Source organism: Sminthopsis crassicaudata, chromosome 2 (assembly GCF_048593235.1).
Source record: "Sminthopsis crassicaudata isolate SCR6 chromosome 2, ASM4859323v1, whole genome shotgun sequence".
Lineage (NCBI taxonomy): Eukaryota > Metazoa > Chordata > Mammalia > Dasyuromorphia > Dasyuridae > Sminthopsis > Sminthopsis crassicaudata.
The window spans coordinates 389578346-389783238 of NC_133618.1; the positions used below are offsets into that span (position 1 = coordinate 389578346).

Here is a 204893-nt window from a genome sequence, read left to right on the forward strand (position 1 = left end):
ATGAAGCTTTTCGTTGAAATACGTTTCTCTTGCCACAGTATTAAAGTTCTAAAGTTTTGTGATTAGTTGTCCCAAATTATCCAGGCCTTAAGGGATGACTGGATTTTTATTACTTTCTCATCGCTATCGTCTTTCTGAGTCTGAACCCCTGGGCGTCACTGTTGGCCCATGCCCAGCCAGACCTGAGTAGGAGCGGAAGAGCCCTTGAGTTCCATCTGGACGATTTACTGCGCAGTCTCAGCAAACACGTAATAGAGGAAAGCTGCAACTCATACACTCGGCTTGGCTGCTCCTCCGATTCTGCCCCAAGATCAAAGGATTTGCCGTTTCTGATGAAAGGACCTCTCTTCTTTGATATGTAAGCTTACAGTCAAAGTAAAGATTCGTGATGCAGCATTTAGGAACTCCTGAAACGCCGATTGAAACAAGAGGGGACTGAAGAGCAGCGCGTATAAGAGGGATAGAACAACAAGGTTTGTTACTTCGCTCCCTAGGAGTCTTTGTTCTGTCCCGCTCTCCGAGCACATCAATTAATTGATTCCAGAGGAGATAGAATCTTAGGGAAAAACAAAGATGAGGAATCTTTGCAAGGATCTAAGTCTGGAGGATTGGGACTTGCCAGCTCGGAAGTTCAGGCTATTCTCCGTAGTCGAAAAGGATTATTTTACTGTGAGTGTAACTGAATGACAATCTTTATGTAAAGAGAGATTAGTTCGAGAGGACATATACAGGAAAATATCATCAATTCCAAAACAGTGCTGGGGGAAAAAAAACTTTTGATTTTTTCTGTTTGAATGTGGAAATACAGGATATCAACGATAATTTCCCGTTTTTGAACCAAAATGACAAGAATATGGAAATACAAGAATATGGAAGACAATGATGATTTCCCCTATTTTCAGCAAAGATGTCTACAGTCAGTCAGAGAGAGAACCTGGCTGTGGGACTCGGTGCTGTGAAGGATGGCCATGGAAGAGTTATACAAGGCTTAAAAAGTGTTTGACAGGCTTCAAAATCCCTTTTTAGTCTCGACATTATTACCAGAAAAAAATATTAATAAAAGGAAGATTAGATTTCTAAGAGACTAAAACCATAGGAAAGATGACAAAGTCAAGTGGTTCACAATAGAGAACTCTACAAGAATGACTAGAACGTGATTGGTGTTTCTAGTGTACGTTTTTATTCTTTTATTCTTGTAGAAATTCTGGATGAAAATAAAAATCTTTACTAGAAACACCAATCACGTTCTGTTGTCCCAGAACAGTTATAGTTCTCATCAAGTGTTCAAGACTAGAATCCAAAGAAAATGACCACATGGTTTATTATTTATAGGGACATTTCCCAGTGAAAGACCTACTGGTAACAAGGAGTACCTTAAACTGAGAAGAGATACCAACTTATAAAATCAAGGTAACTGCCACAGATAAGGAAAAGCTTCCTTTGTCCTCAAAAAAAAAAAAAAAAAAAAAAAAAGCCCAAACCAAAACCTCTGGCCCTGTACATTGCTGATGTCAATGACAATCCCCCTGTTTCCTCCAACCTTATCATTTACTAATCTCCAAACTTAAATTAACTTCCCTTTCCTGAGAACACCTTGGAAGTCTCATCATTTTCATCCTCTGACCTGGACCTGGAGAAAGAATACTCAAGTGTCCCTTCAGCAGCAATTTGATCCAATGCAACTCCATTCTTATACATCTGTTAGTGCGGGAACATCTTTGTGCAATGCTTCTTCGACTACAAACAAGTCCATACCTCTGAGTTAACTTTACAGGTTCATGATGCAGGCTCTCCCTCACTCAGCGCCAATGTAATTGTGCAAATTTTCATTGTGTACCACAGTGACAAAGCCCTGAATATCCCCAACTCAGTCCTGAGACGTGACTATTTTGCACCTGTACAAGGTACCTTGCTCGCGGAAATCTGACAACTGGGTGGTGGTGCTGAACGCAAATTCGGGAAACAATTCCTGACTGGCCTAAGACAGAGTTAGAGGCCTAGATCTAGGTCTCTATAACCTGTGGCTGCAAATGGGCAAAATCAGGATCTCCAGTTGGGGCTTTGATGGAGATGAGGTTGGGCACTGCCTTCTGATCTTTGTGCAGGATAGAGGTCAACCCATCTGTCCACTATTGTGTCTCCGCATTATTTATTTATTTATTTTTATTATTTTGCTGAAAGCCTGCAAGAGGCACTGCCTCAGATGAGGAGTAAGCCCTTGGACCTCATTCTGAGCTGTAGTTTTACTTAGTTTTTGGCATTGATCCTAATTCTAAGGTGTTGAGCTGTTTTCCTAGACATCTTTGCTTCAGGACTGCATCCAGAGTTTCCCCAAATTCTGGTGAAGGGTCTCTGCCTTATTCTTACAATCTCAAAATGGCCTCATATCTTGGAAAGAGAATTTAGCTTATTAAAATCAAAAGGGCTGAGCCAAGAACTTGACAATCTCATTTAAACTGACAAGTCACATCTGTGCAGAATAACAAGACTCTCCATGACACACCATTCAGAAGGTGAGCTGTGAATCTTCTTTTTAAAGAATTAGTTGTGTTATTGTTACAGATTTTCTGTAAATACCTAAATTCCTTAAAAATTTAAACATCTTAAATGTTTTTTTAAAAATACTATAGCTTCTAATGAGTGTTGTGAACTATCTCTTTGAGACAAATATTAACATTTCAAATTTTTTGATGGGTAATTCAGCATTTTCAATCATGTTATTTTATTAAAGGTTATTTTCTGATTTAAAGTACAGTTACTAGGTGTTTTGCTTAGGAAATAAGATAGAACACATCAGAGCTTTCAATTTCTATTCTAAAGGATTTCATCTTAATGTTGATCCCTATGAAAGAGCAGAATCTATAGCACCTCCATTCTCTATATGCAGAGGTCTACACACTGGACTACTGGATCTATGGGCTTCAAACTACTTGTGGAATTATGAAATAGGCATTTTGGATCAATAATCTTGTTTGTCTCAGTTTCCTCATCTGTAAAATGAACTGAAGAAGGAAATGGTAAACCATTCAGTATCTTTGCCAAGAAAACCTCAAGTAGGGTCATGAAGAGTTGGAAATGATGTAAACGAAAACATCAACAAATTCTCCATTAGTATATTACTTCAGTAACCATAGATCTGCCCCTTTAAACTCAGGAAACTCATTTTTTTTACATGTCCTCCTTTTGCTCCATGACACTTAATTAATCCTGTTGCAAATAAGAGAAGTATCTGTGACAATAGCAGCTTGAGAGGAAATATTGGTGAGTTCACTCACTCCTGACAGAGTAAATTCCAATTCATCTATGGTTTGCCAGAGAATCCTGGAAAGTTAGAGGTGAGATTGAATGGAAACTTTTTTTTTTTTTTTTTTTTTTTTTTATGATTCCAAGACTACACTGCCTTCCTCTCTCCTCTTCCTCCCCTCCTCTTTTCCTTTTCTCTGACCTCATCCAAATAAGAATTTATAATTCAACATTAATAAAAATAGACGTAGAATTGGTTACAAATTTAGCAACAATATATGTGGAAAATAGCATTTGAAAAGAACCATTGTATTTAGCTTGTGAAAAATCAACCATTTTCCCTTTAATTTTCTTTTCCACTGAGAGAATTTGACTTCTCATTTTGTGTTCACATGTGACCACCTACAACTCAATAACTTATACTTATAACTGCATCTATAATAAACAATAAAGTTGAAAGAGAAGAATCAAAAATAAAAATATATCTAAATATTTTAAAATTCTGTAAAAGTGAGTTAGTGAGGTTTTTTAATAATGAGTTTTTAAAAATAGATGATATTGTATTGAGGATGTTATGACTGAAAAAGAAAATGAATTACTGTGATAACAAGAATAAGAAAAAATCGGGCAGTCTGAAATCTACAGTGGTACTGCTAGATACGAAAAGAAAAGAAAGGTCTCCAGCAAGATGATAAATCCATGAAGAACAACTTAAAGGGACAAGGTATCCGCAGTAATGAAATTAAGCATCCTCATAGGATACATAAAGGTGCTCATCTCAACTATATATTTGTTGAACATCTGCTACATTTTGTGCGAATAAAAAGGTTGTATACTCTTCCTAATTTGAAAAATAAATTTCAATTTAGATACAGCTTGGGGGAAAAATCGAGAGGTAGTTTGCAGTCATTGCAGAGGCCTCTAGGCGTCGCTCTTCCCTAATAACTGAGAACAATCCAGGAAAGAGTCGATCAACCCTCGCTTCTCCTAAATCACAATACACTAACAGATCAGACCAGCAAACCCTGGGACTGCAGGAAAAACCATCACCCTTTGCTTTTCACATTTTCTGATGGATAATTATTCCCTTCGGCTCAAACGAGGCAAGAATTGATTCAGACACTCGGGTGGAAACAGGACTAATTTGTGTCAGATACAAATGGCTACTCTGCTGAGGTTCCATGGATTCAGAGGGCAAATCCTGCTTTGCTTTATCCTGGGTATACTTTTGGAATCTTATGTCGCACAGATTCGTTATTCTGTGACGGAGGAGAAGGAGAAAGGGTCTTTTGTGGGCGACATCGCCACGGATCTGGAGCTTCAGCCTCAGGAGATTTCAGAACGCGGAGCCCGAATTGTTTCCAGAGGTAAGACACAGCATTTTGTTCTGAATTCCAGAAATGGCAGCTTAATCATTGCAGACAGGATAGACAGAGAAGAGCTTTGTCCCGGGGCCCCAAGGTGTTTTTTAAATTTCGATATCCTTCTTGAGGACAAAGCGAATATTTATGGAGTGGATGTAGAAATAATTGATATCAATGATAACAAACCTTACTTCCAGACTGAAGAAGTGGAAGTAAAAGTCAGTGAAATCGCAACGCCTGGAATGCGATTTCCTCTCCCTGAAGCATTCGATTCAGATACGGGTGTGAACTCAGTTCAGAGCTACCAGCTGAGCCCGAACCATCATTTCTCTCTGCATGTGCAAAGAGGACCAGACGGGGCCAAATACCCGGAACTCGTGTTGGAGCAGGCCCTGGACCGTGAGGAGGAGTCAATTCACCATCTCATCCTCGGGGCCTCGGACGGGGGAGATCCTGTTCTCTCAGGCACCACAAGAATCCGAGTGACTGTCCTTGATTTCAATGACAACGCGCCAGTGTTTACTCAATCTGTATATAGTGTGAATGTTCCGGAGAGTGTACCTGTGAGAACTTTGCTACTCACAGTGACTGCTACTGACTCAGACGAGGGAGTCAATGGGCAAGTGACATATTCTTTCAGGAAAATAACTGAAAGAACCGCAAAGATTTTCCAAATGAACACTGTTACAGGCGAAATATCAACGCTGAAAAATCTAGATTATGAAGAATCTGCCCTTTATGAGATGGAAGTACAAGCCGAAGACAGTCCGGGGCTTCTGGGGAAAGCTAAAGTCCTGGTTTCAGTCTTAGATGTAAATGACAACGTTCCTGAAGTGAGTATAACATCTCTCACGAAGTCAGTATCTGAAGACTCTCTCCCAGGGACTGTAATTGCCCTTTTAAATGTGCATGACCGGGACTCTGGAGAGAATGGACGTGTCAAGTGTTCTATACCAGAGAATCTGCCTTTTAAACTTGTCAAATCTTATGGAAATTATCACAAATTGATAACAGTTGGAGTCCTAGACAGAGAGAAGGTCTCCCAATACAATGTTACTGTGACAGCTACAGACTGGGGTACCCCTCCCCTTTCCATAGACACTTCCATCTCCTTGAACGTGGTAGACACTAACGACAATCCTCCTACCTTCAGTCAGGCATCCTACTCTGTGTATATCCAAGAAAACAATCCCAGAGGTGCCTCTGTATATTCCATAATCGCCCGAGACCCAGACAGCGAAGAGAACAGCCGAATCACTTACTCCATTGCAGAAGACATTCTCCAGGAAGCACCTCTCTCCTCCTACATCTCCATCAACTCCAACACTGGTGTCATCTATGCTCTATGCTCCTTCGATTATGAACAATTACATAATATTCAACTGCTTGTGATTGCCCAAGATGCCGGAGACCCACCTCTCAGTAGCAATGTGTCTTTGACTCTTTTCATCCTGGATCAGAATGACAATGCCCCCCAAATCCTATATCCCATATTTCCCACAGATAGTATTACCGGAGTGGAGTTGGCTCCTCGCTCTGCAGAGCCAGGATACTTGGTGACCAAGGTGGTGGCAGTGGATGGAGACACAGGCCAAAATTCCTGGCTGTCCTATCATCTACTCAAAGCCACAGAACCAAGCCTCTTTTCTGTAGGCTTACACACAGGAGAAATTAGAACTGCCCGAGTCTTTCTAAGCAAAGATACCTTCAAACAGAATCTGGTTGTATCAGTCACAGACAATGGAGAGCCTCCTCTCTCTGCCACAGTTAGTGTCACAGTGGTTGTGGCTGACAGTATCCTCGAGGTTCTTTCAGATCTCAACCAATTGACTGATCCTGAAATCCCCAGTGAATCTAGTCTCACTTTCTGTCTGGTCCTGGCTGTGACTGCCGTGTCCTGCCTGTTTTTTGGCTTCATCATTGTCTTATTAGCGCTCAGGATACGCAAGTGGAGGGCTTCAAAACTGCTGAGATTGAGGACTAGACATTTTGTTGGTGTCCCTGTTTCAGAATTTGTTGGAATTGATGGAGTCCGAGCTTTTCTTCAGACACATACTCAAGAGGTTACTCTCACTATGCACTCTCAGAAGAACCAGACACTCTTTCCCCAACAGGCCTGTGCAGATACTTTAATATGTCAGAAAATGTGTGAGAAAAACAGACCACTTTTAGCATCTCAGAATTTACTTGAAGGTAAAGAGGATTCTAATATTCTCCAGGTAAGATCCCTTCTACATTTACTACCTAACCTTACTTGCCATTATTCTCTGTTGTAGTATTTCTCCCAACAGCATATGAGCTATAAATCTCCATTAGAATAATTTGAGTAGATAAAAGTGTTTTTGATAAACAGAATAGGAAAGTTTATTGTGATAAGGAACATAATTTGAAGACCATCCTTTCTCTGAAATTAGACCTGGAATCATAAATGACTAAAACTGTAGCTCAGCTGGAACAAACATGAGATGATCAAGTCTTTTCACTGATCTTTGGCAGTGACTTCTGAAGGCTTGTACGAAAGATTCACAAGCATGAAATGTCAGCTTGAAAGTCATGGTCTACATTTAGTTGAAGGAATGTCCTCAGTATAGCATCAATGGATGCCATGGAGAAAGTTTGAATTCCACTTTTCCAAAAGTCTATTATTTTTACCTATTGACCTAGTAGTATTGCTTTTTGTGGCTTCTGAGATTATAACTAATACTGGATTTTTAATCTATCAAGTTTCAAATATTTCAAAAGATTCAGTAGTTTATCTATCAGCGCAAAAACCAGCATGTTTATTTTTTGTCTCTTTATAAAATAACATATTCTATTGACACTTAGTTTTTGCTGTACATCATTTTTATTCATATAACTTAATTTAAGTGAACAAAAATGCTTTCTCCTCACTGCAGCCAAATATCTGCAGTAAATATAAATGATCAAGCAAAATAAATTTCCCCAATGGCCACGTCTAAACATTATATCTTATTCTGCACCCCACGCATCATCCCTCAGAAAGTGAAAAGAATCTAGAACCATGGTGGGTCATTGTGTTGATCAGACTTCTTAAGTCTTTCAAAGTTGTCTTCACAAAATTGTTGTTGTTTGAATTGTTCTTCTGCTTCTGCTTATTTACACTATATCAATTCACACAAGTCTTTCCAGGTATCTTTGAACAATTATTTATATATTTTTTAAATTTTATGACCACTATTTAATCTAACTTCCTTTTTGTCTTTAAACTTGAATAGAATCATTTTCAATTCATCTTCATTTTTAGAGTCAGATTCCAAATGCTTGTACAAGACTTTCAGTCAATTTTGTTTCAAAAATCTTTGAAATGTTTTGCTTAGATACTATAGCTTTCTTCTATCACTGTCATGAGTTTCTATTTCCCTTTGACTGGTAAATACTATGTTCCTTGAATTGGTAAAGATTGGTAATTGTTACTCATTCAATTTCAGGATTCTCTTTTATGATCAGCAGCAGGAAAGGACAAGCCTGAAAAGGGAAATATGCATAAGAAGGCTTCTGACAAAGGAAAGCTGTTTTTAAACATGCATTAAAGTTGCATCCATAGTTTAGAGCCAAACAATTGGAAAAATATCAATCACTTATGGGTAGACTGAGCCAACATAATAAAAATTACAATTCTATCTAAATTAATTTACTTATTCAGTGCCAAAACAATCAAACCATCAAGAAACAATTTTATAAAGTTGGGGGGAAATAATAACAGAAAAATGTATCAATGAGGGCATATTAGGAAACATGTTTAAATAAGTTATCTAGAAAATTCATTGCTCCGCTTATGAATCCATGTTAAATTACATCTAGTTCAATTGTTTCATTTTACATATGATGAAAATGAAATGGCTTTTATAGTTATTTGAAACCAGAGTGTTTATTTTTTCATCTCTTTTAACACCAAATATAATTATGAGCATCTCATAATTAATAAATGAATGAATCAGTGAATGGACAAATTATTTCTATTAGAACATAATTTATCTCCAGCTCTAAGACCTCCCTTTGATTAATAGGTTCTCCCATACAGGAAAGTAGCCTTTTTGCATCTTCTATAAAGTGTCTTAGCAGACAAACTTATTTCAGCAAAATATTGGTTTTGTGTAATGGAGAGGAGAATCAAATACTCCAGAATTCTAAGATTACAGTTGAGCTACAAAAAATTATTGACACTTCTGGAACCATCAACTAACATTACATCTTTTATAGCAAAATATCTTTTCTCAAAAGAAATATTGACTGAATACATTTTTAAAAACTTGTCATTGGGACTGTAGATACAAAGATTTTATCCTAAGGCATTTCTATAGTTGCCTTTGTATACCTTCTCTTGATGTCTTGGGAAGCTGCAAACATACAAAGTACTCCAACTTTGGATTTTTTCAGATATAAAAATAATAAGTAGATTTTATATCATACCACTGGGTAATACAGATGAAAGCTTTTATTTAAGCATCAATTTTGTTTTTATATTATAAATATTTACTTATTATTCTTACTTCCAGACAGGTCTCTTGTAGCAAAGTAAAACTTATAACATCTTAGCTTCATCTGAAAGTATATGCAACATTTCACATTTTAATATTCCTCATCTTCCTATTTTAACCTCCCCACTCCACATCCCAAAGGGGGAAAAAAAGAAGGAAAAAGAAATGTAACAAAGTTCCGCATTGGATATATGTGTGTGTGTGTGTGTGTGTGTGTGTGTTTCATTCTGAATCCCAAATTTATCACCTCTTTGTAATAGATAGCATATTTCATTATCAGATCTGTAGATAATAAAGAAGTTCATGGCTAAACAGGAACAGAGAAGATCAAGAAGATAAAATTTAAAAGTTTTTGCATAAACTTAATAAAGCAAAGATTTAAAAAGAAGCAATTAAAAGGGGAAAAAATCTTTGTATTAAATATCTGTGATGAAGATCTTATTTCCAAAATAGCTAAGAAACTGATTCAGATTTATAAGAAAAAGAAACACTCTTCAATTGATAAATGAGCTATAGATATGAACAACTAGTTTTCAAAGGGTGAAACCCAAGAAATCTATGAAAAATGCTCCAAAAGACAATGAATTAGAGAAATAAAAATCAAAGCAATTCTGATATTCCACCTCACACTTATTAAAGTGGCAAAGATGACAAAAATAAAAATTATAAATATTGAAGGGAAGAGGAGCAGAGAAAATATTCACTACTCTTTTTTCTTTATTAAACTGCTAAAAGAACATCCTGAAAAGTTACTTAAAAACTGAAAAATTGCACAGCTCTGAAGAGCACCAGCCTTGAAGTCAGGAGGACCTTAACACTTCCTAGCTGTGCGACCCTGGGCAAATCACTTAACCCCAATTGCCTCCTTTAATAATAATAATAATTAATAAATAAATAAAAATGAGTTGTATGAAATGGTATATTAAAATGCAAAAAAAGCATGGGAAGATAATGAAAAAGCACAAGCAAAAGAGAAAAATATATTTTTACTTATACCACATAAAGAAAAGAAAATCAAACAACAGCAAAATTAAGAGCAAATGCTAAGAGTGATATTGAGGCTATTTTGCTAACAATAATGCATATGGATTTGTTTTTATTAATTGTTACCAGTGCAACCTTAAGAACTTTCTTGAGCCTCAGTTTCCTCATCTGTAAAATGAAGGAATTGGACTGAATTGATTCTGATGTCATACTATAAGTATGACAATCATAAGATCCCAAGAAAAAGGCAGTTTTTCTGGTGGCTGTAGTGTCCACCTCACAATCAGACTTATGTTTAATTCTGTCTGTCATATGAGCTATGTGTCCCTGGGCAAATGATTTAACTTCTCAATGATTCAGGCAACTCTTTAAAACTAACAAACTTTCCAGTAGAGAGAATTTTTTTTATCAGGAGCTCCATTCACAGATGATGAAACCAAAGATCTAGACCATGTAAAGGAAGGGTTACAATACATAAATTGTCATTGTGGCCACTTTTTGTGTAGCTTTGTTTTATTGGTTGGTTTGGGGAGGTTCCTTATTATTTCATAGCTTTCAAAAAATGCTATGATGAGTTTTGTTACTAAAAAAATTTAATAAAAGAAATTAAGCACATCTTTAAGGAGTCAAAAATTATGACACACTTAAGTGGAGAGAGTTTCAAAACCTTAATAAAGTCCTTACTCAGATTAAAAGTAGTAGAAGCAAAGGTGCCAGAATCTTCTTGAACAAATTACCAGAGTCCAAAAAACATATAGGACAACATGGACAAAAAAGCTCTTTTTTAAAATTTTTACAATCGATAGATTTAGAATTAAAGCCCTAGTCCAACCACCTAACTTTATAGACCTTAAACTGAAGACCAAAAAAGACCTTAGCTAAGGTCAAACAAGTAAGGAATGGGAGAACTACAATGATCCAACTCACATCTTCTAACTTCCCACAAGTAGGCTTACTAGTTTATCAGAAGTCTGACCTCTTGGGAGTGCTTTCTAAATGACACTCTTCTAGAAAGGAAAAGTGATGAATTCACTTGAAATTTTGTCAGATACCTGGATTTGGGGCCAAAAAATAAAATAAAATCTCACACACAAAGTAGATAAGTTCTTTTTAAAATTTTATCAACATTTTTGAGAACTTCTTATGAAGTTGTTGTAACTTGAAACAATGAAAATGTAATTTTGGTCCATCCATGATTTTCATAGAGAATGATAGAATGTTTAAAAAAAAAAAGATCTAGGTAATGATTAGGAAGAAAAACAATGCAAAATAAAATTTATTTCATCCTCTCAAAAATCCTGAAGTAGCTGCTTGGGACTCTGGACATCGCTGGTTACCAATCTGAGAAAGCCTTTTCCTCTCTGCTACACAATCTTCCGATGAAATAAAAAGATTTGGAGTAGCACAAAGATTCAGCTTCTGAGCACCCTGAATTTGACTGCAGATACTCGACCGGACATAGATGATCCAAGAGCTGAATTTAGACACAAGTAGTGTGTGTGGGGGGGGGGAACAGAATTCGGCAGAGATAGCAATGACTGCTGGACACAGAAAGCGCGATTGCAGAACATCAGTCTTGCTTTGCTTTCTTCTGGAAACTGTGGAAACATGGGGCTGTCCAGATCCACTTCTCAGTTTTCAAGAAGATGGAGAAGGGCTCTTTTATGGATGACATCACCAAAGATTTGGCGTCAGAGACTCAGGAACAGTCAGAACTCGGATCTAAAATTGTTTTCAGATGCTCTGAAATAATTTATTATTGCCATAATTTAGGGACCTTGGACAGAATAGACAAAGAGGAGCTTTGTGCTCAGAGCTCCCAGTGTCTGATGAATTTCAATGTTCTGATTGAGGATAAGTTCAAACTTTATCCTATAGAAGTAGAAGTATTACTCATTAAAGATAACGTTCCTCGTTTTGGGCCAGATGATTTGGACTTCAAAATTATTGAAAAAACAATCACTCTAGGAACTACATACCCTTCTGTGCAGGACCTGAATGTAAGTGTGAATTCAGTTCAGAGCTATCAGTGAGCCCAAATCAGCACTTCTCTCTGGGTGTGTAGAGCTGAATAAATGAGGTCAAGTATTCAGAACTGGTGCTGGAAGGAGCCTTGGACACGGAAAAAAGAGCCTATTCATCATCTCACTCTCATGGCCTCAAATGGGGGATATGGTCCGCTCTTACATGATGCATATTCTTATGACTGTCTTTCAGTTCAATAACAACTCGCCAGTATTTACTCAGCCCGTGTACAGTGTGAATGTTTCGGAGAGTGTACTTGAAGGAGTGTGACTGCTCACAGTGAATGCCAGTGACCCAGAAGAAGGAGTCAATGGGGAAGTGATCTATTCTTTTAGGAACATCAAAAAGAAATCAACCGAAACTTTCCACTGAGACTCTCATAGAGGTAAAATAAAAAACCAAATATTTTTGAATTTTGAAGAATCAGAGTTTTATGAAATGGGAATTTAACCTCAAGATGGAGCAGGTTTAATGGCCAGTGCCTTTAAGGTTTTGATTACAGTTCTGGACATAAATGACAATGCCCCAGAAGTGACCATCACTTCTTTCATCAATGCAGATCCAGAAAATTATTTCTCAGGGATTGTGATTTCCCTTTTTTATCTACACAAATCAGATCCTGGAGAGAATGGTCATGTTACATGCTTAGTTCCAGAGAATCTGCTTTTAAAGTAAAAAAAAAAAAAAACAGTTCATAATTATTACAGTTTTCTAACAGACAGGGCTCTGGACAGGGAGCAAGTCTCCGTGTATAACTTCACAGAGACTGTCACAGACTGAGGGACTCCACCGCTAAAGACTTATATTCACCTTTCATTGAATATAGTTGACATCAAACCCCTCACACTTTTCACTCAGTAATTTTACTTTGCCTACAGCCAAAAGAATAATTCAAGAGAAATTTCTATTTATTCAGTGAATGCCCTGGATCCCGACCTGGAGAACAATGCCCAAGTCATTTACTCGATTATAGAGGACACTTTCCAGGAGACATATGTTTCTACCTATGTTTCCATTAATTCTGATACAGATATACTCTATGCTTTGCATTCCTTTGACATGAACTTTTTTAAGGAAGTACAACTGAGAGTGGCAGCCAGGAACTCTCAGCAGCAACGTGTTCCTGACTGTCCTGAATCAGAATTTCAACACTTCCCAAATCCTGTACTTTGCCTTCCCGACGGATTGCTCCAGTGGAATTGAACTGACCAAGCTCTGGCTCTAGCCAGGTTACCTGGTGACCAAGTTAGTGAATGCAGACTCTGGCCAGAATGTCTGGCTGTCCTCAAGTTCACAGAGCCAGGGCTCTTCTCCGTGAGCTTGCACTCAGGGGAAATCAGAACTCTCTGAACATTCCTGAACAAAGATATCCTCAAACAGAATTCCATAGTGACAGTGACAAATAATGGGGAGATCTCTCTATGCTATTATCAGTGTTATTGTGGCAGTAGCTGACATCCCTGAGATCCTCTCAAATCCCAGCAGCCAGGCAGTTCTGGGGATTCAAGAGAACTCTAACATCGCATTCTACTTAGTCGTAGCAATAATTGCGCTCTCTCTCTCTCTCTCTCTCTCTCTCTCTCTCTCTCTCTCTCTCTCTCTCTCTCTCTCTCTCTCTCTCTCTCTCTCTTCTTTCATCATTCTCTTACTGAGTCAAACTCCATCAGTGAAGAAGATTACAGTCACCTTGAAATCATCTGATACCCATTTTATGGCCACTCCCACATCCCAATTTTTGGACGCTAATGAAACTCAAGATATATTTCAAATACCTTTAACATGCAGATTCTCTTACTATTGACTCTTGCAAAAGCCAGTTGATCTTCTCCCAGTCGAAATATGCAGACAGCCCTTCTAAAGTAGCAAAGCTACAAGAAATTAACATTACTGTTCGTCTTTCCTTGAAGCTAACCAAACACTTTTTCAAGTAAAAAAATTGTGAAATTGAATTGTAACTTATTTTAAAATTCATGACTTTATTTGTCTCTCTATACTGGATGTTAGTTGCATGATATGTTTATTCTACACCAAATATCACTTTCTCTGGTGAGGATATGAATCTAGTAAACATGATAATAGCATCATAAGATTTAGAACTAGAACATACTTTTGAGATTATCTATTCAAAATATTTTTTGAGATATGGGAACTGATGTTCAGAAAGTTTCAGTGGGTTGGCCAAGGTTGCTCAGGAGGCTATGTTAACTTCTTTAAGAGGACTGGCCCAATATTGTGGTATCTAGAACACTCTTTTAGGATAAGATTTTTAGTATCTATTACTAAAGAAATATTCAGTCATACATTTTAATGAATATGTAAATGTTATTTCAATTATGATTAATCTCCAAATAAAAAATCTAGAAACATAGCACTGTAGATGTGACAAAATGGCCTGAATAGTGTTAATTTCTTCGTTTAGAAAAGTTGATGTGAAAGGATTGTTTGGTTTTCTTATGCTTTCTTGTATTCTTGCTGCAATTTTATCTCTATGGTTTTGGATTGCCACAATAAAGGAGGACCACAAAAATCTAGGAAGTAGACTTTCACTATGTGATTCTTTTCTTTCTTTTGTTATTATTCTTTTTAAGGTTTAAGTCTTTTATTTTATTTTATTGGACCGGACTTAGGATTTCATTAGTGTAGTGCATTCCAAATGAGGGAAGTAAGTACACATATGGATGAAGACCATCACTTATTCTAAATCTGTGATTTTTCTCAGAGCACGAAAAGATTAAATGGCCCTACGGTCACATACAGAGTATTTGTTGGTGCAAGAACTTGAATCTAGTTCTCCTTGAGTGCTATATGAATTTTGTCCATTAGATCACACTGTTTCATCAATTCTCATCACTGATTTATAGATGTGATATGGTAGTGAGTCATAGAGAATCACTACATTTTAATACTATCGTCATTATTTCCAGAAGCAATGACAAAATCGCTATCTCTTTTATCGTGAATTGATTGTTTAAAATAATTTACTGGTGTTTTGCAGTAATTTACACTCTCCACTGGGGTCTTCATATAAGTCTCTGTATCGGCTATTGGAAGATTAGTTCAGCCAAAATATAAGACATTAATCATTAGAGTAGCTGTAATCAAAATGTTGATTACCAAAACAACCAAGTGGTTTGATGATTTGTTAGATATGATATGTTAGAGGAGAGGTCACTTACATTTTGAACCACACAGATACTGGACATACTGATACATTCTCTTACATTCAGATGTTTTGTTACACATGTTATTCTCTTGGAGTCTTTCTTATCCCCCCAAATATAACACTTTCAACTCACCAATTTTACACTAAAGCACTTAGCAAAGGCTTAGAGAGATATAAATATACAATTTAAAGAACTTGAAATTATAGGATCTAAGACATTAATTTCTTTATGAATGAAAAAAAAAACCAGAGAAGTTAGGAAACTACATAAGGGCACATATATTGTAAGCAACCAGTCCCCCAATAAAAGCCAAGTTCTTTGCCACCAGATTTATCTTTCAACCTTATTGCAAGGCTCCTAGAATTTCTCTCACATATCTTGTCATGCCTATTCCAGGAGATGGTAACAAGTTACTGATCTAGCATGGAACTATGCCTTTGTACAATTCTCTTTTGGGAAACAAAAGATTAGATAGTGATGATATTGTACTTCTGTATTATACTAGCTGTTCTATATTGTACTTCAAATCAACTAACTGGATTGTGGAATTTAATTCACAATTGAATTGAAAAGTTCAAGTTAATTTCATGCCAAAGTACTTTTTGATGAAAAAAAAAAAAAAAGATAGATGGATACATAAAAATGGATGTAAGGATTTAGAGAGATTATAAATATGCAATTACAGATACAAATATAAACTGTGGATATTAACATGTGAAATGTGAAAATCTTGTATTTATTATGAGGTAAGAGATAAATAATTAACAATAAAAGGATTTGATAACGAAGTTACACAAAATATTTTCTATTGTACAATGAAGAGTAAGTTTAAGTTAAGGTAACCTAATAGGTCAAGAAGGTAATGGTCACAGATATTAACATAAATATTTTATAAAGATGCTTAGGAAGTTAAATAGATTGTTGCTTTTGTTGGAATAGAAGGCCTCTTTAAGTCGCCCTGAGATTGTAATTGCTCCGTTCACGCACATGACTGAGACTCTGGTGAAAATGGTCAAGTCCTCTGTTCCTTCCCAAGTGACCTACCTTTTAAATTAGAAAAGAAAGTGGAAAACTATTATTCACTAGTGACTGACAGGACTCTGGATAGGGAGCAGGTGTCTGAGTATAATATGACTGTGACAGCAGAATACTTTGGGAGCCCAACTCTGTCTACAGACATACAAATCTTCTTACAGGTGACAGACACCAATGACAACTCACTCACTTTCATTCAGTCAGCCTACTGTGCCCACATCCGGGAGAATAACCTCAGAGGAACTTCCATCTACTCCTTGACTGCTCGTGAGCTAGACAGCAACTGGAATGTCTTAGTCAACTACTCCATTATGGAGAGTAATCTCTTCTTGGAGGCACCACCACTGTCAACCATTGTCTCTATCTGCTCAGAGACTGCACTCTATGCACTGTGCTCCTTCAATTATGAATGGTTTCAAGAATTTGAGAGTGACAGACAGGGCCTTTGGGGACCCTCCTCTTAACAAGAATGTGTCCCTGACTCTGTTCATTCTGGATCAGAAGTACCCCGGAAATCCTGTGCCTCGCCTTCCTCACGAATAACCCCAAAGTAGTGGAACTGATCCCATGTTCTGCAGAGACAGACTACCTGGTGACCAAGGTGGTGGCAGTGGATGCAGACTCTGGCCAGAACAACTAGCTGTCCTATTGCCTGCTCAAGGCCACTCAATTAGGGCTCTTCTCCATGTGCCTGCACTCAAGGGAGCTCAGGATTGTCCGAACATTCCTGGACAAAGATGTACTGAAGTAGAATCTCATTGTGGCAGTAACAGATAATGGGGAGGTCCCCTCCTCTCTACCACTGTCACTGTCCCCGTGGCAGTATTTGAGAGCATCCCTGAGACCCTTTCAGATTTCAGCAGCCAAACCTCTCCTTAAACCCAGGATGACTCTCTCTTAACATTTTATCTGGTTATAGCAGTTACTGTGATGTTCTACTTGTTCTTTGCCTTTATTGTCCTTCTGCTGGCTCTCAAGCTAAAAAAATAGTGGATGCTTCAAATTGTCCAGGCTCCAGGTGACCACGTGGTGGGAGTCACCTCCTTCCAGTTTTTGGGAATAGATGGAGTCAGAGCTTTCCTTCAGACCAATTCCTATGCAGTTACTCTCACCATGGATTCTCGAAAGAGTCAGTTAATCTTTCATCAGCCTAACTATGCAGACACCTTGATAAGTAAGCAGACCTGTGAGTCAAAGTAATCTCCAATAATTACTCAATCTTTATTTCAAGCAAAAGATAAAGAAGTATTTCTCCAGGTAAACTTGATTCTGTCGAATGGAATTATGAATTAATTTTTGACAATTCATGTCATTACTTTTATGGCTTTACTGTTCACTAGAATGGTCCATTGCATTTTCTACTTATTCTGGCTATATAATATGGTATGAAAAGAGCTCAACTCCAGTAAAATTATTCTAAGTATGAAAATAACATGTAGAACTTGAAGATATCATAGAGATCATCCTAGTCAAGACCGAAGAAATGAAAACTAATAACTGGAAAGGTTAAATGATTTTCCAGCACCATAGTACTGATGAAGTTAGTACTAATAATACTAATAATAAATACTATTTTTCCAATAAATAAATAAAATAATTTCTCCACTAGGCCCACATCCATGATCTTCTTTGAGATTTAAAGTTTAGTACATTACAAACTTATTCTCCTAAGCACCTAATTATTATTTTAGAATATATAGTATACATATAAACATACATATATTTCTATACCTTTATGTATACATATACAAAAGATATTGCTGCTACTAAAATAGAGTCTTTGAAACAATATATAATGTGAAGCTTTGTTGTAGTAGCTTATTTAGAGAAAGAGAATAAATGGATTATCTTGTCCTTTTGTATTCTAACAAATTCCTTATGAATTTTGAGATGTGTACTGTATTAGAGAGGTTCAAGACTCAGTCATGAGTCACACTTATTCTCTATTATTAAATTGTCAATATGCACTTCTCATAACATTATATAAATGTCTGTTTTTACTAAATGTTGACTTGAAGGATTTGTTTCTGAAATTTCAGTTCTTATGCACAAGCATAATTAAGTTCTGGATCCATCAGCCCATTAAAAAGATTGTTGTCTTTTAAGGTGAAATTAGACATTTAAGCAATAATAACACATTTTGTCATATCTTATAATTTCTGAAGGGGTCATAACAATAATAGGTTGTATTATTATTTCTACCTATGAGGACCAGGCTAGATAAAAGTGAAGAGACTGATTTGCTTATTTACTTAGAAATGTTAAATCCTCAAAGTACCAAAGAACATTTCCATGTTCAATTGCTTTCTATTAATACTTTATATTGCTTTTGATTTCATTTTCATTTCTAAAAAAAAAAAAGTACATTTCACTTGGTCAGTTTTATACTAACAGAGATTATTTTAAATTGCTTTGTGACACCATGGATTTCATAATTCTAAGTGGGGTACAGATAATGGATAATTCCAAGGTTACAACCATCATGTTTTGTACTATTATGTTGAGAAAGCATCAAAAAATTGGTAGCTACTAACTCTGGTAGTGGGATCTTTATTAACTGCGAGCCTACAATTATAGAATGCATTTAATCCCTATTTGTACTTTAAATACATGATGTAAAAGTTAATACTGTAGTGTCGTTAACACTACACTGAAAATGTAGCCTGAAAAATAAATTTTAGAAACAGACAGAGAGATTAGAGAATGGTTGGACATAGGGATAAATATGCACAGATACACTGAAACTGCCAGGTTCAATATATTTATTGTTTAATGGACTGAACAGTAAATAATAAACAGAAAATAAATATTCTTTTCTTTAGAACAGATATGATTTTATACTCTGTGTGAGATATAATTTGTTTAGCCTCAATAAAAAAAGGTAAAGCTTGCAAAACCTGATATTTAAAAGATTATAAAAACTGACATTTTAAAATGATGTTTTAAACAATATTGGCCATAATAAATTTGTACAAGATTGCCTTGAGGTCCCAATCAACACCAAACTTGTGATTCTACGAAACTATCTTCTCAAGTAACTTTAGCTCCATGACTTCAATTTCTATCTTGAGAACATTTCAAACATTAGACCAGTTTAAACATGCAGTGTCTCAAAACACGTGCAATAATTGATTTAGCCTCTGGGAGTCGCTGTCCACCAATCACCAAGAGAAATTCTGGGTGCGGACCAGTGAGTGGAATTTTTCCAAGTACTAGGGCACAAAGACGGAAGACCAAACTCAGACGCCCCAGAATACACGGAAAATCAACCTCCCAACCCTGCATACTGAGGAACCAGGTTCAAGAAACATACTACGGGGGAAACAGAGAAGCAAAGAGCCAACCCAGATTCAGTTGCACAATAAGGACAACATTTCAAAAAGGAAGCAATGTTCGCTGAGCGAAACCTCAGAGTCTGCACACAACGACTTCTGCTTTGTTTTCTTCTGGGTACGCTGTGGGAGATCAGCGCTGCCCATATCCGCTACTCGGTTCCCGAAGAGATGGAAAAGGGATCTTTCGTGGGCGACATCGCAAAGGACTTGGGTATGGAGCCGAGGGAATTGTCGGAGAGGGGGGCTCGAATTGTGTCCAGAGGTAAGAATCAGCATTTCGCTCTCAGTGTCAGAACTGGAAGCTTGGTCACCGCAGACAGAATAGACAGAGAAGAAATTTGTGCCCAGAGTTCCCCGTGCCTGCTGAATTTTAATGTTCTCGTTGAAGATATAATGAAAATACATTCAGTGGAGGTAGAAATAACTGACATTAATGATAACACCCCTCGGTTTTTAGCAGATGAGCTAGAACTAAAAATCAGTGAATTCATAGCGCCGGGAACCCATTATCTCCTAGAAAGTGCATATGACCAGGATGTGGGAATGAATTCTCTCCAGGGTTATGAACTGAGTCCCAACCATCACTTCTCTCTGAGAGTGCAAAGTAGAGCTGGAGGAGTCAAGTACCCAGAACTAGTGTTGGAGAGGGCCCTGGACCGGGAAGAAGAGCCTGTTCACTACCTCATGCTCACAGCATGGGATGGAGGAGACCCAGTCAGGACTGGTACTGCTAAAATCAGAGTGAATGTATTGGATGCAAATGATAACACCCCAGTGTTTACTCAGTCTGAGTATACTGTGAATATTCCTGAGAATATACCCCAGGGGACAGTGCTCCTTACAGTGAATGCCACTGATGCAGATGAAGGAATCAATTCTCAGGTAAGATACTTTGAAGTGAAAATACCAGGCAAGGTCTCCCAAACATTCCAGATTAATCCTTTGACTGGAGAGTTATCAACTTCACAAAATCTAGATTATGAAAATGCAAAATTTCATGAAATGGAAGTGGAAGCTCAAGATGCTCTTGGTCTCAGGAGCAGAGCTAAAATTCATGTCACAGTTTTAGATGTGAATGACAATGCTCCAGAAGTGACCATCACCTCTGTCACCAACTCAATCCCTGAAAATGCTCCCCCTGGGACTGTAATCGCTCTGTTCCACGTGCATGATCGAGACTCTGGTGAAAATGGTCAAGTCCTGTGTTCTATCCTAGGTGACCTGCCTTTTAAATTAGAAAAGAAGGTGGATAGTTACTATTCACTGGTGATTGACAGGGTTCTGGACAGGGAGCAAGTGCCTGTATATAACATCACCGTGAGAGCAGAAGACTTTGGGAAGCCAGCTCTGTCCACAGACACTCACATCCTCTTGCAGGTGGCAGACATCAATGACAACCCTCCCACTTTCGGTCAATTAACTTACTCTGTCTACATTCAGGAGAACAACCCCAGAGGAGCTTCTATCTACTCCTTGACTGCTCATGACCCAGACAGTGAGCAGAATGCCTTAGTCACCTACTCCATCATGGAGACTAACCTCCCATTGGAGGCATCACCAGTGTCATCGATTGTCTCCATCAACGCAGAGACTGGCATCCTCTATGCTCTGTGCTCCTTCGACTATGAACAGTCTCGAGAATTTCAGTTGAGAGTGACAGCCAGGGATTCTGGGGATCCTCCTCTCAGCAGCAACGTGTCCCTGACTCTGTTCATACTGGATCAAAATGATAACACCCCGGAAATCCTGTACCCCACCTTCCCCACAGACGGTTCCAGTGGAGTGGAGCTGGCCCCACGCTCTGCAGAGCCAGGCTACCTGGTGACCAAGGTGGTGGCAGTGGATGCAGACTCTGGCCAGAATGCCTGGCTGTCTTATCGCCTGCTCAAGGCCACAGATCCCGGGCTTTTTTCCGTGGGCCTGCACTCAGGGGAGATCAGGACTGTCCGAACATTCCTGGACAAAGATGCCCTCAAGCAGAATCTCATCGTGGCAGTGACAGATAATGGAGAGCCTCCCCTCTCTGCCACTGTCACTGTCACCATGGCAGTGGCTGACAGCATCCCCGAGATCCTCTCAGATCTCAGCAGCCAAACCTCCTCTGAAACTCAGGACGACTCTCTCCTCACATTTTACCTGGTCATAGCAGTGGCTGTGGTGTCCTGCTTGTTCTTTGCCTTCATTGTCCTTCTGCTGGCAATCAGGCTAAGAAGGTGGTGGATGCTGCAAGTTGTTCAGGCTCCAGGAGACCACGTGGGGGGAGTCACCTCCTCCCAGTTTTTGGGAATAGATGGAGTCAGAGCTTTTCTTCAGACTTATTCCCATGAAGTTACTCTCACCACGGATTCTCGAAAGAGCCAGTTGATCTTTCCTCAGCCCAATTATGCAGACACCTTGATAAGTCAGCAGAGCTGTGAGCCGAAGGAGTCTCCACTACCTACTCAGTCTTTACTTCAAGCAAAAGACGAACTAGCAGTTTTCCAGGTAAACTTGATTCTATTGAATAGGAGTATAAATTCATTTTTGATAACTCATGTTGTTACACTTTTCTATCTCTTTTGCTCACTACACAAGTCCATTGAATTTCTCAATTATCCTAGCTATGAACTTATTTTGTTAAAAGAATTTAAGTTTAATGAAAGCATTATTAACATCTTACAAACCTGAAGCGACTCCCAGAATACACCCCATATTTAAGGGGTAAAAACACATACTGAGAAAGGTCAAATAATTTACCCAAGATCATAGTAGTGATTAAAATGAATTAGGTCTCCTTTAAAAATTGTTCTACTGAGATCATATACTACTTTTGTGATCGAAACTTTAGTGGTTTACAAATTCAGGTAGCTAAACTTCCTTTGAATTTTTATACATTCACATATATATTCACACGTATTTACACTGTTCATATCTACATATATATATAAGCTGCTACTAACATGGGTTTTCTAATAACTACTAGTTTAAAGAATTGTTATAGTAGTAAAAATATAAAGATATAATACTTCTATGAATTAAAATAGGCAAAATTATCTCGTTTTTATATTTTACTTTTTTGCTGGATTTTGAGGTGTGAGGTATGGTTGGATTTACTGTTTATGTTTGTTGGATGAGATGTAAGTGAAAGAAATAAAGTAAAGCTCCTTTATTCTTTTTCAAAATATTTTAGTACTATCTGGTTATAGTTTTATAAATGTCTACCTTACTAAAGGTTGACTTGAGAGATTTTCATGAGTGAAACTCTGATGTTTGTTCTAAGGTATAATTTGATTTGCTTTGTGAATCCTTGAACCCAGGAATAGGTTAGTTATTTGAGCAGGAACTGAACATTTAAGTGATCATGCAGCATATTTCCATGCCTTACAGTTTCTCAAGAGACCATCACTCTACACTTAGATGATAAATTACATTTCTATTTCTGATATGTGATGACCAGCCTAAATAAATACAAAGATCCATTTCCTTCCTTCTTTAGAAATCTTAGATCCTTCAACTACTAGACAACATTTCCATGTTCAATTTCTTCTTCATGAGAGTCAATATATCGTTAATTATATTTTGACTTCTAAAACAATATTATGTTTCAATGGGTCAATTTTATGCTGAAGAACAGAAGTAATTTAAATTGTTTGATGACATCATGAATTTCATACTCCAGGAGGTTAGAGTCAATGGATAATTCCAAGCTTATAATCATCATATTTATTAATATTTTATTTGGGACAACATAGAAAAAATGGTAATAACTAATACATGCTGGGTGATCTCTGTAGCACCGCAAGGACATAATTATAAAATACATCATATATAATTCAAAAGTTAATAATTATTATCTAGGAAAAGTTAGTATCTTGTCACACTGAGTGTACATGTGTGTGCGGGGGGGTGTGACAAAGAGAAAAAAAGAGACAGAGAGACAGAGAAAGAGAGAGAGAGCTGTATGGCTAGACACCAAAAATTACATCTGGGTACATTGAGATTAAGAGGGTTAATATATTTGCTGTTTTATACTCTTAAAGGTGAATGATGAACAGAAAAGATGTTTTCTAGTCTATAGAATGTATACAATTTTGCAATCTATGGGAATTATAATTTGTTTAGCCTAAGAACAGAAGATAAAGCTTACAGAACTGATATCATTTTACAATTTTAATTTCTAAATGAATTTGCACAAGATTGCCTACAAGTTTCCCATCATCATGAAACCTTTCATGCTATGAAGGTCTGACTTAAGGTATAACTCAAAGTATGAACAACTGTATGACTTCAACTTTTATCTTGAGGACATTTCAAACATTAGACCAGTTTAAACATGCAGTGTCTCAAAACACGTGCAATAATTGATTTAGCCTCTGGGAGTCGCTGTCCACCAATCACCAAGAGAAATTCTGGGTGCGGACCAATGAGTGGAATTTTTCCAAGTACTAGGGCACAAAGACGGAAGACCAAACTCAGACGCCCCAGAATACACGGAAAATCAACCTCCCAACCCTACATACTGAGGAACCAGGTTCAAGAAACATACTACGGGGGAAACAGAGAAGCAAAGAGCCAACCCAGATTCAGTTGCACAATAAGGACAACATTTCAAAAAGGAAGCAATGTTCGCTGAGCGAAACCTCAGAGTCTGCACACAACGACTTCTGCTTTGTTTTCTTCTGGGTACGCTGTGGGAGATCAGCGCTGCCCATATCCGCTACTCGGTTCCCGAAGAGATGGAAAAGGGATCTTTCGTGGGCGACATCGCAAAGGACTTGGGTATGGAGCCGAGGGAATTGTCGGAGAGGGGGGCTCGAATTGTGTCCAGAGGTAAGAATCAGCATTTCGCTCTCAGTGTCAGAACTGGAAGCTTAGTCACCGCAGACAGAATAGACAGAGAAGAAATTTGTGCCCAGAGTTCCCCGTGCCTGCTGAATTTTAATGTTCTCGTTGAAGATATAATGAAAATACATTCAGTGGAGGTAGAAATAACTGACGTTAATGATAACACCCCTCGGTTTTTAGCAGATGAGCTAGAACTAAAAATCAGTGAACTCATAGCGCCGGGAACCCATTATCTCCTAGAAAGTGCATATGACCAGGATGTGGGAATGAATTCTCTCCAGGGTTATGAACTGAGTCCCAACCATCACTTCTCTCTGAGAGTGCAAAGTAGAGCTGGAGGAGTCAAGTACCCAGAACTAGTGTTGGAGAGGGCCCTGGACCGGGAAGAAGAGCCTGTTCACTACCTCATGCTCACAGCATGGGATGGAGGAGACCCAGTCAGGACTGGTACTGCTAAAATCAGAGTGAATGTATTGGATGCAAATGATAACACCCCAGTGTTTACTCAGTCTGAGTATACTGTGAATATTCCTGAGAATATACCCCAGGGGACAGTGCTCCTTACAGTGAATGCCACTGATGCAGATGAAGGAATCAATTCTCAGGTAAGATACTTTGAAGTGAAAATACCAGGCAAGGTCTCCCAAACATTCCAGATTAATCCTTTGACTGGAGAGTTATCAACTTCACAAAATCTAGATTATGAAAATGCAAAATTTCATGAAATGGAAGTGGAAGCTCAAGATGCTCTTGGTCTCAGGAGCAGAGCTAAAATTCATGTCACAGTTTTAGATGTGAATGACAATGCTCCAGAAGTGACCATCACCTCTGTCACCAACTCAATCCCTGAAAATGCTCCCCCTGGGACTGTAATCGCTCTGTTCCACGTGCATGATCGAGACTCTGGTGAAAATGGTCAAGTCCTGTGTTCTATCCTAGGTGACCTGCCTTTTAAATTAGAAAAGAAGGTGGATAGCTACTATTCACTGGTGATTGACAGGGTTCTGGACAGGGAGCAAGTGTCTGTATATAACATCACCGTGAGAGCAGAAGACTTTGGGAAGCCAGCTCTGTCCACAGACACTCACATCCTCTTGCAGGTGGCAGACATCAATGACAACCCTCCCACTTTCGGTCAATTAACTTACTCTGTCTACATTCAGGAGAACAACCCCAGAGGAGCTTCCATCTACTCCTTGACTGCTCATGACCCAGACAGTGAGCAGAATGCCTTAGTCACCTACTCCATCATGGAGACTAACCTCCCATTGGAGGCATCACCAGTGTCATCGATTGTCTCCATCAACGCAGAGACTGGCATCCTCTATGCTCTGTGCTCCTTCGACTATGAACAGTCTCGAGAATTTCAGTTGAGAGTGACAGCCAGGGATTCTGGGGATCCTCCTCTCAGCAGCAACGTGTCCCTGACTCTGTTCATACTGGATCAAAATGATAACACCCCGGAAATCCTGTACCCCACCTTCCCCACAGACGGTTCCAGTGGAGTGGAGCTGGCCCCACGCTCTGCAGAGCCAGGCTACCTGGTGACCAAGGTGGTGGCAGTGGATGCAGACTCTGGCCAGAATGCCTGGCTGTCTTATCGCCTGCTCAAGGCCACAGATCCCGGGCTTTTTTCCGTGGGCCTGCACTCAGGGGAGATCAGGACTGTCCGAACATTCCTGGACAAAGATGCCCTCAAGCAGAATCTCATCGTGGCAGTGACAGATAATGGAGAGCCCCCCCTCTCTTCCACTGTCACTGTCACCGTGGCAGTGGCTGACAGCATCCCCGAGATCCTCTCAGATCTCAGCAGCCAAACCTCCTCTGAAACTCAGGACGACTCTCTCCTCACATTTTACCTGGTCATAGCAGTGGCTGTGGTGTCCTGCTTGTTCTTTGCCTTCATTGTCCTTCTGCTGGCAATCAGGCTAAGAAGGTGGTGGATGCTGCAAGTTGTTCAGGCTCCAGGAGACCACGTGGGGGGAGTCACCTCCTCTCAGTTTTTGGGAATAGATGGAGTCAGAGCCTTTCTTCAGACTTATTCCCATGAAGTTACTCTCACCACGGATTCTCGAAAGAGCCAGTTGATCTTTCCTCAGCCCAATTATGCAGACACCTTGATAAGTCAGCAGAGCTGTGAGCCGAAGGAGTCTCCACTACCTACTCAGTCTTTACTTCAAGCAAAAGACGAACTAGCAGTTTTCCAGGTAAACTTGATTCTATTGAATAGGAGTATAAATTCATTTTTGATAACTCATGTTGTTACACTTTTCTATCTCTTTTGCTCACTACACAAGTCCATTGAATTTCTCAATTATCCTAGCTATGAACTTATTTTGTTAAAAGAATTTAAGTTTAATGAAAGCATTATTAACATCTTACAAACCTGAAGCGACTCCCAGAATACACCCCATATTTAAGGGGTAAAAACACATACTGAGAAAGGTCAAATAATTTACCCAAGATCATAGTAGTGATTAAAATGAATTAGGTCTCCTTTAAAAATTGTTCTACTGAGATCATATACTACTTTTGTGATCGAAACTTTCGTGGTTTACAAATTCAGGTAGCTAAACTTCCTTTGAATTTTTATACATTCACATATATATTCACACATATTTACACTGTCCATATCTACATATATATATATATATATATATATATATATATATATATATATATATATATATATATGAGCTGCTACTAACATGGGTTTTCTAATAACTACTAGTTTAAAGAATTGTTATAGTAGCAAAAATATAAAGATATAATACTTCTATGAATTAAAATAGGCAAAATTATCTCGTTTTTATATTTTACTTTTTTGCTGGATTTTGAGGTGTGAGGTATGGTTGGATTTACTGTTTATGTTTGCTGGATGAGGTGTAAGTGGAAGAAATAAAGTAAAGCTCCTTTATCTTTTTCAAAATATTTTAGTACTATCATTCTGGTTATAGTTTTATAAATGTCTACCTTACCAAAGGTTGACTTGAGAGATTTTCATGAGTGAACCTCTGATGTTTGTTCGAAGGTAAAATTTAATTTGGGTTTACTTTATTTCAATGCTTTGTGAATCCTTGAACCCAGGAATAGGTTAGTCATGAGCAGGAACTGAACATTTAAGTGATCTTGCAGCATATTTCCATGCCTTACAGTTTCTCAAGAGACCATCACTCTACACTTAGATGATAAATTACATTTCTATTTCTGATATGTGATGACCAGCCTAGAGAAATACAGCGATCCATTTCCTTTTTTCTTTAGAAATCTCAGATCCTTGAATTACTAGAAAACATTTCCATGTTCAATTTCTTCTTCTTGAGAGTCAATATATCATTAATTATATTTTGATTTCTAAAACAATATTACATTACAATGGATCAATTTTACACTGATGAACAGAAGTGATTTAAATTGTTTAATCATATCATGAATTTCATACTACAAGAGGTTAGAGCCAACGGATAATTCCAAGGTTATAGTCATCATATTTACTGATATTTTGCTTGGAAGAACATAAAAAAATGGTAATAACTAATGCATGTTGGGTGATCTCTATAGCACTGCAAGGACATAATTGCAAAATACATCATATATAATTCAAAAGTTAATAATTATTATCTAGGAAAAGTTAGTATCATGGCACAATGAATGTACATGTGTGGGAGGGAAAAAGAAACAGAGGGGGGAGGGAGGGAGGGATATAGAGGAAAGGAGGAAAGGAGGCAGGAAGAGAAAGAGAGAGAGGAAGAGAGAGAAAGAGAGACAGAGAGAGAGAGAAGTGTATGGCTAGACACCAAAAATTACATCTGGATGCACTGAAATTAAGAAAGTAAATATATTAATACTGTTTTATGGTCTGAAAGGTGAATAACGAATAGAAAAGATGTTTTCTATTCTATAGAATGTATACAATATTGCAATCTGTGGGAATTATTATTTGTTTAGCCTAAGTACAGAAGATAAAGCTTACAGAACTGATATCATTTTACAATTTTAATTTCTAAATGAATTTACACAAGATTGCCAACAAGTTTCCAACCAACATGAAATCTTTCACGCTATGAAGGTGTGACCTAAGGTATAACTTAAAGTATGAACAACCGTATGACTTCGTTTTCTATCTTGAGGACATTTCAAACATTAGACCAGTTTAAACATGCAGTGTCTCAAAACACGTGCAATAATTGATTTAGCCTCTGGGAGTCGCTGTCCACCAATAACCGAGAGAAATTCTGGGTGCGGACCAGTGAGTGGAATCTTTCCAAGTACTAGGGCACAAAGACAGAAGACCAAACTCAGACGCCCCAGAATACACGGAAAATAAATCTTCTAACCCTGCATACTGAGGAACCAGGTTCAAGAAACATACTACGGGGGAAACAGAGAAGCAAAGAGCCAACCCAGATTCATTTGCATAATAAGGACAACATTTCAAAAAGGAAGCAATGTTCGCTGAGCGAAACCTCAGAGTCTGCACACAACGACTTCTGCTTTGTTTTCTTCTGGGTACGCTGTGGGAGATCAGCGCTGCCCATATCCGCTACTCGGTTCCCGAAGAGATGGAAAAGGGATCTTTCGTGGGCGACATCGCAAAGGACTTGGGTATGGAGCCGAGGGAATTGTCGGAGAGGGGGGCTCGAATTGTGTCCAGAGGTAAGAATCAGCATTTCGCTCTCAGTGTCAGAACTGGAAGCTTAGTCACCGCAGACAGAATAGACAGAGAAGAAATTTGTGCCCAGAGTTCCCCGTGCCTGCTGAATTTTAATGTTCTCGTTGAAGATATAATGAAAATACATTCAGTGGAGGTAGAAATAACTGACGTTAATGATAACACCCCTCGGTTTTTAGCAGATGAGCTAGAACTAAAAATCAGTGAACTCACAGCAACTGGCACCCACTATCTCCTGGAAAATGCATATGATCAGGATGTGGGAGTTAATTCTGTCCAGGGCTATGAACTGAGTCCCAACCATCACTTCTCTCTGAGAGTGCAAAATGGAGAGCATGGGATAAAGTACCCGGAGTTAGTACTGGAGCAGACCCTGGACAGGGAGAAGGAACATAATCTCCATCTCGTGCTCACAGCATGGGATGGAGGAAAACCACTCCATTCTGGCACTGCTAAAATCCGAGTGACTGTTCTGGATGCAAATGACAATGCCCCAGTGTTTAATCAGCCTGTGTATGCTGTGAATATTCCTGAAAATGTACCCCAGGGGACAGTGTTGCTTACAGTTAACGCCACTGATGCAGATGAAGGGATCAATTCTCAAGTAAGATACTTTCTAGTGAAAATACTTGGAGAAACCTCACAAATATTCCAACTGAATTCTTTAACTGGAGAATTAGCAATATTACAAAATCTAGATTATGAAGATGTAGAATTCTACATGATGGAAGCAGAGGCTAAAGATGGCCTTGGTCTCAGGAGCAGAGCTAAAATTCATGTCACAGTTTTAGATGTCAATGACAATGCTCCAGAAGTGACCATCACTTCTGTCACCAACTCAATCCCTGAAAATGCTCCCCCTGGGACTGTAATTGCTCTGTTCCATGTGCATGATCGAGACTCTGGTGAAAATGGACAAGTCCTGTGTTCTATCCTAGGTGACCTGCCTTTTAAATTAGAAAAGAAGGTGGATAGCTACTATTCACTGGTGATTGACAGGGTTCTGGACAGGGAGCAAGTGTCTGTATATAACATCACCGTGAGAGCAGAAGACTTTGGGAAGCCAGCTCTGTCCACAGACACTCACATCCTCTTGCAGGTGGCAGACATCAATGACAACCCTCCCACTTTCGGTCAATTAACTTACTCTGTCTACATTCAGGAGAACAACCCCAGAGGAGCTTCCATCTACTCCTTGACTGCTCATGACCCAGACAGTGAGCAGAATGCCTTAGTCACCTACTCCATCATGGAGACTAACCTCCCATTGGAGGCATCACCAGTGTCATCGATTGTCTCCATCAACGCAGAGACTGGCATCCTCTATGCTCTGTGCTCCTTCGACTATGAACAGTCTCGAGAATTTCAGTTGAGAGTGACAGCCAGGGATTCTGGGGATCCTCCTCTCAGCAGCAACGTGTCCCTGACTCTGTTCATACTGGATCAAAATGATAACACCCCGGAAATCCTGTACCCTACCTTCCCCACAGACGGTTCCAGTGGAGTGGAGCTGGCCCCACGCTCTGCAGAGCCAGGCTACCTGGTGACCAAGGTGGTGGCAGTGGATGCAGACTCTGGCCAGAATGCCTGGCTGTCTTATCGCCTGCTCAAGGCCACAGATCCCGGGCTTTTTTCCGTGGGCCTGCACTCAGGGGAGATCAGGACTGTCCGAACATTCCTGGACAAAGATGCCCTCAAGCAGAATCTCATCGTGGCAGTGACAGATAATGGAGAGCCCCCCCTCTCTTCCACTGTCACTGTCACCGTGGCAGTGGCTGACAGCATCCCCGAGATCCTCTCAGATCTCAGCAGCCAAACCTCCTCTGAAACTCAGGACGACTCTCTCCTCACATTTTACCTGGTCATAGCAGTGGCTGTGGTGTCCTGCTTGTTCTTTGCCTTCATTGTCCTTCTGCTGGCAATCAGGCTAAGAAGGTGGTGGATGCTGCAAGTTGTTCAGGCTTCAGGTGACCACGTGGGGGGAGTCACCTCCTCCCAGTTTTTGGGAATAGATGGAGTCAGAGCCTTTCTTCAGACTTATTCCCATGAAGTTACTCTCACCACGGATTCTCGAAAGAGCCAGTTGATCTTTCCTCAGCCCAATTATGCAGACACCTTGATAAGTCAGCAGAGCTGTGAGCCGAAGGAGTCTCCACTACCTACTCATACTTTACTTCAAACAAAAGATGAACAAGCATTTTTCCAGGTATATTTAATTCTGTATAATTGCAAATTAATTTTTGACAATTAAGTATTATACTTTTCTGTCTCTATTGTTCACTTGAGAGATTCATTAAAATTTCCAGTTAGTCTGGCATTGAATTTATGGTCTTAGAGGAATTTAAATTTAACAAAAATGTTATTATTATACAGTAAAGAACTTGAAGATACTTTAGAGATCATCCAGGCAACACCCCAAATTTTAAGGAATGGAAATACATAGTCAACAAGATCGAATAATTTAACCAAGGCCAGTTTGACTAAGGCAAGTTACTTCTTTTTTACAAATTACTCCACTGAGCTCAAATACATAATCCATTTTGTGATTAAAATTTTAATGGATTACAGATTAAGATATCTGAACCCCCCTTTAATGTTCACATGTTTATGTAGCTTTTAACACACAAGCAAATCTATATGTTAATATAGGTATTGCATATATGCATATATATGAATCTGCTACTAAAATGGATTTTGCAGTCACTACTAGTTTAAAAGATTTTTGTAGTAACTAAACTATAATGACATAAAACGTATTTAAAATAAGTGGTATAAGTGGATTGTATTCTCCTTTTGCATTTTTGGTATTTTGTTGGATTCTGATTTGTGTAGTATGGTTAGATTAAATTTTCGTGATGAGATGAAGGTGAAAAAACATAAAGATAAGCTCTTTTATTCTCGTTCATAATTTTAGTATAAACTTTCCTATCACCATTTTATAAATGTCTACAGTATTGAATAATGATGTGGAAAATTGACATGGGAGAAGCTCCGGGTATTGTGTGGAAGCCTAATTTTTTTTTATTTGAAGACTTTGTGTTTCCTGGAGCCCCATAGTTTTGTTATTGTTGTTGTTTGTTTTTTGGGTTTTTTTTTAGCAGAAACTGTACATTTAGGGGGCTATCACTCTAATGTACACAAAAGGTACAATCAAATACCATCACTCTAATGATGAGTTGTATTTCTATTTCTACCATAAGAGACTCAGCTTAGGTAAAAACGAAGAAATTCATTACATCAATTTCTTTAGAACATGAAACTTTGATCCCAGAAACTCTCAAAGATGAACAATGAAAAGAAATCGAATCTTTGAAATACTAAAGAACAATTCTGTATTCAATTTCTTTGTCATGATACTATTTACTTTTGATGACTTTTTTATTTATAAAACCAATATTACATTCTCTCAACTTTACCGTGAAGGGCACAGCTTACTCTAAATTATGGCATCTTGAACTTCCTGCTCTAAGTTGTAATTTCTCTGGCAACATTGCTTAAACTCCATTGCAATGCAGTAGAAGGCATAGGAAAAGAATTTATCATTATAGTCGAAGCCTGGTGATTTGAAACTATTAATAGAATTAATAGGAGGAGGAGAAAGAGGTAAAGGAGAAGAAGTTGGAAGAGGAAGAGAAGGAGGAACAGTAGGGGAAGACAAGGAGAAGGAGAAAAGGCTGCAGCAATAATAGCAGCAGCAGTAACAGCAGCAATAGTAGTAACAGTAGCAGCAAAAATAGCAGCAGCAGCAATAACAGCAGCAATAGCAGTGGCAATAGCAGTAGTTGTTGCTTTTGTAGCTGTAGCAGTTGTTATAATAATAGCAGGGGAGGAGTAATTTAGCAACTGGCATTTATATAGTGAATTAAAGTTTGCAAAATGCTTCAAAGTCATCATCTCATTTGAGATTCACAAATCCTTGGTTGTAGCCCATGGCTATTTAGGACCTGTTTTCATCATTACGTTTTACATATTTTTACATTAAGTTATATGGGGAAACATTTAATAATATAGCAACTAACTTCAGTAATGTTAACTATATTGAACTGGAAGGCTAAATCATAATTTATTTAATCAGTGATTATACTTTAGAAAGTTATTGCACAATCCAAAAATTAAGAATATATTCTCGAGTATAAACTGGTACCAAAAATTATAATGTATACATAATACATCTATGTAGACATACACACAAATATGTGTATTGCTAGACATGTAGATAAATATTCATATAGGCATTGAGATAGAGAGAATCAATATATTTACTGTTCTATGAACAAAAATAAAGTATAATCAAAAAACTAGAGAAGCCTTTATATTCTACAGAAGGTTTATAAAGTTATTATCACTTAGGTGATTTATAATTTATTTAACCTAATAATCAAGATAACAGCAACAGAATTTGTTAATAAAATTTTTTATAAAAATTGATAGTAAAGATTTATGTTCCTACCACCTGTAATTCTTTATATGACCCTATGAAGCTATGGTCCGAGATACTTCCAACTTTACGACTTTAATAAGGACTTTCTTTAAAACGGTAAGTCATGTATTATTACATCGTTCTAAGAGTTGTTACAAGGGATGCAATAATTGATTTAGACTCTGGGCGCCGCTCTTCACCAATCAGGAAGAACAATGTCGGAAAGAAGATAGTCTAATCCTCCCAGGTCCTAGTGCACAAATCTCAAGAAGATCAAACCCAAACCCAAACGCTCCAGGATGAGCAGAAACTCAGCCCTTTTACCCTGCACGCTACAAATTTGATCCCTAGACACACTCCCCCAGAAAAACAAAGGAGCCACGAGCTAGCTACAGACAGCAAGGAGGATATTTCTAAAGGAGCGATGATCACTGGGGAAAAACGCAGAGATGGCAGAAGACGAATCCTGCTTTGTTCTCTCCTGGGACTGCTGTGGAATACCGTGGCCGCCCAAATCCGCTACTCGATTCCCGAGGAGATGGAGAAGGGCTCTTTCGTGGGCAACATCGCCAAAGACCTGGCACTGGAACTGAGCGAATTGTCTGAGCACGGAGCACGCATTGTCTCCAGAGGTAAGAAACAGCATTTCGCTCTCAATGTCAGAAGCGGCAGCTTAGTCATCGCAGAAAGAATAGATAGGGAAGAGCTCTGTGCACAAAGCGCCCAGTGCCTGCTGAATTTTAATATTCTGGTTGAGGACAAATTGAAAATTTATTCAGTGGAAGTGGAAATAATTGACATTAATGATAATGCCCCTTGCTTTCAGGAAGAGGAGCTAGAATTAAAAATCAGTGAAACCACAGCTCTGGGAACTCAATTTATTTTAGAAAGCGCCTATGACGCCGATGTAGGAGTGAACGCCCTCCAAGACTATAAGATGAGTTCGAATCATCACTTCTCTTTGCTTGTGCAAACTGGAGTTGATGGCATCAAATACCCGGAGCTAGTGTTGGAGAGGGCCCTGGATCGCGAGGAGCAGCCTACCCTTCACATGGTACTTTTAGCCAGGGATGGAGGAGAACCAGTCCTCTCTGGTACTGTTCGAATCCGAGTGACTGTCCTGGATGTAAATGACAATGCTCCCGTGTTTACTCAATCTGTATATACAGTGAATGTCCCTGAGAACGTGTCTCAGGGAACAGTGCTCCTCACAGTTAACGCCACTGATGCAGATGAAGGAAGTAACTCCCAGGTAAGGTATTTTCTAGTAAAAATTCCTGGGAAAACATCACAGATATTCAAACTCAATTCTTTAACTGGTGAATTATCAACCTTACAAAATCTAAATTATGAAGATGCAGAATTCTACATGATGGAAGCAGAGGCTAGAGATGGCCTTGGCCTCAAGGGCAGAACTAAAATTCATGTCACAGTTCTGGACGTGAATGACAATGCTCCAGAAGTGACTATCACTTCTATCACCAACTCAATCCCTGAAAATGCTCCCCCTGGGACTGTAATTGCTCTGTTCCATGTGCATGATCGAGACTCGGGTGAAAATGGTCAAGTCTTGTGTTCCATCCCAGGTGACCTGCCTTTTAAGTTAGAAAAGAAGGTGGATAGCTACTATTCACTGGTGATTGACAGGGTTCTGGACAGGGAGCAAGTGTCTGTATATAACATCACCGTGAGAGCAGAAGACTTTGGGAAGCCAGCTCTGTCCACAGACACTCACATCCTCTTGCAGGTGGCAGACATCAATGACAACCCTCCCACTTTCAGTCAGTCAGCCTACTCTGCCTACATCCAGGAGAACAACCCCAGAGGAGCTTCCATCTACTCCTTGACTGCTCATGACCCAGACAGTGAGCAGAATGCCTTAGTCACCTACTCCATCATGGAGACTAACCTCCCATTGGAGACACCACCAGTGTCATCAATTGTCTCCATCAACACAGAGACTGGCATCCTTTATGCTCTGTGCTCCTTCGACTATGAACAGTCTCGAGAATTTCAGTTGAGAGTGACAGCCAGGGATTCTGGGGATCCTCCTCTCAGCAGCAACGTGTCCCTGACTCTGTTCATACTGGATCAAAATGATAACACCCCAGAAATCCTGTACCCCACCTTCCCCACAGATGGTTCCAGTGGAGTGGAGCTGGCCCCACGCTCTGCAGAGTCAGGCTACCTGGTGACCAAGGTGGTGGCAGTGGATGCAGACTCTGGCCAGAATGCCTGGCTGTCTTATCGCCTGCTCAAGGCCACAGATCCCGGGCTTTTTTCCGTGGGCCTGCACTCAGGGGAGATCAGGACTGTCCGAACATTCCTGGACAAAGATGCCCTCAAGCAGAATCTCATCGTGGCAGTGACAGATAATGGAGAGCCCCCCCTCTCTTCCACTGTCACTGTCACCGTGGCAGTGGCTGACAGCATCCCCGAGATCCTCTCAGATCTCAGCAGCCAAACCTCCTCTGAAACTCAGGACGACTCTCTCCTCACATTTTACCTGGTCATAGCAGTGGCTGTGGTGTCCTGCTTGTTCTTTGCCTTCATTGTCCTTCTGCTGGCAATCAGGCTAAGAAGGTGGTGGATGCTGCAAGTTGTTCAGGCTTCAGGTGACCACGTGGGGGGAGTCACCTCCTCCCAGTTTTTGGGGATAGATGGAGTCAGAGCCTTTCTTCAGACCTATTCCCATGAAGTTACTCTCACCACGGATTCTCGAAAGAGCCAGTTGATCTTTCCTCAACCCAATTATGCAGACACCTTGATAAGTCAACAGAGCTGTGAGCCAAAGGAGTCTCCACTACCTACTCATACTTTACTTCAAGCAAAAGATGAACAAGCATTTTTCCAGGTAAATCTTAATCTGTAGAATACAATTGCAAAATTAAGTTTCAGTGACTTTCTATCTCTACCATTTATTAGAGTTATCCATTGAACTTTCTAGTTATTCTGGCTATAAATTGATTGTGTGAAGAGAGCTTAACTTCAGTGAAAACTCTTAAGTCTTATAGTGTTTTAAAAAGCTTGATGATATTATGTTGATCATTTAGTTAAAACAAACACAAAAAATGAAAACTGATATCTGGAAAGACTAAATAATTTTCTAGATGTTGCAGTACTGGCTAAGGTACCCCTCCTTTAAGAATTGCTTCTCTAGGTTCAAATCTTTTACTTCCTTTGATCTTCAGTGTTTAGTGCATTACAGTTTAAGCACCCAATACTTTAAAAAATATAGTGTATATTCATATCAACATATATTTATGTATGCATATATGAAGGAATTTGCTGCTACTAAAATGAGTCTTCAAATCAATTCATAGTGTAAAGGTTTGTTGTAGAAGCTGAAATATAATGGCATAACTTTCACTTATTTAGAGGAGAAATAGGTATATTATCTTTTCCTTTCGTATTTTTACAAATTCTTTCTGCATATTGAAATGTACGTGGTGTAGCTTGATTTGGTGCATTAAAGAGAGGTATAGGAATTGGAGTCACACTCATTATCTTACACTTAATTTTCAATATGCACTTTTATAACTTCATAAATGTCTTCCTTACTTAAAATTGATTTGGAGAATTGTATCTGTGAAATAACAGGTCTTGTATACAGCCATAATTTCGTTCTGATTTCATCAGTTCATGAAAAGACTATTCTCTTTTGAACAAGAATTGGACATTTCTGTAATAATGTCGTACACTGTAATTTCTTACACTTTCTCAAGCAACCATCACTCTTTCCCACGTGGTAGGTTGTATTGCTATTTCTACCACATGAAAAGAGAGTCATTTACTTATTTCCCTAGACATATCAGATACTTGAAATATGGAAGAACTTTCCCATGTTCAATTGCTGCATCATGATAGTCGATATTTTTTTATTTTATTCTCATTTCTAAAAACAATATGGCATTTCAATTGGTAAGCTTTACATTGAAATACAAAAATTATTTTAAAATACTTACAAAAATATTGGTGAGTTAGAGCCAATATATAATTCCAAAATTACAGTCATTATGTTTTGTACTATTTTGTTTGGAACAACATCAAAAAATATAAACAATTAACTTTGGGTGTGTGACCTTTTTTGAACTTTAAGATTACAATTACATAATACGTACAATCCCTGATTATACCTAGAAAGTTAACTCATAATCCAAAAGCTAATAATTTTTTTCTTACAGGCAAAATAATACCATGTCAAAATTTAAAATAGATTACACACACACACACACACACACACACACATTCTCACTCATGGATTCACAAATACACATATCTGTATTACTAGACATGAGGGTAAATATTCACAGAGACATTAAAATTAAGAATGTCAATATATTCACTCTTTTATGATCTGAAAAGTACACAATGAAAAGAAAATAGATTTTCTCTTTTATACAATGAATATAATATTTTAACCTCTGTGAATAATCATTTTTGAACATGATAAAAAAAAAAGTAAGACTTAGAGAACTTGAAAATAAAAATATTCTAAAGATTTTTTTAATGATATTTTGACACCATTGGCTTAAATGAATTTGTACAAGATAGCCTGGAAGGTCGCAAACAAAATAAACTTGTAATGGTATGAACATATGATTTTAAGTAATTCTAAATCTATGACTTCAATTTCTTTCTAAATGACATTTCACATTTGATATCTAAGTATTCAGAAGAAGTGCGATAATTAATCTAACCTCTGGGCGTCGCTGTCCACCAATCAGTAAGAAATACTCAGGGAGAGGACCCGCCTAATCCTTCCGGGTGCTAGAGCACAAACTTCCCGGAGATCAAACACATAGGATCCAGGATTCACAGAAAGTAAACCCCATAATCCTACATGCTCCAGACTTAGGTTCTTTAGTCATACTACAGGAGAAAACAGAAAATCCAAGTGGCAATCCATATTCGGCTGAAGAATAAAGAAAACATTTCTAAAGCAAACAATGATAGCTGAGCAAAGCCACAAAGGCTGCATACCGCTATTCCTGCTTTGCTTTCTCCTGGGGACGCTGTGGGAGATCAGCTTTGCCCAGATCCGCTACTCGGTTCCCGAGGAGACAGAAAAAGGCTCTTTCGTGGGCAATATCGCCAAGGACTTGGGAATGGAATTGAGAGAATTGTCTGAGCATGGGGCACGCATTATCTCCAGAGGTAAGAAGCAGCATTTTGTTCTCAATGTTAAAAGCGGCAGCTTAGTCACCGCAGATAGAATAGACAGGGAAGAAATCTGTGCGCAGAGCGTTGAGTGTCTGCTGAATTTTAATGTTCTGGTTGAAAATAAATTGAAAATACATTCAGTGGAGGTGGAAATAACCGATATTAATGATAACGCCCCTCATTTTTTAGCTGAGGAGATAGAACTAAAAATTAGTGAAACCACAGCTCCAGGAACTCACCATCTCCTGGAAAATGCATATGACCAAGATGTGGGAGTGAATTCTCTCCAGGGCTACGAGCTGAGTCCCAGCCATCACTTCTCTCTGAAAGTGCAAAGTACAAGTGGAGGAATCAAGTATCCAGAACTGGTGTTGGAAAGGGCCCTGGACCGGGAGGAAAAGCCTGCTCATTATCTTATACTCACAGCATGGGATGGAGGAGAACCAATCCGGACTGGTACTATTAGAATCAAAGTAACTGTCCTGGATGCAAATGACAATGTTCCCGTGTTTTCCCAGTCAGTGTATACTGTCAGTGTTCCTGAGAATATATCCCAGGGGACGATACTACTCACAGTGAATGCCACTGATGCAGATGAAGGAATCAATTCTCAAGTAAGATACTTTCAAATGAAAAGTCCTAGGAAGATCTCCCAAATATTCCAAATTAATTCTGTGACTGGAGAATTGTCAACCTTACAAAATCTAGATTATGAAGAGGCAGAATTCCATGAAATAGAAGTGGAAGCTCAAGATGGTCTTGGTCTCAGGAGCAGAGCTAAAATTCATGTCACAGTTCTAGATGTGAATGACAATGCTCCAGAAGTGACCATCACCTCTGTCACCATCTCAGTCCCTGAAAATGCTCCCCCTGGGACTGTAATTGCTCTGTTCCACGTGCATGATCGAGACTCTGGTGAAAATGGTCAAGTCTTCTGTTCCATCCCAGGTGACCTGCCTTTTAAATTAGAAAAGAAGGTGGACAACTATTATTCATTGGTGACTGACAGGACTCTAGACAGGGAGCAGGTGTCTGTGTATAACATAACCATGAAAGCAGAAGACTTTGGGAAGCCAGCTCTGTCCACAAACACTCACATCCTCTTGCAGGTGGTAGACATCAATGACAACCCTCCCACTTTCAGTCAGTCAGCCTACTCTGCCTACATCCAGGAGAACAACCCCAGAGGAGCTTCCATCTACTCCTTGACTGCTCATGACCCAGACAGTGAGCAGAATGCCTTAGTCACCTACTCCATCATGGAGACTAACCTCCCATTGGAGACACCACCAGTGTCATCGATTGTCTCCATCAACGCAGAGACTGGCATCCTCTATGCTCTGTGCTCCTTCGACTATGAACAGTCTCGAGAATTTCAGTTGAGAGTGACAGCCAGGGATTCTGGGGATCCTCCTCTCAGCAGCAACGTGTCCCTGACTCTGTTCATACTGGATCAAAATGATAACACCCCGGAAATCCTGTACCCCACCTTCCCCACAGACGGTTCCAGTGGAGTGGAGCTGGCCCCACGCTCTGCAGAGCCAGGCTACCTGGTGACCAAGGTGGTGGCAGTGGATGCAGACTCTGGCCAGAATGCCTGGCTGTCTTATCGCCTGCTCAAGGCCACAGATCCCGGGCTTTTTTCCGTGGGCCTGCACTCAGGGGAGATCAGGACTGTCCGAACATTCCTGGACAAAGATGCCCTCAAGCAGAATCTCATCGTGGCAGTGACAGATAATGGAGAGCCTCCCCTCTCTGCCACTGTCACTGTCACCGTGGCAGTGGCTGACAGCATCCCCGAGATCCTCTCAGATCTCAGCAGCCAAACCTCCTCTGAAACTCAGGACGACTCTCTCCTCACATTTTACCTGGTCATAGCAGTGGCTGTAGTGTCCTGCTTGTTCTTTTCTTTCATTGTACTTCTACTAGTAATCAGGCTAAGAAGGTGGTGGATGCTGCAAGTTGTTCAGGCTCCAGGAGACCATGTGGGGGGAATCACCTCCTCCCAATTTTTGGGAATAGATGGAGTAAGAACTTTCCTTCAGACCTATTCCCATGAGGTTTCACTTACCACGGATTCTCGAAAGAGTCAGTTGATCTTTCCTCAGCCCAATTATGCAGACACCTTGATAAGTCAACAGAGCTGTGAGCCGAAGGAGTTTCCACTACCTACTCAGTCTTTACTTCCAGGAAAAGATGAACAAGCATTTTCCCAGGTAAATCTTAATCTGTAAAATAGAAATACAAAATTAATTTTCAACAACTCACATTATTACTTTTCTCTCTCTACTGTTTACCAGAGATGTCTATTGCACTTCCTAGTTATTCTGGCTATTAATTTATGGTCTGAGAAGTTCTCGCCTCTCATAAAAGTGTTAAGTACAAAAATATCACATAAAACTTGAAGGTACTGTGGGGTTCATTCAGCCAAAAACCAAGGAATGAAAACTAATATCGAGATAGGTTAAATATTGTTGTTTTTTTTCTTCTAAGATCATAATACTGGCTAAGCTACTTCTTAAGAATTGTTGCACTGTATTCAAATCCACGGGGCTCTTTGAGATTCAAAAGGCTTACAGACTCAAGTCTTTTAAGAAACAAGTAATCTTCAAAATATACTATATTTAACCATACATACATGTATGTGTATGTGTATGTGTAGGGGTGTGTATTTATGTACATATGAATAAAGCTATTGCTGCTAAAAGAGTCTCTAAATCAATACATAGTGTAAAAGTTCACTGTAATAATTGAAATATATTCTTATGTTATTTCCACTTCTTTAGAAAGGGTGAAATATGTAGATTACCTTGTCTTTTGTGTTTTTATAAATTCTTGCTGGAGTTTTAAATGTATGTAGTATAGGTGGATGTTGTGAATCAGGGGGAGATACCGGAAACTGAGTGGCACTCATTGTTTTTCATGTTATTGGCAATATACACTTTTATGTTTTAACTTTACAAACATCTATCTTACTAAATGTTGACTTGGGAAATTTGCATGTTCGAAGTTCTAGTTCTTTTGCGTAACCATCATTAAGTTCTGATTCCATTAGCCCATGAATTGGTTATTTTCCTTTGAGCAGACATTTAACTAATAATGCCATACATTTTCATGTCTTACACTTTTTCAAGGAACCCTCACTCTACTATTTATGCTAGGTTTTATCGCTACTTCTACCATATTAGGTTCAACTTATATAAATATGAAGTCATTTATTTATTTTCTTAGAAATATCAAATTCTTGAAATATTGAAAAATGTTTCCATGTTTAATTGCCCTGACCAACAAGTTAATGATAATTTGATTTTATTCTCAGTTCTAAAACAATACTACATTTAATTTGATCAACTTAACACTGAAAAACATAACCTTAGTTCTGTTTATGTTTAATTGTTTGGTGAATTCATGAACTTCATACTCCAATGAATTAGATACAATTGATTCTTCCAATGTTACAGCATCATGTTTTGTACTATTGTTTAAAAGAACTTCAAAAATTGATCGCAATTAATATCAGTTTGTGACTGCTATTGAACTACAAGGCTGTAATTATAAAAATGCATTCAGTTCTGATTATACTTATAAAATTAATACATGATCCAAAAGTTAACAATTTATTATCCTGGATATATTAGTATGTTAGTTAGTGAAAATGTAATTTGGATATATTAGTAAGTAAAAATGTAACCTGAAGAATACACACACACACACACACACACACACACACACACACACACAGATAAGTGAAAGGTTAGCTATATGGATAAATATGTAAAAATAACTGGAATTAAAAGGATCAATATATTTACTGTTTTATGGTTTGAAAGTATACAACTAACAGAAAATAATTTTTTCTATTCTATAAAATATATACAACACTGTAATCTCTGTGAATTATAATTTGTTTGGCATGAATAACTGAAGATAAAGGTTACAAAATCAGACAAAAAATATTCTATAGATGGACACTTTTAAAAATGATTTTTCAACACTATTGGCCAAAATGCACATTACCTTGATCTCAACCAAAATTAAACTAATGATCCTATGAGACTATGATCAAAGATTGGTCCAATTCCATGACATCAGTTTCTTTGGTTTTTACAATTTAATGTTTTATCTTTCTATAATTACATGTAAAAAGAATTTGTAAATTCAATTTTAAAAAATTGTTGAGTTCCAAATTGTTTCCCTTACTTCCCTTTTCCTCCTCACCAAGAAGGCAAGAAATTTTACATAAGTTATACATGGGCAGTCATGCAAAATGTATTTCTGTGTAGGCCACATTGGGGGCTGGGAAGAGGGAAAGAAACCCCCTACCCCCCAAAAAAAAACAAACAAGAAAAAGTTCTTTCTGTGGAGAAGGATAGCACTTTTTTAAAATCATATATCCATTAGATTCTATTTCTTTCTTTTTATTTATTTATTTAATATGTTTCCCAGTTACTTGCAGAACAAATATTTTTACATGTTTTTAAGATTATCGAGTTCTAGATTCTCTCCCTTAAGCCCAGCCACAATTAAGAAACCACAAATAATGTTATGTAAAGCATTTCCATAAAAATCAAGCTGTGAAAGAAAACATAGATCTCCCACCCTAATGAAAATAAAAGCTCTGAAGAAAAATTAAGTTAAAAGAAAGAGAAAGAGAGAATGCTTCAATCAGTGTTCAGACACAACCAGTTCCTTCTCTGGGCATTGATAGGCTTTTTTCTTTATAAGTCCTTCAGAATAGTCATGGATGATTGTACTACTGAGAATAGCAAAGTCATTTTGCTGGTCATCCCAGAACATTGCTACTACTTTGTATATACATTTTGTTCATGAAGGACTTTCTAGATTTTTTTCCCCTGAGAGCATCCTACTCATCATTTTCCAGAGAATGATAATATTCTATCTCAACCACATACCACAGTTTATTGAGTCATTCCTCAATTGTTCTATTTCTTTCTTAATGACATTTCGTGCACTATACCAATCTAAACATTTTCTCATAATGAGTGCAATAATTTATTTAGCCTCTGGGCGTCGCTGTCCACCAATCAGCAAGAAAAATTCAAGAAGAATGGTGGAATTTTCCGGGGTGCTACTGCACAAAGCTCCAGGAGACAAAAACAACACGCTTTGGAATACAAAGAAAATAAGCTCTCTCACCCTACATGTTCCAGACTTAGGCTCAGGACACATACGACAGGGGGAAACAAAAAATCCAAGAGAGAATCCAGATTTTGCTGCAAAATACAGAGAACATTTCTAAAGCAAACAATGGTGTCAGAGCAAAATCACAGAAGCTGTATACAGAGACTCCTGCTTTGCTTTCTCTTGGAGATGCTATGGGATATCGGCTCTTCCCAAATCAGATACTCGATTCCCGAGGAGATGGAAAAAGGATCCTTTGCGGGCGACATCGCCAAAGACTTGGGTTTGGAGCCGAAGGAAATGTCAGAGCGAGGGGCTCGTATCGTTTCCAAAGGTAAGAAGCAGCATTTCGCTCTCAATGTCAGAAGCGGCAGCTTAGTCACCGCAGACAGAATAGATAGAGAAGAACTTTGCACCCAGAGTTCCCAGTGTCTGCTGAATTTTAATGTTCTGGTTGAAGATAAATTGAAAATATATTCAGTGGAAGTAGAAATAACAGACATTAATGATAACGCACCAGGCTTTTCAGCAGAAGAGCTAGAACTAAAAATTAGTGAAACCACAGCTCCAGGAACCCCACATCTCCTGGAAAGTGCATATGACCGGGATGTGGGAGTGAACTCTCTCCAGGGCTACGAGCTAAGTCCTAGCCATCATTTCTCTCTGAAAGTGCAAAATAGAGATGGAGGGTTCAAGTATCCAGAACTGGTGTTGGAGAGGGCCTTGGACCGGGAGGAAAAGCCTGTTCATTATCTTATACTCACAGCATGGGATGGAGGAGAACCAATCCGGACTGGTACTATTAGAATCAAAGTAACTGTCCTGGATGCAAATGACAATGTTCCCGTATTTTCCCAATCAGTGTATACTGTCAGTGTTCCTGAGAATATATCCCAGGGGACGATACTACTCACAGTGAATGCCACTGATGCAGATGAAGGAATCAATTCACAGGTAAAATATTTTCAAGTGAAAATACCTGGGGAGACTGCCCAAATATTCCAAATGAATCCTTTCACTGGAGAATTGTCAACATTACAAAATCTAGATTATGAAGAGGCAGAATTCCATGAAATAGAAGTGGAAGCTCAAGATGGTCTTGGTCTCAGGAGCAGAGCTAAAATTTGTGTCACAGTTCTAGATGTGAATGACAATGCTCCAGAAGTGACCATCACCTCTGTCACCATCTCAGTCCCTGAAAATGCTCCCCCTGGGACTGTAATCGCTTTATTCCATGTGCATGATCAAGACTCTGGTGAAAATGGTCAAGTCTTGTGTTCCATCCCAGGTGACCTGCCTTTTAAATTAGAAAAGAAGGTGGACAACTATTATTCATTGGTGACTGACAGGACTCTAGACAGGGAGCAAGTGTGTGTGTATAACATAACCATGAAAGCAAAAGACTTTGGGAGCCCAGCTCTATCTACAGACACTCACATCCTCTTGCAGGTGGCAGACATCAATGACAACCCTCCCACTTTCAGTCAGTCAGCCTACTCTGTCTACATCCAGGAGAACAACCCCAGAGGAGCTTCCATCTACTCCTTGACTGCTCATGACCCAGACAGTGAGCAGAATGCCTTAGTCACCTACTCTATCATGGAGACTAACCTCCCATTGGAGGCATCACCAGTGTCATCACTTGTCTCCATCAACTCGGAGACTGGCGTCCTCTATGCTCTGCGCTCCTTTGACTATGAACAGTCTCGAGAATTTCAATTGAGAATGACAGCCAGGGATTCTGGGGATCCTCCTCTCAGCAGCAACGTGTCCCTGACTCTGTTCATACTGGATCAAAATGATAACACCCCGGAAATCCTGTACCCCACCTTCCCCACAGATGGTTCCAGTGGAGTGGAGCTGGCCCCACGCTCTGCAGAGTCAGGCTACCTGGTGACCAAGGTGGTGGCAGTGGATGCAGACTCTGGCCAGAATGCCTGGCTGTCTTATCGCCTGCTCAAGGCCACAGATTCCGGGCTTTTTTCCGTGGGCCTGCACTCAGGGGAGATCAGGACTGTCCGAACATTCCTGGACAAAGATGCCCTCAAGCAGAATCTCATCGTGGCAGTGACAGATAATGGAGAGCCTCCCCTCTCTGCCACTGTCACTGTCACCGTGGCAGTGGCTGACAGCATCCCCGAGATCCTCTCAGATCTCAGCAGCCAAACCTCCTCTGAAACTCAGGACGACTCTCTCCTCACATTTTACCTGGTCATAGCAGTGGCTGTGGTGTCCTGCTTGTTCTTTGCCTTCATTGTCCTTCTGCTGGCAATCAGGCTAAGAAGGTGGTGGATGCTGCAAGTTGTTCAGGCTCCAGGAGACCACGTGGGGGGAGTCACCTCCTCCCAGTTTTTGGGAATAGATGGAGTCAGAGCCTTTCTTCAGACCTATTCCCATGAGGTTTCACTTACCACGGATTCTCGAAAGAGTCAGTTGATCTTTCCTCAGCCCAATTATGCAGACACCTTGATAAGTCAGCAGAGCTGTGAGCCAAAGGAGTCTCTACTACCTTCTCAATCTTTACTTCAAGCAAAAGATAAACAAGCATTTTTCCAGGTAAACCTTATTCTGTAAAATATAATTACAATCTGGCTATGAATTTATGGTCTTAGAAGAATTTAAATTTAGCAAAAGTATTATTAGCTTCACACAATATAGAACTTATTGATACTGTGAAGATCATCCAGGCAACATACTAAATTTTAAACAATGAAAGCTAATATTCAGAAAGTCAAAGAAGATACTTAGTGATAATGGAAGTTTAACTCTCCTTCAGCAATTTCTCCACTAAGCACAGACAATTATTTTTGTGATTAAAATTTTAAGCGACTATAGATTCAGTTGGCAAACTACTGCATTTTTACAGTTTTGTATATATGTCCACACAAAAACATACATACAATTTATATGTGTGTGCATATGCATATATACATGTATGTATGTGGATATGTGTAAATAAATATATGAAGCTGCTTCTAGGATAGGTTTTAAGATCAGTACAGTCTAAAGATTTGTTCTAGTAGCTAAATTGTAAAGACATTCTTTAATGTCTTCAATGTATTTAAAGTAGATTGAGCTGAGTGGATTGTCTTTTTTTTTTTTTTTTTTTTTGGACTTATGGTTGCATTTCCTGTGCATATTTGTTTAATGAGAAACAAATTCTAAAAGTAAAGTTATTTCCTTTCACAATATAGTCAATATAAATTTTCCTCTTAAAGCTTTATAAATATCTATGTTACTAAAAGTTGACTTAGGAGATTTGTATGGGTAAAACTCCAGCTTTTGTGTTTTGTATGGGTAAAACTCCAGCTTTTGTGTGTAAATCTGATTTAGTTCTGATTCACTTAATTTGAAGGTGTTGTGTCTTCTTGAGTCTATGAACAAGTTTTTTTTAAGTTGTAGATGAACATTTAAATAATAATTTAACATCACTCTATTTTCTTATGGTGAGTTGCATTTTTATTTCCACCATATGAACGTCAGCCTAAGTACATATGAAGAGATTTATTACATCATTTCCTTTATGGAATGAAACTTTGGTCCCAAAAACTCTCAAACAGCAAATCCTTGAAATGCTGAAGAATATTGCCATGTTCACTTCTTTGACATAATAGTCAATATTGCTTTTGATTTCTAAAAAAACAATATTGCATTTTGTCATCTCTACCCTAAAGAACACAGATTATTCTAAAGTGGGACATCATGACCTTCCTATCCACTTTCTTACAGTTTGTTAGTAATCATTGCCTAAACTCAACTGCAATGCAGCATAAGACTCAGGAAATGAAATAATAATCAGAATGTAGACCTAGTGATTGGAGGATAATGACAACTGGCATTTATTCAATGCATTAAGCTTTACAATGTGTTTCATAGCAATCATCTCATTTGAGACTCACAAATTCTTGGTTATACCCAATTGCTATTTATGATGTTTTCACCTCTACATTTTCCACATTTATGTATTAAGTTGTATGGGAGAACATCTAAGGATGTAGCAACTAACTACCGTAATGTTAGCTATATTGAACAGGAAGTCTACAATCATATAATTTATTTAATCACTGGTTATATTTTAGAAAGTTATTGCACAATCCAAAAAATAAAAAATTATTCTCTAGTACCATGTCCCAAAGAATCATAATGTATACATAATGTAAAGACATTCTTTAATGTCTTCAATGTATTTAAAATAGGCGAGATGAGAAATACAGACAAATATATGTATTGCTACATATAGGAATAAATATTCACGTGAACATTGAGATAAAGAGAATTGGTATATTTCTGTTTTACGGACAGAAAAGGAATATAATCAAAAAAGGATTTAGAAAGCTTTATATTCTACAGAATATTTACAAAGTAATTATTAGGAAAATTACAAATTATTTAGCCTTACAGGCACCCAAGGTAACAGAAGCAGAACCTGACATAAAAACTTTATAAACATTAATAGCAAAGAATTATACCACCTGCAGTTCGTTCCATTATCCCATGAAGCTATGATCCAAGATACCTCCAACTCGATGACTTTAATAATGTCTTTCTTTAAAAGGATAAATCATATATTACATCGTTCTAAGTTTTGATAGAAGGTATGCAATAATTGATTTAGACTCTGGGCGCCGCTCTTCACCAATCAAGAGAGCAATTTAGAAAAAGAGTTAGTCTAATTCTCCCAGGTCCTAGTGCACAAATCTCAAGAAGACCAAACCCACACGCTCCAGGACGAAGAGAAACTCAGCCCCCTCACACTGTCGCTGCAGACTTAAGCTTTGAACACTGTCCACCAGAAAAAAAAGGGAGGTGGGGAGCCACGAGCTAACTACAGACAGTAAGGAGAATATTTCTAAGAGGAGCTATGATCACTGGGGAAAAACGCAGAGATGGCAGAAGAGGAATCCTGCTTTGTTCTCTCTTGGGACTGCTGTGGAATACTGTGGCCGCCCAAATCCGCTACTCGATTCCCGAGGAGATGGAGAAGGGCTCTTTCGTGGGCAACATCGCCAAAGACTTGGGACTGGAACTGAGCGAATTGTCTGAGCACGGAGCACGCGTTGTCTCCAGAGGTAAGAAACAGCATTTCGCTCTCAATGTCAGAAGCGGCAGCTTAGTCATCGCAGAAAGAATAGATAGGGAAGAGCTTTGTGCAAAAAGCGTCCAGTGCCTGCTGAATTTTAATGTTCTGGTTGAGGACAAACTGAAAATTTATTCAGTGGAACTGGAAATAACTGATATTAATGATAATGCCCCTCGCTTTCGGGAAGAGGAGCTAGAACTAAAAATCAGTGAAACCACAGCTCTGGGGACCCAATTTATTCTAGAAAGCGCCTATGACGCGGATATGGGAATGAACTCTCTCCAACGTTATGAACTGAGCCACAACGATCACTTTTCTCTACTTGTGAAAAATAAAGATGATAGAATCAAGTACCCGGAGCTGGTACTGGAGAGGGCCCTGGATCGGGAGGAGCAGCCTACCCTCCACATGGTACTTTTAGCCAGGGATGGAGGAGAACCAGTCCTCTCTGGTACTGTTCGAATCCGAGTGACTGTCCTGGATGCAAATGACAATGCCCCCGTGTTTACTCAATCTGTATATACAGTGAATATTCCTGAGAACGTGTCCCAGGGAACTGTGCTCCTCACGGTTAACGCTACTGATGCAGATGAAGGAAGTAACTCCCAGGTAAAATATTTCCTAGTGAAAATTCCTGGAGAAATCTCACAAATATTCCAACTCAATTCTTTGACTGGAGAATTATCAACTTTACAAAATCTAGATTATGAAGATGCAAAATTCCATGAGATGGATGTGGAAGCTCAAGATGGTCTTGGCTTCTGGGGTAGAGCTAAAATTTATGTCACAGTTTTTGATGTCAATGACAATGCTCCAGAAGTGACCATCACCTCTGTCACCAACTCACTCCCTGAAAATGCTCCCCCTGGGACTGTAATCGCTCTGCTCTATGTGCATGATCGAGACTCTGGTGAAAATGGTCAAGTTCTGTGTTCTATCCCAGGTGACCTGCCTTTTAAATTAGAAAAGAAGGTGGACAATTACTACTCACTGGTGACTGACTGGACTCTGGACAGGGAGCAGGTGCCTGAATACAACATCACTGTGAGAGCAGAAGACTTTGGGAGCCCAGCTCTATCTACAGACACGCATATCCTTTTGCAGGTGGCAGACATCAATGACAACCCTCCCACTTTCAGTCACTCAGACTACTCTGCCTACATCCAGGAGAACAACCCCAGAGGAGCTTCCATCTACTCCTTGACTGCTCATGACCTAGACAGTGAGCAGAATGGCTTAGTCACTTATTCTATCATGGAGAATAACCTTCCTTTGGAGGCACCATCACTGACATCCATTGTCTCCATCAACTCGGAGACTGGCGTCCTCTATGCTCTGTGCTCCTTCGACTATGAACAATTCCGGGAATTTCATCTGAGAGTAACTGCCAAGGACTCTGGGGATCCTCCTCTCAGCAGCAACGTGTCCCTGACTCTGTTCATACTGGATCAAAATGATAACACCCCAGAAATCCTGTACCCCACCTTCCCCACAGATGGTTCCAGTGGAGTGGAGCTGGCCCCACGCTCTGCAGAGCCAGGCTACCTGGTGACCAAGGTGGTGGCAGTGGATGCAGACTCTGGCCAGAATGCCTGGCTGTCTTATCGCCTGCTCAAGGCCACAGATTCCGGGCTTTTTTCCGTGGGCCTGCACTCAGGGGAGATCAGGACTGTCCGAACATTCCTGGACAAAGATGCCCTCAAGCAGAATCTCATCGTGGCAGTGACAGATAATGGAGAGCCTCCCCTCTCTGCCACTGTCACTGTCACCGTGGCAGTGGCTGACAGCATCCCCGAGATCCTCTCAGATCTCAGCATCCAAACCTTCCCTGAAACTCAGGATGACTCTCTCCTCACATTTTACCTGGTCATAGCAGTGGCTGTGGTATCCTGCTTGTTCTTTGCTTTCATTGTCCTTCTAGCGGTCCTCAGGCTGAGAAAATGGTGGATGTTGCAAGTTGTCCAGGCTACAGGTAACCATGTGGGAGGAGTTGCCTCCTCCCAATTTTTGGGAGTAGATGGAGTGAGAGCTTTTCTTCAAACTTATTCCCATGAGGTTTCACTCACCACGGATTCTCGCAAGAGTCAGTTGATCTTTCCTCAGCCCAACTATAAAGATACCTTGATAAGTCAGCAGAGTTGTGAGAAAAAAGTACCTTTATTAACATCAGAACATGTTGTTATAAATAAGGATCAATCGATTTCTTTTCAGGTAAGTCCCTCTTAATAAGATCCTTCCCTTCCTCCCAACTTTTAGCTTTCATTTCATTTTTCTTTAACCTATGGAAACATTTGTCATTCTCCCATCCTGTATACTATTAATAAATTTCATATTCTTGAAATAACATAATTTGAAAGGATAATGGTAATGGACATGGAATCTTTCTAGTATATGACCTCTCTAGGAAAGAAAATATTTTTCCATTGTAAATGAAAATAATCTGCTCTTCATCCACTTCATCCATTGCCTCGTGAACTAAGACAATAAATTTTCCCCAAAGTTTCATAGTCAATATGTCTGAAGTGGCTATTGAATCCACATATTCATCATGTCTTCCAGAGTGTCTCTGTATCCAAAATCTAGAACTTTCCTGCAATGACCCTCAAAGTTTAACACAATTAGAATTCCCTGATGGCTTGTAAGTGATATGTGTCTTTGCCTTTTCTAAAGCATGTAGATTACACACAAGATGTCTACTTTTCATGAGTTTTCTGTTTAAGGTGTGGGAGGGCATATTATAGATAGAATTTGATAATCACATCAACTTTCCATGAAGACTTTTGTGAGAAATTTACAAATCAACATAGTGCCTAACAAATCTGATGTTAAATACTAGTAGAATTAGTATGATTGTAAAAGGTAAAAATCCTTTTTTCACTGTCTCCGTTCTGATTAATTTTCTATGTGTGTATTCAAAGTTCTGGAAATTATCTAAAACTCAATTCTTAGTCTTTTTAAAATGTCCATTATGAATTTACTGATGTGTAAGGTAGGTGCATGAACAGATACTATAAAAATCCTATAGTTTCTTTCCGATACTGCTGATACAAACTAAATATACAAACTTTTCAACTAAAATTATTTAATTGAGTAAAAGACTAACACTTCAAAAGTTGATTTTTAGTGCATCATTTTTTGAAGCATATAATACATAATTTTCAAAATTATTTTTGCTTTTCAAGTGGAAAAGAAGTTGTGGTAATTGAGGTGGGGACGGGGGTGGGGGTGGAGTGGAGGAGAGGACTCAATACTTTCCATAAGTTTTTTTATTAATCTCTTCTGTGTGACAGTTTTTACAATGGGCTAAATACATAGTCAAATATGTATTTTTCTAGTAATACACATGTAGCATATATGTGTGTACATAGTTTATACACATTATATGTAAATATATTTTTTTACATCCTCTATATAATCCAATACATAAAGGTCCTCAATCTCCATTGATGTAAAGAAAAAGTGAGATCATCTATGTTAAACATTTTGCAAAAATCAAAAGTGCTATACATTTCATTTGTTATTGTATCTACTAACACTTTTTAGTTTTATGTATTCCTTTACTAATTGATGATGACCATGTATTGGAATTACTTTGTATATATTGGATCATAAATCTTGCTTTAGAATTTGTCTTCTTTTTCAAAGTTTCAGTTATTAAGTCATTAATTTCTTGAAGCACAGAAAAAAAGGATTTTAGTGTTATTTATTAAACAAATCAATTTGAGAGAATTCTTGAAATGCTTAAAAGATCAAGCACTCTTTATCCCTCCAATATTAGTAAGAAAGAAAAGCCAGACATTCTTCCTTTACTTCCAATATTGGAGTGGTGGCATTTGGAGCTGACTTTTTGAAGGAACTGCATAGAAACTTTCCACATAATAAGCAAGATGAAATGATGATTTCTTAAGTGGCTTCTCCTCTTTGTATCTCAAATTTACTTGGCTTATGTGAGAAGATACCAAATATATTTTTCTCTCCCTCTTTTTTTAGTTCCTAGGTTTTATTTTCATTCTATTTTTAATAAAAGATCACGGATAATTTTAGAAAATGATTTATTATTGTATATAAGAATATGCTTGAAATTCATATGTAGCATATTCCTATGAGAGGGAAATGGGGCAAAGGACATAATTTTTTTAAAAATACATAAGGTCACTTATAGACAATAAAGGATAACATGTCCAAATCTTTCAATGGTTCCAGTGTAATGTTAAAAGTCATAAAGGATGATATAGAGACAATTAGATAACTACTCGAGTGTATTTCTAGAAGAATATAGATGGAATGAAAAAAGTGAAAACTAAAATTTTAAAAATGAAAATGAAAAAAACTACATTTAGATGAGATCATCATGCAGTGTATCACAATATAAAGATGGTGAATCATTTTCTAGATAGAAAATTATTAAATAATTCGCATATTACTTAGAATGAACTTTCAATAATAGCAAATGAATTAATTAACTGCATGAATAAAAACTGAAAAAAAAAATAGCTGACTTAAACACATGCAAACTGTGTGATTTTGCAGAAACCTTGATTACTACCTTGGGTTTTTTTGCCTAACCCCCATGAATTTAGATAAATTCTTAATAAGAAGAAAATTAACCTTTCTTAGGATTTTCGAAGAAGTATAAAATGAAACAAAAACTACATTACCAAAGGCAAAGTTGCTTAGGTAAATTGCCTTGCAATTTGCTAGAGGTGTGTGGCAAATTGTATAGTTAACATTTGCACATTTTAAATCAAGTTTAAGGTTAGAAGAGAAAACAGAACTGATGTAAAGATTTATGTTTGAGGTGGGACTGAGGTGAAGTGGGGGGGGCGCCACCAATATTTGATTCTTTATTTTACATAAGGGATACTGAGATAAACGCACTTCTCTGTATGAACCTCTCGGTGCCTCTGTCTACTTATGAAGTGTCTGAGACAGATTAGTACTTTCTATAAAAGACTGCAGAATAATTTCAGCAATCATTGGGCAAGGAAGCGAACGCATACACATTCATTTCCATAACTCGGATCCCTAAGAATTTCCTGAAAAATTCATAATCATAAGAATTCAGAAACAATATGATCTCTGGGAAGGATCTGAAACACAAATTTTCGGGACCTTAGAAGCAGGAGAATTTGAGAGATGAAAAGAAGTGAGAAGCAAAAGGACTGGGCCCTGAGGCTGCAGGTACTGTTTCCCTTCTTGATATATTTGTTCAATCTTACACTTTCTGAGAAGATTCGCTATTCCATTCAGGAGGAAATGGAGAAAGAGTCAGTGGTGGGGAACCCTGACAAAAATCTGGAGCTCAATATTCGGAACTTGCCGGCTTGGAAACTGCAGGTTAGTTAAGAAAACGAATACTTTACTATGAGCTCAGAGAGTGGAGAATTACTAGTAAGAAGCAGAATAGACCGAGAGAAAATATGCCAGTTTGACTGTGCTCTACAGTTCGAAACAGTCGCTGAAAATCCAATGTTATCTTTTTTGACGATACAGAATATTAATGACAATCTACCACAATTCCGTAAAAGCTGTATTTCCCTAAAAATCAGTGAACTAACGCTTCCAGGAGTGAAATTTGCTCTGGCATTGGCAATAGATTTAGATGTAAACACAACTCCCTGAAAACATATGATATCAGTCCTGATTTCTCCTCTATCAGTGAAGGAAAGACCAGATAACAGTAAACACCCGCAATTATTTTTGGAAAAAATCCCTGGACAGAGAAATACAGAACTCTCACCATTTGGTCCTGATGGCCGTCGACAGTGGGGAACTAGACCAAAGCGGAACGGCTCACATCTGGATCAATGTTACCGACATCAAGGATAATGCCCCAGTCTTTAGCCAATGTGTACAAGGTCAATTTTTGGGAGAACTTGCTCCCAGGGTCCTCAGTACTACGTGTGACGGCCATTGACAAGGATGAGAGTGTTAATGCAGAAATCATCTTCTCTTACCTCCACCCCAATATCGGGGAAATTACAACTCAAGATATATTGAACTTTGAAGAAGCAAATAGGTAGATGGTGGATGTAGAAGCAAAGAATGGAGGAGGTCATAACGGCTCCTTGTAACATTCAAACTGAATGAAAATGACAATGCTCTGGGAGGTGAATTTCGTCTCGATCTCTGAGCAAATTCCAGAGGACTCTTTACCAGAAAAGTTATCTGCTCATTAAAACACATCACCGAGATTGGGGGTGGGGAGAAGGAGGGGTAGGAAATGTTCAGGTCTCATGTTATATCCAAAAAAAAATTGCCTTTCAAATTAGAATCGTCTTCCAGGAATTACTACAAACTATTGACAGATGGGCCTCTCTACCGTGAGCAGATTCCGAAATACAGCATCACGGTGGCAGCCACGTGCAAGGGAAATCCTGCTCTGTCCACCAGCAAAATATTCATCTTGAACATTACAGATGTTAATGATAACCCCCCAATTTTCCTTCAACCTTCCTATGTCGCATAGGTTTCTGAAAATAACCCTTTTGGTTCCTCTTTCGCCAAAGTGTTGGCGGAGGACGCTGACCTTGAGCAGAATGGTCATGTGTCCTACTTCATTGTGATTAATGACCTGGCCCTAACCTCCACTCTCCTTCTACGTTTCTGTCAATGAATATAGCGCAGACATCTTCGTACCGCGTACCTTCCCCTAAGAGCATATCTGCACTTTCGAACTGACACTGCAGGCCCAAGGTCTGGCTCCCCTCCTCTGACAGCTAACGTCAGCCTGCCAGTATTCATAGTGGATTGTAATGACAATGCCCCAAACATTCTATACGCAGCCTTAGCATCTGACAACTCAGCTCTTTACGATCTGCTTTCTAGACTTCCTGAGCCTGGTTACTTGGTCACCAAAGTAGTGGCAGTGGACGCTGATTCGGTCACAACGTCTGGTTGGCTTACCATGTGCTTCAGGCTACGGATCTCTGGTTTTTCAGTCGAGTCTCCGCACAGGAGAGGCAAAGACAACCAGGGCTTTGGCTGATAAAGATGTAACTCGACACCGGCTTCTGGTCTCCCTGCAGGATGTGGGCAACTCCCGTAGTCGGCCAATGTGGCTTTGCACCTGGTGTGTGCAGAGAGCTTACAGGAAGTGCTACCCGAAATGAAGGAGGAAAAGTCAGATATCCTGAACGCCCAGTCTGCATTACAGTTTTACTTAGTAATAGTTTTGTCCTTAATCTCTGTGGTGTTTCTTATCACAATGATACATCACTCTGCAACTTCGGAGATATTGCAATCCTAACATGTTGTGCTGTGTCCATGTGGATATTTACTCTAAGACTATATCTGATTTCTTCCCAAACTACAGTGAAGGAATTTTACGATATTTTTATAATCTGTATGTGGCCTCAGAAACAGGAAAGATTCAATGTAATTTTCTCAAATTTACTGAAGGAATGTTGCCTCCCGGAATCTCATCTTTGCCTTTTTGCTCAGCTACTCCATGGTACATAAGTTCTTTAAAATTATTATATTTCTCCATATTTAAGAGTTTATTTTCAATGTTGTCTATCTACCCTAATATACCGGACAGTATTTTCTTGGTAAACAAGATATTCTGTGACCTGAACTCTTCTTTTTGGCCATTCACATTAGACATGAATTTAAATGAGTGGAATAGCCAAGAGAAAAAAAAATACATTTTCCAACAAAAGAATTTCAGGATTTAAATTAAGTATAAGGATACAGATAATCACGAACTAACAAAGATTTTTTTTAAGATTTTAAAAGTTGTTATCCTACCTATCTTTTTTTTTTTTCTAAAAATAGCCCTTATTTGAAAAACTTAGTTCTAGTTTAGAGGCCCAAAATATCCAGTAAATAATGATCACTAAGTTACTGGGGCAAATGTATGAAGATGAGCTAGTTATTTGTGTTCTGGTCAAAGTTTGTTTAAATTAAAAGTAGTGATTGGAATGTCAACCAAATATACCTGTATCTTAAGTCAAAATCCCAGACTCCAAGAATTTTGCGTCTTACACTTACTGGCCTTTGATGGAGGAAATCCGACTGCTTCTGCCACTGTGCTCATTCTGGTGACCACTCTTGATGCAAATGACAATTCACCACAAAATTCTTTATTTCAAATATTTTAAAGTGACATGAAATATGATAACGTCTATAAGGAATCACTGATTTGTATCATGGCTCTCTGTAATATGTACATACATATTTATGTATATATGTATGATCTGTTTCCCTAAGTTGGGGATTCATTGAAATTCAAGTGTTTGGACAGTTTCCACTGTGCCAACGATGCAATAATTGATTAGGACTCTGGGCGCCGCTGTTCACCAGTTAGGAAGAGAAATCCAGCCAGATCCTCTTGACTTCCAACCGACAAAGCCAGACGTTGCTCAGACGCATAAAGAAAAGGCTGCTCAGACACGCAACTCCACCAGCAGAATTGAATCAACCAGAAAACACTCAAAACTAAGAAAACCGTGATGACTGCCTATCTTCAAGAATTTAGAAGACCCAAGAACTGATCCGGAGAGAATCATTGGGAGATTAAGCAGAAGAAATATCTGCAGCAGGATAACAATGACAGCTCCGCAGAGACTTCCGAGCAGCAGAGGGAGAATCTTGCTTTGCTTTCTGCTAGGAATTCTATGGGAGACCAGGGCCGAACAAATCCGATACTCAGTGCCGGAGGAGATGGAGAAGGGCGCCTTCGTAGGTGATATCTCCAAAGACCTGGGGCTGGAACCACAGAAACTATTGGATCGAGGAGCCCGCATTGTCTCCAGAGGTAAGAAACAGCATTTCGCTCTGAATTTCAGAACCGGCAGTTTAGTCACGGCAGACAGAATAGACAGGGAGGGGCTGTGTGAGAGAGCGTCCGTGTGTACTCTAAATTTAGAGATTCTGCTAGAAGACAAAGTGAAAATTTATAGAGTAGAAGTGGAAATAACTGATGTTAATGATAACATCCCCAGCTTTGGAACAGAAGAAAGGGAAGTCAAAATCCAGGAAAGTGCAGTGCCAGGAACAAGATTTCCTCTTCCAGAAGCTTTTGATTTAGATGTGGGGGTGAATTCACTGCAGAAATACAAACTGAGCTCGAACCATTACTTCTCTCTGCATATACAAAACGGAAAAGATGATGCCCAGTACCCTGAGCTGGTGCTGGAGCGAGACCTGGACAGAGAGAAGGAACCTAGCCATCGCCTTATACTCACTGCCTTTGATGGAGGAAATCCAGTTGGTTCTGCCACTGTGCTTATCCTCGTGACTGTTCTTGATGCAAATGACAATGCCCCACAGTTCACTCAATCCCAGTACAGAGTGAGTATTCCTGAGAACGTGCCAGTGAAAACATGTCTGCTCAGGGTGAATGCCACAGATCCAGACGAGGGAATGAACGGGGATGTGTCTTATTATTTCCGGAAAATTACTGAGAAAACTTCGCAATTATTCGAACTGAATGCGTTGACTGGGGATATAACAATTTTGGAAAATCTAGATTATGAAGAATGTAATTTCTATGATGTAGATATTGAAGCCCAAGATGGAGCTGGACTTCTGGACAGAGCCAAGATTCTGATCAAAGTACTTGATGTGAATGACAACGCTCCCGAAGTCACCATCACTTCTGTTATCAGCTCAATCTCTGAAAATTCTTCTGCAGGATCAGTGATTGCCCTTTTCAATGTGCACGACAGAGATTCCGGGGAAAATGGACAGGTCACGTGCTCCATTCCAGAAAATCTCCCTTTCAAACTTGAAAAGTCCTATGGAAATTATTATACTCTGGTGACCGACAGAGCCCTAGATCGGGAACAAGTCTCCATATACAACGTCACGGTGACAGCCACAGATGGAGGGAGTCCCCCTCTGTCCACTAACACTCACATCTCCCTGCACATAGAAGACATCAATGACAACCACCCAGTTTTTGTCCAGACATCCGAATCGACTTATGTCATGGAGAACAATCCCAGAGGAACTTCTATTTATTCTCTGACTGCTCATGACTCCGATATCGGGGAGAATGGTCACGTCACTTACTCCATCATGGACGATTTGATACATGGTGCATCTCTCTCCTCCTATGTTTCCATTAACTCTGAAACTGGCGTTCTCTATGCTCTGAGTTCCTTTGATTACGAACAGTTCCGAGAACTGAAGCTAGGAGTGATCGCCATGGACTCTGGAGATCCTCCTCTCAGCAGCAACGTGTCTCTGACTCTGTTTATCCTGGATCAGAATGATAATGCCCCGGAAGTCCTGTACCCCGCCTTCCCTACAGATGGTTCCAGTGGAGTAGAACTGGCCCCTCGCTCTGCAGAGCCAGGTTACCTGGTGACCAAGGTGGTAGCAGTCGACGGAGATTCTGGCCAGAATGCCTGGCTGTCCTACCGCCTGATCAAGGCCACAGAGCCTGGTCTCTTCTCTGTGGGTCTTCATTCAGGAGAAATCAGGACTGTCCGGACATTCCTGGATAAAGATGCTCTCAAGCAGAATCTTCTAGTGGCAGTGACAGATAATGGGGAGCTCCCCCTCTCTGCCACTGTCAGTATCACCATAATTGTGGCTGACAGCATCCCCAAGATCCTTTCTGAGCTCAGCAATCCCGAGCCATCAGATGACCTTAAAGACTCCAACCTCACATTCTACCTCGTCATCGCTGTGGCTGCGGTTTCCTGTTTGTTCTTTACCTTCATTGTCATTTTATTGGCGCTCAAATTACACAGGTGGAGGACCTCGAAGTTTCTGAGTGCATCTACTGGGCATTTTGGAAACATCCATTCCTCCCAGTTTGTGGGCATTGATGGAGTGAGAGCGTTTCTCCAAACACATACCCAAGAAGTTTCCCTCACCACTGACTCTCGGAAAAGCCAATTGATATTTCTGGGACCAAATTATGCAGATACTTTATCAATCCAGCAGAGCTCTGATAAAAAGGAACCTCCATTAATCCCTCACGAGTCATTTCTCTCTAATGAGGATCAGTCCTTCTTACAGGTATGCTGAACTTTAATTCTTAATGTAACTAATTATTTAATATTCTTTCAATCACAGATTAAATGTGAAAGGAACTTTAGTTTTCACTCAATCTTACTTCTAGCCCAATGTCAAAATCTCTTTCAACAACTTTACTAGTAGTTAGTCTCTGTTTGAGAGTACAAGTGATAAAAATCTTAGTAGGGTAAAATTTATGAAAAGTTCCAATTGTTAGACATATTTTCTTTACATTAAGCTCCAACTTTACTGTCTGCAACTTGTGCGCATCTAAACATAGCTCTACTATAGATACACAGAATTAGTCAAATTCTTCTTATAAATAGAATTAGAAGCCAGCTGATGAGACAAGGGATTCACTTTAGTTCTTAGAATTAGAATTAACGTCCATTGATGGCACAGTAGATAGAATACTGAGCCTGAAAGGAAGAACTGATTTCCAATCTGACCTCAAGGGCTTAATAATTATGTGACCCTGGGCAAAATATTTAACTTCTGTTTTTCTCAATTTCTTCGATTGTAAAATGGAGGTTATAATAGCACCCACTTCACAGGATTGTTAGGTGTAAAAAGTACTTGGCATAATCTGACACATAGCATGCATTATATAAATGCTTATTCTTTTTTTGTCCTTTGAATATTTGTAAGTTGTTATTGTTTTTTTCTTAAATCATATAGAAATGTAGATATGTGTGTGTCACACACATGCATAAAATTCCTCGTTCCCTCAACTGTTTTTTATTTATTTTTATTTCAATACTTGACAATCTGTGCTTCTTATGGTGAATGTTCATTTTATGAATGTACATATCAAATTTGACGTCTAACAAAAGATAAAAATCCAGTATTATGGGCTTACCAGTACAAAGTTAGGAGGAACAAGGTTGTAGCACTATTGCTTCTCTTATTTTCAACAAATTATTTCTATTATTCAATATGAAATTCCATTTGTTTCTTTGGCGTCTGCACCATACTATTGACTCATTTAATTTTCAATCGATTGAAATTGTTATTACTTTTTCAAATTAATTCTTGTTAATATAATTCTCTCCAGTCATTTATTTGATGCAGTCATTGTTTGGAATGAAAGTGTGAGATTCTATATTTAATCCTTTTATATTTAATCTTCACAGTCTAGTCTATTCTAGTCTGTAAAAATTAATTTTAAGTCTTAATTTTGTCATCTGGAACATTGTTTCCTTTCCGTATTTGTGTCGTTTACCAATAATAATAATAAGTCATGGTTTCTAGGTCTTGATTTATATTGATAAATTTCTTGAATAGGATTTTACTTTGCTACTGAAAAATCACTGTAACAAAGTCAGAAAGTTTATCTTGAACCCTCATCTTTGTATTTTCACCCCAACTCCTGACCCCCATTGAGAAAGAGAAACCATACAACAATAAAAGAATATGTAATCAAGCAAAACAAATCCCTAATTGGCAATGTCCAGAAAAAGAGGTTTCAATCTGCATACTTAGTCAAACACTTCTCTATGAGGATGTAAGCAATAAGTTTCATTATGAATGCTTTCAAATAAGTCAATATATTGTTCAGAGTTTCACATTCTTTTAGAATTATTTATTTGTACAATGTTGCTGTTGTTCTGTTCACCTCACTCTACATTAGTTAATTCAAATCTTCCCAGGTTTCTCTTAAATCATGCTTCTTCATTTCTTACACCTCAGTTCTTTACCTGTGATCATTTTTTACAGCTTTGAAAATGGGTATAGAGATGAGGGATGAGTCATGGACAAATATATCTTTAAGGACTTTGTTCCAGAGGAAATCCAATAGCTTTAGTGATAGAATCTAGGAATAAACCTCATGATAACCTTTCAAGGTTTCATCAGTTCTTTTTTTTTTTCCTGATCTACCTAATGTGAAGCATGGCATTGTAGGATCTCATGGAATAACCTTTTTGAGATGACATAAAAGACATGGTACGAAGTTCATTTATTTTCAAATACTTTTGCCATATCAGATTATAAATAAATTATTAATATACTTTCCACCTGATTTTTATAGAATAATTTTATTTTTCCATTTGAAAGAATTATTTCATTTTCAGTACAGACCTATTCTTATTTGATTTTTGTATTCTTTATATCCATGAACTATTAGATTGTTTGACCTTCTAAAAATTACTTATTTCAGCATGTTTTGGGAGCAAATTCTGATATTTTAAATTGCCATTCGTTGGAGATATTCCAATATGATTTTGTGCAGATATCCACCATGATATTCAATGTATTCCAGAAGAATGGCACCTTTGTTTCAATCATAATCGAAATATTCAAAGAACTAATACATTTGAACTTTTATTCACTTGGTTATTGTTTTGCTATAGTCGTATTGTTTAATAATAGTGATTTTAATATTTTCATCTATTTATAAATTTTATTTATTCTTAAGAGAACAGTTTTTACATATTCACTATCCAACATTAACCTTGTCTCTTTGGAGAAAAATGAAAATATTGCTGATGAAATCTATTATATGACATAATCACCCTTTTTTGAATAGTGTAATTAATAGTACAGTAACATCCCATCAGCGACTTGTCTTTGTGTATTGTTCTGGCAGTTATTGTTCCAAGAATCTTTCTGTGAGTTTTTAATTAAAATATGTCCGGAGGAGCACAGTAGGATACTGTGAAGATATGGCCTTCGTGGGAATTTGTTTTTCTTGGCTACTTGTTTGTAACAGGGGAAAAAAGAAGTATTGGGTTCACTGGACTCCACTATTATTAAAGTGGTGATTTTAAAAGAGAATATTCTGAAAGTGTCACAAAAATTCGCAGTCATTGAACCAGAAATCCTCAAATTCCCTTGCTTCTTTGAAACTTTGAAACATACTAAAACCATCCTTGGTATACATAGATTCTTTCAAGGGAGACCAGCTTTCTTCATGGATTGATGAAGCTGATTGATAGAGCTCCACTCAGCTTCACCCATCCTTTTACAATCAAAGAGATTAGCTAAAGCAACAGTAGTCTACTTTCAATCCCGAAGACGTTCAAATTCGAGAATGACTGAGGGACTAGATAGAGTCAGGCATGGAACTTGTATATCCTGACTACCAATTTAGTTTCCTTCCTTTATATTCAGACAGAACTTGAATGATTTCAATAAACCATATAAGTCATATTTACAACCTGAATGGCTCAATTATAAGAACATTGGATTGGATTTAAACCTGAAAGGGATCTTAGACTCCATAAAGTACAACCCTCTGATTTTACAAAAAAAAAAAAAAAAGAAAATAAATTGGTACAGAGAGCACAAGTAGGCAAAGTGACTTGCTTGAAGTCACACTGAGTAGTGCCTGAGGAAAGATTCCAACCCAAGCCTTTCTCTCCACACTACACCAAAATGTCTGCCAGAAAAAGAAATGTTTAACATTTCCAGTACAGTTGGGGGGTGAGAGGGGGAAGAGAAGGCATGGTATATTGAGAATAACAAATAATAATAATACTTTAGCAGATATATGTTTAAAAGTGTATTCCTTGGATATTACTGGAAATTTTTATCCTGGAGAAAAATGGATTTCTGTAGTATTGGCTGAAATTCTCCGACCGAGACACTGGGCGCCGCTGTCGGCCAATGTGGAGGGAGAGCTGGAAAAGAGAATCCCTTGTAGCTAGCTTCCTGAGGGGTAATTTCCTGTTCACCAACAAATCAACAAATTCATTTAAGCTCCAGTCTCTGGAGCACACGGATTTGCAGCTAGACAGTGAAATTGATCCTTCTTTAATATTGATTCTTACAACTCATGATCATCTATATTTCGTCTTCTGAGGAGCTAAAGAGTTTCTGTTTGCACAGAACCTGAGAGATGGGAAGGATCGCCGGGCAAAGAGCTCTGACTCTGAGGCCGCAGGTACTGGTCCCCTTTTTGGTGTCTTTGTTCTGTTGCGCGTTTTCTGAGCAGATCCGCTACTTCATTTCAGAGGAGATGGAAAAAGGATCGGTGGTGGGGAACCTCGCCAAGGATCTGGGACTAGAAATCCAAAATTTACCGAGCAGGAAGTTACGGGTTAGCGCAGAGAGGGAATACTTCAGTATCAGCTCAGAGAGTGGGGAATTGTTGGTCAGTGGCAGAATAGACCGAGAGGAGATATGTGGAAGAAAGCTCGTGTGCTCTCTTGATTTCGAAACAGTTGCAGAAAATCCCCTAAATATTTTCCATGTAACTGTGGTCGTGCTCGATATTAATGATAATGTTCCATTATTCAAAAGGTCTCATGCAAATTTAAAGATCTCAGAATCCATTCAAGTAGGCTCGTCCTTTCCTCTAGACCCCGCTGTGGATTTAGATGTTGGAAGTAATTCTCTGCAAAGATACTACCTTGAACAAAACAGTTACTTTGATCTAACAGTGAAACAGAGTCCAGATGGCGAAAAATATCCTGAGTTGATACTGAAAAAATCTCTGGATAGAGAACAGCAGAGTTCACATCAATTGGTTTTGATGGCCCTGGATGGTGGGCAGCCACCACAAAATGGCACAGCTCAGATCAGAATCAATGTTGTGGATGCCAATGACAATGTCCCGGTATTCAGTCAGCAAGTTTACCGGGTCAGTGTGCGGGAGAACCTGCCCCCAGGATCCACTCTACTGCGTGTGTCGGCTACCGACCAGGATGAGGGAGTCAATGCAGAAATTACTTACTCCTTCCAAAACGTAGATGAAGATGTGAAACTTTTATTCGACTTGAATCAAAAGACAGGAGAAATAACGACTAAGGATAATCTGGACTTCGAGAATATTAGTAGTTACACCCTGAGCATAGAAGCAAAAGACTTTGGAGATCTAGCATCACACTGTAAAATCCATATAGAAATTGTCGATGAAAATGACTGTATCCCCGAAATAACTGTGGCATCTATGTTCAGTCCAGTGCCAGAGAATTCTGAACCTGGCACTATCATTGCACTTCTGAAAATCCGTGACAGAGATTCGGGAGAAAATGGAGAGGTTATGTGTTATTTTCAAGAAAATATTCCCTTCAAATTGGAATCCCCTTCCAAGAATTACTACAAGATATTGACAGAGGGAACTCTAGACAGAGAGCATACCTCAGAGTATAATATTACTGTGACTGCCACTGACAAAGGAAACCCCCCTCTATCCACCAGCAAAATCATCCTCCTAGTCGTTGGGGATGTCAATGACAATGCCCCGGTCTTCCTTCAACAATCTTATGTGTCTTACATTCCTGAGAACAATCCCTCAGGGACATCTATTTCCTGTGTCTCAGCAGTTGACCCAGACTTGGAGAAGAATGGCAGTCTGTCTTACTCTATTATTTGGAGCGATCTCCCTACCCTGCCACTGTCCTCCTACGTGTCTGTCAATGGACACAGAGGAGACATCTTTGCGCAGCGGTCCTTCGACTATGAGCAAGTCCACACCTTCGAGCTAATTCTTCAAGCCTGTGATGCTGGCTCCCCTGCCCTCTGTGCTAATGTTTCAGTTCGAGTGTTCGTAGTGGATCAAAATGACAATGCCCCAATCATTCTTTACCCGGCACTCGGGGCCGAAGGATCAGCCCTCTTTGATATGGTCCCACGTTCTGCGGAGCCAGGCTACTTAGTCACTAAGGTGGTGGCAGTGGATGCTGATTCGGGACACAATGCCTGGTTGGCCTACCAAGTACTGCAAGCCACAGATCCGGAACTCTTCAGCTTAGGACTTCATACAGGAGAGGTTAGGACTAACAGGGCCTTGTTTGACAGAGACACAGCCAAGCACCGCCTGCTGGTCTCTGTGCAGGATGGTGGACAGCCCCCTTTGTCATCGACTGTGACTCTGCTTTTGGTTTTTGCAGACAGCCTGCAGGAGGCCATGCCAGAGATAATGGAAGAGCACTCTGAGATTCCAGACTCTCAGTCTGAGCTGCAGTTTTATTTGGTAATAGCTTTAGCCCTAATTTCATTGTTGTTCCTAGTCACAGTGACACTGGCCATTGCCCTTCGCTTAGGAAAGTCATCAAATTCATCTATATTCAGATGTTTCTCTGTGGATTTTTGCTCTAAGACTGGGCACATCATCCCCCCAAACCACAATGAAGGAACTTTACCATATTCTTATAATCTGTGTGTTGCCTCTCAAGGGGGAAGGATGGAATATAATTTTCTTAAACTGACTGGGGAAATGTCATCCCCACAGGATTTTCTCTTGAATGATGCTTCCAGGATCCTGAATAACACTAATGGGGAGCTCCAGGTCACCTCTAACATAGGCATTCCTTCTCATGTAAGTTTTTGCAATCATCTCTTTTTTTTTGACAATGTTTTCATTGTGCATTAGTTCTTAAAATTTAAATAGCTTGATTGTGAGTAGTTGGGGATTTGTAAGTTTGACATACTTTCTCTGTCCTCTAATTTACTAACAAACATTTTAAGTAGGCAAGTGTGTGTGTGTGTGTGAGAGAGAGAGAGAGGGGGGGGGAGAGGGAAGGAGAGAGAGAGAGAAAGAGAGGGAGAGAGAGAGAGGAAGAGAGAGAGACAGAGACAGAGACAGAGACAGAGACACAGAGAGACAAAGAGACAGAGAGACAGAGACAGAGGGAGAGAGGAAAGGAGGAAGAGAGGGAGGGAGAGGGAGAGTGAGGGAGAGAAAGAGGGGGAGAAAGAGAAGGAGAGATGGAGTTTATCTCTCATTTATGACCTTCCTTGGTTTGAAAACATTGAGCTTTCCTGGAACTGTGAGGTCTGCACTTTTTGATCTAGCCATTAATATTCTTCACAAATTATTGGACTTTGATAAAGGATTTCCCCTCGCCCCATAATTTCATGGTTCAAATTAAGTAAAAAGCTTATTGACAGCAGTTTCCTAAAAGAATGTTTTTTAAAACTTAAATTACATTCATTTTTAAAGCACAGAAATTTTTTCCAGTTCCAAATTCTTTCCCTCCCTTTATTCTTTTCTCACCTAATGAGAAGGTAAGAAAAGTAAAACCTATCACTAATATGGCTAGTTATGCAAAATGAATTTCTACATTAGCCATACTAAAATAATTCTTAATTAACTTTTTACTTTCATCATATCCATTGAAAAATTACTCTTTGGTTTTACTGTTCATCAATAATTTTGTATATTCTAGTCTAGAAATAAAGTCCTTCATCAAACATTGGTAATATATAATGTAAATATAATAGAGGTTTTCGAATTCTGCCTTCCAGAAAATTATGAATATTGAGGAAAATAAGATTTTTAATATTTCAAGAGCCAAAATTCAAGTATGCAGAACACTTATACCAATTATATTTAATTTTCTTTTGTTTTGTACTTTGGTGTTTAGATGTTTATGTTGGGCATTCACATTTGAATATTGTTAGCTAATTATGATTACACAAGGGTTTATATAAAGTAACTAGATCTTTTTTGCATTCTGAGGATTCCTTGAATAAAACATTAATATATTTAATATTTTAAAAAATAAAAATCTCTGAGGGGCCTGCAAAGAAATGTAATTGTTACATTGTTTCTACTTTTATTGGCTGAGTTGAAACTCATTCAGAATCTCTTAATGAGGTCCATGGCATAAAATTATAACAACTCCTAAGAAAACCACTTTTCATTTTTAGAAACACAAATCTCTTCATCTCACTTAGTACAAAAGCACTTCATCTTGGAGGTGTAGGAATTTATTACTTAAGAATAGCTTATGCCGAGACTGAGGACTTATAATGAAAATACGGGGTGGAATAAAGAAAATGCAAAGAAACCATGAATACACAATGAATAATCTTATTGAAATAAATTCTACGAAATAAAAGAAGAGTTACTGTTTTGAAGTCTACAATCGTTACATGTTTTTGGATGTTCGCTGGATTTGCCTCGAAAATTAAATGAAATATGTGTTCCTTTTAAAAATGTTTCAAAGCAATAAAATTATTAGGAAGCTATTTTAAACCAAATGTATGTTTTGCTCAAAAATGTTGTAGTAATCGGTTAGGACTCTGGGCGCCGCTGTTGACCAGTAAGGAGATGAATCCAACCTAAACTTCCCAGCAGCCCACAAAGCCTAGGCATATAATGTCAGCTTCCCGTTAAAATCAAATCGGCCACAAACTGTCCTCTCTAAGTTGGAAGAGGCTGGGGCATCTTAATCCCCTTGGACACTTAAGATCGGAATGCTAATTCATATACTAAGGTCGGGCCTGCAAAAGGAATAAAAATCCAATATCGAGGCAACAATGGAGGCTAGACAGAAAATCGGGAACTGCCATGGAATAATCCTGATTTGCTTTCTCCTGGGAGTGCTATGGGAGACTGGGTCTGAGCAGATCCGCTACTCAGTGCCCGAGGAGATGGAGAAGGGTTCATTTGTGGGCGACATTGCCCAGGACCTTCGGTTGGAGCCCCGAAAGCTGTCAGAGCACGGAGCCCGCATAGTTTCCAGAGGTAAGAAGCATCATTTTGCTTTGAATGTCAGAAGCGGAAGCTTAGTCACAGCGGACAGAATAGATAGGGAAGAGTTGTGTGGGAAAGCATCCGTGTGCGTTGTAAACGCAGAGATTCTATTAGAGGATAAAGTGAAAATTTATGGAATAGAAGTGGAAATAATTGATATCAACGATAACGCCCCCAGCTTTGGAACAGAAGAACGGGAAATCAAAATCAGCGAAAGCGCAGTGCCAGGAACAAGGTTTCCCCTTCCGGAAGCTTTTGATGCAGATATAGGAATGAACTCCGTTCAGAGCTACAAGTTGAGTTCGAATCATCATTTCTCTCTGCATGTGGAAAAACGAACAGGTGGGAGCAAGTTTTTGGAGTTGGTGCTTGAACATGCTCTGGACCGAGAGGAGAAACCTGTTCATCACCTCACTCTCTTGGCTTCGGACGGTGGAGATCCGATTCTCTCTGGCACTCTACGAGTTCCTATCACTGTTCTGGATGCGAATGACAACGCGCCAAAGTTTACTCAATCTCTGTATAGCGTGAATGTACCTGAGAATTTACCACAGGGTTCACAGCTACTCGCAGTGAGTGCTACCGACATGGATATAGGAATAAACGGGGAAGTCACTTATTATTTTCAGAAAATTACAGAAAAAACATCTCAGTTATTTCATTTGAATGCTTTGACTGGAGGTATAACAGTACTGGGAAATCTAGATTATGAAGAATGCAATATCTATACTATAGATATTGAAGCCCGAGATGGGGCTGGACTTCTGGCCATAGCCAAGATTCTGATCAAAGTACTTGATGTGAATGACAACGCTCCCGAAGTCACCATCACTTCTGTTATCAGCTCAATCTCTGAAAATTCTTCTGCAGGATCAGTGATTGCCCTTTTCAATGTGCACGACAGAGATTCCGGAGAAAATGGACAGGTCACGTGCTCCATTCCAGAAAATCTCCCTTTCAAACTTGAAAAGTCCTATGGAAATTATTATACTCTGGTGACCGACAGAGCCCTAGATCGGGAACAAGTCTCCATATACAACGTCACGGTGACAGCCACAGATGGAGGGAGTCCCCCTCTGTCCACTAACACTCACATCTCCCTGCACATAGAAGACATCAATGACAACCACCCAGTTTTTGTCCAGACATCCGAATCGACTTATGTCATGGAGAACAATCCCAGAGGAACTTCTATTTATTCTCTGACTGCTCATGACTCCGATATCGGGGAGAATGGTCACGTCACTTACTCCATCATGGACGATTTGATACATGGTGCATCTCTCTCCTCCTATGTTTCCATTAACTCTGAAACTGGCGTTCTCTATGCTCTGAGTTCCTTTGATTACGAACAGTTCCGAGAACTGAAGCTAGGAGTGATCGCCATGGACTCTGGAGATCCTCCTCTCAGCAGCAACGTGTCTCTGACTCTGTTTATCCTGGATCAGAATGATAATGCCCCGGAAGTCCTGTACCCCGCCTTCCCTACAGATGGTTCCAGTGGAGTAGAACTGGCCCCTCGCTCTGCAGAGCCAGGTTACCTGGTGACCAAGGTGGTAGCAGTCGACGGAGATTCTGGCCAGAATGCCTGGCTGTCCTACCGCCTGATCAAGGCCACAGAGCCTGGTCTCTTCTCTGTGGGTCTTCATTCAGGAGAAATCAGGACTGTCCGGACATTCCTGGATAAAGATGCTCTCAAGCAGAATCTTCTAGTGGCAGTGACAGATAATGGGGAGCTCCCCCTCTCTGCCACTGTCAGTATCACCATAATTGTGGCTGACAGCATCCCCAAGATCCTTTCTGAGCTCAGCAATCCCGAGCCATCAGATGACCTTAAAGACTCCAACCTCACATTCTACCTCGTCATCGCTGTGGCTGCGGTTTCCTGTTTGTTCTTTACCTTCATTGTCATTTTATTGGCGCTCAAATTACACAGGTGGAGGACCTCGAAGTTTCTGAGTGCATCTACTGGGCATTTTGGAAACATCCATTCCTCCCAGTTTGTGGGCATTGATGGAGTGAGAGCGTTTCTCCAAACACATACCCAAGAAGTTTCCCTCACCACTGACTCTCGGAAAAGCCAATTGATATTTCTGGGACCAAATTATGCAGATACTTTATCAATCCAGCAGAGCTCTGATAAAAAGGAACCTCCATTAATCCCTCACGAGTCATTTCTCTCTAATGAGGATCAGTCCTTCTTACAGGTATGCTGTTTTTTAAATAGTATTTAATACCTGACATATTTTACTCGAGTTGTGAAATAGTATCAATATCTAGCCAAATTTCCAACTTTACTATGGCAATCTTCTTCGTAATAATCTGGGCTGTGAGATAGTGATTCTCTGTTTAAGATCTTCAAAATATGTATCTTAGCTCAGAAAGGTTTTTTTGTTATTTGTTTTTTTTTTTTTTTTTTTTTTTGGGGGGGGGAGCAAGGTAATTAATTGAGATGACTTGCCAGGGTCACATAGCTAGTAAGTGTTAAGTGTCTGAGGCAGAATTTGAACTCAGGTCGTCTTGACTTCAGAGTCGGAACTCTATCCACTTCATCATCTTGCTGTTCCGGAAATTATTTTGTCGGTTTTTTTTTTTTTTTAAACTTCTAATTGTTAGCCATTTCTTTACTTTGACCACACATATAGATAGCTTTAACTGAGTCGACTGATTTTTGTATAGAGTAGATCTAATTCCACATGTAAAGCAGCCTTCAAATAGAGATTGCTTTAGCTTACTCAATGTCTTATCTTTTTCCTATATATTCCTGACTTTTTCAACTATTCAGTATATTCTTTGGTTTAAAGAAACTTTATTGTCTGTACGTCTTCTTGTAGAAGTTCATATTTTGTCATCTTCTCAACTGAATTCAGTAACTCAGGACGTGAACTGATCATTGTTGAAAATAGTGATATTATTCCTTCTCTTTGAACACTATTTTATTAACCTAGATCATATAACTAACGTATTGAGTTTTCTTTCGATTGTAATGCCTAATATATTTTTCAGATTCATTAATAAAAATCAATTTTACCTCTCCTATATTTTCACTATTGATTTTGGGCTAAAGAATAGCATTTTATTTATCCTTATACTTGTTGTAGTTAAAGTCTGTTGATATATTTTTGAATCCAGATTCATAAAAAAAACATTGTTTTGTGCATATCCATGTCATATGCCCCCCCCAAAAAAACCCAATGATTTTTAATTCTTCACATATGTTGGGCAACATGTTGAATAAGATTGTGCTCTATGGAGGAGTGAAGAGTGAATGACATTCAAGAGACTTTATTTCTAGTACCATCACTTCCCTCTCCCTGGCTTTCTCCTTCTCTTCTGTCAAATAATGATGCTAGATCCTAGGGGTTTTTTTAGTCTTTTTTCCATCTGTATATATTCTTTGACTTCAATTGTAGTCATAGATAAAATCTTATGGTACTCCGTTACATTAGCATCAATCTCTGATTATCTTTCTCTTTATTCAATGTAATTAAGCTACCTAATGTAGTACCCACAATCAAACATCAAAATGTCTTAAGATCTTAAGAAGCCACTCTTTAAGGAGAAATTGATAATGAAATTAATATCAAACTTCTTATTGGAACAAAGTAGAAAGTTTTTGTCATATCAATGTTTAGAAACTGTCTCATCATTTATTTGATAGCATTTTTATTTTTGCAATTTTTATCTTTTTCTAGACTAGCAATATATTTTATCAGAAAGTTGAATTTGTTCATTTGTTTTTGTGACTTTTATTCAAGAAACTTCGAATAAAAAGTATGCAGTGTTAAGAAGAATACACATTTAAATTTATTACCCAATACTAGTGGACATACTTCAAAATGTTATACACTAGAGATCAATTACCATAACTCTGAAAAGTAGTGATTTTACTGTACCACAATGGTTCCTAGAAATTTAGTGTTTTATTTAGCTCATAATAGAAGTATCTTCTAACTGATCATTATGTTATTTAGCTTTCAATTTTTGTTTTTGAAATAGTCATGTTACTTTTGATTAATCTCATTACTTTTAAAGAAAATATTATTTTTTTATATCTATTGGCTTGTATTGTCTAAATTTGTTGGTGGAAAAAAAGGGATGCTTCAGTGTAATGTATTGCAGCCCACTCATGCCTTCCATTGGACTCTTTATTGACCTCTGTGAGATACTCACTTTTCATTTGTCATAGATAATGATGTCTGGTGTCTTGTTTACTTAAAGAAATAGTAAGAAGGGAATAAGAAAGCGTTGTTTTTTTCTTAATTTATTTTAAATTTAAATATAAAATTGGGGGGATAATTTTCATGTGAAGAATAGAACATAGGAGAGTAATCAAAATATAAACCAATAAATTTCCATCTCAAAAAAGCTTATATAATAAATACCACATACTGTGTTCAGAGCTAGCTATCCTTTCTTTCCTTCGTTGTATGTTTTCTTTCATTCTCTACTGTACAGTTAGTAAGTGAACTTTTTAATAATAGCTTTAAATATATATATATATATATATACACAAAGATAGTTTTAACATGATGACTTTTTTTTCCTGAGGCAATTGGGGTCAAGTTACTTGCCTAGGGTCTGAGGCCAGAGTTGAACTCAGATCCTCCTGACTTCAGAACTGGTGCTCTATCCATTGCAACACCTAGCTGCCCTTGCAAAGATAGTTTTTAAAATTCAACCTTGCAAAACTGTGTACCATTTCTTTCTCCCTCCCTTCCCACCTCTCTCCTCAGCCTAGACAGCAAGAAATTCGATATAGGTTAAACATATGCAATTCTTCTAAACATATTTCCATATTTATCGTGCTGAACAAGAAGAATCAGATCAAAAAGGAAAAAATGAGAGAGAGAAAAAAAAAACAACAACAAGCAAGCAAACAACAACAACAACAAACATGAAAATACTATGTTGTGATCCATATTCAATGCCCATAGTTCTCTCTCTGGATGCAGATGACTCTTTCCATCACAAGTCTATTAGAATTGGCCTGAATCATCTCATTGTTGAAAAGAGCCAAGTCCATCACAGTTTATCATCACATCATCTTGTTGTTGCTTTGTACAATGATTCTTTTGGTGCTACTCACTTCACTTAGCATCAATTCATGTAAATCTTTCCATCATATCCTAATGATAATTTCTTATCAAGCAATAATATTCCATTAAATCCATATGCCATAACCCATTCAACCTTTCCCCAAACAATGGGCATTCGGCTCCCATCTGCCCAAACTGCAGGATTGCAATTTCCAATTCTTTGCCACCACAAAAAGGGCTGCCACAAATATTTTGCTCACTTGGGGTCCTTTTCCCTTTCTTATGATCTCTTTGGGATATATACATAGTAGACATAGTGCTAGATCTAAGGGTATACAAAGTTCAATATCTCTTTGGGCGTAGTTCCAAATTGCTCTCCAAAATGTTGGGATCAGTTCACATATCCATCAACGACGTCCCAGTTTTCCCATATCAGCTCTAGCATTTATCATTATCTTTTCCTATCGTCTTAACGAATTTGAGAGGTGTGAAGTAGTACCTCAAAGTAAACAGAATTTTTTTAAATGATTATGTCTTTCTTTTTTTCTTAAGGTTAATTTATGCATTTTGTTTTTGTGCCAGTTATTTCCTGAAACCTTTCTTTCCCTCTACTCACTGAATCTTTCATTTTCTGAAAAAATGTTTCATCACTGATGAATTTCTGAAGCAATCCAAATCTTCTAGGGAATATTATATTCTGTTGTTTAATTCTTGAATAAGTATTTTACTGGTTAAAGCAAAATATAACTTTTAAGAATCTCCTTTTTGATATGTATTTCAGTGTATATGTTAATATGCAAAAAAGATACGTGGATAACTTTATTCAATGATCCTCTAATTAAGGCAGCATGAAATAGTAGATGGAGCATTAACTTTGAAGCCAAGAAGACCTGGGTTCACGTTTCACCAGTGACACATATTTACTGGGCGACCTTGAGCAAGACATCTATCTATTCTCTCAGTATCCCAAACAAATGTTAAATTGCAGATAAAGTGACATTCTGTGTTAATAATAGGAGCTGCCTTCCCTAAGACTTCACTATATTAATTATATCATATCTCCAGTTCCTACTACTATCATAAGGAATATCAATCAAGGAATAAAACACATATATACATACATATATACATACATAACTGGTGTGTAACATTGTAAAGGATGATGTCTTGCAGGTTACAAATTAGAGGTATTCTATATCATTGGCTTTAGTTAAATCGTACCGATTTCATCGAGTGTTAGAACAATACAGAATTTCCAAAATGGGATCCATTGCCACAGAAAAGAAATATATTTGACAATACAATTTGTGATACACACACAAGAACACTGATTGTCTAGATTACCATTCGCAGTTACCTCATTGATTGACAAAAATTGTAGATGGACAAAAATCTTGGCCCAAGGTTTAATAGGAGAAAAGCAAGCTACATTTTTTTAGATCCTGACTAAGAAACAACAAAGAAGATTGGAATTTTCCACAGGCACATAGAATTTTTTTAAGGATCGTACAAGAAACTAAGAGTGTCCATTATATACAACTTGATTTTTTTTAAAGTATATAACAAATAGAACATATAACTACTTTCCAAACTGTTCTGCTCATCTGTGATTTCTGCTAGCCTTCATTCTGCTTTTATCTATACATTTCAAAATATTTCAATAACACCATTTTCTTTCTTTTTCTTTTTTCTTCTTTTTGGCAATTCTAAACCTAACCTACCTACTCCAAATCTCTCTTCTCCTCTCCCCCCCCCATTCATAAACAAGAAAAAATAACTCCGGAAAAAAAAATGCATAATCCAGAAAAACAAATCCCCCTATTGGTCTATTAGGGGAAAAAATGTTTCATCCTGCAAAATTGAACCTATCATCCTTCAGTCAGTTTATTGGTAACTTGCTTCATCATTGTTCCTCTGGAATCATGGTTGGTCATTTTATTAATCAGAATTCTTAAATCTGGACAATATCATTTGGCAATTTTTGTGTTGCTTTCAAAGATTTCTAGGTACTCTCAGACCCCAAATCTCATATTTTATATAGCTATATTCCAGGAGTCTTATAATAATGCTGCAAATGATGAAATATCCCACTATGTGAAGAAAAAATCACAATAGCATTTCACAAAATGACAATACAGAAATAGGCTTTGTTTGTAAATAGGCTATACTGTCTATTACACACACACTCACACACACACACACACACACACTCGACATCACATAGCAATAAACGACCTAAAAGTTGTGAGTGACATTTCTAGACATATGAAAAGGTGTTCTAAATCACGATTGATCTGGAAAAATGCAAATTAAGACAACTCTGAGATACTACTACCCGCCTCTCAGATTCCTAAGATGACAGGAAAAGATGATGACAAATGTTGGAGAAGATGTGGGAAAACTGGGACACTAATACATTGTTGATGGAATTGTTAACAGATCCAACCATTCTGGAAAGCAGTTTGGAACTATGCCCAAAGAGTTATCAAACTGTGCATACTCTGACCCAGCAGCATTTCTACTGGGTTTATATCCCAAAGAGATCTTAAAGGAAGAAAAGGTAACCACATGTGCAAAAATATTTTTGTAATGGCAAGAAACTGGAAACTGAATGACGCCCATCAATTGGAGAATGGCTGAATAAGTTGTGGTATATAAATGTTATGGAATATTATTGTTCTATAATAAACGATCAGCAGCATGTTTCAGGGAGGCCTTGGAGAGACTTACATGAACTGATGCAAAGTGAAATGAACAGAACCAGGAGATCATTGTACAGGGCAACAATAAGATTATACAATGATCAATTCTGATGGAAGTGGCTCTCTTCAACAATGAGTTGATTCAAGGTAATTCCAATAGATTTGTGATGGAAAGAAACATCTGCATCTAGAGAGAGAATGGTGGGAACTGAGTGTGGTTCATAGCATAACACTTTCACTCTTTTTTGTTGTTGTTTGCTTGCACTTTATTTTTTCTCATTTTTAAAATTTGTTTTGATTTTTCTTGTGCAACAAGATAATTACCTAAATATGTATGCATATATTGGATTTAACATATATTTCTACCATATTTAACATATATTGAATTACTTGCCCCACTGGGAGAGGGTATGGCAGAAGAGGGGAAATTGGAACACAAGTTTTTGCAAAGCTTAATATTGAAAAATTATCCACCCATGTATTTTGAAAATAAATAGCTTTAATAAAAAAATATATAGTATGTAAAAAAAAGTTGTGGTCGAAAATTCTGTCAGAAAAATGAGGTTATGTAGACAAAGCAAGGAGTAAGATATATGCAATCTGCACTGGCAAAATATTTAAATAAATACTGTTGGAAGAGCCTCACCCATGAAAATTAATAACTCTTTGAGGAATTTATGGAAGAAGATAAACAAAAATGAGGATAAACTTGCAGAGATGGATGGCAAATGTACCTAGGAAGAAAGAGGGTTCATATCAATGAAATTCCTTATCCACTGAAGCAGGAATAGCAGTAGGTATCAAATAGATACAATTGATTTAATTGTGGTTGGTTCTTCCACTTTTGAAGGGGACTAGCATCACGGAGTGACCTGGACTTAATTGAGATACAAAGTGCCTCAGGGTCTTCCAAAGTTATCAGAATCCAGTTGCAAGACAAAAGTCAAGAAAACTCCATAGCCTAAGTGGCAAACCCTGGCGTCTTCTATAGCTGACCAAGCTATAAGCACCGCACAACATCTGCTTCCTTGCCCTTTGTTGCCATTGGAATGAATTGCTTTCATCTAACCATTCCGCCGGAAGAAGCCTTCACATGCTTAGGATAGACAGTAACCCTCGACTTATTTTTAGCCAGACTGCTCAATTGGGCAAAGCTCCAGTGTCCCCACGAAGTTAAGTATTTCTTTCTGTCACAACCAGCATTTTTAATATAGAGGGAAAGACAAGTTTTAAAGTGGTATGGGAAAAAATAACAATGGACACTCATAGAAGAAAAACATATTTGTTAATCCTGATTGTCACTGAAATGTTTTTTCCTGGGAAAGAAAATCAATTTATAAGACTTATTTCAGTTCTCATACAGAGACACTGGGCGCCGCTGTCGGCCAATGTGGAGGGAGAGCTGGAACAGAGAATCCTTTGTTAGCTAGCTTCCAGATTGGTAATTTCCTGCTCGCCAACAAACCCTGTATTCATTCAAGCTCCAGTCCCACAGAATCTTTCCTGGAGCGCACAGATTTGCAGCTAAAACAGGCTGGACAGGGAAATTGGTCCTTCTTTAATATTGATTCTTACAACTCATGATCATCTACATTTCGTCTTCTGAGGAGCTAAAGAGTTTCTGTTTGCACAGAACCTGAGAGATGGGAAGGATCGCCGGGCAAAGAGCTCTGACTCTGAGGCCGCAGGTACTGGTCCCCTTTTTGGTGTCTTTGTTCTGTTGCGCGTTTTCTGAGCAGATCCGCTACTCCATTCCAGAGGAGATGGCGAAAGGATCGGTGGTGGGGAATCTCGCCAAGGATCTGGGACTAGAAATCCAAAATTTACCGAGTAGGAAGCTGCGGGTTAGCACAGAAAGAGAATACTTCAGTATCAGCTCCAAGAGCGGGGAATTGTTGGTCAGTGGCAGAATAGACCGAGAGGAGATATGTGGAAGAAAGCTCGTGTGCTCTCTTGATTTCGAAACAGTTGCAGAAAATCCCCTAAATATTTCCCATGTAACTGTGGTCGTGCTCGATATTAATGATAATGCTCCATTATTCGAACAGTCTCAAGTAGATCTAAAAATCTCAGAATCCATTCAAGTAGGCTCGTCCTTTCCTCTAGACCCCGCTGTAGATTCAGATGTTGGAAGTAATTCTCTGCAAAGATATTACCTTGAACAAAACAGTTACTTTGATCTAACAGTGAAACAGAGTCCAGATGGCGAAAAATATCCTGAGTTGATACTGAAAAAATCTCTGGATAGAGAACAGCAGAGTTCACATCAATTGGTTTTGATGGCCCTGGATGGTGGGCAGCCACCACAAAATGGCACAGCTCAGATCAGAATCAATGTTGTGGATGCCAATGACAATGTCCCGGTATTCAGTCAGCAAGTTTACCGGGTCAGTGTGCGGGAGAACCTGCCCCCAGGATCCACTCTACTGCGTGTGTCGGCTACTGACCAGGATGAGGGAGTCAATGCAGAAATTACCTACTCCTTCCAAAATACAGCAAAGGATGTGAAACTTTTATTCGACTTGAATCAAAAGACAGGAGAAATAACGACTAAGGATAATCTGGACTTCGAGAATATTAGTAGTTACACCCTGAGCATAGAAGCAAAAGACTTTGGAGATCTAGCATCACACTGTAAAATCCATATAGAAATTGTCGATGAAAATGACTGTATCCCCGAAATAACTGTGGCATCTATGTTCAGTCCAGTGCCAGAGAATTCTGAACCTGGCACTATCATTGCACTTCTGAAAATCCGTGACAGAGATTCGGGAGAAAATGGAGAGGTTATGTGTTATCTTCAAGACAATATTCCCTTCAAATTAGAATCCTCTTCTAAGAATTACTACAAGTTACTGACAAAGGGAGCTTTGGACCGAGAGCAGATCACAGAGTATAATATTACTGTGACAGCTACTGATAAAGGGAATCCCCCTCTGTCCACTAGTAAGACCCTCACTCTACGCATAGCAGACGTCAATGACAATGCCCCTCTTTTTCTGCAACCTTTTTATGTGTCTTACGTTCCTGAGAACAATCCCGCAGGGGCATCTATTTCCTGTGTCTCAGCAGTTGACCCAGACCTGGAGCAAAACGGTCTCTTATCCTACTCCATTATCAGCAGTGACCTAGCTTTGCTGTTGTTGTCTTCCTATGTATCGATCAGTGTCCACAGCGGGGAAATCTTCGCTCAGCGCTCTTTCGACTATGAGCAAGTCCGCACCTTCGAACTGATTCTTCAGGCCTGTGACGCTGGCTCTCCTGCCTTCTGTACTAATGTCACCTTGAGAGTATTCATAGTGGATAAAAATGACAATGCCCCAATCATCCTTTACCCGGCCCTCGGGGACGAAGGATCAGCCCTCTTTGACATGGTTCCTCGCTCAGCGGAGCCCGGTTACCTAGTCACGAAGGTGGTGGCAGTGGATGCCGACTCGGGACACAACGCCTGGCTATCCTACCGCGTGCTGAAGGCCACAGATGCTGGGCTCTTCAGCCTGGGACAGCTCACAGGTGAGATTAGGATAGCTAGAACTATGGCTGACCGAGACGCTGCTCGTCACCGCCTGCTAGTCTCTGTGCAGGACGGAGGCCAGCCCCCTCTGTCGGCCACTGTGACTCTTCATCTGGTCTTTGCAGACAGTCTGCAGGAGGTTTTGCCAGAAATGAGGGAGGAGCACTCAGAGATCCCAGATCCTCAGTCTGAGCTACAGTTTTACCTGGTCGTTGCTTTAGCTTTAATCTCCATACTATTCTTTCTCACCGTAGTACTGGCTATTGCCCTGCGCCTTCGGAAATCTTCAGATTTCAAGGTATTAGGGTGTTTCAGAGGAGATCTTAGCTCTCATTCTGCATCTGGAATAGTCCCAAAGTACAGTGAGGGAACTTTACCATATTCTTATAATCTGTGTGTGGCTTCTCAGACTGGAAAAATGGAATATAATTTTCTCAAATTGACTGGGGATATGTCCGCTCCACAAGACCTCCTCTTTAATGATGGTTCCTGTGGTCTGGATAACAGTACTGGAGAATCAAAAGTCATTTCTGACTTTGTCATTTCTTCTCACGTAAGTTTTTTGCATCATATTTTAATGTTTGCTCCTTTTTTCAGGCCTCTTAATTCCATATCGTTTCTTTTACCTTAAAAGCGATAAGTTGGTGTAGTTTGGTTCTTCCTTCTTTTCTGTGACTTTTAACTTTCCTTGGGGACTAACAACATACTGTAGTAGACTGAGGGCCAAACCCTGAAAAACCTGAGTCCTCTTCTGACATCCTAACTATATGACTTTATACAAATAAGTTAACATTGCAACTGTCTTTCTACATTAGTAGAGTTTCCTCAATCGGGCATCACACAAATCAGGATTTTTAAAATGTCTTAGTAAGTAAGGCATTAAAATCAACTTAGCAGAAGGGATAAATTGTTGGGCTGGAAATCAGAAAGCTTTAGGTTCAAATCCAGAGTTCTGTAAATGTATGTACAATTTTTTAATGTCTGGTACTTTAGTGTAAGAAAACTTCTGTATACATACGCATATCTTAAAGTGCTCGGAATTGTAGCGGATTGTAAATATTGTTTTCATTAAACATAAGAAAAGATAGTTTGCTGAGTCTACAACATGGACACATACATAGTAATAAGAATGTCTCCATTTTAGTTGTGCGATTCAAAACTTAGTAGGATTCATTTGGTAGAAATAAAAGTATAATGATCTTGAGGTTCACCTCTTAGAAATCTTTTTTGCAGGAATATTATTGTATGTGGTGGAGTAGAAAAATGGTGGAGTAAGACAGCTTAATATAAACGGAAACGTGACATTAGCATCACTCACTTAGCTACAGAGAGACAGACAGAGAGATACACATATATCCATATATGTATAGAGTCACACACATATATGTGTTATGTATGTAGACACTGTCAACAAGTCTTTCGTAAAATAACAGAGATGAAGTTTCAAGATATGATTTGTTTCGAAAAAAGGAGAAATATCAGGAATAAAAACCTTTTGTAAAAATTGTGCAACTTTTACTTAGAAGTTGTGTAATAATTAGTTAGGACTCTGGGCGCCGCTGTTGACCAACCAGGGAGAAAAATGAGAAAAGCAGCCAGACTCCCTGCCCAGCCTTCTTGCAGTTCAAACTACGTAGAGCCCCAGATGCTTGCACACCTTCAGAATCTGTACAGAAACCAAGGAAACAAGCTGTTTGGCTTTAGGGTTCTGGTTAATGTTATTCTTTGAAACTCAGAAAATACAAGAGTTCAGTCATACAGAAGACGAAAAGAAAATTTCTTAGCGAGAAAGTAATGGCGGTTCGGAGGATACGGCAGAACTGCTGTGAGGGAGTCCTGTTTTGCTTTCTTCTGGGAACACTGTGGGACTCCGGTTCCGGACAGATCCGCTACTCGATACCCGAGGAAATGGAGAAGGGCTTTTTCGTTGGCAACATCTCGAAGGACCTGGGGTTGGAACCTCGGGCACTGTCAGAGGGTGGAGCCCGCATAATTTCGAGAGGTAAGATGCAGCTTTTCGCACTGAATGTCAGAAGCGGTAGCTTAGTCACGGCAGACAGAATAGATAGGGAGGACCTATGTGGGAGAGCACCAGTGTGCACTATTAATATAGAGATTCTGGTAGAAGACAAAGTGAAAATTTATGGCGTAGAAGTGGAAATAACTGATGTTAATGATAACTCCCCCCGATTTGAGACAAAGGAAACAGAAATAAAAATAATTGAAAAGGAAGTGTCAGGAACACGGTTTCTTCTTCCTGAGGCTTTCGATCCAGATGTTGGGATGAATTCCCTCCAGAACTACCAGCTGAGCCCCAACCATCACTTTTCTCTGCATGTGCATGGAGGAACAGACGAAGCTAAGTACCCGGAACTAGTGTTGGAACGGACATTGGACCGAGAGGAGGAACCTATTCACCATCTAACTCTCACAGCCTCAGATGGGGGAGATCCGGTTCGCTCTGGCACTGTGCACATTCTTGTGACTGTCCTTGATGCCAATGACAATGCTCCAGTTTTTACTCAATCCTTGTATAGTGTGAGTGTTCCTGAGGATGTGCCTTTGGGAACGTGGTTACTCACAGTGAACGCCACTGATCCAGATGAGGGAATCAATGGGAAAATGACTTATTTTTTCAGGAAAATAACCCAAAAAACTCAAGTATTCAGATTAAACTCTTTGACTGGGGCTGTAACAGTATTGGAAAATCTAGATTATGAAGAATCTAGTTTCTATGATATAGATATAGAAGTTCGTGATGGTCCTGGACTTCAGGACAGAGCCAAGGTTCTCATCAAAGTATTGGATGTGAATGATAATGCTCCTGATATCACCGTCACCTCCATTGCCAGTTCAGTCTCTGAAAATTCTCCTGCAGGGTCGGTGATTGCCCTTTTCAATGTGCAAGACAGAGATTCTAGAGAAAATGGCCAGGTCACGTGCTCCATTCCAGAAGACCTCCCTTTCAAACTTGAAAAGTCCTATGGAAATTATTATAGTTTGGTGACCGATAAGGCTCTGGATCGGGAACAAGTTTCCATGTACAACGTCACTGTGACAGCCACAGATGGAGGGAGTCCCCCTTTATCCACTGACACTCACATCTCCCTGCATATAGAAGACATCAATGACAACCCCCCGACCTTTGCCCTGACATTCTATTCAGTTTATGTTATGGAGAACAATCCCAGAGGAACTTCAATTTACTCTCTGACTGCCCGAGACCCTGATAACGAAGAAAATAGTCATGTCACTTACTCGATTGTGGATGACACAGTACTTAGTGCATCTCTCTCCTCCTATGTTTCCATTAACTCTGAAACCGGTGTCCTCTATGCTCTGCGTTCCTTCGATTATGAACAGTTCCGAGAACTGAAGCTACGAGTGACAGCCAAGGACTCTGGAGAGCCTCCTCTCAGCAGCAACGTGTCCCTGACTCTGTTCATCCTGGATCAGAATGATAACTCCCCAGAAATTTTGTATCCTGTCTTCCCTTCGGATGGTTCTACAGGAGTGGAACTGGCTCCTCGATCTGCAGAGCCAGGCTACCTAGTGACCAAGGTAGTAGCAGTTGATGGCGATTCTGGCCAGAATGCCTGGCTGTCCTACCGCCTGATCAAGGCAACAGAACCTGGGCTCTTCTCCGTTGGCCTGCACAGTGGTGAGATCAGGACAGCGCGAGCCTTTGTGGACAAAGATGCCCTCAAGCAGAATCTTGTAGTGATAGTGGTGGACAATGGAGAGCCTCCTCTCTCTGCCACTGTCAGTGTCACAGTAGTGGTGGCTGACACTATTCCTGAAGTCCTTTCTGATCTCAACAGTCTGGCATCCTCAGAGCCTCCCAAAGACTCTGACCTCACACTCTATTTGGTTATTGCAGTGGCTTCAGTGTCCTGCCTCTTCTTTTTCTTCATCATCATTTTATTGGCCCAGAAATTGTACCAATGGCAAGCCTCTAAAATATTGAAATCCACTAGTGGACATTTTCAGAATATCCCTGCCTCAGAGTTTGTGGGTATAGATGGAGTACGAGCTTTCCTGCAGTCATATTCTCACGAGGTTTCCCTCACCACAGATTCTAGGAAAAGCCAGATGATGTTTACTCAACCTAATTATGCAAATACGTCAACCATGCAACAGAACTGTGAGAAAAACGAGACTCTATTAATATCTGATGAGTCAGTTTTTTGCAAAGAAGATCATTCATTTATTCAGGTAAGTTTGTCCTTCCCTAATAAATTTGTTCTGGACCTGTTAGTTTAGATACATTAAGTATGATTTTTCAATTCTACATTTACTAGTGATATTTTAGAAAAAAAAATTTAAAAAAAAAAAAACACACCTTAGAAGTAATTTAACAATGCAGGAGTCGCTTTTGTTTTATCCCTATTTGAACTATATAAAAATTCTGCCCAAACACTTTTAGCCTCAAGGAGTTTGATAGCCACACAAAGTTGTCACTGTTGCATAGCACTAATTAGTTTTTGTTAAACTTTCCAATTTGTTGAAATATTCTTAAATCTAATTTGATGTTTTGGTGTTAGAGTTTTAACTAAGAAGCAGTGTCATAGTGAAAAATAATTACGCCAGATTTGTAGTTAGGATAGACCCGCGTTCAAATCAAATTTCTCAGGCCTATTAAATGTGTAACCACTAAACTTTTCTAAACTTCGATTTTTTTTCAGATGTAAAATACAGATTATACTACATTTTGTATATACCCCTTAAAGGAATATTCCTCCTTAAAGGTACTTGTGAAGGATATATGAAATAATGTATTTAATATACTTTATATACCTTGGAACATTATAACAAAAATTATACTCATCATTAATGATCATTTTTAGAGTTTTATCATCTGGAAAACAATAAATATGACTGCATCTTAATTCATGTTGACAAAAACAGTGAAAATATATGACTGTTATGGAAAGAAAAATTGGAAGGAAAGTCAGATCCAATTCTTTGATTTTTCCTTCTTTCCATCTCACTTTTCTCCTCTTGAAAATAACATTTTGTCTTTGAAGTCATTTTAAACTCTAAATATTCTGATTTCCATGTCAGATTAAATTTCCTTTCAAATATAAACAATATGTGATAAAGCTAAACATAGTGAGAGATCGAATGCTCTTTCCAGCTTCATATAAAATTATTTGTCAGAATGTTAGTTTAACATCTTATTAAATCACTTTACCTTGAAATAATGAAAGTAATGGATACAAAACAATTATTATTGGAAACACTATTCAATTAAAAATAAAATATTTTCATGTTTGTACGTATTTTCAGAATTCTGCATTTAGTGAACTATATCATTTGAATTTGTTTTTCACTTTTAATTCCGTGGACTACAATTATAAGCGGGAAATCAGAAATACTCAAGAATGAAATTCTAAAGACACAAAGAGATACAATTTTTAGAAAAAGTAAAAAAGGAAGTGTTGTCTGACAATAACCAATATGCTTATTCACGGAACTTATAGAGAAATCTGCGTGTTTATTTTTGTGTTTTCAAGCTAGATTGTTTTAAAGGAAAGGGGAGGGGGGGAAAGCAGGGGTAGATAACGATGGGCGAATACTAGGCAAGGTTCTGTAAGAATTTATTAAGAGCAGCAAAGCTCAGAACTATTTGAAATCAGTAAGGAATATTAAAGAATACAAGAAAAAGGGGGTTATTAAAAAAAAAAGGTAGAATGGAGGGAAAAAAGGATCAAAGAGACAAGACTACCTCTTTTGGCGGATGTGGTGGTGGTGGTGGTGGTGGTGATGACAATGACGACAATGGTGGAAAGCAGAACTACTCAGCTCTTATTTTGTTTCTTTGCCCTTGGACAATGCTCTCCTTACAGAACAAAAACAATCGAGATGAATTATATCGAAGGGTGATGAAAAACTAGCAGAGTTAATTGCTGAAAGGTCATCGAAAATGGGAATGATACCTCAGGACTGAAAAAAAGATAAATGTTTCCATTCTCAGGAGTATGGGGAAGAGATGATGGTGTATGTGCTGACCATAGATTATTTATTTAGCTTGATTTCAATTCCTTGAAAAATCCTAGAACCTGTGAGTAATAGAGGGGTTAGTAAACTTTTTTTAAGAGAAAAAAAATTATCATAGCTCCAACAAAAAATATCTCAATTGGATTAATTCCATTTTTAAATGTTTTTGAAGAGTTGTCACATAGAAAAATATATTAGACATCTTCTGGTTGATTCCATAGGGTTCACCTAGGAGCAACAAATGCTAAAGGAATATTGTACAGAGGCAGGTTTATTGTTTGATGTTAAGAAAAAGCTTTCCAGAAGTTGAATGTGATAAATTAAGAGATTACCACTCACTCCAAATCCTCAAGCAAAGTCTGGATAATGACTTTTTTGATATTGCAGAAGTTCTTCTTTTTTTTGGGGGGGGAGTAGGTTATAGATTGGATAGCTAATCTCTGAAGTTCCTTTCAAATCAAGGTTTTTTGATTATGTGAATATTATTCTATTATATTTTTGAAAGAATTCGTTTTATGTTTAAGAAATGCTTCTATTATCTTTGGGTATTTGTATATCTTGAATTTAAGAAGCATGGATGAGGAAATATTCAAAATTGTTTATTTTAATTTGTTTCATAGGAATTTATTTTTTATTGATGGCTTTTGTTTTTTACATCACATCCATTTCTGAATGTACTTCTTGTCCTTCCTCATCCAATAGGTCTTCCCTAAAAACAAAGAGTTGTAAAAGAAGAAACAACTGAGCAAAAACTAAGCAAGATCAAGAATAGGACCCCTAGTATCCTCTCTGTTATTGACTAAAGAAGGGCCCTCTCTGCAATGGACACTATTTAGATTTTGTTCTGACATAAAGGATACTAAAATATACCCATGAGATATCATGAATAGATACACAGGTGTTGAACAAGAGTTTTTCCCTAATGATGAAAAATCTAAATCCTGTTTCTTTAGAAGTTGATACTCCTTTAGCTTCTGTCAAAGGGGACTACAGAGGCTTCACAATCTGACAGTTCATGTTACATTCTTCATCCTTAGTCCCTTATCTCTCTTCAGAAGGATTGAGATTTTATTTCTTTATTTCTATCCTACTATAAAGTTTGGCCATTTGATTTCTTTTATTATTCCTTCCATATACATTGTTTTAGTCATTGTATATATTATTTTCTTGTTTTTTCCTTACTCCATAACTAAATTCTTGATTCCAAATTAGTGTGCTCCAGAGATTTGCTGCTATTATGAACTGAAATATTCATAAAGAAACTCTTTAATACATCTTTGTGATTCTTAGGAACAAATAATTCTTTTAACCAATGATTCATTATAATCATCATATTTTTTATGATATGAAATCTCCCTGGCAGAATATGAATTCCTTAATATCAGGAAATGTTTCACTTTTGTCTTTGTGTTCCCATCTCCTAACAAAGTCTTATCCACAGTAAGTACTATGGTTATGAATTGAACTATAATGACCAGTCATTGATTTATTTTATATAGTATTGTTGCTATTTAAGAAATGTATGCCTTTAAAAAAAAAATTCAGTAACTAATATCACATTACGTTTTTTGGAGGATGTGAGTACCTCTGGAAAGTTTGTCAGTTTGCAATGCTTTTATCTACCTGAATAAATAAAAGTTAAGTTTTGGGATACTAAGGCAACAACATTAGTTAATTGTTCTAGTGTAGTCTTCTGGTTTTTCATTAATCTTGGTTGATGATCGGCATTAATCTTAAGTGGAGGAAATTTTGAAGTTATTGGCTGCCATGTCTTTTTGCTTGGAAAAGAGATAAGATGTTTACTTATTAACCAGATTATGCACTCTATTAGTCTCCTGATTGCTATATTTTTACATAGGTTAAACTTCTTTGCAAAATAGTGACAATTCTATTCTATATCTTTGTCTTTATCCATTTTTTATTCTCAATACCAATAACTTATTTTAACATGTCAGATTTTAGTTGTTGCAATGACAAAAGATTTTTCATTTCATCTTATTGTTTCTTCTAATTTCGTGTTGGTTGTGATTTTTTTTTCCCTAATAAGCAGTCTAATTGCTCTCTAGATTATTCTGAAATGATTTCCACATAAATAAGTAATCATTTTCTACATTTCAAGATTGTCAGCTTTTTTTATGTTAAGTAGTTATGTTTAATGCTTTTTGACTCTACTTTAAATCTTTTTGCGTTTTAATGATGCTCTTTTTAATATCACAATTACTTCTCAACATATACCTACATCACTCACTTTGTCCTTACAGAAAGTATTCATATGTAGACCTAAGTATTGTGGGTAATTTGCAATCATTTGGTCTCTGTGGTTTCCTACTCAAGGACCACATGCTCTCTTTTTGCCATTTTTCCTATACAGTTCTTTGCATTTAAGTTACCAAACATAGTTTTCCTAGATTTGAAGAATCTTGTTAAACCTTTTATAAAATGTTTCAATATGAATTCATCTTATACAACACATGTGGGTGTGAAAGCTACAATTACATGTATGACGATCTTTTCTCTGATTCTCACTTTGAGTGAAGTCATTAAAATATTCTTTGAGATTATTTTTATGTATTTGAATGTAAAATGACTCCAACTTCCATAACTTTTATTTATTCTTCAAAAGAGAGACATACACTCTTTTCACTTTTTTGTCTTCTGGTTTCAGAATGAAACGTAATGAAAGTTTCAATATTGATGTTCAATATTATCAGTATTTTGGTCATTGTATTGAAATATTAATTTTCCAGCTTTGAGAGTTAAATCAATATTTGCAGATGATCTATAAACGGATGATCAGTTCTCAACATCTCTGCACCCTTTTTCTGGTACTCTACAAGAAGCAAAAGGAAGCCCACCCAAGACAAAAAGCCACTTTTACTTTTTCATTGTTTCCCAGATAGATATAAAGAATTCATCATTTGGTGGTTATAAATTACTTTATTTAACTAGATTGGTTCTCAAACAATAAATATAGTCCATTCCTAGGATCATATTCAAAGTCTTTCCAACTTGATAGAATCTTGCATAATCTTGACTCCATTATTAAAACCATTAATAATCCAAAATAACCTTCATGCCACAATGAAATGTTGGTGTAGGATTTTTGTGATCATGAGTTCGACAATTACCAAAAAGACTTTGACCTAACTATGCATGAGGAAAATGAATTCAGAATGCACATTGTCCTATGGAATGAATTTGGATGGGCAGCCCTTGATTTCATCATCAAAACACATTTCATCATCATCAAAACACATATCTAAAAAGAAGTCATTGGAGAAGGATACTTTACTGGAAGCAGAACTGTTTAAGAATTATATTGTGGAAAGTCTGGGAAATCGTGTAGTGAATGATTTAAGAAAAAAATTGAAAAAAACCTGAATGTACAAGAAATAAACGTGTGCAGTTGACATCTAGTGGGTTAAATAAGATATAGCATGTTACTAATGCCAATTTGCCAATAAGAAATAGCATGAAAAACACCAGCAAAAAAGCCAGTTTGTTTAAAACTTTCCTGGAGGATTTGGAAAGGAGAAAGAAATGGATGAAAATCACATGGTTAAAAAAAATGTATGACAACATATGCCATTAGAAGGAGCTATCGTATTGTTAACCTTAAAGAGGCATTGAGGTATTAATTAAGAAGTATTATATTAACGGCACAAATAGAAATAGTAATCAACTAGAAATTTTTGTATTTTATATAAGAAGAATTTAGCAAGTGTTTGAATGAAAGAATCGATGAAAGGATGAATAAAATAAGGAAATAAATTGCAGATGAAAAAACCTAACTTACATTATATAAATGAAGTGAATGAAAATGGGAACAAAGTTCTGAGAACTTGTTTTCGAACAAATACATCAATCTAAAATTTACTGAAAGAAATTCATTGAGAAAAAGGAAATTTTGCAAAGTGATGGGGGGTAATCTCCAAAATCACTGAAAGTAGCACTTCCAAACATCATTTTAAAGATTTACTAAGAATAGTATATATATCTACACGCACCCTGGCTAGTGACCTCCAACAGATCATTTAACTTTCCAGTGCTCTAAGCAATTCTCTAAGATCATAAGTTGCAAAAAAGATGAAGAGTTGCCTTGTTAGCAAGAAGATTTGCCTCATCTAGTTCCTACAATCTATACCAATGAAATCACAGGTCCAATCCCAAATGCATTCATTATTTTATTTATTGTGATTAAAGGCAGCATGATTCAATAAAAATAACAATATGTTCGGATTCAGAAAACCTGGATTCAGATCCTAGTCTGCTATTTGCTAGCTGCATGACATAGACAATACATTTAAATCTCTTTGGGTTTCAATTCTTTATCTGTAAAGACAGAGGATTGGGCTAGGTAATTATCTGTTAGTTCCCTTCCAACTCTAATTTTATAAGATGGTGAGCTAGCATTCTATGACTTTCCTGTAGCTAATAAAACTCAAAAGCAACATTTCAACGCAGGCATTTTCTGAATCCAAGCCCTGCATTCTTTGAACCGCATTAGGCTCAAAAGGAACTTTATTAATCCGTGACTTGTTGGAGTTCTTTGAACAGACACAGGGCGCCGCTGTCGGCCAATACCAAGTCAGAAATCTAGATGAGATACCCTGGAGCTTCCTTTAAAGCTATTTTCTGCACAGTCACCAAGATCCCATCCCAGAAAAGACTCGGACTCTTTGTTTCATAGATTCTGCCCCGGAATATACTGATTCATTGCCCAGATAACAGACCCTCAGTAAGTATTTGAAGCAAGGCTTTTCAGGGACTGAAGAATCAGCACAAACTAAGAAGCTGTAAAATGAGAAGGATCACTGAGCAGGGGGACCGGACCTTGTTTCTGTTACTGGCCTCTTTGTTCTATCGGGTACTTTCCGAACACATCACCTACTCGATTCCAGAGGAGATGGCGAAAGGATCGGTCGTGGGACACCTAGCTAAGGATCTGGGGCTAGAGGTCGGGGACTTGCCGGCTCGGAAGCTGCGGGTGAGTGCAGAGAGGGAATACTTTAGAGTGAGTGAAGAGAATGGGGACTTACTGGTCAGCAACCGAATAGACAGGGAAGAGATCTGCGGGAGGAAGCCAGTGTGTACTCTGGAATTTGAAATGGTGGCTGAAAAGCCATTGAACTTTTTCCGTATAACTATCGTGATCGATGATATTAATGACAATCCTCCGCGATTCAGCAGAAATATAATTGACTTGGAAATTAGCGAGATAGCTCTGCCTGGGGTAACGTTTGCACTGGAAACTCCTCAGGACCCAGATGTAGGTGTGAATTCGCTACTGCAGTATTTTCTAAGTCCGGATTCCCATTTCTCCTTACTGACAAAGGAAAATCCGGATGGCAGCAAATATGCAGAATTAGTATTGGAAAAATCACTGGACAGGGAAAAGCAGAGCTCCTATCACTTGGTCCTGACGTCTGTAGACAGCGGAGTCCCGGTTCGAAGTGGTACCGTAGAAATTAGAATCAACGTCACAGACGTCAATGATAACTGGCCAGTCTTCAGCCAGGAAGTCTACAGGATCAGTCTGAGGGAAAACCTGCCCCCTGGGTCCTCTGTGCTTCAAGTGACAGCTACGGACCAAGATGAAGGAAACAATGCGGAAATCACTTACTCTATCAGCACAATGGAGACATCGAAACACCTGTTCAGAGTGGATACTAAAAATGGAGAAATATCAACTGAAGAAGTACTCGATTTTGAAAAAGGAGAAGGTTACACTATTGGAGTAGAAGCAAAAGATGGAGGAGGTCATACTGCTCACTGTAAAATTCAAATAGAAATTCTAGATGAGAATGACAATGCCCCCGAGGTGACCTTTGCTTCAGTATCCAATCACATACCTGAAAACTCCATGCCTGGAACCGTTGTAGCCCTGATCAAAACACTTGATCCAGATTCAGGGATAAATGGTGAAGTACTCTGTCGTGTAAAAGATAACGTTCCATTTAAAATATCCTCTTCCAGCAACAACTTGTATAAACTAGTTACGGATGGTTCATTGGACCGTGAAGAGATCCCAGAGTATAACATTACTCTAATCGCCACAGACAAGGGAAACCCACCTCTGTCCACCAGCAAAATTCTCACCTTGCAGATTACAGACGTCAATGACAATCCCCCAGTTTTCCTCCAACCTTCCTATGTAGTTTACGTCCCCGAGAATAACCCCTCCGGAGTATCTATCGCGTGTGTCTCAGCCACTGACTTGGACTTAGAGGGAAACGGCAGAGTGTCGTATTCCATCGTCAATAGCGACCTGGAACCTCTACAATTGTCTTCTTACGTTTCTGTCAATAGTCAGAATGGGCATATTTTTGCTCAGCGCTCTTTCGATTATGAGCAGGTCCGTACCTTCGAGTTAACTTTACAAGCCCAGGATGCTGGCTCTCCAGCTCTCAATGCCAATGTCACTGTGCGGGTGTTCATCGTGGACAGCAATGACAACGCCCCAAATATCCTTTACCCTGCTCTGGGACCAGACAGATCCGCCCTCTTCGACATGGTCCCTCGTTCGGCTGAGCCCGGTTATCTAGTGACCAAAATAGTGGCTGTGGACGCAGACTCCGGACACAACGCTTGGCTGGCTTATCGTGTAATACAGGCCACAGATCCGGGACTCTTCAGCCTGGGACTGCGCACAGGTGAGATCAGGACTGCTAGGGCTTTGGCTGAAAGAGACGCTGCCCGGCACCGCCTTCTGGTCTCTGTACAGGATGCAGGCCAGCCTCCTCTGTCCGCCACTGTGGCTTTGCATTTGGTCTTTGCAGACAGTCTGCAAGAGGCGCTGCCGGAAATGAAGGAAGAAAACAAGATTGCCTTAGACTCTCAGTCTGAGCTACAGTTTTACTTGGTAATAGCTTTAGCACTCATTTCCGTGTTATTCCTCACCACGGTAACACTAGCCATTGCTCTTCGATTAAGAAGATCATCAGATCCCTGTTTTCAGGTGGATCTTTGTTCTAAGACTGGTCCCAATCTCCCTGCAAACTACAGTGAGGGGACTTTACCATATTCTTATAATCTATGTGCTGCTTCGGAAGTTGGAAAAGTGGAATATAATTTTCTTAAACTGACGGGGGAAGTGGCTCCCCTGCAAGATTTACTTTCTAATGATCCTTCCTTGGTCTTCAGTACCGGTGATGAAAATACAAAGGTCATCTCTGACTTGGTTATCTCTTCTCACGTGAGTTTCTTCATTCACTCTTTTTAGTGTTGATGTTTCATGTCAACTGTCTAGTTTTTAAAATGCGAATAGTATAACATTATTTGTTCTAAGAAAAATGTCTATTACGTACCAGCTTCCACTTACAAGACAGTATATTCTGATTCTTCCATTAACATATCATTAGGTTCTTGAAAGTTATTTTTAGAAACACAATCTCTTACTATTCCCAGCAAACTGGAAGGTTTGAAGTATTGTCAGTATTTGTAGCTTTGGAAGATGAGCCTACTTAAATTCAGAGAATCTCATCTCTGGCTCGACTCTTGCATAATTAATTGTTTTACCACAACAACTCTCCACATATATTTATTAAGTCTTAAAGGAGTTACTAGCTTCTGGGATTGGAAGAACACGCATAACCAGAAAATCACAAGCCCTTGAAGTATTGGCTTATATATATATTTGGTGGCAAAATAACAAATAATTTTGAGAAATTAGAGCATTTTCTTTATATTCTAAGGTTTTACTTTTTCCAGCATATGTACCAATTAGGCTTCTATCAATATAAAAAAATATATATATTGTTTTGCCTTGAATTTTTTATAAATATGTAATACTTTAAAGTTATTACAAATCTTACCAACACCCCCATTCATTGCTTGGAATTGCAAACTTCCCCCTACCAATGAATTCTTAATCAAATATTTTCAGGACAGTATAAGGAAATGGCATCGTGTTTATTCATGTCCTAGTCAAAACTTTTCTTTTGAACAGATATTGTTAGGAATGTTGAAGTTGTTGACATGCTGTTGAAGTTGAGTAACATGGAGATAATGAAGTCTGAATGTTTGGGAAATATGAACTATTCTTTATATGTTATTCACATGTATTATATTACATTTTATATATTTAATTTTCTCAGGTCTCAAGTTAATGTAGTGTAAAAATATATAGATCATTGATGCATTCTATTCTATTGGTTATTTACTGTGATTTTGTAAGTCACCTGTTTTATATCCTCTAACTTGGCAAATATAATGTAGCTATTCATAATTATTATTATAATAAGGAAATGAAAGTCCCTAAAGAAGAAAATAAAATAATCACAGAATAATGAATTTTAGAGTTGGAAAAAATCCAGTAACCAACTAGTCCAACCTATATTCAAGAAGGAATCCCAACTACAACATATTTTACAAGTGGTGATCCAGCCTGTGTCTCAGCTCTCCACTGAGGAAGAAATACACTTCGACCCAAGGCTATTCACCCTAAAAATTGTTTCAATGATTAGGAAGTTTCACCTGGCATCAAATCTAAATTTGCATCTTTTCTGCTTCCACAAATTGTCTTGGCTCCTGTCATCTGGAGCCAGTCGGAATAAATATGATCTCCTCTCTATAGTGCAGTCTTGCAAATACTTTAAAACATTGTTCATGCTTTCCTGAGCTTTTTCTTCTCTGGGATACAATCTCCAATTATTTCAACTGAGCCTAGACTTCAGCATCCCAGTTGTGCTGCCTGACTCTTCATGACTCTGTTTGCGGTTTTCTTGGCAGAGATACTAGAGTGGTTTCTTCAGCTCATTTTACAGATGAGAAAACTAAGGAAAACAGGAGACAGTGACTTGCCCAGAGTCACACAGCTAATAAGTGTCTAAGAGTGGATTTAAATCCTGACTCCAGGCTGTGCCACTTAGCTGCTCCTCTGAACACTCTGAAACTTATCAATGTCCTTCCTAAATCATGGCGCCAAGAACTGAACACAATGTTACAGGTCTGAGTAGTGAAGAACACAGAAGAATCATCATTTCCTTCTTGACAAAAATGCTTCTCTTAGTGAAGCACAAAATTGCATTTGTTATTTTGGCTGTCACCATCATACACAGCCACCTCATACTGAGTTTATGTTTACATGAATGTAGATATACACAAACACGTATATGCATATATATGTGTGTATATATATCCAATTTGCAAGAAGCCCAGATTTTTTTAGCTTGCTATCTAATCATGCCATCAACCATCTTGTACTTGTAAAGCTTTTATTGAACCAATTGTAAGACTTTCCACATGTCCTTATTGACTTTTACATTCCTAGGTTCAGCTCAATGTCTTAGTTCTGTAAAGGTCTTTTGGTAGTCTATCCTAGATCAGATTAAGTGTTTCTCCATATTTGAGTCTGAAAAATCTGATAATTATACTATCATATTTTGCCTTCATCTAAATCATTGAAAAGAAATTTGAAACAACTCATTGCCAAATTGGTTTAACTGAAAGAAAGATAAAGAGTGTTTTCAGGAGAGAATAGCTACAAATAATGACCATGTGCTTTCTAGCTTCGCTGAATTTTGGAAAAGAAGTAACTAAGATATTGTTTTCAATTATATTTAAAAGAAATAATGGATTTTTAAAATAATTTTGATTTAAAAATTTTGAACAATTTCGTTTACTTGATGGTGTGGTAACAGTGTGAGACTCTGGGCGCCGCTGTTCACCAGTCAAGGAGAGAAGCATATCCAAAGATCCAGCAGGACTATCCCCGCCTTTCATCTTCTAACACACCAGCAAATCAGACATAAACAGAAGAGGCTGCTCGGAAATTCAACCCCTGAGTCCTCTGAACTCAGAAATTTACTGATTAATGCTGATTGCCTCAACTCTGAGGAACCCACGGTTACTTGGGACGTAGTATTCTAGGCAGAATACATAAAACAATTCAGTCATTCTGCAACGATGGCGGCTGGACTGAAGCTCGGGAACTGCAGAAGGCAAGTAATTTTGCTTTACTTTATCCTGGCGACGCTTTGGGAGTCGGAGACTAGGAAAATCATTTACTCGGTGTCCGAGGAGATGAAGAAAGGCTCTTTCGTGGGCGACATTGCTAAGGACTTGGGGCTGGAGCCGCGGGAGCTGTTGGAGCGCGGAGCTCGCATCGTGTCACGAGGTAGGACTCAGCTTTTTGCATTGAATGACAGAAGCGGCAGCTTAGTCACAGCAGACAGAATAGACAGAGAAGAACTCTGCGCCCAGAGCGCGCAGTGTTTGATAGATGTTGAGCTTTTAGTTGAGGATAGAATGGACCTGTATTACATAGAAGTGGAAATAAAAGACATTAACGACAACACCCCTCATTTCCAGGCAGAAGAATTAGATGTTAAAATCAATGAAAATGCAGCTCGGGGAACGCAGTTTGGGCTGTCTAGTGCGTGGGATCCAGATGTGGGAATGAACTCCCTCCAGAGCTACCAGCTGAGCCCAAATAATTACTTCTCCCTCTCTGTGCAAACTGGAGACGACGGAGTCAAATATCCAGGACTGGTACTGGAGCTGTCCCTAGATCGGGAAGAAGTTCCTATTTATCATCTCACCCTTATGGCTTTGGATGGAGGAGATCCACCCCTCTCTGGCACTGCTCGCATTCGCGTGGTAGTCTTGGATTTGAATGACAATGCACCAGTGTTTACTAAATCCATTTATAGTGTGAGCGTTCCAGAGAATGTACCTGTCGGAACTGTATTACTCAGAGTAAACGCTACTGATAGGGATGAAGGAATTAACGGGGAAGTGACGTATTCATTCCAGAATCTTAAAAGACCAGTTTCAGATATTTTTCACTTAGATTCCCATAAAGGGGAAATACTAATTAAGCAGTCTTTGGATTATGAGAAAGCTAAGCTTTATGAGTTAGAAATTCAAGCCAATGATAGACCAGGGCTCTCTGGGAGAGCAAAAGTGACTGTAAAAGTCGTGGACGTGAATGACAACGCCCCAGAAATTACCATGACTTCTTTCACCAGCTCAGTCACGGAAAACTCTCCACCTGGGACAATCGTTGCTCTCTTCAATGTGCATGACCGAGACTCTGAGGAAAATGGTTATGTCATTTGTTCAATCCCGTCTAACTTGCCCTTTAAACTCCAAAGGTCTATTAATAATTATCAACGTTTGGTGACAGAAGGAGTTCTGGACAGAGAGCAGATTTCCGAATATAATATCTCGGTGACAGCTTCTGATCAGGGTACTCCTCCTCTTTTTACAGTTACTCACCTTTTTCTGAGGGTTATAGATATAAATGACAATCCTCCTAGCTTTAATCAAACATCTTATTCTGCCTATATTCTGGAGAACAACCCCAGAGGCTCATCTATCTATTCTATGACTGCTCGTGACCCCGATAGTGAAGAGAATTCCTGTATTACTTACTCTATTGAAGGTGACATTCAGAGAGACTACGTCTCCATCAACTCAGAGACAGGAGTCCTCTATGCTCTCCAATCCTTCGATTATGAACAGTTCCAAGATTTACAACTTCGAGTAATAGCCCAAGACTCTGGGGACCCTCCTTTCACCACTAACGTGTCTCTGACTCTGTTCATCCTGGATCAGAATGACAACACTCCTGAAATCCTATACCCCACTTTTCCCACGGATGGCTCCACTGGAGTAGAGTTGGCTCCTCGCTCTGCAGAGCCAGGCTATTTGGTAACCAAAGTGGTGGCAGTGGATAAAGACTCAGGACAGAACGCTTGGCTGTCTTACAATCTCCTCAAGGTCACTGAACCTGGAGTCTTTTCAGTGGGACTGCACACAGGGGAGGTCAGGACTATCCGGACCTTCATAGACAAAGATACCCGTAAGCACAAACTGGTGGTTGCAGTCTCTGACAATGGGGAACCCTCTCTATCTACCACAGTCAGTATCACAGTCGCTGTAGCTGACAGCATCCCTGAGATAATCTCTGACCTCAGCAACCTAGAAACTCCTAAGTCTTCAGATAACTCTAGCCTCACTTTCTACCTGGTCATCGCTGTAACTGTTGTGTCCTGTTTGTTCTTCATTTTCATCATCATCTTACTGACATTCAGATTATGTCAATGTAGGACATCAAGGTTGTTGGAGTCAACTAATGATTATATTGGAAGAGTCCCTGATACTCATTTGGCTGGCATAGATGAAGTACGAGCTTTTCTTCAGACCTATTCCTATCAGGTTAACCTCAGCACAGACTCTCCAACGAGCCAACTGATCTTCCCCCAACCCAACTATGCAGACACACTCCTAAGTATTCAGAGCTGTGATAAAAAGGAATCTTTATCAACAGCCAGAGGGTTGCAAGAATGCAAAGATGATTCTGCTTTTGTTCAAGTGAGTTTAGTTCTTTCCTGATATTTGCTCTAAAGAAAATATATTTTCTAGGGTTTTCGTTTGACCTTTTAAAAGGTGCAGTTGGTTAAAATTTTTATTTCAAAGATGTTTAAAAGTATATAAGATTTGGTTTGGTATACTCCCTGATAATGTTTAAAATATGAACCTTGCAGGATGTCATTCAGTATGGTTTCACTTGTTTGGAGAATAAGACCTTTTCCATGTTATTTATCCTATACTTATACTTTTAAAATTTTATTTCATTTTCATTCTATTGTCATCTTTTGTTTTACATCACATTTGTTCATGAATATATTTCTTTCCCCAACCTACCTTAGAAAATTAATCCTTATAATAAAGGCAAAAAACTAATAAACTCATAAATCATTTTTAAAACAATTTATGCAATATCTCATGCCCATAATCTCTGCAAAGAAGAGAAGACATTGCATTTTCTCAATTCTTCCCTAGAGCCTAGTTTAGTCATTTTAGTGATAGTATTTCGTTCCTCCTTTTATTTTATCTCCTACTAATTTATAGTAGACATTGGGCCTATTGTATTCCTGGTTCTGATTACTTCACTTTGCAACAATTCATGTTTTCCCATATTCTTTGAATTCTTCATTGTCATCAACATATGTTGCTTACACAAATAAGAGATTTTTTTGACATTCATTTTTATTTTGAATTCAAATCTGTTCTTTCCCTTCAGCCTTTCCCCTTTCCATGAAGAAGGCAAATAATATGATACCAATTATACTTGTGAAATCATTCAAAATATTTGTCAGTTTCCTTTCTTGTTTTTAGCCAATCTGATGGGTGTGCGAATTATTTTAATTTGCATATCTCTAATTATTAGTAAGATAGAGCATTTTTATATGACCACTGATAACTTTAATTTCTTCAGTAAACTTCCTTCAGATCCTTGATCACTTATCAATTAAAGAATGGTTCTTGTTTCTATGAATTTGGCTTGGTTCCATATATACATTTGAGAAATAAGTCCTTTATCTGAGAAACTTGCTGTAAAAAAGAAAGAAAGAAAGAAAGAAAGAAAGAAAGAAAGAAAGAAAGAAAGAAAGAAAGAAAGAAAGAAAGAAAGAAAGAAAGAAAGAAAGAAAGAAAGAAAGAGAGAGAAAAGAAAAGAAAAGATTTCCTCCAATTTCTTGCTTTCCTTCCTATTTTTGGCTGCATTGATTTTGTTTGTGCAAAACTTTTTAAATTTAATTAACCTAAATCATGCAATTTGCTTTCTGTGATCCTTTCTATCTCTTGTTTCGTCATAAAATTTCCCCTAATTTGACATATCTGACAGATAATTTTTCTATGCTTCCATAATTAGCTCATGTCATCATTTATATCTGAATCATGTACCCATTTTGACTGCATGTAGCTTGGTATAATGTGTAAAATGTTGATCTCTAACCAGTTTCTGCTGAAGTGCTTTTCGGTTTTCCCAGAAATTTATGTATAATAGTGAGTTCTTGTCCCAATATCTTGGATTTTGAGGGTTTTCAAACTCTAAATTGCTATAGTCATTTACTTCCATGTATTGTGTACCTAATCTATTTCGCTAGTCTATCACTCTATTTTTTTAGCCAGTACCAGAGTGTTTTGATTACCACTTTGCAATATAGTTTCAAATCTGGTATTGCTAGACTGTCTTCCCTCCTTTTTTATTGATTACTTTGACAATTCTTGAATTTTTGTTCTTCCAGAACAATTATTATTTTTTCTCGATCTATAAAATAATTCTTTGGTTGGTTGTTTGGCATGGAAGTGAATAAGTAAGTTAATTTAGGTAGAATTGTCTATATTGATTTGACCTACCCATAAGTAATTAATAAGTCTTCAACTGTTTAGATATGTCTTTGTGTGAAAAAAAAAATGCTTAGTAATTGTATTCACATAGGTCCTGAGGGTGTCTTGGCAGACAGATTCCAAGTATTTTATACTTGGATACTGTTTGTATGCAAGGATACTGTTTGTTGTAATTTTTAAATGGGATTTCTATTTCTATCTCTTCCTGCTGGATTTTGTTGGTAATATATAGAAATGTTATTAATGTATATAGGTTCACTTTATATAATGCAACACTGCTAAAGTTAGTTGTGTCAACTAGATTTTTTTAGTTACTTTTCTATGGTTTTCTAAGTATGTCATCATATCATCAGCAAATAAATGATAGCTTTGTTTAGTTTTTTTCTCTTCCTTCTTCCTTCAATTTATTTTTCTTCTCATTTTGCAATAGTTAGCTTTTCCAGCACAATATTGAATAATAAAGTTGATAATGGACATCTTTGTTGCACTTTTGTTCTTTGGGAAGGCTTCTGGTTTATCCCCATTACAGATAATGCTTGCACTTAGTTTCAAACAGATACTACTTATAAAAACTCTATTTGTTCCTGTTTTTAATAGAAATGAGTGTTTTATTTTGTCAAAAGCTTTTTTCTGCATCTTTTGATATAATGATATTACTTTTGTTGTTGTTTTGTTGTTGATATTGTCAATTATGCCTATTCCTAAAATTGAACCAGTCCCTGCATTCCTGGTATTAATCCCTAGGATTTATCTCATGAAAGGATCTTTGTGAATTGATGAGTGATTGAATGTGTTCATAAGTGTACTAATTTATGTAAGCAGTATATGTTGAAACTGCCTAAGTTGCATAAGGTAGCTTCCTTTTTATAATTTCTTAAAATGAGGAATGAAAGGTAATTTGTTTAGCTTCTTATTCTGAGGTAGAATTCCAGTTTCATAACTACAGAAAATTAGAAGCAGCTGGACAGAGTTCCTGACCATTTGGAAGAAATTCAGGAATAGGCCTAAAGCAGGTTCTTGGTCTGATTCAATACAGGGCTATTTGGATGTTCTTTATCTGTCTTTTAAAGCTTCGAAAGTTCTGTAGATGCTGTGTTATCAGTGTATGATATGTGTCAGTATTCAAAAAGGGTGTTCATAAGATTTTTAGCATTCACTTTTTTTTTTGAGGGGCAATTGGGGTTAAGTGACTTGTTCAGGATCATGCAGATAGTAGGTGTTGAAGGCCGAATTTGAACTCAGCTCCTCCCAATTATAGGACAGTGTTTTATCCACTATGCCATCTAGCTGCCCCATAACTCTAGATTTTCAACAAAGCATCACTGTAATGATATTTGGTCAAATAATAATGAAAAGTGACCAGAAATTAAAATAGTTTTCAAACTAATTTGTTAGAAATTTAAATGAACCAACTTAATGTGGTGATATGTGTACTTGATTACATCTTGTCAGTTATATACTTGGTGTTTTTAAAAAGAAAATTTGGTGTATTGCTCTCTTCTAATTTAGGAAATTCCTGACAGAGAAAACATATCTGTTAAAATGGATTCATCACTTTTTCTTAAAAAAAAAAAAATGTTCACCATTCCATTCCCAGTCTCAAAGGACTTCATAAAATTTTAAAATAGAACAAGTATCCAATGACCAACTCATTAGATAAATTACCCCTATGTTTTTTGACTCAATACGATTAGTCAAGCTGATAGCTTTCCTTAGAGTGCAAAATTGGCCCAAATAAACCTCCAGTGATCTTGAGGTCCATATTACTCTGCAATGGCAAGAGCATTGAAAGTTCCAAATTAGGGAGTTCATATTATCTTGCCTAAAATAATTTTTATTTGCTTGGAAGAGTTGGATGCGTTCCTGTCTTCAAACACTAAAGGACTAATATAGATATTAGGAAATATTAGAAATTGTACATTCAAACATGGAGAGAGCATTTTTAATTGAAAATAAAATTTGTAGAAGGGTAATTTAATACAGAAATCAGAAGTGGTGATTACAATCAACACAGAGAAGCTAGAGCTCTTTATTTTGAATGTTACAACTTTATTATCCCTCTGAAGAAACTGACATTCCGGGAGATCAGTCACAGTTGCTTAGTTCTTGAAACAGGATTTGAACCCATCATTCTATCTAATATGGCATGGTTTTGAGGAATTTGATATTTCAAAACATTGAATCGTTACATTATGCAGAAGCTGGAAATATTTTGAAAAGATATGATTTATCAAGGACTGCAGTTTCCTTTGCGGACTCTGAGCGCCGCTGTCGGACAGTACAGAAGCAGAACTGAATCACCCATTTGTTGGAGCTTCCGGCTGGGCGATACTCTGCAATCACCCAGATCACACTCAGAGAAGAGCCGGCATTCAGTATCTACCGCTAGCTTCACGGGAGACCCCGCACGGATTTGTTGCCACACAGAATATCCTTGGTTGCAGAGACTCTTAGGATCCCCGTGCAGTTGGAAACAGAAAAACAGATTTCCCTGAGTTGGAGAGAAAGCAGGATAGAGAAAAAAAAATGGAAAACCAGACCAGCAGGGTACCGAAGCTGCAGGTACTGTTTACTTTCTTGGTGTCTTTGTTCTGCCTAGGGCTTTTAGAGCAAATCCGCTATTCTATTCCAGAAGAAACGGTGAAAGGGTATGTGGTTGGAAACCTCGCTAAGGATTTGGGGCTGAAGGTCCGGGACTTGCGAGCTCGGAACCTGCGGATTAGTGGAGAGAGAGAATATTTTTCTGTAAGCTCAAAGAGCGGGGAACTAATGATCAGAGAAAGAATAGACCGAGAGCAGCTGTGCGGAAAGAAGCCTGTGTGTACCCTCGATTTTGAAACAATCGCTGAAAATCCACTGAATTTTTTTCACATAACTGTGGAGATAGAGGATATTAATGACCATTCGCCACAATTTAATCAAGACCCCTTTGATCTGGAAATAAGCGAATCTACCCCGCCAGGGGCCAGATTTATCCTTGTATCAGCACAGGATGCAGATGTAGGCATCAACTCTCTTCAAAAATACCAACTCAGTCCCAACATTGATTTCTCACTAATGAATAAGGAGAATAAAGATGGCAGTAAATACCCAGAACTGACATTAGAGAAATCTCTGGATAGGGAGATAAAGAGTTTTCACGAATTGTTCCTGACTGCTGTGGATGGTGGAAACCCTGCTCGAAGCAGCACTGCTAAGATCCGGATCAGGGTCACAGATGCTAATGATAATGCTCCTGTCTTCAGCCAAGACGTCTACAGGGTCAGTCTTCCAGAAAATCTGCCCCTGGGCTCCTCTGTGCTCCAAGTGATGGCCACAGACAAAGATGAGATGGTCAATGCAGAAATCACCTTCTCTTTCCGAAGCACAGGCCAAGACTATTGGCACGTATTTGATCTAGAGGTTAATAGCGGGGAAATTACAACTGCAGAGAATATCGATTTTGAAAAAAACAAAGACTACTCATTGGTGGTGGAAGCGAGGGATGGAGGTGGACTAGTCACACAATGCACAGTTGAAATTGAAGTTTTAGATGTAAATGACAATGCTCCAGAGGTTATATTACAATCCATACCTTCTGTGATTCCAGAGGACACTTTGCCCAATACAGTAATTGCATTGATCAAAACACATGATAAAGACTCTGGACACAATGGAGAGGTGACTTGTAAAATAAAAGGTAATGTCCCCTTTAAAATATTGCCTTCTTCAAAAAACTCTTACAAATTAATGACAGATGGGCCCTTGGATAGAGAACAAATCTCAGAATATAACATCACCGTGATTGCAATAGACAAAGGAAACCCCTCTCTATCCGCCAGCAAAATTCTCACCCTGGTTGTGGGTGATGTTAATGATAACGCTCCTATTTTCCTACTCCCTTTTTATGTTGTTTACATCCCTGAGAACAATCTTTCTGGGGCCTCCATTGCTAGAGTCTCAGCCTCTGACCTAGACCTAGAAGAGAATAGCAGGGTGTCCTATTCCATCATCATCAGTGAACTAATGTCAGGATCTTCCTATGTGTCTGTCAATGGCCACAATGGGGACATCTTTGCTCAGTCTTCCTTTGACTATGAAGAGGTCCGAACCTTTGAGATGATTCTTCAGGCTTGTGACTCAGGATCTCCAGTTCTCTGTGCCAATGTTACCCTGCAAGTATTCATAGTGGATCAAAATGACAATGCTCCAAACATCCTTTACCCTACCTTGGGCCCGAAGAACTCAGCCCTCTTCGACATAGTCCCTCGCTCAGCTGAACCTGGCTACTTAGTCACGAAAGTGGTGGCAGTGGACGCTGACTCAGGACACAATGCCTGGTTGGCCTATCACATATTACAGGCTACGGATCAAGGTCTCTTCAACCTGGGCCTGAGAACAGGTGAGGTTCGGACAGCACGAGCTTTAACTGAACAAGACTCTACCCGGCACCGACTTCTAGTTTCCGTGCAGGACAGGGGGCAGCCTCCTCTATCTGCCACTGTGGCTCTGCAGCTAGTCTTTGCAGATAGTCTGCAGGAGGCGCTACCTGAGATGAAAGAGGAGCTCTCTGATACGTTAGACCCTCAATCTGAATTACAATTTTATTTGATAATAGCTTTGTCTCTGGTCTCCATGCTATTTTTGGTCACAATAATTATGGCCATCACATTGCACCTTCGGAAATCCTCCAGTCCCAAAGAGTGGGGTTGTTTGCAATCAAATCTTTGCTCTAAGTCTGGACCCGGTCTTCCAGCAAACTACTGCGAAGGTACTTTGCCTTACTCCTACAATTTCCGTGTGACCACGGACCAGCGAAAGATAACGTTTAATGTCCCCAAATGCAATGGTCCCTTAAATCCAGGACAGGATCTTCTTTCCTTTGATTCGTCTCAGTCTTCATACCCACCTTTTGGAATCAATGATTCAACTTCCTGCTCTGAGACTCTAATTATGGTGAGCTTTTCATTTGACTCTTCTATCTCTCTCTCTCTCTCTCTCCCTCCCTCCCTCCCTCCCTCCCTCCTACATTTAATCCCCACAGTTTATCATTACCATAGTTGACAACTCATTTCAGGAAAGTAAGCCGTATAGTATCACAAAGCTGTAGTTTAGTAATCCTGGTTTTGCCATTTCCAACTGCGAACCGTTTTCTTTTCCTGGCCAAAGCTGCGCATTTATTTTATGTACACACCCATCAGGGTATGAGTAGTTTGACGAATTAAGGAAACATAGTAATACTTGTCCTGAGATTCTGATGGGTGACTCCTTCCTTCTAGATTCACTATATTTTAATGTGAATAGCTAATTATTTTAAAACAAATATTATATATATCCAGACATTGTGGAGGGGAAGAGGGAAGGTTTAACGAAAACGCTAAGATATAATTAAGTATTTTTCTTCTTCTTTAGCTCCTAACCCTTTCTATTCCTATCACAACTTCAGAAAAAAAGATTTTGTTCTCACTTACTGAATCTACATCAGCTTGAAGTTCTTCAATTTATTCCATGCAAAATGCGCTCCAGTTTTTCTCCTAGCCAAAGCCAATCTCTTTTCTAGCCTTGGTTTTGTTTAGCTACTAAAGGAAAATATTTCTATGAAAAAAAATAATTATGTACAACTCCCCCTACTCCCATATCCATTTTTCCCCTTTCATTCCATAAGCAACATTAAAAAAAAAAAAAAAACCCACACACCTCTAGTATCTTGTGGTTTGGAGACCTAAGTCCCTGGAACTAGATTGATTCTGACCTTACTTTCTACTTTCATTTCTACTACAGATTTGGCTTTACTTAATACTAAGGTTCTTTATATGTTAGGTTTTGGATAAACAATATGCAATATACATTCTTACAAGGTAACAGTAGAGTTGGAAGCAGCTACTTTTCCTTCTTTTAAAAAACATTTTTATTGACTTCTTTTTCTTATACCATCACAGTAATCCCAAGTATTCTTTTCCTTTTCCTCTCAAAAAGTCATCCCAAGTAACAAATTTTTACATAATTCTTTAGTTACACATTTAGTATGCAACTAATTTACATATGTTCTATCGTTGCTTGAATTATTGAATGTCATCAGTTTAATGGCCTATAATATTAACTACCTAATAAGAATATATTTAAGAGAGACATCATGGGATAGTGGATAGTGTAAAGGTCTCAGAGGGTGGAGAACAGGGCTCAAATTCTGCCTCTAACCTATATTGTATGTATAATCTTGAGTAAATCCTTTAATATCTCATTACCCTCAGACAACTTTCTAAGACTATAATTTGTAGAACAGCTGTGATGGGGAGTTTCCTGCACCAAATGAAACAAGATCTAATAAACTATGTAAGTAATCTTCCAAATTGTGTTTCTCAATGAAAATCTGGGATTGAAGGAGAAAAGGTTTACTCTTTGTATTTATTTATTCTTCTGAAAATTATTTCAGAAAGAAAAGAAAGGGGAGTAAAAGTAAAACTGTCCTCCAAACAATATTGATATCCTACAGTGCCAGTTATATGAAATTCTAAAGTACAAACCTGTGATGTCATATATTTAAGAATTACATTCGTTTATATACTCATACTAAGACTGTAGCCCTCAAAATGAATTGGAATATTTAAATTACTACTTCTAAAAGAAACGGAAAGTAAAGCACAAGTATTCCCTTTGTTACTAAGGGAAGGCGGGGGAAGGAGCTCGCTTCCAAGACATTCGTGAAAATCTGGCAAATGTGAATAGGACGTTAAGAGTTCCAATTAGGACCAATAAACAGTTTGTTGGATTTAACATTTAATTATGCTATAGACCTTTATTTCCTTTTGTCATCCCCTCTGCCTCTGAAACAAAAGAATAACTATATTATGTAATATTATATTATATTTATTATATTCAGTCTATAATAAGCAAGAAGAGGATGGGGAATAATATTATGTAGTAAGAAACAAAGACACAAAATGAATATTGGGTGGTTTTCCTTTTCTTTCCAACAACGTGTGCGCGATTGTAATAATTGCTTAGTACTCTGGGCGCCGCTGTTCACCAGTCAGGAAGAGAACTGACATGGAGAGCTCCCACAACTCTTAAAGCACAAAGCCTCAGCAAATCAGTCATACACAGTCTGGAGCCGCACATAGACAGCCCCTCTACTCTCCAAGCTCAAGTCTCAACCTTTGGATGATAACTTCAGATACAGATACAAGAAGGGATGTAGACACAGCATACATTACTGGAAAATTCGATAATTTGGCAGCAGGAAAGCGATGGCTGCTTTTCAGAGGCTCCGGGACTGCAGAGGACGAGTCTTGCTTTGTTTTCTCCTGGGGATATTGGGGAATACTGGAGCCACGCAGATCCGATACTCGGTGCCGGAGGAGATGGAGAAGGGCTCTTTTGTGGGCGATATGGCCAAAGACCTGGGGTTGCAATCGTGGGAGCTGGCGGAGCGCCGAGTCCGCATCGTTTCCAGAGGTAAGAAGCAGCATTTTGCTCTGAATAGCAGAACCGGCAATTTAGTCACTGCGGACAGAATAGACCGGGAGGAGCTCTGCGCTCAGAGCGCCCAGTGCTTGCTGAATTTCAATGTGTTGGTGGAAGATAAAGTAAAACTCTTTGCAGTAGAAGTGGAAATAACAGATATTAATGATAATGTACCGAAATTCCAAGTAGAACAAGTAGAAGTTAAAATAACTGAAGCAGCAGCTCCTGGAATGCGATTTCCTCTTCCGGAAGCCTTTGATCCGGATGTGGGGATGAACTCCCTCCAGGGCTACGAGCTGAGTCCCAAACACCACTTCTCTTTGCTTGTGCAAAACCGAGTTGACGGAGCCAAATATCCAGAGTTGGTGCTAGAGAAAGCCCTGGACCGGGAGGAGAAACCTGTTCACCACCTCATCCTCACTGCCGCGGATGGGGGAAATCCAGCGCATTCTGGCACAGTTCAAGTCCTTGTGACTGTCCTTGATGCAAATGACAACGTTCCAATGTTTACTCAGTCCGTGTATAGTGTGAGTATTCCCGAGAACGTGCCTAAGGGGACCCTTCTGCTAGCGGTGAATGCTACTGATCCAGATGAGGGAGTCAGTGGGGAAGTGACCTATTCATTCCGAAGGCAGAATGAAAAAAGCCTACAGATATTTCAGGTTAACCCAAAGACTGGGGAAATAACAACAGCTGGAGATCTAGACTATGAGAAATCGAACTTCTACGAAATAGAAATACAAGCTGAGGATGGCGATGCTTTTTTAGCAAGAGCAAAAGTGCTAGTTACTGTCTTGGATTTAAATGACAATAGTCCAGAAGTAACCATCACTTCTCTATTTAGCCCAGTGATTGAAAATTCTCCTTCAGGAACCATAATTGCCCTTTTAAACATTCATGACCAAGACTCAGGGGAGAATGGCCTTGTCACATGTTCCGTCTCAGAGAATCTTCCTTTTAAACTAGAAAAGTCAATTGACAGTTATCGTCGTTTGGTGACAAACGGAGCCCTAGATAGAGAGAAAGTTTCTGCATACAACATCACCGTAACAGCTGTAGATCAGGGAACCCCGCCCCTGTCCACAGACATTCACATCTTCCTGCAGGTGGCAGACACCAACGACAACCCTCCTACTTTTAGTCAGGTATCCTACTCGGCTTATATTGAGGAGAACAACGCTAGAGGAGCCTCCATTTATTCTGTGATCGCCTGTGATTTGGACAGTGAAGAGAACTCCCATGTCAGTTACTCTATTGAGGAGGACATCTTCCTCGGGGCACCTCTATCCTCCTATATCTCTATCAATTCAGAAAATGGAATCCTCTATGCTCTGCATTCCTTTGATTATGAACAGTTCCGGGAGATGCAACTTCAAGTGACAGCTCGAGATTCAGGGAACCCTCCCCTCAGCAACAACGTGTCTCTGACTCTATTCATCCTGGATCAAAATGACAACGCCCCGGAAATCCTGTATCCTGCCTTGCCCACCGATGGTTCCACAGGAGTAGAGTTGGCTCCTCGGTCTGCAGAGCCAGGCTACCTGGTGACCAAGGTGGTAGCAGTAGATAGAGACTCTGGCCAAAATGCCTGGCTGTCCTATCATCTATTCAAGGTCACAGAACCCGGGCTCTTCTCTGTGGGTCTACATACTGGAGAAATCAGAACTGCCAGGGCTTTCACGGACAAAGATGCTCTCAAACAGAATCTGATGGTGATGGTCTCTGACAAAGGGGAACCACCTCTGTCTGCCACTATCAGTGTCACAGTGGCAGTGGCAGACCGCATCCCTGAAATTCTCTCAAATCTCGGTAGCCAAGAGGCCTCCTCTGATCTTGAAGAGTCTAGTCTCACACTCTACCTGGTCATTGCTGTAGCTTCCATTTCCTCCTTGTTTTTTGCCTTCATCATTGTCTTGCTGGCACTTAGGATATGGAAGTGGAGGACCTCTCAGTTCTTAGGCTCAGGTAGTGACCATTTAGGGGATGTCTCTGCTTCACAGTTCATGGGCATTGATGGAGTTCAAGCTTTTCTACAGACTTATTGTCATGAGGTTTCTCTTACCACTGATTCTCGGAAGAGCCATTTGATATTCCCCCAACCCAACTATGCTGATACCCTCTTAAGCCAGCACAGCTATGAGAAAACAAAACCACTATTAGTACCAGAAGATGATTTGAGGTGTTCTGCTCATGACCCTTCTTTGGCTACCGTGAGTTTGTGTTCTGATCTGTTTTGCTCTTGTTTCTTCATTATCTAATGGGATTTGTTTTGGTATGGTTTATATTATGTGGTTTAACAGAAATTTGACAAAGTTTCTCCTGCTCCTATTTACCTTCTGTTGAAACTGCCATGTTATTGAGATGGAATGAATGTGTCAGTATCTATCTCATTCATCTGGCATTTTTGTCAATATCCTACGTAATAATTATTTAAGGGTCTATGCATAAGATTTAGATTTGATCTCAGCTTAGTGGAAACAATAGTTTTGTTTTGTTTTGTTTTGTTTTTGTTTTTTTACCAATAATTATCTAAATTGATTAGAAATCCATGCTAATGAGGTAAAGTCAAGAGTTGAGTTCTCCCAAATCACACTAAGCATATTATATATTCTGATTATATGAATCAAAGTCAAGGCTATATACATTACTTCACTTAAAAAAAAAAAAAGCTATTTTCTGAAATAGGGAGCTGATGCAAAAAAAAAAAAAATGCACTGAGCAAAATATATGGTCCTTACTAAAGGACTTGTTATTGTTGCATATGCATGAATTATATAAAGATATACAAAAGGAATAGTGCAGATTCCTTCATTTTCATTCAATTCAATTTCATGTCAATATGAACCTTGCTCTTCCTTCTGGGATTCCTTAAAGATTTAAATTCCAAAATGAATGCCAAAGATTCTACATACGTGCCTCATCTGAAGTGAAGGTTCTCTGGGGACTAGAAAATGATGCCAAGAAAATACAAATTTTGAAAGGTCCTATAAAGAAGAAAGGGGAAGATAGGAAGTGTACTTGGAATCAGAAAGATATAAGTTCAAATCTGGCCTCATACACTTCTAATTGTATAACCCTGGGCAAGTCACTTAACCTCTATTTGCCTCAATTTGTATCTGTAAAATGGGAACATACGGGAAAGGGAAATGGCAAAATATTCAAGTATATTTGCAAAAAACCCCACAAAACAAAACAAACTTCATTTTGTCCATGGTGTCATGAAAAGTCAGATACCACTAAAGAGTTAACAGCCACCATAACAATAAAGATGGAAAGAGCTGGAGCATAGATTAGTGACAGATACTACCTCCACCATCAATGGACCAATCTAACTAAATTTGGAGAGACAAATCAACAGATGATTAATTTTTTGGCCGGTCTCAAAAGTTCTCTTAAATGGCAGAGTAGTTTCAATCCTGCCTGCCTAATGAGAATATCAGCAGTGAAAAAGGCATAAAAATATAAGCACTAAAATATGGGGGCAAGAGTTCTTAATTTCTTTTTCACATTTGGAACTCACTCAGCAAGAGTTCAAGGCAGTCCTTGAGGAACATTTTAGGAGAGAAAATTCTCTGCTTTCTCTTTGTTAGCTCCAGTTCGTTTTCCTAAACTCTGAGCAGAGTACAGGAACAGTTCTATAGAACATTGAGCTTAGGTAAGCATCTCCCAAGAATAGCCAATCAAAACTAACTCGATTGCTTCGCTCTAAGAAAAGGACTATCTCTGAACTTGAGAAGAAATGGCCTATTCCAATAAATTAGCTTTGTTTAAGTGGCTTCCTTCTTCTTTCTCACCTCATTTTAATGGCTTTCGAAAATTTGAAGATAAGCATTGAAAGTACGAGTAAAAACTGGTGAAAGTTTTCATAGTGATTCATGGTGATGATTTTGGTGATTACATTAGATTAGTTCACTTTTCAGCATTTCTTAGCGTCCCTCTTTTAAGGCAAATTAGAGTTCTGTTGCGCCCTAAAATGAATTGCAGAAAAATGGCTTTTAAAATCTTCTTTTGCAAAAGTTTGAATTTAGAAAGGATTCGGATAAAAGCATAAATGAGAGGTTTGTGGTATCATACTATTTCTTGGGAAAATTGGAAAGAATAGGCTTTGAAATATCTTTTGAAGCTGTCATTAAAAAAAAAAAAAGAACTAAAATTCAAATTATTTTACTATCGTGGGCCGAGTCTTTCTAAAGGATTAAAATAATAAAATTTGGGACCAGGAAGATTGATTCTAGAATCTTCATAGTTTTGCAATTCCTAAAAAAGCCTCGGAGCGCCGCTGCTGACCAGAAAGGGGAGAGAAATGACTAAGCCGTGCCCTGTAACTTCCTTCAAAGACATTTCCTGCTCAGGCTTTAGTCTGGGAGTGCAGAGAAGACCCAGCGCATACTCAGTTAGTATTCCTGCTGCGCAGATCTTGCCCCCCAAACAAACGGCTTTTAAGCCACGAAGCTGAGACACGGACCGATTTTCCTTCACTGGAGACTATTATAACGTTGATTTAAAGGACAGCTTCTCAGGATCACGGAGACTGTTGTTCTGAGGTCAAAAAATGCTGCGCCACTCCCGGGAGCCGAATACGACTCTGAGGAGGCAAGTATTGTTCCCCTTCTTGGCTTCTTTGTTCGGCTGCGTACTTTCCGAGCAGATCCGTTACTCCATTCCAGAGGAAATGGAGAAAGGGTCGGTGGTGGGGAATCTTGCCAAGGATTTGGGACTCAACATTCCAGATTTATCGCTTCGGAAACTGCGAGTTACTGGGGAGAAGAAATATTTTACTGTGAACGCTGACAATGGAGATCTGCTGGTCAGTAATAGAATAGATCGAGAGCAGATATGTAGGAAAAGACAGATTTGTGAACTACAACTGGAAGTCGTAGTTGAAAAGCCTTTGAATATCTTCCATGTAGTCGTAACGATTCAGGATATTAATGATCATGAGCCGCGATTCGTTCGAAATGAATTAAATTTAGAAATCAGCGAGTCTGTGCTTCCAGGAGCTAGATTAGTTTTGGAATCAGCAGAGGATCCAGATGTTGGGTTCAATGCTTTGCAATTTTACCAGATAAATTCAAACCCCCATTTTTCCGTGAGGGTGAAGGATAATCCCGATGGGAGCAAATACCCAGAAATGGTGGTGGAGAAATCCCTCGATCGAGAAGTCCAGAGTTCTCACCACCTGATCTTGACAGCAGTTGACGGAGGTGACCCCGTCCTAAGTGGCACTACTCAGATCAGCATCAGAGTCACGGATGCTAATGATAATCCTCCTATCTTCAGTCAAGATGTCTACCGAGCAAACGTGTCTGAAAACTTGCCCCCGGGATCTTCTGTGCTTCAAGTGACAGCCACAGATAAGGACGAGGGAGTTAATGCAGATATCACCTTCTCCTTTACAAGAATCGCCAAAGACATCTTATCCAAGTTTAGACTGGATCCCACCACTGGAGAAATCATTATTAAGCAGACTTTGGATTTTGAAGAAACAAAGGTATACACCATGGATATAGAAGCCAAGGATGCTGGCTCTCTGGTTGCTCAATGCAAAGTTGTTTTAGAAGTTAGGGATGAAAATGACAATGTTCCGGAAATAACATTAATGTCTCTGTCCAGCACTATCCCTGAGGATACAGTGTCTGGAACAGTAATTGCTTTGATTAAAACATATGATAGAGACTCTGAAGAGAATGGGGAGATTGTGTGTCATATTGAAAGAACTGTTCCCTTTAAAATAGAATCCTCTTCCAAGAATTACTATAAATTATTGACAGACGGGGACCTGGATCGGGAGCAGACGCCGGAATATAACATTACCATGACCGCCACAGACAAGGGGAATCCTGCTCTATCTACCAGCAAAACCATATCCCTGTACATTTCGGACATCAATGACAATCCTCCCATATTCCTCCAATCTTCCTACGTCGTTTATGTCCCGGAGAATAACCCCTCTGGATCCTGCATAGCCCGAATCTCAGCTACTGACCTGGATCTTTACGAGAATGGCCATGTGTCTTACTCCATCCTCAGTAGCGACTTAGCCCCTCTGTCTGTGTCCTCCTATTTATTCCTCAGTAGTGACAGTGGGGATTTATTTGTTCAGCGTTCCTTTGACTATGAGCAGATCCGTGCCTTCGAGATGATATTGCAGGCCCAGGATGGAGGCACCCCCTCCCTCCGCGCCAATGTTACCTTGCAAGTGTTTATCTTGGACCGAAATGACAACTCTCCGAATATCCTCTTCCCGCCAACGGAACCCGACAGTTTTGCCCTCTTTGACATGGTCCCTCGTTCTGCGGAGCCCGGCTACTTAGTCACAAAGGTAGTGGCAGTGGACGCTGACTCAGGACACAACGCCTGGCTGGCCTACCACGTGTTGCAGGCCACGGATCCCGGGCTCTTCAGCCTGGGGCTACGAACAGGCGAAGTCAGGACAGCAAGAGCTTTAACTGACCGAGATGCATCGCGGCACCTCCTGCTGGTCTCAGTGCAGGACGGAGGCCAGCCCTCTCTGTCTGCCACTGTGGCTCTTCACCTCGTCTTTGCAGACAGTCTGCAGGAAGTGCTGCCTGAGATGAAAGAGGAGCATTCACACACCTCGAATTCCCAGTCTGAACTACAGTTTTACCTGGTAGTGGCTCTAGTCTTTATATCTATGCTGTTTCTCATGACAGTGATAATAGCCACTGCTCTTCGCCTTCGGCGATCATCTACTCCCAAAGGATGGGGCTGTTTTCGAGCTGATCTTTGCTCTAAATCTGAACTCAACATCCCTCCAAACTACAGTGAAGGGACATTGCCTTATTCCTATGATTTGTGTGTATCATCACACCCAAGAAACACAGAATTTAATTACCTGAAATCAACTGACCAATGTCCTCCAGGCCTTTGGATGGACACAGATGTCACTTCCATGTTATTCAAGAATAATTTAAATGGTGATTCGAGCCCTCTTTCACAGGTAGGCTTCTACTAAATATCATACTATTTTGCATAATATCAAGTTTCATTAACATCTTCATATCTAAAATCATATGCAAACCCAAGGGTTTAGCTATAGTGTTGATCTAAAATTGCTTTACTTTGATTGGTTGGTATAGTTGTGCACCTATGGCATAATATCATTCCATCCTTAGTTCCATGTAAGTAGGAGATAAAGTAGATGGCAACTTTCACACACACAGAGACACACACACAGACACACATTTCAGCACTATTCAACATGTCTGTCAACTTGAATCTTTAATTCTATGTGGAAGTGTTATATCTGCTGTATTTTCTTACAAACTTTTGTCAACAGAATTGATATGGTGGTAAACTTGGAAGTAGTTAGTTCTTTCAATATGGTTTGGAGTAAATCTCATCAATTTCTTACTGTTGAGAATTATAAGAAATGTCACTTGTTTTATTAAAGTTATTGCATTATCATAGACTGTTTTTAAAATAAGTCAAGATATTCAGATTCTGATAGAGTCCATACTTTGACGGGTTTGGCTAATTAGGTGAAAGTTCAAAAAGTAAATTATTAGGGAAGTATTTTCTACAAATTAGCATGAGAAAACATAAATTTGACATTTTTTGAGATGAAAATTTATTCTCATATAAATGTATTTTAAACGTGATTAAATTGCTTCTTTGGCTTTTATTTTTTGTTATAAGGATTTCTTGTAATGAAACCTTGATATTCCAAGTGTGAAATGGGGAAAGGTAATTGTAATTAGAAGCTACAACGAGTATTTATATTTATTTATATAAATATATATTTTATTATATTATTATATTATATTATATATTATTATTATTATATATTAATATTATAATATTATATTATATAATATAATAATATATATATATTTAACTGAAAACTTCATTTCCGGATGACTGGTGCGCCTTTTGTAGAGAATGTAAAATGTAAATGTAAATGTAAAACACCATGTAAAACAAAAACAAGAAAGTTACACACTGTTAATGTTCTGGTAAGCTACTGTTTGCCTAAGAGGATGCAGTAACAGATTAAGACTCTGGGCGCCGCTGTTCACCAATCAAGAGGAAAAAGGAAGAGGAAAGACGTGATGAGATCCCTTCAGCCTATCCTTTCTCCTACAATACAAAGAATTCCAGCTCAGAAAAGCTTATTCCTGATTTTCACGGAGGTATATCAAAAGCCTTGCAGCCTTTCAGATTCTGCCAGTAATCTTCCAGTAATAATCGCGACGTCTTGAAAAAATAAGAATCAGTCCAGAGCTAACTTGAAAAATAGGAGATCCAAACATTCGGTTGCGGATACAGTGATGATCTTCCTGCAGAGATTTTGGGACTGCAGAGGACGAATGCTGCTTTGCTGTCTCCTCGGATCGCTGTGGGAGACCGGAGCCCTGCAGATTCATTACTCAATTCCTGAGGAGATGGAGAAGGGCTCTTTCGTAGGTGACATAGCCAAGGACCTTGGACTGGAGCCTCGCAAACTGTCAGAGCTCGGTGCCCGTATAGTCTCCGGAGGTAAGCAGCATTTCACTCTCAATGTCAGAAGCGGCAGTTTAGTCACCGCAGACAGATTAGACAGAGAAAAAATTTGTTTCGGGATTTCCATCTGTCTTTTAAATGTGGAGCTTTTAATGGAGGACAAAGTGAAAATTTATGGCTTAGAAGTAGAAGTGATTGACATTAATGATAATGCTCCACGTTTCCGGACAGATGAAGTAGAAATAAAAATTAATGAAAATGCAGCACCGGGTTTACGTTTTGGACTTCCCAGTGCGAAGGATCCAGATGTGGGGGTAAATTCCCTCCAGAACTACCAGCTAAGCCAGAACAATCACTTCTCTCTGAATGTGCTAAGTGGGATAGATGGGATCAAGTACCCGGAACTGGTGTTGGAAAGAGCATTGGATCGGGAGGAAGAATCTGTTCATCACCTTCTACTGAAGGCCTGGGATGGGGGAGAACCTGGTCTCTCAGGCACTGCTCGAATCCGCGTGCTAGTCCTAGACGCGAATGATAACGCCCCAGTGTTTACTCAGTCAGTATACAGTGTGAGTGTTCCGGAGAACTTGCCCAAGGGATCCCGGCTGCTCAGGGTGAACGCTACGGATTCGGATGAGGGAGTGAACGGAGAAGTGATCTATTCTTTTCGGAACATTGATGACAAAGCTTCAGAGATTTTCCAACTGGATTCCCAAACCGGACAATTATTACTTGTAGAATCACTGGACTATGAAGAATCGAAAATCTATGAAATGGAAATTCAAGGGCAGGATGGTGGTGGTCTTATGACTAGTGCAAAGGTATTGGTCAGAATTCTAGATGTGAACGACAATGCTCCAGAGGTGATGGTCACTTCTTTCACCAGTTCAGTCCCAGAAAATTCACCTCCGGGAACTGTGGTTGCCCTTTTAAAGGTATATGATCGAGACGCCGGGGATAACGGTCACGTCACTTGTTCCATTTCGGATCAGTTGCCTTTCAAATTAGAAAAATCCTATGCAAATTATTATAGTTTGGTGATTGACAGAGCTCTAGATCGGGAACAGATATCCATGTATAATGTTACAGTAACAGTCACAGACCAAGGAACTCCACTGCTGTCTACAGACACTCACATTCCCCTACAAGTAGAAGACATTAACGACAACTCACCCAACTTTGGTCAGACATCTTATTCTGCTTACATCCATGAAAATAATGCAAGAGGCTCTTCCATTTATTCAGTAACTGCTAGTGACCCCGATACCAAAGAGAACGCCCAACTCACTTACTCCATTTCGGATTACATTCTCCATGGGGTCTCTCTCTCCTCCTACATCTCCATTAACTCTGAGACTGGCGTTCTTTATGCTTTGCGCTCTTTTGATTATGAACAATTTCGGGATTTGCAACTTCAAATAACAGTTAAGGATGGGGGAGACCCACCTCTAAGCAGCAATGTGTCTCTAACTCTATTCATCCTGGATCAGAATGATAATGCCCCGGAAATCCTGTATCCTACCTTCCCAACAGATGGCTCTACTGGAGTGGAGTTGGCTCCTCGATCTGCAGAGTCAGGCTATTTGGTGACCAAGGTTGTGGCGGTGGATGGAGATTCTGGCCAGAACGCCTGGCTATCCTACAGGCTGCTGAAAGTCACAGAGCCTGGACTCTTCTCAGTGGGTCTGCACACTGGGGAGATCAGGACAACTAGAACCTTCCTAGATAAAGACGCCCTCAAGCAAAGTCTGGTGGTAGCAGTCGCTGACAATGGGGAACCACCTCTGTCTACCACTGTCAGTGTCACAGTGGTTGTCGCTGACAGCATCCCCGAGATCCTCTCAGATCTCAGCAATCTGGAGACTACAGTGCATCTGGAAGATGAAAGTCTCACTCTCTATCTTGTAATCGCAATCGTGGTGATATCTTCTCTGTTCTTTATCTTCATTGTTGTTTTGTTGGTGATCAAGTTAAGATACCGGCAAAATTCACGGCAGTTACAATCCTCCAGTGGCCAATTGAAGAACATTCCTCCCTCCCCAGTCTGTGGGCCTCGATGAAGTCCATGCTTTTCTCCAGACTTATTCCCACGAGGTTTCCCTTCACCATGGATTCTAGGAAGAGCCAATTAATTTTTCCTCAGCCTAATTATGCAGATACTTTAATTAGTCAGCAGAGTTGTGAGAAAAAGGAGCCTTTATTAATACCAGAAGATTCGAGGTATTCTATCAAAGATCCTGCTCTCATTTCTGTGAGTTTCTTTCATCTCATCAATAATTATTTCATTTCTTCACTATCTACTATAGTTGGTTTTCACTTTAGTTTCCTACAAAAAAATTTGAATAACTCACTTATGAAATTTTTATTTATTTTTCATTAATCATTTCTAGGTTACTAAAACACATTCTTTTATTTATCATAATTAAACTAGTGATGCCTTTCATATTTGTACTCTTTTTACATATGGACTGTAATATTTGTGCAGACAATTCATTTTTCTATTTGGCCATAAAATTGCTAAAGAAGGTCCAATGTTAGCACTAGACTAACTTTTTGTTCCTTTTCTTTTTTTTTTCTTTTTTCTTTTTTCTTTTTCTTTCTTTCTTTCTTTCTTTTTTTTGGAGGGGGAAGGACTGACTTAATAAATTTATTGTTTTAGTTTGAAATTTTTCATAGAAAATTACAAATGTTGATGTTTTGGTTATCAGTTGCTTCTCTCCTGAGCTCTGGGGAAACCCACCTTCTTACCAACTCAGTCTTGCATCTGGACATTAGATTCTTAAGTCTTTAAAGGAGCTAGAATCCTCTAGAGGTAGTGCACTTTATTACCCAGATAAAATTCATTATCCCTATGAGACAAATTTGGACTCTTTCTTGTAACTCGGGAAGGAGAGTTGATATAATAGTATAAGCACACTAGAGCTAAACTTGTTTCTTACAAAATACATACATACATATATATACATATATATATGTAACTCTTAGTGAAGATTGTGATTTTTAAATATTCCATTTAAAATCATGGAATTTATGGAATTGACTTGCAATTAAATAAGTTCAACACGAAGCTTTTTATTCAATATATTTTTATTTATTTCATTAAATATTTCAAATTACATGTCAAATATTTTTAACATTCATTTTTAAAGTTTTTTTTTTTAAGTTCCAGATTTTCTCCCTGTCTCCTCCCTTTCCCTGTTCCTTGAGAGGGAAAGCAATATGTCATTCATTTTACATGTGAAGTCATGCAAAACATTTCCATATTAATCATGTTGCAAAAGAAAACACACACAAAAGATGACAGGAAAAATAAAGTTTTGAAAGCACGCTTCCCTCGGCTCTCAAAGTTCATCAGCTGTCTCTAAAGATGGATACCTGATTTTTCTTGTGCACCATGATAAATGTGGAAATATGAATAGAAAAATTGTATATGCTTAACATATATTAGATTGCTTGCTGTCTAGGGTAGGAGATGGAGGGAGTGGAGGGAGAAAATTTTGGAATGTAGGGTTTTGCAAGAATGAATGTTGAAGACTCTCATTGCATGGACTTTGAAAATTAAAAGCAATTATTTAAAAAATTTTTTAAATAATGATGTATAGCATTTTATCATAGGTCTTTTGAAATTGTCTTGGACAATTGTCTGTCAGGTAATTAAGTCTTTTACAGTTGATCATGGTTATAATATTGCGGTTGAGGACTACAATCCTTTGTTGGTTCTGCTCATTTAACTTTTCATCAATTCATATAAGTCTTCCCAGGTTTTTCTTAAACCATGCTGCTTATCATTTCTTATAGCATGATAGTATTGCATCATCATCATAAACCAAAACTTCTTAGCCATTTCTTACTGATGGTCATCCCTTCAATTTCCAATTCTTCATCATCACAGAAAGAGAGCTGCTGTACATATTTCTATACATATGGATGCTTTCTCCTTTTCTTTAATCTCTTTAGGGTACAGGTCTGATAGTGACCTTCTTGGGTCAAAGGATATGCATAGTTTTATAGCTATGGACATAATTCCAAGTTGTTCTCCATTATTGTTGGACTAGTTCACAATTCCACCAGCCATGCAGTAGTGTCCTGATTTTTCCACATCCTTTCCAGCATACCATTTTGCTTTTCTGTCAAATAAATGTGAGAGTATTTCAGAATTGTTTGATTTGCTTTTCTCTAATCAATAGTGAATTAGAACATTTTATGTTACTATTTATGACTTTGATTTCTTCTTCTGAGTACTGACATTCAAATTCTTTGATCATTTATCAACTAGGAAATGGATCATATTTTTGTAAATTTGGCTGAATAAGAAATAAGGCCTTTATCAAAGAAACTTGTAAAATTTCTCCCCAGTTTCCTGTTTGCCTTCTATTTTTATGTCATTAGTTTTCTTTGTGCAAACACTTTTTTATTTCCATGTAATCAAAATTATTCATTTTACTTCCCAAGAGCCTTTCTATCTGATTTGGTCACTAACTCTTTCTTTATCTATACATCCAACAAAGACATTTTTCCATGCTTCCCTAATTTATGATATCACTCTTTACAACACTGAATTTATTTAGTCTTTCCTATTTGTGTTCTTCCAATTATGTTTTGACTTTGAAATTCATGATAATACTTGGTAAACAGAGCATCTTTCTCTAGGACTCTGATTTCATAAACTCAGAATGCCAAATGTTAAATTTGTAGAAGACTTAAATTTCCCCAGCTCTTTTTTCATAGTTAATTTTTCCTCATCACAAATCCAGGGACACCCCTAAAGAAACAGTTTAGAATAGTAAATTTGCCCACTCTGCTGTTTCCTATACAAATTTTTACTTAGAAATTATTATTGATGTCTAGGGTAGGAGGTGAGGAGAATGGAGGGAGAAATATCTCTTTAACAGCTAAGAAAGTGCTAAGTGTCTTCTGGGACTTTTTAAGGAAAGAAACATTGATATTAGAGCAAAGATGAAACAAAAATGTTCACTAAAGTGAATAGGAATAGCTTGTTTCTGGGCAGTTGTTCCTTTTTAATGGGGGTTGTTAATGGCAGATTTGAAAAGAAGCCTTGAAATTGACTCATAAATTCTTTCAACTGGATTATCATTGGTGAGAATGAATATCATGATCAGTTTGACTTTATTTCCCATCATTATGAGACTCAGAGTATTCTAATGTCTAAACATTATTTGTGAAATACATCTTTTAAAAAATTATTATAGGAAATATCTATTCCAAAAGACTTTTAAAAATAAGTTCACAGAATTATGTCTTACAAGAAAATTATAACTCTTTAACTCTATAACTTTACTGGAGGTAAAAAAAAAATCTGATTTAACTTGGCCGGCTGTTATGGAAGGAAACGTCATCCGTGTCTTCTTGCAATATCCCTTTCTGCCTCTACCCATCTCTTTTTCCTCCTCAGCAAAATGTTTTTGAAGTCTTTGTCATACTGGTTTAGTCAATGGGTGGACTAAATACAGCATTTCCTGTATTCTTGTGTTCCCGGCACATACACAAGAAAAATTCAAACCCGTTGAATATTTTAAAGACGAAGCTCTTGCAGGAAGAAAAATAATTACGTTCTTGAGTTGCAAAGATTGGTTCAAGAAAGTAAAATATTGTTGCAATTTGGGAATGAACCTCTGGGCGCCGCTGCTGGCCAGTTCGGAATTAGAACTGAAACAGAATTGCTTCTTAGTACTTCCTGCATCGTCATAAAACACACAGGAGGGGATCAGCGCAGATTCACTCGCTCTCGCTGTGCCACAGACCCTTTCCTGGGAAATCCTCATTTCAAAGGAAGATACCTGGGTCTAAGAGTCAGATTTCTGCAGGATTACGGCAGTGGTACAAATAGCTATTCGGCAAAGCTAGAAAGACAACATAAAAGAAGCCAGAAGGATGGGAAGGAACCCGGTGGAGAGCAAACAGATCCATAAGCTGCAAATCGTTTATGCCTTCTTGGCATCTTTGTTCTTCCTGGCGCTTTCCGAACACATCAGTTACTCGATTCCCGAGGAGATGGCGAAAGGCTCGGTGGTGGGGAATCTAGCCAAGGATCTAGGGCTAAAGGTCCTGGACTTGCCGAATCGGAAGCTGCGGGTGAGTGCAGAGAGGGAATTCTTTAGCGTGAGAAAGGAGAGCGGGGAATTATTGGTCAGCAATAGAATAGATCGGGAGGAGATATGTGAGGAAAGACCTGTATGTGAATTGCAGTTGGAAGCTGTGGTTGAAAATCCCTTAAATATTTTTCACGTGACTGTATCGATTGAGGATATTAACGATCATGCTCCACAGTTCAGTCAAAATGAAATAATTTTAGAAATTGTTGAGTCTACTTTGCCAGGTGCGCGATGGATTCTTGAATCAGCCACTGACCCTGATATAACGGTCTACTCACTCAAAAATTACTATCTAAGTGTTGGACAGTATTTCTCATTGGTACAAAAAGAAAATCTCGATGGAGGAAAATACCCAGAATTAGTACTGGAAAAACCTCTGGACCGAGAAATGCAAACTTCTCATTATTTGGTCCTAACAGCTATGGATGGGGGAGATCCCCCTCTCAGTGGAACTACTCAAATCTGGATAAATGTCACTGATGCCAATGACAATCCCCCAGTCTTCAGTCAGAGCCTCTATAGAACTACTCTTAGGGAGAATTTACCCCCAGGTTCCTCTGTGCTTTGTCTGACAGCCACAGACAAAGATGAGGGGGTCAATGCAGAAATTACCTTCTCTTTGACCAGCATCACTCAGAATGCCCGGCAGATGTTCTCTCTGAACCCAAACACAGGTGAAATCAGAACCAAGGGGTCCCTGGATTTTGAAATCACAAAAAGATTCACAATGGATATAGAAGCTAAAGATGGGGGAGGTCTTTCCACACAGTGTAAAGTTGTCATAGACATACAAGACGAGAATGACAACGCACCTGAAATAACAGTAACATCTCTAGTCAGTTCTGTCCTGGAAGACTCCCTATCAGGAACAGTGATTGCCCTCTTTAAAACACGTGACATAGATTCTGGAGATAATGGAGAAATATCATGTTATATGCAGTCAGATTCTGTTCCTTTCAGACTGGAATCCTCTTCTAGGAATTACTACAAGCTACTGACAGACGGGGCCCTAGACAGAGAGCAGACACCAGAGTACAATATCACATTGATTGCCACAGACAAGGGAAACCCTCCTTTGTATAGCACTAAAATCCTCACTTTACATATTGCTGACATCAATGATAATGCTCCCATTTTCCTCCAACCATACTACGTAGCTTACATTCCCGAGAACAATCCCTCTGGATCGTCAATCACCAGGGTCTCAGCTTATGACGCAGATCTAGAAGAGAATGGCCGGGTGTCTTACTTCATCATCAATAGTGACTCGTTGCCACTGGCCTCTTATGTGTCGGTCAATAGCCACAGTGGAGACATCTTTGCTCAGCGCTCCTTCGATTATGAACAAGTCCGAACTTTCCAGCTGACTCTACAGGCCCGGGATTCTGGTTCCCCCTCCTTCAGTGCCAATGTGACCATTCAAGTATTCGTAGTTGACCGTAATGACAATTCCCCAAATATTCTCTATCCAGTACTGGGGGCAGATAGCTCTGCCCTCTTTGACATGGTCCCTCGTTCTGCGGAGCCCGGCTACTTAGTCACAAAGGTAGTGGCAGTGGACGCTGACTCAGGACACAACGCCTGGCTGGCCTACCACGTGTTGCAGGCCACGGATCCCGGGCTCTTCAGCCTGGGGCTACGAACAGGCGAAGTCAGGACAGCAAGAGCTTTAACTGACCGAGATGCATCGCGGCACCGCCTGCTGGTCTCAGTGCAGGACGGAGGCCAGCCCTCTCTGTCTGCCACTGTGGCTCTGCACCTCGTCTTTGCAGACAGTCTGCAGGAAGTGCTGCCTGAGATGAAAGAGGAGCATTCACACACCTCGAATTCCCAGTCTGAACTACAGCTTTACCTGGTAGTGGCTCTAGTCTTAATATCTATGCTGTTTCTCGTGACAGTGATAGTGGCCATTGCTCTTCGCCTTCGGCGATCATCTACTCCTAAAGGATGGGGCTGTTTCCAAGCTGATCTTTGCTCTAAGTCCAACATCCCCCCAAACTACAGTGAAAGGACATTGCCTTATTCCTATAATTTGTGTGTGTCTTCACACCCAGGAAACACCGAATTCAATTACTTGAAATCAGTTGATCAATGTCCTCCATCTCTCAATATTTTCAACACAGATGTTTCTTCCACTTCAATCAATGGAGTAAATAATGATGTCAGTTCACAAAGAAATACTCTTACACAGGTGGGTTCTTTATTTTATGATATTTTATGTATGAAATGTTATCACTGGCCTTTCAAAATATATAACTATCATTCTATACGCCGATTGCTTTATTTTTAATTATCTTATATAATTTGCATTAAGAAAATAATGATCACAAAAGGTCAATAAGGTCAAATATATGTGAAGCCATGTAGATGAGAATTGAGAAAGTATGTGAGACAAATGTGATCCTCTAGAATTAATAATGGTTACCACTTATTCCTCCATTCCTTAACTTGCACTTTTAAAAATGTGGCCATTGTTGTTTTTCAAAAGTATGTGTATTCTCAGGAATAGTGGTGAACTTGTAGCTTTAGGGATCATTTGATAACCATTCTAGAACTTTTCTACTCATTTAGTATTATCTTTGCAATTTTAATTCTCCAATTTGTGGCTATTTTGTACTAATCTTGATATGGAAAATCTTAACATTTATGGACCTAACAGGCAAGTGACTACATTTTGGCTCAATTGATTCAATTTCACTCAGAGAATTAATAACCTTCTCAGCATCATTTCCTTTTTTTAATGCGGGAATGGGGATTTGAATTTTCATGAAATAAGGAAAAATACATATAGAAAGAGATGATTTTTTAAAAATTCCCTATAATGAAATATCAGGATCCCAGGTATTCTAAAATCATGAGAAAGATTTACATAGGCATAAGTGATCATTTGAGATATAAGGTTTGTGGTCACTGTCAGAGAGACACCGGAACAAAGCACAGAAGAGAAATATATATAACATCAATTTGTTAGAATCTATCTAGTTTTCCTAGAAAGGTGCAATAATTGGTTAGGACTCTGAGCGCCGCTGTTCACCAATCAGGAGGATAAATGTAATGGGAGAGATCCATCCGGATCTTGGCCACTCCTACAAGGGAAAACGCTACGAGATTAGACTCACGCACACCCTAGGAACTGCTTGAACTAGAAAGCTCTCCTAGTCCGCGATTTGACCTCCGAAAGCCGGTAACCCAGAACACAAAGGAAGCAAGGCAAAGCCAATTTCGTTGTAGCACAACCATGGCTCAGGCTGCTCCGAGGCGTCAGGACTATTGGGGCCGAATCCTCTTTTGTTTTCTCCTGGGGATGCTGTGGGAGAACGGAGCTGGGCAGATTCGCTATTCTGTGTGGGAGGAAATGCAAAAAGGTTCTTTTGTGGGTGATGTGGCCAAGGATCTGGGCTTGGAGCCTCAGAAGCTTTCGGAGAGCGGAGCCCGCATAGTCTCCAGAGGTAAGACGCAGCCTTTTGCTCTGAATGTTAGAAGCGGCAATTTGTTGACCGCGGATAGAATAGACAGAGAAGAGCTTTGCCCCGGGACCCCAAAGTGCCTTTTAAATGTCGAGATTCTAATGGACGACAAAATCAACATTTATGGAGTGGAAATAGAAGTGATGGATATTAATGACCATGCTCCCCGCTTCCGGGTAGAAGAAGTGGAAATCAAAATCAATGAGAATGCAGCAGTGGGGACGAGTTTTCCACTTCCGAATGCTAGGGACCCAGATTTGGAAATAAATTCCCTCCAGAATTACCAGCTAAGCTCAAATAGTCACTTCTCTTTGCACGTGCAAAGTAGAACCGATAGGGCCAAGTACCCAGAGCTGGTGCTGGAGAGGACACTAGACCGGGAGGAGGAACCTGTCCACTACCTCACCCTTACAGCCATGGACGGGGGAGATCCTGTGCGATCAGGAACTGCGAGAATCCGTGTGGTTGTTCTGGATACAAACGACAACCCGCCAGTGTTCCCTCAGTCGGAATACAGCGTGAGTGTTCCTGAGAATGTGCCTAAGGGGACACTGCTACTCACAGCCAATGCCACTGACCCAGACGAAGGAGTTAATGGGGAAGTGACTTATTCAGTGAGATACTTCAAAGACGAAGCTTCCGAGATTTTCCATCTGGATTCTCACACAGCTCAGCTCTTTACTCGAGAAACTCTGGACTTTGAGGAGTTTACAGCCTATGAAATGGAAATTCAAGGGCAGGATGGTGGTGGTCTCTTAAACAGAGCTAAAGTACAGGTTACAGTTCTGGATGTGAATGACAACACCCCAGAGATTATTGTCGCTTCTTTAACCAGCTCGGTTCCAGAACACTCACCTCCTGGGACCGTGATTGCCCTTTTAAACGTTCATGATCGAGACTCCGGAAATAATGGTCGAGTCATATGTTCCATTCCCGAACATCTACCCTTTAAATTAGAAAAATCTTATGGAAATTATTACCGTCTGATGACGGTCAGAGCCTTAGACCGGGAGCAGGTTTCTGAGTACAATTTCACCGTGACAGCTACAGACCAAGGGATTCCATCGTTGTCTACAAGCACCCACATTTCTCTGCATGTGGCAGACAACAATGACAACCCACCCAACTTCCGCCAAACATCCTACTCTGCCTACATACGGGAAAATAATCCTAGATCTGCTTCTATTTATTCAGTGACAGCTAATGACCCGGACAGTGGGGAAAACGCCCATATCACTTACTCTATCGAGGAAGATATCATCTATGGGGCTCCACTCTCCTCCTACGTCTCCATTAACTCTGAGACTGGTGTTCTCTATGCTCTGCGCTCCTTCGATTATGAACAGTTCCGGGATTTGCAGCTAACAGTGATTGCTCAGGATTCCGGGAGCCCTCCTCTAAGTAGCAAAGTAACCTTGAATCTATTCATTCTAGATCAAAATGACAACGCCCCGGAAATTCTGTTCCCAACCTTCCCAACAGAAGGTTCAACAGGAGTAGAATTGGCTCCTCGTTCTGCAGAGCCAGGCTACCTAGTGACCAAAGTTGTGGCAGTGGATGGAGACTCTGGACAGAATGCCTGGTTGTCCTATCGTCTGATCAAGGCCTCAGAGCCAGGCCTCTTCTCTTTGGGACTGCACACAGGTGAAATCAGGACCGCTAGGGCTTTCCATGACAAAGACTCCCTAAAGCAGAGTCTAGTGGTGGCAGTCACCGACAATGGGGAACCTCCTTTATCTGCAACAGTTAGTGTCACAGTGGCTGTGGCAGACAGCATCCCAGAAATACTCTCAGACCTTAGCAACTCAAAGGCCTTTGAGGACCAACAGGACACAAGCCTCACACTCTATCTAGTCATTTCTGTGGCTACTGTTTCCTGCTTTTTCTTTATATTCATTATAATCTTATTGGCACTTAGGCTCCGAAAGTGGCGGATTTCCAAACTGTTGGAATCAGCCAATGGACATTTTTCAGGGCTTGATGCCTCACAATTTGTTGGCATTGATGGAGTTAGAGCTTACCTTAAGACTTACTCCCATGAGGTTTCCCTCACCATGGATTCTCAAAAGAGCCAGATGCTTTTTCCTCAACCCAACTATGCAGATACTTTAATTAGTCAAGATAGTTGTGAGAAAAAGGACTCTGTGTTGGTATCAGATTGTATACCTGGTACAGTTTTATTACAAAATGAACAGCACTGTCTTCAGGTGAGTTTCCTTTCTTTTTTTCTTTTTCTTTTGGCTTCTTTGACAAAGTATTCTGGTAATATGCAGAATGTGCCTAAAAGAATGATATCTTTAAGCATGTTCAACAGGATAATATACTTGTATTTACCTTGTTCCTCAACTTAAGGGCAGTTTGATTTTTAAAATTGTTTTTTTAATTGAACAGTTGAGTAAACTTTTTGAATCCTTAGAAAAGGTATGTAGCAACACACTTGTTTTTCATTCTTGGAATAATTTTCCTTAAAATTAAATGGCTTCTCAGAAGAGAAGATTTCAATTTACCATTGGTAGAATGAGCTTTCTCAACTGAGAATTTTCTGTATCAAGGATATCGAAGATCTAAACTATCCTTAAAAATTGTTTGAAAACTTAAACTTGTTTAAATGGGGATTCTTTATTGTAAAAGCCATGTGATCTTATAAATGGCTTGGTTAGATCTGAACTTTTGTATTGCTCTAGGGCCCAGCTTCTTAAACCATTTTAAACCATTGGTTGTCATTCCAGATGGGGTCTTGTAAGTAAATATGGGGGTTATGAGTTGTGATTTATTATCAGTAAGTGGTTGTTTTGTATACCTATTTAAATACCTAGAGTCACATAAAAATTTCTTGGGAGGAAAAGGTTTGTGAGTAGAAAAAGTTTAAAAACTTGCTCTAAGGAATGTCTCTTTGAACAGTTGAATGATTCTTCTATTATTAATTTGGGTTTTCAAGATTATGTTGGGGCAGCTAGATGGCACAGTGGATAGAGCACCAGATTTGAATTCAAGAGGACTCGAGTTCAAATACGGTTTCAGACACTTAATACTTCCTAGCTGTGTGACCAGCCTCAGGAAAAAAAAAAAAAAAAAAAAAAGATTATGTCATCTCCCTCTACTATTTCTCATTCGTAAGTTTGTTTTTAAGTCCTGTACATATCTAGTGTAATGATCTAATTCTTTTGAGATCAAAAGAAATCCTTATTTGTTATGAAAGCCCCAAAATTGTCTTTAGCCACTCAACCTAAAGTGTCTTATGTGCCATTTTTCTTCCTTCAGTACTGAAGGGATAGAATAAAAATGTGATATTGTTGATGAAAATAGATAGTTATAAAAATTATGAAGCTCTAATGTTATTTTCTACCTATCCATTGTCACTTCATCTGTGATTAATCTTGACATGATATTTTTTAGTTAGGACTCATGACAAATTTTCTACAGATTAATTTTCACCTTCACATCTTTTTAGTTTTCCATAGCTAGTCAGTGGTTTGATCACACACAAATATTTCTGTTACATCAATAACCTTTTATTTATCCTTTGTAAATAGACTATCAATGATTCTGTCCAATGATGAATAACAGACATATTTTGTAAAACCCACTTTGTATCACATACATTTTAATGGCTCTGGGAAATGATCTATTTGGACAATCATCAGTGCTGATTGAAAACCATTTTTCCCCTCATCTTGTCCAAATTATGTCTATATTTTCCAGCAATTTTCCAATGAGAATTAATATAGCAGAAGTCTTCTCCAGTTTTTGGTTTGTTTTACGTTTTGTGCAAACCGGATTGTCATTCAAATTGTCCATCTCTTATCTCTCACTCTCACTATACTATCCAACTCTACTTTTTTTGAATGGTATCCTTATACCCCATTTTGCATATAGGAGATAATGGAAATTCTACTTCTACTATCAATCATCATACATTTCTCCACTGATTTTTGTGCAACTTACTTACAACTTGAATTTTTTATATGTCCAAGGATTCACAACTAGTTATCATCGATAGGGAATTTCTAGTTTGTCTTTTTTGTTATTGTTTTTAGATGGGCTTTTGTGCTAGGATGAAGTTTAGGATCATTAAAAAACTTCTCTCTTAAAAGCAATTCATTGTTCTCTCTTCCAACTCATTCCCATTTGTAGTGCATGACAATAATCATTCAATTGTATATCATAGTCTGGGGGGTGGGGGGGAGAGGACAATTTCCCAACCACTTACATATAAATTGTTAAACTGATCTCTTTGGAGTAGTCATAGATTTTATTGAGAATGCCTTCTGATGTTCTGATGCTTGGTGCAATTAGCACAATATCATCTGGAAACAGAAACATTTGTAGAGAATCTCTCTTCTTGAACTTTTTGCAGAATGTTCTCCATGATAATATAAACATCTTTATTAAATATATTTCTTCCTAAATCACATCTCTTGACATTTTAAAATCAAACATTTTAAAAAACAGATATCAATCATTGTTTTTATCAAGAAACCATACAAGCAAGAGATGCTTTGTTGAAAGAAGACTTTTTAAGGATGGATTTTGTTCTGTGGAACCAAATTTTCTTGGCTCAGCAGAACAAAATTTACACACACACACACACCCATACAGAGAGAGAGAGTCAGTGAGAGAGACAGAGACAGAGACAGACAGAGACAGAGAGTAATACATATACACACAGATCTTGTATTCTGTGTACCATTTGTGTATTTGTGTGACTTAAGATAAGCTCTAATATAGATAATATTGTGGAAAACCTCCCTTTTCATATGTGATATTTCCATCATAGATACATTTTGGATAGATCATTCTCATAAAGATGTTATGAACATAAGAAAGTCAAATTTTGTGTTAGTGGTTATAAATGCCCAAAGCATTTCCCACCAGTTGTTTATAATATTTTTCCTCCCTGTGGTATCTTGTACAATGATGTATCTCCAAATTGTTTGAGATTTCTTCTGTTTGTACCTGGTCTAGTCCAGTCAGCCACTCAACCTAAAGTGTCTTATGTGCCATTTTTCTTCCTTCAGGTACTGAAGGGATAGAATAAAAATGTGATATTGTTGATGAAAATAGATAGCTATAAAAATGATGATGATCTATTTTTTGCCTATCCATTGTCACTTCATCTGTGAATAATCTTGAAGTGATATTGTTTAGTTAGGACTCATAACAAATTTTCTACAGATTAATTTTCACCTTCACATCTTTTTTAGTTTTCCATAGCTAGTCAGTGGTTTGATCATACACAGCTATTTCTTTTATATCAGTAACATTTTATTTATCCTTTGTAGATAGACTATCAATGTTACTTTTGTAATATTGCTCAGTGTTTAACATGTTTAGAGTCCTCTATCTCTTTTTCTATAGAAAATGTTAATGATCTATGGGAATGAGGTTTTTGAGTAGAGGTTTCTCTTTGAGCCTTTGATCTTTGAGTTTATAAATACAAAATGAATTTTCACACATCTGTTCTTCAACCTCTCCAATGCCCAGCTACTGTATTAAGTATGAATATATACATTGGTCTTAGTGGAGGAGCTGGTGACATTTTTCTCAGAATTTCTCGGAGTCTTTATTCTTGATAGCAGATATTGATAGCAAGTATCTTCATGGTGTTTTTTTTTTTTTTTCATGCTTGTCAGAAGCACTGCAAGATGATGGGGCAAAGTATGGTTCTAACCTTACTTGGACTCAAGATGAAACTTACTTTTCAAACTCTTTTGCTTTTCCTTGAGGCATTTTTCTATTCAGTCACAATTTAATTTTGGATTTTGGTTCAATTTATGATAAAAATATCATTAGCGGTTCAGTTCAGTTTTCATAGTAATATGCTTTTTGGCCAATGAACAAGGACCCCATATTTAAAGTATTAACAATCAATAATTCATGAATAACTCAAATGCTATAATTCTTCACATCTTCTGACCCCATTTCTTTCACTTCACCTCAGTTATTGTGAAAACAGAAAGAGGCTTGTAATCTCTATGTGTGCTCTAAAAAAATGTAACTGGCTTCTAGGAAGTCATTATGAAAAGAAGTGTTATGGAGTGGATTCAAATATTGAGCTAATCCCAAAATGTAGATAAATCAATATCATTCGCTGCCCTGGCTCTGCTCTTTCTGTTCATGAATGACAGAATAGAATTCTTTCCCTTAATACCTGAAACAATAAATTTCACTTTAAATTTTATTTTGCTTGTTTTAGACTTAGATAAAAGTCAATAAAATAGAAATGAATCTCATATTTAAAAAGAAAAAATATTAAAATGTAAAGAAATCAATAATAAATGTTTAAGTTAAATAGGATGTGCAATAATGTTGTCTTGAAGACAATCTCAATCAAATAAGGAGAAAAAAATCACACACATAGAGGGGGAAAAGGGGAAAGAGAAAAGATGGAAGGGAGAGGAAGGCATGAAGGAAGAACAAAAATGTATACTAGGATAGTTGAGGAATAAATGGAAAGAGTTTTTATTTGCTACTGGGTGAAATTAAGGATTGTGTGTGCATATGTGGGAAAAGGACTTGTCTCTGAGTTGTCATATAATTGAAAGTATCTGCTGAGACCAACAAGGAAACCTAGTGCTATGTCCTACACACTTAGGAGAGGAAGAGCAAAGATCATGGAAAATATAAAGTATTAATTTGATTGAAATGAGAAGTGTATGTCATTGTGCGATGGATTTGAAGGCTGTATTTAGGAGCTAGTGTTAAACATAACAAAATGAATCTTTGAAATGCTATTAGTAATATTAAATAATGGCAGCTAGGTGGCGCATTGGGTAGAAATTGGGCTTGAAATCAGGAAGCCTCATCTCAATAAATTCAAATCCGATCTCAGACATTATAATGTATGATTGGGCAAGTCATTTAACACTGTCTCGGTTTTTCGTCTGTAAAATGAGCTGGAGAAGGAAATGGCAAAACATTCCAGTATCTTTACCAAGGAAACCCTAAAATTGGGGTCAGAAAGAATTTTAAAACAATATATTAAATAAAGGATTCCTTTAAACAGGTGGGGAAACGATTTATAATATGTATGACTTTCCAGTAACTTATACCAAATATATAACAATGTAATATTCTTTCAGTATATACACCTGAAATATCCTCCCTCCTCCCCAAAAAAAGTATTCTAATAATAAAATAAAAATATTAAAAACTACATCCTTTCCCCATTGCTATTTGCTCCATTTTGGAAGTCACTGATTACTTACACTCATTACCTGAAAAACTGACAGTCTAAAACGACCAACTCCACGATCACAAAGTTTGAGGATTCTCTTGCCTTTGTTCAATGGAATGGATCCTCTGGTAGCTAATCAAATATTTGGAAGAGTTACTTCTTGCAGTTCATCAAATCAGACTCTGAGCGCCGCTGTCGACCAATACCGAGAGAAAAAGAATTGGAGCCAGTTTACTGCAGGGTAATTTCCTGCAGAGCCATACAAGATCACATCACACAAGATAAACGGCACTTATTTTGGCTCTCTGCTCCACCGATCCTTGCCCAGATCTTCCGGATTCACCAGAAACACCGATTAAAAGTACTTCTTTCCAGCGGATTCTTAAGAACTAAGGGAAATATACAAGGCGAATTCTCGGGACTGAACTGTAATCCTATCACAGAAAGTATGGGAAGGAACGCAGCACCCAGGGATCACCTACTGAGGTGGCAAGTTCTATATCCTTTCTTCGCTTCTTTGTTCTGTCGGGCGCTTTCTGAGCACATCAGCTACTCTATTCCTGAGGAATTGGAGAAAGGGTCTGTGGTGGGGAATCTCGCTAAGGATCTGGGGTTGGATGTGCGGGACTTGCCGGCTCGGGAGCTGCGAGTTAATGGAAAGAAGCAGCATTTTGCGGTAAGCACTCAGAGCGGGGAATTACTTGTTAGGGACAGAATAGACAGGGAGCAATTGTGCGGAAAGAAGCCTGTGTGTGTCCTGACGTTAGAAACTGTAGCTGAAAATCCCTTAAATGTTTTTCATGTAAGCATGGTCATACAAGATATTAATGACAACCCACCTCATTTTCCTCAAAATATCATCAATTTACAGATCAATGAACTTGCCCCCAAGGGCTCTCGATTTGGGCTAGAATCTGCTGTAGATCCAGATGTGGGTGTCAATTCTCTACAAAGTTATCAATTTAGCCCTAATGAGCATTTCTCTCTGGTTGTAAAGGAGAGTCCCAATGGTAGGAAATATCCAGAGTTAGTCATGGAGAAATCTCTAGACCGGGAAAAGCAGAGTTCCCATCACTTGGTTCTAGTGGCTGTAGATGGAGGCAACCCAGTTTTAAGTGGCACCGCTCAGATCAGAATCAACGTCACTGACGCGAATGATAATCCACCAGTCTTCAGCCAGGACTTCTACAAAGTCAGTCTTCGAGAAAATTTGCCCTCAGACTCCTCAGTGCTAAGGGTAATGGCTACCGACAAGGATGAAGGAATCAATGCAGAAATCACCTATTTCTTTAAAATCACAGGGGATAATGCTCTTAATGCATTTCACTTGGATCATAAAAGTGGACAGATAACAACCCAAGGGCATCTAGACTTTGAAAACACTGAGAGTTATACATTGAGCGTAGGAGCAAGAGATGGGGGTGGTCTGACTTCTGAATGCGAAGTTATACTCGAAATTCTAGACGAAAATGACAATCACCCAGAAGTGACGTTTACTTCTGTGTCCAACGCCATTGCAGAGGATGCAGTGTCAGGGACTGTGATTGCCCTGTTCAAAACAGAAGATCGGGATTCTGGAGTCAATGGGGAAGTCACATGCCACGTACAGGAAAATGCCCCTTTCAGACTAGAATCCTCTTCCAGGAACTACTATAAACTGCTGACAGATGGGCCCCTGGACCGAGAACAGACCCCACAGTATAACATTACTGTCACTGCCTCAGACAAGGGAAAGCCTCCTCTGTCCACCAGCAAAACCCTCACCTTGCACATAGCTGACGTCAATGACAATCCCCCAGTTTTCCTCCAATCGTCTTACGTCGTTTACGTCCCCGAGAACAACCCATCTGGAGCCTCCATCACGAGTGTCTCAGCCTCTGACGCCGACCTGGACGGGAATGGCCGAGTGTCCTATTCCATCGTCAGCAGTGACCTGGTTCCTCTGCCTCTGTCCTCCTACGTGTCGGTCAACAGCCACAGCGGAGCCATCTTTGCTCAGCGCTCTTTCGACTATGAACAGGTCCGCACCTTCAAGCTGACTCTGCAGGCTTGTGACGCTGGTTCCCCGGCCCTCTGTACCAATGTTACCCTGCAAGTGTTCATCTTGGACCTCAATGACAACGCCCCAAACATCCTCTATCCGGCCCTGGGACCTGACAGATCTGCCCTCTTCGACATGGTCCCTCGATCTGCGGAGCCAGGATACTTGGTCACCAAGGTGGTGGCAGTGGACGCAGACTCGGGACACAACGCCTGGTTGGCTTACCGAGTACTGCAGGCCACGGATCCGGGACTCTTCAGCCTGGGACTGCGCACAGGTGAGATCAGGACTGCTAGGGCTTTGGCTGAAAGAGACGCCGCCCGGCACCGCCTTCTGGTTTCAGTGCAAGATGGAGGCCAGCCCCCTCTGTCGGCCACTGTGGCTCTGCACCTAGTCTTTGCAGACAGTCTGCAAGAGGCGATGCCGGAGATGAAAGAGGAGCACTCAGATACCTCTAATATCCAATCTGAGCTACAATTTTACTTGGTAGTAGCTTTAGCATTAATCTCGATTCTGTTTCTAGTCACAATAATACTGACCATCATTCTACGCTTTCGAAGATACAACAATCCCAAGACTTTAGGTTGTTTCTCACCAGATCCCTACTCAAAGCCTGCAATCCCATCCAGTTATGAAGATGGGACTTTGCCTTATTCCAATCAACCACCTTTGCCTACAGAGTTAGGAAAATATGAATTCACTTTTCTGAAGCCCAATAACCAAGGTTCTGCAGGGCATAATTTCCTTTCCTATAGTCCTTTTGATGCTTTAGCAAATGATTCTTCTGAAATTCCTAATGATTTGCAGACCAACCCACTTGGCTACGAAGAGGTGAGTTTTTGACATTGTTGAATGTAATTTTTTTCTGGATTTCCCCAGATCTCTTAATTTTTTAGTTGTATGTCAGAAGATTTGAAAGGCACACCTAATTCTTTCTCTCCAATAAGCTATGTTTTCTTTGTATTCGTATTAATGCTATAAATTGCTGCTGTTTTATAATGCGTTTCATGAGTCCAGAGGGTAAATCTGAGGCAGTCTTGTGTGATTTAGGTTTCGGGTACATATTGCTCATTTATTCTCTCTCCCATTTCTAATAGCTACCTCAACACTAAATTAACAGTACTAATTCTTGAAATAATAATTTCATTCAGATTTACTTTAAAAGTCATTTCCAAAAGAAAATCCCAGAAGAAGCTCATTTAGATATAAATTCTAAATTGACAGAAATTAGCCATCGTATGTCTCATGCATATGGTAGAGTTGAGGGGGTTCGACTGCTGGGGACAGGAACTAAGTTTCCAATTCTTCTAAAGCAAAAATCTTCACGTTCTCCAAGGTAGTTTCTACAAACTACTTACAGGGGTGATCGGCATTTGAATAATGCAACTTACTGTGCAAGCTGTTCCGTTCCATATCATCTCCTTTTCTCGATTCTAGAATGAGTGTACATTTGCCTTGAAGAATTTTTTTTTTTTTTGCTATCTTCCCCATTGCCAACCTCAGCATAATCCAGTGTTGTTTTTCCTATTTGCATTTAGCAGATTGGTTTCATAAAATGTATTAAGAAAGAAAATTGAATTTAACACACTAATTTCATAGAATGTATGGCGTGTGTGGGGGAAACAGCAGACTCAACAGCAACAACTAAAGTCATTCACATACGATGTTTCTAATTAGCATACAAAGTCGCTGAAGAACATAAATTGAAATGATCACAAAATAATCACTTACAATCATCTCGCTAAGATAAAGATTGAAGAAAGCTTTAAGGAGACAAAGAAAACTTTCCTTTAAAACAGATATTCATCCAAAGGACCCGTGATGAAAAATACTATCCACCTTCAGAGAGAGAATTAATAAACTCTGAAAAAAGATCGAAGTAAAACTAAAAAACAATTTTTCTTAGGTTTTCTTTTGCAACATGGTTAATATGGAAATGTTTTGTATGACTTCACATACTCAATATAAAATTGCTTGCTCCAAAAACGGGGGGGGGGGGGAATGGAGGGAGAGAAGTTGGAACTTAAACTTTTTAAAAATGATGTTAAAAAATTTTGCATGTCTTCCGGAAATATTTGACGAAACAAATACAAATGTGTATATATACATTCATTCATACATACATGCATACATACATATGTAGTTCATCTTTTAAAGTCTTGACGAACCGGGATCTCCAGCGGCAGATATTGAGCATGATGGGGAAAAAACTAAGTTGCTGCAATATTTGGTGAAGACTCTGAGCGCCGCTGTTCAACAATCAGGAAGAGAAAAACAAGGAGAGATCCAGTCAGATCCTCCCCACGCCTACCTCGCAAAGCACGAGCAGAGCAGATCAAGTTCTGGGTCTGCACGGAAAATAAGCCCACAAGCCGTTCCGGTTCTGAGCTTGGCTGTGTATATGGATCATCCTAGACTGGCTCCGGACCGAATTTGAATGAAAGAACATAAGAAGGTGGTAAATCAAGCAGGAAAAACGAAATGACTGCATCACACAGGCAGCAGGCCAGCAGAGAGCGAATCCTGTTTTGCTGTCTCTTGGGGCTGCTATGGAACACCGGGACCGGGAAAATCCATTACTCGGTGCCCGAGGAGATGGAGAAGGGCTCTTTCGTGGGTGACATCGCCAAGGATCTTGAGCTGAAGCCGCGGGAGCTTTCGGAAAGAGGAGCCCGTATTGTCTCCGGAGGTAAGAAGCAGCATTTCGCTCTGAATGTCAGAAGCGGCAGTTTAGTGACCGTGGACAGAATAGACAGAGAAGAACTTTGCCCGGGATCCTTAAAGTGCCTTTTAAATGTAGAGATTCTCCTAGAGAACAAAGTGAAGATTTATGGGCTAGAAGTAGAAGTGACTGACATTAATGATAATGCTCCACGCTTTCAGGAAGATGAAGTAGACATAGAAATAAGTGAACTGGCAACCCTAGGAATAAAATGTCGTCTTCCTAATGCACGGGATTTAGATATGGGAATGAACGGTCTTCAGAGCTATCAACTGAGCCCGAATCGTCACTTCTCTCTGCATGTGCAAAGCAAAGCAGACGGGGCCAAGTACCCAGAGTTGGTGCTAGAGCGGGCCCTGGACCGGGAAGAGGAACCTGTTCACCACCTCATCCTCTCGGCCTCGGATGGAGGAGATCCTGTCCGCTCCGGTACCGTGCGAGTGCGAGTGATTGTTCTCGATGCGAATGACAACGCCCCTGTGTTTACTCAGTCCGTGTACAGCGTGAGCATTCCCGAAAACGTGCCTGTGGGAACGTGGCTGGTCACAGTGAACGCCACCGACCCGGATGAGGGAGTCAACGGGGAAGTGACCTATTTCTGGAATATCCACAACAAAGCCAAACAGATTTTTGAGTTGGACAGTCATTCGGGCAGAATCTCGACAGTAGGGAATCTGAACCATGAGGAATCAGGGTTCTACGAAATGGAAGTGCAAGCTAAAGATAATGCAGGGCTTTTTTCGAGAGCAAATGTGCTGGTAACAGTTGTGGATGTAAACGACAATGCTCCGGAAGTGACCATCGCATCTCTGATCACCTCAGTCCCAGAAGGCTCTCCCTCAGGGACCGTCATCGCACTTTTAAATGTACACGATCAAGACTCGGGAGAGAACGGTATCGTCACATGTTCCATCCCAAGTAATCTGCCCTTTAAATTAGAAAAAAATTATGGAAATTACTACAGTTTGGTGACAAACACAGCCCTGGACCGGGAGCAGGTTTCAGAGTACAATATCACGGTGACAGCCACGGACTTCGGGGCTCCGCCTCTTTCCACAGACACTCTCATCATCTTGCACGTGGCCGACGTCAACGACAACCCGCCTACTTTCAGTCAAACTTCGTACTCTGCATACATCCGGGAAAATAATCCAAGAGGCGCTTCCATTTATTCAGTGACTGCCAGTGATCCAGACAGTGAGAAGAATGCCCAAATCACTTACACTATTGTTAATGACATCTTCCAGGAGGATCCTCTCTCTTCCTATGTCTCCATTAATTCGGAGACTGGTGTCCTCTATGCTCTGCGCTCTTTTGATTACGAAAAATTCCGGGACTTGCAGCTAAGAGTGACAGCTACCGATTCAGGGGAACCGCCTCTCAACAACAGTGTATTTCTGACTCTCTTCATCCTAGATCAAAATGACAACTCCCCGGAAATCCTATATCCCACTTTTCCCACCGATGGCTCCAGAGGGGTAGAGTTGGCTCCCCGATCGGCAGAGCCAGGTTACCTGGTGACCAAGGTGGTCGCAGTGGATGGAGATTCAGGCCAGAACGCCTGGCTGTTCTATCGCCTGCTCAAGGCCACAGAGCCTGGGCTTTTCTCGGTGGGCCTGCATAATGGTGAGATCAGGACTGCTCGGTCATTCCTCGACAAAGACGCCCTCAAGCAGAATCTTGTGGTGGCAGTCACAGACAAAGGCGAGCCACCCCTCTCCGCCACTGTAAGTGTCACAGTGATTGTGGCAGACAGCATCCCTGAGATTCTCTCGGATCTCAGCATAATGGAGATCCCAGAAACTACTGATAACTCAAAACTCACACTCTACCTTGTTATCTCAGTGGCTTCAGTTTCTTTTTTATTCTTTGTCTTCATTATCACCTTACTGGCCCTCAGGCTACGCAAATGGTGGAGATTACACATATTGGGAGTAAGTAGTAACAAATTTGGAGCAGTACCCGCCTCCCACTTTGTGGGCACAGAAGGAGTCCGAGCTTTTCTCCAGTCATATTCTCACGAGGTTTCCCTTACCACTGACTCTCGGAAGAGTCAACTGGTCTTTCCTCAACCCAACTATGCAGACACACTCCTAAGTCTGCAGAGCTGTGATAAAAATACACCACTGTTGTTCTCCAGTGATTCAGAGTTTAGTAAAGGAAATCAAAATATGGTTCAGGTGAGTTCATTTCTTTGCCATTTTGCTACCATGCAATGTTTACAGAATTCCCTTTTATCTTGAATAAAAGTAACTGTAGAACCAAAGACTGATTTTTAAAAGCCTAAAACCGGAAGTTATAGGGAAATGCCCTTGATTTACTTTCAGAGTTCACCAAATGCAACTTGCACTTCGAATTTCTTATGTTATGGATATTTTGTTGACCATTTATTTCGTGGTAACAAGTAGTTCTCTGACGGAGTGTGCAGTAGTTATTTTACTTACTTTTACTTGACAGAAATTAATGCAGTTATAAGTGAGGAAGACCATATTGATCGTCGTGGGAAATAAAAATAATGATATAAATATCTCCTTTTAGATAGTTCATTTAAGTTTTCACAAAATACTTGATATACATTCTTATTTGATAACATTTTAAGTGTAACGATTTTCTAAGTTTTCATTTGTTTGTAGGACATCTTAAATTATTTATACTATAGATTTAAACTATAGATCTGTAGAAAAATATTGTTTAAGTTCAGTCCATTTTTTAGTGTTTATAATGTCATTAAGGGAATACACATTATCATTATTTCTTCCCCGTTTTGTTGTTTTAAAAAGCTAGCTTAAAATAATTCCTTCATTTTCTTGCCTATTCATTAATAGATTGATAAAAGCACTTAAGTACTCACTATGTGCAATGTCTAAAGAAAAAAATGAGTCAGATTCTCTTCTTTCACAAAGTTTATGGTCTAACAGATGTTGGAATGCACATACACAGATAACTGTAATACAATTACATACAATAAGCATTATAAGAGTACTCCATTCTATTATATCAGATAAGCTCAGAGAGCTTTTGCTTGAGTTGGGGGCATCAGAGGAGATAGCACTCCATAGAGAAGGTAATACCTAATTTGGTTATTCCTTGAAGGAGAGGAAGTTAACAGAAGGAGATGGGAAGTAGGATAAAAGGTGAAGAAAGGAAGGACACTCCAAATGTAGATTAAATCATAATCCAAAACATAGAAGTGAGAAAGATCCGAATGTATATTGTCTTGGAGAAAGTAGACCAGTTTACCTGGATCACAGAGTATTTGAGAAGAATGTTGTGAGATTGCCTGAGTGAAAATCACTAAATTGTGGAGGTTTTAAGTATTTAAGAATTCTATTGAGGGGTTTTGAGCAGAGAAATGGCATAATCTAATCTTTTTCTTTAAATTTTTTTTCTTAATCATCTTTTTTCTCTTTTTTGCTATCACTTCCTAATGATTCCCCCATAAACTTTTCTTTATAACAACAACAAAATACAGTTAACCAAAACATATAAGGATACTCATTAAGTCTGAGAAGACATATCTCATTTTGCAGTCACATTCTTTTTTTCTGATTAAAGTGAGGAATCAAACTTTACTATGTCACTGTTTGATGATAGTGCTGTTTTCTAATATTTTCATTTACGTTATTGTAATGATTGTGTACATTGTTATCCAGATTCTGCTTGCTTTACTGTGAATTAGTTCCTATAATTCTTCTTAAGTTTATCTCAGTTCTTCATTTAAAAAAAAAAAATAGATGGTTTCTTTTAAAGGATCCTTAACACACATTGAATGGATTTTTTTTTAATCATTAATCTCTTAGGAAATATTGATATGCTGATCTTTGAGCTGATTGATTCTCACAGCAAACCCTAAATTGAAGGACAAAGACGGGAGGAATTGGGAAAGGGATAATTGTGACAGTTCAGATAGAAATGTTCTTTTACAAAATGGTAGCCTCTTCAGAACCGAAATATCCATTTTCCCAGGTTAGCCCCCAAAAGGCAAAAAAAAAAAAAAAAAAAGCAAAAAAGAAGAACGAGAGAGGAAAAAAAAATATGTTTTATTCTACAGCTTAGTCCATCTTATCTGAAAGTGAAAGGTATTTTATATTATGAGTCTTTTGAAGTTGTGGTGGATTACTGTCTTGATCCTACTATGTCTTTCAGTGAATTAAACTGTCTAATAGGGAAAAGTTATCTTTACAATGTTATTGTTACTGTGCATATTGCTCTGCTTACTTTACTTTGCATCAATTCATGTAAGTCTTTCTGTTTTTTTCTGAAATCATACTTTTTATCATTTCTTATAAAATGATTACATCACATCCATAACTTGTTCAACCATCCTATAATTGATGGATATTCTCTCATTTTGCAATTCTTTGCCAAAGAAAGAAAGACAACTGGTATAAATATGTTTCACATATGAGTCCTTTTTCTTCTGTCTTCTTGGGATATAGACCTAGTAGCCATATTGCTTGATCAAAAGATACATACAGTTTTATAGATCTTTGAGTGTGGTTTAAATAGTTCTCCAGAATGGATGGCTTGGTTCACAGCTCCACCAACAGTGCATTAGTATGCCTCTTTTCCCAAACCCTTCCAACATGAATCATTTTCCTGTTCTGTCATCTTAGCCAGAATAATTAGTGAGGACTTGTCGAACTTTCTACAGAGAATCTAAAATGAGCAATATTTTGAAAGTGAATATCCCGACCCAAGAGAATTCAATATTATGAGATTTCATGGAAACTTCTACATAATTCCAGCCTACTATCTCATCAAAGGTTCTTTACCAGATGATAGCATTCTGTATTTTCAGAAGTTGAAAGAGGGGAGGGAAATCGGCACCAAATAAACTTCAAGACTACATCAAAATGTATTTCTAATAAAACTAGAAGACTGAGAAAACGTGAGCATCTAAGTAGCGCAGTGCCAGACTTAAGTGGGAAAGATTCATCTTCCCAAGTTCAAATCTGTCCCAGACATATACTAGCTTGTGTGATTCAGGGCAAGGCACTTAACCCTGCTTTCTTCGGTTTTCCATCATTATAAAATGATCTGGAGCCTTAAAGAAATGACAAATAGCTCCAAAAACTTTTCCAAGAAAACCTCAAATGGTGTCAGGAAGAGTCGGACACGACTGAAATTATTGAACAAAAAGACTAGAAACAGAGCAAACTCCAACATGTAATAAACTCCTCAGGAAATCATTAGCCGACCAATAGGATTGTTTTATCGTACTTCCGAGATCGTCTCACAAGAGAAAAGGTTCTGTTTGCACTCAGTTCTATAGACTCCTGGTGGCGCACTTAGTTACTTACTTGAATGCAGTTCTACAAAAGAGACTCAGAGCGCCGCTGTCCAATACCGAGCCAGAACTGAGTCTCGAGATCTATTGGAGGAGGCTCCCACACTGTGATTTCCTGCACGGTCCTGGGGCTCACATCACAGAAGCGACCCAATCTTTAATGTTTGGAGCTTTCTTCTCAACAGGGTTTGCTCTGTATGCTCTGATCAATAGGCACTGGGTAGTGACGCTTCTTCGCTGTAGGGGAAGTCTTAAAATCCAGAAATGATTTGAAGTGCGACTTCCCTAACCTGGAAAGGCAGCGATCCTAGCAGCCCGAGAGATGGGAAGTGGTGCTGAACCGAGGGGCTGGCGGCTCAGGAGGCAAGTACTGTTTCCTTTTTTGGCGTCTTTGTTCTGCCGAGCGCTTTCACAGCAGATTCGTTACTCAATTCCCGAGGAAATGGCTAAAGGGTCGGTGGTGGGGAACCTCGCCAAGGATCTGAGACTAGAGGTCCACGATTTATCCTTCCGGAAGCTCCGGATCAATGGAGAAAAAGAATTCTTTAGTGTAAGCTCGGAAAGAGGTGATTTACTTGTAAGGGACAGAATAGATAGAGAACAGATATGCCCCCAAACAAGAGTTTGTGCTCTGACGTTAGAAACTGTAGTTGAAAACCCCTTAAATGTTTTCCATGTTAACGTGGAAATTGAAGACATAAATGACAATCCGCCCCAGTTCAGGAGAAACATCATCAATTTAAACATCTCTGAGTCTACCCTGCCAGGTGCAAAATTTGCATTAGAACCTGCTCATGATCCAGATACAGGGCTCAATTCCCTACAAACTTATTACCTAAGCACCAATCCTGTTTTTTCCTTCGAAGTAAAAAAGAAAAAAGATGGCAGTAAATATGCCGAACTTGTGTTAGAGAAACTTCTAGACAGGGAAAAGCAAAGTACCTATCATTTGGTCCTGACTGCCGTGGATGGCGGGAATCCAGCCCGAAGTGGCACAGCTCAGATCAGAATCAGTGTCGCTGACGCCAATGATAATGCCCCTGTCTTCAGCCAGGACGTCTACAAGGTCAGTCTGCTAGAGAACCTGCCCCCGGGCTCATCTGTGCTGCGCGTGGCAGCCACGGACAGGGATGAGGGGATCTATGCGGAAATCACTTTTTCCTTTGACCGCTCTTCGCACAAAGAATGGCAGGTGTTTTCTCTGGATCCAAATAGCGGGGAAATTACAACTCTAGAAAACCTGGACTTTGAAAATATCAAAGACTACTCAATGGTGTTGGAAGCCAGGGATGGAGGTGGTCTAGTTACTCAGTGCACAGTTGAAATTGAAGTTCTGGACGTAAATGACAACTTCCCAGAAGTTATATTCACTTCTATTTCAGCCCTGATTCCTGAAGACTGTTCACCTGGTACAGTGGTAGCTCTGGTGAAAACACCAGACCGAGATTCTGGAGTCAATGGGGAAGTCACATGCCACGTACAGGAAAATGCCCCTTTCAGACTAGAATCCTCTTCCAGGAACTACTATAAACTGCTGACAGATGGGCCCCTGGACCGAGAACAGACCCCACAGTATAACATTACTGTCACTGCCTCAGACAAGGGAAAGCCTCCTCTGTCCACCAGCAAAACCCTCACCTTGCACATAGCTGACGTCAATGACAATCCCCCAGTTTTCCTCCAATCGTCTTACGTCGTTTACGTCCCCGAGAACAACCCATCTGGAGCCTCCATCACGAGTGTCTCAGCCTCTGACGCCGACCTGGACGGGAATGGCCGAGTGTCCTATTCCATCGTCAGCAGTGACCTGGTTCCTCTGCCTCTGTCCTCCTACGTGTCGGTCAACAGCCACAGCGGAGCCATCTTTGCTCAGCGCTCTTTCGACTATGAACAGGTCCGCACCTTCAAGCTGACTCTGCAGGCTTGTGACGCTGGTTCCCCGGCCCTCTGTACCAATGTTACCCTGCAAGTGTTCATCTTGGACCTCAATGACAACACCCCAAACATCCTCTATCCGGCCCTGGGACCTGACAGATCTGCCCTCTTCGACATGGTCCCTCGATCTGCGGAGCCAGGATACTTGGTCACCAAGGTGGTGGCAGTGGACGCAGACTCGGGACACAACGCCTGGTTGGCTTACCGAGTACTGCAGGCCACGGATCCGGGACTCTTCAGCCTGGGACTGCGCACAGGTGAGATCAGGACTGCTAGGGCTTTGGCTGAAAGAGACGCCGCCCGGCACCGCCTTCTGGTTTCTGTGCAAGACGGAGGCCAGCCCCCTCTGTCGGCCACTGTGGCTCTGCACCTAGTCTTTGCAGACAGTCTGCAAGAGGCGATGCCGGAGATGAAAGAGGAACTCTCTGAAAATGTATCCACGCAATGGAAAGTTAATTTTTTTCTGGTCATTGCATTGGCTTTAGTGTCTTTTGTATTCCTTCTGACTGCAATATTTGTGCTGGTTTTTAAGTGTCGAAAACCCAAACAGCACCTAGTCTTGGATTCTCTTCCCACTGACCTTTATTCTACCCTGGAACCTAGAGGCATCAGTAAATGCATGAATGGAACATTGCCATTGCCATATTCCTACGAGGTGTGTCTTGCTTCAGATCCAGGACAAAGCGAGTTCACTTTTCTCAAGACAGACCAAACAGATTTGAAAGGCAACCTAGCTGCTGAAATCAACGCCAGAGTTGGTGGTCAGCCTGAACTCAGGGACCAGAACTCTCCCTCTAAGGTGAGGCTCTTGTTTATCCAAAGGCCAAACATGAATAACTGAAATTGTTCTATATCATTCAGAACCCATAATGCCTGACAATTTGATGCCTTATTAAATATAAGCCAACACGTAGTTCTCAATTTTTCATTCCACTGCAAAGTATGAATCACAGAAATCCCTAAATAGAGCCTCTCTTGTCCTTAACTTGGAGAACTTAATTGTACTATCTTTTTTGTTTCTCCCCTTTTGTCCTTTACTTCGTCATTTCCTCTTGTTGCAGATTCGAGGCACCTGCTTTTTAGCTGAAAATGTCAAAGGCAAACAACCATTCTCCATTCTTCCTTTGATCAAGTGAAAGATGCTCAAAGTGTTTAATTGTATAATATTTCCCAAAATCTTCTCTTCACCAAGAGTTTAATAGTGAATCATTGGCCATACTTCTGTAACATTTCCGTTTCTAAAAAGATTATTTCACCTGGTAGTTCTAGACTAAACTTATACTTTAGATGAGCTAAAGAAAGGGAGATTACTTGTACTCTCTCTAATATTGGAGTCAGGATGAAACAAAATGAAACTATCTGTGGGAAACAGAAGTTTAGACACTCCTTTCCAGTAGCTAGTATGCATGTGTGTATGTAGTGTTCCAGTACTTTTGTAGTAATTCGTTTCATTATTTTGTCTGTTTTTATGTTGTTATTTTTTTTCTACCGTGATATCGACAATGGACATACCCTACCTTCTCTGACAAAATGTCAGAATTTTTTCCCCTTCTTTGACAATGTATTACTCTCTTCTTTACTCCTGATCATTTGAAAGTTTAGCAGAGTTTCCTGTAATGTAAAGTTATTTTTCCTCCCTGGGCAACTCAGAGAAAGAACACTTTCTTATTTTAATTAGTTTTTATCTATGTCTAATTTTTCATAACATGATTTTCTCTAGTATCCTTTTCCTCCTTCTCTCAGAGAGCCATTATATATAAAAGACTTTTTTTCCTCACTAGTATTTTATTTTTTCAACTACATGTAAAGATATTTTTCAACATTCATCTTTATAAGACCTTGTGTTCCAAATTTTTCTCCCTTCTTCCTTTACCTTTCCCCTCCCCAAGACAACAAGCAATCTTTTCTCACCTCCCCACCTCTCCCCCCACTGCCCTTTACATTGTTGTATTCTGTTGTGTATATCTTTTTTTTTTTTTTTTGTCTCTGGATATTTAATTCTGCCTCAATTCATGTAGGTCTTTTGGTGTTTTTCTTGATTCATCACATTTATAATTTCTTACAGCACATTAATATTCCATCTCTGCATCGTGAATTTTGTTTAACCATCCCATGACATTTACTTTGTTTCAAAATATTTATCACAAAAAGTTGTTACAAATGTTTTAATCTTTGTCTTAGTTTCTAGCTTTAGACTTCCTTGTTATCAAACACCTCCTTGGTTCCTATACTAAGCTTAGTAATGGAATTTCTGGATCAAAGTATATGAATATTTTAGTCACTTTATTTGCACAATTCCAAATCACTTTCCAAAATGACTGTAGTGTTTCACAGCTCTATCAATAAATCTGTGGTGTGCCTAGTTTGCCACAACCTCTCCAGCACTGACTATTGATAGTTATCATTTTTGTACATTTGCAGGATGTGAGGTAAAACTTTAAGGTTGTTTTGATGTTCATTTTTCTTATTATTAGTGATCTGGCATATCTTTTTATTCGGTAGTTAATAATTTACATCAATTGTAGATGGCCTTCTCAAGAAGTTTAAAAAGGCAAGTGAGACATGGGGTGGTAGCAGACATGGATAGATCAAATGATTATGTTTTGAAGATGGTGGAGACTAAAGCAACAGCCAGTAAACATGTTTTTTTAAACTGTCCTATGATTTCTTTTAACTGAATTAATTTTGCCTGTATATAAACTTTTCCATTTCATATAATTAATGTTCTCTTTTATCTTTTGAAATGTCCACTATCCCTTATTTGATTAAGACTATATCTTCTATCCATAACTGTTATAAGTATATAACTACTCTTGGTTTTTATACTGTGTTTTTCAAAATCAAGGTCAGGTATCCTTTTAGAATGTATTATGGAACGTAGCATAAGTTGTTGATCTGAGCCTAACTTGTGCCGAAGTTTCTCAACTTTTCCATCAACTTGTATCAAATGAAGTTCTTTCTGAAATAATCTATTTTTTCCACTTTATCAAATGATGCTATCAAGCTCCATTGTTTCTGATTATCTTTTATCTAGTCTATTCCACTCATTTAGCTTTCTATATATTTTTAACCAATTTCAGGTGATAGTAATGACTGCTGCTTTAGATAGTTTGAAGTGTAAAAGTACTGTTTTCCCTTCATCACTATCTCTTTTAATCATTTCCATTTATATTCTAAGTCTTTTGTCTCTCCAAATCAATTTTGCCATTATTTTTACCAAGTTCTATATATCTTTTTGATAATTTAATTGGTATGGCATTAAAATGTATATTGATTTGGGTAGCACAGTCATTTTTACTATTATATTGACATGATGCATCTATGAGCACTGACTATGCTTCCATCCTTAACTTGTTCTGTATTTTTTTAAGAAGTATGTTGTAACTGAATCTACACAAGCCCTTTGTTAGCTTTGGTATATTGATCCTCAGATGCTTAACAAAATTTTTTTGTTATTTGGAATAGAATTTATCTTTCTAGTATTGCCTCTTAGATTTTAAAAGTATGTAGAAATGCTATTGATTTTTTCAATGCTTATTCTAATGGTTAGATTTGCAATTTTGCTAAAGCTATTGTCTCAATTGATATCTCTGTTGATTCCCAAGGAATTTCTAAGTAAATCATCATGTCATGAGAAAATAGGAATAATTTTATCTGGTTTTTGTCTATCTTTACAATATTGATTTCCTTCTCTAGTCTTATTGCTATTTCCAGAACTGTATGAGAGTGTTTTTATTCTTGGGCATATAGCTCTCTCAACTCCCAAAGCTGGAACTGTCATTCTTTCCTTTTGTATAACTGTAAGAGTAATGCTAATAGAAGTTGAAAATAGAGATCTTCAGATATTACCATTCTATCTGAAGAGTTGCACATAACTGGGCAATTACTTTGATGCTGTAAAACTTGATCTGTAGGAAAAACTGAAAGTCAGATTATGCCTTGGCTTTTCTATTCAATGTCCTTGTCTGAATGGAAGAAAGTATTTCCTCAAGATTCTACAATAGGAAATACTAATTTTGCATTTCCTCATTTCAGTTTATTTACTTGTAAAGGACTTCCAAAACTTAGTTCAGAAAGCTGTTTTAGTTAAAAGTCAAGGAGCATTTATTTAGTGCCTTCTACATTCTAAATACTGTGCTTAGGATAGAAGGAAAAACAAAAGACAATTCCTGACAAAGAACTCATAATCTAATGGGGGAGACAAAGTGCAAAAAATTCTGCACAAACAAACTATATAAACAGGAAATAAACCAACAGAGGGAAACGCTTCTTTCAGAAGGTAGGATTTTATTTGGAATTTGCAGGAAACCAGGAAATTCAAGAGATAGAGACAAAGGACAAGGGCATTCAAGGTATGGGGGACAGCCAGTGAAAACAAAGAGTTGGGAGATGAAGTGCATTGTTGAAGGAACAGTGAAGATATCAATGTCATTGGATTGAAGACTATATGAAAGGTATAAAAAGACTAGGAAGGGAGTTATAAAAGTTATAAAAGGCTTTAAAAATTAAATATTATGCTTAATCCTGGAGGTGATAGAGAGCCACTTAAGTTCATCAAACAAGGGAGTGATGATATGAGCAGACCTGGGATTTAGGAAAACCACCCCGACAGCTGAGTGAAGGATGGACTGGAGTGGAGAGAGACTTGTGGCAGGGAAACAAATCAGTAGGCTACTGTAATAGTCCAGTTATAAGGTGATAAAGGCCCCCACTAAGGTGATGGTGGTGTCAGAGAAGAGAAGGCATATTTTAGAGACTTTACAAAGGCAAAACTGATAGGCCTCATCAACAGATTGATGAGAGGTGAGAGAGTGAAGTTGGTGGCAAGGGTAACACCTACAATGATAGCCTGTGGAACTGAGAAGACAGTGGTGTATTGGACAATAATTGAGAGGTTTGGGAAGGGAGAAGAAGTTTTTGGGGAAAGATGAGAAGGTCAAGTTTTGATTATGTTGACATCAAATTCAAGGTATCCAATAGGAAGTTGGAAATGTAAGACTGGAGGTCAACAAAGAAGGTAGGAGTGAAAAAAAAAAAAAAAGCAGATTTGAGAATTGTCAGCATAAAGATAATAACTTCAATCCAGGCAAGTTGATAATCAAGTGAATTAGTATTGTAGGAGAAAGGAAGAGAGCCCAGGAAAGAGCCCTCTAGGATAACTGCATTATCAGGTATAACAGGAAGGAAGTATCAAAGAGAAGGAAGTGATTCTGTCAAGGGCACAGAAAGACCAGAAAGAGACCTCTACATTTGACAATTAAGAAATCATTGGTGACTTTGGAGAAAGAAATTTCAGTAGAAATAATGAGATCAGACACAAGACTACAGAATGTTAAGAAGAAAATGAAAGGAAGGGAAAGAATTCTTCAAATATAGATGACTTTTCAAGAAGTTTAGTCACAAAAAAACAGGAGATATAAGGAATGATTGGTAGTAGGAATGAATGGATGATGGGAAAAGGTTTTGAAGATCATGAATATATGGGTATGTTTCTACATAGTAAGACAAAAACCAGCTATTAGACAGGAAGAGATTGAAGGTGAGTGAAACAATGGGGACAGTAAAGGAGGCAATCTCTGCAAAGACAGGGTGAAATGGGATCGTTTGTGCCTATTTGTCTTGGCAAAGAGAGAGATCAATCAATTATGTGAGATAAGAGGATACAGTGTCAGAACACATTTGAGTGATGTGAAATGAGAAACAAAGAAGAAAAGAGAACTCTTGGTGAATGGACTTACTGTTCAATAAAATATGAGGCAAGGATCTCCGGTGAGAGGATCATGGTAGTGAAATCCATGAGGAGATTTGAGGAAGGATGAAAAAGTCTGGAAAAGCTACTGTTAAGAATGGAATAGTGAGTTAATTTTGGATGAGTAAAAGTATTCCCTTACAACAGTGATGGGTCCAGTTCAATTTATGTAACATAACTTTGTAGTGGACCCAGTTATTGTGATTTCATGCTTTTCTTTTCCTTCATTCAGCAACATATGAATAAGAGCAAAGCCAATGGATGAGCCAAAGTTAGACTTGACAAGAAATGATCTTTGATAATATATGAAGGCAATAGAAGATAATAGTTTTACACTATCTTTTTACAAGATGAACTAGTTCGATTCCAAAAATTTATCTTGGGAAAAAGAAAAGAGTATATTCAATGAAAGGATGATGGCCTCGGAGAGAACTGAAGATTGGAGGTTAGAGGTCATGCTGTAGACAAAGGTTTGATTTTGGAAGGCAAAGGGAGTGGTAAAATCATTAACAAGGAAGTGATGTATTTGTAGTTGGTGGAAGGTGGGATAGAAGAGTGGGTAATAAGAAATTAGTAATTTAAATAATTGGGATTGGGGTATAAGAGGAAGTATCAAAATGTATGTTGAAATACTCTAATAAGATAACTGGAATTGAAGGAAAGAAAGATTGTGAATCAAATACTGAATTCATTAAGGAAGGAAGGGGATTGACCTGGAAGTTGGTAGCAACAGCTACCAGAAATTTGATTGGCTGGTAGGTGTAGATTGAGTGAACCTCAAACTAGAAGTGATTTCTGAGTAATGGTGGTGGGAAGGAGTAGCAATGGGAAGCAAGGAGAATTCCACCTCGTCTACTTTGACCAGTGAGTAGGGGAGAAAATCAATCAAAGTACATCCCATAGCTGGAAAGAGTAATCAGGGAAGCTGTATCATTTGGATGTTTCAAGGAGAGCCAAAATTGGAAGGAGTGGGAAATGGAAAGATTTAAGATGAAAGCAAATTTGTTGCCTACAGATTAAGTGCTTCAGAGGGTATAATGGAAAAGATGGGTAGTTTTGGAATGGGACTTGGGGAAGGGGGTTTAAGGGAAATAGAAATAAGGGATCAGGCAGTTGTGGCAGTGAATGGTAGGATGGGTTCAATATGACTGAGGGAGAGGAGGGGGGAGGCTATTTGTTAGTCAATGGGTAGATTTTTAGTTTGATTTTCAGTATCTATAGGATTTTGCCTGATGATAAAGTCTTTTCAGAGTCATAAGCAGTTCAGGTGTGTGTGAGGGGAGCATTTGGAGAATAAATGTTGTTACTCTTCTCCTCCACAAAGAAGGAGACCAGATTGGAAACTTAATGGGTTGATACCATCTTCCTTCACCTCCTTTGCAGGACACTCATGAGATGATATTTTGGATATTTGTATTGTATTGTGGAGCCCTATTCATATTTGAGTTATTAGTATTATATACAGAGGAGCAGAGGTACATGGAAATTAAATGACTTGCTCAGAGTCACATTGTTAGCAAATTAAATTTAGTTCTAATTTGTATTCAAATCATATATTCAAGTAATGGCAAGAGTAAAGATTTGGCTACATGTTATCTCATAATAAAATACATCATAATATTTTACTCAACAAACAGCCCAAAACATTTCACAAATTGGATGGATATCTAATCATAATTTATCTGCAAAGTTTTCCATCATAGAATTTAACATTTGAACTTCTATGATATTATTCAATGTGTTATATATTGGAACACATTACTGACTTGAGGTTTTTAGACTAAAGAATGGCAAAAAATCTTAGGGAAAAAAATAGAGTAGAGTAAACCAGTAAGGCTGGTTTACAGAGAAATCTTCCTAATGTCTGTCTAGCTGGGTTCTTATAGATCTATGGATGCTGCTCCTAAAAGGGATTCATAGTGATCAGATAATTTGGTATATTATAACTTGGTTCCTGTTGCTCAATATAACAAGCTTCCCATACTCAGAATCCAAGAAAAGGCCAAAGTCTTAGCAACAAAGAATAGATTCTTGGATGACTATTAATTTAAAGCAAGCTGACTACAAGCATTTATTAAATATTTAAGCACTGTGCTAAACACTGTGGTTACAAATACAAGCAAAAAGACAGCCCTATGTTCAAGAAATGTCCATTCTAGTGGAATGGAAGCTAAGAGGGGAAAAAAAAAAAGGAAACTGAAGATTGGGAATGTAGAAGAGAGACCCATACTATGCTAGTACAATCTGGAAAGTCAGAAATGCAACCAAGAGGTGAAAGGAGTTAAGTAAGTGTAACTTCTTATACATTATTGTTGGAGTTTTTGTAAATTTTTTATTCATTTTAAATTTAAAAACAAATAAAAAAAGAAAAAAAAATAGAATGTTACCAGGTACACAATAGAACATGAGAAATCCTCTCATAATAATTGTCATAATAAATACTATACATTATTTTCAAAGCTACCCAGCTTTTCTTTCCTTCCTTGTAGATTTTTTTCTTAACCCTGCACATTTTACTTTATTTTTTCCCTCCCTTCTCCCTTCTCCACCTCAAAAGGAGGCTAAAATTAAATGCACACATATATAAATACATGTATATGGGTATCTATAAATACATATACATATGCACATATACACTAATATACACATATGTAAAACTGTACTGTGTGTATTTACAATTATCATCACTTTTTCTTAAGGTGGATAACATCTTTCTTTAGCTGTCTAAGTCTTTCCATGTTTTTCTAAATCAAGCAGCTCATCATTTCCTACAACACAGCAATATTCCAACATAATTACAAACTATTTGAGAGATTGTTTTATGGAATTACCCCTCTCCCAATTTTCTACATTCCTTCTATTCTTGGCTATATTGGTTTTATTTGTTGAAGAAAATCTTAATTTATGATAATTGAAATTATCCATTTTATACTTCCACAATACTCCTACCTTATAATATGGTTTAAGGTCCAATATTACTAGATCTACTTCCTTTTCCTGCTTTCTTTGAAATTCTTGACCTTTTGTTTTCCAAATGATCTTTTTATTATTTTTATTATGATCATTATAATTTTTGATAATTTAATTGGGGTTGGCATTGAATAAATAATTAGGTAAAACTAATTTTAAAATTATATTGGCTTTGCCTACCCATGAACAATAAATGCCATTTCAATTATTTAGATCTAACTTTATTTGTATAAAAAGTGGCTTATGTTCTTACTCAGATAGTTCCTGTGTCAGTTTTGACAGGTATACTTTCAGGTATTCTCTTCTATCTAGTTGTTTTAAATAGTCTAAAACAATATTGAATAATATTGCTAACACACAATGTAGTTTTGTAATGCCAGAGAAACAAGATAGAGATTAAAGAGTTTTTAATATTTTATTTGAAAGGGAAAGCATTTACTGGGATCAAATGGATTCATGGTTTGGTCCCAAGGCTGAATGAGACTATCATCTCCAAGAATCCAGCATCCAGTCACTAATGTGTGCTTCCCATTAAGTATAAATACACACATACATGGCTCCAAATGACCAGGGTAGACTGAGGCAGGGGTTGAGTAAGAGCATTGAGAGTGGGAAGACTATCAATCTGGTTCTGACTGGGTTGGGGGAGGTACGGGACATTCTGTTAAGTAGGGAAGGTCTGGGGTCATGATATCTAAGACAGAAGATCTTTCTCCTTATCTGGATCAAGATGATTAAGAGGGATGTTGCAACTAGGCAGAACAATTCAGGAAAATTGAGGTAGAACAATTAGGGAAACTGAAGTAGAATAATCAAAGGATTTTTTTTCCTCCCTATTTTTCTCTTTTAATAAAATCTATTTTAAGTTTAACTGTGTCTGAGATCATAATTACTACCCCTGCTTTTTTTTTTAAATAATAAATTCCACTCCTGCCCTTTATTTTATCTTTGTGTGTATCTTGTACATTGTTGCACTATCTTCTAGTGAGACAGAGAATAAAGCTGCTTTAACTGTAGGGAGGGGGTTCACAAAGTTTTTGCTTTGAAGACCTTACTACATTCTTTAAAATAATCGAGGAGCTCCCAGGAGACTTTTAGTTTATGTGTTATTTATATCTATTTCTATTAGTTATTAAATTAGAAATGAAAACATCTTAATCTTGTAAAATAGTACTGACCTTAAGAATCCCTTGAAAAAATCTTGGGATTTCCAGGATCATATTCTTGGACCTTATTTTGAAAAGCCACTTGACTATAAGGAACTCTTCTGAAAACAGTCCTATGCTCTTTTTTTTTTTTTTTTTTTTTTGCTGAGGCAACTGGGGTTAAGTGACTTGCCCAGGTCACACAGCTAGGAAGTGTTAAGTGTCTGAGATCAGATTTGAACTCAGGCTTGGTGCTCTATCCACTGCCCCACCTAGCTGCTCCTCTAAGGTCTCTTTCATAAACTTTCAGTAAACTCCTAAGGAATAAAAGCTTAAGGGGTTCTTAAACTTTGAGTTGTGGACCCTTTTAGCAGTACAGTAATGGCTCTAATCTCTTCTCAGAATAATTAGTTTTAAAATATATAAAATGAAACAAACAGGATTACAAAGGAAACCAGTTACATTGAAATACAGTTAATATTTATTTTTAAAGTAAACTCACAGACTTCAATGGTGTGTAAAATGTACTATATCTTTAAGGTCTCTCTCAGCTTTGTCTTTGATCAACTAAATGATCCTATGAATATACTTTTCTGAAAAAAAAAAACAATAGATTAGGTGGATTTTATCAATTACCACTTTTTAACTGGTGAAAGAAATAAATCTATCTCTATTTGTAAACATTGTATATACTTGAATCAAGAAGATGTGATTTCAAATCCTCCCCTAGATACTAGCTGTGTGATCACAGGATTCTTAACCTTTCTCAGCTCAATTTCATCTGTACAATGGAGATGATAATAGAACCTACTTCAAAGGATTGTTGTGATGATCCAATGAATTAACATATGTATATAATATGAATTTTAACTATTATTGTTTTTATTTTTATTTTTAAGAGAAGGGAGCTCCTGGTAAGAAACTTCCTCTATTAGCACAGATTGTCATTTTCTCTGAATCTTAAAGTCTGAGAGAATTTCTGATTTTATTTAAAAAAAAAAATGCTAATGCTGGGGATAGAAAGGCCCTGCTATCAAAATTCTTACAGTCTAAGAGTCAAACAAAGAATTATCATATAATATTGAGTATGAGATGGGGCAAAAGGACTGTTGAAAGTATGTAGGAGATATTTTCAACTAAGATAGGGAAGATCTTATGAAAACAGAGGGAAATTTTGGATCTTATTTGTTACTAGAGTAGGATCTATACCACTCTGATTATTTATTCTGACATTCATTCCCCAAGTTGATAATATTTTATCCGGTTTTCAATATGTCTTTTTTTAGTTATTATTGAGACTGTGACTGAGCTGAATTCTTTATCTCCTTCCTTTCCTATGTCTCCCCCCTCTTTTTTTTTTTTTTAAGTATATACCTTATAATCCCATAGGAACTTGAAAAATTTCCCCCCATCCTCGAGAATTTTTGCAGTCCAATTTTTTTCAGCCCTAAAACTATTTTGTTTATAATTTTGCCAATTGTTTTTATTTTTATATTTCAATGGTCTTCCACTTAATCTATTTTCACATTAAATTTGAATGTGAGTTTAAACATTTCACCTGATGGTCTCTAGATAACGTTGTTAAATTTTAAAATGGAGAAATATCTAAAAATAAATGTTTTAATGTCTTCTTGCACCCATTTTAAATCATATAGGTATATTTTGAGGGCATTTCCACTATATTCCAAATAATTTACAAGTTCTTCGAACCAACAACTTGTAGGTACCACTTTTCTTTCTTTTGTTTATTTTTTTCTATATCAACCAATCTAGAGTTCTTTACATTTTCTTTCCACTAAGCTTTGACTCTACATACCCTATTTTGCAGCCACCCTTTTTTTCTGGGTTGGATTTAAAAAAAAACAAAACTGATCCATCATAGATGTTTTTGCCAGTATAGTGGCCTTTCCTCCAACTCTTCCCCACAGGGCTGTCACATCTCTGCCACCATCACCATAGCAACCAATAATTTCTTTAGTTTTCATCTGCTACTAGTGGCTCCTGCTAGACCCATTAGTACAATTCTCATTTCTAGTTACTAAGGAATTTGATGGACAACTAAGCTTTGAAAGCATCTTCTAGTTCAAATAATGGCCAAATAAAGTTTCCTTTTCTTCTATAGAGAAAACTATTTAAGCTTTGCTGGAATGGTCCTAATGATGAAGCCTGTAACTGTTCATTATTAACATGTATAAATCATGTTACATTTTTAACATTCTGGACAGCTTTCCCAAACTTTTTAAGAAGAATTATGTAGCAAAGGGACTAAGCTTTAGGGAGAGGAAAGGATTATATATATTGAAACTGGAAATGCGCTTCTCAATACTGTGAAAAAAAATCTACTTTTATAAGAGCAGGTGAAATAATGTATGTGAAAAGTCTGTAACCTTAATGATTTGTATAAATATCCACTTATGCACCTTTTAAAACAGGGCAATTCAGCTCATTTCTTCTCCCTCTTTATTATAGCAATGGAAAGAAAATACATTTGTATGAAATAAAGATAATGAATTAGAGTATAATAATAATTTCATGGGTCAACAATTTATGCCCTATTCAATTCCACAGAGGTGGCATGGGAAGTTTCCTTGAAGATGTAAGTTCCTTGAGAATAAAAACTATTTAATTTCTGACTTTGTAACCCCCTGGACCTAGAACTTGGTAAATATTTAATAGGGACTGATTGAGTGGAATTGTAAGAGGTGCACTTCAGACATTACAATCATTACTATTGTCAAAAGTTTTAAAATTGAAATAAACAAATCTTCAATTTAGAATTCATCCACTTCAATCCTCTCATTTTACAAATGAGAATATTGCGGCTTATGATTTGCCCAAACTCATAAAAGTATCAGAAGCAGGATTTGAACCCAAGTCTTCTGATGCTAGAACTAGTGCTCTTTTGTATGATAAAGGCATTCTATTTTAATTCAGTTTTTATGGTAAATGGACTTGAATTTCTGAAAGCGACCTGAAGTTCAGATTGCCTGCTCCTGAATTCTACTTTGTGTCATTATATACACTCATAAAGATGAAGGAATGAGGGGGTAGCTAGGTGGCGCAGTGGACAGAGCACCAGCCTTGAATTCAGGAGGACCCCCAGTTCAAATCTGGTCTCAGACACTTAACACTGCCTAGCTGTGTGACCCTGGGCAAGTCACTTAACCCCAGCCTCAAAAAAAAAAAAAAAAAAAAAAAAAAAAAAAAAAAAAGATGAAGGAATGGAATCACATGAACTATAATTAAGATAGAATGAAAAATACCACTACTCTTTTAGCAACAATTTAGTGAGACATTATAGTGGATGTGTGCATGTGTTTGTATGTATGTGTGTGTGTACATATGTGTGTATATAATAGATTTAAAACTGAAATCAGAAAGAACTGAGTTCAAGACATGTTTTATGCATAATCTCCAGATTTAAGCTTTTGGTGCCCTGGGTATCTAAGACTATATTGTTCACCTGCACTGGCAGGAGTTTCTAGGAATTTTCATACCAATGAAATCACAAATCCAATCTTTATTCCTATTTAGCAATATTAGCCAAATTCTACATTTTAAACTATCCAAATTTAGTTTTACTTTTGTGTTGATTGTTTATAAAGAAATCAAGGAGCTCTTCTAAGTGTGTGATAATGTCAAGATTCTGTAAATCAGGGACTAAAATGAATCTAGTGTAAGTAGTAAGGATTTTTTAAAAATAAATTTTATTTTTTTAAATTTTTTAAATTTTTTAAATTTTTTAATTTTATTTAGAATTTTTTCACAGTATGCATGAGTAATTAATTTTTTTATAATATTATCCCTTGTATTCATTTTTCCAAATTATCCCCCCCTCCCTCCACTCCCTCCCCCCCGATGACAGGCAATCCCATATATTTTACATGTGTTACAATAAAACCTAGATACAATATATGTGTGTAAATACCATTTTCTTATTGCACATTAAGTATTAGATTCCGAAGGCATATAAGTAACCTGGGTAGATAGACAGTAATGCTAACAATTTACATTCACTTCCCAGTGTTCCATCTCTCTGGGTGTAGTTATTTCTGTCCATCATTGATCAACTGGAAGTGAGTTGGATCTTCTTTATGTTGAAGATATCCACTTCCATCACAATACATCCTCATACAGCATTGAAGTGTACAGTGATCTTCTGGTTCTGTTCATTTCACTCAGCATCAGTTCATGTAAGTCTCTCCAGGCCTCTCTGTATTCCTCCTGCTGGTCATTTCTTACAGAGCAATAATATTCCATAACCTTCATATACCATAATTTACCCAACCATTCTCCAATTGATGGGCAACTTCCAGTTTCTAGCTACAACAAAAAGGGCTGCCACAAACATTTTGGCACATACAGGTCCCTTTCCCTTCTTTAGTATTTCTTTGGGATATAAGCCCAGTAGTAGTAAGGCTGGGTCAAAGGGTATGCACAGTTTGATAACTAAAAAAAATAAATTTTAGTAGCTGTGCTTGAGATCTCACCAAGGGGACACAGCCTCTTATAATTAAGGAGAATTATTGAAAGTCAAGTACAATTAGTTGTTTTCCCACCTTCGGTTTCTTTCAGAAAAAAACAAAAACAAAAACAAAAACAAGGGGTCCCTTAGTCTAGACTTGGAAGAAGTCTTTCCAACTGCTTCTTCAGGGTCTCAGCCCATAGACAGGAGGTGGGAGGAGAAAGATCTAATCTTTTCCTTCCACAACACTTTCTGACTCAAGACTGGACTCCTTTCTTGGTGAGAGAGTTCACTTATGGTGACCATCTAAGTCTAGTATTTTTCCCAAATTTTCATTAATGTAGGCTAGGTCGTAACCAGACAATGATCTATTTCTCAATAATCAACAGTTTTGATATTCATGAATCTCCAATTTCTTTTAATTCTAAGGTTCTCCTGTTCTAATAATAATAACAATAATAAAGAAAAAGAAAAAATAACTACCATTTATAAATCACTTTAATGTTTGCAGAGCATTTATATGTTATCACATTTGTTCCTCATAACTCCTTGATGAGGTATTATTATCCACATTGGGTTGAGAGAGATTAAACCACTTACCTAGAATTACACAAGTAATTAAGTGGTTTGTAGCAGGATTTAAATGAAGACCTTCCTAACTCAAGTCCAAAACTCTAGCCACTATGCTACCTAGATGCCTTGGTTTCTAATATAAGTTTATTGCTTTATCTGACTTTTTCCAATGAAAATGTGGTACTTTGTTCAATCATGAAACAATTCTGGAGTTCAAGGCTCTCCAGTTTTAAAAGAAATAATTCTGTTGGTGAGAAATCAAATAATTTCTTAAGTGTTTTCATATCAAAGTCTGAAATTCACATGAGCTTCAGATGTTCACAAACATTAAGCCATTCAATTTGTTCATTAATCATTATTCATAATTCAAATCCTGCCTCTGACACTTATTGGTTATTTGACTCTTGAAAAAAATCACTCTCACCCAGACTCTGCATACCTCAGCTCTGTGTGTGTGTGTATGCATGCAAGTATGTATGTGTTTATATAGGTGTGTGTATGTCTATTATTGCGCATACATGTTTGTGGGTATGAGCATATGTGTACATATACATATATACATGTGTGTATACTGAATCAAAGTTTACTGATTGTGAAAGTATATTACTGAATGTCTGAATGTTTATCACTAAATTGAAGAGCATATGTTGAGGGATAAGGTGTAAAAAGACTGAGAAGGTAGGAGGGAGCTAGTTTAGAAAGGACTTTGAAAGTCAAATGGAACATTCTACATTTTATCCTTGAGATAATGTATATATGTAAGTGTATATATATATATATATATATATATATATATATATATATATACAATATATTGCATATACATACACATAAAACATAGATGCACATATGTAAGTGTATGCATAAATATCCTATTTTATATACACACATGCATACATATTTGCATATCCAAATATGTATGCGTGTGTGTATATAGTTTATAATTATACTATACTTATAATACAAAAATGCATATATATATATGTGTGTGTGTGTGTGTATATGCACATACACACATATACACACATATATAGGTATGAGAGTGTGTGTCTGTGTATGAGTGCCTGTGTGTATTTCTGAGGCAGCTTAGTGGATTGAGCACAAGGCCTAAAGTCAGGAAAATCTGAATTCAAATCTAGCTTCAGACACTTAGTAGCTATGTGATACTGCACTGTCTGTTTTTTCAACAGTAAAACAGAGATCATAACTAGACCTATCTTACAGGACTGTTTTGAGAATAAAAGAAGATAATATTTGTAAAGCATTTAGCAGAATGCCTAGCACATTGTAGGTGCTATATAATGCTTACTCCCTTTGCCTTCTTTCTTCTTACCTTGTGCCACAGTTCTCTTTTATTATCCTGACTCAATTTCCCTAATTATCCTGACTCAGTTTCCCTAAATTGTCCTGCCTTGGTTTCCCTAAATTGTTCTGCCTCAGTTACTAATTGTTCTGCTCAATCCTGCAACACCTCCCTCCTAATTATCAGAATATTTGATAAGGATAAAAGACCTTCTATCTTAGACATCAAGATCCCAGCCCTTCCCTACTCATCAGAATGCCTCTCCCAATCCCAGAATGTCCGGTACCTCCCCCCACCCTGTCCAGTTCCCGATGTTAACACTCTGACTCCGCCCCTGCCTCTGTCTACCCTCTATATCTGAGCCATATGAACTCACATTGGCTGCTGGATTCTTGGAGAAGATAGTCTCATTCAGCCCTGGTACCAAACCATGGATCCATTTGGTCCCAGTAAATCTCTCCCTTTCAAATAAATTATTAAATACTCTCTAATCTCTATCTTGCCTCAGTTTCTCTAGCATTACAACCTTATGGTACAAGATAAAAATATTATTCTAGCTGTTCATAATATATGTTCCTGAATTATCCCATTCTTAGCAGCTTTTAAAAACTAAATTATTATAAATAGGGATATGTTTGGTGGAAATGTTTTTTATGGACCAAAGGTAGCAAATCAAGAATATGTTGGTAAGTTGTTTGCTTTGACTATATTTTAACTCCAAGTAATCTGACAAAGTTGACTACTTAAATATAGGAGATTAAAATTCAATCATTGAATTACAGGCACACTGCTTAACATGGATTTTAGAAAGATTACATATTAATCCTTCCTCCATCATCCCCACCCCCATTTTTCCAATCTCTTGATAGGATGTTAACTAGAATTTTTCCCACACATCAATGACTGACTCCCTGGAAATTAATTTTAAGGATTAAAGCTTTAGGTAGTAATAGGTCCAGCAAAGACTGGTCATATCTCCCCCTGATATATGTGGGACATTGCAAACTAAGCAAGATATATGCATAGCTATAGTTCAGTGGCTTCACCAAGAATAAATTTCCAGCAGCTGCATTTAGTCTCGCAGTTCATTAAGCAAAATTCACTAGAGTTAGTGATGACTTGGAAGAGTTACTTGGATTATCAGGATTTCATTTTCTCCCAAAGCATGGAGAGGAATTATATGGTCATGCTAAATGTGTCACACATTCCCTTTCTCGCCACTACACTCGGTGAATATGGTGTCATTGAAATTTCACTGGCTTAATGCCAAAAATGGTCTCAAAGTGATATGATGGGACTTTTTATATATTGTTGGAGAGAAATTAGCATCAAACTCTTATGCCTTTTGTTCTAAATCCTGCTTATGAACTGACTGATAATGGAATGGAAGGAATAGACTAGGAATCAAAAGGCCTGGGTTTAATTCCTAGCTCTATTACTTATTTCCTCTATAATTCTAGGCAAGATATTGAACCTTTTTTGGTGTCGGTTTCCTAATCTATTAAGCTGAAGAATTGGGCTAGATGATTTTTGAGGACTCTCCCACCTCTGAATCTGTAATTCTACTAATGTGTACTATGTGGAAAGCAGACTGGGTTTGAAGATAGAGGACCAAGAGTGAAATCCCAGCAATCTTCCTTAACTGCTTGATTTTGTATAAGTTAATTTTTTATTTTTTTGAGAGGCAATTGGGGTTAAGTGAGTTGCTCAGAGTCCCAGAGCTAGTAAGTGTTAAATAAGACTAGAATTAAACTCAAGTTCTCCTGCATCCAGGTCCTGTGTTCTGTCCACTGCCACATCTAGCTTCCCCATAAGTTAATACTTCTTTCTGGACTTCAATTTTCTTAGAGGTAAAAAGAAGGGAGTGGAGGAAATGATATTCCAACTCCCAGCTTGAGATTCCATGACCCTGTAGATCTAAGAATGTTGCATTAAAGTACCCACTTTTCTAAATCACTCAATATTTACTAAGAACCAGGGACCATGATAAATGCTGGGGATACAAAAAGAGGCAAAAGATGGTCTCTGCCCTTAAAGAGATTACATTCTAATGGAGGAGAAAATGTGCAAATAAATAGGTACAAAACAAGCTATTACGGGATAAAACTGGAAATGTTAACAAAAGAAAAGCTCTAGAATTAAGAGGGCTTAGGAAAACCTTCCAATAACAAGTGGGATTATAATTGGGACTTAAAGGAAGACTGAGAGTGAAGTAGAGGAGGGCAAGCATTCTAAGCAAGGAGAACAGCATGAGAAAATATCCACAGCTGAGAGATGATTGTTGTTATTGTTGTTGGTGGTGGTGGTGGTGGTGGTGGTGGTGGTGAAGGAATATTTACGAGGTCAGTATTTTCCTGAATCAAAAAGTACAAATTGAGGAGTAAGGTATAAAGAAACTAGAAAGATAAGAGTGGGTTAGGTTATAAATGGTTTTGAGTGACAAACAGCATTTTGTATTTGATCTTATAGACAAAAGGGAGCCACTAGAGTTTATTGAGTAAAAGAGGTACATGATCATGCCTGTATTTTAGGAAAATCATTTTAGTGGCTGAATGGAGGATACATTGGAGCAGGGAAAAACTTGAGTCAGGCAAACCTAACAGGGGGCTTTTTACAATAGTCCAGGTATGAAGTAAACAAATGGTGGAAGTGTCAGGAAGAGAAGGGATAAATAGGAGAGATGTTGCAAAGGTAAAATCAACAGATCTTAACACTAGATTGGATATGGGCTCAACAGGGGGAGGGGATTAGAGAGATTTAAAAAAAAATGGCGAAGAATCCTGAATGACTTTTAGGTTTTAAGTCCAAGGGCCTGGAAGGACTCTATACTCATAGGGAAGGAATGTTAACTTTATGATCTAACACTTATCTTCTTTCTGAATGTACCAGACCAATAATTAGGGTTGGAAATCTCTGAGATAAATCAGAAAGCTTGGAAATATACCTGAAAGTGAAGTTAAGAATCTGTGCAGAATGAATCCATAACAAATTTATGTCACATAACCTCAGCTAGGCCTTCACTGATATAAAACAATTCTTTTATACTTAATAATGGATTCATCATCATACTCACCAAAGTAGCTTTTCCCAATCATTTCAACTCTTAAGTTTCTCATGGCTCCCAGTACCCCTACCTTCTCAGCTGACAAACCTGCCATATATTTCACTGAAAAAGCCAAGATCATTTGCAAAGAGCTTCTTTTTCTGTTGTTTCTTATCTCACATCAATCAGATGTGTACTGCTACAGATTCCTGTCTTAGATGATGAAGTGGTTCTTCTCCTTGCCAAAATCAATCCTTCTACATGCACAAGTGATCCTCTTCCATCCCATCTTCTCCAGAAGATTTTCTACTCTATAATTTCTATTCTTTCACTTATTTTCAGTCTCTCTGTCCACTGACTTCTTCCCTATTGTCTATAAATATGTCCATGTCTCCCCCATCCTCAACAAAATCCAAAACTCTCATTTGATTTATTTATTCCTACTATCTTCCCATAGCTCTCCTGACTTTTGTGGCTAAATTCCTTGAGAATGCCATCTATACTTGATGCCTTCACTTCTTTTCCTCTCATTTATTTTTTAACTCTATAGTCTGGTTTTTTACTTCACCATTCAACTGCTCTCTTTAAAGTAACCAAGACCTCTTAATTGTCAAATATAATAGACTTTCCCCAAACTTCATACTTCTTAACCTTTCTGTAACCTCAACATTGTCCAACCACCTCTTCTTTCTAGATTTTTGGGACACCACTCTATCCTGGATCTTCTCTTCTCTTTCTGATTATTCCTTTTTAACTTCCTTTACACAGTCTAGGACATATTGGTATGTGGTGTTCCACAGGCATTTGTCTAGGACTTTCTTCTTTTTTACTTTTATGCTATTTCTATAGGTTGCATCATTATCATGGATTGTGTTATCATTATTACACTAATGCTTCTCAAATCTGCTTAACCATCCTTAACCTCTCTTTTAATCTTCAGATTTATTTTTTCAAATACCTATTGATCATCTGGGACTGGGATGGCTCACAGACTTCTTAAACTCCAAAACTGAACTCACTATTTGTCCCTCTAAATATTCCCTTCTTTGAAACTTCCCTATGATTGTACAGAGCACCACCATTTTCACAGTAACCAAGGATCACAACCTAAAGGTGATCTTCTCAGTCTCTCACATTCCATATTCAACCCAGTGCCAAGTCCTGTCAATATTACCTTCTCAACAACTGGCATTGTAACACCCTACTTTTAAAGCATTTTATGATCTGACCCCTCCCTGCTCTTTCAGTTTCTTGATAATTTACTTCTTTCATTTTTCTGTAATCTAGTGACTCTGGCTTCCTTGCTATCCCTTGAATACTGCACTTCATCTCCAACTCAGAATTTTCACTAGTTATCCCTCATGTCTGGAATTCTCTCCCCCTGCATTTCTACCTCCTGACTTCTCTGACTTCAAGTCAGCCAGCTAAAATCCTACTTTCTACAAGAAGTCTTTCCCTGATCCATCTTAATGTCAATGTCTTCTCTCTAGATTTCTCTAAATTCTCCCATAAATTTCTTATTTGTACATAGTTTGCATGCGCCCCCTCCCCATTAGACTGTAAAGTCCTTTAATACAGGAACTATCTTTTGCCTTTTTTTTAGGGGGGGGGGGTATTCCTAGTATTTAGCATCGTACTTGTCATATAGTAGGCACTTAATTAATGTTTGTTAACTGACAGACAACAAATAAGTTAGAAATGATAGGTAAATAGATATTGCATTTCAAGATGAATATTTGAGATTTTTGTCTTCCTTATTACACTGAATGTGCCCATAGTACAAGTAGCTTCTGAGGGAGAAGTGAATATTATCTAGGCTAACTCAGTGTGGCACAAGATAAAAATAAAGTTCCTATTTGTGTTATGTATAAATATACCTTTTTAGAAAGACAGATAAGATAGAATTTGTTTTTTGTAATAGCTTTTTAATTTTCCAAATACATGTAAGATAGTTTTAAAAAATTATTATAGCTTTTTATTTACAAAACATATGCATAGGTAGTTTTTTTTAACACTGACCTTGCAAAACCTTCTATTCCCAACTTTTCCCCTCTTCCCCCCCCCCCCCCAGATGGCAGGTAGTCCAATACATGTTAAATATGTTAAAGTATATGTTAAATACAATATATGTATACATATTTATACAGTTATCAAAGATAGTTTTCAACATTCACCTTTGCAAAACTGTGTTCCAAATTTTTCTCCCTCTCTCACCCCCTCCTCTAGATAGCAAGCAATGTAATATAGGCTAAACATGTGCAATTCTTCTAAATATATTGCCATATTCATCATGATGAGCAAGAAAAATCAAATCAAAAGGAAATAAAAACATGAGAAAGAAAAGCAAGCAAACAATACCCCCCCAAAAAAGGTGAAAATACTATACTTTTGAATATAATTTCTTTTATTATTGCATATTCTTTCTTAAACTGGAAATTCATTATTATATTTTGAATCTTCCCTAACATTCTGCTGGGCACATGACAATGTTCTGCTTTGTTTTGTTTTATTTTTCTATTCTGTCTATTTTCTATTAAATTAAAAATAATAATAATAATAAAATAAAAATTTAAAAAAAAAATACCATGCTTTGCAGTCTCCATAGTTTTCTTTCTGGCTGCAGATCCTTTCCATCACAAGTTTGTTGCAATTGCCTTGAATCACCTCTTTTTTTTTTTCTTTCCCTGAGGCAGTTGGGGTTAAGTGACTTGCCCAGGGCCACACAGCTAAGAAGTGTTAAATATCTGAGGTCACATTTGAACTGGGGTCCTCCTGACTTCAGCGCTGGTACTCTATAGACTATACAAACTGGCTGCCCTGAATCACTTCCTTTTTGAAAAGAGCTAAGTCCATCACTGTTGATTAGCACATAATCTTGTTGTTGTTTACAATGTTCTTGGTTCTACTCACTTTGCTTAGCATAAGTTCATGCAAATCTTTCCAGACTTTCCTGAAGTCAGCCTGTTTCTCATTATAAAATAGAACTTGTACTGAGAAGGGTGACCACGATTTTGAATTGATTAATCAAGGGATCAAGTTGTGGAAAGGAAAAGAGTATAAATAGTGCAGAGGTCGTGATCTGGGAGAGAAATGAGAGTTGAGAGACTAGAGGTCATAGTGTAAATGAAAAACAAGGTTAGGTTTTGGAAAGCAGAGAGAGTGAGATGAAATGCCAATAGATTGTGACCAAATAAGGTTTTCAAAGCTCATCAATATCAAAATAATGAACTAGTGGATGATGTCAAAATTTTTTTTTTTTTAATTTTTTATTTTATTTTATAATTATAACATTTTTTGACAGTACATATGCATGGGTAATTTTTTACAACATTATCCCTTGCACTTACTTCTATTCAGATTTTTTCCCTTCCTCCCTCAACCCCCTCCCCCTGATGGCAAGGAGTCTTATATATGTTAAATATATTACAGTATAATTTAGATACAATATATGTGTGTAGAACCGAATTTTTTGTTGCACAGGAAGAATTGGATTCAGAAGGTAAAAATAACAGTTTACATTCATTTCCCAGCCTTTTCTGGATGTAGCTGGTTCTGTCCATCATTAATCAATTGGAATTGGATTAGCTCTTCTCTATGTTGAAGAAATCCACTTCCATCAGCATACATCCTCGTACAGTATCATTGTTGAAGTGTATAATGATCTTCTGGTTCTGCTCGTTTCACTCAGCATCAGTTGATGTAAGTCTCTCCAAGCCTCTCTGTATTTCTCCTGTTGGTCATTTCTTATAGAACAGTAATATTCCATAACATTCATATACCATAGTTTACCCAACCATTCTCCAATTGATGGACAGATGATGTCAAAATTAATGGTATTTGTGTGCAATTGAGGTGGGGTGGAAGAGTAGGTCATAAGAAATAAGTTATGACAACATCTTCCTTAATGAACTCTTGAGTCCGAAGTATTAAGACAAATCTGCTTCTCTGCAACCTCCACTCAATGTTCGGTTTTGCCCTCTGAGGTCCTGGATAATAAAACTAATCCCTTTCCTTATGGGCTTTTTTTTTCAGTGGGCTTTCCCCACTCCCTCAATTGAGAACCTTGCTTCACATTTTACTGGGGGAAAAAAAAAAACAAAAAACAGGCCATTTGCAAAAAGTTCTCTTTCTACTTTGTTTATTTCATAAGCTCAGATGTCTTCTATTTGCCACCATCATTCCTTCTTTATTCCTGTTCCTCATGATGAAGTAACCCTTTGCCTGGCCAAGGCAAAACTCTCTACATGAATAAATATCTTATCTTCTCCAGCAGATTGGCCCTTGAATCATCTCCATTGTCTCAATTATTGTCAGTCTCTCCCTATTTAGTAGCTGCTTCCCTATTACCACAAACATACCCATTTCTCTCCCACATTCAAGAAACCCTCACTTGATTTATTCACTCTATCAGGTATTATACTATAGTTGTCCTGTCCTTTGTGATTAAGCTCCTTTGGAAGACTGTCTATCAATAATACTTCCACTTTCTTTTTTTTTCTCTCATTATATTCTTAGCTCTATAGTCTGCTTTCCAACCTCATCATTCAATTGTAAATTGCTTTCCAAAATTTCCAATAATCTTTTATTTACTGAATCTAGTGGCCTTTCCGCAATCCTCATCATTCTACACATTCAAATCTTAGATATTGTGGATCACTCTCTTCTCCTCTACCTGATTGGCTTACCTGGGTAAGGGAAAATGAAAATTTTAATTATGAACTAAGAGGGTTATGAAACTGATATCATGTTAATGATAACATGGTGGTTTTCTTTATAGTATTAGGAAAGTAATAAAAAGGGCTAAGTTTGGGATGATTTGGGGAGGGGGGAGAAATGATGAATTCTGTTTTAGTAAATCAACAAGTCTATCAGTTTGAAATGTCCAATAGTTCCATAGGTGACCTCATGTGACCTTCCCTTCTCTTTTATTGCATAATACATTTTTGTGATGATATATTTTTATGCCACTCCTTGTACACATATCATCTTTGGAAATATGCAGCAGTCTCCTTCATTTCCCTTTGGAATATCTGCAACTTTTATTCTTCAGGAATTTTAGTGTTCCAAGATCCACAACAATACCCAGAACTAGAAGAATATTTTCTTATCTGGGAAATCAGTCAATCCATCAAAAACATTTACTACATTCTAGGCCCTGTACTAAGTTCTAAGGATATGAAGAAAAACCAAAAAATCTCTAAGACTTTCCTGACTAAGGGAGGAGACAACATGCACTCAACTATGCACAAATAAGATATATAAAGGAAAAATTGGGAACAGTCTCAGACAGAAGGCACTAATTTTTTTTTTTTTTTCCTGAGGCTGGGTTTTAAGTGACTTGCCCAGGGTCACACAACTAGGAAGTATTACTGTCTGAGACCAGATTTGAACTCTGGTCCTTCCGAATTCAGGGCTGGTGCTCTATCCGCTGCACCACCTAACTGCCCCTAAGAAGAGACTAAATTTAAGAACAAGATCAACAAGCTTTGTTGATGTTGGGAAATGGAACAATAGATTGGTCCAGAAATATAATTTGGACCAGCTAGGGTTTATTGAGTTTGCTCATAGGTGATCCACACTTGAAGAGGCAAAGACTCCCCAAATGAACAATAATCAAAGTTTATATAGGGTTCAAAGCATGGGGGACAGTACAGAGAATGAGTCATGGTCAAGATCCTTTTGATAGGGCTTGAGGCTGATCTGGTGCAATGATCTTTTTTTCCAGTTTTAGAATTAAAAGTTTCTGCATAACAGGATCTGGAGGACTAGGCTGTTTATTTTTGTAGTTGACTACCAGTAATTTTCAATCATGTCTAATTCTTCATGAACCCTAGTTAGGACTTTCTTGGTAAACATATTGGAATATCCAAAATGGTTTGCCATTTCCTTATCTGGCTTATTTTATAGATGATGAAACTGAGACAAACAGTAGTAAGAGCTTTCCCAGGATCATACATTTAGTACATGTCTGAGGCTGGATTTAAACTGACTATAAGCCTGGCTACAAACTTTAAAAATCAATCAGAGGATTTTATATTTGTTTCTGAGGATAAATGGGAAATATTGGAGTTTATTGAATTGGGGAAGAGGATGTTATTGTCAGACCTGGGTTTTAGAAAGCTCAGTTTGAACAGAAGTGAGTGCGAGGGATAATGTTGTAAAAAATTATCCATGTATATGTTCTGTCAATAAAAAGTTATTTTAAAAAATCAGACAACAGGAAAAAAAAAGAAAGTTCAGTTTGAAAGTATGGATAATGTATTAAAGTGAAAAGAAACTTGAAGCAGGAAAACCAATTGATAAACCATTGGAAAAGTCTAGGCCTGAGATGATAAAGGCATGCACTTGAATGGTTGCAGCATCAAAGGGAAGCTTGATACAATTTTCAAAAACTAATTCAGCATTCTCTTTAATACTAGGGTCAATTTATTGTCCATTTCTATTGCTATTATGTACTAATGAACTAATCCATTAAGTTCTACTAACCATCCAGCTGCATACTTGAACAATAGGTAGTTTTTGTCCATGTAGCTTTTCCTATGTGAATTGTTGGCTATTTTGAGGTTGTCATTGCTGAGGCCCTGTAATTTTCAGCTTCTTGATGCAAAAAACACAATTTCACCTGAAAATAAGAGCAAAAGTAGGTACTCATTATTTATAAAGAAGGCTTATTTATTTGGACTTTGTTTAAGCTATCTTCCATGACAGGTGAAACTTTGGAAAGCACATATTTCTTTGTTGCCTTTTAAAAAATTTATTTAAAAAAAGTATCTACTGTATTTTTTTAATCCACAAGGATGCCTTTGTTTTTATATCATATTACTTTCTAAATACATACTTCCTCTATCCAAAAAGGTTCTCTTTTTAAACAAAGTTGTTGTGGGGTTTTTTTTTGTAAGTTCAACACATTTGTGTTGTCTGTTGGCAAATGCAATATTTATATCTATAGTTCTGCACCTCTCCAATGAAAGAAGAGAAATTCATTTTATAATTTTTATGTGATTCAAATTTGATCATTATAATTATATAAGATTTTGGTTATATTGTGCTTTCCTTTTATATTGCTATAGTATAATGCATATTATTTTCTTGGTTCTGCTTACTTTTGTCTTCATCAGTTCAGATAAGTCTTCTGATTCTCTTAATTTATCATAATTGTTTTTTTCTTATGGTGCAATAATATTCCATGAAATCCACATACCACAATTTGTTTTTCCATTCCCCAATCTGGCATCTCTTTGCTTTATGCATTATTTGATGTTAGTAATAAGGTATTAAATAGATATGTTTAGTTCATTTATCAAGGAATTTTATATAACCTTAATATAAGCATTGAAAATTTCTCTTTGGAAGACAGACTCAAGGATAGACTTTGTTTTAATGAGTCAAATACTTTTTTAGAAATCAATAAACAATAAATTATGAGAACTTGTATTCTCACACTGTTCATTCAGTTTCATGACAATAAAGATGCTTTCTTCTGTATGTAATAATCATTTTCAAAATCTTGCCTTTTCCTTTCTCATATTTTCATCAAGGATACCACAAAAGCATGTGTAGCTCATTCTCAAAAAGCTAAAAAAAATAAGCATGTGATTCAAGAGCCTTCTCTATCTCTTTTATCATGTGACTATGACCCATGATTTTTCCCATTATTTTCATTATTCCCTTCCATAAAATATCTTGTTAAAAAGTGCTTTAATGCTTTCAAAATAGGATCTTTGCTGCTATGGATTTCTACCATATCTATATAATCTGGCCCAGTCAAACTTTTTTCTTCCTCCATCCCAATTTCTTAATTCCCATGGTCAACTTTTTCACAAACCACAGTGGGGACTGAGGTGTGCCAGTCTACATGAGGTTGATTTCAACTCAACTTAAGGGAAAACATCCCAATATTTTGAGTTGTCCCAATGGGACAATGTTGAAGGAAGGCAATGAAATGCCAGTTTATGGAGGTTTTCAAATGAAAGAAACTGGAAGACTGAGGATCCAATCCCAATGTTTTGACTTCAAGTCTAGTGGCTCCCCTCTTTCCTCCCCATACTCATCTGTTGTATCTGCCCCAGGAAGTTTAATACAGTACCCAATACTGTGATTTACATTAAAAATTTATTTTGTATATTCTTAATTGATGAGTCCTTTTAGGGATAGTACTTCAATCATTTCAACAAATAATTATTGAACATCTATCTACTATGTCTCCAACGCTAGAGAATACAAAAGTAGATGAAACACAGGCCAGTGGCTGTTGAATCTATTATTACTAAAGTCTTTGTTTCTCTCCAAGAAAATCCTTGCACATTGCACTCAATTTGCAAACACCCCGACATTGTCAGCAGGATAGCATTCCAGATCATTTCAACAACGATACCAATTCCTTGGGACACACCAAAATTCAGATTTTCTCTCTGGGAAAAGTAATAATTTATGGGGTTTTAGGGAAAGGCAGATTAGAAAATTGTTCTTGTTCTTTGGCTCCTGGCAAGTAAGAAATATCAAGGCACACACACTTTTAAGGGAAAAATTCAAGCTGTATTTTCTGGCTTTCATAGGAAGGAGGCAAATTAAACATAATTGGTCGCCCCTCTCATCTGATGCCAAAAGAGACTATTAAAGTCTTTACAGAGGGAAACGTTATCTGAATATTCCCCAATACACAGCCTTTCTCCAGACAGTCGAGTTTTGTCCGAGCTTGCTTCTAAGCCAGTCAAAACTGACGGGCAACACAGGTATTCATGCTCACACAATGTAATGAATATTGTTTTCGTGCCCAAAAGCATTATCCCAGGAACGAGAACTTAATACTATTGCGCGAAATTCTCACTACAAACTGTTTTCACTACGCTAAATTTTGCTCTAAGTGGAGAAAATGCAGAGAACAAAATGGTCCAAGCGTTTAATTAAGCGGAGGTTTAGTTTGGATTACTGTGCCCCAGCAGAGTTCAAAGGACTTGGTTCTTCAGGTTCGTTTAGTTTGCTCCGGACGTGAGTAAGCTCCTAATGCCTGGAAACACAGGCGAGAATCGAAAGGAAACTCAGGTTCTTTGCGCGCCGCGGTGTCCTACAACTAGAACCTGCGAAATCACATTCCTCGTGCAGTTATTGGCTGGGACTCTGTGTGCCGCTGTCGGCCAATGAAGAGCCTGGAGATCTGGCCGCTGCGGGTCCCCCCCGCCCCCTCACTGTGCCCCGGGACAAGGCATAGACTGAGGAGCGGGCGAACGAATCAAAGGCGCCCGGAAAGAGGAAAAAAGCAATGTCCGACTTTGCGCGGAGCGCTCCAGCCTCAAACCTCAGAGCGCGGACGGGCTGAAAGAAAGTTTCGCGGGGAGAACTACTAGGACAATCTGGGCTAAAGAAGTTGCTACTAAGTGAGATGGTCCCAGCTGCCGGAAGAAGCCGCCGGTTCAGCACTGGGAGAGTGGTGGGAGTCCTGCTTCTGCTTGGCGCCTGGGACAGCGTTTCCGCGCTCATCAGCTATGAGATCCCGGAAGAAAGGGCGAAGGGTTTCCGAGTGGGCAACGTGGTCGTCGATCTGGGTTTGGATCTTAGCAGTCTGTTGGAGCGCAGGCTGCTTGTGGCGTCCGGAACTGGCCGGAGGTTCTTTGAGGTGAATCGGGAGACTGGAGAGATGTTCGTGAATGAAAGACTGGACCGGGAGGAATTGTGCGGGACACTTCCGTCTTGCACTGTGACTTTGGAGCTGCTAATGGAGAAACCCCTGGAACTGCAAAGGGTGGAGGTGGTGATCCAGGATGTCAACGACAACGATCCCTCTTTCCCTACCAATGGAATGAAACTCGAAATCAGTGAGGCCGTGGTGCCGGGGGCGCGCTTCCCTCTCGAGAGTGCACACGATCCAGATGTGGGAATTAACTCTTTACAAACTTATGAGCTAAGTGAAAATGAACACTTTATCCTGAGCGTGCAGACTCGAGAGGATGGCAGCAAGTATGCAGAGCTGGTGCTAGAAGAAGCCTTAGATCGTGAGCGTGAGCGGGCTCTTGAGCTGGTGCTGACTGCTTTGGACGGAGGAACACCAGCCCGTTCTGCTAGTCTCCCTATATTAATCACTGTGCTCGATGCCAACGACAACACTCCCCAGTTCAACCATTCTCTGTATCGGGCGCGTGTGCGGGAGGATGCGGCCCCGGGCACTCCAGTAGTACAAGTTCACGCAACAGATTTGGACGAGGGACTAAACGGAGAAGTCATTTATTCCTTCGGCAGCCACAATAGAGCCCGAGTGCGAGACCTTTTCTCTCTAGACCTGGTCACTGGACTGCTGACAGTTCGAGGGCGGCTAGACTTCGATGACACGAAGCTGTACGAGATTTACATCCAGGCGAAAGATAAGGGCCCCAATCCCGAAGGAGCCCATTGCAAAGTGTTGGTTGAGGTCATAGATGTGAATGACAATGCCCCAGAGATCGTTGTCACCTCCGTGTACAGTCCGGTTCCCGAGGACGCCCTTCCAGGGACCGTGGTCGCCTTGCTCAGCGTAACTGATCTGGATTCAGGGGATAATGGCCTAGTGAGTTGCGAGATTCCATCTGGACTTCCCTTCAGCCTCACTTCTTCCTTAAAAAATTACTTTACTTTGACAACCAGTGACTCCCTGGACCGTGAAACTGTTCCAGAGTACAACATCAGCATCACAGCCCGAGATGCAGGGTCCCCGCCCCTCTCAACAGTCACTACACTTAGAGTCCAAGTATCTGACATTAATGATAACCCTCCACAAGCTACAAAGTCCTCCTACGATGTCTACGTGGAAGAGAACAATCTTGCAGGGATTGCAATCCTGAACCTGAGCGTCTGGGATCCTGACGCCCCAAACAACGCCCGTCTATCCTTCTCACTGCTGGACCGAGGTCACCAAACTGGGCTAGTGGGCCGATACTTCGCCTTGCACCCGGAGAGCGGCGTGTTGTCCGCCCTGGTGCCCCTAGACTACGAGGATCAGCGTGAGTTTGAGCTAACAGTTCTAGTCAGCGATGGGGGCAACCCACCCCTATCCACCAACATTAGCGTGAACGTGTTTGTCATTGACCGTAATGACAATGCCCCTCAAGTCCTTTACCCGAGATCTGGTCCGAGCTCCACCCAGACTTTGCCTCGAGGCAGTGGTGCCAGCCACTTGCTTACGCGTGTAGTAGGCTGGGACGCAGATGCAGGCCATAATGCATGGCTTTCCTATAGTCTTCTGGGAGCCTCAAACCAAAGCCTCTTCTCGGTAGGTCTCAGAACTGGAGAAATCAGCACCACTCGACCGGTCCAAGACAATGATCCAGCATGGCATAAGCTGGAGATCCTGATAAAAGACAATGGGGAGCCCTCTCTGTCCACCACTGTGACTCTGACAGTATCAGTGACAGAGCTACTCCCTGATGCCAAGGTCGAGTTCCCATCTGGCTTGGCTCCTCAAGAGCAAAATAAAAATCTCACCTTCTATCTGCTTTTGTCTGTTATCTTGGTCTCTGTGGCGTTCGCAGTCACCGTGCTAGGAGTGATAATATTTCGAGTTTACAAATGGAGGAAATCAAAGGACTTGTACAGTTCTTCCGGAACTTCGCTGTACCGAACGCCAGGGCCCTCCCTGCACGTGGATGCGGTCCGAGGAGGCCTGATGTCTCCCCACCTCTACCACCAGGTATACCTCACTACAGACTCTCGTCGCAGCGATTTATTACTAAAGAAGCCCTGTGCTCCAAGTCCGATGGGAAGTCTCCAAAACACGCTCCGAAGCTGCGATCCTGCTTTTTATAGGCAAGTGTTAGGTGCGGAGAGCGCCCCTTCGGTCCAGGTAAGGAACGGTGTCTACATCAACATTCCTATACACTTTTAAACTACTGTCTGGTGCTCCTAACCTACCCAGTAAATCTGAAGAACTGGGATTCTAGTTCATCTTTTTTCCGTGTCATTCATTTGAGAAATAGCTGGCCACAAACGGCAATTTTGTATAATAGTCTAAATAACTAACAGCGTTCTCATCCTCAAGATTATGTATGCTTTGAAAACTAACCCCGAGGTAAAAATCGATGGCAGTCTAGGCCTAAACTGGTGTAAATTATTGAGAGTGGGAAATTTTCTTCAATGTATTTCTTGCAAATTTCTTGTAATCAAGAGATCCCATTAGAAGAAGCACCATGGTGTTGAGGAAAGCCCTGGATTTGAGTCCTAGCTCCCTCCCTCCCTCTTTCTCTTCCCCTCTTTTTCTTTCTCTCTCTATCTCTGAGAGACAGAAAGAGACAGAGAGATTGGCAAGGAGACAACAAACCTCTATGGGCCTCAGTTTCTTTATCTATAAAATGAGGGGTTAAATTAGATCCCTTTTATTATGTAACATCTCACAAACATCATCCAGATGTTTGAAATCATAAAGTTTGTCACTTACTGTGCATAATGATAAATTTATGATTTGCTTACAGCTTGCCCACCTAAACTGTTGCTTCTGCCCTCAGAATATATTTTTTTCTGGTGAAAGGAGAAAATCAGAAACACATTTTTATTTGCAAGAAACTGGGGGGGGGGGAAACAAGTAAATTCAACTACATGAGATTTAAGCCAATAAAAGTTTCATTTGTAAATTAGGTTATAATAGTGGTTTGCATATAACAAGGATTATAAATTTTGAGTTGGGAGATATTTTAGGAGTTTTAAAGTCTAGTCCTTTCCTTTAACATGAAACTGAGGCCAGAGAGATTATGACCTGCAATGTCTTACAGATTGCAAGAAGCAGAGCCTAATCTCTGGTTTCTGACTCAAAACTAGGGCTTTTTACATTTAAAAAAGGCTACTTCCACCTAGCCAGGTATGGGAAAACTTTATTGTGGACTTATTGTGACCTTTCGTTTCTCCTGTGAAGTGGAAATAATATTTGCACTTTCCTACCTGGTGACTGTGAGGGAAGTGGATTGTAAACTATAAAGTTATATATACCAATGCATGGTATTATTACTATCAGTCTAGCCCCTTTACTTGTCTTGTATCACCTGTATAAAAAAAAAATTGTAGTGGGGGTAAGAGATAGTCTCAGGGAATGAAAGGATGAAACTGAGGGAAAACCCCATTTTTTTCTCCCAACCTGGGATTTCCAGTGGCATATATTCATTAGTTAAAGGTATTCAAGAAGAAGCTGTTGGGATATCAGAAAAGTAATTCATACTTCAAATAAGAACTTCTAAACTTCTAAAATCCCTTCTGTGATTCCACCAAAGAGTACACAGGTTCAAAGGAACATCCATTCTTTCAAGATGCCATTGTATGAACCTAAGAGGTAGAAAATATATTCTGGGGGATTTTATGACTCCATTTTCAAATATCAAGGCACTAAGTACCCTAGCCCTTGAAATCCAATGTAAGCAGGATAAAGTCTTGTCTCAGACTTTCTCCCAGGATCTTAGTCTCGTACACCATTAAGTGATTACCTGGAATGCTTCTTAAGAAGTTGGAGATGGTGTGTCAATCGACCCTAGTAGCTCCCATGGAAATTAGATGTCATTAGTGGGGAATTTTGGTCTGTATCTGAAATGCTGGGAACAGGAAGGTGTAGTCAATGACTTAGAATTAAGCTTCTGTGCTGCTCCAATCCTAGTAAAGCAAATAGCGTATGTATTGATGTAGACTTCTTTTCTAAATCTGAGGCTCCAAGACTTTAAAGATCATTTCTTGACGAATTTCTATGGGGGGGGGGGGCATAGATCATTGGATTGGCAACAACTTATGGGAAAATCCTTTGAGATTCCAAAGTGGTACTCTTGATTTGATCTTCCCACCGAGACCCCAAGGGAAGTTAAATTTGTTTGTTTCAGGATGTGGCGGAAGAACATTTTCTTTCGTTGACTCACCTCACACAGGAAAGTTTCCTACTATCTCAGGCTTTGGGAGGGCTATATAGCAAGGATAACGGTCTGTGGCTCTTGCTGCTGGCCTCGGTAGTTGTGGTTAGCAGGGTGAGAATTCGGGTGGTCTCAGAAACCTCACATAAAAGGACTAGGTTGGGACCCTCTTTTTCTGGGTGCTCGAGATAGGCTGGTGTTCGCATTGCAGGGTATAGGTGCGGATGCTGTGAAGTCTGTGCGCTTGCGCAGGAGTGAATGCTTCTCCAGGGAGGGACCGAGTGCTGGGAGGTGTGCGCCAAAAAAGGTCGCCTTAGGCTTAGTAAGAGATCCTGAGCAGGCTGAAATCACTTCTATTGTAATTAGCCATAAATTTGGGGCGTTGTTCATTCAAGAAAGAGGGTTTCTAGGGAAGTGAATCTTTAGGTGAGCCTGGCAAATCTACGAATGGAGAAATCTGGAGGCTCTGCATTCTGCTAGCTAATGAGAGAAAGCTCTGTCAAACGATTGGTTCCTTTTCTGATTTAAACATCTCTTTTTACACCTTCTTAGTGTTCTCCCTTTCACCCTCCCCCTTCTCCCCGCCCCAGACTGTGCATCTTGTCCTTGAAAGCTTTGGTAGTATCTCTGACGCCTTTAGAAGGAGATCCGGTTTCCGTTGTTGCCTCCTGTTACGATAAAACGTGTCCTGCATTTATTTAATTGGCTAAGTTAACATGGTACCTCTATTGCACAGAGATAGGAACGTTTTTCGAAAAAATTACTGAAGTGTGTTGGTTGCAGGTGTTATAGGGGCATTTGATTAACTGCCGTTCTAATGCAGTTGGATTGAGAAAAGCTACCCTTTAAAACCCTACGGCTGAATGCCATCGAATTAGGCTGAGTGTTCACCGGGGATTCTGTGGTGTGGGTGGAGTCCAGGGAAAGACTTTAAGTGTCACAGAAATGCATACATGTTGCCTAGGTGTCCAGAGAGGGACTAACGGGGTGGGAGGTGGCGGGGAGAGAAACGCTGTTGAGCAGAAGGGAGGAGGAAAACGGAGTTTTTACAATGCTGCGACGCATTAACCCTACCGCGCTCTTGGCTTCCTTTGCTCTGCCTATTGGCTAAGCCCGAGCGGCGCTGTCTGCCAATCGGGTGCTGAAAGGCGGACAAATCGACCCCGCCACCCGAGAAAGCGGCGGGTAACCCTTGAAGCGCCGGCCGAGCCGCGCCGGAGCTGGCGCCTGGAAAGGGAAGCAGGTGTCTCTGGTTGCGGTGGCCTTTTGTCTCGGGGTCGGCTTTTCTCGATCCTACGGTCCATCCTGGCGCAAAGCATTTCTGGCGGAGATGCGCCACGGGGTTAAGATCTGGGCTGGAATCCGGCCGGGGGCTTGCCTTTTGTTCTTTTGCCAGCTAGGTTACATTTCGGGGCAGATCCGCTACCCAGTCCCGGAGGAATCGAAGGAGGGGACCTTTGTGGGAAACATTGCCCAAGATTTTTTGCTGGATGCAGAAAGCCTGTCGGCTCGCAGGCTGCAGGTCGCTGGCGAGGCGAACCAGAGGTACTTCCGCGTGGATCTGGACAGCGGAGCCCTGCTTGTCAAAGATCCCATCGATCGAGAGGCTCTGTGCGGGCTCAGTGCCAGCTGCGTTGTGCCCCTGGAGTTTGTGACTGAGGGGCCCTTGGAGATGTACCGGGCAGAGGTGGAGATAGTGGATGTGAATGACCATTCTCCTCGATTCCCTAGGCAGCAACTAGACTTGGAGATTGGTGAGGCTGCACCCCCAGGGCAGCGCTTCCCCCTTGAGAAGGCTCAGGACGCCGATGTGGGGAGTAACTCCATCAGCAGCTACAAGCTGAGCCCTAATGACTACTTCGCCCTAGACGTGAAGAAGCGCAGCGACGGCAGTCTTGTTCCTGAGCTGCTTCTGGAAAAGCCTTTGGACAGGGAGAAGCAATCAGACTATCGTCTGGTGCTGACTGCCGTCGATGGGGGCAGCCCTCCAAGGTCAGGCACCGCGGAACTCAAGGTATCTGTACTGGACGTAAATGACAATGCCCCAGCTTTCGAGCAGTCTTCTTACAGAATTAGTGTGCTTGAGAGTGCACCAGCGGGCACTTTACTCGTCCAGCTGAACGCCACTGATCCTGATCAGGGTTCCAGCGGCAACATCACCTTTTCCTTCAGTAATCACACTCCAGAACGTGTGCGCTCTCTGTTTGGCCTGCATTCGACCACGGGGCAAGTCACACTGCGGGGTCCCCTGGATTTCGAGACTGACAACTACTATGAATTTGATGTGAGGGCTAGAGATGGCGGGACCCCAGCCATGGAACAGCACTGCAGTCTCCGAGTGGATGTATTGGATGTGAATGACAACGCCCCACAGATCACGCTGACCTCGGAGCTGGGTACCCTTCGGGAGAGCGCTGAACCCGGCACCGTGGTGGCACTCATTAGTGTACAAGATCCGGATTCTGGGCCTAATGGAGATGTGAGCCTACGCATCCCGGAACATCTACCCTTTGCACTCAAGTCGGCCTTCAAGAACCAATTCTCCCTTGTGACTGCTACTGCCCTGGACCGAGAGGTGGAATCCAAATATGAGATTCCGGTTACCGCCTCTGATGCAGGCTCTCCACCTCTGAGCACACGCAGGACGATTTTCCTTAATGTTTCCGACGTGAATGATAACCCACCTTCCTTCATCCAAAGGTCCCATGAGGTCTTTGTTCAGGAGAACAACCGTCCTGGGGATCTTCTCTGCTCTCTGGCAGCCTCGGATCCAGACTCAGGTTTGAACGCTCTCATCTCTTACTCCCTTCTGGAGCCCAGAGGTAGAGATGTCTTGGCTTCCTCCTTCATCTCCCTCAATCCCCAGACAGGAGCAGTCCATGCCACCAGGTCCTTTGACTATGAGCAAACTCAGACACTGCAGTTTGAGGTGCAGGCCCGGGATCGAGGTGATCCACCCCTCAGCAGCACGGTGACAGTTCGCCTCTTTGTGCTCGATCTCAATGACAATGCCCCTGCAGTACTTCGTCCCAGAGCTAGGCCAGGATCTCTGTGCCCACAGGCACTGCCCCCGTCGGTGGGCGCGGGACACCTTGTAACCAAGGTGACTGCAGTAGACTTGGATTCAGGATATAATGCTTGGGTCTCGTATCAACTTCTGGAGGCCCCGGATCCCAGCCTATTTGCTGTGTCTCGATATGCAGGCGAAATTCGGACAGCAGTCCCCATTCCAGCTGACCTTCCACCCCAGAAACTGGTTATCGTGGTGAAGGACAATGGAAGTCCTCCACTCTCCACCTCTGTGACACTACTAGTGTCTCTAGAGGAAGATTCACACCCGGCTCTTCCCGACCTCCGGGAGCACTCAGCGAAGCCCCAAGAGGAGTCTCGCCTGACTCTCTATCTGGCCGTATCTCTGGTGGCTATATGCTTTGTCTCCTTCGGCTCTTTTGTAGCACTGCTCTCCAAGTGCCTGCGAGGTACCGCCTGCGGCCTGAGATGCCTTGGTGGGACCTGCTCCTGTCTTAGTCGGTCCCGAAGGAGGGAGGGGCTCCCACCTTCCAGTGGCATCCTCCGCATTCAATTGGGTTCGGAAGATCCCATCAAATTTGTGGACGTGGGCGGTCATTCTCATGGTTGCACACCTTTGGCTTCTGCACCTACTCGGAGCGATAGCTTCATGATGGTGAAATCACCGAGTGCGCCTCTGGCTGGGGAGCCTGTCCGCCCAAGTTGCCCGCCTTCCGATCTACTCTACGGCCTGGAGGTGAGACCCGCAGCCATGCTGCTCCTGGATTGGGCCGCGCCTTTGCGCTGGCTGGCTCCACATTTGGGGCTCTGAGGCAGGCCAACGAGAATCTGACCCCCATCACCAGGGCCAATGCTGATGAGTCACCATTTTCAGATCACCATCAGTGGGGTAGGCCCTGTGCTTTTCATGCTCTTTACAACATATCTAGTGAGTTTTGTGGAGGGAGCGCTTGGGGAGGGAGGTAAACCAATATTGGGGAGCAAGAGATTGGTGACCAAGAAAGATATAGTGGGTTATGTCTGCACCAGGTCTGGCAAGCCGGAGCAAACTGTGATCCATAAACCGCAGGTTGGAATTCAGCAGGTGAGGCCCATATTGCAACAAGTTTTCCCATTCTTTTCCCTTTCTGAATGGGGGTGGTGGTGGTGGTGGTGAAAGGTGATTTGCATCTTTAGCCAGGGCTGTCTAGAACCTCCAAACCTCCTTCCCACGTCTAGAAAGGCAGACCATGAAGGGAAGAGGGGTGGGATAATGGATCGAGGAAGAGTTCGGATGGGAGTTAGTATTTTGGGAAGTACTTGGGTAAATATGGGAGTCATTGACTCTTTTCAAGTCTCAGCAACTAGAGCCTCTTGGCCTAGTTAGGAGCTGCTGCATTTTATTGGGTTGCAGGGGTCCCAAACACTGGGGCACAAAGGTTGTGCTAGATGGGCTAGATTTAGGGGTTTACTTATCTGCAGGAAACAAAACTGTAGCATTCCTCGGAATATTCCCGAAAATGGGTCTGGAGGTGTTTGGCCAGAGTCTGAAGTCAGAGTTTGGAAGGCCCAGTGGGGTCTTTAGGCTGTTTGCTGGGAGGTGGGTAAGCTGTCTCTCTCTAGGAAGATGTCTCTCTGCCTCGTAAGCTTCAGGCTCAGCATGTGCACTCCACAGCCCGTCGTGGTCTTAAGCTGTGAAAGGCTGAGGAGGCCCAGCTGATCTATGGAGGGACTTTATTGTCTTACCCCTGTGTCTGAGTGAGATCGTTTGTTGTTAGGAATACGCCTGTGTGTCCGAGTTGAACAAACCTCTTTTCATGCAGCCCCAGCAGTGGGCTCAGCTGGGAGACCCGAGTTTCGCCTTCCGTACAAAGGCAAGTTTTGTATCTGGTTCAGGGCGAAGCTGTCGAAGCGCCTGAAATCCCGCACGAAGTCTGTGAAGCGGAACAATGAGGAGTTTTGTAACCACTTCGGCTTCCAAACCCGCGGCTTCACAGCAAGCACCATCTGAGCTGTCAAACTTCTCTGCCAAGGGGGCTGAATCAACCTGGCGCATTCAGCTCAGGGGCGAGTGGGAGGCTTCTGAGACTTGGGCTGTTCCTAAGGGTTGGAGGACTCAAGAGTCTTCGTCATTGGTCCAAAACAGACGGAGTTCTCAGCCAATCAAACGTAGAGCTGGGTTGGGGGATCTGCTAGTTATCTTCTCGCTCTTTTCCCTCGCCCCCTCCAGCTCTGATTCAGTTCCCCTCCCCTTCTCACGCCTCTCCCCCTACTCCCCACCCCCGCCACTCTGTGACTAAGGAGAGCTGCCGCAGGCAGGCAAGCCCTGGAGCACTTTTAAAAGCCTCTGGAAGAAGCTGAAAGGATTTCAACCGCTCTGATCCAAGGCCCTAGGTCCCCTGGGAAACCGGACAGCACCAGAGTGGCCGTCACTGGGAGAGTGCTTGAACATGGGGCCCCAGGTGCCCCCGCAGCTGGCTTGGAAATGGCAAGTACTGTACATGTTGTCCTTGTCTGGCTGGGGCTGGGTGTCTGGGCAGCTCCGATACTCGGTGGTGGAGGAGTCTGAGCTGGGGACACTGGTGGGAAATGTGGCTCTGGACCTGGGCTTGAAGATGACAGAACTGGAGAGCCGCCGGTTGCGATTGGGCTCCGAGGAAAGCCGTCGGTATTTTGCCCTGAATCTAGCCAGCGGCGCCCTGGTGGTCAACCAGAAGATCGACCGTGAAAGCCTGTGCGGAGCCACCACCAGTTGCCTGTTGCCAGTGCAGGTGGTTACTGAGCACCCCCTGGAGCTGTTCCGTGTGGAGGTGGAAATCTTAGACCTCAATGACAATTCCCCCAGCTTCAGCACCCCAGAGCGAGAGTTGAGAATCTCTGAATCAGCTGCTCCAGGGGCGAGATTTCCTCTGGACAGTGCCCAAGATCCTGATGTGGGTACGAACACTGTGAGCTCTTATATGCTCAGTCCTAATCTTCATTTTTCCCTGGATGTGAAGACCCTTAAAGACCGGAGGTTATTCCCTGAACTGGTCCTGGAGCGATCCCTGGACAGAGAGGAGCAATCGAACCACCAGCTGGTGCTCACTGCAGTGGATGGGGGCACTCCGGCCCTTTCGGGCACTACTCATGTTTCCATTACTGTGCTGGACATAAATGACAACGCACCGGTCTTCGAGCCCTCTCTGCTTAGGGTGACCCTCCCGGAAAACACGCCCCCGGGTAAGCTACTTGTCCGCCTCAACGCCACAGATGCTGACTCGGGCCCCAACGGCCAGCTGGAGTATTCTTTTGCGGACCATACATCAGAGGCGGCCCGGGGGCTCTTCAGCCTGGATTCCCGCAGTGGCGAGATCCTAGTACTGAGCCCCGTGGACTTCGAGGAATCGAGTTTCTATGAGCTCCACGTGCGGGCCCGGGACCAAGGCCAACCCTCCATGGAGGGCCACAGCGTGGTGCAGATAGAGGTAGAGGATGCCAATGACAATGCCCCCGAGGTACTGCTCACCTCCTTGGTAAACCCAGTGCCCGAGGATACACCTCTGGGGACTGTGGTGGGACTGTTCAATGTGAGGGACCGAGATTCAGGCGTAAACCGACGGTTGACCCTGGAAATCTCTCCTAATCTGCCCTTCCAGATTAAGCCCTTTGAGAACCACTATTCACTGCTGACCAGTGAGAGGCTGGACCGGGAGGCCACTGCTCACTACACCATAGAACTGCTGGCCCGAGACACCGGCTCTCCTCCGCTACAAACCAGCCTGACTATCCTACTCAACATCTCCGACGTCAACGACAATGCGCCTCGATTTTCACAGCAGTTCTACAGCGCCTATATTGCGGAGAATCGGCCTCCAGGCTCTCTGCTCTGCACAGTGGCAGCCTCGGACCCCGACGCTGGAGACAACGCCCGCCTCAGCTATTCCATCGTAGGAAGTCTGATCCAGGGCGCCCCGGCCTCCTCCTTCATCTACATTAACCCCGAGGACGGCCGGATATTTGCCCAGCGTACTTTCGACTATGAGCTACTACAGGTGCTTCAGATCACTGTCGGGGTTAGGGACGGGGGCTACCCGGCCCTGCGCGCCAATGCCACTCTGCAAGTGTTCGTTCTGGATCAGAATGACAACTCGCCCACTGTGCTGCATCCTCGTCCAGGCCGAGAGGCCGCCTCCCCCCAGAGGCTTCGGCGCTCGGCTCCCCCAGGTTCCTTGGTCACCAAGGTTACGGCAGTGGACGCCGACTCGGGCCACAACGCCTGGCTCTCCTACTCGCTATTGCCTCAGTCGACAACCCCAGGCCTTTTCCAGGTGTCAGCTCACAGCGGAGAGGTCCGCACAGTCCGAGCCTTGCACGAGGGTGACTCAGATACTCAGTTGGTGGTGGTTCTGGTGAGGGACAACGGCGAGCCCGCGCTTTCCTCCACTGCCACCGTGCTTCTGGTCCTGCAGGACGAGGAAGCCGAGGAGCTGCCCCAATCCAGCGACTTCCTCACGCACCCGCAGGAGGGCTCTAATCTTACCCTGTACCTTATTGTAGCCCTGGGCTCTGTCAGCCTCCTCTCCCTGGTCTCTCTCACCTTTTTGTTAGCTAAGTGCCTGAGGAGGGGCGGGAATGGGGAAAGCTGCTGTAAGCGCCAAGACTCGCCCTCCAGAGATTTCTATAAGCAATCTAGTCCCAATGTGCAGCTGAGTTCGGATGGCACTCTTAAGTACATGGAGGTAACTCTTCGGCCAGCTCATTCACAGAGCCATTGCTACCGGACGTGCTTCTCTCCGGCCTCTGATGGAAGCGACTTCACTTTCCTGAGGCCACTTAGTGTCCCACAGCCCTCCGCTTTGGCCTTGGAGCCTGACGCCTGCCTGTCTCGCTCCAATACACTGAAGGAGCCGGGCCAGGTGAGCTGCTTCACCCTACTTGCCTTCGACCCTGAGAAAGCCTGTAAAACTACCTTAACTCGGGGAACCTGTGGAGACGTTCCCTTCCCTCCTCAAGCATTTCTCCCCAGCTCTTTAATTCTGCATTCCCACAGAGGGTACAGCCACTCCCAACGATCAGGTAGCCACTTTTGAAGGACTGAGTTAACACTTCTAATGGGAACGAGTGGGTGATGGGGGGGTTAGGCTAAGGGTAAGAAGAAGGAGGCTGAGAGAATGCTCACTCACCCTATCCCACCTCCGCCCTAACGCCCACATTTTGAGAAAAGGCTGGGTCGGGGCATTGAAACCCGTTTGGGGATAAGATCTCTTGGCCCTGTTAGGAGGGAACTAGAAGCTTTGGGGGATTATTCGAGCTAAACCTTTCTGACAAACTCAAAGGGTACAATTTTCCATACACACACACACACACATATATGTACATATATATACATGCATGCATTTGTGTATATGTGTATTTTTGTGCACTTTAACTGTACCATGAATACAGTTCCCAGCAGATACACTAACACACCTAACACACATACACAGACACATTAACATAGAGACAGACAAATACATAGAATTCGCACACACAATACAGAACTTCTCCACGGAGCACAAGGCTATCTCTCTCACAAGACACATTAAATAATCTGTGTGGATTTCTCTGTGTGTGTGTCTGTGTGTGTGTATCTGTCTCTGTCTCTTTTCCTCTCTTCTCCTTTCCCTCTTCCTTCCTCTACTTCTCCTTTTCTCTCTCCTCTCCCTCTTCTCTCCCACCCTCTCTCTCCCTTTCTCTATTCACCTCTCATATAGACACATTGCCTAATTTTACTGCTACTTCTTGCCATCTCTATTGAGATCAGTGGAGAAGGTAAGAGTTTATAAACAAAAATTTTAAAGTAGAGCTTTTAACTTGGAGTCCATGGACTCTTAAAGAGGTCTGTGAATAGATTTCAGGGCATTTATGAACTTGTATGGAAAAAAAATTACATTTTTATTTAAATATAATTGAATTCCTTTGTAATTCTATGTATTTTATTTATTTAAAAATAGAATTTATAGGTTTGACCAGACTGCTAAAGTGGTCTAGGATACAAAAGAAAGGTTAAGAATTTTTAATCTAAAACCTTTTCAGGAAGTCTGAAAGACATAAGTCTGAAGGAGTCCCCAAAGATACAGCTGTTTGTTTCCCCAGTGACTTGGGACTCAGAGATTTCATGCCTAATCAAATGAGCCAAGGTCTCCTACAAGGCAAAATCAGAACAGGGCTTGAACAAAAAGCAAGGAAGTTTCAGAGTAATTTCTAAAAGAGAATGGTGGAGTCCTAATGCTAATGCAGATGTGACAATTTGAAAGCAGTATTACCCTGCAAAGAGAAGGTCATGATGGGAGAAGCATCAGTACTATTATTCAATATTCAGGATATTGGGTGAGTTGGGCTAAGGAGCCTCAGAATTCCAGATCTGAGCTTTAGGGTACTCTCATCTCTCATAGCAATTTGAAATCAATGAATGATAGACATTTGCTCTGTCTTTGTCAGGGTCACACACATTCACAAAGCTGGCTATGACTAGGTAGACATCTGGGTGAAGCAGAAACTTGTGGGACCTCACATTTAGGTAGAACTGGGTAAGGGGGAACAGGGGATAGTTGTAGGTCTCCTTAGGCAGCTCTTTCTTCTGAAGAGGAAAGCTTCAGATGGGAATGCTTATTTGATCTTTTGATGTTTGTCTGATGTTTGATACCTCTGATAATATATTTTTACTTGTGATGAAGCATATGTGATCCATAGAATCATAAGATTCAGAACTGGAAGGGATATTAAAGATCCTAGAGCACAGTCCTCTTGTTTTACAGATAAAGAAATTGAGACCCAAAAAGGAAAAATTAATTGTCCAAGGTCACACAGATAGTGACAGAGAGAAGCCTGAGTTTCCTGATTCTCTAGTCTTGAAGCAGAATCTACATCATCTTTAGTCTGAGGGATTTGCCAACCCCCTATCATCATTATCACAAGCCTCAGAAAGGTGATGGAGCTCTCATCCTAAAATGGGGGGATTCCTTTTGGCCTTAGGCTTAGAATTCCATAATTCTTAGCTCAGCTACCAACTCTTCTCAGTTGTTTATACTGAATTCAAGAAGAATCACTTCTCAGTTCTGGCTTTCCTTTTTTCTGGAGAAATTAAAGATGATCTGTCTCTTGTCTCTATCTCTTTCTTTCTCTATCTTTCTCTCTGTCTGTCTTTCTCTTTCTGTCTTTCACTCTCTGCCTCTATCTCTCTCTTTTCACACACACACACACACACACACACCCCTTCCCTCACTCACTTCTCCTGGGAGCAATCAGGAAAATCAATTACTATTTCCAGAGGCCATAGGGTGAGGAGGAAGTAACTAGAAGGTTCTAAAAGTGTCTAAAGAAGAGCAGTTTTATGAAGCAGTGTGGTATTTGGCATCAGAAGACTTGGGATAAAATCCAAGCTCTAACACATTCTAGTTACATCCTCTAGGGCAAGATACTTAACTCCTCTGAGTTTGTTTTCTCATCTGTATATTCTCTAATCTCTGGATTGTATTGATTCAGGTGTTCCCTCCAATAGTAGTACAGCTGGAAACCTGTTCATACTTTCTCCTATATAAGTCATGTCTCTCTTCTCCTATACAATAACTTTCCATATGTTCATTCAATATACTCAGAATCTTTATGGGATCAGGGGTAATCTATGGTCTTCTCCTGGCAAGGGATCCATGGATAGATGTCAAGAAGCCATGATCTTGGATAAGAAAAAGTACATTTTTATTTTTATTGTCTTCTGATTAGAATTTAATTTTTAATGATGAAAAAAGTATTCTGTGAAGGGAATCCATAGCACTCCCCAGACTGCTAATGAGGTCTAGGACCTACACACACAGAAAAGTTAGGGACTTGTGCTCCAAATCTCTTGGCATGTTAGTGTTGCACATTTGCTAATCTTTATCTTTCTTTTCAACTGCCCATTGCCTTTCCTAACTCTCTCTGCAGAACTGAGATAATACCTGTACTGTCTATATAGAGTTGTCAGAATCAGATGAGAAAATGTAAATGAAGTGCTTTATAAATTTTAAATTGCTATTATAAGTTGAAGTTATTATGGTAATGACATATTCCTTGCAAGTTTTCTTCATAATGAGGTAAGGGGTGAGACAAGACCATAGAAATCAAAGAGATGGATAATAACTCAGTCTCCCATTCCTTTTGCTATGGATCCCCTGAGTCCTGTAGCTATAAATAGCAACCATCATGAATATGGGGTTGAGAGGAAAGTGGAAGAGGGAAGGGGGTGGCTTGAATTATGAAAAAGTTGATTTCCTGGAGGTCTTAGTCTCATTGGCCCACACCAAATCCGGACAGAGCATCCTTGTTTTCTCTGTATCCATTGTAGCAAAGTGGCCATTGTCCAGCAGGATAGAATATGTGGGTAGGAGGTCCTCTTGGCCCCTGGGATGTCTTTACAAAGCTGAATATCTGGCTCATCTCCTAAATTAACAATTTACTTGGCTATGGGAGGAAAATGCATCTGAATAGGCCAGAACCTGGTGTCTAAAAGTGTGAAAAGGAGAAGATGTTGAAGTATTAATGCTGAGCTATTCAATTAAGGTCTCCTTTGCTTTACTCTGCATGCAGTGCCCTCCATTTCCTTCCACAGAAAAAGCAGGATCCTCTGACTTACTGTTCTCTGAACAAAATAACATTCTCAACCCTTTCTTTGTGGCTCTGTTTTTATGGTTTGTCTGATACAGAAACAGAAACTTGGGAGAAAAAAGAGTTCGATATATCTTGTCCCTTTCACCTTTAGTTTCAGCATCTCTGTATTTATTTCTCTTTGAGAACAATGATTTTTCTAATTCCCAAACCATCTGTCCCTCCCTCCCCAGTTTTCCCAGTTTCTCTGATTTCCTCTTTCTCCTCTTCCTTCCTTAGGGGCCCATTCTTTTCCATCTTCCCTGTACTTGCTTCCTGTAGCACCTCTCTTTCACTGCCATGTGCCTGAGATTGGCCGATGAATCTCTTCAGCCTCACTCAAACTTGTCTCTTTTTCTGTTTCCTCTGCAGCAAGCCCCGCCCAACACGGACTGGCGTTTCTCTCAGGCCCAGAGACCAGGCACCAGTGGGTAGGTGATTTTACCATGTTAATTTCCTTTGAAAATTTTCCCCGAATTGGGAGAAGGGTGAAGCCTGAGGTTTGGGACAAAATACAAACATTTCTCCCCCATTTCCCTGGCCACACCCACCATTGGTTTCAGGAGTGGTTGGGACAATTAGCTCCTGAATCCAGAGGGAAGGGAAGCCTGCCTAGATACTTTTAGCATATATATATATATATATAATTCTCCTCTCCGATTCCTCAGAATGTACTTCGGGGAGCCTGTGGATTTCATTAGTAAATTCCCAGGATGGTTTTTAAATGGAATTTGAGCGGCCTTATCCCTGCCCCCCCCAACTCAATCCCCAGATAATGAAAACAGTCTGTCAATATAAGAGCTGATCCAGAGGGGCTTCTTTTATCTTGGTCACTTTTCTATTCATCACCCTTTTCCCTAAACCCATGTTGTTGTCAAATGTGTGGGGGGGAGAGAGAGAGAGATCCCTGCTTGACTCTAATCTCTGTGGAGGGATCCAGAGCATATCTACTCTTTGGGAAAAAAAGATGGAGAGTCATTCTATTCCCCTTGTCTGATTCTAAGATTTTGGCATGATATCAACTCCCATTTTGACCCTCGATTTCAGGCAGAGCTCAGAAAAACAGCAGACAGCAGCAATAGGCAGCTGGTTTCTCCCAGAAACACAGAGCAGTGGAGGAGGGGTGGGAGGATGGGCAGTGGTGAGGAGGAGACACTGCAGAGATGGGAAGGAAAAGCTCTGCAAAGGGCAATGGGAAATTGCCCTTTGAAGGGAGAAATGGAGCATTAATGCTTAGATGTCCTCAATTATCATCTGTCTTTCCATTTTCTTTGTTTATTTTTGTTTCTGTGCCTTGATCTATTTCTGTTTCCCTGTTTATTTCTTAATATCTGTTGATTTATATAGTGTCCTTTTTCAATGGCTCTGTTTCCCACTAGACTTCCCATCCTCCTCCATCTCTCTATATGTCAGTCTTTGCCTGTCTCCTGTGTATTAGAACATACACATTCTCATATATAGGATTGCTTCTCCTTGTCCCTCACATTCTGATCACTTCTCTAACCTTTACCCCATTGATAAAAGTAGATACATTGAACTGGAATCAGTCTATTTGGAGCAATGTGTGTGTGTGTATGTGTGGTGAAGGGAATTTTCTTCCCACTAAATCCAGATTTTCTAATCTTGTGGACTGCTTCAGGGGCCCCTGGTAAAAGTTTATGAGAGATTGTGGGGGTGGGGATGAAGAAGATGCAGTAAGAGAGAAAGCCATAGGGGAAAAGAATTAGCATGTTCACTGAAACTCAGAGTAGGGAAGCAGTTTTGGATATAATAGAATCCCACCCAAGCTCTTGTGACACAATGAGAAGTGTTGAATTTGGAATCAGTGGTAGAGATTTCAAATATCTTGCTCTACATAATCTCAGGCAAGTCTTAATTTCTCTGGGATTCATCTACCTATTCCTCATATCCCTGCCTTTATAGGCCCCCTGGAGCAAGTCTAAGGCTGATCCTTTTCTCTTTTGGCAATTTTGTCTCCCATCCCTGCAATAGTATATACAACTTCCAACAATAGTCACTGATGCTTCCTGGACATTGGAAACCCAAAGCATTTTGTTGAAAGAGATAACAATAGCAGCAACAACAACAAACATAATATGCCTCTGTCTGAGCTAACTTCATTTTTATACTACCTTAGATGAAAGTCTCAGATTCTAGGGAAATGCACTATGGACAGTGCACTATGGACTTATATTTAAGAGTCCCATTATTGGGAGACAAGGGGAAAGGATCCCTTTTGTAGTTGCTAGATTGAAGGTTCTGAACTGAGATTATAAACTTTTTTTTTTAATATTCTGAAAGCTGCATTTCAATATAATTGGTTTCCTTTGCAATCCTATGTATTTTACATTGTTTACTGAAAAAGGTAGCTCTTGAGCAGGGATCCAGACTTTAAAAAAAAAAAGGGGGGGCAGCTAGGTGGCGCAGTGGATAGAGCACCAGCCTTGAATTCAGGAGGACCAGAGTTCAAATCTGGTCTCAGACACTTAACATTTCCTAGCTGTGTGACCCTGGGCAAGTCACTTAACCCCAGCCTCAGGGAAAAAAAATAAATTAAAAAAAAAAAAGATTAAGAACTCTTGCTCTAGATCAGGGCTTCTTAATCTTTTTTCACTCATGAACCCTTTTTGTCAGGTATGAAGGTATAAAATATATACGCAAACCAAATGTTTACTGATAATAAATCATAAGTTTTTGACCCCACATTCAGTTATAAAATGCCATATGGGGTTGTGACTCACAATTTAAGAAGTTTTTCATTTAGAAGATCAAGAGTTTTCTCAGCTCCTATACCTAGGGATTTTAAAAAAGGAAAAGGATGTTGGAGGGAGATTTCTTCCCATAAAAAGCTTCATCCTGGGTTCTTTCCCAATTTCCCAAGTTATTTCTACTCCCTTTTTTTTTTTTTTTTTTTTTTTTAGCATAGCTAGTTTTTGTGTAAACAATGAAATTTTTCCTAGAGTAGAAGGCAATTTAGGTTATCAACTGTATAGAGATAGGGACTAGACTTGTGACTTTATTTTTATGGGAAATGCCCTCTATCCATGCAGGTTGGCATCTTCTCTGCAATTTATAGTCTAAGAAAATTGTCTCAGATGTTAAATGACTTATCTAGAGTCACACGGTCAGTATATGTCAGAGTTAGGACATAAATCCAGGTCCATTACACCATTACACTCAAGGCCTATCAGTAGCAAAGATGCTTCCAGCTATAAACAACCGAAAGCAACAGTACAGTTTTACACTGTTCAGCTAGCTGAGTTCAGGTTTAATGCATTCATTGCTATGATTGGCACTACAAGTGACTTCTCAGGTTTTTTTTTTAATACTTCATTTTTAAAAATTAATTTTATAATTATAACATTTTTTGACAGTACATATGCATGGGTAATTTTTTACAACATTATCCCTTGCACTCACTTCTGTTCCGAATTTTTCCCCTCCTTCCCTCCACCCCCTCCCCTAGATGGCAGGAAGTCCCATACATGTTAAATGTGTTATAGTATATCCTAGATACAATATATGTGTGTAGAACCGAATTTCTTGTTGCACAGGAAGAATTGGATTCAGAAGGTAAAAATAACCTGAGAAGAAAAACAAAAATGCAAACAGTTGACATTCATTTCCCAGTGTTCCTTCTGTGGGTGTTGCTGATTCTGTCCATCATTGATCAATTGGAACTGAATTAGATCTTCTCTTTGTTGATCCATTTGTTTGATTCCATCAGAATACATCCTCATACAGTATTGTTGAAGTGTATAATGACCTTCTGGTTCTGCTCATTTCACTCAGTATCAGTTGATATAAGTCTCTCCAAGCCTCTCTGTATTCCTCCTGCTGGTCATTTCTTACAGAGCAATAATATTCCATAACCTTCATATACCACAATTTGCCCAGCCATTCTCCAATTGATGGGCATCCATTCATCTTCCAGTTTCTAGCCACTATGAAAAGGGCTGCCACAAACATTTTGGCACATGCAGGCCCCTTTCACTTCTTTAGTATTTCTTTGGGGACTTCTAAGGTTTAAGATGATTCAGCAGATCTGTCTGGATTGTCTATTATTTCTAGTTTGGCTCCTAATAATCTACCCCATTATTTCTGCTTAAAACTAGCTAGTAGTTTTCACTTATACATTGGAGAATCCATTTTTCTTTTTGGCCTCTGGAGTACTATTCTGCCTTCTTTATTTCATATATGTATATATATATGTATAACACACACACACACACACACACACACACACACACACAGAGGATTGTGAACAAATCCCTTCCATTCATTGGGACTCAATTTCCCCATCTATGAAATGAAAAGGGGTAGAATATGTAATTCTAAGTTCTTTCAGCTGATATACTAAGATTCCCAGTTCTGCTATTCCCCATTCCCTAGATTTAGAAGATCTTTGTCCCTTAATTCCAATTCATCTTCTTGATCACCCTCACTTCTAAAAGCCCTAGTGGGCTTTGACCTAGTGGGAATCACCACACTGCTCTACAGCTAAGCCTCTACTCTACACTATAAGAATGATTAAGACTGATTTCCTTTATGGCTTAAACAATATTTAGATTTTTTTCTCTCTTCTTTTTGATGAACTTAGCTTATGGTTCAATTTTTGGGAAAAAAAACTGCAACTGAAGTTATGTATGTTGGTTTTTTTTTGTTTTTTTTTTTTTTTCAGTTTTGCTTCTCTCTTCTTATGTTTCCCTAAGGTATATAGATTTAGAGATGAAGGAGAACTTAGAGTTCATTTAGTTCAATCTTCTCATTTTGCAGACAAGTTAAGTGAATTGCCCAGATCACACAATGAATAAACAATAGAGCAGGTATTCAAATACAGATCCTTTGATTCAAAGCCCATCCTTCCTCTATACCAAAGTAAATTCCATAGACTTCATAAAAAGGCTTATCCTGGGTCCTTTCCCAGTTTCCCAAGTTACTTTTACTCCCTTTTCTTCTTCTTCTTCTTTTTTTTTAAGCATATCTAGTTTTGTGCAAACAATGAAACTTTTCCTACAGTAGAAGGCAATTTAGGTTACCAACTATGTATAGGTGACCAACAACCTATATATAGGTTACCAAAACTAGACTTGTGACTTTATTTTTATAGGAAATGCCCTCTATCCATGCAGGTTGGCATCTATATTTACATTTTAGCTTAAAATTCCATATATATATATATAGCCTCTGACCTGGGGTGTCTACCCTGAGTAAAAAATTCCCTCTTGTGGAGAGGATTTTTTTCATTAAACTATGCTTAAACCTTAGCTCCATGCTAACCAAGCTCTCCCACTGTCCAGCCCAAAAGCTTAGAAGCACATCTGCCCCTGAAGTTGTTCTCAGACCTCCAGCTTCAAGGGAAATAATCACTTCCTTCCCCCTTTCCCCAACATCTCACAGACCTGGTACTAAATTGGGTTAAATGACCCATAACAGGACCCCTCCTTCCCAAATTCCAAAGCTTCCTCCTTTCCCCATCCTCAGGCCTTCAGTCTAAGGAACTGGCTGGCTGCCTGGCTCCCTGGCTGCCTGCCTGTAACCACTTCCTTTGAAACCTTGTGGCATACCCAGCCCTAGCATCCTGCCCAATTCTCCCTTGTCCTCCTTCCTTTACCTCACAGCTGTTATCCCCCACATCACTGCCCTATCTCTATGCTCCACCCTCAATGGACTATTCTTATGCTACTCCCCCCTCCCCCAGATGCCCCTGTCACTCTCATTAGTCACAGTCAGCCCTGCCTGAGGCTTAGCTTTCTGGATCTATCGATACTCTCCACTCTGATATAGCAGGGGCTGTTAAGGGAAACTCATGCTGGGAACAGGGACTTCTAGGGTCAAATGCAGCTGGGTATGAAGTGGGTTGTAGAAATTCAGTCATGTGGCCATAAAGGGAGTGTGCCCACCTCCAGGGAGGAAAGAGAGATTTCTAAAGCCCTGAGTCCTAGGTAAGAGGTCAGAGAAATCCAAATTCTCTGCTTTTTCACCCCTGTCATGTTGTTTTCTTTTAATATCAGTTGGCAAAGTGTGTGTGTGTGTGTGTGTTCGTGAAGGCTCTGTTCAGAGTTCTGTTCACTGGTTGGGTTGGCCATTAGCAGTACCAGCCTTCATCAAAATGATGGAATGTCAGGAAATATAAGGACCAGAAGAGAGCTTAGAGACCATCTGATACAGCAACCTTATTTTATAGATAATTACACATATATGTATATACACATACACACATAAAATGAGGCTAAGAGATGGAGAAGCAGCTTACTTGATATTATTAAATGATTTAATATTTGTAAAAAGCACTTGGCACAATAGTTGGCACATGGTAGACACTATTCAAATTTATTTTTCTTTTCTCATCTCTTCCCTCAAAGTCACTAGCTTGTGGCATCTGTAGACTGGTCTCCTGTTACTAAAGGACATGAGGCTCTTGCCTTGCAGTTCAGTCTTCCTTCTTATATCTGAAAATTGTTATCTAAATTTAATCACGGAATGGGTGAAGCCTCAGTCAAATTGAGGCCTGCAAAAGACCTTAGCTCAGAAAGACCAAGGTCTCCCACTGCATCTAGGGCCATCTCCAGTCCTGATCTATATTTTGCTACTGGACCTGGTTGGCTCTGGTGCATAAAGTGAGGCAGGTGACCTTGCACAGTCCTCCCTGATTTAAATCCCTTTCATTTGCATGTCATGGCATCACCTCCCTGATCTCTTTGAGAAGGAAAGACAAACAACATCTGCAGGTGCTCAGTTGAGATGCTGTTAGAATGAAATAGGTGAAATTTGGATTTCCTTTTTTTTTTTTTTTGTTATTTTTCTGTCAAAAAAGTAATCTTGAGAATTCCCTATTGTTCGTCCTTTGCTCTCTTGAAGAGTACCATGACATCAGGGAGGTGATATGACATGCAAGTGAATTAGATTTAAATGAAGGAAGGAGGTGCAAGGTCACCTACCTCACTTTCCCTTCCACAGCCAACTGAGTCCAGTGGCCAGTTATATCAGAATGACTGTAGATGGCCCTGGATGAAGTGGAAACCTTGGCCTTCTTGAGCTAAGGGCTTTAACAGGTCTCATTTTGACTGAGATTGCACACATTCCATGATTAAGGTTAGATAGCAATTTTCAGATCTATAGTATATAAGATGGAAGACTGAATTGCAAGGCGAGAGGCTCATGTCCTTCAATAACAGGAGGCCAGTCTACAGGTGCTATTAAAGCTAGTGACTTTGAGGGAAAGGAAGAGAAAGGAAAAATACATTTGTATAGTGTCTACCATGTGCCAACTATTATGCTAAGTGCTTTTTCCAAATATTAAATCATTTGATCACATCAAACAAGTTATTTCTCTGTCTTTGAGCATCAATTTCTTTAACCCCATGGAGAACTTTCCTCTACTACCTGTCTTTTCAGGGGCTCAGGACTCTCTTCCCTCTTCATAATCCAAAAAGAGTTTCAGAAAAGGCTTTACTATTAGTCATTTTCCCTTTAATATGAATAAAAGTAATGTGTTATGTCTGTGAATGGTATTTGTATTTTTAAAAAATAAGTTGTGGTAATCCCTTTTGTCTTTATATTGCCTAAATTTCCTTCTCTCTCTCTCTCTCTCTCTCTCTCTCTCTCTCTCTCTCTCTCTCTCTCTCTCTCTCTCTCTCTCTCTCTCTCTCTCTCTCTCTCTTTTCCTGAAAACTATTTTAACCACAAAGAAAAAAGAAGAGAAAAAAATCAGCATAATTTCTCAATACATCAGGGAAAAAAAAGTGGTGTTTGTACTTTAAATCCTTTTAGTCATCATAAAATGGCAGACTTTGCCAGAAATTAGGAAGTGAAGGAGGGAGGGAAAAGATGCCTTTTCAGGTTCCTGAAGTTCCATTACAATAGACAAACCCATATTTTTATTATCATTTTTTAAAAAGTTTTGTTTGCCTTTTGTTTTATCTCAAACATTTTCCCTTATCCACCTGAAGGAACACCTCCCCTTCACAAAGAAATATTGTTAGAGAAAACCAGCCAACACAGGGACCATTTTTTGATGTAAAAGCCAGCACCTTTCATCTTGAGAGGACAAAGGTGTATTTCATAATTTTTCATATAAAGCCAGTGTTTCATATGAAGCATTATTATCTTTAATCTGGTTCAGTTGTCTCTTTACCATGTTTTTAGCTATTTAATTCCCCACATCCATTGTTTTTTTTTTTTTTTTTTTTTTTTTTTTTTTTGTAGAACAATATTTCATCAATTCATGTAGTTCAACTAACCTTTCTCATTATTCCTATAGGCAATGGTGTGTATCCCCTAGCCATAAAAAGGCAGGTTTCAAACTAAAAAAAAAATTGTGAGGTCAGATCTCATGGGGTGGAATGGAAAGATCTCAGGCTGACACAATCATAGGGAGAAAGGGTCCCAGGTCAGAGTTAATGTTCACTATCTGTCTATCTCCCTATAGCTCCCAGAATGGTGATGAAGGAGGCACCTGGCCCAACAATCAATTTGACACAGAAATGCTTCAGGCAATGATCTTGGCTTCTGCCAATGGTGAGTTGTGTGCTGGCAGGGAAGGAGGGTGAGGAGAAGGGAAAAAAAACAAAATAAAATGGGAGGGAGTGATGTAGTGATGACCACAGAATGATGTCTTTATATGGAAATTAGGACCTTGGGGATCTGGGGTCTCATAACCAAATCCCAAGATGGGAGGCAATGTAGAACAGTAGACTTGGTATCAAGAAGACCTTGGTTTAAAACAATTATGAATTGTGTGATTCTCAACCTTTGTTTGTGTCAGTTTTCTCATCTATAAAACAAGAGGTAGGATCTAAGGGTCACTAAGGTCTCTTCTATCTCTCAATCCTATTGTCTATGATCTATACCTGAGTTGTTCAGGTTACAGATACATGATGTGTTGAGAACACTTGAGAGAGACAGGAGGTGGAGAGGGAAAAGGGGAGGGGGGAGTGGAAAGGAACTTCTGGAGGCTTTATATATAGAAAATGAGATTGGTAATCATGCCATGCCTTGGTTCCATGTCTGATATCCTGGATTCAGAATGTTCCATGCCTCACTCCTATAGGATAGGAAGAGGGCCATCACTGCTCTTTCAAACAGCTTTCTAAGGATGTGCTGATAAATGCTTAACATTTGGCTTTGGGAAAGGGAGACATTTTAAAGTTTAATCTGTATTACTAACATTTTCTTTCTTTAAAAGATAAAGCCATCAACAAAACATTTCACCAATTCATGATTTGTAATATTTGCCAATTGCCCGGTGTAAATGCTCATGGGCAGGTAGATAGAATACCTGGGCTACAATCAGGAAGATTCATTTTGGTGAGTTCAAATCTGGGCTCAGGTACTTCATAGTTGTGTGACCCTGGGCAAGTCACTTCATCCTATTTACCTTACTTCTTTATCTTTAAAATGAGCTGGAGAAGGAAGCACAAACTACACTGATATCTTTGCCAAGAAAACCCCAAATTATTAGAATTAGACATGACTGAAAATGACTAAACAAAATGCTCATAATAAAAATTTAACAAAACTCTCAGGAGACCAAAATGTTTGAGCTGGCTTTAGGAAACTCCTGGATTGATCCTTTCTAATCTAAATAAAGTTCAGTGGGATTCCATCTATCAGTAAGAGAAGCTGGTTCCTAGAGAAGAGGATTATGACAAAGATCATAGAATTTAGAGCTGGAAAAGAATTTAAAGATTATCTCTAGTCCAACCCCTTATGCTTATGTTGGGTGTGAAGGGTTTTTGCAAACCCCAAAGTGCTATATAAATGCCAGTTATTAATATTATAGATGAGGAAACTGAGAGCCATAGAACTGTCTAATTCCAGACATTTAATATTTGACAGAGCTAAAATTTGAATCAAAGTCCATTAACAGCAAATCTAGTGCCCTTTTCATTATACCTCAATGCTTCAGGGCTTGCTGTAGGCAAGAAAGCTGCCAGATGTGTCCAAGGTGGAGGATCATTCTGGTTAAGGAGATTGAGGATGTGGCTGGAATTAAGAGAGGTATGCAGGTCATGGGCCAAGTTGGAACCTCTGTGGTCAAGTATATATAGCTGCTATGGTTAAAGACTTCATGGCAGAAAGCATCCTGTTCACTTTTAATGGAGATTTAAAAACCAGAGATGGAATTGGCATTCATGAGCACAAACACTCTCCCTCAGTGTCCCATTGGGATAGGGGTCAGGGCTAAATTCAGAACTGGGGCCCAGTGCCAGGGAAACTCCTGTCTCCTGTCAGGGCCCTATAACCTTGCAGCCTCCCAGGGCCATGACCCATGTGAATTTAGAGCTCTTGGGAGTGAGTGAAGGGTGTGCTGGGTTAGGGATGGCAGGCAGTGAAGAGGTCAGCTCTTACTCTAGTGCCCATTTTCCAGAGACTCAGAGCCTCAGAAGCTCTGCTGAAGGCCAAGCTCACAGAGCTGAGGAGAAGGAGCAGGAGTTTACATCGTGGAGTTTTTAAAATAAACAGAAGGGTTAGTGAGAGTGGAAGGAGGGAGCTAGTCAGGAGGCTGTGGTTTACAGCTCACACTGTCCTGACCCAGAACCTCTAGACAGCCTGTTGAATGTCCCAAGCTCAGCATAGCTGGACTGAAGGGAAGAGCAGGTCCCAGTCTGGGGTCTGGATTTTGGGGAAATAGACTGGAGTCCATGAGGGACGGAGGGGAAAAAAAAGCTCTACCTTCCTACACTGTTTCCCTTTCCCCCCAGTCCTTCTTCCCCATACATTGTTAAGAATTGATGAATATTGAGTTACCAAGGATCAATTCCAACTGCCCTCATTTGATTGAAGAAACAGCAGTGAAATGGACTTGCCCAGAGTTGTCAGAGTCAGATTCAAATCCAGGACTTTTAATTAAAATGCAGAGTTCTCTCTATTATTCTTTGTCTCAGTTTCCCCTTTTATAAAGGAAGGCTACTACTCCTTGTCCACAGTGACCTTTCTGGGAGATAAGGAGAGAGGCCACACCAGAAAATTGTGAAGATTTAGATTTCCAAAGTAGGGAAGGTTGTCATCACACAAACAACCCTTACTCATATCCTGTCTTCTGTCTAACCACTAATCTGTCTCTGTGAGTTTTCTCTGGCTCTCCGGCTTTCACTGTCTGAGTATTTGTCTCTGTTTGCCTGTTTCTGTCTTATTCTGTCTCTCTCTCTCTCTCTCTCTCTCTCTCTCTCTACTCTCGTCTCTCTCTCTCTCTCTCTCATCTCTCTCTCTCTCTCTCTGCCTTCTCTCTCTTCTCTCTCTCTCTCTCTCTCTGCCTCTCTCCTCTCTCTCTCTCTCCTCCTCTCTCTCTCTCTCTCTCTTCTCTCTCTTCTCTCTCTTCCTCTCTCTCTCTCGTCTCTCTCGTCTCTCTCTGTCTCTCTCTGTCTCTCTCTGTCTCTCTCTGTCTCTCTCTCTCTCTCCTCTGTCTCTCTCCCATCTCTGTCTCTCTCTCCTCCCCCCTCCCTCTCTCTTTCTCTCTTACACACAAACAAAGAGAAAATGTGTTTGTCGTGTCTTTTTTGCTGGCTTCTTCTTCATAAATCACTCTGGAGACTTGGCCGCTCAGAGAAGAAAAGCTCAGTTTTCCGTGTGTTGCCAAACGCTCATCCTCCCCCAGCTCCTTTACCCTCCTCTCCCCCTCCCCCAACACACACACATTCCAGGGCTGGAAAGAGGCTACTGGAGGGAGGTAGGAGGAGTGGAGCTAGAGGCCGGGCTAGGCTCCCAGGCTGAGCTAATTAGGAAAAACCAAGAAATGTTAGAATGAAAGGAAAAGAGGGAAGGGGTTGGAAGGAAGACAGAGGGGGCCATCTTAAGGAAAGAAAGAGTGCAACTAGCTTTTCCCAGGTACCTCTTTTCCTTTCTTGAGAAGAATTCTAGTCCTGGGGGGCAAAACTGGATTGATAAGCCTAAAAAGGTTTTTGAAATCTGAGGCTCAGAGAATAATAAACAAAAGCTAAAGAGAAAAAAGGGCGAGGAATGTCTTCATTCCCCTCCTCATTTGGAGCAGGTTTACTCTGGAAATCTCTCTTCTTTATTTCCCAATCCCTGGTCGCTGTCCCAAGATTACTCAACCTCTCCAGCCTTAGTCATAATTCTTATCCCTTTTCATATTCAGGAGAGGAGGAGGTTGGTAAATGAGGCTCCCCTTCGTCACCCTCCCCTGCTTTTGGCCAATCCTTTCTGTTTGTTTAATCTTCACAGCTCTGGGAGATTCAGAATAATTGGGGGAGTAAACAGGAAGGATGGGAGAGTTAGGGCCTAGGTCTGGTTACCCATCATTTCATAATCTCCTAAAGGGAGATGTCGGTATTAAGAAAAGAAGGAAATAAGCATTTATAGAACACCTACTATGTGCTATACACTTTTTACAAACATTTTCTCGTTTGATCCCCACAGCTTTGGGAGTTAGGTGCTATATACTGTCCCCCTTTTACAGCTGAGGAAACTGAGGCGGGCGGAGATGGCGCAGGAAGTAAGGACCCAAGGGCAGATCTGGGTTGATATCTTCAGACTCCAGGCCCGGGGTTCTGTACACATCACCATCTAGCAGCAGATAACCGCAGATTGGCTCCAGCTCAGACACAGACACAGCTATAGGTCTTTCCTACTGATCTCTTGCGGCCCAGTGGCTTTTGCCGCAGAACTGTGGACCACAGAGTGGGAGTGGGGCGGAACTCAGCTGGGAGGTTCCTGGCCCCTCGATCACATTTCTGACGTTCTCTCTTCTCTCTTCAGAAGCTGCAGACGGAAGTTCGACCCTGGGCGGGGGTGCGGGCACCATGGGGCTGAGTGCCCGCTATGGGCCGCAGTTCACCCTGCAGCACGTGCCTGACTATAGGCAGAACGTGTACATCCCGGGCAGCACCGCCACCTTGGCCAACGCTGCTGGGAAGAGAGACGGCAAGGCCCCCGCGGGTGGCAATGGAAACAAGAAGAAATCTGGCAAGAAGGAGAAGAAGTAGGGTCAGCATTAGGTCCCAAGCACAGGGCCACAGGGCAACCCCCCCTCCACCAATCCGGGCCTCCCTCCAGTTCCCTGAACCTTCAGGCTGCTGGTGGGAGACGCGGGGACCCTCCCTCTTGGGAAACACAAATAAGTGCCCTGTGAATACCCCCTTCTGTGCCTCCAGAGGGATTGAATATGCAAAGGGGGCACTGCCAGAAGTCCCCAAAACAAGTGCTGTGCCCATGGGCACAGTGCAGATATTCACATATAACCCCCTCCTTTTCTCTATCCTTAGCTTAGAAGCCCCAGTTACATTTTGAATTCCCATACCCCCACCCCCATCACGAGACTGAGCTTGTCTCACCTGTGGAGAGCGCGGAAGGAAGCGCACTCATCTCTGACTCCCACTTTCCAAACCAACTTCTAATATTGTAACTTCTCTACTCCTTCTTGCCCCTCCCCCTCGCCTCCCTCCAGTGCCTGAAGTCACGAATAGCTCACAGGTGCTGGGGACAAAAGTGCTCATCCCGCCTGATGCTGGCGCGGACTGGACTGGGGGAACTTTCCTACCCTCCGCCTCTGCCCGAGGCCCCGGAAATGGGGACCAGGGTTGGGTTCCGGGACCACTTCTTTTTAGAGTTCATCTCCTACACTTTCTCCGCCCCCTCAGCAGAAGAATCCATTGCATGTTGGGAAATAGCATGGCATGGTGGGATGAGTGGGGAGGGTGTGGGGAGGGGGCCTTTCCATTAGACAGGTCTTTGGTCAGGGTCTTTAAGAGGAGGTGGTGGGCTCTCCCGCCACCAGTTACTGGCCGGGCTCCCTGAACCAATCCAGCCCCGTATTCTTTGTCATGGAGCCACGCCCTCAGTGGACACGCGTGCTCCAGGTGGGGCCTCGGGCTGCGGCCTAGGGGATTTAAAAGGAACCAAATGGCATCAAAATGAGATGGAGCTCCTGGGCTCGGCACAAATGTGCTCGGGGACAGGTCTGTCACGTTTAAGTGGGGCCGGGGGCAGTAATTCAGGCTAGTCACAGAACTGAGAGACGATCTCCAGGCCAATGCCGCCATGTCCATGCCCTCATCATTTGGTAGGCTCAGTGCAGGCCGGTTCTAGGTCCTCTGGGTCATACAGAAGCGCTCCCCCCTCAGTTTATGCGTGGTGGTCCGAAACACATCGCGCGCTCTGTCCCCAACATTAGGAGAAAGACCCGGGAGCAGAGACAGGTGGTCGGGGAGGGAGGAGGAGCTCTCCTTTGGCTCCCCCTTCACAGTCCGTATTCCCTCGCCCTCTCAGGTGCCATTGATTCTACTTTGCCATCCCTACCCCTTCCATAACTTCCCGGGTCCCGGGGGCTCCTTCCCACTGCTCAGACTCCCGCCTCCATTCTTCCTGACCTCGGCCCGCCTGGGGCCGTACTAGTCCTGTTTACACCGAGGAGACCCCACCCCCATTCCGCCACTCTTTATGTAGTGACTAGAGACCCCGACCGAAATCCTCGAGCTGGTGTAGAGTAGCCCGTGTGTAGCTAGTGCCGTGTGCTTGCTTGTGTGATGGCGGGCGGCCCGCGGCTCCCGCCGCGTCCCGTGCTGTGCTTAACGCCGTGTCTGTGTGCGAGCCCAGTCTCGCTTTCCCAGTGCTGACCCCCGTGCCCCTTCTATAGAAGCTTCTACCTAATAGCCACGTAGCGCCTCCCCCACACGCAAGTTTTATACTCTAATATTTATATAGCTTTTTTCTTTGGGAAAACAATAAAACGGTTTCTTCTGAGCGGCGTGGTCCGTGTGTCTCGGGGGCCTGAGGGGGCGGGCAGGCCCGGGGACCCCCGCCGGGGGGGGGGCTGTGTGAGTAACTGGGCGCGGCTGGCTATCGTGCACCTCGGTGTGCGGTGGAGGCGCGTGTGGCTGGGTGTGGCGGCGTGAGTGTGTGCAGGCACGTGGTACGGAGGGCGTCTCTGGGGAGTGGGACTGTGCGGTGCTGTACGTGCAGCTACATCTCCTAACACCAGTATCCAGGCAAAAGAAGAGGCAGGGGGGAGGGGACTGGAGCTGGCTGGCCAGGAGCCGCGAGCGTTCAGAGCTGGGAAGCCAACTGGGCGGGGGAGGGGAAAGAGGGAATCGAGAGGGGAGGTGGTGTTTCCTCAGCCCCCTCCTCTCTCCGCTAAAAATAATCCCTGGCTCTAGCATGGCTGCTTCCCGAGAGCAGGCGGAGTCTTTCACATCGGGGGTTGCCACAGCATTTGAGGGGCTGCGAGGCCAGAGGACGCTGAGCTAGCCCCTCCTCCTGCCCCGGGGACAGGCAGCCCTTACCGCAGTTTCCCGAAGTGCAGATTCCACCCCGCCCCCACACTTTCCCTCTGTAACTCTGCAGTCTCCCTTACAGCAGTCCGAGGGTCCCCCTGCCCAGGCCCGATAGTCCTGGAGCATCCGCAGGAAATGTACATCACCCAGACACAGACAGCTAGCTCTGTGCTAGCGCCCCCCCGCCCCCGGCTTCTGCCTCCTGTTTTTTTCCATTCACTCTCTCTCTCCCTTTTCTACCAATCTGTTTCTCCCCCTCCCTCCCTCCTTCCCCCTTTCTCTCCAATCTCCCCGTAGCAACATTTAGATTCCGAAGGTTGTTGCTGCCTGAGATGCGGCAAAAACCCTGGGAGGAGGGGACGTGGGGGGAGGGGAAGCGGAGACAAACGCAGTCATAGGAGGGAAAGCTGGGCTACCCCAGAGCTGGGGGGGATGCTCCCCCCTTTCAGCATTTAGCTCTCAGTCCCATCTCACCCTTCCCAGCACCCGAAGTGCGTTGTCATGGAAACCCAACCTTCTCACTGA

General features: G+C 39.7%; 4 protein-coding genes across 38 annotated transcripts; all 4 read left to right on the forward strand.

Annotated features, from left to right (window-relative positions):
* The first annotated feature begins 3369 nt into the window (after nt 1–3369).
* On the forward strand, nt 3370–7790 carry LOC141556820 (protocadherin gamma-A4-like). Its single transcript, XM_074291619.1, has one exon. It carries the CDS (start codon nt 4403–4405, stop codon nt 6881–6883), a length of 2481 nt encoding a protein of 826 aa, XP_074147720.1. The 5' UTR covers nt 3370–4402; the 3' UTR covers nt 6884–7790.
* A 10280-nt stretch (nt 7791–18070) lies between these two features.
* Nucleotides 18071–22510, forward strand: LOC141556821 (protocadherin gamma-A2-like). Its single transcript, XM_074291620.1, has one exon. It carries the CDS (start codon nt 19704–19706, stop codon nt 22314–22316), a length of 2613 nt encoding a protein of 870 aa, XP_074147721.1. The 5' UTR covers nt 18071–19703; the 3' UTR covers nt 22317–22510.
* Nucleotides 22511–24137: 1627 nt separating this feature from the next.
* Nucleotides 24138–203838, forward strand: LOC141556822 (protocadherin gamma-C4). 35 transcript variants are annotated; one of them, XM_074291650.1, is made up of 6 exons: nt 38088–38722; nt 38918–40944; nt 66097–66183; nt 189508–189566; nt 197567–197655; nt 201856–203838. In XM_074291650.1, exons 1-6 carry the CDS (start codon nt 38515–38517, stop codon nt 202080–202082), a joined length of 2697 nt encoding a protein of 898 aa, XP_074147751.1. In that variant the 5' UTR covers nt 38088–38514; the 3' UTR covers nt 202083–203838. The 35 variants fall into 35 exon arrangements, 34 of the variants coding, with proteins under 34 accessions (XP_074147724.1, XP_074147736.1, XP_074147737.1 ...); XM_074291654.1 differs by lacking the exons at nt 38088–38722; nt 38918–40944 and adding exons at nt 52590–57708; nt 58453–59924; XM_074291623.1 differs by lacking the exons at nt 38088–38722; nt 38918–40944 and adding an exon at nt 24138–26680.
* On the forward strand, nt 114151–117871 carry LOC141556824 (protocadherin gamma-A12-like). Its single transcript, XM_074291658.1, has one exon. It carries the CDS (start codon nt 115475–115477, stop codon nt 117704–117706), a length of 2232 nt encoding a protein of 743 aa, XP_074147759.1. The 5' UTR covers nt 114151–115474; the 3' UTR covers nt 117707–117871.
* Nucleotides 203839–204893: the final 1055 nt, after the last annotated feature.

What these genes read in the sequence shown, in the direction of transcription:
- LOC141556820 (XM_074291619.1), top strand. Translation starts at nt 4,403, where the DNA reads ATGGCTACTCTGCTGAGGTTCCATGGATTCAGAGGGCAAATCCTGCTT.
- LOC141556821 (XM_074291620.1), top strand. Translation starts at nt 19,704, where the DNA reads ATGTTCGCTGAGCGAAACCTCAGAGTCTGCACACAACGACTTCTGCTT.
- LOC141556822 (XM_074291623.1), top strand. Translation starts at nt 24,251, where the DNA reads ATGTTCGCTGAGCGAAACCTCAGAGTCTGCACACAACGACTTCTGCTT. An exon ending in ACATAGGCATTCCTTCTCAT is followed by an intron (nt 66,184 to 189,507) that starts GTAAGTTTTTGC and finishes TTTCCTCTGCAG; the next exon opens with CAAGCCCCGCCCAACACGGA. An exon ending in CAGAGACCAGGCACCAGTGG is followed by an intron (nt 189,567 to 197,566) that starts GTAGGTGATTTT and finishes ATCTCCCTATAG; the next exon opens with CTCCCAGAATGGTGATGAAG.
- LOC141556824 (XM_074291658.1), top strand. Translation starts at nt 115,475, where the DNA reads ATGATCTTCCTGCAGAGATTTTGGGACTGCAGAGGACGAATGCTGCTT.